Source organism: Rhinatrema bivittatum, chromosome 8 (assembly GCF_901001135.1).
Source record: "Rhinatrema bivittatum chromosome 8, aRhiBiv1.1, whole genome shotgun sequence".
Classification (NCBI taxonomy): Eukaryota; Metazoa; Chordata; class Amphibia; order Gymnophiona; family Rhinatrematidae; genus Rhinatrema; species Rhinatrema bivittatum.
Window position 1 is genome coordinate 134,667,786 of NC_042622.1, and position 288,358 is coordinate 134,956,143.

The 288,358-nt window shown below is 43.0% G+C and overlaps 1 protein-coding gene and 1 pseudogene across 2 annotated transcripts; both read left to right on the forward strand.

Moving 5' to 3' along the window:
• Window positions 1–23,685: 23,685 nt before the first annotated feature.
• LOC115097572 lies at window positions 23,686–42,859 on the forward strand (annotated as a pseudogene).
• A 20,216-nt stretch (window positions 42,860–63,075) lies between these two features.
• On the forward strand, window positions 63,076–241,221 carry ENTPD2 (ectonucleoside triphosphate diphosphohydrolase 2). Of its 2 annotated transcripts, none has more exons than XM_029611200.1 (9): window positions 63,076–63,648; window positions 157,045–157,162; window positions 185,058–185,208; window positions 185,387–185,546; window positions 218,055–218,282; window positions 220,025–220,294; window positions 222,599–222,718; window positions 226,771–226,905; window positions 237,863–241,221. In XM_029611200.1, the coding sequence occupies exons 1-9, from the start codon at window positions 63,544–63,546 to the stop codon at window positions 238,064–238,066; spliced, it is 1,491 nt and encodes a 496-aa protein (XP_029467060.1). In that variant the 5' UTR covers window positions 63,076–63,543; the 3' UTR covers window positions 238,067–241,221. The 2 variants fall into 2 exon arrangements, with proteins under 2 accessions (XP_029467060.1, XP_029467059.1); XM_029611199.1 differs by lacking the exon at window positions 63,076–63,648 and adding an exon at window positions 66,962–67,309.
• The last annotated feature ends 47,137 nt before the right edge of the window (window positions 241,222–288,358 follow it).

Genomic DNA, 288,358 nt, shown 5'->3' on the forward strand with positions numbered 1-288,358 from the left:
ATCCCAAACTCCAACCTGGCAGTTTCCTGTGTCTCGGGTGGAAATTCAGTTGGGGATCTCCAGTGGTCCCTCTTCTCTTCCTTCAGTTCCTCTGCAAAACATAAACTCAGACCTTTCTGGAAGAAAGGTCAACTACTGAAAGCAGTCCTTATAGTTTCCAGCTCTGGGCCAGAAAGGATATCAGAAAAATACTTCCTTCCCTCTTGTTGAAAAAACTCAATTTCTGACAAAACACTTCTGTTCTCTCTTTGGGACTGGGTGCTGTAACTTCCTCTTTATCTGGGCAAAATGGTACACAGCTCACTCCTGATAACCTTGAGCAGGGCAGGGATACTACCTGAAAAAAGTGTACAGGTCAAACTGTAAAAATCCAGAAGAACTGCAAAACTCCTTCTGTCTCTCACTCTCCATCCTATCAGAGGACCTGGCAAGGTAGTTTCTCTCCCTACCTGTGCTAGACTGGGGGCCTAACTTGGAAAGCACACTGAAACAGCTCCTTCTCCATCAAAATAAAATCTACTCTGCCACACTCTAACTTGGGCTATCCCCCCCCCCCCCCAACTCTTATAGACTAAGAGGCAACCAATCCCAGGCAAACCTCAGGGGAGGTGCTATATAGGAATGATGTCACTCTCTAAACTGTTACAATCCTAAATGCAGTGGGAGCTAGGGCCAACTAGGGGCTGGTCAGGGTGTCGTCGCATAGAAAAAGTACAAGAAAGTCTTCCTTTACAGTAGTCCATATTCGTTAGAAAGTTTTTGATAATGGATTACTGTAAATGATCATTTAAAAATTTTCAATGATGAAATTCATGATAAGTCTACATGTACAATACTACATTCCTCCCGCTCCATCATTAGCCATAAAGGAAATAGGCTATCATATTACTCATGTGATTAGGATTTGACTTAGATGTATGAAATTGAAAACCAAGTATGATACCAGACATTATTTGTGGATGAAACAGATATGATCCATTTTTGATTATGTTCAAGATGAAACTATGCTTTGACTATACATGGGTAAAGATCTAGAGGAAGGTTATATGTTACCAGCGGCGGATTCACAATGTCGGACAGGCCCGGGTATTCACCGTCTAGGCCAGCCCAGGACACATCACGTGGTCTGCCGAGCGTGGCTCTGTCATGGCTGCGCACGGCAGACCAAGTGACTGGAGCAATCGGCCCACCGGGGGATGCCCAATCCCCCGATAGGCCAATCCGCCCCTGTATATTACTTTTGTTGAAAATTGGTTGAAAACAAATTGTTTGGTGTTAAATGCCTCTAAAATCGAGGTATTATATTTGGGATATTTTGAATTGGATAAACCATTGAAATTCAAAGATGTAGAACTGATTCCAAAAAAATAACTAAGGTCACTTGTTTTGGATTCAACAGCAAGTATGGAAAAACATTTTGCAGGTAATGAAAAATACTTATTACAGAGTTAAAATGTTGATATTTATCAAACCTTTTTTTTTAGATCTGGCAGCATTGAAATCTGTAGCATATGCTCTGATACTTTCACACATTGACTAAGGTATTGTTTTTATGACCTCCATCAAAATCTATGTAGAAATTGCAGGTGATTCAAAATATGAAAGCGAGGCTAGTAATGGGAAATTTGAGGAGGATTCCAGCAGCTCTGTTGTTGTTGGAGTTTCATTGGCTCTTCCAGTCATGAGGTATTGGGGTGAAACAGTTGGAAAATCGATTGCAATGGCATGAATCTAGCAGAAAATTGCATTCGAGAAATAAACAGCTCCTGCAATTAAGACTTTTTGCCATGTACACCTATGGAACAGATCTTTTTCTTTGTCTGTTCCCAAAGGGTTAGATTTTCAAAGGGTTACACGTGTAACCCCTGAAAACCTACCCCAAACCCCCCCTGCGCGAGCTGAGCATAAGTCCCAGGGCTTCCTGGGGGGGGTGTTGGGGGGGGGGCATGTCGCGGCCGGCGAGTCATCGGGGGCGTTCCGGGGGCGTGGCCGCGGCCTCTGGACCAGCCCCCGGACCAGACCATGGCGCACCGGCAGCAGGCCCAGCGCGCGCAAGTTACGCCTGCCTCGGGCGTAACTTTCGCGATAAAGGTAGGGGGGGAATTAGTTAGGGCCGGGGGTGGGTTAGTTAGGGAAAGGGAGGAGAAGGTGCGGGGGGGGGGGGGGGGTGGAGGGATCGGAGGCAGGCTGTGGTTGATAAATATCAACCACAAACTGTGGAATGACCTCCCATTAAATCTAAGGGAAGAAAGATCTCTTTAGATTTTAGAAATTGTTAATATTAAATGTGTCTGAATGATGGATTTGGTTTTAGTTTGACTATTTGGAGTAATTTCTCTGAAAATGTGTTATGTAATTTAAGAAGATTTGTTCAGGCTTATTTATAATATGTTGTACATCGCTTAGAAAGATTTTTATCAGGCGATTAATAAATAATTTTTTTTTCAACATTTCTTTATTAGGAATACTGTACAGCCAACACAGAAAAAAGGATCGTCGACATGAACTCGCCAGAACAGAAAGTTGAACAGCACTCCATAACAAATTTCCAAGGTTTATTCCCCCCCCCCTCCTCGCCTGATGCTGACTGTCCTTATCCATTCTGATTAACAAGCAGGCTGATACAGTAAAACCCGCGGGAGAGCCGGCGCTCCAAGGCGAGCACCCGCTCTCCCGACGCTAGCACAGGCCATTCTCATGTGCGCGTGATTTAGTATGCAAATGAGGGCCCACGGTAAAAAGAGGCGCTAGGGACACTAGCGCATCCCTAGCACCTCTTTTTTGACAGGAGTGGCAGCTGGCAGCGGGTTTGACAGCCGATGCTCAATTTTGTCGGCGTCTGTTCTCAAATCCGCTGACAGCCACGGGTTCGGAAGATGGATGCCGGCAAAATTGAGCGTCCGTCTTCTGACCCATGGGCCGATTTAAAATTATTTTTTTTTAATTAAAAATTTTTTTTAAATTTTGGGGCCTCTGACTTAATATCGCTATGATATTAAGTCGGAGGGTGTACAGAAAAGCATTTTTTCGGCTTTTCTGTACACTTCCCTGGTGCCAGCAGAAATTAACGCCAGCCTTTGGGCAGGCGTTAATTTTTGAAAGTAAAATGTGTGGATTCTACTAAATTAATGGGACAGATGGACAGACTGGATGGTTTTACAACAAAGCTGCTTGTTGTAAAAAGCTTGTATATAAACATCAAAAGTAACCAAGTGTGCTCCTCATCAATCAATCCTTAGTTCTCCAAATCCTTCAAAGACAGAGCGCTATCAACAGCAGGACCACTTTTATGGAACTCCATCCCATCCGAACTGCGCCAGGAACTGTGCCTACTAACGTTCAGGAAAAGGCTAAAAACCTGGCTTTTTAAAAAAGCCAACTAAGACACAGACTGATCCTTACTACCGTCATTACAAACTCATTGCTATAATTTGGGTGTAAATACCATCACTCTATCATCAACTTCAATCACGACTTCAGTCAGTCCACATTGAATTTAATTTTGCATCTTTTTAAATATTCATTGTAAATAATTCTGTTCTCAATCTATCTCTTTTTTTCTTACTCCTATGCTCCCAGTTGTATTTCCCTGTTTATTGTAACTACAATTCCTGCACCAGTTATAGTTGCTTGAGTTCTCTGTACAATGCATGCCCTGTTAAATGTAAACCGGTTTGATGTGACCTTTGGTCATGAAAGCCGGTATAGAAAATAGTAAAATAAATAAATAAATAAATAAATATTTATCATATTTTTATGAGTAGGGGTCTTACTAAACAGAACCACCTTGCAGTGTGCTTTCCAAGCTTTCTGGATCGCGTGTGAATACCTAATAGGGCCATCAACATGCATTTGCATGTTGTGGGCGCTATTAGTTTTGGGGGGGTTGGCCGCGAATTTTCAACGTGCTATTACCCCTTACTGTATAAGGGGTAAAGCTAGCGCATCAAAAACGCGCGGCCAAACCCGGGCTAACTGATACAGTATAGTGCGCTCCGGTGGAGCGCACTATACTGTATCGGCCCGAAGGTGAGCAGAGGGACATTCCAGCGCAGAAAGAGAGATGAACTTATCGCTTGGTCTCCAAAGGAAACAGGTCTTGAAGTTTTTTTGGCCAAGATCTATAACAAGAGTCCCAAATGTCTTTAAAGAAGTCCTTCTTCTTGGACGAGAGATGCCAGTATGTAGAGCCATATTCCAGCTGAAAGAGATCAGTCATGAGAGATTTCCACATGTTCTGAGTAGGGGCCTGCGGTTTTAACCAATTGAGTAAAATACATTTTCTGGCAATTAAACAGGCCTTGGAACAAAATAAAAAAACATTGTTATTGTTTAAACATGCCTCTCCGGCATAATTATTTAAAAGGCAGAATGAACATGATGAAATAATTTTTAAATAAATTTATATGGGTCTCAGGAAACATCTGCAGATACTTTTCTAAGCAAAGTAATATGTTTAGAGTAGAAAATGCAATCCTTGCATGTTATTTCGTCCCCATCCACCTGACATAAGCACCCCCCTCCAGGAATGCCTCCTATAAATGTGGCTAAAATTATGCGTATTATGGAACAATGTGTGCCTGTTTAGCCTTAAGGAGGGTAATTTTCATACGGCCAATTAATGCATGTAAATAGCTTTGAAAACGGACTTGTCTGTGTCTGTGGGAAAAGATCTTAATGAATCAGGTCCTAAAAGCAAGGTTGAAACTATCCCAACAATAATTGCAATCGGGACTTAACTTTCACCTTTTATCTAAACAGGATTGTAATGTATTTTATAATTTAGCACCAAAGACACATGCAACTTCTGCTGGAGTATATGACCTGGCAGAATATTTTCTACTGTCTGCTATACTTAATGGAAGCTTCCAGAAGGGGGGGGGGAGCAAACAAATAACAGAATTGTTATTAATACTGTAAATAACATTGTAATGTTTCACATGCACCACCATCACCACACTGCATGCAATTCTGATTCATGGGTGTTCACTTAGGCTGCACTGGAAGGGCGCAGTACTACCCTGAAAGATGTTGGCACTTCCCCCGGTGACCATGTGAATGCAACTCAAGAGCATGTGGATAGCCCAAGAAATCAAATGAACTGGTACTTATGCACCTGCTTTGTTGTTTAAAAAAACAAAAAAATCCTCCTGCTTTGGCGATAGTCATGACATCATCATGTCATCAATGGGGTCAGGTGGTAGGGTGTTAAACTCCCCTCCCCCCATATTGTACAGGTTCTCAGTCTCAGCTGAAAACCTACGAAGGGATCATCTTCAGCTCATGGCTCAGACCCTATGCTTGAATTTTAGCTGAAAGACCAAGAAGCAATCTGCACCTGCTGACCATTTCAAGGCAACTGGCTACGGTTGAATGCTGTTGTTGGGGGCAGGGGAGGTGGCTATGGTTCTTTCCTCTTTACGTGGGCACATGAAATGGGGAGAAAATTCTAAAATATTAACAAAAATGAGAACATTAAGCACAAGGGCTGTACCTGAGCCCTGCAGAATATAAAGTCTGAAAGGAAAAAGTGAACCTTAGAAGAGGCCAAAAGAAAAAATACAGCAACCCAGCAGGATTTAAAAACCTGTGACCACGAGGAGGAAGTGACGTCATCGATGGTGGCAGCAGCCTGATCGTGGGTCTCCTCAACCTCCCGGCGAACCTATCCCTATCAAACCTTCCAAAACACAGACACACACTCTATTTTTGCAGAATAAGATACTACAAACCGTGAGCTTGGCTGCAAAACACAAAGCAGTCAACTTTTGTCATTTTTCGTACCGGAAAAGCGAGGTGCCTGATGAGGAGGAAGGCCGCGAGGCCAGATCGGGGGAGGATGAAGTAGGCTCAGACTTTGCAGGGACAATATCTCTCTCCCACACAGAGCTACCAACTAGAGAGGAGTTTCCCCCCGGGAAAAGTTGTCATATATCTTGGCATAGGAACACGATTTTGGAAGGTCCTATGTGGACGAAACATGGGACTCTGTTCAGCATTCATTACACAGGATATCTATCTCTACACTTATTCAGGAAAACTGCCTTAAGCTATTATATCGCTGGTACTTCACACCAGATAAATTACATGTAAAGTATTCTACTATAAGTGGTCTATGTCGGAGGGGTTGTGGAAACCAGGGTTCCTTTTACCATATCTGTTGGGAGTGCCCGATTATCTTAGCATTTTGGATGGAATTGGGAACTTTCTTATCTCAACTGCTGTGGACCACCCTCATACTTCGGGCTGAGCAGGCACTGCTGTACTTTCCTATCCCCACACTAAACAGTATGCAAACCACTTTGGTGCAGCAGGTCTGTGCATGTGCAGCAGCTTGAATTGAAATAGCAACACTCTGGAGGCAAAAACAGGCACCTGCTATGGGAAACGTTTTATTGCGCTTGGATAGAGTATGTACAATGCACAAACTGACAGCTGTTAAAAGACACATCTTATCGAAATTTCATGCTTTATGGGATCCCTATGTACTTATTTATTTATTTTAGTTTTTTTTCTACACCGGCATTCGTGAGAGTATCACATCATGCCGGTTTACAATAAACAGTGGGGTGATAACAGGAACACTGAACGAAATAAATAACAGGTGCTAACTTAAGAGACATAATTTGTCATAAAGGACATAGAGACTCCCATTTGAAGATTTTTTGGGTCGGAGTCCTATAAGTTGTACACCTACTGCTGTGTTCTGTTTGCTGTAGACCACAACACCGCTTTATGTATCACGGACGACTTAATTCTATATATTATTTTGTTAACCTTGTTTTATATGTATGCCGACACTGAGAGCAAGGGGGCTTATTCTGTATAAATCGTTATGACTTCTACTGCTTATGTTTATGGCATTATTCTTATTTGTTATTTGGAAGTCAATAAAAAGAAAATTATTAAAAAAAAAAAAGAAGAAAATGAAAAACCTGTGATCACAACTCTCCACTCCAGCTCCTGTGGTAACTTTGTGCTCAGAGTTTGCTCGACAGCAGTTTACCACGAGGAAGATCTCACTTGCCACCATATTTATGCTGATTGAAGGAAAAAAGTGGGATAAGGTCTATGTTCAGAGATCAAACACCGTGCAAAGCAAGACATTAGGGCCTGTGTAGTCACCATCACGCAGCACAAAATGCATCCAGCATGCAACAGTCACCCAGAAGAAGCAAGTCTAGGACACTCATATAATCTCAGGCACATAATGAAATGCAGGCACACAGCTGGAGGCCAACCATCCAATTCATTTTTAGCATTGCTGTGAAGTTTTATGTGAAGTGCTTGCGGCAGGGACACACACTGACGGATGGGTAAGATTTTTCATGCCCTACTCATAAGAATGTCTTTCTGTGGGAAAGAAAGTTAGAATTATAATACTAGGCAGAAGGAGAACAGGCCAGTAGCCAAGGAACATATCCATTGAGGAATCCCCTGGCTAAGAGGTATGTGGCTATCCTGAAATGACATCTCAGTTAATGCCGAACAGACATATTTATAGGCCACATGGCCAAGGAGGGGATCCTGGATCCAGAACAGATTGCAGTACATGGCTTGTGTCTGAGACCTTTCACACTGCTTCTACTCCTACTATGCTTATTTCTTTTTTACATTTCTTTCTCTTTTTATATTAATTTCTAAAGTTTAACATAAGCACAAAAACACTCAGAAAAAATACTGCAAGAAACCAATAAGGAGAGAGAGAGAGAGAGAGAGAGAGAGAGAGAGAGAGAGAGAGAGAGGAGAGAGAGAGAGAGAGAGAGAGAGAGAGAGAGAACCTTACTATAGTGCCTATGCCCTAGACAGGTATTTGAATCCCTATGGGAGGGCCACCTACTAACTCGGGGTGGGGATTAGGTATGAGCGTCGGGGGTTGGGGGCCACTTTCGCATTCCACATGAGACCTACGGACAGAACAGTGGTCTCTAGTGCAGATTTGCTGGCCGTCGGAGTGAGGACGCTCACTCCAAGAAGTGGTTTGGGCAACGTTCTCTCTACCTAGCTTGATGGACACTCTACCTGGGCAACAACATGCTAGGTGGAGAGAACGTTGCCCAAATCTCCTCTTGGAGTGAGCGTCCTCACTCCGACGGCCAGCAAATCTGCACTAGAGACCACTGTTCTGTCCGTAGGTCTCATGTGGAATGCGAAAGTGGCCCCCAACCCCCGACGCTCATACCTAATCCCCACCCCGAGTTAGTAGGTGGCCCTCCCATAGGGATTCAAATACCTGTCTAGGACATAGGCACTATAGTAAGTCTCTCTCTCTCTCTCTCTCTCTCTCTCTCTCTCTCTCTCTCTCTCCTGAAACAGGGTGGATGGCGATAATCCTTTTCTGGCTCATAGCGCAGTCCATAAGGGGTACATGCGTACCCCCCGAAAACCTACCCCAAACACACGCCGAGCCTATTTTGCATAGGCTCGGCGGCACGCACAAGCCCCGGGAGCACGTAAGTCCTGGGACTTGCACGAGGGGTGTGTCGGGGGGGGGGGGGCGTGCCAGGAGTGACACGGCATTTCGGGGGCGTGTCACGAGTGACGTGGCATTTCAGGGGCGGCGTGGTTTCGGCCCGGGGGCATGGCGTGGCCTCTGGACCAGCCCCCGGACCAGAACATGGAGCGCGGCAGCTGGCCCGGCGCGCGCAAAGGTAGGGGGGGTTTAGATAGGGCCGGGGGTTGGGTTAGGTAGGGGAAGGGAAAGGAAGGTGCTGGGGGGGGGGGGGGTGGAAGGAAAGTTGCCTCTGAGGCCGCTCTGCCTCGGAGGGAACGGAGGCAGGCTGCGCGTATCTATTGAAATCCCGTGTACTCTTGTTCACGCCTGGTGCGCAAACAAAAGTACGCGTGTACGCAGATTTATAAAATCTGCCCCTAAGTCAACTTGATTAATAGCAGTTAATGGACTTCTCCTCCAGGAACCTTTTTTAAACCCAGCTACACTAACTGCCTTAACCACATCCTCTGGCAACAAATTCCAGAGTTTAATTGTGCGTTGAGTGAAAAATAATTTTCTCTGATTTGTTTTAAATGTGCTATTTGTTAACTTCATGGAGTGCCCCTAATCCTTCTATTATCTGAAAGCATAAATAACCAATTCACATTTACCCATTCTAGACCTTTCTTGATTTTGTAGACCTCTAACTTCTCACCCCTCAGCCGTCTCTTCAGCTCTTGGGCACAGAGGCACACAGGGAGGGTCATGGACCATGCAAGGCCTCATGAGCTCCTAAGGTTCATGCACGGGTAAAAGAGTCAGCCTCTTCAAGGCCCTTAGGGTTTTCCTCACTCTGGTGCTCTTCTGATCTCCACCCAGTCACTCCAGCAAAAATCATCAGGCTGTAATTCAGATCTGATGTTCACAAATAAAGAAGTAGATTTTCAAAAGAGACGCATGCAAAAAAGAGCCAGTGTGTGCATAAAATGGCATACATGTGAGTATAGTCTATTTTAAAAATGGCTACATATGTGCGAACATCAGGGACCACGAGTAAAATTGCATGTTCGAAAAAGATGCTGGCCAGGGGCATTCCAGTGAGGGGCCAACATGTATATGCTTAAGTTGCTATTTTAAAACCTGCCAAAATGACGCACGTAAGTCTTTTACTTGTTTATATTTATTTCCTCTCAATATCAGGTGAAAGTGTTTGTAAACAATGTAAAAGAATAAAAATGACAGGGTAGAGGATCTGGTTGCAATGGAAGGGACTTCATGCTGAAGAGCCAGGAGGGTCTTCAAGAGCTACAGATGGACTGGAACATTTTGTAGACTAATTGGTAAAACTGGTTAAGAACATAAGAATATAAGAATTGCCATACTGGGTCAGACCAAGGGTCCAACAAGCCCAGTATCCTGTCTCCAACAGTGGCCAATCCAAGTCACAAGTACCTGGCAAGTACCCAAACATTAAATACATCTCAAGCTACTATTGCTTATTAATTAATAGTAGTTTATGGATTTTTCCTCTAGGAACTTATGAAAACCTTTTTTAAACCCATTTTCACTAACTGCTGTAACCACATCCTCTGGTAATAAATTCCAGAGCTTAACTATGTGCTGAGTGAAAAAGAATGTTCTTTGATTTGTTTTAAATGAGCTACTTGCTAACTTCATGGAGTGCCCCCTAGTCCTTCTGTTATCTGAGAGAGTAAATAACCGATTTAGATTAATGTTTTCAGGTCCTTTCAAGATTTTGTAGACCTCTGTCAGATCCCCCCAGTTGTCTCTTCTCCAAACTGAACAGCCCTAACTTCTTTAGCCTTTCCTCATAGGCAGTGGTTCCATGCCCCATATCATTTTCCAATACAACCCCGCCAAAAACAACCCAACCCTCCATAAACAACCCAGTCCCTTATCAACAAAATAAAATTCAGGCATAATATTTTCTAATCTGATTGTCATGATGCCTGCCAACAAAATTTGTCATAATTTAACGAAGAAATTGGCTGGTATGACTCTGGTAGGCCTGGATCTCAGCTTGGTTTTGGAAATACTGTGAATCATGCTATGGTTGTATGCTCAGAAAATCTGCCTTTCCAAATGACACAAACCCCATAATGAAATTTTGTTATGGGGTTTGTGTCGTTTCAGATACTAATTGCTTAAAAAATATTGTTGATGAGGTTCATATTCAGTCGCTTTGCAGCTCAACTAGTTAGCTGGATAAACGTATCCGGCTAACGTAGCCTGTATATTCAGTGGCACGGGCACTCCGCTGAATATACTTGCTATTCTAAAGTTAGCTGGATATGTTTATCTGGCTAACGTTAGGACAGGTCTGTGGCACAACAGGAGTCAGCTGGATAAATTATCACATAACCATGCCAAACTTTCCTGAAAGTTTTACAGGTTTTCAGTTGTAATTATTTCTTATTTAGACATCAGACTATTCAGTTTTTGAAAGTTTAAATTATTACGTAATGTGTTTATGTGTTATATAGATAGAGTAAAAACATATTTTTTTGTTATTTAAAAATTGGCATTAGTACTGCTATATCTCAGTGGCCAAGATTGTAGTTTAACTGTAAGTAGGGGACCGGCGGGCTCAGTCCCAAAATATTCTGTGGGGTCTAGGAAAGTCTGTGTTCACCTTGGGTCCTGTGTATTGTGGTGGAAAACAAAAGTGTCCTTCTATTAATGATTCTTTCATGATGCATCCTTTTGGGTTTTCAGATTTTGCTCTAGTGCTGCTGTGATTTTTGTTACTGGTTTTTTTTTTTTTAATGTGTTTCATTAGTGCGTTTGTGCGAGACCAAGAAAAAGACAAAGTAGAAAGCATATTACAATGGAAGAAATTAACAATGTTAACATTTGGTCTCTGCAGAGCGGGACATTGTAGCAGAAAAGAGGGCGCTTACCTTCATCTTCAACTGATAGTTAAGGCATGAGGCCTTACAGCCTTTGTCTAACAAAGGTTAAAACCATAAAGAGCAATCATTAAACATGCTTTTGGTAAAGATATCATCTCTCTTATCTTGATTATGTCACTGAACCATCTCAGACTGTTAAAAGGGACATCCACGTACACACGGAAAACCTTTTTCAGATCTTTTCTCTCCTCTCAGACTCTATCACATTTCCCCCTCTTTCCTTTTCTTTCTCTTTAAGGTGAATTTTAAAAAGCTCTGCACATGCCAAAGCTGGGAGGTATGCGCACAAGTCAGGCCAGCGCACCGCCGAGCGGATTTCATAAGCCGCCTGTGTACGCGCATATCCCCCGCCATGCGCACAAGTCAAAGGCTTTTAAAAAGAGGCGGGATGTGGGTGTGTCAGGGGAAGATCAAGAGATGTGCGCCTATGCACCGGGGTCCCCTGCCGCATAATTTTACTACTGTTATGGAAGGTGTGTAAGTAATACAATTTAAAATAGGGAGACTAGGGGGTTGGGTGGTCCTCTCTCTTGCCTGGGTGAACCGAAAACAAATTGGTTAAATTAGCAATGGCGTGGATGCGCGTCCCTTTTAAAATCCCCCCCCACTTCCATGGTGGAAGCAGGATTTGCACGCACATGTGCACACCCATTTAAAATTGTGCGCACATGTGCGTGGGCTCAGCCTATTTTATAACGTGTATATGCGCGTATGTTATAAAATAGCTGCGTCCATGGGCGTGAGCCGGCAAATGCTTGCACGTATGTGTCCACACGCCTGTTTCACAGTTACTATCCCAATGTATAACAGCTGCACAATTTTGTGTGATATTAATTTGTGACAAGCTTGTATCTTTATTTTTATTTATTTGATTCCCAGGCAAGGTGCAATCGGATGTGCACTCCATGCATTTGCAAAGGGCGGCACTCCCCGGGGGGGGGGGGGGGGGTGCAGGAGGGGATGCTGGCGGAGCCTAACCTGCTGGCAGATGAAGAAGGAGAGAGGCCGCAGACTGCTGGTGCAGCTCAATCTGCCAGCGGCTGAAAATGACAAGCCCGTGTTCCCTTTATTTGCGTGCATGTGCCCGAATCCACACACAACTTTTTCCGCGGGCATGCTCAGCTTCCGTTCCCCACTTCCCCACCACCATACAGGAAGGCTGTTGGGCCATGCTGGAGCTCATTCCACCACAGCCCAACAACAACAGGAGGCCCACGGGGCGGTGACGGAGCTCAACCCACCAAGGGCCAATGACAACAGGAGGCTATGTGTGTATGTGTGTGTGTGAGTGAGAGCCTGTGTGTGTTTGTGTGTGCATGTGTGTGATTTTAATGTTTATGAAGAATAGTAATGTTTCTATTTTTCCATTTGAACACTCTTTTGTTGCAAGCAGGTGTATAATTGTTGAATCTCCTGTTCCTTATAAGCCATAAAGGCTAGTATGCCTTGGGTAGCTTGTCCATGAGATTTCCTCAGTTCCTTATTCTCCAAAGTCTTGTGGTTCAACAGTTCTTTTAACTGTGCAAGCACCTCCAATGAGTTAAGTAGTCCTGAAGATTCGGCTCTTCCGGGATCCTTTTCAAGTCCTTCATGGGGAACTATAGGTTCCGATATGACAGTAGCCGTCTTCATGGACTGGAATGGTTCTGAAACTTCAAAGCAGGTTCCTGCACAATGAGGACCCCACTGAATCTGGTCAGGAGAAGCCCAGTCGAACTGAGGCTGGTGTCTCTGTAACCAAGGTAACCCTAGAATTATAGGGCTCACAGCCTTGGGTAGGATGAAGAAGGCAAGGTGCTCAACATGATGCATTCCAATTCATGACGACGACGGCTGAGTGATTCGTGTAACCTCACCCGGGAGAGACGAGAAAACCAATGGGGGTTCCACTGGCGAGGTGAAGAGACCACAATGATCCACCAGGTCCTGCCGAATAAAGTTCGCCCTAGCACCCGAGTCCACCAAAGCCTAAGAGGAAACCCTGGTGGCTGAGAGTTCCACTGATGTGGACAATAGGAAAAAGGGTGATCCTGCAGCATGGCTGAAGGGTATAATGTCAGCCAGTTTTGAACAAAGTGGCATCGTCTTTACGGGCAAAGGAGATGAAGCAAAAGGAACATCGTTTCCAGAGAAGGCTCCTTGACTGTAGGGTGTGGTCATGGCCGCCGAAACCTGGGTCCGACCCAGTTGCATCGGCTCCTTGGTGATAAGTGGAGATACCTCAGGCCGGAAGAGGGAGTCTGGAAGATGCCCTCGTTGCCCCCCATGGGCCTCCCGGGCTCGCTCCCGCAACCTCTGGTCGATCTTCCCTTGAGGTTAATAAGCTCCTATAGAGTCGCGGGAAGTTCCCGAGCCGCTAGTTTGTCTTTGATCTGTGAAGATAAACCTTCCAGAAATATGGTATTTAAACTGTTCCCCTGCCAGTTTAGTTCTGTGGCCATGGTGCAGAATTCTATAGCATATTCACTTAGGGATCGAGAGCCCTGTTATAGACGAAGAAGATCCGCACCCTTAGCTGGCTGCCTGCCGGGCTCCTCAAACACCTGCTTGAAAGCAGCCACGAACTGAGGTAGATCAGATGGCAGGGGATCAGAGTGCTCCCATAGGGATGAAGCCCAAGCCAGGGCTTTGCCATCTAATAGGGAGAGGAAAAAGGTCGTCTTAGTCACATCATTTGGAAACAGTATTGGTTGAAGAGTAAAGTGCATATGGCACTGATTTAAGAACCCCTGACAACGCTTAGGATCCCCAGAGTAGCGGGGGGGGGGGGGGGGGGGAAATTAGGCAGAGAAATCGCTGTTTGATGGAGTCCTGAGACCACTGATGAGACAGCTAATGAGGGAGAATTTATGTCTAGCTTCTGTAAAAGATCTTGGCGGAGAGTCAGATGATGGACATCTGCCATTACTAGTTCAAGGGAGGTCTGAAGGAGACCGCGGATTGACTGGAGCACTTTCAAATCCTCAGTCTGCAAATCCAGTCGAGCATTCAATCAGTCCACAGGGGTAGACCATGCTTCCAGGAACCTTTTTTGTTCTTGATTCTTCTGGGCCAAGCCAGGAATGGCCTGCAAGGCGGTGAGCCGAGCCAAATCCATGGAGTTAGCAATCTGTTAAGGTTTGTGGTGTTGAAGTGGATTCTTGGGTGCTGTAGCAATGATGACTCCCATGGGGAGGAGCCCTGCGAGGAGCTGCAGTACTAGGCTAGACTCAAAACACGTAAACACAGATGAAAATATTTATTGTACAGCTCGGTAGTTCTGCCAAGAGGTGGCAGTAGTGAGGTAATCCAGATAAGACAGTCCAGGGACCCTCGGCAGGGGGGTCCCGCCTCGCTCCAGCGGATGATTGACAGCGCAAGCAAAGAGAGAATTCCCGAATGCAGGCTCCCAGCGCTGAGCTGTAGGTGTGAGAGACTTGTTGTTAGTAGGTTACTCACAGTGGATGGTAGCTGTATGAATGAATTCCTGGCAGGCAGACGTAGAAGGCAGCAGGTACAGGTTAAGGAGCACAGGCCCTCGAGGAGCGAGTACCTGGAATCCCAGCAAGGCACCTGTAAGGAAATAGAGAGGGCCTCCGAGGAGCGGGTACCCACATTAGAGAAGATAACCCGAAGGGCGAGAAGGTAGCTTCCAGCGGCAGCGAAGCTCAGACCGAAGGCTTTCCAATCCTATCGCGATCTTTGCTAACTCGAATTGTAGCAAGGAGAGCAGACTTAAATACCCCACAAAGGTGGGGAACTTCCGGGTCTGGCCCCGGGTATTTCCCGCGCTGGACCCTTTAAAAGAAGGGCTGATGTCACCATGCGCGTCCAGACGACATCAGAGGGTGTGGCTTTGGCCACGGTAGTGCTCCTGCCATGGAGAAAGGCCTTTCGGCATCTCCAGGACCGCTGATCTGTCATGAAGATGGGTAAGCACGGTCGGCCACGGCCTGCGTGGTTGACCGGCGTAACACAGAGCACTTCTTACAACCTCCAACTCCTCTCACCTTCCCAGCTCATCCCCTTACTCATCCCATCTAATCCTTTTTGTATCATCCTAGCTGATCCTTTCTCACCTCCCATGCATGTTTAACCCCCAATTGATCCTCAGTCATCCCTTCCATCTCATCTGTAAAGCCCCCAATTGATTTTCTGTCATCCTCTTTCTCTCTCTCCATCACCCATCCCCTCTCTCTCACCTTCCAGCCTCCCCTCCACTCCTCCAACCATTCTCTCACACCCCCATTTCCTCTCTTTTCTGTAACTCCCCTTCACCTTCCACAGCCCATCCTCTTCAGCTGATCCAACTTTCAAACCACGCCTGCATTTGATCCCTCCCTTCAAACAACCTCAGGACCAGCAGCAACATTTTCCTTGTGACTCTGGATCAAAAGTGGATGACAACTGATGGGAATAGAATACAGGCTGCTAACAGGGGAAAGTTTCTTCTGGGTAGGTTTAGTGGTGGGTGAGGAGAGTGGAACAGTAGCAATCTCCCTGTGTACACTCAGCGCATCCTGCCCCCTCATGGCTAGTCCCAAACCTGATTGTGATTTCCGACTGGCAGCAGCATTAATAATGAAAATCAATATCACACTCACAGACCCTGCAGTGGTCCTGATCTCTCCTTATGTAGGGCTTCCTGTTACCAGAGAAACTCATGCAAGAGCAGAGCTACCACAGGACCTGTGAGTGTTTTCTGGCTCAAAGGCACCATGCTGATTTCCACTACCGATGTTGCTGTTGTTGCCTGAAGAGTTCTGGCTTAGGAGGTACTTGTGGCTCCAGCTAAAGGTTTTGTGACCCCATTTGGAGTCCTGACCCCCAGTTTGGGAAGCTCTGCCTTAGGAGTCTTTATTCTACTCAGCATTGCTGCCATACCCAGTATTTTGCACCTTGAGAGTTTTGTTGTTGCTCTACTTTGCTGCTATACCCCGGACTTTACACCTTGGGGTGTTCTTGCCCACTGTGGGGGACTTCTTTGCACCTTTCGTGGTGTTTTGGTGTGTTGATGCCACTGTTTGTGCTGGTTTTATGCCACTTTTGGTGCCAGTTTGCCACAGTCTAGGTGCTTTGGAGGTATTTCCCCTCCTGATGATGTCCTCTTACAAGTTTCATTAAAGTTGAAGAGAAATTTTGGAGACCAAAATATGCTGCAGTGCTTCCCCCATTGATTTTAGAAGCAAATGAATGAACAAATAAAAAGGAAAAATGAATATTTTTTGTTTTGAAACAAATTAAATTGGCCATGAAACAAATGAACAAAGCAAAACAAGTTATTTCCTTTGCAGATGCCTATTGGATAGGAGTCAGTACAGGAGGTAAATGACAATTTAAATGTTTCTTTTTACCAGTATGTTTGAGCAGATCTTCCCTGCTCTGTTTCAACTGGAATAGAAATGAGGTGTGCATGATGAAAAGGAACCAGTTTCCATACATGATAAAAGAAATGTCTCAAAGCTTCCTGGTAAACAGTAATTGAAAACTTAACATTTCTTTAAGACTGTTGATAAATTTGCAAAGATTGTTTTAACTCCAAGCATCTCAGTTTCAACATAACACAAAGGCTGCTCAAAAGCTTGTTCCAGGTCGCTCAAAGGGACACACAACTGGGTTTTGCTGAACATTACTAGCAGGCACTAGATGTGAGAGGGAGGGGCTTGGGAGGCATGTCATTGATAGGGCATGAACGGGTGAAATAGAAAGGCTCAAATACCTCTACTTTTGCAATAGTGTTTACCCAGAACAAAACAATTTTTTGTTGTTTAATGACCTCATACCGGGCTTAAAGGTGCATATTCACATGGTCATTCGCCACTATGTGTGGGATAGCATATTCTGATCACTTATGCCAAGCTGTGTTTAATCATTGGTCATTAAATATTTTCTTTCTGCTCGTTGTCAAAAATATTAGTGACTTGTGATATTAACACCTTTCATGTGAATTACATCATTGCTGCTGTGATTTGAAACTATTGGCACATCTTAAAAATCCATCCAGTTTTCACAGAGAACCCAATTATTGCATACAGCTGGGGCAAAAACCTGAGAGACATTTTGACCCATTCCTTTCTACGTCCTTTCTACGTCTACAATACAATCCATTGGCCACTGGCCTTGTCAAAACTGCTCAATGTGTGCCCAAACTATTCCAGGTCCATCCTGGACAGATCAAGCAGACAATTTCTATACAGCAAAAACACATTCAACCTGTACTTCCACTCATGTTACTCATTAAACAACAAAAATGTGTTTTGTTCTGGGTAAACACTATTGCAAAAGTAGAGGTATTTGAGCCTATTTCACCAGTTTATACCACGACAAATACCTCATTAAGATTTTTTGTGAGAACATTACTACGTGTATTGATAGGGCATGGCCACTGGTAATTTCTACTTGTGCCATAATCTACTCACCTGAGAAAAATAAGTAATTCCTGTTCCTCATGCCAAAGAGGGTGGGTTGAGAGGACTAATTATAATTAACGTCTTTGCCAATGTCAGATTGAGTCTTAAGTAGCAGGCAATAATTGTGAGTGGAGGAACTTAAGAAGTGCATCATTGAAATGTCTATTTGTGCTGTAACCTGCTCACCAAAGATAAAATAAGAAATTCCAAAATGACAGCCCTATCCCTCAGTCTTGCCAATGAGGGTATGTGAGAAACATAGTTGTTTGAAATTACAAGCATCTTCATATTTTGGTTATCTACAGCTCTGTGTGTGTATAAACATGACATGTACTGCTCTATGTGCATGTACATTGATTTACCTCCGCAGAGTGTATATATATATATGTTTCTTTATTACACTGCCACTCTGTGTCATCTTATGATATTGCTTAGCTTAGAGTCTCTGCAGAATGTACAACTTCTTTTTCTGACTGGTTATTGTTTGAATGTTTCTGAGCTCCCTATAGATCTATTCTTGGTTTGCTCTCTCTCTCTCTCTCTCTGTTTTCTCTTATCTCTTCCTATTGGTGCCTTGACCAAAAGGAGAATACTGAGTTTACCTAATTTAAGAGGAAATATTGAGACCCTTTGAGGTGATGGATTGGGATCTGAAAGCAGCAAAGGCTGTCATGGTAAATGAGGATGACACTCCCACCTATGTTGTAAAGTCTTGGTTGATGGCTTGCAATACAACAAGGGGAGCATGAATAATCTAAATGGAAATAATATGGACAGCCAGTTTTTGATGTTACAAAGGATATCTAAGTCTTCAGCATTGAGGAGATCATAGAGGATGGCTGACTTGTTTTAATGGAGTGTGTGTTGATCAGATTGAGTCTGTAGTATTTACAAGGTGTGGTCGTGAAAGTGTTTGCCGACTACACCAGATGGATTAGGCATGATTGCTTCGGATGGTTAAGACAGGTTGAGCTATGACCTATCTGCCATTCCTGAAGATGACCTTGATATGATAGATGGGAATGGGCGAGCTGCAGTATTCCAGTGAGACACAAATGGTAAATTTTAGGCACAATCCGGTTAGGACAGCTGGAAGGAGTGATAGTGAGAGCTGGGGAAGCACAGGAGATGCCTGGAGATGGTGTAAGAATAGAGTGGTATGGAGCAAGTAGGTGAAGAAGCACAAGCTGTATAGTACTTTGGGACAAGTGCATGTGCAAGTTAAGGTACTGACATGGTAGGGGATGGGAAGGGTATGGTGGAGGCAGGGTATAGGGCCAGTGCAGGCTAACTAGAATAAGAGCAGGCCCTGGGTGCTGGCTAAAGGAATTTTTTGTTTTGGGGGGGGGCAGGGAGACCCAGGGAACGCCTTTGTGGCTCTTGCTTGCTGCCAGGCAGCTTCTTCAAGGGGAGTACATTGAGGGAAGATGGGACTTCTCCCAAGGACAATCAGAATGAAAATAGGCGCTGGTGCAAGCTGAAGCCTGCTGGATTTCTGGATTCCTCATTTCTATGTGTTATATTGGTGTGCAAGGAAGCACACAAAGAGGAGTGGGTTTTGGTATGGCAATTCAGCATTGGACCCACTCTTGGTTTGCTCATTTGAGCCAACAGGCTCAAGGAGCAGTGCAGGCAGGGAGAAGATAGCCTGGATGAAAGTCAGCTCTCATTCACCCTTGCAGCCCACTTGTATTGAAGGTAAACTAATCCTTCTATTTTTCACCCAGTTTACAAGGCATCACAAGAATCTTTTTTTTTCCCAATGAAGACTTAATGCACCCAACTGATGAGACACTGATGTGTAATCCTGTAAAGAGCAGTAACAGAGGCCAGAGCAATGCCAAGACACCCACATGATCTTCCTTCCATCAACTCATTTGTTTGCTGAGTCTGGGGAATTCCAGCCAGTTTGCTTTGAACTCAGAGTCAAGGTGTGGTGGATGAATCAGAACAGCAGAAAGAGGGTAAAAGAAGTGGCGAGTGCTCTCCTGAGGCAGCTTTTATTGACAAAACACAGTTCATGTCAGGACCTGAACATCATTATCATCTTCATTTATTTATTTCACACTTTTCCTAACTAACAGAGCTCAAAGCGTGTTACCAGTTAGGATCTATATTTATTTAGATGTCTATTCTGTCTTTCAGCCACTTCAAAGAGGATTATATTCAGGTACTGTAGGTACTGCCCTGTCCCCAGAGGGCTCACAGTCTACAGGCCAGATTCATCAAGGTATTTTCCCATAGATAAAAATACATAAAAAATTGAAACCTCTTTTACATTTTCGGGACTTCCGCCTGGTACTACAATCCATCATCCTCTCTAAATTAGACTACTGCAACGCACTCCTGATAGGTCTCCCTGCAATAACCATCAAACCCCTGCAGATGGTCCAGAATGCTGCCACTAGGATACTCACCAACGCTAATAAGAGAGACCATATCACTCCCATCCTTCACTCACTTCACTGGCTACCCATCAAATTCAGGATTTCTTTTAAGGTTCTTATGATGATCACAAGGACATCCATAACATCGCCCCTCTCAAGCTCAGTAATCAACTCCGACCTCACACCTCAGACAGACTTGTCAGAAGAGCGTATAAAGGCTCCCTGTCTGCCCCCCCCCCCCCCGCAAAATTCTCTCTAAGTAAATGAGCACTATCAACAGCAGGGCCCACTCTTTGGAACACTCTGCCACCAGATCTACGCCAAGAATCCTGCCACCAAACCTTCAAAAAACATCTGAAAACGTGGCTTTTCAGTCAAGCCTTCCAGGAACCCCTAACCCACACGGATGCTACTTGAAGGACATGAACCAAATCCCGATGACAATCAGGATTCTACTTCCCTTTATTCTCCCCCCCTCCCCCTACGCCCCATATATTCCCTCCTCCACCCTCGAAACCATGCTTCACGCCTAATTCTTTATTTTTATCCTGTATTGAAGTCGTACAGTTATTCAACATCAAGCTCTCACGGTTGACATTTGTTCCGTTGTTACTCCATTCGTTTTCGTATGTTCTTAAGTTCTTATGAGCTAATGTTTAATGCTCTAATATTTTCAGGTTTCTCCAATGTCTCCAATGTACTAGCGTTAATTATTTAAGGTTTTATGTAACGCCCTCCGGCGGCAGTTCTGTTTTACTGTAAACCGGTATGATCTGTATACTTTCTTACAGGAATGTCGGTATATAAGAATTCAAAATAAATAAATAAATAGATGAAGAATGGGAGAGTAAAGAGACTTGCCCAAGGTCACAAGAAGCGGCAGTGGGATTTGAGCCCTACAATAAGGTACATATATTTAGAAAATACATCAAGGGGTAACATTTGAAATAAGGGATAATAAGTAACAGCATAGGAAGAAGGAATGCAGTTTTCCAGGGTAGGAGGTGATGAAGTGCATCTTGAGAGATAGGACATGTTACAGTATCTAAATCAAAAGCTGCTTTGAAGAGCTATGTTTTCATTAGTTTTCTGAAAACTTGCAGGTTATGTGCTAGTCTCACAGTGGTAAGGAGTTTCATAGGGTTGGGACTAATCCTGAGAAGATTCTTTTTCTAGTACTTGTGAGGTGCAGGCCTTTGGGTGTTGGCACAATTAGGCAGGCCTGTGGCAGACAGCGCAGAAGACAAGAAGGCATGGGGTGAGACAATGACTGAGGTAAAGTGGTACACAGCCTTTGAAAGCCTTAAAGGCTAGTACCAGGATTCTGAACTTTGCTCAACAGAGTACTGGAAGCCAGGGCAGCAATTTTAAGATAGGAGTGAGCTTTTAAAAAATGATTTGCTTTCAGCAGCATGCGAGCTGCAGCATTGTGAATGAATTGTTGGTGCTGGTTAATTTTTTTTTTAAATTCTAGTGTAATGTGAGTTGCAATAATCCAGGCAGGAAATCACACCAGCTGGAATGACTTTGGCAAAGGCAGAGCCATCAAAGAAGGGATGGAGATGGCATAATTGGTGTAGCTGGAAGGAAACTGATTTAGCTACTACCAGAATCTGAGTTTCCATAGGGATTACATTTGATGACTCATAAGATGCTCCTACAAGCCACCACACTTACCCCTGCTGCTGCCTGACACTGCCGGAGGCCTCCTGTTGTGGTGGTGTCCCGCCATCACGAAACGCCACTGACCATCGCTGATGCTGCCATCCCAGCCAAGCTGCTGCCTTCCCTTAAGCATGCACATAATGGCCCGGCGACGAGCGTAAAGCTCCGGGGTGCGTTTAAGTCCCAGGGCTACGAAAAACGAGCGGGGAGGGGCGGTCCAGGGGGGGGTGGGGCAGGGCCAGAGGCCTCCGTCACAGCAGATGCCCAGAGGCAGGCGCAAGAGGTAAAATAAAGGTCGGGAGGGGGGGGGGGGTTTAGGATAGGGCTAAGGGGCAGGAGGATTAGGGGAAGGGGAAGGGAGGTTAGGTTAGGGGGTTAGGAAGTTTTCTCCCAGGCCGCTCCGAAATCGGAGCGGCCTGGGAGGGAATGGGGGAAGGCCTCAGGCGTCGGAGCGCAAGATGCACTAGTGTGCACCCCTTGCGCATGCCGACCCCCAATTTTATAACATGCGCGCACCTGTGCGCGCATGTTATAAAATTGGGCGTCCATGTGCACGTGCTGGGTAGCGCACGCACATGGACGCCCTTGCGTAGGTTTTAAAATCTACCCCAATATGCACACCATGGTGGCTTCTCCAGATGACATCAGCCTCCAAGCTTATATAACTTAGACCCCACAGCAGTTCCTTGCCTCAGCAACGGGTCTTCTACTCCTGAAGTGCGTGTTCCTCCCGCATGTTGGTTCCTGACTGCGTTCCTGTACCCTGTCTTCCAACCTTGCCTCACCAGCCCTCCTTATCCTACTCATTTTGTCCAGTGCCTTCAATTTGTCTCTGTCCATCCTTGACTTGACTCTTCAGATCTTGAACCCTTGCCTGGACCTGACACCAATTGCCTGCTACCTGGAACTGGACCTGACCCTTAGTCTGCTTCCTGCCTTGATCTTAGTGTGCCTTTGGATTTTAGTCATCTCTACTGCCTTAGGGACCCATCAGAGTCCTGCCAGCTGCCCGAATCCAGGGAAGGTATCTGGTAAAGTTGAAGCTCCAGACTGTCCCGCTACAGGGCGTGTTCGCCAGCTGCCAGCCTAGGCCTTGTGGGATCGCCCTTAAGGTTGCATCAACATTGCTGCAGCACAAAGGGCTCACACACCTGCCACCCTTAACAGTTTGCTGTGGCCTTGAGCGCAGTGGACTTGCCTCCTTCCTCCACTATAACCAGTTTAGCACACCAGCTTCAACAGCAGCGGAATCAGCTTAACACCATGGTCCGATATTTGCAGGGCATTGCAACTTGGCCTGCTCCAGCACCGGTCTTGCAGCCTGCTACTTCCACGCTCTATCTTCCTCTGCCTTTGAGGTCTGATGAAGCCCCACTAAAATATAGATGCTTTCTCAATCGATGTTGGATGCAATTCCTCACACTAAGACAAACTAACATATTCTTTCCTTGTTTGGTGGCACCACACTGGCTTGGGCCTCACCCCTTTAGGAAAGGGATGATCTGCCCTTGGGGGATCTGGCACACTTCCTGCAAGAATTTAGGCAAATATTTGAAGAGTTCGGTCACAAATTTTCCAAGGCCTCTGAACTCCTTCAGATTAGGCAAGGCTCCTGGTCTGTGGGAAAGTATATGGTGACCTTCCGCACTCTGGCCTTTGATTGCAATTTTCTGATAAGGATTCTCGGAGAAGACGAGCTGGATGCCTGGGACTTGCTGGATACCTTGGATGGCCTGATGAGCCTGGCTGAATGACCAGACCTGCAGTTTCAGGAATGGGCCAAAGAGAGATGCTCGACTTGCCACCCCATTTACCATGCCCCAAATTTATAGCGTCCTAAGCCTCCTGCTCTCCTCGGACCTGAAGCAGTAGAAGCCATGCAGGTAAATGGCTTCAAACTGTCAGCAGAGGAGAAACAGATGCTGTAATCTTATGAATTGAAATATCGTACGATATTTCTAAATTCGTTAATCTATCAGGTAAAAAAAAAGAAATGATCACTTTTCCCCCCGAATTTTTGTAAAAATCATTTTTCGGGTTAGCGCACGCTAACAAAAAAACGTTTATTTTTATACCTGAAAAACAATTTTTCACTAAAAAACAAAACAAAAACGGGGATCCACAGGAAAATGAGATTTTCCCATGGCCAGACCAAGCTGGACATCCCGGGGGGAGGGGGAGGGCATACAACCTGATCAGAATCTGAGAAGGTGATGAGTGGAAGACCAATTTTAGTATCTGTGATGACACTATGAGTATCAAGTGCATTTATAATAAAAGACTTCATGAAAAAAGAAAGACTTTCAAAGGACAATGTTCTGAGGTTAAATTATTACTTACGACAACATGTATATATTATATCTACGTACACTGCTGTGGTGCCAAAGAATAAATCCTACAAAAGACACTTTGTAAGTGTGTTGGGTTTGGTGCTCGGCCCTCAGAAAGCCATAAGTAAACTGAACTACAATTACAGTATACTAAACCTCCCATACCAAAACAACACTAACTGCCAGCATTCAAAAAGTAAGAATCTTACCCATGAAAAAAGCAAAACTGCAAATATTACTCCAGGCCTTAAAATACCAATACACATCCTATTAGGAAACAGAGCAAGTCAGGTTGCTATAAATCTCTACTCAAAAACTAAACATTAGCAGAATACCTCACCTCAGTCACTCATGCAGAACACAGATAGATCCTCTTTCCTCACCAAATACAGAATAAAGAGACCATATAGTACAAATAGAAACATGCAGAGAAAAACTGAACCAGAAACCACAACAAGCCAGACTCTTTGCAGTGCAACAATGGAAAAACAGAAACATAGTTCCTCATAAAACATCAAACAATACAAACTTCTAGATATGCTCAGTAACTGGTAGATTTTGAAAGGTGCATGTGCACATGGATGCGCTGATTTTATAACGTGCATGCCGGCGCACACATTATAAAATTGTTGGGCCACGCGGGGGGGGGGGGGGGGGGGGGGGGGGGATTAATGCAAATTTCACATGGCGACACATCCCAGCCTTTCCCAGTCCACTTCAATTAAGGAATGGACTGGGAGGGAACTTCCTTACCCCCTACCCTACCCTCCCTTCCCCTTCCCCTCTCCTCCCTGCCCCCATTCCTATCCTATCTACCCGTTTTTGTTTTTTTTACCTTTTGCTCTTCAACAGGAGCAGTAGCAATGCACGCTGGCAGAGTGCCAGCGTGCGCTTCCCCGGCACAGCGGCAAATGTTTTTATAATAGTACTGCTGCCTTTTCTTCCTACTAGTCTCTTTGTTTACAGCATTCTTTTATTAGTTTGTCCCAACTTCCAGAGTGCACCCATTGTGCAGTCAGTCCCACTCTCCTTATCATGTCTTATAGGGGTATTAACTTTAAAGCGTTTCAATGGCACTTTACACTCCCTTTATTTCTATCAGTCTAGCATTTCACAGAACTAGCCTAAGCATTTTAACTCTATAGCCTGCTTCCATATAGACACTGCTTGTTTTCTTCATGTAAAAAGTGATTAAAACTTAGATTTTGCTATAGTTTGTGGCTGCATACTGTTCCTTTTGAAAGAACATAATGTTGCTGTATCCTCTGTAAATATATAAAAAAAAGATTAGTGCTGTGTTGCTAGGCAACAACAGAGCTCACAACGAGTCTGATTTTTATAGTGATACAGTTAAAAGTTCTGGACTAAGACATAGCTTAGAAAGGGTTTATTTCTTTAGGATAACAGTTTTTTGTTGTAAAAAAAATAAATAAATTATTATTGTGATGCCCTGCTTCACTTTAACTTGCCAAGAGATTTTTGTGTGGAAAAAATAACTCTAGAAAGTTGGGTACTGCTGGAGGGTGTTCACCCCGGGAACATGGAAGCACCATGAATACAGTTCAGAGCTTACTTACAGCAGCTCCAAGATTCCAACATTGCCATGGTAACTGTGCCTGCCTTGAGAAGAGTTTAGTGACAGAAAAAAATGCCACATTGTAAACTTTGATGGATACTAAAGGAATACTCTAACCAGTTTCCCTATGGTTTGTGGGGTAACTAAATATTTTCAAGCAAACCAATATTATGAACTGAGAGTATACACACACACACACATATATATATATAGATAGATAGATAGATAGATAGATAGATAGATAGATAGAAGGGTACTGAGGAAACCCTGAAAGATCAATTTTCGGGCAAACTGAGAACTAGCTGGAACTATTTCACTGACAGTGATATCATCTTAGTAAGGATTCCTGTACTACCCCCCCTCCCTCCCCCCAAAAAAACAACCCAGTAATGTACAGTGTGACTATTAGGAAGAGAGTGTTAAAAAATGAAAAATGTTTGAGAGAGGAGTTCTTCATGAGAGACTTGGGCAGTTTAAATATTTATATATATATATATACACACACACATATATACATACACACACACACACCAAAAAACACTCCAAATGGAGTGGAATACAAGCACATATAGAATTTTCAATCAATTCTCTTTATTATATTTCAAAAAATATTAAAAAAAAATATTCATATAACATTTACCATTCATAAAATGTACAATTTATACTTGTATAATTTGTTTGTACTTATATCCTTTTCACAACAAGTTTTCAATAAAAACTAAACACTCTTAATCCACTCATAAAAAACATTTCAAGTCAAAACATCCTATTACAATAGAGCCCACCAAATCTAACAACGATACACTTTGTTGCTCAATCTTTTCTTTACATCAATCCCTTAATCTTTGCACCAGTTCCTTCTTTTTATCAATCCCTTAGTTTTTCACCAATCCCCCAATCCGTTGTCTTTACATCAATCCCTTAATCTTTCCACCAATACCAGTACAGCCCTCGTTTCACCTCACGGCTTCCTCAGGGGAACTTGAAAACCGTTATTCACACACACTAATATTCAATGTGATATTATCCCAAACAACTTAGGGGCATTTGTTTATACATTTGTTTCAAAACCATGTACTTCCAATGTTGTTATTCTCCCACTATTTGTTAAATATCCTGTCGTTTTGTAGATACACCACTGGTCCCTTTTGAAGCTCCAACTTCTCTTTATTGTAAATCAATTTACTTGTCTGTGTAAACAATTAAAATCATTTTTATAAATAAAATTAAAATTAATTCTGAAATTGCTTATATCCATTATCTTCTACAAAGTATCTCCAGTTGCAGAAAGAACTTAAATACCTGCATTTATCATCACAGACCGCTGTCTTCAAACCTCATATCGATCATCAAAAAAGCATAATCTCTTCCTTCAATTCTGCTAAATATAGATAAATCATCATCAACTGATTACTATTAACCTTGTCCACTGTTAATTCAAATTTACTATATCCCTTCCTAAATTCATTTGAATCGGGGCTGGTCAAAGACCATCCCTTTAGCTACTACAACACTCAAAAACTTGCAGCAATTTAACATTAGACGTATAATCCCCATTCAGCAGTTATCCTTGCTCAAAACCACACCTGAGTGCCCGCCATTCCATTAATATCAGACAGCTTTCTTCTTATGACTGCTGCCATTATCCTCCGCATAATCTCACAACTTCATTCTTCCATTGCTTATTATACATGGCAGTTTCTCCTATTGACCAAAAAAAATATATTTTTATCTCCCAACCTCCTATTTCATTATTGCCACAAATATCTTTACTATTTCTAAGCAACCCCGTCTAAGATCTTACCTCAAGACGCTCACTCCTTCAGCCCTCCATTGGCCATTCTCACTGCTTTACAAATGTGGTAATGCTTCACTCCTAACCACACTTTATAAACAACCCTTGTGATTGCATTACCACCAATCCCATTCCTTCCCTGAACCTAAACCCTCACTCATTGGAGCTGATATACCAGCTGTTCATTAAACCACCTATCACAATATTCCTAGAATATTTAAGCCTGTTCCTGACAACCCGCACTGAAACTCTAACCTCAAAAAAATGCTTCCCACTCTATTATAGAGTTCAGCCTGTGGAGGATCAACGTATCCCACTGAAAAATAAACCTTTGCTCTTGCTGCCTCAATGTTTGAGAAATATTACCTCCCCGCGGACACGGTATCTGTTTCAGAACACAGAACTTTAATTGTTCAATTGTGTGAGCAGTGTCCAACCAGTCCCTAACCTCTCCGTTTTAATACAGCTCCTATGTTGAATGATTCGAATCCATATAGGTAAAATAGTGTGTCCGATATATAACTTCAGACAAGGACACTTAATCACATATATGACTCTGCTGGAACCACAGTCAAAATGACCTCTCAAAACATACTTATACGGAATGGATTCATATTCAGACATATGACCCACCATCACATGTGCACAAGCTGATCACTTATTGCAACAAACTTGTCCACCTACATCTTGCATATTATTCTCCTTTACTACTGATAAAACCAATATATCCTTCAAATTGCGTCCGCAAGTTCTTGCAAAAATCGGTTTACACTGTGCAAAGAAAGTATCTGCCAGTGCTGTAAAATTATTTTTTTAATCTGGTGTGTCCTAGATGAAAATAGTAGCACACAAACCATTTCTTTGGTTTTAGACCTCTGTTTAGACTGGAGCAATAGTTCTTGATTGGCATAAAGCCCACATTTAAATGCACGCTTAATTACTTTCCCAGGGTAACCTCTAGACAAAAACCTACCCTTCATTTGCACAGCCTGTTTCCTATAAGTTTTATTAGGGTGCACTAACTAACCTGTTAGTTTATTTATTTAAAAACTTTTCTATACCGGTATTAGTAGGTACATCATACCAGTTTACATCAGAACTGAGGTGGAAATTACATCAAACAGGTACAGGGGAGGGGGCTACATATAACAATGAAGAGAGATTAGCCGGCAAAAGGCAACAAGAAAGGAGACAGGTAAACAGTAAGAACATAGCTTGGTTCAAACAAATGGTAATGGAACCCACGAGAGAAGGAGCTATACTCGACTTAGTGCTCACTAATGGAGATAATGTCTCAGACGTTCAGGTGGGTGCCCACATCAGCACCAGTGATCATCAAACGGTATGGTTTAATATCACAAAAAGGACACGGAAAAGCACAAAAACCCGAGTTTTGCTGTTCAAAAACACAGACTTTGATGAAATGGGGAAGTACCTGGAGGAAGAACTAAAAAGGCTGGGAGAAAGAGAGAGATGTGGATCAACAGTGGACCAATCTAAAAGGAGCAATTACCAAGGCAACTAATCTATATGTTAGAAAAGTAAAGAAAAGCAAAAGAAAAATGAAACCTATCTGGTTCTTAAAGGTGGTGGCTGACAAAATAAAGACTAAAAGAACAGCGTTCAAGAAATATAAAAGATCCCAAAAGGAGGAACACAAAGAAGAATATCTGGTAGAACTGAGGGAGACAAAAAAATTAATCAAGACGGCAAAAAGTCAAGCAGAAGAGAGGATTGCCAAGGAGGTAAAGAGGGGTAACAAAACATTTTTCAGATACATCAGTGAAAAGAGAAAAGTTCAAAGTGGTATAGTGAAATTGAAAGGTGGAAAGGATCAATGTGTGGAGAGAGACGAAGAAATGGAAGAAATATTAAATGAATACTTCAGTTCTATGTTCATTAAAGAGGACCCTGGAGAAGGACCGTCACTAGTTAACAAGAAACTGGAGGGGAGTGGAGTAGATGTAACTCCATTTACAGTAGAAAATGTTTGGGAAGAGCTGGTGAAACTGAAAGTGGCCAAAGCCATGGGGCCTGATGAAGTCCATCCCAGAATACTGAGGGAGCTCAGAGATGTGCTGGCGGGTCCGCTGTGTGACCTGTTCAATAGATTCCTAGAAATAGGAGAGGTGCCGAGTGATTGGAGGAGAGCAGTGGTGGTCCCGCTTCACAAGAGTGGGAACAGAGAAGAGGCTGGTAACTAAAGACCAGTTAGCCTCACTTCGGTGGTGGGAAAAGTAATGGAGTCACTGTTGAAAGAGAGAATAGTGAAATATCTACAGTCGGGAGAATTGCTGGACCAGAGGCAGCATGGATTCACTATTGGAAGATCCTGTCAGACAAATCTGATTGACTTTTTTGACTGGGTAACCAAGGAATTGGATCAAGGAAGAGCACTCGATGTCATCTACTTGGATTTCAGCAAAGCTTTTGACACGGTCCCGCACAGGAGACTGGTGAATAAAATGAGAAGCTTAGGAGTGTGTGCAGAGGTGGTGGCTTGGATTGCAAACTGGTTGACGGACAGAAGACAATGTGTGATGGTAAATGGAACTCTCTCTGAAGAGAGAGAGGTTTTAAGCGGTGTACCACAAGGATCGGTGTTGGGACCGGTCTATTTCAATATCTTTGTGAGCGACATAGTGGAAGGGATAAAAGGTAAGGTTTGTCTTTTTGCAGATGACACTAAGATCTGCAACAGAGTGGACACGCCGGAAGGAGTGGAGAGAATGAGACGGGATTTAAGGAAGCTGGAAGAGTGGTCGAAGATATGGCAGCTGAGATTCAATGCCAAGAAGTGCAGAGTCATGCATATGGGGAGTGGAAATCCGAATGAACTGTATTCGATGGGGGGAGAAAGGCTGATATGCACTGAGCAGGAGAGAGACCTTGGGGTGATGGTGTCTAATGATCTGAATTCGGCGAAACAATGTGACAAGGCGATAGCTAAAGCCAGAAGAATGCTGGGCTGCATAGAGAGAGGAATATCGAGTAAGGAAAGGGAAGTAATTATCCCCTTGTACAGGTCCTTGGTGAGGCCTCACCTGGAGTACTGTGTTCAGTTCTGGAGACCGTATCTCCAAAGAGACAGAGACAAGATGGAGGCGGTCCAGAGAAGGGTGACCAAAAAGGTGGAAAGTCTTCATCGAATGACTTATGAGGAGAGATTGAAGAATCTAAATATGTACACCCTGGAGGAAAGGAGGAGCAGAGGTGATATGATTCAAAGTTTCAGATACTTGAAAGGTTTCAACAATCCAAAGCAACGACAAACCTTTCCCGTAAGAAAATAATCAGCAGAACCAGGGGTCACGATTTGAAGCTCCAGGGAGGAAGACTCAGAACCAATGTCAGGAAGTATTTCTTCACGGAGAGGGTGGTGGATGCCTAGAATGCCCTTCCGGAGGAAGTGGTGAAGACCAGAACTGTGAAGGACTTCAAAGGGGCGTGGGATAAACACTGTGGATCCATAAAGTCAAGAGGACGTCAATGAAGAGTGGGTGGTTCGCTAGAATGACGGCTACTGCCTGGAGATAATACCCTTATTCAATAAACATACACACTGTTACTGCAACTCCAACATCGCTCTAAGCTTCAATGGCAAGAGGAAATGTGGAAAAAAGGATTTGCACTCACAAAGCGGGGAGTAGCTGGCTTGTTACGGCGGTTACTACCCCAAACCAAATAAGTCTGATACTTCACTTTCAATGCATATCCAGCATAGCTCTCTGCTTCAATGGCAGGGGAGAAGAAAAACTGATACTTCACGCACATCCAGCATAGTTCTCTGCTTCAACGGCAGGGGAGAAGAAAAACTGATACTTCACGCACATCCAGCATAGCTCTCTGCTTCAACGGCAGGGGAGAAGAAAAACTGATACTTCACGCACATCCAGCATAGCTCTCTGCTTCAACGGCAGGGGAGAAGAAAAACTGATACTTCACACACATCCAGCATAGCTCTCTGCTTCAACGGCAGGGAGAAGAAAAACAACCAATAAGGTCTGAATAACATAGTCTGGGTAAACAAATAAATAAGCATGGGTGTAGCTTGCTTATTGCGGCGGTTACTACCCCTAACTAATCAAGCTTGATATTTCACTTGGATGCAGCTCCATCACTGCTCTCTTCATTAATGGTGGGGGTAAAAGGGAAATAGAACCAAAGGTTACTAAAAGCCAAGAGAAACAGATAAGTATGAGAAAAAAAGAAGTGTGAAGCTTGCTGGGCAGAATCGATGGGCCGTTTGGTCTTCTTCTGCTGTCATTTCTATGTTTCTATAACTTTATACAATCCTATATATAAGGGTTCAGATCAGGTATTGCTGCAACGAGAGGTTGAAGATAAGGGAGTCTAATCAGGGTAGGCCTGTTTGAAGAGCCAGGTCTTTAGTTTATTTTTTAATTTGAAGGTACAGGATTCAAGTAATAGGTTTGTTGGTAGTGAGTTCCAGCAGGTAGGACCAGCAATGGAGAAGGCTTGGTCCCTTGTAGAAGTGAGGTGTGCCTTCTTGAGGGATGGTACGTGGAGGGTTCCTTTATTGGTTGCTCTGGGGGGGCAGTTAGAGGTTACGAGGCGAAACGGCTCATCAAGCCAGTTGGCGTTATGTCTGTAGATGGATTTGTGCATAATAGTGAGGGTTTTATAGAGGATGCATGAGGGGATCAGGAGCCAATGAAGGTCTTTCAGAATGGGGGTGATGTGATCAGATTTGCGGGTATTAGTGATGGTCCTCGCTACTGCATTCTAGAGCATTTGGAGCAGTTTTAAGGTGGAATAGGGGAGACCTAGGAGTAGGGAGTTCCAGTAGTCCATTTTGGATGAGAGGGTGGCCTGAATGACGGTACAGAAATCATGGGTATGGAGTAGGGGTTTTAATTTTTTCATGACTTTGAGCTTGAAGAAACCTTTCTTGAGAATTGCATTGATGTATTTTTTTAGGTTCAGTTGCTGGTCAATCAGGACACCAAGATCTCGTACATGGTGCTGAGCGGAGATGGAGCTAAATGCCGGGTCATTTGTAAGGGCAGGTTTGGGGCTTTGGTGTTGGGATATAAACAGCAGTTCTGTCTTGGTGGTGTTTAAGGCAAGGTGGAGATTTGTGAGAAGGGTATTAATGGAAGCTAGGCATTTCTCCCAGAATTTTAGAGATTCGGAGATAGATTTTGAATGGGTATGATGATTTGGACATCATCGGCGTATAGGAAGAATTTGAGACCAAGGATGGATAGAAGCTGGCAGAGGGGTGTGAGGTAGATATTGAAAAAAGTGGATGAGAGGGAGGAACCTTGGGGTACTCCTTGAGAGAAGGCATAGTGATTGGATTCAGCATTAGTGCACACTAACTAGCCTGTTAGTGTGCCCTAACGGGCCTTAATGCGCATTAACATCTAGCTAGTGCACACTGTCTTGTTCGGTGTACTGCGCACTAATGCTGAGATAGTGCGCACTAACTAGTTGTTAGTGCGCAGTAAGGCCCATTAGTGCATACTAACGCACATCATCAAAAATTGCCAAAAAAACCCCCAAAAAACCGACCTGTGGGAAAACAAAATTTTCCACGGAGCACCTGATCCAAAGCCCGAATCAATTGCTTTAAATGAAGCACATCCCTAGTGAATTCTCCACAGTTAGGTTTTTCATACAAATTTAAATGGACACCGATGGGTCCACCTGACCCCCTTATTACTGCATTTGAGCAATTGCTACTTAACAGTGGCGTAGCTAGACAATTTGGCGCCCGGGGCAAGAGACTTCTTCGGCGCCCCCTCCCTCCATCAAACAGCAGTTTGACATCATCAAACTGCTCGAATCGCTCTCACTTCGCCACCACACACGACGCTGCTTATTGGGCACATTTTATTTTATGAGGCGTTTTGGCGCCCCCTTAGACCCAGCGCCCGGGGAGGGCCGCCCACCCCACCCACCCCTCGCTACGCCACAGGTACTTAAGGATCTTACTGTTTTGAAGGAAACTCGGTCCCCTTTCTTTAATAATCTTACCCAGTAGGAGCATTTAGCTTGTCACTCCTTAAGATCAGATCCCAGTATTACAATACATCCAGCAGTTAAAGCTGGCAGCATTGTTCTACAAGGCACCACAGATTATAATATGGAGATCTTGTGCCAGTTATCGGATAGGGAATTTTATCTTCCTTTGGATAGTGATCCCACTAAAATAATAGAACAACATATTCGAACTATAAGAACATAAGAAATTGCCATGCTGGGTCAGACCAAGGGTCCATCAAGCCCAGCATCCTGTTTCCAACAGAGGCCAAACTAGGCCACAAGAACCTGGTAGGTACCCAAACACCAAAAAGATCCCATGCTACGGATGCCAGTAATAGCAGAGGCCGATCCCTAAGTCAGCTTGATTAATAGGAGTTAATGGACTTCTCCTCCAAGAACTTATCCAACTCTTTTCTAAACCCAGCTCACTAACTGCACTAATCACATCCCCTGGCAACATATTCCAGAGTTTGTGCGTTGAGTGAAAAAGAACTTTCTTTGATTAGTTTTAAATGTGCCACATGCTAACTTCATGCCGCTAGTCTTTCTATTATCTGAAAGAGTAAATAACTGATTCACATTTATTTATTCATTTATTTGCTTTTATATACCGACATTCGTTGGCGTACATCACATCGGTTCACATCACAACAGCTGGAATAGTATGACAAGGGGTCATACTATTTTACATTTTAACATTAACTGAGAATGATACTAAATATATAAAAATCATTTAACAATAACTGTGACTGGTACAAAGAAATACAGTGTAATGTTGAGATTACTACCTGATAATCTCCTTTTCCTTAGTGTAGACAGATGGACTCAGAACGAATGGGATAGTATCCGCGTGCTAGCAGTTGGAGACGGATCTGACGTCAGCACGGGGTATATATATCCCCACAGGAAGCGTAGCAACTTAGTAATCTTCCTTGCAAAAGCTGTTATGGATGTGTGTACTGACACTCAGTGAAAAGTGAAACAGGATTCCCCTGACTGATTGATAGTAGCTGGAGACCGCCAGCATTCACAACCGGAAGGCGTTGACACCTGGTAGAGTGTACGCTCTTATGGAAATAGATGACATGGCTTACCTTGAATCGGTGAAACCCATGTACACAGGCAGCTGGGCGGGATGCTGAGTCCATCTGTCTACACTAAGGAAAAGGAGATTATCAGGTAGTAATCTCAACATTTCCTGGCGTGTAGCCAGATGGACTCAGAACGAATGGGATGTACAAAAGCTTTACTCCCAGCCTGGGCGGGAGGCTGCCTGAGGACCATGTAGTACCGCCCTTGCAAATGCTGAGTCCTCCCTGGCCTGGACATCCAGACGGTAGAACCTGGAGAAGGTATGGAGGGAGGACCACGTCGCCGCTTTACAGATTTCCGCAGGCGACAGCATCCTGGATTCTGCCCAAGATGCCGCTTGTGCTCTAGTAGAATGAGCCTTGACTTGTAGAGGCGGAGACTTCTCGGCCTCCACGTAAGCTGCTCTGATAACTTCTTTAATCCAGCGGGCGATGGTGGGCCGCGAGGCCGCTGCACCTTGCTTCCTCCCGCTATGCAGGACGAACAGATGGTCCGTCTTTCGTAGTTCTTGTGTCACTTCCAGATATGTGGGCAGCAATCTGCCAATGTCGAGATGGCGTAATAAACGCCCACAAAATGGCGCCCTCCTTGGCGTGCCACGCCGCCGATCCTCTGTTCCTTCGGAGACCCGAAGAACGAGATGTACGCCTCACCTGAACCTCGTCGCTTCTCAGCTGGAACCCAGGTGGTCTCCGGCTGCGGGGAGAGCGGGCAACCACCTTCACCACCGCGTTTGAGGATATGCACCCGCTGCCTCATCCATGCCGGGACCGAGGCGCCTCGTAAGCCTCACCCGAACCTCGCCCGGGGGCTGTGTCCCTGCCGCGATTCGGTCGGACCGAGGACTTAACCTCCGGGGGGACCACGGAAATCACCCCGGGCAGCTCAACTGGGGGAGTGACCTTTGGGTATCACCGCAGGAGCGCGGGGCTCGAAAGTTTTACAGAAAGTAGAAAGTAGAATCTAGAATATAAAAAAAGAGAAAAAAAAATTAAAGTAGTCTTGGAAAGCACGCTCAACTAGCGTGCAGGCACTCCAAACTGCTTTGGAGACGGAAATTACTAAGTTGCTACGCTTCCTGTGGGGATATATATACCCCGTGCTGACGTCAGATCCGTCTCCAACTGCTAGCACGTGGATACTATCCCATTCGTTCTGAGTCCATCTGGCTACACGCCAGGAAATGTTAATTTTGATTGCGAACTTTAATATGAGTGGTAAAGGCGTTGTGGGGAGAACATGTATCAGGAGTAGCATTTGACAGGAATAACGGTGGTAGCATTTGACAGGATTAACCCGTTCTAGACCTCTCATGATTTTAAACATCTCTATCATATCCCCCCTCAGCCATCTCTTCTCCAAGCTGAAAAGTCCTAACCTCTTTAGTCTTTCCTCGTAGGGGAGCTGTTCCATTCCCCTTATCATTTTGGTCACTCTTCTCTGTACCTTCTCCATCGCAGTTATATCTTTTTTGAGATGTGGCGACCAGAATTTTACACAGTATTTAAGGTGCGGTCTCACCATGGAGCGATATAGAGGCATTATGACATTTTCCGTTTTATTCACCATTCCCTTTCTAATAATTCCCAACATCCTGTTTGCTTTTTTGACTGCCGCAGCACACTGAACCGACGATTTCAATGTGTAATCCACTATGACGCCTAGATCTCTATCTTGGGTGGTAGCACCTAATATGGAACCTAACATTGTGTAACTATAGCATGGGTTATTTTTCCCCTATATGCATCACCTTGCACTTATCCACATTAAATTTCATCTGCCATTTGGATGCCCAATTTTCCAGTCTCACAAGGTCTTCCTGCAATTTATCACAATCTGCTTGTGATTTAACTACTCTGAACAATTTTGTATCATCTGCAAATTTGATTACCTCACTCGTTGTATTTCTTTCCAGATCATTTATAAATATATTGAAAAGCAAGGGTCCCAATACAGATCCCTGAGGCACTCCACTGCCCACTCCCTTCCACTGAGAAAATTGTCCATTTAATCCTACTCTCTATCTTTTAGCCAGTTTGTAATCCATGTAAGGACATCGCCATCTATCCCATGACTTTTTACTTTTCTTAGAAGCCTCTCATGAAGAACTTTGTCAAACACCTTCTGAAAATCCAAGTACACTACATCTACCGGTTCACCTTTATCCATGTTTATTAACTCCTTCAAAAAAGTGAAGCAGATTTGTGAGGCAAGACTCGCCTTGGGTAAAGCCATGCTGACTTTGTTCCATTAAACCATGTCTTTCTATATGTTCTGTGATTTTGATGTTTAGAACACTTTCCACTATTTTTCCTGGCACTAAAGTCAGGCTAACCGGGCTGTAATTTCCCGGATCGCCCCTGGAGCCCTTTTTAAATATTGGGGTTACATTAGCTATCCTCCAGTCTTCAGGTACAATGGATGATTTTAATGATAGGTTACAAATTTTTACTTTTCTTTTAGAACCTTTACACAGACTCCTTTGTTTTATCTGGTGCCCAAGATACATAAATCCCTTGCTTCCCCTCTTGGTTGCCCTATAGTGACCGGTATCAGTTCAGTCCTTGAGCCGTTTTCTAAGTATGTCGATAGTTTCCTTTGTCCTATTGTTTCTTCTAATAAATCATACATTCGAGACTCTTCACATTTTATCCAAAGGTTATAGACTTGTCCTTATATTGAAGATTCTTTGTTATTGGTGACAGTGGACATTATCTTATTCTATGTGGAGAGAAAAGTTTGATCTCCCAGCCTCTTTGCTGGAGGTGGTGGGGAGGGAGGCCTTATCTCCATCAAAACTGGACCCCACTTTTGCCTGTGGCTGTTTGGACAGTTTTGGCTGACACCGTTCTTCTGGACATCCTTTGGTTGAAGATGCCATTCCTGTGGCTGCAGAGGCGGGATTCAGTAATACTGAGAAGCATCTGAAGGGTGTCGCTGGAAGTATTCCCTCTTATAGGAAAAAAAAAACATACCTCTGAACAGAGGGCTGGATGGTAGCTGTTGACAGCAACTATAGCAATACATGCACCACTATTTCTCTGACCTTGTCCCTTCCTGTAAACTAGCTCACAATCATGCCATTCTTTGAGCTCCAACAGCAACAGCTGAACACCTAGATGCTGAAACAAATGACTTTTAGAAGGAAGAAATAAGATATGGCTTGCATTCCTCTACATTCAGGAATGCTTGACAAGATGAATTTATTTAAAACATTTTATATACCGCTGTCTACAACAGTGCACAAAACAGTTTACAAGGTTCACATACATAATTAAAAGTACATGAAATCAGGTCCATTATAAACAAACATGCAGAGATTGCCTGTGATTTGCTAAGTCCAAACATTCAACATTTACAATATAAGTTTGGTAGCATTTTATGGAAAACTATAAGCACTGGTCCTAGGAACTCATATCAGGAGGGTTAGCTGCTTATTCTTGGGTGTTAATACTGAAAGCTTGTTTAAATAAATAAGTCTTAAGGTCCTTATTAAATGATTTTACATCAGTATTCAGACACAAACTGTCTGAAAGTGCATTCCAAATATTTGGGCCGGTCACTAAAAATCACGGTTCCTCGTTAAGTCAAGTCTCGCTGTCTTCAAGGTTGGGATAACAAGCAAATTTTTATTTGCAGAGTGTAGCTGATGAGGTGATTTATAAACATGCAATGAAGAACTCAGTCAAGCACTGTAGTCCTTATTTAGTAAGTTAAAAATCAACATTATAATTTTGTATTGAATCCAAAAGGGTATGGTCAGCCAGTGCAAAGAGGACAAAACAGGTGAAATGTGTTCTCTCTTTTGAATGTTCATCAATAGCCGAGCATGTTGCGGTAGTGGACCCTTAGGCCGAAGTGGAGTTGGCACAACCTGAAGAGAGGAGCCTGCAGGTCCCCACCATCGGCGGGCAGACCCTGCAGGAGCAGAGGCTCAACTGGAGCTTCACCAATACCAGCCCTCGTTCCCCATAGGTTGAGCCCTAGGGTGCTGGGACTGGCTAGGTTTAGGCATGAGCCTCTGTGGAGGGGAAGATCCGAAGCTTGGAAGATGAGGCAAGCCAGCATAGTGGGGAAATGCAGTCAGGTCAGGCCACAATCAGGACAGGCGACAGGCAGTAGAGTCTGGATGAGTCTAGGGTCGGAAGCAGGCAGAATTCAGTCAGGAACAAGGTTCAGGCAGTGGTCAAGGCAGGAAGAGTTCAATCAAAGAAGAGGTACAGGCAGTGGTCAGTGGCAGGCAGAGGACAAGCAGCATCGGGGTCCAGTCCAAGGTCAAAGCCAGAAGATCAATCCAAGGAAGATGACGAAGAGAAGAAGACAAGGGATCAAAGGAAGACAAGGAGATGCTGAAGACAGATGAGAGAAAGACTGACCACAGATGAGAAGCTCAGGGGACAAACTAGACTGCCAGGGAACCAAAGACAGAAGAGACAAACTCAGGAACACCACAGCGGAGACTGGAACTAAGCAGCAAGGATCAGGAATCTGGAACGCAGGCAAAGTACTACTCCAATGGGAGTCAACCTATTGCCAAGGTGCTGGGGAGATGTCTGAGGCTTCTTTGTATAGGGATCCAAGTGTGATGTCATTGGCTGTTCCCACCACTGGCTCTTTAAAATGAGAAGAGTTGCACACCTGTGCCTAGGGGAGTCAAGCACGATGACAGCAGGAGGGATAGACTGGGCCTGACACGCTGCCAAGGGGAGCGTCAGACTGTGGGAGCATGAAAGAGACACTCAGGGAAGTTGAGCCCTGAACCAGCCCTGGGAGAGAGAGCAAGAACAGCGAGTGACTGCGGTGGGGAGACAAGGGGCTGAGCCAGTGCCGGGAGCAAGGGCGAGTGTGGCAGTTTGTGGCCCTGCTTTGCAGGCTGCCAAACACAACAGAGAAGCAGACTTTTTGACCAGTTGTAGCGGATGAAATACATTAACCAAATATAGAGAACAACAATAATCTATTTTTGTCAAGATTATCGATTGGAGAACTTTATGAAATTCACAGGGCTCGAGTAGTCCAAGAGATATCCCATCCTGTTAATACAGTCAGGTAAATATTACATCAAACAACGCTGATGGTCAGCTATCCAAGCATTAAGAATCAAGCTTTGGAAGAATTTCTTCCCGAAAGAATCCAGAAGCCTTGGATTCTTCTCAAGAGCAGTGTTAAAAATCTCTTGATTTCTTTAGGGTATACTCTAACACTACTAATTGATGCGGGAGTTCGAGCATCCCATAACCTGGTACTTGCTGCACTTTGTATTTCAGATCCAGCTTTCTTGCCACCGGCTGACCCGTGGCCAAATTTTCCCACATTCTTGTTTGCAGATTATGTAGAATTTGGTGAAATGGGAGGATCCCTGGCTCTGAGGGAGTTTCCAAAACATGAAGGATGTCAAACTCTTCCTTTTGAGGATACTTATCCTTTTGTACATGGACGCCAGTTTATCAAGGAACTTAGAGTAAGAGAGATCTGATGGAGAGGAATGCTACTGCAGATCTGGTAAAGGGTCCGAAGCAATGCCTGTGGAACATTTTTCTGAATTCATCAGTGGAGGAACGTTTACCCAAGACCCCCAATGAGGACGGGGCAAATCTGGTGGAGATCTTGTTCTGAGAGGGGTGTCATGTGGCAGGTCATCCACTAATGGATATAATCCTTCTGATGCAAGGTTACGGATCTGATGCCCAAGGACTTACTATGAGAATAAGAAACACCAGAGAGTGCTCTTGCACCAGAGCAAAAGCAGATGGGACTCCCCAAAGAGTACAATCAATGTGAGGCAGGGCAGGCTGAGAAACTCTCCTTTATGATTGTCTAAGGAAATAAAGAATTTTGATCAGTTCCATCTCCTAGAACTGGTGCTGGTGAAGCTACATCCTCTTGAAATCAGTATTTGATCATCAGTCTGGGATGCCCCCTCCAGGCTCCATGGAGGATCTTTAGCCACCCTCATTTATACCACTGTGGAGATTAGTGTCTACACCATCAAGGAAGTGAGCACTTGAAATGTGTCCCCTTCTGGTTTCCTGTGGTGGCATCTGCAGGGTATTCATTGATGGTGCAGGGCAAACTGCTGCTCCGATGTTGAGGAAGATTGATGTATCAATGATGCTAGACTCATCTGCATTGATTGTACAGTATTCTATGCCTTGATGGTGCCAGTCTTTTGTGCTTCAAGTGCATTGAGCTCTTGCGCCTCACTGAACAGAGACAGAGACCTTGTTTCCAAGCTGGTGTGTTGGGGTCCTGCACCTGTAGCACTGACGAAATCCGTGTCTGCTTAAACTTCGAAGCTGTGGTCATAAACTTGATGCTTCCTTGACCTGCTCAACCCCCAGGCTGCACTGGCAGTAGGGGGGAAGTCTCAGAAGCAGAGCCCTTAGTAGATGCACCACCCTACAAGGAAGAGAAGCTTCACTGGTTCTGCAGCTCTGTCTTGTAGGCTTGGGTCCTCTCAGTTCTAGGAGACATGTGACCACAATCATACAGTTAGCAGAGTCATGGTAGAGACCCAATCAGCTGTAACTGATATTCTGACCATCACCAACTGACATCCTGGCTCCAGTGGTGATCCAGGAAACTACAGACCAGTGAGCCTGACGTCAGTGCTGGGAAAAATTGTGCAAACTATTATAAAGAATAAAATTACAGAACATATAGATAAACATGATTTAATGGGACACAGTCAGCATGGATTTATCCAAGGGAAGTCTTGCCTCACAAATCTGCTACATTTCTATGAAGGAGTGAATAGCATGTGAAGCAAAGGTGAACTGGCAGATGTGGTGTATTTGGATTTTAAGAAGGCGTTTGACGAAGTCCCTCCTGAAAGGCTTTTAAGAAAACAAAAAAAGAGTAGGATTAAATGGTCTCTTTTCATAGTGGAAAAAGGTAAACAGTGGAGTGCCTCATGGATCTGTACTTGGACCAGAGCTTTTAAATATATTTATAAATGATCTGCAAAAAGGTACGAGTGAGGTGATCAAATCTGCAGATGACACAAAATTATTCAGAGTAGTTAAATCACAAGCAGATTGTGATAATTGCAGGAGGACCTTGTGAGATTGGAAGATTGGTGTCCATATGGCAGATGAAATTTAATGTGGAGAAGCGCAAGGTGATGCATATAGAGAAAAATAACCTAACTGTAGCTACACTGCAGATGGGAAACGAAACCACACAGCAACCGCAACAGGATCAATCATCTGCTAAGAATACTGACTCTGCGACAACTGAGCAGTCTAAGAAAAAAAAAAAAAAAGCAGTGGTTATTGGAGGACTTTGAAATTGGCCGACCTCTGGGAAAAGGGAAGTTCAACAATGGCCTGTGACGATAGAGCAAGTTCATCCTAGTGTTGAAGGTGCTCTGTAAATCGCAGCTTGAAAAAGCTGGCGTGGAACACCAACTGCGGTGGGAAGTAGAAATTCAGTCACATCTGAGGCATCCTAACATCCTGAGACTAAATGGCTACTTTACGATGCTACAAGAGTTTACTTGATTCTAGAAAATGCTCCTCATGGAGACCTTACCAAGAACTTCAGAAACACTAAGGGGCTGATGCAATACAGTGTGCTCAGCTGCGCGCACTGTATAACTCGCAGGCGTTAATTGCTGAGCGCTCCTTAAACCAGTACAGAAAAGCAGAAAAAAACTGCTTTTCTGTACTGCCTCCTACTTAATATTGTTGCGATACTAAGTAGGAGGAAACCCAAAATGAAATAAAGTTAAAAAATAGAAAAAAAAACAAACAACCCATGGGCGGTTGGGTGCATAAGCGTCCATTTCCTGAACCCCCTGGCTGTGCGGCATTTAGGAAAACTGATGCCGATAAACTCTGTGTCGGTTTTCCTAACCAGCGGACCGCCAACGCCGATTGGGTTCTCATTAGCAATGAGAACCTCCTTACTAATGCGACCCCCTAATTTAAATATTGCATGGTGCCCCCCTTGGAAGCGCCTGGGGCGCATTAAGAAAGCGGGTGCTAACTGTTCAGTGCCCACTTTCTGTGCATATTTATTGCATCGGCCCTAAGTTTGATGAACAAAGAACTGCTACATACATCACTCCATTAGCAGATGCATTATCCTACTGACACTTAAAGAAAGTGATTCACAGAAGCAAAAAGCTGGAGAATTTATTGCTTGGCTCCAATGGAGAATTGAAGATTGCAGACTTTGGCTGGTCAGTCCATGCCCCATCTTCTCGGATAAAAACAGCATTAGTCAATGCTGTCCAGCCATGATCATTAATGAAGGTCAGAAGCAGTGCATGATAAAGTTCTGGGAGATTTCCAGCTGCTGTTGCCTTTTGCCTGAGGTCTTTGTCATGGGTTTGGGCTTGAAGACTTGAAAAGACCAATCTTGCGGAAACATCTGACAATAAATGGCACCAAAACCAATGTGATTCTGATACAAACTGAAGCAGTTTGTGATGGTATAAGCCAGCACAAATGTTCTTGTGCCAGTGGCAACTTTAGACTGCACCACAGCTTCACTGAACCCAATCTTGAGGAGGATGGCAGCGATATCCACACCACTAGACAAGCAAAGAAAGGGGCAACCCCCCCCCCCCACTTAGTCCAATGCAAAACAAAATTAGAAAGGATTTCAGTCAACCCACCATACTTGGGAAGGGGTCATCCCTCCTCAACTCAAAGAAAGTCTCTGATTATTTTTTCCCCTTTATAATAGCACCACTCTCTTAACAGAACACATGGGGGTAACTTTCATGGAGTGGCAATTATTTTAGCAAGTAGCACATTTAAAAGAAATCAGAGAAAATTCTTTTACACTCAATGCACAATTCATTACCAGAAGATGTGGTTAAGGCAGGTAGTGTAGCTGGGTTTAAAAAAGGTTTGGATAAGTTCCTGGAGGAGAAGTTCATAAACTGCTTCTTTAAACTTCACATACTGAAGAAACTAAGACCCCTCCTTCACTTTAGTGACTTCCGAACAGTCCTCCAAGCCACCATATTCACAAAGTTAGATTATTGTAACGCCCTACTCTTGGGTCTACCTTCAACCACAATCAAACCGCTGCAGATGCTACAAAATGCAGCAGCTAGAATCCTCACAAACTCACGCAGATCGGACCACATAACTCCAATACTCAAAGAACTTCATTGGCTTCCAATCCCTGCCAGAATCCAACATAAATGCCTAACAATTATCCATAAAACTCTACACAATAAAGAGATGATTTGGCTAAATGATTCACTCCAATATCACTCCCCCAAGAGACCAACCAGATCCATTTATTTAGGAACTCTGTCAACCCCTTCCCACAACCTTCACAGCTCGCCTCCACCCGAGAGAGAGCCTTTTCCATAGCAGGACCATCTCTATGGAACTCAATGCCCCCTGACTTACGTCTAGAGCAGAGCACAACAACCTTCAAAAAAAAGTTGAAGACCTGGTTGTTCAAACAGACATTCACCTAATCGTAGCATCCCTGGTCAACATAGCTCTGTATTAAAGTCTGTAATTTACAATGTAACATAATGTAATATACCTTCAGATAATGTTATATAATACTCTACTACTGTACCGTATTATAATGTGGCAGTAATGTAATATAGTTGCTTTCTTTCTTTCTCTCTTAACGTTAACTCTATCCCTCACTAAACTCTGCTTCTCTTTTTCGACATCCCGTTCCTTGGAATTTACCTTGTTAGATGTAACTATTATTTTCCTCCTACTGATGTTAATTGTTACCCCTGTTATAATGTAAACCGATGTGATATCCATTTGAACGTCGGTATATAAAAGTTTTAAATAAATAAATAAATAAATAATCAATAGGGAATAGCTACTGCTTGTTGCCAGTATTAGTAAAATGGGATCTATTTAATGTTTGGGTACTTGCGACTTGGATTGGCCACTGTTGGAGACAGGATACTGGGCTTGATGGACCTTTGGTCTGACCCAGTATGGTATATCTTATGTTATGTTCTTATCTTGCGTCCTCTGACTTTTTGCGCCCTAGCATTTTTTTTTAAGCACTGAAAAGTGCTGTTGAGGGGCTGCTGAAGTAAAAAAACACTGAGAAAACATGGCTGGAGAGCCCTAAAAGAAAAATTATGGAAGACAGAGGTACACATCGAGGCTGCAGCATGGACAAAAACTGACGGGCTTGCAAGGCAGTAAACCTGCAGTAACTACTGCACATGCTCAGAAGAGCAAAAGCTCTATTAAGTTTGAAAAAAGTGGTCCATTCAGCACCATTGGATGTCACCTCACATAATATAATATTTTATGGCTAATTCAGCCATATGTTTGGACTGAGAAAGTTATTTCTGTGTATGTGTGTATCAGTTTATGTTTCTGTAAAAGAGGACGTGTGTATGAACTTGTATGTGTGTGTGTGCATAGGGTTGGGTGTTTGTGAGTGTTTTATCAATGTGGTGTGTGTGTGTGCGTGCATATGTGATGTCAGTGCATGTTTGTTTATAATGCTGACAATTCAGTATTCAGAAGAAATGTCCAGCTTAATTAAAATTCCAGATGAAGACAGGCTCTCCAGACAAAGCCACGTTCAGTATCTAAAACTGGCATTCTGCCGTTTATCTTCAGGGTTATGCAATAATTGTATCTACCTTTCTGTGCAAGAGAGCGATGGCAAATTTCCAAATACAAGACACGCACACTGAATATTGTTGTTTCCAGGGGTTGTTTAATGAATAAATAAAATGTATAAGTTTTATACAAAACTATGTGGTGAGTTCTTGGACATAAGTCAATAAATTCAGTTAGACTCAGGATGTATAAACATCACAGATTTATTTCTCTGCTCCCATCCACCCTCCCCCTTTAGGAGAGTGCCTTTTGTTCAAACATTATATTTTGTTTCTATTTTCTCATTCCTGAATGCCCTTGTAGCCCAAGTTTACAACAGCTTTGCCCAAAATCTGTTTTGGGAACTTTCAAATGTTGGCATGTGTGCCACGGTGCTGGAGTTGAAGACACATTCCATGCTCTGATGTGCAAGCAGAGGGGGAGGCATGGATGGAATGGGTAAAGTATTGAAAGCATGACTGCCCTTTTCATTGTAATCTACCTCTGCCTTTCATCTGCTCATTACTTTTGTGTCTCTGACTTCTTTTGCCAGCTCACTCACTGCTACCCCTAATATTCTTTACCTCCTATCTTGCTCTCCATCAGCATCTTTTTCTCACTCTCTCCTTGTACCCTCAGCAGAATCGGATTTAAGAAGAGGCAGCACAGATACCTGCCACGTATGGGAAGAGACACCAATAGCATTGTCCTCTTAACCTGCTCCTTCCCAGCACGCTGCTGCCTCTTAAATGGTGGTACTGTGAACAGTTTCAAAATTCATAAGCCAGCTGTGCTAATCTCATACATTCATTTTTTACTTTTATTTCTTATATTTTTTTTTAACAAGATGACATGTTTTACAGAATAACATTTTTCTAAGTAAAATACTTCATTATACATGATTATATTGCTTCTAAAGAAAAAAATCTAAGTGGTTTATTTTTCACATAATTGATAATGCAAGCAAAGTACGACACAGCATAATCAATGCACTCACAGCATTAAACACTGATAATATAATAAATGATAAAATCTTGTGTTAGTGAAACCAACCTGTAAGTTAAACTGCTCTTAGTGCCAGCTTTCAGGAGGCAGCAGCATGCATTTTGAGAGTTGACAATCCCTGTTTTAGAACTTCCTTTCACAGAAAAGATTTGTTCCTTAAACATTTATCTATACCACTGAGATATCTGAATGCCTCTACCATATTCCCATTCTCTCTCCTCTGCAACATTTTGTTCACCCTTCTCTGTACTACTTCTGCTCTAGAAGAATGGCTTCTAGAATTGGACACAATACTTCAGATGAGGTTTCACCAATGACTTGTACAGAGGCAGCATCACTTCCTTTTTCTATTTTTGAACTGGCAGGTTTTTTTTTCTGCTCTTTTGGGGCTTCCATCTCATTTGGAACTAGGGCTGAGATCTGGCAGGATCAGCCTTCATTCACAACTACCTGGGGAATTTTTTCCCCATTTTATGTCTAGGGTTGCCAACTGCCTGCTTTTGGAATGGATAGCCAGGTTTTCAGCCATGCTGTACAGCGTCCAGAGTACTGACCAGACACTGAACATCCGGTTTTTGCAAGAGGCTCCTCTTCCCCACAGCTTCCAGGTTACAGGGCAAGAAGAGCCAAGAGCTGAGTTGTGTCCCCGCCCACTTGCCTCCTTTCCTGTGTTGTGATTGGATGGGATGGTGAGAGGAGGCGGGGCATAGCACAGTTCTCTGTTCCCAGGGCACCACAGATCTCTGCAGCAATGACCTCTGAGCCCCTCCCCCGCCCTCACTGAGTGCTGGGCCAAGACCTGAGAGACGGGCTGTAGCGAGCCAGGCAAGGGATACAATCACAGAGGAGGGGAAGGTGGAGAAAGAGAGTCACAGGATGGGGGAAAGGGGAGAGAAGGAGAGGACACAGAAAAGGAAGATAGACACATGGGGAGCAAGAAAGGAAAGTCACAGGGAAGGGGAGAGGCACAATGGGAGTGTGAGGGAAAACAGGAGACATAGATGAAAGAAGGGAAGACAGAGACAGAAAAGGCACAAATACAGGGGGACAGAGGAAGGAGGAGATATTGAAAGAGGAAGGCACTGGTGAAGTGAGGGAAGAAGGAGGGAAGAAGAAGGCAGAGAAAGATGAGCATAGGGAGAGAAGGGACCAGAGACAGGAGGGCAGCACAAGAGAGGAATGCACAGAAGAGGGGGAGGGCATATTGAGAGACAGGTGGCACAAGGGAGACACAGATGAAAGGCTGGGAAGGTTTAAGGAAAGGGAGAGCGAACCACCTGTGTCTCATCTTTTGGGCCAGTGTGAACAAATGAAAGACATGGCTGAAACCCTAGTGAAGCAACTCAGCCAGAAGCAGGGCTGACAGCCTGACTTCTTTTAAAAAGAAAAATAAAGTTTTTTTTTTTTTTTTTTAATTCCTGCAACTCACTACTCTACCTGTAACCCATTGTTCCCCCCCCCCCAGCACTCTGAATGGAGGATTAATTTTAACAAACCCTAGTAGCCTGATGGGATAGCTTTGTGGGCTCATGGGAAAAAGAAGATGGGTGAGGCTGGAGAAAGGCAGAAGTGCTGTACTGGCTCTGCCAAATTCCAAGAGGAAATAAAAAAAAGGGAGAAAACGTAAAGCATTCCGTCACTAATAAAAGAGGACAGATAGGGAAAGTAATGTAATATTAGCATTAGTATGCATGTGGCAATTTAAAGAGAGACACAAGAGGTTTTTATTTACTGGAAGTTAATCCTGGTTCTCTGAGTCAAGGTTAGAGGACAGGACAGTTAATTGTAAGGGTTTGGGATAGGAACATGGGTTTTTTTTAGTACATATCCTTATTAGCAGAAATGGTGGAGATTGTTGGAAGTGAATGTGTGCTGTTCTTTTTGATTATCATTTATCTTATCTAGCTAGCTAACCAGTTCAATTAGCTTGTGGAAGATTTCTGGTACCAGGGTGTTAGCCTCTTTTATTGTGTAAATGCAAGGAATAGGTTGTTGTGGAAATACGAACCAATACCCATTGTCATCTGACACTCCATTTGGGCTGCCTCTGTTACAGAGATCACCACATCCAAGCATCTACCTGAATGGAGGTTCTGTGATAACTGTGCATAACCCCTACCCAAGACATACACACTAGACCTGGCCAGGGTAGCACTATTTACTATAAAGCAGCACAAAAGAAAAAAAAAACCCTCACACACAAAGGTACTTACCAAATGGGACTCTATATGTCACGGTCCTTAAGAGCTACAAACAGGCCTGGTTTTCAGGATATCCACAATGAATATGCTTGAGAGAGGTTTGCATACAATGGTGGCATACAAATTTCTCATGCATATTCATTGTGGATATCCTGAAAACTTGGCCTGTTTTGGTTCTCCAGGGCTAGAGTTGGCTACCTCTGCTGTATATGCTGAGCCTGTAGAGAGAGAAAACAATACAAATTATTAATTTCTAACATACAAGCCACATGGTTAGAGTATAGCAAAGAAGTATTTAAAGACAATATTTATCTGACTCTTGGGTGAGCAGGGTATAAGGTTTCTACAAGAAAAACAATAATGGTATTTTAAATTGTCCTGGGGTAGTCACCTGGAGTCAATGTTTTTGTGAGGGAGTGTACAGAAAACTTCCTCAGACTACCTTAAAGGACTGGGCACAGCTGTCTCACCTGGTCCTCCTTAAAGTTGAGACCTGCAGGGAATCCTGGGTTAAGGGAGGAGCCCTTCACCAGAGTATACTCAGGGCCTAGAAGAGTTAGGCAGGCCCTGGGAAGCAGGGAGAGACATACCATATGCCAGAACCTGTTATATTTAAAGGTGAGCTGCACTAAATGTTTGAGACCTGAACTTAGGGTGAATTGCACTAAATGTTTTGAATCTTGAAGTTAAACACAGAAACAAATAGGGCAGCACAACTTGTTTTCCCACTGTAAATAAAGTGCACTTAAGGAGCAACCAGAGTCCACCTTCTTTTTCCTCTGGCTGTTCCCAAGCTACTATACTCGAGTTACCCCAGTCCAGGGCCAGTACGTCCCATTAGGTGAATTAGGTGGTCAACTAGGGCACCAACCATTAGGGGGCACCAAAGCAGCCATGTGGGTCTGCAAGCGAAGCCTACCCCACTCGCGACAGAGAGGAGCAGAGCCTAGGTGGACCATGAGTGGCGCCTATCCTTCTTGCGACCCAGAGAAGCTCACATTCACCGGGCCACAAGTGGCATGTCAACAAATGAGGTCAGGGCAGTACTGGGGGGGAGAGAAGGGGGTGGGTGTAAGGCAGAAGGTTTGCCTGGAGTGCCTTATACCCTTGCACCGGCCCTGCCGCAGTCCTATCCCCATGCAGCCATGACCTCCAGGGGCAGTTGCACTCTGCAGGGTTTGCTAGCAGGAAGACCAAGAGCAGTGTTCCTCTACTTCTGCGATGGGGCTTGTGCTCCCTTGACAGCATTCCAGTAAAGATGGATTTCCTTCCCCAGCCTTCAGAGGGACCAGACACCCAGGGTCAAAATCCCAAACAACAACAAAATACACACAAAAACCCCCCCCCCCTTAGTGTAATTTCTTTCTTCCCACCTTAATTATTCACTGGGGAAGGGGTGCTTCTACTTTAGTCTCTGTAGTCCAGCCCAGCAGTTGGGGCGGCTAGGCCACAGGCTGACAGTCCCACTCCAAGTCTTAAGCTTATTGCCAGGCCCTTTTGCCCATATGCCAAAAAAAAAAAAAAAAAAAAAAGTACCCAAGAAAAAACCTCCAAACAGGTTTAAGTTTACAAGACTCCTAGCAAAACAGTCTTTTGTCTAAGCACCGTTGGGGCCTCTTGGGACGGTAGCACAATTCACCCCCTACTTCCCACCAGGGTACTTTTATTTGGCAACCACCTTCCTTGTCCTCTGCAAGGAGGGGGGAAAAAATGAACCCTGGCTACACAAAAAACAAACAGTCTTATTACTTTCCTGCAGGTCTTAGCAGTCAGAGAATCCTAGGGAAACTTCAGTATCAAGGCAGTTTAAGATTAAAGGCAGAGTACTGTACCCTTAGTCCAGTTCCATATCCATCTGGGTCTTTGATTCAGTGCAGTCCACCTCCATGCCTTCCTCCTTCTCTTTCGTGGGGATGGTTGTAAATTTAAACTCCCCTTCTTCTGGGTGTAGCTGCACTGCGTGCTGTTCCTTTTCCTTCCCTGAGAGCTCAGGTGTGTGCATCAGGCCTCCTCAGGTCCAACCCTCCAGTGACTGACAGATTCTCTTTCCTGGATCTCATTGGTTCTCAGTTGGCCCCCGAAAGACTGGGAAATGTAGTTTCTGTCCTGCCTTTTGTGGGCCTTAGCCTTCTGGCAAAGCTCATGAGTTCCGGCTTCCTACAGCTAATCACGATACCACCAAACGTGACTTTGTTTCAATCCTCCTTTGCGCACCCTGCGGGATGCAGGGTCGCATCAGTTGCTGTTTATTGTATTGGGGTGGCCAATGAGCCTTCCTCACCGATTTGTTTGTTCTGGGTTGAAATATGGCCTTAGCCTTCTGGCAAAGCTCATGAGTTCCGGCATCCTACAGCTAATCACGATACCACCAAACGTGACTTTGTTTCAATCCTCCTTTGCGCACCCTGCGGGATGCAGGGTCGCATCAGTTGCTGTTTATTGTATTGGGGTGGCCAATGAGCCTTCCTCACCGATTTGTTTGTTCTGGGTTGAAATATGGCCTTAGCCTTCTGGCGGGATGCAGGGCACAGTTGGTTTTATGTATCTTTGTTGGGAGAGTAGGCTGACGCCCCTCTCCCGGGATGTATCTTACTGGCCTAATATATTAGCTTTGTCACGACAAAGTGACTCCTGTTTGGGCCGCTTTGTGTGTCCTGCGGGATGCAGGGCACAGTTGTTTTCTTACATCTTTGTTGGGAGAGTGGGCTGATGCTCCTCTCCCAGGATATACTCGAATGGTCTGAAATAGGCCTTAGCCTTCTGAATCTGCTTCTGGCTTTACCGTTGCTAATACAGTCTAGGTTTTCCAAACCTGACAACAACCCAGACTCATCTCATAATATATTTTGTATTAAAAGAAAATGGTTTGAAATGTTTGAATGTGTTTAAGCATATGTAAGTGTGTATTTAAAAAAGTCTTATCTGGATTTGTTTAAAGAGAAAATTATTTGTTGAGAGAATTCAAATATGTTATATTGTTTATTGCCAGACTGTTTTAAAACACAGTATTTGTGTTTTTTGGGGTTTTTTTTTAGTAAAATAAAACTGTTAACCTATTACTATTGAAATTTCTTATTGCAGGGTGTTTGACTAATCTCACCTCCACACGATGTTTTTCTAGAGGGTTCATATTCAGCTGTTGTGCAGCTCTGCTAGTTAGCCGGATAAACATATCCGGCTAACTAGTGCTGTATATTTAGCAGCACAGCTGATATATAAGCACCCTTGCACTATTAGTAAAACCTTACCTTTTCCACTTAAAAGACCTGTTCAATCAAGCTGTTTCTCTGTGTGACTGCTGCATTTGCTGGTTGCCTGTGGATGGGTTGGATCTTTGCATCTGAATCTGTACCATTATCTTTTGTGATCTGCTCTTCAGGCAGTGGTATTTCTTATTGTTTGGCAATGTTGTGGAGCATCCAGTAGGCAGTGATGTGATAAACATTATCAGAGCTTATATAGTAAGAATCTCTCCTGTTTTATCCAAACATCAAAACTGGCTTTTCAGAATGCTAAAGCTTTGCTCTATGACTGCCCTGGTACACTGAAGAGCTCAGTTATAAGTTGCTTCTGCAGGAGTCTGGGGGTTTCTAATGGGTGTTTAAAAGCCAGGTTTTCAGTGGGTATCCATGATCACCTGAGGGGGTGAGGGAATGAGAAAGTGTAAGCCATAAGGCTACTGCTTAACTTTAAGGAGAGCAAGGTCAAAGGATTAAAAGCAGATCTGAGGACCCTTATACAATAGTGACCTCTTCTACTTTAAGCCATGTCTAACGTATCTTTAATAGGGCCATTATGATTGTGTTTTGTGCAATAGCTTGGAAGCCACTAGTGGACAAGCATAAATAAAGGAAGGGCTGATGACATGCCAGACCCAAGATAAGGAGGGAGCGTGAAAAGCTAGAGATGAAGTATAATCTCTCTGTTGCATGCCCCTGACTATATGTGGAAAGATAATGATATAAGAATATTTTTATGGAAAAATGTAACAGTGGAACTTACCCAGAAGCTAAGTATTGGCTATCTTGCCACTCTCAAACTTCTGTGCCTGTCCTGACGGAGTGAGAATGTATGCATCATGACATCTGTGGTAATTGCCCAGGCATTGCAAACAACTTGCATATTCAGAGAGTGAAACTGTTTCCTATTCCTATAACTTCTCTCATCTTCATGTGGTGGCTAAAGTGCCACATGTGCAGTCAATAGCCCTTAAAGCAGAGGGGAATTATAGGTCACTCATAGTTTGATCTTTCTGCTGTCTTCTGTGAGGAAAGACAATGTAACCATCACTTTTTGAGACAAACTTGAATAAACTGATGGATGCAATGGGTTATAGTTAATTGGGTGATTTCTGTTGTGTCCCCACATGGCCAAGAAAGCCAAGGCCATGGCTCACAGGCAATGCATGATTGCACAGGGTCTCACTCTCCAGATCTGCCTGTAAGGGCCACAAGGGACCAAAATGGTCTGTGTACGAAATCTCTATCAAGAGAAGACCTACTCCTCAGACAAATCAAAATAATGAATTACAAGCTTGTGTGGTAACTTGGGCGATAGTGGCTTGGAATAATACAAGGATAATACAAGGACTAGGGGGGCACTCCATTAAGTTAGCAAGTAGCACATTTAAAACAAACTGGACAACATTCTTTTTCACTCAGCGCACAATTAAGCTCTGGAATTCATTGCCAGAGGATGCAGTTAAGGCAATTAGTATAGCTTGGTTTAAAAAAGGTTTGGCTAAGTTCCTGGAGAAGACCATAAACTGCTGTTAATCAATAGGGAATTGCCATTGCTTGTTGCTGGAATTAGTAGCATGGGATCTATCTAATGTTTGGGTACTTGCCAGGTTCTTATGACCTGGATTGGCCACTGTTGGAAACAGGATACTGGGCTTGATGGACCCTTGATCTGACGCAGTATGGCAATTCTTATATTCTTATGGAAACAGCCAGAAGGAATAAGTAGGCAGTCTCTGGTTGTTTTCATTTTTTGCAATATATTTACAGTAAAAAAAAATGAAGTGCAAAGCAAAATAAAGAAATGATTATTTCATCTTAAAGCTCAGATAACACTGAGACATCAAACATAGCAGGTTTTCTCATACAGTAGCACCTTGTCTTCTTATGCTCAGCTGAAGGATCCTCCCTGGGCCTAGAATCCTTTGCTGGGTTGGGACAAGGAGGACTGGGCCAGATAGCTGTGGTCGCTCCCTTAAGGTGGTGTGAGGGAGTTTCCTGTAGGCTCCCTCACAGCTTGAAAACCCTTTCTGCCCTGTATCTCCTGGTACTTTTCTGCTGGCACTGTGCCAGACTCCTCTGCTGCCACACACTCACCACAACCAAATGGAAAACATTTGACCTGTATGACCTGCAGCACCAAGCTTAAATGTAGAAATTATCATGGGAAATGCTAGGTGAAAAAATGAAGCATGATATTTAAAAGCCTAAATAACATTCCTAAAGTTAGCCAGATATGTCAGACAACATTCAGCATCATAATGCTGAAAATTTGGACTTGGCAGGCTACTTTTTGGCCATGCCCTGAAAACCTTTTTTTTTTTTAGCCATCTATTTCCTGCTGGACAACTGTTATCTGCCTATTACTTTATTTCTTAAAATCTTGTATAGCCATCTACAATGTAGTTAACTGGCTTAACTACCTTTTATAGATGGTTAAATGCCACCTACAGTTTTCAATATAGACACCATTATGTCTTAGTCTCTTTCTTGCTTCGCTTCTTGAGTTCCAAACCCTTGTGGCCTTTGTAAGGAAGTATCCCCAGGCAGATGTTTTCAGTAAAAAGCAAGCAGAAACATTCCCTAGACATCGGGAGTACAAGTCTACCATTAAACTGTTTCCTGGAACTATGCCCCCATATGGCTGGACATATGCCCTTGTGAGGCATACAAACTAAGGCCATTTCCAAATACATTCAGGAATATCTGACTCAAGGCTTATTTGACAGTCAAAGTCCCTTGCCAGTCCAGCATTTTTCTTTATACAAAAGAAAAATGGATCTCTTGGACCCTGTATTGATTATCTGGGGCCTCAATAACATCGCAGTTAAGGATCTGTATCCCCTTCTGTTAATCTCTGAACTCTATGATGGACTTTGGGGTTCCCAGATTTTTACCAGGTTGAATTTGTGGGGAGCCTCTAACCCTATTCAGATCCAACAGGGCGACTAGTTGAAGACTGCCTTCAATATCAGGGATGATCACGAACATACAGTAATGCCCTTTGGACTTTGTAATGCTTCTGTCATATTCCAAGCCTTTGTCAATGATGTCTTTTGAGACCTCCTCTCATTATGCAGTGGACTACCTTGATGCCATCTTGATCTTACCCTGGACCTGACAACCCACAGGCAACATGCAGTGGAGGTCCTTTCTCATCTTTGCTAGCATCAGCTTCTTGCCAAGTTCGAGAAGTGTGTGCTGAATAGAATCAGGTGCACTTCTTGGGATTTTGTAATCTTGGTTTGAGATGGACCCAGATAAGGTAATTGCAGTACTTAATTGGTTGGTACTTTTGTGTTGAAAAGCACTTTACATTTTTCTGGGCTTTCCTAACGATTATCAATGCTTTATCCAAAACTTCTCCAAGGAAATGGCTCCACTTACAGTCCTTACATGTATTCTTGGAACCTCTATGCTCAGCAGGCCTTCGAAGAACTGAAGTAACTCTTTGCATCAGCCCTAATCCTGTGTTACTCTTATCCAATCAAGCCTTTAATTTTAGAAGTGGATACTTCTGAGGCTGGCACAAGTGTACTCTTGTCACAAGCCCTGATCTGGACTCTCAGCTCACCCATGTGATTACCTTTCTCAAACGTTCTGTCCTGCAGAATAGAACTATGATGTGAAAAACAAAGAACTCCACCATTAAGTGGGGTTTGGAAGAGTGGAGACATCTACTGGAATGAGCTATCTTTCCAATCACAATCCCTGTGAAGCATAAAAATGTACTTTATATTATGACTGCTGCTGACTTCCCAGCAAGTTCAATGGGCCATGTTCTTCACTTCACTTTCAGTTCATTATCTCCTATTGTTCTGGCTCAAAAATGATTAAGGTCAATGCATTGCCATGACATTTGAAATAGAATCCTGTACCTTGTGGTTAAGGCCCCATTATACCAGTTTCCAGGACTGTCATAAACTCAATCAAGAGTGATCTGATGAAGAAAATCTGCCTGGAATCTTTGGTCCATGAACCTCCTGCAGGAGTTCCCATCAAATGCACTTTCATTCCAGACACTTACCATCTAGATATTCTGAAATGGGGACATGATTCCAAACTCTCTGGACACCCAGGGATTAAGAAAACATTTGAACCAATTTTGGACTATACAACTTACGTCTTGTCCTGTTCAGTATGTGCTAAAACCAAAGTCCCGTGTGCCAAACTTTCAGGTGATATGAATCTGCTTCTGATTCCTTCTGCACCATGGACTTAGCTCTCTATAGACTTCATTACGGACCTTCTAATTTCCACTGATTGTACTGCCATCTTAGTGGTAGTGGACCATTTTTCCTGAATGGTGCTCTTTATTCCCATCTCTAAACTGCCTTTGGCCCCTCAACTGGCAATCATTTGTTAGAGAGGTAGTCTGTTTACATAGAATCCCAACCTCTATTGTATCAGATTGGGGTCCCCAAATCATTGCAAGATGCTCTCAGGCCTTTTGTATTGATTTGGTCATCAATTTAAACTTTTCATCAGGATACCATCCTCTGACTAATGGCTTTATGGAGAATCAACCAAGATCTTGAGCAGTTCCTTAGATTTTTCATCTCTGCTCATCAGAATGAATGGGCCAGATTGCTCCTTTGGACTTAGTTTGCTCACAACAATCATATCAGCAAATCTATGTGGGGGGTTCCATTCTTCACAGTTCATGACTGACACCCTATTTGTCTACTTTCTTCCACTCTGGACACCGAAATTCCTGCAGCTAACAACTTGGTGTGCCAGAAAACCTGGGTACAGGTGTGCAATAATTTGAGAACTCTGATGCAGCAGAAGATATTTGCTGACAGTCGTACACGTGAACCTCAGTTTCAGGTCAGCAATAAAGTCTGGCTGGCTACAAAGAATCTATGTCTGAAGCTTCCCTGTGCTAAGCTCAATCCCAAATACATATTACCATATCACATTAATGAGAAAATTAATCCAGTATCCATCCATGCACCTTCAGCCCCACAACTCTTAAAATACTCAGTGTCATCATGTCACATCTTCTTGTTGAAGCCAGCTATGTCAGATCCTTCCAGCCTCTGAAGCAGGTTCTGGTTGATGGTCAGTCTGAATTTGAGATTGAGGAGATGCTTGACTTCAGTGTCCTATAAGAGAGTACAGTACTTGGTCATTTGGAGGGTTATGACCTTGAAGAAAGATCTTGGGTTGAGGCATCTGACTTCCATATGTCTTGTTTTTTTAAATTTCTTGCAAAGGTACATAAGGGGCTGCCTGGAGGCCATTCCTGAAAGGGAAGCTACTGTGAAGAACCGTTGCTGACTTCAACTCCATTCTGCAGGTGGTACCATGAGCTGCTAGAACTATATCCAGTCCTCTCAGCTCTGTGCCCCTCACGTCTCTCCAGTGGCCATCTTGTTTGCTGCCTAGACATGTATTCTCTCTGACTTTTTATCAGTTGTCAGGGCTTGGTCCCACTTCATGGTCCTTGTACTCTTACTCCATCCTTATTACCTGAATCCAGAAGACTTCATTGTCTCTGGTTTTGTTAGATGTTCTGTTCATCGGGTGTTTTGAAACATTTATTAGTATAGTTTTACAATTATTTCTGTGTGGGGATCTATAGCAGCTTAGCTTATTCTGTTTTAGTTTGTGTGCACTATTGCAGATCCTAGGAGTATGTTAGGTGCTATATCTTGGTTTCCATTTCTCCAGGTTTGTACTACATGCAGAGTGGCTTTTTGGGGTTTCAATTCCAGTTTTTGTCTCTATTTGTAATTTGTGGTCTTTCTGTATTTGGTGAAGGTCAGTTCTGTGTGTGTGAGAACGAGATGAGGTATTTAACTAGCATGATAATAAAATACCTCACCTTATTTGTTGTGTTTTCTCAATAGGACATGCATTGGTGGTGAACTGCTGACTTTTTATAAGTAGGGCTATTGTGCCTGGTAGTAGAGGAAGTTTGTGTTGCTGTTACTGAGATAACACCATAATATTTTTTTTGCATGATGAGTTATACAGGGAATGTTCTAGTTCTGCTTTATATCCATTGCTGAAAGGCAGGGGGGAGGGGGGGTTCCTGTGGATGCAAAGTGTACATTAACATTTAGTGTTGTGACTGTCATGTTTGTGTGTCACGCATGTGAGAACCATCTCTCAGGTGAGTCCCGACAGAAACAAGGTTGAGAACCACTGCTCTAGGCAACACGTCACTCATCCCTGGAAAAACCCACAGATATCTGACGTCACGTACCACATCCACTGCTTGCCATTTTTATATCCATACTGGAGATATGTAGATGTGCTGGCTTCTAAGGTGCATAACAATACTACAAACTGGAAAACATAGCTACTGAAGATATCTGACTGATATATATGCTCTAATCTAGGTCACCACAGTTGCTAGCCCTTTTTAATTTTCAAAATAAAAATATCTCAGCTTTGAAATCAAATGCTGGCACACAGCCAAATCCCTAGAACCTACCCACCAAGTCTTCAACAATTCCCTCTTTGAAACCATGATATTTTCCTATAAGTCTTTTGTTAAAATAATTCATGAAAACAAAGCAGTCTGAGTGGAGCCAGCAAGAGCCTCTTGATGAGATATTGGTAGCACAAGACTGTTCCTGAGAATTCATCTGTTCTAATCTAGAGGACAATTTTCAAAGGCATCCACCCTGGTTAATAATGATTCAGGCCACTAGACTGCCCTGTTTGAAAACCGCCCATCTCAATGCAGCCAAACATGTGCAGGGCCTAAGTTAAGGGAGGGCAGGGAAAATACATATAGAAAGCAGGAGCAAAGTTCAGAGGTACTTCTGTGCTCACAGACCATGCAAACCCCCAAATTTTCATTACTTGCAAATTTTCATTATATGCAGGCCACTGTAGGTACAAAGAAGCTGGAACCTGCAAGCTCCCCAATTAGTTTCAAAATGGACCCTTCCATACCAAATCAGAGGACCGCAAGAGAATGAGGAACTTCCATCAGAAGCCTAGGAGATTTGGGCCTGAGACTGCAGGAATGAGGTGATCAGTGAAGGAGTTTGCATTTTGTCACCCCCTAGGCACTGGTGGTGCTGTTACCCCCTTCAACCTCCCAGAAAAGGGACAACCTTCTTTGCTCTGCTCCAGGTAAATCACTTCCCCTCAAGTCCCAGAAGAAGAGAAAAGAGGGGCTTGATTAGGAAGCAGAGTGGCATTTCTTTGTTTCTGTTGTGTCTCAGGTTATCACCCTCTCCTCCAGAACAATACTTTAGGGGCTGGAATAAGGTAGTGCATTTATTTGCTCTGTCCCTTCCAGGATTAGCCCCTTTGGTCATTTGCACTTGGGAAGGCAGGAGCTGGAAGTAGGTAGCAAATCTTCAGTTGGCTTGCTCCCCCCCACCCCCCCGCAAAGGCCTAGTGTACCTATTGGCAAATCTAGGCCTGGAGGTGATCCTCACTCTTACCGTATCACATGGGCAACCCAGCGGTTATAACACTGGGATAAGGAGCCCTGCGACTCCGTTAGGGAGCAGGGCACAATGGGGCGGGTAAGGCAAGGTAGGCAGGGCTAAGAGAGAGGGGGTGGGGAAGGGAGTAGAAAAGGGAGAGCCAGCACGGGCAGCCCCTTCTTTTCGTCCTGTGCAGAGCTGCTTCATCAGCTTCAGATCACCCCTAGGATCAAGCAACTTTACCTCCTTGCTATATCAGTTTTGCTTCCCGGTTCCTCGTGCTCCAGCGCTGCTGAGCCCAGCTGGAGTGGCTCATCTCTCAGCACGGCTGTGCTGTAACAGGCTGATCTCAGCACGGCTGTGCTACAACAGTTTTGCTTTTACTTTCACTTTGCCTCCAGCACGGCTGTGCTGTAGGAGGAGCAGATCAGCTAAAGGAGCAGGAACGATTTCTTTGATTACATCATTGGGTAAAGTACAAAAATGTTGTGGCTTATAGGCAAAATGTTGAGAATATTAATGGTAATTTTGTGCTGCTAAGGTCGGGAAGGTATGCTCACCCCCTCCCCCCTTTTGCATTGAACTGGCTCTGCATTACCAGTACTTTATTTAATGAAAAGGTTTTGAATGCATGGCTGCTTCTGCCTGGAATGTTATTTTATTTAAGGAAATGCCTTAGCACATGGCTGGTTATATATATTTTAACTATTATATATTTAGTGAAACGCCATATATTTATTTTAACTAATATATATTTAGTGAAACTCCATGGGCACATGGCCACACTTTACCTGTTATTATATATATATTTTATGAACTCATGGCTGGCTTTCAGCACAATGCTTGCTCTGCATTACTTGTTGCTGTATTTATTGAAAGGGCAGCGAGTGCAGGGCTGGTTATCATTCACTTGTAGCCTTTTAAGAAACGCCATTGAAGGGGTCTGCACATGGTGAATGCATAGGTGGTTAGAGCACATGGCTGGCAGTAGCAGGCTTGGTAGCTCAGTGGTTAGAGCACTGATCTTGTAGGCTTGCTTTACTTTAAAATCGATGTTTTCTATGTATTGCTTTACCCCTCGCGCTCTAAATTGCTAGGAAGTGGGCAGGCTTCATGTCTACCATGCTACCTCAACAACCTGTGGATGTGCTTTGTTATACCTAAGTAATCTGACAATTAAAAAGTAGCCAGCATCCCCGTAGTTGGGAATTCTGATGATATGTCTATGGGACGGAGGTACGGCATCTGAGTGCTCAGCCAGGTTAACAGGATGTTTTTTATATTAATCCTAAAGGTGATATTTAGTACTCGGTTATTATTTAAAGGGACAGCTGTCCCATGTGCATGTTTATACTGAATTATAAGGGGTACAGGACCCTCAGCTTGATAGATATGATGATTTAGGCTGCGCTATGCAGCTCTATACAAAGTAAATTAAAATATTAATGAAAGGTCAGCTTACATCTTAGCATGGTATTGTGGTTCTTATTGTAAGGCAGGGGTCGGGAACCCATGGCTCGCGAGCCAGATATGGCTCTTTTGAGGGCTGCATCTGGCTCGCAGACATGTGTCGCCATACTTCGCGGTCCTCCGCCGCCCGGGCTTAAAATGCTGTCAGCCCGGGCGGAACGCGGCAGGACAGCTGGAGTCAGCGGCACCGGCGTGCTCTCTTCTCCTCCCCCCCGCGGCCCGGAAGAGGAAGTGGAGAGCATCGGGTGCCTGCGCGGGAAGAAGAGACCACACTAACGTGGTCTCTTCTTCCGCGCAGGCACCCGATGCTCACCACTTCCTCTTCCGGGCCGCGGGGGGGAGGAGAAGAGAGCACGCCGACTGGAGTCATCCGGGTGCCTGCGCGGGAGTCATCGGGTGTCAGCCGGGTGCCAGCGCTGGAGTCATCGGGTGCCTGCGCGGGTCTTCCCGCGCAGGCACCCGATGCTCTCCACTTCCTCTTCCGGGCCGCGGGAAGAAGAGAGCACGCCGGTGCTCTCTTCTTCCCGCGGCCCGGAAGAGGAAGTGGAGAGCATCGGGTGCCTGCGCGGGAAGAAGACTGCAGCGCGGCTCGGAGGAAAATGAAAATCTTCAACCGCGGCCGATGGGACTCCGCCTTCGCCTCCGCGAGGGCTGAAAATGAAGGAGGTTAGCGTTGGGAGGTGGCTGCTGCTGCCGCGAGTTCCCGGGGGGGGGGGGGGGGGCGGGAAGGGGGAGAGAGAGAGTGAATGAGCGAGCAAGCATGTGTGTTTGAGATCCTGTGTGTGTGAGTGAGAGATTGCATGTAAGTGAATGATTGAGAGCCTGTATATGTGAAAGAGAGTATGTCTGTGATTGAGATCCTGCCTGTGAGAGAGAGAGCATGAATGTAAGTTTACCATTGGGAACCTGTATGTGTAAGTTTGTAATTGAAAACCTGTTTGTTTGAAAGAGTATGTGTGTATGATTGAGATCCTTTGTGTGTGAGAGAGATCATGTGTATGTATGATTAAGAGCCTGTGTGTATAAGTAAGAGAGAGATCATGTGTGTCTGTGTCTGATTGGCAGCTGGTTTAGGTGATGGAGCATGTGAGTATGTGATTGAGAGCCTGTGTTTAAATGAGAGAGAGAGACCATGTGTGTCTGTGTGATTGAGAGCTGATTTAGGTGAGGGAGCATGTGAGTATGTGATTGAGAGCCTGTGTTTAAATGAGAGAGAGAGACCATGTGTGTCTGTGTGTGATTGAGAGCTGATTTAGGTGAGGGAGCATGTGAGTATGTGATTGAGAGCCTGTGTGTAAATGAGAGAAAGAGAGGACATGTTTGTAAGCATGTGAATGAGAGTCTGTGTGTGAGAGAAAAAGACAGCATGTATTTATGTGATTGAAAGCCTGTGTGTGTGTAAGCGTGAAAAGATAGACAGCATTTGTGTAAATGTGTAATTAAGAGCCTATATAAGTGAGAGAGAAAAAACATTTGTATATGTGAGTGACTGAGAGCATGTGTGTATAGGTGTGTCATTGAGAGCCAGTGTGAGAGAGAGCGCTGGTATGTGACTGAGAGAGGAGAAAGTTCCAAGCAAACCACCCCACCTCCTGCTAATTCAGAACAATCTCAGGACACCTGGATATCAAACGTTCCCAGGTATGCAGAGCAAAAAAATTTTTGTATCCTTATTATTTTTCATTACTGGATCTTTGTGTCTGCTATTTTGAAATATTTTGTTGGTATCTGGAAATGTTTTATATGAGTTTTTAATTATTGGATATTCCACTCATCAGCTGTTTCGAAATATGTTCTTTTTGTTAGTACAGTTTTACTGCTGATGATTTTATATTTCTTGATTTGTTTTATAAGGATGTGTGATGTTTCTTTTTTCCTTTGTTACACTGCATACAGAGACTCTGGCTTGTTGCAGTTTCCAATTCAGTTTTTGTCTGCATGCTTCTTGTTATGCGTTTTGGTCTCTTTATTCTATGTTAGGTGAGGGACAGCACGTGATTCAGGTGAGGTTTTCTGCTGGCGTGTAGTTTCTGTGTAGGACTCTAGCAGCCTGACTTGGTCCGTTTTCCTAATAGGAGATGTATTGGTGTCTTAAGGCCTGGTGTAATATTTTCAGAGACTTATTGTACTTTAAAAGTGTGATCTTACATAAAATGCACACATTTACTTGTATTTAGTTTTAAACATATTGTATGGCTCTCATGGAATTACATTTTAAAATATGTGGCGTTTATGGCTCTCTCAGCCAAAAAGGTTCCTGACCCCTGTTGTAAGGGCTTGCCAGCAGCCATTTTGGGGGTCAGGGCAGCGGGGTCAGCACATGGCAGCGGCCATTTTGGGAGGTCAGCACATGGCAGCAGCCATATTTAGGATTGCCACGAGCATATTTTGACGCCAGTACCGAGATACACCACCAGGCTCTCAGTTGGGATTATCAAAAAAAAAAATTAAGACAAGTAAATCATTAAAGTCTGCTGATCAATAAATTGTGACTTTGTAATACAGTATTTACCAGTACAGAATGGCGATGGCGAGCCAGTGGTCATCGACCGCAGCCGAGTCCGCGATGCTGCATCAGCCCCCCCATTGAGGCAGACAGGTCAGCAGTGGGGCTGATTGAAGTTCCAAGCCGGCCCCAAAATTCAAGGCCTAGCAGGAAGACCGTGAGGAAGGGAAAACGTCAGAAGCAAATGGATACTTCCAATCCATCTTTATCACACTCCGCTACAAGTCCTCCCAATGTAACAGCAGCAACACCCATTCCTGCAGTTACAGCTATAAGTGACTTAGACCTGTTGCTGTTGGAGGTTAAGGAGCATGCTGCCGCGCATGGCACAGATTGGCTTAGGCAGCGCATGTCAGAGTTTCCCTCTCCGTCTCAGGAGCGCCCACCAAACAACGAGCCACAGCAAGATTCCACATTGATCTCCTTTGTTCCAAGGAGTTCGTCGGCAGCTTCTCGTAAGAGGAGCACAGACCACAGCAAGTAGGGGCATTAGTCGGAAAGAAAAAGCGCCCAACGGGCCTGAAAACTATTGTGGTAGGGCCCCACGGTGGCGATGGGGCGCCCACGCCGACATCAGGTTCTGGTATTGCCCTTGGCTCACTGGCTACAGCTTCTACGGCTGCTAGCACTGGGACCACTTCACGTGACTTTGGATGAGGTAAGCCCCAGACTTGTGACATTTTATCGTCATCAGATTGCAGTGATACTGAGAGAGTGTTAGCCAAGTCGCTTTGCTCTCTATTCCATTCTCTTAAAAGAAAGAGGAATGTGAGCCAAGGCAATTCGGCTGCCGTTGTCTGGGGTGCTAATCCAGTAACCGTGCCAGTGATCAGTGGGCAAACGGTTACTGAATCAGGGAGGCTACAGAGTATGCTGGCCACTCAAGGTATGCCAGCCTCACCCGCTATACCAGCCAACACTCTGCCAGCCCCAGTTCAACCTACTTTGCCGCCTGTAGATGTAAATCCTCTTTTACACACTGCTAATTCGGCGGTGCAAATTCCAACACAGCAGTTGGGGTATGAGGTTTTATGTGGGGTTACGTCCTTAGCTCACAGTGTGCCAGACACAATAAAAGACAAAATATTGAAGAGGGAGTACATTGACATATTTTCCCTCCTTGTTACGGATATGGAAGTGGAACCCGAAAAAGGGGGATCCACTGAGGCGAAAGATAAGAGGCCAAAGGTTGCCAAGAACATCCAAAATTGGACCAGGGCTTTCCATATTTTTATGTCCGTGATTGTGAAACATGAGCCTGCACATGCCCCCTTTCTCATAAGATACATGGACACCATCTTGACAGCACAAAGGAAGGGAGGGTGGGCCTGGCTTAATTATGACATTCGTTTTAGGAAAAGCATGGCCCATAACCCTGCCGTCTCTTGGCAACACAGGTTGATTGACCTTTGGCTAGATGAGATGACCCTACAGAAGTCCTCATGGGCAGAGAGAGCGGGTACATCTTACAGTCATCCAAGGGAGAGGGGCCTATATCAAAGGGATAGATTTTCCTTTCAAGGTTCGGGGAGGCGGGACACGTGCAGGCAGTTCAATGCTGGCCACTGCACATGGAAAAATTGCAAGTTCAGGCACTCTTGCTCCACATGCGGTTTTGGCTCCCACCCAGCCGCTCAGTGCCGTACCTCCAAGGATCAAAGGCAGTTTCCTCAGCAGCAGGTGGGACGCTCGCCTGATTTCGCGAGCCCCAACCCCGGTCCGCGTTGAGGCAATGCGCCCGTGGCTGGATCGTTTTCCCTACCGAAGCGGAGCAAATTTATGCTGGTTTCCTGTATGGCTTCCGAATCCCTATTCAATCTTTACCCCCTTTAGCATTAGACTGCCCCCCCGAGCAATGCACGATTACTGGCGATGCATGAGGAGAAGGCAGATAAAAAAGTTCAAGCGGAATTGGCGCTAGGTAGGATAGCGGGCCCGTTCCCTTATCCACCTTTTCCAAATCTAGTAATATCTCCTCTGGGAATGGTACCCAAGAAAGGTTGTGTGTGAGCCATTTCCGGCTCATACACAACCTGTCTTTCCCGCCGGGTAATTCGGTTAACGACCAAATTGACCCCCATTTGTGTGCGGTGTCATACTCCTCCTTCGACTCTGCAATCCAGCTGATCAAAGATGCAGGGCCCTGCGTGCACATGGCTAAGGTGGACATAGTCAGCATTCCGCCTTCTGCCGGTGCACCCAGACTCCTTCCACCTTCTGGGTTTTCAATTCAAGGGGCAGTATTATTTTGACCGCTGCATTCCAATGGGCTGTTCAATTTCCTGTGCATTGTTTGAATTGTTTAGTTCCTTCTTGCATTGGGTAATCTAACAGCAGTCGGAGAGAAAGCAAATAGTACACTACCTTGATGATTTCCTATTGGTAGGGAGGGACAGCGCAGACTGCCATAACCTACTGGCCATCGCTCAAGAGGTGGCCAGGCGTTTTGGCGTCCCCTTAGCACAAGAAAAAACAGAAGGTCCAGCTACCACAATTACCTTCCTCGGTATCGAACTGGATGCCCAGGCCCAGCAGTCTAGGTTACCTACTGAAAAAAATTTTAAACTCAGGGAGACAATCTTGGAGATGCGCAGCCTCAAGAAAGCCACCTTGAGGCAGTTCCAGTCATTGATCGGATTGCTTACCTTTGCGTCAAGAGTAATTCCTATGGGCAGGGCATTTTTACGCAGGTTATCACTTGCTACAGTGGGGGTTCGGAAAAAACACCACCGTATAAGGGTCTCCAGGGCAATCAAGAGTGACCCGGTGTGGGAGACCTTTCTAACAGAATTTTAACGGCTTGGCTTTTTGGCAGGACCCCCCCAAGGCATAACAGTGAGCTAGAATTATTCACAGATGCGGCAGGAGGTGTTGGTTTCGGGATTTATTTCCAGGGAGCTTGGTGTGCCGCGCAGTGGCCGCAATCGTGGCATCAGCACAAAGTCGCCAAAGATCTAACCTTCCTTGAATTATTCCCATTAGGACAGATAGAACCAGTATAGAGGGCCAGATCTTCTGGCCCTGTCGCAGCCCTTGGCATTGCGTAGCGGCATGGTGACTGGCACAAGCAACAACCCCCCCCCCCCCCCCCCGCATTTAGGAGAGTCCAACAGGCGGTTCGGACTGGGCAAGCGGCCTAGCAGAGCCGGCGCAGTCCCTCGACGCTTCAACTGCCGAGAGGGAAGAAGCAAGAGATGCTGAGGCGAGGCGATTAGAACAAACGTTCCCGACTTCCACGGTCGGGTCGACGGACGCTATGGCTTCAACAGCCAGGGGTCAAAGAACAACTCCGCGGCTTATACGGCCAAGGGGTGTGCACCCGCCTCAGCTGATTTTCATACCTTCAACTTTTAGAAGCGTGGGGGGGGGGGGGGGCCATCGCTAGTCACTAAATTTGTTATGATCAGTTATGCAGTTGTGTATAGTTACAATGATGTTATAATTATGCTTGCTAATTGCCGTTTATTCAATGCTTATGGGCTGCAGCCAATTTTATCCAACCAATAAAATCTGCTTTTCGATTGAAGTCATTGCAATTGCGCCGTATGTGGGAGGGGGGAGGGGGCCAACGCAGCCTTTACACTGCCCACATTGTGATTCAGGAGAAATCATGGAGTAAACTGAAGACTCCCTTTCCTACTGCCTCCTTGTGGGGTTGAGTTTTCTCAACCCCACAAGGGGATTCAATAGAAAAGAAAGTACATGGTGTTTAAGCTCAACAAATGCAAGTCTTGTTAAACGCCCCTGCGTTTCTCTTCTGATGCTCAGTTAGCTATATATGGTAGGAACTATAAATGTTTGTTTTTATAGCAGGCGAGTGCTGCAACCCCTGTTGACCACTGGGTTCTGAAAGCTTGCACCTGTACCCGTGCTTAGACTCCACCTTAAGCTGCGGACCTGCGCTCGCTAAAGCTTAGGGACGGGGGGAACCGGTTTTTCCGTCTCACTTCAAGCTCGCGCGCCATGCCGCTCCGGTCTTCCAGCTCTGCTTGGGAGCGCGGCAACGGGAAGGCGGCCCAGGGTGGGGGCGGTGGTGGCAGTGGGACCCGCCCTCCTTCCCCCTCCCCGAGCAGTGCCGGGGCTTCGGCGGTTCCTTGCACTCTGCAGTGCTTCGCCCGCCGGGCTGGGGTGTGAGTGAGAGACAGAGAGAGCGCGTGTGTGTGTGTGTGTGTGTGTGTGTGTGTGCAAGAAGCAGCAGCAGCATGGTCCGCAAAGTGCTGGCGGTGGTGTTACCGCTCCTACTCTGCTTGGCGGGGATCATCGGCATCATCCTGCTCTGCGTCCCGACCATGGACGTCAAGGGACCCCCGACCTACAAAGTAAGTGTGGGGGGGGGGGGGGGGGGGGGGAGAGATGACAGAAGGCATGGGGAAGAGCGAGCGCTCTGTGCACTGCTGAGGTTGAACTATCCTCCCCCCCCCCCCCCCCCCCGCCCTCGCTTTCTCCTTCTCGTGCATCAGTCCGGGGGCGGTCAAGGGCCCGGAAGCGCTAGTTGGCAGGATCCCCCTCCACCTCCACTTTTCGGCTCTGCACGGTCTTCTTCGCACGCCCTCCCTCCCTTCTCTTGGGCTGCAGGTGACAGCGCCGCCGCTGTCTCACCAGTTTGGCTTTTGACAGGTTCTCAGTGCCGGGCGGCAGGAACAGGAAGGGAGGAAAATGTCTGTTGGTATTAGCGATGCCCCCCCGATACTGCCCGTGAAACATAAATGGGCTTGTGCCGTCTGGTTCCAGTTGAAAGTCCTCTGAAATCTTCGGTTTAAAGTCAAAGGGCTTCACGCCGTAAAGATATCGGAGGTTGCCTGGGAATGCAAAAAAATAAAAACAAAACAAACAAAAAAATCACGGAGGAGGAAAGAGCTTGCGAGGGTCGCCCGAGGTGGGATACAGCATTGAGGGGGGGGGGGGGGGGGGGGGGGTGGGAGACTTAAATACATTCTGATGTTGGAGAAGCCATGCATCTTGACATTATATGTAAAAAAAAAAAATTCGGGTATGCTTGGCCTCAGATGCTCAGGTAATCAGATTTAATGCGCTTTGAAGAGTAGGTGGCGCTTTAGGTAAGCTCTCAACGCGAGTCGGAAATGAAATGCAAATCGGAAGGAAAAGTGGAGCTGTAATGACCGTGGTTCCCTACATTATTTTAGAAAATACTTTTCTATCTGTGCTGGTAGTGAGCTGACGTTCTGAGGGTTTTCCTTCTCTCACTAGAAAGGGACAACCTCCTATTTTCCTTTCCAGATGAGGGAGTTATTTTCCCAGCCACGACTAGGAACGCATATCAGTTACAGTTAGGGGGCTACATGGAACAGTTAAAATGTAACCAAAGCCCCTGGTACAAGGCTAGCCAAATAGCAGTTTTAAATTTTTTTTTTTTTTTTTAAAAGATTAACAGGATCTCTCCGCCCCCCCCCCCTTTTCCTTTTTTTTTTTTTAAATATGTGCTGAGGGAGGGAGGACAAAGTAGGTGGAGGACTGGCTTTCACAGCTTGGATCCAGTGGAAGCTAGAATATAACCGAGAGAGAGATCCCACAGAGCCCGTTATAGGTAAAGGAGACCGCTGATGGGTGTGTTCTTGTTATGAGCAGCTATGCCGATTGTTGCTGCTCCAGCCTCACACCTTAGAAAGCACGGTGTTTTGTGATATGTTTTTTTTTAGCATTAGCATGGCTGTTTAGCGATGCAGAATTTTCTTTTTATTGTTCAACTGTACTGCTTTTGGGGGTATGCCAGAAGTTTTCTGAGCTTTCCTTTTTAAGTTTTCTTGTATACCATGCAGACCAATGATTACAAATAACTTGAAGTGGGGCAAATAGTAAATATATATGTAGCAAAATTGGAAAGGTGAATACCATGGAATACAACATACTTCCTCAGCTGTTGTTCATCTTTAGCACTTACTGAATAGGGATGAAATGCGTTCATCCTGTACTTCCGTCATCACCTCCCCTCCAAATTAGCTTTTCTTGAGGGCTCTGGGTGGCATGAGTACCTGGTGAGTGCAGTGCTTTCCTCTCTCCTCCACCCACTCCCTCACTATCTTCTCTCAGCTCTATCCGCTTTCACACCTTTTCTCACCCCTTCCCCCAATATCTTTAGACCTTTCTTCCTCATCACCACCCCCCTGCTCCTCTATTCTCCGCGTAGTTCTTTAGCCGTTGGGGTCTGGGAATGCCACACCCAGCCCCTCCACTCTTTCTGTGATTGGCAAGGCTCTGGCCATCAGTCCCTCCACTATTTTTCTCACTAGCGCAGTCTGGGGATCTCAAATCGCCAGCATTCTGCTTCTTTGGCTGGCAGGCGGGAGGTGTCAGGAACTCTTCCAGCCATGCTGCCCTGTTCCTCCTCAATTTATGCAACACATCTTTCCTGGTACCTGTGGTAATTCACTGTGAATGCACAATGGGAAAACTTACACCAATACAACTTCAAGCGCATACGATGTTCCTCCACTTGCTGTAAAGAACACCTAATTTCCAATTTTCGGTTGTCTGTAAACCGAAACATTGCACTACAATCCAGTCAACGGTGGGCTTAAAAATTGTTGAGACCTTGGGTAAGAGAGCTGTTTGCGGCCTCTTTACAGGCTCAGTTTTTATGACACAGTCAGGTGTTTTCTGTTTCTTTTTCACTTTGCACCCCCCCCCAAAAAAAAAAGTTTGTTGCAAAATTGTGGGGCCCCTGGTGATTGCAAGGTCTGCCACCCCCCCTAAGGCTGCCAGTGTTCTGTCACAGAAACTGCTGTTGACATACAGTGGATCATTAATAATGTCTGTCAAGCGTGGTGTCCTTGGAACTACCCAGGACTTCTAGATAGAGGCATGTTCACCACTACTGTACCAGCAATACAATTTTACTGCGACAGGATTGCAGCAAAGCACCAGGGTTTTTCCATCTAACCCCGTGTGAATAAGGGGGTCAACCTACAAGTTGCAGATAAGGCCTTATTTGACTAATGCAATTTAAATAGTTTCTCTGTCGGTATTGTTTGCCTGTCCCTAATTTCCAAATATTCATGTGGGCTAACAGGGCAGCCACCGTGCTATCTACCGGTCTGAGCCGAAACTAACCTCATTCAGGCTGATGCAATATTGGCACAAGGAAAAATGGCACTGATGATTGAGCGCCCACTCTCTTAATGCGCGCTGATGCATCTCTCCAGGGCGCCCAGTGTATTATTTAAATGGGCTGCAGCGGTAAAAAGGAGACGCTAGGGAAAATTGTGCACCCCTAGCGCCTCCTTGGCAGCAGGTGCCTGGGAGCAGTGGCTGTCAGTGCGGGTTAGGAAAATAGATGCTCAATTAAAAAAAAAAAAAAAAGAAATGTATTTCCTTACTCTTTTTTTTTTTTTCTGTACCTCTGACTTAATATCGCCACAATATTAAGGCAGAGGAACGGAAAAGCAGTATTTTCTGCTTTTCTATTAACTTTAGGGGCTCCTCAAGAATTAATGTCTGCTATGAGGCAAAAATGTGCATGTCGGGCGCATGCTTTTTTTTTTTTTGCATCAGGAGTAATAGCTAATAGCCTCATCAACATGAATTTACATGTGATGAGCGCTATTAACTACTTGCTGGTTAAGACGTGCATTTTGGATGCGCTAATCCCTCATTGCATAAGGGGTTTTGGACGCGTGTCCAAGCGCATATTAAGCATTGTGCTTGGCTGAACGCACTATATTTCATTGGCCTGAAAATGTTCAAACACGCTTTAGTACTCAGGTTTTCTATAACACCTGAAAGAGAGACTAATATAACACAGAGCAGAAGGAGAAGACTCCTGCTAAATTCCACTGGATTCCAGGAAAATAAGATAAGATTTGATTTTGATATACTATTTTTCCATAAAATCAAAACTATGTAGAATATAAATCATGTCAACACAACTAAATTTGGAAAGTCATAACACCTTACAACATAAGACAGAATTAACATAAAAACATATAGGGGTAGATTTTTAAAAAAAAGTACGCTGGATTTTATAAGATACGCGCATAGCCTCTAAAATCCTGGATCGGCGCGCGCAAGGCTGCCGATTTTGGGCCTCGGAGGGAACTTTCTTTTGCCCTCCCCTCACCTTCCCCTCCCTTCCCCTACCTAACCCCCCCCCTACCTTTATCCACGGATTTACGCCTCCCGGAGGGAGACGTAAATCCACGCGCGCCAGCGGCCTGCTGGCGCGCCAAGACTCGACCCGGGGGCGGTTCCGGAGGGCGCAACCACGCCCCGAAACGCCCCGGGCCGAAACCACGCCGTGCCCCGCCCCCAAAACGCCGCGTCATTGTGTCCCGCCCCCCGACACGCCCCCTTCCGAAAACCCCGGGACCTATGCGCGTCCCGGGGCTCTGTGCGTGCCCGCAGCCTATGGAAAATAGGCGCGCCGGCACGCAAGGCCCTGCTCGCGTAAATCCGGGCGGATTTACGCGAGCAGGCTTTTAAAATCCGCCCGAAAATAAAACTAAAAAACAATAATTTAAAAAAAACCTTAAAATGCCTACCTAATCATACTCTCAATAAACTAGAAAATCAACTCTGTAAAATCAGTTAAAAACTTGAGTGAGTAAAAAAACATCTTAGAAGTTCTTTAAATTTCAAGCAGTTTTTCTCTAGCTTCACTTCTAATGGTACAGCATTCCATATTAAAGGTGCTTGATATGTAAAACAGGACAGTCTCTTAATTTTAAGTCAGATGATAGCAATCTCAGCAGAAATTGAGGCCATAAACTTGCTGATGTAAAAAAAAATAAAATACAAGATTGGCCAAATATAAAGATGATTTTCTAATATAGCGCTCTTTAGATATGATAAACACCTTAAAAATTATTCTATAACCAGTAGACAATGTAACTTCTGTAATAGTGAGGTCACATGTTCAAACCTGGATTCACCAAAGATGACCCTAGCTGCAATATTTAGAGAAGTTGAAGTCTCTTCGCTACAGTCCCAGTACATCCAATACATAGCGCGTTACATGTCTATACCTGGTAAAATGGTTGGAACAAATCATTGACCCGTCCAGTCTGCCCAGTCATTCCAGCCCATAGTGCTAAGAATATATCCTGCTTATTAGCCACAGAGCATGACTGCTATCACTCCTTATCTGAGAGAGGTTTTGCTCTCTTCATCCTTTGTGCTCCCCCTGCTTGGTTAGATGAGCATGAAAGATCCTCCTATTTTTAATTCTCACCCAGCACCCCTCTTCATATGCACATTGGCAACTTATACAATTTTAAGGTCACTGTAGGAGACTAAGGGCCTCATTTTCCAAGGAGTTACCGCATGTGATAATTCCACAAATCACGCTAACAGCAGTTAACGCGATTTGCGAATTTTTAATTTTGTATTCAGGGGCGGAGCAAATGTAAAATGTGCTGCGAAACACCCGCACTGTTAGCGTGGCTCATAACTACGCCTCTTTCATTTGCGTTACGTTGTGCGCTACAGGCCAGGAAAGGTTTATTGCGGTTCGTGATGTTTCCTGACAGGCCTGTTTCAGTATGATGCAGGAGAGAGAGAGAGAACCTTACCATAGTGCCTCCTCCCTAGACAGGTATTTGTATCCCTATGAGAGGCCCACCTAGTAACTCGAGGTGAGGGTTAAGTATTAGTGTAGGGGGTTAGGGGCCACTTTCACATTCAACATGAGACGTACGAACAGAACAGAGGTCTCTTGTGAAGATTTGCTGGCCTTTAGAGTGAGGAAACTCACTCCAAGATGAGATTTGTGCAATGTTCTCTCCACCTAGCTTGTTGTTACCCAGGTAGAGAGTCCATCAACTTGCGATAACAGCCTTTCGCATAGCTGATATCGCAATTTGCGATACACATGCTTATTAGCATAAGGTACACCCCTTTTTGGTATCGCATGCGATATTGGAAAATGAGGCCCTAAATGTCATTCACAGCTGTGATTTCAAACATGGTGCACCAGTTTCCTGTTTTCTTGCACAGTGATAGGACAGAACTAGAGAAAACCAGGATGCTGATGTAGAATACTTGAAGCTAATGCAAATAAAGAGAAAAATTGTATTTCGGTACCTGCACTGGTGACCAGCTGTCCCTGTAAAAGAAACTGTATTGCCGGGCCGAATTTAAGATTTTGGCGCCTATAGGCATGACTAAAAGATAAAGGTAGAGTTCCCGCCTAGGAGCTTGGGCATGGGAGTTTCACCTCCAGAGATTGCAAGTAGGGCAGGGATTGCTCGGCCATAGTGCCGCAGTGGTGCATGACCCTAGAGTAAGTGGGAGAAGGCTCTTCTTGGGTCTGGGTTTTTGGTGTCTTCAAAATTTGGCACCCAAAACAGTTGCCTATGCCTAAATCTGTGCCTGTGTATTCCTTAGCAGCCCTCCATGGCTGCAGTTCAGAGCCTGCAATACCAAGAAGGGGATTGCTAATTCAGAATGGTGCTCTGGATAAAGGGGTCCTAGTAGAAAATGGCAGCAAGCATAGTTGGTTGACCCAAGAAAGTTGCAGAGGAGACTATTTTAGTTGTGATATTGTCTAGTACAGATTAAAAAAAATATCGCTATATATTAAGTTGGAGGGTACAGTTTTTTCCTGCTTTTCTGTACACCTTTCCCGGTGGTTTCAAAGTTAATGCCTGTCCTTGGGCAGGCATTAATTTCTGAGAGTAAAATGTGCGGCTTGGCCGCACATTTTACTTTCAGTATTCTGGGAAAATAACTAATAGGCTCATCAAAATGCATTTGCATGTGATGAGCATTATTGGCCGTGCATTTTCCACATGCTATTACCTCTTACAGTATAAGGGGTAATAAGAGTGCGTGGAAAACACATCCAAACGGCCTAAGATAGTAGAAGCTGTTTGTATTGTGTTCTACTGAAATTGGAGAAGAGTAGGTATGGAGACATTTTAGCTAGTGTGAGTTTGTTGCTGAGAGTGTTTTTACCTTTTTATTTTTGCTGTCAAGGTACATAGATGAGGAAACACCATACCATATACATATAACTGAAATAAAATAGTTCAAAATTAAACAATACAAGTACTGACAGCTATGCATCAGGTAGAAAATATACCAGAGTCCATTTATCACAACCTTTACAAGTATACAATTAAGAACACAAGTGTTCACATATAAGGCAAGACACTCGGCTCACACAGACACAACAGAAAAACAAAAATAAATAATATAAATGTATTAACACCGTTGAGTATTGAATCCTAACAGTTTCAAATGATCCTTATTTGAATCAGACAGCAAAGTATCAAAGGATTTTCAAGCTTGATTATAATCTTTAGGTAAAAAGTGATGCATAAATAATATAACTAATCTCTCTATATGCATCCAGTGAACATAAGAACATGCCATACTGGGTCAGACCAAAGGTCCATTAAACCCAGCATCCTGTTTCCAACAGTGGCCAATCCAGGCCATAAGAATCTGGCAAGTACCCAAAAACTAAGTATATTCCATGTAATGGACTTCTCCTCCAAGAACTTATCCAATCCTTTTTTAAACCCAGCTACACTAACTGCACTAACCACATCCCTAGCAACAAATTCCAGAGTTTAATTGTGCATTGAGTGAAAAAGAACTTTCTCCGATTAGTTTTAAATGTGCCACATGCTAACTTCAAGGAGTGCCCCCTAGTCCTTCTATTGTCCGAAAGAGTAAATAACAGATTCACATCTACCAGACTTCTCATGATCTTAAACATCTCTATCATATCCCCCCTCCGTCGTCTCTTCTCCAAGCTGAACAGCCCTAACCTCTTTAGTCTTTCCTCATAGGAGAGCTGTTCCATCCCCTTTATCATTTTGGTCGCATCTAGAGGGTAAAAGGCAGTTCTGACTGAATCCAAGATTTTAAAATACAAAAGAAAGCCACAGAAATAAATTTCAAATATCCTTTTGATACTGGCAAAGGAAATGAAGGTGAACCTATAAGTATAAATTGGCCATCAAAAGAGGGCCAGATTCCAGTGACTCTTTAGATCATAGAAAAAACATCTTCATAAAAGGAAGAAGACCTTATGGCATAACAAAACTTTAAAAAAAAAAGTTTCCTTGTTACATAATCTTACATCTAGGACAAAGATTTGATTGATAGATCCAAATCTCTGTGCTTTAACATTATCTATGTAGATTCGGTGGAGGAGCTTGAAAAACAACTCTTAACAAAATCTTAATTCAGTGTTGAAAGCAGAGCTCCTTGTCCTTATTGGTACTTCAAGGCCACTAGTGTGACCACCAATGTGAAAGATCATTTTGAACAGAGGCATTTTATACCACCAAGATAACTTTTTCATCTTTTTTTTACCATATAATACATTGTCTCCACTAAAGAGGTTGAATAATCCATGAAAATCTCTTTGTAATTGTTGTATATAATGTCATGCTTGTACATATGCATAGAACTGTGTGGAAGATAAATGATATTAGTCACATAATTGTACAAAAGAATAAAGAAATTGATTTTTAAAACAAAGAGAAGAAACATTTATTATTCCTTTTATGTGCCATCTTTGAATACTCCTCCAGAATCACCAGGAGAAAACTGAGAATTTCCTATTAAAGGCTGAAGTCCTGATATGGCATCTGGTTCCCTCCAATATTTACCCAGATACCTCCAAGCCAATTGGACAGGCTTAAAAAGACAGCAGTGTTTCAAGACATCTGGTCGTATATCACCAGACACATGGAGCCAGGCCAAAAGAGAAGAGGCCAATTTATCGGCCACCAAATTAGGGATGAAAAGGTGTATTTAGCAGTAATCAATTCTCACAAAAAGCAAAATTGACAGGCTGTATTGTAGAATCTCACATCCGGAAGATTAAGCCCTCCAAAATGTTTGGTGTTATGAACCCTCCTGTAGCGGTGCTACGGGAGGCTCCTTACCTCTTCCTGGAGGACGCTCCAAAGCCGGGGTCTCGCCTACAAACTATCCAGGATTTGCTCCAGGGCCTGGGAGGCCTCAATGTTCTTGGGGCCTGCCTGAGGCTTGCTTGTTTCTGCATGGACTTCCTGGTTTGAGCCATGCCCTTCTCCCTAGGGGCTGGCCCACAGCACTCCTCCTTAGTTATAGGGCCAGCTAGGTATGGGCCATCCAAACTCCTCCCAGGGAGTCACCGGTCTGCACCCCTATAAAAGGACTTCAACTTCCAGTCAGCTTGGCCTTGCATCGGAGTTACTTCGTTTCTGGAAGCTCCGGCTGTCCAGTGCTCCGACAGGCTCTTGTGTTCTTCGTGGAGATCCTCGTCTCGTCTGTGTTTTGAACCATGTCTTCATTGCCTGAGGTCCCCGTCCAGGTATCCTGGTGTTTCAGCTCCTGATGTCTCGCTTCCTGATATCCTAGCCCTCCTTGGTGTTTGTGCTTGCACTGGAGCCTTCTGTTCTGCCGGCCGTGGATCTCCGGGTGACGCAGCTTCGTCATGGGAGATGCCGGCAGTGGACTGGTGTCCTGTGCTCCTGAGCCGTCTTGTCCTGCCAGCCTTTGTGGTGCTTCGGATGACATCTGGCTCAGTCGTCTAAGTTCTGCCTCAGCTGGATTCTTCCCTGCGCTTGTCCCGCTCTCCGTGTGGTGCATGACCAGCCTCCTCGGGCTGTGTAGGGCGCGCAGTGGGACAGGGTGGTCTGCGACCAGCCCATTGGGTCCGCCCGTGAAGCTGGGCTGTGTAGGGCGCCCTGAGAGACAGTGCCAATATCTTCCTTCCCACCTCCTCATCTCGTTTGGACTTCGTCAAGTTCCTTGTCTCTGATGCTGTTGCATCAGCTCTGGTGTCATGTCTTTGCTTCAACCTTAGTCTGTGATGCCGTCGCATCAACCTTGGTCTTATGTCTTCGTGTCAAGGCCTCCGTCTGCCCTCATCCTCAGGCCTGCCTGCTGCTCCATGCCGATTCAAGCGGCAGGTCCGAAAAGGCTTGGAACAGTCGGAGGACCGTTCCCCCTACCAACATCATCTTTTGTTGGCTCTGGGAGCTTGCAGGCCTGGCAGAGGGTAAGACCGTGTTCTGCCATGCTGGGACACGTCGCCAACTCTCTGTTCGGTCCTGGATCCGTCTGGGGTTGGGCTGAGGCCCAAGGGCACACTAAACACCCGCTACGTAACAGAATGCAAGGCCTTCAAGGCCACCTACGTAACAGTTTGGGACATAAATTTACAAATCCAGCCCGTTCTTTCTTCCCCTGCCACAAAAAATGTACTAACGTAGACTTCAAATATGCTAGGTCTTTGTTAGATAACTGATAGGATACAATGTGCATTCTATATACCAATTTCTTAAATAGAACCATTTTATATAGGACACACCTACCAAATAACGAAATTGGTAAACTAGTCCATGCTTGTAAATTGCAAGTGTATTTTGGTAAGTAAAGATTTGATATTGAACTGATAAAGTAAGGATGTATTCCAAAGTACCTCAATCCCTAAGTATTTAATTTGCTTTGATGCCCAACTTAATGGGAACTCCCCTTGTCAGGTAAGCTGAATAGTATCATCATCAGCTATAGGTTTAACTCAGCAAAATGTATCTCTAAGCTTGTAAAGTTACCAAATAATTGAAATAAGTCCAAAACATGTGCTAAAGATGTTTGAGGATTACCCAGAAATAAAAGCATATCATTCGCAAACAGATGTGGAATTCAGAAGTTCCCAAGGTCACACCTCTGATAATCGGGGATGACTTAATTTTAAGTACAAGTGGCTCCACTGTTAGTAAGTATAGTAATGGGGAGAGGGGGCAACCCTGTCTAGTAGCACAATATAAAGGAAAGGATTGAGAAATCAAACCATTTACTCTTAATCTGACTTGAGGCGACGCGTACAAAAGTTGTTTCCAATGTAAAAAGGGTCCAGTGATTCTAAATTTTTCCATTACCCAAAATGCACTTTATCAAAAGCTTTCTCCACATCAAGGCTTACCACCAGCCCTACTTGATTTTTGGGAGAGAGAGGGAATATGTGCATGTAGGAGGGAGTGAGCATGTGCGTGTATGAGAGAGAGCATATACATGCATGTGTATGAGAGAGGAGAAAGTTTATGCATCCCTCTCTCACTGATCCTCAACAATCTGAGTGACTGGAAATCAAAGGTTTCCAGGTATGGTGAGCGTGAATTATTTTATCCTTATTAGTTTTAATTTTTGGATGCTATTGTATCTGCTGTTTTGAAATATTTTATTGGTATTTGAGAAATTTTAAACAAATTGTTTTTAATTAATGGATCTTCTGTTTACCAGCTGTTTTGTAATATTCTTTTTATTAGTATGTTTATACTACTATGATGTATTTATTATATTTTATTTAATGTCTGAGGATTCGTAATTTTTGATATTTTCCATTGTTACACTGAATAGAGACTGACTTGTTGCGGCCTCCCTATTTAGTTTTTGCCTGCATGTTTCTATTTATACTTTATGGCTTCTTTTTCCTGTTTTGGTGAGAGTCTGCCTGTGTTCTGCACGTGTGATTGAGATGAGAGATTCTGCTAGCATGCAGCAATTTATAACAGCTTGGTTTGTTCTGTTTCCTAATTTGAGGTGTATTGGTGTTTTAGGGCCTGGTGTAATATTTGCAGTGCTGCCTTTTCATAGGTAGGAATGTTCGATTTTTAAGTGCTGGCAGTTACTGCTGTTTTGGTGTGGGTGGTTTATTATATTTTAATTGTAATTTTCTCATGGCTTTCTGAGGGTCAAGTCCACACCTAACATGCATTACAGTAGCCCTAATGCCATATGGGTTCCAAGTGCCTTTTTTTGTAGGGTTTTCTAGTTGGCACCAAAGAAGTACATGTAAATACTTGTGATATTTTTTTTACCCCAGAAGACTGTATTTAGAATTTACATGAGAAAATATTCAATTATAAATGCATAATTGTTAATTGTGTATGTGGCGAGAGCAGGAGGTGGGGGTGTAAGGGTATAAAATTTGCACCTAATATGCTTACACCAGCAATGGGTTCCAGGGAGGGGGTAAGACCCGGAGGGTAGAGGGGTGACAATGTTTAGGTCGCTGGAAGGAACTAGGCATTGGTGGCAGACCTGAGAGAGAGAATGAATGAAGTGTGTGTTGGGGGGGGGGGGAGGGGGGCACAATTGTTCACACAGGGAGGACAGCAAAAAAGCTAGCACTATCCCTGAAACTAAGCTATTATGTGTTGTAGTCTGTGGACTGCTGCACTCGTCCTCTTGGTCAGGCTGCTGACCCCGACATGCCCAAGACCTTCCTTCTCTTCCCATGGCAGAACCCTGTCCAACCTCCACATGGCAGGACTCTGCTGACTGCAATCACTGGTGCTTTCCCTTTGGTGTGCTCACGCCCGACTCTGCCTGATTTAAAGGGCCCGCGGCGGGAAAAGCCCCATAGCGCCCCTGGATGATGTCAGATGCTGAGGCCTATACAAGGCCCTTGCTGGGTCTGCTTTGATGCCTCAGCTTGAGAGTTGAGCTTGTTGCTCCAGCATCTTGTCTTCAGTCTTCATCTCCTTCTTCTCTTTGCCTGCCTGCCCTGCCTATTTGTCCCTCCTCTTCTCTCAGACGGATACCTGGTGTGATCTCGGATACACCTGTCCACTGCTGGCCTCCGACCACTGCCTGATCTGGGATACAACTGACCATTGCCTGGACCTTGGACTTGCCTGACCTCTGCCTTCCTATGACCCAAGCTTTTAAATGACCACCACATCTGCCATCAGCAGAGATCCCACCTAAGACCTGTTGTCCCTAGCACCTAAAGGCTCAACCTGAGGGAAACAAGGGCTCCTGCCAGGTGTCTGCTTCGCCCGGGTCCACCTGCTGATGGTGGGAACCTGCTCCCTGCAGGTTGTGCCAATCCTGCATTGGCCCTAAGGTCTGCACACACAATACAAGAAAGGGAAAAATCCAGTCTCGCAAGATATGATTCACCATTGATAAACACTACCCTTAAGGATTGCAAAAAATCATACAAACCACACAGATGAAGGACAAAAACAGAGAACAATGTCCCAAAACTCCAAGGAACAACATCTTCTTTATCTACATAAGCATTCAAGATGCGTTCTTGAGGGCCCAATATAATATGCCAAAATTTGAAACTTCCATTATTGCATCAAAATAACGGAAATACAAAAAGGGTATGTGGCTACTGTCCAATGTAAAATAGAAGAAAAACTAAAAATATTAAAAAAAAAAAAAATCCCCCACCCACATTGACTGACTTCATGAAAAAAAACCCAGAAAGAAATATACATATTTGAAAAACATTATGGAAAAATATGAAGTCTTATATCACAACTCAAGGAGTCATCCTTATGGTCTAAGTTCAGCGTTGTCAAAAAAAAAATAAATAATGCGTCATATAATCACTAGGCCAAAGTATAAAAAAACAAATTCCATCACAAATTCAAATTTTTGAGTCTGTATGCATGTCCAGACTGCAATTAAAGCTCAGAGAACCCCCCCCCCCAATAAATAACTAAACAATTATAAACAAGGTATAAGTAGAACAACAAATGTAAGGAGGCAAAATCAGAGGGCTTGGTTTCCAATAAAGTGTGATGTAGCAGTCAATATCAGAGGTGAAAAGCTAAAGCATTATCTCCTAACCAGAAAATCTGCACATAGCATCAAAAAGAAAAAATCAATAAAAATAAAACTAGTGTGCACCCAGTGTATATACGTAGCTTGGCTCACATATCTCAGTTTGAGTAGTATGAGAGAAACTGTAAAGAGTCATAATGAATCCAAATAAAGCTGTAATTGATCCTTAATATATAGCATGATAGTTTTTCCATTAGCAAACACATTTTTGCAGGAAACTGGAAAGAGAACTTCACACCTTTACGATATAAAGCTGTGCAAATAATTGCCATTTTTCAACATTCTTCTAAAACTTTTCCTGAAAAATCTCCAAAAAAAAGTTTTTTTTTCCCCCCTCACATTCCAGAGAAGCTTGCTTCCTATAAACTTGCATAATCTGGACTTTATCTGCATTATTTAAAATAGGGGCTATAGCTTGTCTAGGTCTCGAGTCGTCCTTTCTTTGAATCCCAATGCAGTGAGCCTGTCTACTACAACAGGTTCCTTCTCAAGGGATAGATCCAGAGCCTCTCGAAGCCAAACCTGAAAAAATTGTAAGAGATCTTGCTCCTTAACAGATTCCGAGAGGCCAATAACACAAATGTTACTTCTGCGTGCTCTGGTCCTCAACTCTTTCAAGTAAATCCACATTTTCTTTTTTGATATCGGCTAAATGTGTAGCAATTTGTTCTGACGTAATTTCCTGAGCTGCTAATCTATTATCCAGCTCTCATATATTTGTGGCCTGTCTGCATACGTTCTCACTCATTTCTTCCAGCACAGATTTGTAGTTTGTTCAGTTGGTCAGTTAAGGTTGCAGTAACATTTTTATATATATATCCTGTACAATATCGTTAAGCTTTGCACGAGATTGCTCTGAGACAGTCGCTTTGTTTCAACAAGTGCTATTTTCTCTCTCTTTCCCTTTGTCTCTCTGACTACATGTAGCTCGTGTCGACATTCCAAACTATGCAGATTGTAGCTTTTTCAAATAGGCAATTGCAGTGATTAAAAATCACCCCATTCAAATCACCAAATGCATTTGATGAAGGAAATATTTTAGGCCTTCACAGAGCTCACCATTTTTGCAACCTCTGTTAAGTTGCATAAACGGAAGTGCTTTGCTGCTGAGATAAGTTAAAGAGGAAAGGAAAGTCTGTGAGTGAGATTGCTAATTCCAACAGGTATTCCTAACCAAAAAAACAGAATTGTAATGATGTTTAACGCCTCAGCTATAGTAGAATAAGATCCTTTTCCCTGCTGCTGAAATTCTGAATTATTTTTTTTGGCAAGTGTGCTTGAAAGATTGTGAGCAGATTATGATGCATGAAAGCATAAGGGGAAATGGTTAAGGAGAACTCTTGAGAATAAAGAAAATGGAGCAAGACTACATGTTTCTTAATTTTTTTAAAATTTATTTCTAGTAAGAATAATAGTATCACTTAGGGATCCTGTTTTGATAGGTCACAGATAGGTGGAAGAAATATGGTGAAGGGGCAGTCAGTCTCTTGCTTTATTAGAGTTAGGGAAACAGGTTCTGTTTAGGTCCTGGTGGAGATTATAAAATATGCTTAGACCAAGGGTCCATTGGCCTAGTATCCTGTTTCCAACAATGGCCAAGCCAGGTCACAAGTACCTGGCAAGTACTCAAACACAAGAGGACTTATTGGTGATGAAGAGGTAAGGGGTAGGTTTTTCTCTTATGCGCGCCGTGTCCATGTGCATGCACTTCCCAGCACGCACACATGGATGCGCTGATTTTCTACCATGTGCGAGCCGGTGCCACAAGGTGGAAAATCTGTGGCCTGCGTGCACATGTGCGTTGTATTTTATAATCCGGGCGGCACATGCAAAGGGGGGGGGGGGGGGGTTGCAATTTCTGCATGGTGACACATTCCAGCCTTCCCCAGTTCCTTCCCAGTCTGCTCCAATTAAGGAGCGGACTGGGAGGGAACCTCCCTTCCCCTCTCCTCCCCACCCCCTAAATTCTACCTTTTTTTCTTTTCTTCTTTGTTTTGCAACTTACTTCAATTCCCAAGTTCATATTTTTAAAAATAAGGAGGGCAATGTAATAACCTGTGCTAAGCCTACCACAGGTTTTTACTCATTTTTTTCAGTGCAAGTTTTTTACTCTGCTGATTGGTCCCTTCACTGTCACATGTCAGTGAATGGATCAATCCCCTTTCAGACGGCTGCCCTTACAGAACTCTGAAATGGGATTGGTCTTTTCACTGAAGTGTAACTATGAAAGGACCAATTGGGAACAGCCCTGCCCAAGGAGGTTGTCTGGCAGGGGTTCCTAGGTGGGGGGGGGGTGGGGGAGATTAGGGGGCTGGGGAGTTACATGACATTTTTCTAAGGGGAACTGGAGGGGCGGTCAACCCCGGACCTACTGGCTGCAGTGAGTCAGACAGTCCTGCTCAGATCTGAAAGAAGGCACTGATGTGGAGAGCAGAGGAGAAACAAATGGTGAACCAAGGGAGGGGGTACTGCTGGGTCTGGACCTGGACTGCCTGGCCCTCTGGACCAGACTTCATTCAGCATACTGGGGAGGTTGAGGAACTTTTTAAAGTTAGATTTTAGCACGTGTTGTCATGCAAATAGACCACAAGTAAAAACAAAAAAAAAGCTTTTTCAGTTTAGTATGTTTTTTGTTTTGTTTTTTTTAACTCCTGGTCTATTTGCATATCAGCTTCTTGCATCCCATGGGACTGTGTACCATTCGTAAATAAAACCTATGTTAAAATTTAACTCTGATTTTAGCATGGGTTTTATTACATTGGCCCCACAATAAGCAAGCAAAATACTTCTCTGCTGTTTTCTTGAAACTGTTGAATTAAAAGGAGGGACAGGCACTTTCAAACTGGCGCACATGCACACACATTCGTCAGCCTGTGCTCAGGGATGCGACTATTTTATAATTTGCATGCGTATGTGCACACATGTTATAGCAGGACAGCACGCACATATACCAAATTTTAAGTGGGCGTGCACAAATGCCTCTTCTACCGTGTAAATCTGGGGATTTTAAAAGGGGTGCGTGGGAACGCCACTCCCAGTTTTACCAGTTTGTCTCCTGTTCGCCCAGTTGAGAGAGGTCCTCCATCCCTACATGGTTTCATAGCCTTCAGTTCCTCCAGTCAGGGGCAGCTCAAGGGAAACTGCTGCCTGAGGTGAGGGATGAGATGGTGTCAACCCCCCCCCCCCCCCCCCACTCAAATCATCAAGATGGCAAGGGGGGTAGGGTCTCTGTATGGTCTGGTCCTTTTGGTGATTTGAAATGCTGCGGAAGGAGGAAAGCAGGGGCCAGAGTTCCCAGAGGAGTAGCAGAGTGTCTGTGATTCAGGATTTCTGGGAAGCTGGCAACCCTGCCACACTTCCAGGAACCCTACCACCTGTCTCCCATGTTTTCCCCAGCATTTGCCCCTGGAGAAGTGGGGGATGGGGGAATAAGGGTCTGTGTGTGGCAAATTCTCTAGTGCCCTAGTGCAAGGGTATCAGGTGCTTTAGGTGAGCCTTGCCCCACCCCTCCTTCCCTGCCCTCACCACACAAAATAAAGTTTGCATTTATAATAACCAATTTTACATGAAAAGACATTCAGAGTATAGTTTTCTGAGATAAAAATATCACAACATGCATATTTATTTTTACATGCACTACTGTGGTGCCATCCAGAAAGCTCTACAAAAAAGCAAAATAAACACTAAAACACTTGGCATGCATATGGTATTAGGCCTATGGTAATGCGTGTTGGATGTGGGTTTTGCCTTCAGAAAGCCGTAAGTAAACTGAATTACAATTACAGTAGTATACCTCCCATACTAAGAGAGAACACTAGCTGCCATCACTGAAACCGTAAAAACATTAACTATGAAAAGGCAACACTGCAGATATTACACCAGGTCCTAAAAACGAATACAACTCCTATTAGGAAAACAGAAAAGCCAGCCTGCTATAGATCGTAAAATAGAAACTTCACACTAGCAGGATACTTAACATAGAAACCATAGAAACATAGAAGTGACGGCAGAAGAAGACCAAATGGCCCATCCAGTCTGCCCAGCAAGCTTTCACACCTATTTGTTTTCATAATCTGTTACTCTGACCGCTGAGGTCAGGGCCCTTATTGGTAACGTTTTGGTTCCAATTCCCTTTGCAGACAGCAGTGCTGGAGCTGCATCTAAGTGAAGTATCTAGCTAATTGGTTTGGGGTAGTAACCGCCGTAATAAGCTACTCCCGTTTGTTTACCCTGCATGTGCAATGCAGCCATTGTTGGTTGTCTGAATAAAAATCCTCTTTACTTAATTCCCTCTGTTGCTGAAACAGTGAGCTGCGCTGGATACTTATTCCAAGTCAAGTATCATGCTTAATTGATTCGGGGTAGTAGCCACCGTAACAAGCAAGCTACACCCATGCTTATTTGTTTACCCAGACTATGTAATTCATTCCTTGTTGGTTGATGCTGATATAAATCATCTTTTCTTCATTCTTTCTGCCGTTGAAGCAGAGAGCTATGTTGGATGTGCATTGCAAGTGAAGTATCAGGCTTAATTGATTCGGGGGTAGTAAGCGCCGTAACAAGCCAGCTACTCCTATGCTTATCTGTTTACCCAGACTATGTAATTCATTCCTTGTTGGTTGCTGATATAAATCATCTTTTCTTCATTTTCCCTGCCGTTGAAGGAGAGAGCTATGCTGGATGTGCATTGAAAGTGAAGTATCAGGCTTATTTGATTTGGGGTAGTAACCGCCGTAACAAGCAAGCTACTCCCCTGCATTTTTGTGGATGCAAATCCTTTTTTCCACATTTCCTCTTGCCGTTGAAGCATAGAGCAATATTGGAGTCGCATTAACTGTGTGTATGTTTATTGAATAAGGGTATTATCTCCAGGTAGTAGCCGTCATTCCCGCAAGCAAGCCACCCCTTGCCTCTTCTCTTCATTCACATCCTCTAGACTTTATGGATCCACAGTGTTTATCCCACACCCCTTTGAAATCCTTCACAGTTTTGGTCTTCACCACTTCCTCCGGAAGGGCATTCCAGGCATCCACCACCCTCTCCGTGAAGAAATACTTCCTGACATTGGTTCTGAGTCTTCCTCCCTGGAGTTTTAAATCGTGACCCCTGGTTCTGCTGATTTTTTTTTACAATGCAGACTACATACAGACCCTCACCAAATACAGAATAAAGAGACCATACAGAATAAACAGAAACATGTAGACAAAATTGAACTGAAAACTACAAGACACACTATATGCAGTGCAACAACGGAAAAACAGAAATTCCATTCCTCAAAACAATAAAATAGTAAAACAATACTAATAAAAAGAAAAAATATTTCAAAACAGCTGATGAATATCATAACAACCACTAACTAAAATTTCATATAAAAATTATACAAATTTTCCCAAACATTAATAAAACACTTACAAATAGACACATCAAATAGTACCCAATAATTAAAACCTAGTAAGAATAAAAAAAAATCCATACCTGGGAACTTTATTTCCTTCCAATCATCCTGGGATTTCTGTGGATTAGTGGGAGAGGGAGATGTGGTAGCAGGAAGGGGGAACTTTTCTTTGCCCTCTCTCTCACACGTTTATTCACACTCATGTACACAGATGCTCTCACACACACAGGTTCTCACTCTCCACCCATTCTCACATCCACAGATGCTCTCGCTTGCTCGTGTACAAATACACACACACACACACACACACACACACACACACACACACACACACACTTTCACGCACACTCTTGAAACGCATACCCACTCCCTCTACCTCACTCATGCTGTCAGCAGATGAGCTCAGCAGTCAGCTGTAGCCTCATATTTTCTTCTGCCGCTTTAAGCCTAGTCTCTTTTTTTGGCCATCGGCGGGGCCTTTCCTACTTTGCTGCTGGGCAGGTCCTTCATGGTTTATCTGCCACTGGATAGTTGAGCTCCACTGGAGGCCTGCAGGTTATTTCTTGTTTTTCGGCTGCCAGCAGGTTGGGATCGCGTAACTATTTACATGCACATCTCAGCTTCATGCCCTGCCCCTTTTTTTGAAAACCTCCAAGATGTGCACACTGCAGCATTTACGAACATATCTGGGCGGCTTTTCAAATCTGCTTGGTGCGCTCAAGCCTGGCATATTCGCACATCCCCTAATTAATGCGCGTATCAGGCTTTTAAAATTCATCTTAAAGAAAATAAGTACAAATCTGGAAATTGTTCATGTGATAACTCTTTAATTGCAAAGACTAACCTGTAAAGAAAAAAAACAAAGTTAAAAACATGTTAATTGTTGACAGTATTACCAAATGTTATTTTTGAAATTAGTTTGACATTATTTAAACTTACTAAACTTCTTGAAACATCTTACTGCCAGCGAACATCCATTTTTAGTAGTCTGGCATTAGAATAGAAAAGAGAATTCCAAATTTGCTCTTGAAAGTGGTCATTTATTCTATCCATTCACCACATACATTTTATTATTTTTATGTTAACTTCTTTTCGCTACATCTCTGGGACAGCCATAGACCAGGTAGTATAACTTTAACAGACCTGTAGGGAAGACGGCACCATCTGGTTTATGATTTGGCTACTTTAACAGGAATAGAAGACTCACCTCAGAGGCTTAGTTTGAGCAGACCTCAGTGTAGCTATGAATGGCAGTTGGTTTTAATAAATTGCTCTGGCTGGCCCTGAATTGGGGTCTGACCAGTGAGGAGGCTGGTACCTTGCATATAAAACTAGAGTGGCTTAAGCAGAAGTCATCTTAGGTTACTGATAGCCTGGTACCTGGTTGGAAGCGTTTGTTGGAGGGCTAGCAGCTGAGAGGAGTTGAGCCATTGGATCCGGGGAGCACTGTGAGTGTTCATTCCCATGCATCTGTTCTGTAAGTAGAAGAGTATTGTGGAAGTCTTGTTTAAAGTATTCTGAAGTTTGTCTGTGTCAAGTATGTAGAAAATTCATATAACAGGATTAAATGACCTAGTCTGCACCTTGGACTGTTTGCATTATCTCTATGTATTATAGTCTTACCCTGTAGAAATGTAAGTCAGGTTACTGTTCTTGTTCTGCTTAAATACCTTTGCAAATACTTTGAACTGGAGATGATTCATATATTGCAGAGAAGTCCTCAATAGGCAAGCCATTAACTGACATACACTAGTCCTCTTAAAACCATTTTCCACAGATTTTATAAGGTGGCATTGTGGAATGCTCGGCTCCCTACCCATTGTAACTAAATCCATACTAAAGGATGCATGGGGAGGTTTATGGAAAAGTAAGAAGACTGCAAAAAGAGGAAGTGATGCAGATTATTTTTCCCTCTTTTCACTTTAGTTTGTGAAATCTAATTGAAATAGCACTCCTGTTCAACATATGCAAATGATGTGGTCTGCATGTCTCAAAATGCAGTCCTGCTTCTTCTCTCTCAGCAGCTCTTGTTGTAATCTACCTCATTACAGTTACGTTGCAGTATTGCCCACAGAGGACTCCCGTATGGGTACAGGAGTGTATATATAAAGCCATTACAGCTATAACAGAGAATTTAACCAGCCACACCCAAACAGCTAAGGTGATCTAAGGTTTACCTTTGTAGGAGGGAAAAAGCCTCAGGTCTTCCTGATTAAGCTTAAAGTAGAAATTGGATTGGCTGAAATTGCTATGCAGTGGAAGGATGCATTATCACAATTTATGGTGATTGCAAACACAAGATTGTATTAAAGTAGTTAATGCATCATCAAGTATCTCGATGGGTGAAAATAAAAATCTTCAAATGAAACCCTTATTTATTTATTTTATTTTATTTTTAACTTTTATATACCGACATTCTTGCATTAAATGCAAATCATGCCGGTTTACAGTGAAACAGAAAAAGCAGGAAAAAATTCCTTAGTCAAATACAATGAAACAGCTTAGTTAACAAAGGAAACATAAAAATAAATTTTTACATATACACAAAAGGTTTGCAAGAAGGGGTGCATAAAGGGGAGAGCCCCTTTGGTGCGCGACGCCTGGTGTTGAGGCTGTCTTAACTGTCTGATGTTAGTGACGTCATGGGAAGAATTATTCAAATGCCTTTTTCCACAATAAAAAGGCTAAAGTAAAACATTGGGTGTGGCCACCTGGGCTCCTGACCAGACTTGAGGACATATGAAAGCTCTGGTAAGGAATGCATTAGATGGAGAATGAGGGAAGAGCTTTAATCTCCCATTGAAATACACTACACTGCAGGAATGCTTTTGAAAGGCTGCCAGAAACCTCTACAATGGAGGACTGTCCCTCCGAATGAGTCGATGCTGACTGTTGTGCCTTACAGTACCAAGCCTGGTGGCTGCTGTAAGCTGATTGCAGTGCCTGGTGCAGCAGACTAATAGTTTGGCCACAACCCATCTTTTTGACCATCAGTGGCAACTGATGGCTACTAACATTGTGGTGAGCCTCTGGTTCAGATGACAGTAGACATGTCTGAGGGCGTGGACAGTACGAGAAGGGATCTAAAATCTTAAGGAGTGGCGACTGCTTGGCAGTTTCAATGCTTAAAAAATGCAGAGGTGGTTGTTTTTTGGTTGGTTTTTGCATTTGTGGGCATGATACATGATGTGGGGTGAAATAGTGATGTCCACCAAAGAAGAAAGAGATGTAGGGTGATTATATCCAATGATTTCAAGGTGGCAAAACTGTGCAAGACAGTAGCCAGAAATGGAGAGATGCCAGGGTGCACGGGGAGAGATTAACTAGTAGACAAAAAATGAAGTGATTAAGCACTTGTACATCTGAAGTATTGTGTGACCTATATTAGAGCATATATCTGCCAAATATCTGTAGTAATGTGGCATACCTTGGAAGCCAGCACCAAATTCTCAGATTTACGTAAAGCTTTTGACACTACCCTATATAGGAGACTCATAAACAAACATGAACAGCCTAAGGTTTGACCCCCAAGGTGGTTAACTGGATTAGAAATTGGTTGAATGGTAGACAGAGGGTAGTGGTAAATGGATTTCATTCAATGAAAGAGGACTTCTCAGTGGAGAGCCTCAGGAATCAGTCCTGTTCAATATGGAGTATTTGTTCCAGTCAGCTCTTAGGCTGGGGAACACACAAGGAGGGTCATGGACCTAGGAAAGGGTTCCTGCGCAGGGGAGGTGGGAGCAGTCAGGCTTTCCAAGGCCCGTAGGTGTGGTTTTTTTTTCTTCATTCTGACATTGTTCTTCACAAAATCTCAGCCAAAAAAAAAAAAGTCACTCTTCACTCCAGTTCTGTTGTTCAAATTAAGTGTTTACTGAAACAGGAAAACAGTCCAAACAATCTGGAGCACGAGTGGATAGTCCACTACAGTAACAAAGTCCAAAAATAGCACAAAATCCAAACCCAGCTCTTCTCCCACTCTTTCCCAAACTGGTCAGCTTTTGGCGAAGGTCTTTTTGCATGATGCTGATTTTTTTCAGTTCCTTTCTTTCTCTCTCTTAGGTGAGCTTCTAGCAGATTTTGCATGACCAGCCAACACTGGATTTTCCTAGGCAGACTGTTTCCCTTAAGGCTTCCTGGTACACTCATCCAGGATTCCACAGAATCCCCTTCTTCCTTGGTGCTTTTCAGAATCTGATACTTTCTCAGGAACTCTTCTTTCAACACTCTGGCCTCCCAGAAATTCATTTCCTGGAATCCTGAAATTCTCCTGCTTCTCTTCTCCCCAGACCTTCTCTGTGGAAGGATAAAGCCTACCAAGAGTCCTCCACAAGGAGCGACATATCTCCTCTTAAGCCCCGTGCTAAGGCTGGTTCATGACTCCCCAGACTCCTGCATCACAGGGGTGCAGGGTATTTATACACACTTCCTATCCCTCCAAATGGGGAGTTGCTTGCTATATTAATGCACTTCACTTCACTGACCTCATGCATAGAGGTAGGGTCTGCATGGAGACTTCTGACTCGCACTACTACTATACCATTAAAGAGCAACCACTGCTAGTAAGGGACAGAATTAGGCACCTCATCACAAATATTTTCATATATAATATTGCAGAGTGGTTTGATAGGAAATATGTTTTTGGCAGATGATCTGCAACAAATAGTGGAACTCTTATTTTTTTGATGGCATGGACAAACAGCATAATCTAAAAAGGCTGCCAAGTGCTTGATCCCCTTCTGAAGCTAAGATTCATTCCAGGAAGGTGTGGAATCATGCATTTGGGGTGCAGAAATGAAAAGGATCAGGGCAAGAGAAGGGAGGAGGGGAGGGTGAGATTCTGATTTGCACCAAACGATAGAGTTCTCAGGATGATATCTGATGATCTCAAGGTTGCAAATAGTGTGACAAGTCAGTGGTCAAAACCAGAAGAATACTAGTGTGGCTAGGGAAAGGCCTAACCAAGCTGTTAGTGAGACCTCATGTAGAGTATTGTCCATTTCTGGAGAAAGTTCCTACAAAAGGATACTGACTGTGTGGAGGTGGTTTGGAGAGAGGCTACCAAAATGGTATGGGGTCTTCTGCACCAACACCCCTATGAGATGAGAATAAAGGGGATAAATGATGGAGACATCAAATACCTGAGATATTAATGCACAAGAAGTAAACCTTTTCTGATGGAAAATGAACCAAGGAGGTCATGATATGAGATTTCAAGGGGTAGGCTAAGGAGCAATGTTGGGGAAATGTTTTTCATGGAAAGGGTGGTGGATGTGAGGAGCACCTTCCCAGGGCAGGTGGTGGAGGCTAAAATAATAGATTTTAAGAAGGTATGGGATAGGCCTGGAGAATCCTTAGGTGCAAAAAATAAAGGAATAGCAGAATCACAACCTACTGGCACATTTTCAAAGTGCCCTAATTGAACAATTCAACAGTGGGTGGTGGAGCTGCCAGAATGAAGAACAAAGTGGGAAACATGAAATGTTAGATGGCCAATGAAAAAATGTCATCAGACTCTCAGCCGGGTCAGTCTAGCAGGCTGCAATGATATAGCATTAGCATTACAATAACTAGATGTCCTAGCAGAAACGTGGACGCTCACATAGCCAGGTCTGACTGGCAAGTTATGTACTGATGTCGACTGGATTTATGGTAAGAAACTTAAGAGATGCCATACTGGGTTAGGCCAAATGTACATCAAGCCCAGCATCCTGCCTCTGACAGTAGCCAGTCTAGATTACAAATACCCGATAGGATCAACCAGTGGTGCTGGGTTACTGTCCATAAAGCCCATAGGCACTTGAGAGGCAGGATGTTGGGGCAATGGCCATGCTAGTACTGGTAGCTAAAAGTTTTATAGTCTGATATGGAAAGGGCAATGTGGTGAAGGTGAAGTACAAATGAGGAAGGCAATAAAAACTGCCTTGGATAAGGAGTGATATCCTATAAGTGATCACGCTCTATGGCTTGCAGCTGGGCTATATTCTTATAGTGTGGACATGAATAACTGGGCAGACTGGATGGGCCAATTGGTCCTTTTTTTTCCCCAACATGTAAATACTATGATTAATTAAATAAATAATATCTTAAAAATAGTAAACCAATACTATGTACATAACTAAAAACAGAAAAAGCAAAAAATTCACAAAAATGAAGATGCAGTCAGAAATGACAAAATAAAAACCTGAAATCATATCACACTGAAAAGCATAAGACAGGATGACATAATGAATGAACAAAAAAAGTAAATACAACTTAACATAAAACAAATATAAAATAAGCATGAGGAAACAGTTCCGGGGAATGGATCCCTTGATTTGCCCAGGTGTCACTGAGAGAGAAGCTGGGTAATAAACTTGTAGCTAACAGCACCAATGCTTCCTATTTACTGCAGCAATAACAAGACATTCCTAGTGAGTAGGAAAGAAATGGGAGCAAGAAAAGAAAAATATGACGTGGTCTATTTTTTTTTTTTTAGAAAACTGACCTGGCAAAGCTAATAATTTTCCTAAATGTTTCTCTTTATTTTTATGGACTCTAAGAAAAGGACTCATATGGGACCGGTTCATCTCTGACATTTTCTTCTCTAAAAAGAAACATTATCTGAACTAAACTGGATTTTTTTTCCGACCTTTTTAAATGTTTTTGTGGAATAAATCATCTTTATTTTCACTCCTCTCTGTTTCTCTCAGTTTATTACACTCTGCACACTGCATTTTTTCTAGCATATGGGAATGTGCTACTGATTAATTAGGAATAATTTTATAATGTTTTTTCTTTTCTTCCCCTTTTTAATCTATTTGTTCTGTATGTTTGGCAAGACCTGCAAAATTGTCATGCCAATAAAGTACTTTGAAACCGAACAATGTGCTTCCCCCTACTGGTTATAGTCGGCTTATCTTTATATTGACAGAAGAAAATTCTGCACTAAAAGTTTCGTGAGCTTCCTTAGTAGATACAAAGAAATTAAGTCGACCTAAGTTCATGTTCTCACAGCTCTATGCTCGTAACTGATTCTGAAGTGGAGGAGGTGAAATCTACCATTTAAAACATAATTCCAGGGGAATCGCTGTGGTTTTTGCCTGGTCATTACATATTAAAAACATTGAAACTATGAATTTATATAGACATTTAGTGGCGGATTTTCAAAGGGTTATGCGCGTAAGTTTTTAAAATCTAGCCCTTAGGCCCTTATGCAAAATAGGCTTGGCGTGCGCAAGAGCGGATTCTCGGGGTTACACGCGTAACCCTTTGAAAATCTGCCCCTTAGGCTGTACAATACATTAGTCCTTTAAAATCCATATTATCAGTCTCCTGTCTGTTGTGAGTTTTGTAACTAATTTGCCTGGCTAATCTTGGAGCTCCATGCTGTTCACTCCCCCTTCTTTATTTACTAATTCATAGATTGTAAAGAAGTACATCAGAAAATGTGAAAGTAACAATATTGAGGAAAATCCTCATATGATCATTAGTCCATTACATCTAGGAGCTACATAGATGAAGGAAATAACAGGCTACCCTGGCACCAGTGCATAGCCACAATCACATTTAAAGGCTCAATCGCTAGGAGAAAATGCTGGATGCGGAGGAGAAGAACTCATTGGAGCATTGAGCAGTCGCCTCTGGGACATAAAGGTGGTCAAATGTTGAGGGTCAAAAAATGTTTGACCACACATTTGCAAGGAAAATTGAGACAAAAAAAAAAAAGACTCCAAATTGCAATACCCCAGATCTCAGGAGCAAGAATCTCTTCCTCCTATGCTGCGTTATCTTTGCAACATCTGGAAAAATATTAACCCGGCACTCTAAAAAATGGGGTCAATCTGTTATGAAAAAAATATTTCATGATAAAGTCTCTAACTGGTTGCAACTTTTGTTGTGGATTCAATGTTGAAGGAACTGTTTTCTGAAACAGAGCCTTCCAAATAGTCAGTGAGATTCAGGACGTCTAAAGATATTAGTAATCCAGGGTCAGGATGCAGAATTTTCTTGGCTTGCAGTAGGAGGTAAAATATTCTCAGGAATCTTTAAAACTTCCAGTAAATATCTCCAAAGAATTTGTAGGGGAGATATTAACCTCTGCTTAGGAAAATTGATTAATCTTATTTTTCAAGATCTAAATGCATTTTCCAGAAATTCCATTTTATTTTGCAAAACTTGATGACCAATAGACAACATAAGAAATTGCCATGCTGGGTCAGACCAAGAGTTCATCAAGCCCAGCATCCTGTTTCCAACAGAGGCCAAAACCAGGCCACAAGAACCTGGCAATTACCCAAACACTAAGAAGATCCCATGCTACTGATGCAATTAATAGCAGTGGCTATTCCCTAAGTATAATTGATTAATAGCCATTAATGGACTTCTCCTCCAAGAACTTATCCAAACCTTTTTTGAACCCAGCTACACTAACTGCACTAACCACATCCTCTGGCAACAAATTCCAGAGCTTTATTGTGCGTTGAGTGAAAAAGAATTTTCTCCGATTAGTCTTAAATGTGCTACTTGCTAACTTCATGGAATGCCCCCTAGTCCTTCTATTATTCGAAAGTGAAAATAAGTCACATCTATTCGTTCAAGACCTCTCATGATCTTAAAGACCTCTATCATATCCCCCCTCAGCCGTCTCAACATTTTCTTGTAGAGAAGTAATCTGAGGTTGAGCCTCCTGAAATTTCACTGAGATGTTCAGAAAGTTCCTGTCATGATTTTTGAAGAGATTCAAGGAGGTCTTTTTGAGGAACAACTCCTTGGCCAATGCAATAAAGCGCGAGTTAAAAATGTGCGTCCAAGCTGGGCGCCCGTTTTTTAATGTGCGCACATCCACCTCTTCTGGGCATGATGCTATGTTTTAATGAGCTGCTGCATGAAAAAGCATCAGTCGCCCAGGGGAGCCTTGGCTGTGCGCATGTTGAAAAAAAAAAAAAACTGGCGCCATGTTAGATGCACATTTTGCATCTGTTCCTCACATCTTTCTCCCTGCCTAAAAGATATTAATATTTTATGTGAAACTGAGTCCTTTTTGTTGATTTTGGCTTGAGACATGAAAAACCTATGCATTTGGACACTCAGCAAGATGGCAAGCGTGCGAGCAGAAGCAAGAGGTGGTGCCCTGGATGTATGGAACCATTCTCCTGCCAGCCTGTCAGAGAAGCAGTGGGGGCTCGTGGTGGACAGCAGTGATGTTGAGGCCATGTCAGGGAGTTACAGTATAAAAGAGAGAAGTGGAGGCACCATAATCAGCTCTTGGCAGCCCCCTAAAGTGCCTCAGTAGGAGGAACCATAGAAAATTATTTTTTTAATGAGCCATGGATGCGCAGAAACATTTAATAAGAACATTCCATACTGGGTCAGACCAAGGGTCCATCAAGCCCAGCATTCCAACAGTGGCCAATCCAGGCCTTAAGAACCTGGCAAGTACCCAAAAACTAAGTATATCCCACGCTACTGATGCTAGTAACAGCAGTGGCTATTTTCTAAGTCAGCTTCATTAATAGTAGGTAATGGACTTCTCCTCCAAGAACTTATCCAAACCTTTTTTAAACTCAGCTACACGAATTGCTCTAACCACATCCTCTGGCAACAAATTCGAGTTTAATAGTGAGTTGAGTGAAAAAGAACTTTCTCCGATTAGTTTTAAATCTGCCACATGCTAACTTCATGGAGTGCCCCCTAGTCTATTATCCAAAAGAGTAAATAACTGATTCACTTTTCACCATTCTAGACCTCTCATGATTTTAACACCTCTATCATAAATCCCCCTCAGCCGTCTCTTCTCCAAGCTGAACAGTCCTAACCTCTTTAGTCTTTCCTCATAGGGAAGCTGTTCCATCTCCTTTATCATTTTGGTCGTCCTTCTCTGTACCTTCTCCATCACAACTATATCTTTTTTGAGATGAAGCATATTCAAGGTGCAGTCTCACCATGGAGCGATATAGAGGCATTATGACATTTTCCTTTTTATTCACCCTTCTCTTTCTAATAATTCCCAACATTGTTTGCTTTTTTGACTGCCGCAGCTCTAAGGCTAGCTTTAAATTTGTCCTGTTAAAAAGTGTGCATTGAGCGCATAGTGATGTATGGCATCAGGGGTAATAGCTAATAGCCTTATCTACATGGCATTTACACATAATAAGTACTATTAGCCGTGTGTGAGTTTGGACGTGCATTTTGGATGTACCAATCCCTTTATTGCAACGGGTATTAGCCTAATGCGTCCAAAATGCGTGTCCAATTGCTGGTTAAGGTGTGCACTAGCCGGGGCGCATGATATTGCATCGGCCTGATACTGTCCTATGAAATGAAAGTTTAGTAATTGCATCTCAAATAGAATCCAAAGTTATTATAGGTGGTTTAGAAAGAAAAAATTCCTGGTTCCCTTGTTAAGATGTGTCAGCAATAAGGAGTCCAATGTGACCCAAGAAGAGATGATAGGGGAATCTCCATCTTGCGCCGTCCTTCTTCTTCCGTGCCACCTCTTCCCCTGACGAGCACATACAGAATGCCTAGAATGGAAGGAATGACTCCTCCTAGCTCCAATCCACTGTGCATGGCCATGGGAGGCTCAGGCTGATCCAGGGGAGCACGACCCTCCGGAGATGACGTGGCTTCCGTATCCAGAGAGCTCAGAGCCAATCCTTCATGCACCATGGCTCCCAAGGACATAATCGCTTCAGTTCCAAAAAGCTGTGCAGGAACCCCCACGCCAACGAACATGTCAATAGGGCCCAAAGTCATTGAGGAAGAGACATCAGGGGAGGTGTGCAAAAGGTTATTTACTTTTAACTACAATGTTACTGAATGAGACTGTTCACGTCTACAAACTGTGCACCCACTCAGAAGTTTCCCTTATGGAGTTTGCATGCTGTGACCTCCTCATGCCCATATTATCCTTCTGTAACCTGGGCACCTTTCTGGGTTACCAGTAAGCTGTGGGATCATATATGTTAGTGCAGTTAGAGAATTAGGGGGAGGATCCGTTTAATGGCAGCCCTCCCATTGCGGGGCTGTAATGGATGTCCCCTGCAGGAGGTTTATAGCAAAGCTCTGCAAAGGGCTCTGGGTGCAGTCTTAGTTGAAGGTTTGAGAAGAAGGTTGGAGTTTTTTTCCTGTGTTACATTTTAGGCCTGAAGCTTTTGTATTCATCCGAGATCCTCCAGAGTGGGTTTGGGCCCTACTGCTGTACTCTCCTTCAGAGGTACTGAGGGTGTTCAGGGAACACGTTGGATTTTGGATATTTTGCGTGGTAGGAGCCTTGCTGAACACCTGGGCCTTTCTGAGACTCAGGAACTGGGGGACCCTGAGTTGAAGACACCCAGGGATAGAGAAGACCTGCACTTGACGTGGTGGTGACTCATTGCAGGGGTTTTCAGTGTTCACGTTTTTGGGAAGACAAAAGAAGTTGGTTTTCAAGACCTGGGAGTAAGCGTTTTCTGCCCCCCTTCCTACCCATCTGTGGACCTGTGAAACCTGCAGTTGCATCCAGGATTCCTTCCATTGGGGGACCCCTTCAGGTCAAGGACATCTAACTATGAGTAAGAAATCATCTGCAATAGGAGGGACCCCCAATTGGAATCTTCAAAAAAAATCTGGGAAAGAGAAATTCACTTTCTGCATAAAGACAGATTTTTGCCATCTGGAAGGGTTTCCTGCCCACTAAAGGGGCCTAACCAAAGGGGGCCACTACTCAATCTAATCCAGGAGTGTGGTTGAATTCCCGGCCTTTCCAAAGACTCTTGCACAGATAGAGGACACATGATTTGTACATGAGAAATATACATAACTGTGGAGCTGGAAATTCATATTTATTGTGCCAGAAACCCCAAACTGTTTACAGTGAAGTATTATTTTTGGACCCTAATCCAGTGGTTCCTGCGTCACCTTTGGGTACCCAGCACACAGTATATGAAAAATCTCCTCACCCAGGGGAATTCAAGGGAGGACGTTAGACCCCCAGCACTGGGACCTGAGAGGACTCCTTTCAATCCCCAGTTGAAAAGGATACATACCATGGCAGTTGAGGGAGGTAGAAGGGCTAGTCAGGGTCCCTGCTCCGAAAAGTCTATAAATAACTTTATGGCTTCACCCGTGCTGGACCTGCACACTGGGGTGGAGCTCTGCCTCCTAAAAGTTTAAAACTTAATTCCAACCGACAGAAACTATTACAGCACTGTGCATGCCCAGCTGCAATGTAGTGTCCGGGTCCACCACATTTTTTAAGGAAAGCCCTGTTTTGTTTTGTTTTTTTTTTGGGGGGGGGGGGGTGTTCTAAAAACATTTTATTTTTTTAATAAAACAAAAGGCACAATAATAACATCTTATAGATGAAGGAGAAATAAATCTACATATACGTAAAGGAAAAAACCAAGCTATCGTGTAAAACATTCAGCAAGTAGTCAAGAACAATTATGCTGACCGGGGTAGTCTACGCAGTCCACAGGTAAGATTAAACGGTAGCCCTCCGTCAAACCCAATATAGTCCCCAAAACTGATCGAAACGTTCATTATTCTCTTTCAAAAGATTCATAATATGTTCCATGAATGTGAAACAGGGCAAGGGCAGGAAGAGGGGGAGATGAATGGAAGGCGCAGGTAAAGATAGTGTGATTTCAGAGAAACCATTGCAAAGAATGCATTTGGATCTTTGCTGTAGTACAGCGTTCCAGACTTGGTCTGTTTTCTTTAACATAGCAACCACATTATTTTAGCCAAAAATAAAATAGAAACCGAATGACTCAGTAGGTTAGAACTAGAATGGAAATAAAGCCTTGAACCTCTTTAACTTAGAATAATAAATTGTGGATCATTCAGTTGACAGTTAAACAAATTCCTTAACATTTCTCCTGCTTTATTTTTTGGGGGGGCGGGGAGTCAGAGATTTATTTCATTCTCTGAGAATATTAAAATTATCTAAAGCTTCTCTGACTTACTCACTCGTGCATGTCTGAATCTAAATAAACCGAGATACATGTGACCCTCATCGGAGCCCCATGCAGGCAGTGCATGTGATATTATCATGAAAATCTTTGCTTTCAGATAGTGTGAACAGTTGAATGTGTTTGCCTGCTTTCTGAAGGGGAGAGAGGCTTGTGCGTTTATCCTGTCTGGGTGGGTTCTCCACTAATAACATTTTGCTATTCAGTGTGCTGTTGACATCAGATTTTCAGAGCATATTGGGGAAGGCCAAGAGAGGTCTCTTTTTTTTAATCTGGGCCCTCATAGTCCTTGAATATGCGCATTCCATCCCCTAATGATCATTGTTTGCTCTGCGTCATTTGCACTAAATTTTGCCAGGAGGGTCATGAAAGGGATATTGTTTTGGGGAATCCACATATTCCGCAAATACATGCATGCAATTATGACACCTAATAACCTTTTTGTTTTGATTTTGAATCTAATAATATACACCAAATTTTCAAGAGATGGTGGGGAGTAGGTAGGAGTGATCTTACATTGGTTTCTCTTTTTCTTTCGGCTACCAAATGCTTTAATGTCTGGCAAGGAGAAGTTTTCAGACTGTGCTGTTTTTTGTTTTATTTAAGCATGGACATTTGATATTCCATCTGTACCAAGAAGGTCTCAAGACAGATTCCAATCAGATTAAAAGATTCTATTATAATAAACAGTTTGTAATCTAGATAGAGAATAGGAAGGGGGAGGGCAGGCTATGCTTGGAGGTAAAGAGGGGAATAGTAACTGAAGGCATTAGAGCGATGGGATGGGAGTCAGGGTAAGTGAAAGATACAATAATGTGATTGTAGAGAGGGGCAGGAACCTGGTACATCTTAAGTAAGAGGGATCGGCTGAGGATAATATTAGGTCGTAAAACCAAGATCTTGTAGTCCAGAATCTCCCATTGTCCCTGTACTGAGATGGTTTTATCACAGTTTGGAGATGGAGCTAGTGGAAGGCCTGGCTGAATAACTAGGCTCTTTTCCTGAAGGTGAGGTAGGAAGTCCCTTGGCTCTGGGAAAGTAGTATCTTGTTTCCAGAGTTTGGCAGTGAAGCAGCTGAATACATGTAGTCTTGGTTAATCTAGCAGAAGCAAGGGAGGGAGGACAGAAGGGCCATTTGGGAAGAATGGCATTCTCTTGCTGGATTGTAGAGGAACAGGAGCTGGGAGAAGAAATCAGGAGACCATATTGTTAAAACACCTGAAGATTTATTTTATTATTTATTTATTGTTTTTGTTATACAGAGTTTCATGACAGGCATCACATCAACCCGGTTTACAATTAACAGAGTGTGTAAAGCATAACATAACGTAAAACAATGTTCTCAATAAGAACCTTGAACTTTAAATACAGTGAATCAGATAAAGGATGTGAGAAAGTTACAATAAATCAGGGAAATCAACTTGGAACTGGAAAAGGGGAGAAATTGTACAGAGCCATATTTACATTTTGGCCTATTAATGTAATAGAGTAGCAAAGTGAGTAAATAAGAATATGAACGACACAGCGTCAAAAATAATTCTTCACTGCTCAGACAACCGGACTCCACATTTGCAGACGAACAGACAGCACCGACTGAAAATCAGACTTCACAGACATCACAAACAACAAAACTAACTAAACTAACAAACGCTACCACCAGACAACTCAACTACTACCCAGACTACCAGACGCCACCACCAGACAACTCAACTACTACCCAGACTACCAGACGCCACCACCAGACAACTCAACTACTACCCAGACTACCAGACGCCACCACCAGACAACTCAACTACTACCCAGACTACCAGACGCCACCACCAGACAACTCAACTACTACCCAGACTACCAGACGCCACCACCAGACAACTCAACTACTACCCAGACTACCAGACGCCACCACCAGACAACTCAACTACTACCCAGACTACCAGACGCCACCACCAGACAACTCAACTACTACCCAGACTACCAGACGCCACCACCAGACAACTCAACTACTACCCAGACTACCAGACGCCACCACCAGACAACTCAACTACTACCCAGACAACCAGACGCCAACACCAGACAACTCAAATACCACTCAAACAACCATCTATTGTGAACTCAGACAACCCAACAAATACCTAGACAACTAAACGCCACCAATTAATCAACTCAGCTACTGATCTAACATCCAGTCGCCACATCACTGACAACTCAGCTAATACTCACTAACGCCACTTTCGCTCCTAACAATGCAAACAATGTACCACGGTCTCCCTATACCGATTCTCCATCATAGAACACTACTCTCAGGAAAACCAAACATACTCTACAATCAACGAACCTACAAATCCCTCATCCCCATCATGATTACTCCAATCACACAACTTCTAGGATTCACTCTGTTCTCACTGATTCTATTTAATGCTCAATCACTATCCAAGAAATCTCTGATTTTAAATGATCTTCTCCTAGATGCAAACCCAGACCTATGTGCTATAACAGAAACATGGTTTAAATCTACAGATATAGCATTAATTAACCAACTACCAACTCAGAATTACGACTTTTTCTCTATCCCACGACAGAAAAAAAGGGGTGGGGGCATTCTCTTAGCAGCTAAGAAAGATCTTAGATTCTCTCATCACCCAATCAAATCTGACTCGAAATTGGAAACAGGTCTTTTCAAATCAGATTCTCTACTAATCCTTCTAGTATATGCCCCCCCAGGACTTCTAGAAGCAGATCCATCACCATTCCTAGAAATCTTAGCTTCATATCTAAAACCAGACTTCCCAACGATAATCCTAGGAGATTTCAACTTGCACGTTGATAACCCCACACTCTCAACCAGCTGCGAAACCATTCTTACAGCCATGTCTGCAATGGGATTCAAACAAATAATCAATGAACCCACCCACAAAGCTGGTCACACACTGGACCTAATCTTTGTGAACCCAGGTATTACACATACAGTACAACCCACATGCCAAAAAGTTCCCTGGTCAGACCATTCTTTAATCTCCACCACCTTCTCAATGACCCAAACGAACAATGAACACTCCCCTCAACACTCATTTCTTTACAGAAAAGTATGCCCCTCGGATGAACTCAGCAATCATCTAATCACGGAACTCACACATAGATGTCACATCACCTAATACAGCCGTAAATTCCTGGTCCAACATAACAGAATCTGTGGCAAACAAACTGTGTCCATGGATAACAAAAAAAGTCAAACAAGGTGCATCAAAAAGGCAGCCATGGTTTTCTAACGAACTCAAAAGCCTTAAACTTAACCTATGTCAAAAAGAAAGTAAATGGCGGAAAGCTCCTTCCCCCACTACACTTTCTACATACAAACTCGCCCTCCATTCATACAAGAGCTCCACTCTAAAAACAAAAAGGGACTTCTACGCTCAAAAGATTCATAACATTATATTAGACTCTAAAGCGCTATTCACATTTGTCTCCAATCTAACTCATGAAAACCCTTCTGACATACCACCTAACCAAGCTCAAACAAAAGCTGATGAGCTGGCACTCTTCTTCAGTAAGAAAATCACGAACCTGCTATCACAATTAAAGCCCAATACAGGCTCACCAGCTAGCAATTACGTACTCCATAATAAAGACATCTCCCTCCAATCTCTTGAACTCACCACTTCCTCAGAGATCCAAACACTTCTTAAAAAAATGAAACCCTCATCGCATCCATTAGACCAGATCCCGTCTAAATTACTACTGCTAATCCCAGACACCATAACCAAAACCCTAGCAGACATCATAAACTGCTCATTCACCCAGGGTTTCTATCCAGACAACCTCAAACTAGCATCCATCAAACCGCTCCTTAAGAAGCCTAACTTGGACCCCAGTGATCCCAACAACTTCCGTCCAATCTCAAATCTGCCTTTCATTGCCAAGGTGATGGAGAAACTAGTCAACACACAACTATCGGACTACATAGAGGAACACGGAATTCTATTCCCTACTCAATTTGGTTTCAGAAAGGCATCAAGCACCGAATCCCTTCTCATTTCACTGACTGACTACATTATATTGGGCCTAGACAAAGGACAGGCCTTCCTTCTGATTTTATTGGACCTATCTGCAGCGTTCGATACTGTCAACCACGCCATATTACTAAAACAACTGGCGAACATCGGTATTGCAGGATCAGCACTAACATGGTTCAAGACATTCTTAGAAAACAGAGGTTTCAAGGTTAAAATTCACAACAAAGAATCCCCCAGATACCCATCTTCGCAAGGAGTTCCTCAGGGTTCCTCCCTCTCACCGACACTTTTCAACTTATACCTTCTCCCGCTTTGCCAATTGCTAAACAAATTGAACCTTAAACACTTCATATTTGCCGACGATGTCCAGATTGTGATCCCCATTAAAGAATCCATCACTAAAGCTCTAGAACTTTGGGAAAATTGTTCTCATGAAATCAACAATCTCTTATCCAGCTTAAATTTAATTCTAAACCAATCAAAAAGCGAATTCATTCTAATCTCTCCAGACAATTGCAAAATCACTTCAAACCCTCCAGCCAACTTGCAAACCTCAAAAGTAAGAGATTTAGGAGTTTCCATAGACAACCAGTTAAATTTAAAATCATTTATCAACCAAAGACTGCTTCCACAAACTGCACGTATTAAAAAGAATAAAACCCCTATTTCACTTCCATGACTATAGAACAGTGCTCCAAGCAATAATATTTGCGAAAATTGATTACTGCAACTCGATTCTTCTAGGCCTCCCATCAGCACATACTAAACCTCTCCAATTGATACAGAACACGGCAGCAAGAATACTAACAAACAAAAGGAGAAGAGATCACATTACACCAGTCCTCAAAGACCTTCACTGGTTACCAATCCATTACAGAATAATTCATAAGTCCCTCACCACAATCTACAAGAATATCCATGGACTGGCTCCACTCCATCTACAAATAGCTCTCAAAAAACACTCCTCCAACAGACCCATCAGAGAAGCTTATAGAGAATATCTACAGGTACCACACAACAATACCACCCAACATATAACATTGAGAGATCGGGCCTTCTCCACAGCAGGTCCCCCACTATGGAACTCAATCCCCTTAGAATTAAGACAGGAACCATGTCTCCTAACCTTCAGAAAGAGACTGAAAACATGGCTGTTCATGAAAGCATTTCCAGACCCTTAAGGATTCACTTCCATCAATTGCAGCAAAATCAAATACAGCAATACTGAACATTTTGCAGCAAAATCAAATACAGCAATACTGAACATTTTGCAGCAAAATCAAATACAGCAATACTGAACATTTTCTATCAAATAAAATATTTATTTAAAAGAACAATTATTTAATTGAACATTCTCTTCTAAACTGAATCAGACACTACAAACCAATCACTACAATGTTCTACTTCTTGTTAAACTTGTTTATCTTTCCTTTAACTCTAATCCCAGTTAGAATAACCCCTGTTTTATTGTAACTTTCTCTTCCGTGCACTTGTTTATTCTCCTGTAATGTATACTCTTATGTTTTAGTTATGTATGTTATAATGTATTGATCACCCCTTGTTTTATGTAAACCGACATGATACGTACTCCCGTGAATGCCGGTATAGAAAAACACAAATAAATAAATAAAATAAATGTGAGTAACTGTGGCGATACATCACTATGAAACGGTACATAAATAAGAGAGCTTTGAATTTGGAAATCAGTGTAAGTTAGGGCTTATGTGGTTTGATGCTTTGGCTCCTCCTAAAATTCTGGCAGCTGTATAGTGTAAGAGTTGGAGGCATTTGAGATTGCGTTGTGAGATTCCATGGAGTAGGGATTTGCAATAGTCAATTCAACTGTTGATTAAAGCAAGCTAGTGTGTATTTATCAAAAAGATTCTAGAGTTGGTGAAGTTGCCCAAAGCAGGTCCTTACCACCTTTGAGATATGGGTTTCCTTTGTAAGGCTGTGGTTGAGTTGGACTCCCAGAGTTTGGGACCACTGTAATTAAACTGTGATAAACCATCCGCAGGTTTTTGTGTGTATTGTGCACGTATGTAAACGCATTCAGCGTGGAAAAAATGCATTCACAAACCTGCTTAAAAACCCGCAGCAGGTTTTGGGCAAATGCATGCAAATGGCATGTAAAGGAGGCAATTATCTATTAACGGGAGCCACGCTAGCAGAGAGAACAGATAATGTGGATATTTTTTAAGCAGGATTTTTAGTGCCTAGGTCAGAGCAAGAGTTGAATTAAGTTAAAGCACCTGACTGCCATGCTAACTTTGACTGATTCTGTTGCTTATGTGAGTGCTTATCAGCACCTATATCAGATTTCCCTATCTGACATGAATTCTCCATCAGAAACCAGCCATTTACCCATGTGACAGAGCTCACATCACTGTAATATATTACATTTGTATCAAAACAAGTACAATTAATATATTACAGTGATTTCAGGATAGATTGTGTGTGTGTGTATAATTGGCCCAAAATTAGGAAAGCCTGGTATCTGTGGGGCCGAGGGGAGGGTGCCTGAGAAGCATGGCTGCAATTTTATTTATTTATTTATTTATAAAAATATTTTTGGAGGCCCAGAGGGGACAGTCCAAGTGAGTCAGGAGCTGGTGTGGACGGCTGGTGAGACTTCTGTGGCCGCTTTTTTTTTTTTTTTTTAATAAAAACAAATAACAGCTCCGAGGTGCTGTCCATGCATCCCCAGCTTTCTGCATTGGGGCTTGTGCGGATATCTACTCTTGCGCAGGTTTTTTTTTTGCGCATGTCTCATTTGAATGCTGTTCCTCTATTTCATCCCTCGGGGCCACCTGTTTTTTTGCTGCATGTGCTCAAAAAAATGTATGCCGAAAAATAGTGCCGATTTCAGTGTGGGTCTTATTACATCGGCCCTTTTGTACTGAATCTTTTGGTTGGGAGGGCAGAGATAATAAGGAGTGTTCTTACAGTCTTCTCTTAATGTATTATTTAATACACAAAACAGGGCTGTCCGTTCAGCTAAAGGAGTTCTGATTTGAAAGGGATGAGTTTGTTTGTGGATGTGGAGCTATTGATATAAGACATAGGTTGAGATTTGCAGTGGATGAGGTTTGATCTGAGCCTACTTTAATGCAGTGTTGGATGTCATCAGCAAAGAGGTGGCATACAATGTTGTAGGACTAGATGAGGCTGCAGAATGGATGAATGTAGATGCTGAAGTGGATAAGTGACACCTGTGGAGAACCGCAGGGTTCAGTGCTGAGATTCTTGGGTGAGGATAATTTGTTGGCCCATGATTCGGATTGGGTCCTGTTAATCAGGAAAGATTCAAATCATTTAAGGACAGTGCCTTCAATGCCAGTATTCCTTATGCATTGTAGTGGGAGCTGGTGATCTACAATGTCAAAGGCAGTGGAGAGATCGAATAGGACTAGAAGGGAGTTGGCACCCTGGTCAACATTCAAATAGATGTTTTTTTATGGCTAGGATTCTGTTCTGTGGCCTTTCCTAAACTTATACTAGTCAGTACCAGAGATAACATTTAGTAGAGAAAGCAATAAGTAGTGAATGATGTAAAGTGTATTGTCAGTAGAATTAGAATTTGTATTTACTGTTGGGTTGTACTAAAAATGTATGAATACAATTTAGATTAGATCCTTACTATTGGGATATCTGAGAATGAATATATATGAAGTAGAACATTTATTTATTTATTTTTTGGTTTGTTTTTATATACAGATATTCGATTTAACATATCACATCAGTTTACAGTGAACTGAGTGGTGCAAGAAACCTCAATGTTTCCTTTTGTCTATTACAGTTAAACAATTGTACTTTATCTATGATTATGAACATACAGTATATTAGCTAAGGTGGTGTTGGAAATCTCTATAGATGAACAATTGTACATAGTCATAAGAGAAGAGCATAGGGTGTAGAAATGACTAAAGTGGTGTTGGAAATCTAAAAGTTTCTCTTTTTTTTTTTTTTGGATAAACAGTTATGCATAGTAATAAATACAGGGTATAGATCAACAATTGTGCTTAGTCATAAATATATAGCATAGGTATAGTTAATTAAGGAGCGCTGAAGGAGTTAGCAGGAGAATGACCAGGGGAAACAGGGACGATTCAGGGTTGGTAGGGTGTGGAGTCATGTGTCATTCTGAGTATATATTGAGTGATTAATTGGGTGTAATCGAGTTTATGTGGGAAGGGCATATGTTCGTTTTCACTGTGTTTGAGGTTGGAGGTCAACTGTAGAATGAGGTCACATTATTGCTGCAAATGCTTTGTGAAAGAGCCAGGTTTTAAGGTTTTTCTTGAATGATTGGGTTGTCTGATCTGTTCTTAGTTCCATAGGAAGTTGGTTCCAAAGGGTGGGTCCAGCTAGGGATAGAGCTCGTTCCCTTACTGATATCCTGTGTGCCACTTTCGGGGATGGGATTGGTAGGAGTCTGGTGTTTGTGGAGCGAAGGTTCCTTTGGGGAATGTGGAAGTGCAAGGGAGTAGTTAGCTAGTTGGATTTGTCGTTGTGAAGAATTTTATGTATGATGGTTAAGGCCTTGTATTGGATTCTTTGTGGAATGGGCAGCCAATGTAATTCTTTGAGGATTTGTAAGAGCTCTGGCAGCAGCGTTTTGTAGTAACTGGATAGGTTTGAGGGTGGTTGTCGGGAGACCAGTAGTAGGGCGTTTAGAGAACAGAAGGTCTAGAACATATATCTATTGTGGTGTTAACCTAGAATGTGTTTGTGATCACACAGTAAATGATTGTTGGCCAAGAATGTGAATGCTGGTATTGTAAACCATTGTGATCTTCATTTGGAATGACGGTATACAAAATGCCAAAATAAATGAAGGATGTTGCTACCTTCTAAGAAGACTAAGAGCTGTAAGAAAACTATTTTTTCTGTTACTATAGAGAGTGGACAAACTGGAGACTGGGCGATAGTCACCTAATTTTAGATTGTAGCCTGGTTTCTTTTAGTTGAAGAGGTAGGGAACCTTGGGTTAGTATTGATTCTCTATGGTGGTTAGCCAAGGGGCTAAATGGTTTCTGTATGTATTGTAATGTATTTGGGTGGAAGTTGCACAAGTATTTTTCCCAGGGCTCAACTTGTGATTTTTGATGTGGTGTTAAACTTACAAATTATAAATGGAAATGCAAGTTAAAATGGGAACAATTTCATAAGAAATGAGTGGCTGAAATTGCTGTGTTGCCTGGTGAACAATCAGTAACTAATAGGGATGTGCATTTTATTTTTTGCTTTGTTTCAATTAGGGGTAGATTTTAAAAATTTGCGCGATCGCGTACTTTTGTTCGCGCACATCTTATAAAATCCGGGGTCGGCGCGCGCAAGGGGGTGCACATTTGTGCAACCTGCGCGTGCCAAGCCCAGCGCGCGCTGCCTGTTCCCTCCGAGGCCGCTCCTAACCCACCCCCTCTTACCTTTGTTGGCAGATTTACGCCTGCTAAAAGCGTCATTTCGGGAACGCCCCCGACACGCCCCCTCCCCGCCCCTTTTACGAAGCCCCGGGACTTACGTGCGTCCCGGGGCTCTGCATGCGCCGGCGGCCTATGCAAAATAGGTGTGCTGGCGCGCGTAAATCCAGTCGGATTTACGCGTGCAGGGCATTTAAAATCCGCCCCTTAGTTCACACTACAGCAAGTTAATACACCATAAAACAAATTGGTGCACTAAAAAAAAAAATGGAAAAAAATAAAAGCAGTATAATTTTAAAAAATGAAATTTTTTAGTTGCACGCCCCTACTAACTTAAGGAGCATACTTTACATTTTCAAATGGTATGCATGTACATGATGACGTGTCATTAACATGATTAAGTGCATAATACACTTGATGTTCCAGTCATCCCAGATAGACAATGCTCAGATGTAAAATTTCATGAAAATCGGACCAGCGATTCTTGAAATATGCTGTATTTGAAATTCTCTTATGCATTTCTTATGAGCAAATTGTCAGTTTTGCCCTCTGCTTGCTTCCCCTTTTCTCTCTCTTCCCAAATAACTTGCCAACATTTGGGCCGATACAGTAAAGTGCGCTCCGGTGGAGCGCACTGTTAGCCCAGGTTTGGATACAGTAAGGGGTAATAGCGCATTGAAAATGTGCGGCCAACCCCCCCCCGAAACTAATAGCGCCCCCAACATGCAAATGTATGTTGATAGGCCTATTAGACATTCCCGCACGATACAGCGAAGCCGCACATTTTACTTTCAAAAATTAATGCCTGCCCAAAGGCAGGCACTAATTTCTGCCAGCACCAGGGAAGTGTACAGAAAAGCAGAAAAACTGCTTTTCTGTATACCCTCCGAATTAATATCATAGCGATATTAAGTCGGAGGCCCCAAAAATAAAAAAAATTTAAAAAGAAAAAATTTAAATGTGTCCACGGGTCGGAAGACGGATGCTCAATTATGCAGGTGTCTGTTTTCCGAACCCGTGGCTGTCAGCGGGCTCGAGAACCGACGCCAGAAAAATTGAACGTCGGTTGTCAAACCCGCTGATAGCTGCCTCTTCTGTCAAAAAGGAGGCGCTAGGGACACTGAGCGGGCCCTCATTTGAATATATATATTTTTTTTTTACTAAATCGTGTGCCCAGAAGAGTGGCCTGTGCACGCATTGGGAGAGCGGGCAAGCGCCCGCTCTCCCGCACTTCTTTCTGTATCGGCCTGATTGAAAGGTACAAGTTAGATTTTCTCCCCAAGGGACTATCTGCAAGCATAGTTTGATTCAGCTAGGTCTAGGTGTTTAGAAATTCTATGGGGAGAGAACACAGGCATACTCATCCATTTGATAATCTCCTATTCCTTAAGGAACTAAATCTAAAAACAATATGAGAATTAAGATGTCATTTAAAGGTTACTGGATTAAATTTGGCTGAGGTAAATAGTGATCAAAATTTCATGGTATCTGATAGTTCTTTGGTGGCCATGTGAGAATATTTTGGTCCATGTCACTAAATCTATCATCAGTTACTGTATAAAAATTGTAGACATCCGAACAAACTAAATTTAGGGTCTTAGCTAGGAAGTTGAGATCCAGAACCTCCAGGAATGCATTCTCAGAAATGCTTCCTGTTACATGCACAGGTTCCCAGAGTCAGGCCGAGCTTCAGATTCTCAATGCATGGAAGAGACTATGGTGAAGGGAAGAGGTTTGTTAGGAACTGGGGAACATTCTGGGGGAGAGGGAGCCTATTCTAATGCGATAGGTTCCACGTTAACCAGAATGGAACCGGGCTGCTGGCACTAATCTTTAAAAGAAGATGGAGCAGCTTTTAAACTAGATGCTGGGGGAAAGCTGGCAGTTGCTCAGAAGCGCATGTTTTGTAATGATATCTTTGAAGAATACTAACAAAACAGGGAAATTTAGGGTATGCCAATAGAGAGGTCATAATAAATGCTAAAGTAGTCCAGGTTCCTTTTAGTAAAGAGCAGGCAGAGCAGAAAGATTCCAACTTACCCCTATCAACTGATAAGTATGTTGTTAATACAAATCAAAAACATGCATTTGAAATGTCTGTATACAAATGCTAGAAGTCTTAAAAATAATAATAAGATGGAAGTTAGAATGTATAGCACTAAATGAAGAGGTAGGTATAATTGGCATTTCAGAGACCTGATGGAAAGAGGATAACCAATAGGAAATTGTCATACCAGGTTACAAATTCTATTGCTGAGTCTATGCCCTCTTTAATATATAGCACCATCCCTCCAAACAGGATAAAAGTTCTTAGGAAACAAAATTCCCCTTCCATGTGAGAAGGGGAATAGAACAGCAGTGGGTATATGTACACCTGCCCACCTGGCCAGAATGAACAGACAGACAATGAAATGGTAACAGTAAGTAGGGAAGCTAACAAAATTATTCTCACATTAATAATGGGTGTTTTCAATTACCTCTGCATTAACTAGACAAATGGCACATCAGGACATGCCAAGGAAGTAAAGTTTATAGATGAAATAAATGATTGCTTCATGGAGCAGCTAGTAAGAACTGACAAGTGGGGGAGCTATTTTAAATCTCGTTCTTAATGAAGCATATGATTTGCTGTAAGAGGTAACTATGTTGAGTCCACTTGGCAATAGTGATCATATGATCAAATTGACTTGCTAACTGGAGGGAGGACACTAAGGAAATCTACTGCAATCACATTTAACTTTCGAATGGGAGACTATGATAATATGAGGAAAATAGTTAGGAAAACGACCAAAAGGTGCAACTATAAAGGTTAAGAATTTACATCAGGCATGGATGTAGTCTAAAAATACAATCTTGGAAGCCCAGACCAGATGTATTCCATGCATTAAAAAATATGGAAAGAAGGCCAAATGACTGCCAACGTGGTTAAAAGGTGAGGCGAGAGAGGTTATTCTAACCAAAAGAACATCTTTAAAAAATTGGAAAAAGGATCTGAATGAAGACAACAGGAAAAGATGCAAAGCATTGATAAGGAAGGCAAACACAGAATTTGAAAAGAAGCTTGCTGTGGAAGCAAAATTTCAAACCTTTTTCAGGTACATTCAAAGCAAAAAGCTTGTGTGGAAGTCAGTTGGACCATTAGATGATAAAGGGGTAAACTGAGCAGTAAGGAGGACAAAGCCATAGCAGGGAGATTTAATTCTTTGCTTTGGTCTTTACTGAGGAAAATGTAAGGCAGGTACCCATGCCAGAAGTGATATGTTAAAAATGAGTCAGAGGAACTGAAACAAATCTCAGTGAACCTGGAATTTGTAACAGGGCAAATTGACAAACTAAACAGCAGCAAATCACATGGACTAGTGTTATATTTTGGACATTGAAGTGTGGGCCCTTGGTCGCTGTAAGAGATGGCACTTCCCACAGGGTGGGGCCCTGTGGGGACTTGCAGCGATAGGCAAGCTCAAGGCAGAGATGGACACAGAGAATTAGCTTTATTGTACTGCAATGTAGATTGTAACCCGAGGAACGGGTGATGACTCCAGCCAGGAGAGGAGGGACCAGATGGTAATGTTCCATCAGTAGGTTGCAGGGTGGAAAAGGCAGTTCCACACTCTCACCAGGTCCCAAAAGGGAGATGGGTCTGATAGTGGTCTGCGAAGCGGGGTAGGCAAAGAACCCAGTAGATCTGGTAGTGGTCTGTGGAGCGGGGTAGGCCGAGGATCTATAGAGAGAGAGATGAGACAATGCAGAGACAGAACAGGAGCGGCAGTACTCGCTCTGATGCTGGTAGTTGTAGTAGAAAGGAACCCCTGAGGAGCGAAAGTCCCAGACTAACAAGGCCCCCGAGGAGCTGGTACCACAGGCTTCTTGGTATTGAGTAGGGAACCCCGAAGGGTAGGTAGGAGCACGGCAAGGCCCCCGAGGAGCAGGTACCTTAGGCGTCCTAGTTGGTAGGAGGTAACCCCAGAGGGTAAGGAGGAGCGAGGCAAGGCCCCTGTGAAGCGGGTACCTAAGTCGTCCTGGAGCGAGAGTACACAGAGCGGGAGCGTCTGGTAACGTGGAGAGATCAGCATGGAGGATTCCTTGCTAACTCGTAGAAGGAATCGTGAGCGGAAATTAAATACAGAGCTAGTGATGTCATGCGTCACCACCCCCGAGGTTCCCGCCATGATGCACCTAAAGGACGGGGCTCCGCGTGCCCTAGGTGACTTCTGAAGAAAGATGGCGAACGCAATTGCCCATGCCGGACTGGGGACGCCGGAGGGTACGGTGAGTAGAAGCGGAGGCAGCCATCTTCCTGAAATGAACTGAGTCAGGTAGAAAAAAGGTGAGCAATAGAGGGCGCAGCCGTCTGCAACCGGGCGCAAAACCAGATGGTATACATCCCAGAGTGGTGAAAGAAAAATGAAATTGAAGACCTGCTCTCTGTAAATTATCATTAAAGTCAACTGCAGTACCTGCAAACTGGGGGGCAGCTAACACCAGTTTTTAAAAAGGGTTCCAGGGATGATCCAGGAAACTAAATGCTTGACATCAGTGCCAGGTTGAAAGTATTATAAAGAACAAAATTACTGAACATATAGACAGTCAGAGTTTATTGGGAAAAAGCCAACATGGACTTAGCCAAGGGAAGTCTTGCCTCACCAGTCTGTTACATTTTTTTGAAAGCGTGAATCAACATGTGCATAAAGTTGAGCCAGTTGATATTAACAGAAGGAACACATAGTAACCTTTTAATGGAGCTCTATTATGTTGTAAGACATTGAATACCTTGGTTTTCTACTAGTTTAGTTCAATTGAAGAGACTAATGAGGAGTGATGATGGAGAGTGGAGGAAGTATCATTCCTCAGAGGCAGCTAATTATAATATTGTAGAGCTACTTATAAAATGGAGTTTATGCAGCAGAAGAGAGATTATTTTACTATGCATTTAAGGGGATCTGTGAACCGCTCGTGTGAGCTGTTTGCAGTGGTAAATTAGTTGACTGAGTTACCGACAGGTCAAACGTCAGAAAAGGTCGGTTGTATTGAAGTTGCATAATTCTGGGAAGAGAAAGTATCACAAATTCTCAGCTACAGCAGCTGAATTTTTAGAGCCCAATGGCCCTAATTTTCAATCACTAGATTCTGCTAAATGGATTTCCTTTGAACTTGTAGCCACCACTGAATTTGAAGCAGTGATGAGTGGTCTGAAGATGTCCCAAGGTCCTATAGACACCTGCCCATTTTGGTTATTATATAATCTTAGAGATTTTTTTGTTGATATTCTATCAAAACTAATGATCCTTTCCTTGAATGAAGGACATGTTCCTGATCAATTTAAGAAGGCAACAGTGTGCTCCGTTTTGAAGGGTTTGACTGACCCAGTGAATTATCACCCTATTTTTGTCTTACCTTCAGTAGGGAAAATAATTGAGAAGCTGGTTTTGAACCAGCTGACCACTTTTCTGGAGGCTAATAGGATTCTTAATATCAGTCAGAGTGGATTTTGTCAAGGTCATAGTTCAGAGAGCGCTTTCATCTGTTTCAGAGTTTGTTCTCAGAGATTTAGATACGAACCAAATGGTAATTGCTGTCTTTTTGGAAATATATTTGGCATTGATTCTGCCTCTTATTCTATATTGTGGACTGGAGGGAAGATAAGGTATTGGTTTTCCATTTTCGTTCATATCAAGTAAGGGTGTGGATCAAGATGTTTGACTGGTTACCACTAAAACATGGAATCCCTCAAGGGTCCTGTTTATTTGCTACACTGTTTAATACTTATTTACTTCCCCTATGTACTTTGTTAGATAATATGAAAGTGGTTTTCCATCTTTATGTTTATGATTTACAATTGTTTCCTGTGACTGGCTGCTTAGAGAATACTATTCAGGCGATTAGCCAGAGCACAAATAATATTCAGTGGATGAAGTAAAATGGCCTGCTAGTGAATGTCAAAAAGACCAGAGATAACTATCTGTTTGCTCGTACAGTTGCGTTAACTCCTTCCATCTCTTGTCAGGTTGGGGAAGTTGATTTTACAGCTGTAGAGACAGTTCAAGATTTAGGAGTGTTATTAGACTCTGGGTTCATGATACAGCTCAAATGCAAACTTTAGTGAGAGGTTGTTTTTTTTAAGCTCAAGAATTTATGTAGATTGCTTCTGTATGACTACGCTCTCAAAACCCCTTCTTGGGGGGAGGAGGGGAATGGGGATTATGTTTGATTTTTGCTTTTTCTTTTGTTGCCTCCTGTGTATTTTGTAAAAGTTTATAAATAGTTTAAAAAAAGAATTTATGTAGATTGCAATACATTCTTCTCAAAGATGATTTTAAAATTGTGATGCAGGCTTATGTTTTGTTCTGTCTTGATTACTGCAATGCCCGCTATATAGGACACTGAAGATTTTAATGAATGCTGCTGCTAGGGTGATTTATGGATGTCCTCTGTCTGCTCGTATAACACCAGATTTAAAAGAGCTACACTGGCTTCCGCTTCAATCACGATAAGGTTCAGGATCCTGACTTCATCGGATTTTATATGGAGAATGTCTCTCATATATTAAACATTTGGTGAGCCCATATACTGTCTGTGTTCTGTAGCTCAACAGTTAGCCATTCTTGGTGCTAAAGAGGCATGCTGACAGCAGACATCTCATCGTGCCTTTTCATAGATTGCTCCAGTGTTAGGGAACTTTATTCCTTTGGAAGTGCACACAGAGAGTGATCGTAAATATTTTAGGAAAATATTGAAAGCTCATGTGGTAGCTCAAGTGGTGAATGGCTTGAAAACAGCCAGAGGAAACACCAAGTAAACTCTGGCTGTGACTTGAGTGCACTTTATTTACAGTGGATTTAACTCAAATCGGCAGCAGGCCTTCGCTTCAGAAGTTACAACAAATATAGCTCACCTTATTTCAGGTATGCACAAACCTTTAGTTAGGGGAGGTCCTTGCAATCGGTAGCTCTCTTTCTCTCTGCTTCCTGGGGCCTCCCCAGGCTCTCTCTGGGGTCGATGCAATACACTGCGCTCACACAAGCGCATTGTTTAACCCGCTGTTGGACGCGGGTTAAATAGGTACTAATCTACCCCCTAATGCAATAGGGGGATTAGCGCCTGTTTAACCCTCGTCCAACGCGGAGTGAATGAGAGAGCGCTCATCACATGCAAATGCATGTGAATGAGGCTATTACTCATTCACTCTGCATACAAAAAACAAAATGTGCATTTCAGACGCACATTTATTGCTCAAATATTAACGCCTGCCCTCCAGGCAGGCGTTAATATCTGCCTTGCGGGCGCCATGTGTGCGTTTAGAAAGCGGGCGTTGAAAAGTCAGCGCCTGCTTTCCGTGAAAATTATTGCATCGGCCCCTCTGCCCTGCCAACTTAACTCCTGGCTAAAGGGAACTCCCCCTGGACCAGGATCCCTTGCAGTGTTGAACCTTAAGGTGTACAGGGCCAGCTGTCTGTAACCGGTTCTTTAAGATGGTTTGAGGGAGTTTCTTAGATCATTTTGTTTAGAAATGCTTTCAAATGTTATACAAATTGCTTTTATTATAATTTTTTGTATTCTATTTTATTATGTTGATTTGCAATGTTTCTATGAAATGTTATGATCCACTTCTATCAAGGTTTTTGGCAAAGAATGCAGAATATAAGAATCTGTAAATAACAATAGTTATCTGGATTTTCAAAAAGTATTTGACAAAGTACCTCATGAGAAACTCTTAGGAAATTTAAGAAGTCATGAGATAGGAGGCAGTATTCAGTTGTGAATTGAGAACTGGTTAAAAGATAGAATATAGGGAGTAGGGCTAAATGGTCAATTTTCTCAATGGAGAAAGTGCCTCAGAGTTCTGAGTTTTATAACATGCATGCCTCGCGGCATGCATGTTATAAAATCTGAAACTCGCGTGCACATGTGTGCCCGATTTTATATCTGCATGTGCACGCGGGTGCCCACTCTCGCGCAAGGGGGGATTTTATTTAAAAGCATGCGGTGATGTCTTCGGGCCTTCCCCAGTTCCCTCCCAGTCCACTCCAATAAAGGACCAGACTGGGAGGGAACTTCCCTAACCCCCCTAACTATCCTTCCTCCCTTTTCCCCTCTCCGCCCCAACACCTAAGCCCTCCCCCCCTCCGCTCTCAGCTCACCTAAATTATTTTGTTTTAAAACTTACCTACTCTCTTGAGCAGAAGTAAGTTCCATGCACTGGGTGGGTGCCAGCACACTCTTCACAGAGACAGCACATACTGGTGCTGTCCTGGCAGGCCCCCGGCTCTTCTGCCCACACAAAGAGATATGCATGCAGCTGGTCTGCTTTGAAAATGTACTCGGTGCGTGCATGGATGGCTTGGCCATGCGCATATCTCCCGGTATTTGCATATGCCGGGGTTTGAAAATTGACTCAATAGGGAAGAGCAGTCAAAATTATAGCTACACAATGAAAGGTTCCAAATTAGGAGTCTCCACCCAGGAAGAAGAACTAGGCGCCATTGTGGATAATATAATATAATGAAATTCTCTGTTCAGTGTGTGTCTGTGACTAAGAAAGCAAATGGAATCTTAGGAATTATTAGGAAAGGAATGAAGAATCAAACAGGGAATATCAAAATGCCTCTGTATCGCTCCATGGTGCTACTGCACTTTGAGTATTGTGTGCAATTCTGGTCACTGCATCTCAAAAACAATATAGCAGAATTAGAAGAAGTACAGAGAGGTGACCAAAATGATAAAGGGGATGGAATGATTCCCCTATGAAAGGCTACAAAGGTTAGGGCTCTTTAGCTTGGAGAAGACAGCTGAGGGGAGATATGATAAAGGTCTATAAAATAATGAGTAGAGTGGAATGGGTAAATACGCATTGGTTGTTTACTCTTTCAAAAAGTACAGAGACTATGGGACATCTGATAAAGTTACTGGGTAATACATTTAAGACAAACAGACTTTTTTTTTTTTTTTACTGAATGCATAATTAAACTCTGGAATTCGTTGCTGGACGATGTGGTAAAAGCTGTTGATGTTGCTGGGTTTAAAAAATATTTGGACAGATTCCTAGAGGAAAAGTCCATAAATCAATATTAAGGTGGACTTGGGAAAATCCACTGCATATCCCTGTGATAAGCAGCATAGAATCTATTAATCTCTTGGCATCTAGCCAGGTACTTGTGGCTTGGATTGGCCACTCTTGGAAACAGGATACTAGACTTTAATAAACCTTTGGTCTGACTCAGTATGTCAAATCTTATGCTCTTATGATATGTTTTACAATTTAATACTGGATAAACATACAACTATCTCTGGGGTTGATGATCTTGGATTACTTCTGGCATATGGACTGCATGCAAACTTCCAAAGTTGGGGAGAGAAAAATAGGTATTTTAATTGTCCTGTTAAACTTGTGACTTACTGAAAATCACTGGGGTGTCTTCTCAAGTTGCTACATTGGCTTTGTATCCGTTGCTCTTACTTGCTGACTGGCTCCCTGTCAAATCTTCTCTTAATCGTCTATAAGTGCATTAACTCTACAACTCCTCATTACCTCTCTTCCTTTCTGTCTTCCTACATCCTTCCTCATGAATTCCATTCATCAAGCAAGTTGCTGTTATCTGAGCCGTTCACCACCACCACCACCACCAATTCCTGATCCCGTGCTTTTGATTTTGCTGCGCCATATTCCTGAAATAGACTTCCTGAGTTGGTGCATCATGCTCCCTCTCGACCATCAAATTGCGTTAGGGCCTTAAGTCCACGATAACACCATAATGCATGCCATAAATTACGCATCACAAGATGCATATGAAAAGTTTCAAAATTTAGTAAAAATGGAGGAGTTTGGGTAGAGTTTATGAAAATGAGGTGTGTTTAACATTGCGTGCGATAGTGTCACACACGCTATTGCACGATTTAACACCGGAAATAACTACACCTTTTTTTCCTGGTGTGATGCTGTGCATTATGCTCAAAATGGGATTTGCAATAAAAATCCCAAATCCTATTTCAGGGAGAGAAAGAGAAAGCAAGCCTCTGGGGAGGCACACACATTAGTCAACTTTTTATACCACTGTAAGAGGGGCCATTCTGAACTCAGGGTGAGGTTTTGGTGGTGGCCTAGATTTTGGGGGGCAGTTTTACATGCACAGAGGTACGAACAGCACAGTAGACATCAGTGAAGATTTGATGTGATTTGGAGTGTTATATCATAGTTACATAGATAATATTAAAGCTTGTAAATTTGGTCTTTCACTTCGGAAATTTGTATAAGATGCAAGATTGAGCAGGGTTTTTTATTACATAAATTTTTTTTATGCCACAAGTTTTTCTGTTTTTGGGAAGATGTATTTACTATGTTTCATAAAATTACTCAAGGTCGGTCTTTGTTGGTCATCTTTTGCTCCTGGGTTCTTCCTTATTCTCTTTGCCGGAATCTAAAGGTTTCATGAAATTTATATTTTTGGAATTATTAATGGCTTTTTTTCTGTATTTTAAAGTATTGGCTTCAGAATGAGCCCCCTCCAGTTGCATCTTGGCTTCAACTCATAGTTGATTGGATATTTTGTTTATGCTTTGACCCTTGTCAAATGATTATAAGCAAGCTTGGATGCTACATCTGCGCTGACTGGATTTTGGCACTATTTGGTGTTTAATCTGGTACTTTTTGTTTGCTATGAATGTATATATAGTATGAATTGTTGTCCTACCTATGTATTGTGAATGCTTGCATTCTTAATGTTATTTGATTAAAAATTTGACAATAGGGTACTGAATTTTGGTTATATTTTGCTGATACTGTAAATATTTTCAGTTTCTTTATCTTTTATCCTTTTACAATGACTGTTGAGTATTCTAGATTGATGTTTTCTGTATCCTTTTACCTTGAAAATTAAACATAAAATAAGAGTAGTGGACAGTAAAGTAATTCTTTGTATAGCACAAAAGCTAGCATCAGTCCTGGGTGGAGTGTAAGTGAGAGAGGAGGAAGAGTATGTGGGGTGTAAATAAGGAGGGTGGGAGGGGAAGGGGAAGGAGAGGGTGGGTGTGTGGTGAGAGGGAAAGGAAAGGGGAATGTGAGTCTGAGAAGAAGGAAAAAGGAAGGGGAGATGTGAGTAGAGACGGAAAAGAATAGAGGAGAGGGAGCAAGATTGTCTGGGGAGGGGAAGGGGGTGTGAGTGGGAGAGAGTGTGTCACACAGAGAGAGAATACCACCATTATTCCCACTTTTCCATGGTGCAGATGCTGGAGAAAGATAGGTTCCCAGAAGTGTGGCAGGGTTGCCACTTCCTAGAAATATTATCACTGACGCTCTGTTGCACCTCTGGGAACGCTTGCCTCCCCTGCACCTCTTTCCTCCCAGCATTTCAAATCATTGAAAGAGACTTAGTGGCCTGACAGTGCCAGCTGCAGCATCCCATAGTCCATCATATCCACTCAGGCCTGACGTATGATGTGTCCTGCATAAGCCTGTCTTGCTGCAGCCATGAGCACTGTGGCCTGACACTTCCAGCTGCAGCATCCCATAGTCCATCATATCCACTCAGGCCTGACGTATGATGTGTCCTGCATAAGCCTGTCTTGCTGCAGCCAGGATTCCCGTGGCCTGACACTTCCAGCTGCAGCATCCCATAGTCCATCATATCCACTCGGGCCTGACGTATGATGTGTCCTGCATAAGCCTGTCTTGCTGTAAGCATGAGCACTGTGGCCTGACACTTCTAGTTGCCGCATCTCATGCTCTACCATATCCACTTAGGCCTGATGTACCCTACATAAGACTGTTTTGCTCCAACCACAACCCGCTGGGAACTGGACACTTCCAACTTCAACATGCTATGCTCCAACCATATCAAAACAGTCTTAGTATGGCTCAGGGTCCTTATTAATTTCCAATAAATTTTGCAGTCTCTAAGATTGCTACATTTTCTGCCTGCAAAGGCATTTTTCAAAAGCTTACATGGACCTGACACTGACAACGCCACAACTTTGGGAGTGTTACAGCTACACTTCTCACTGCATTGCTCTACTCCTATCATTCCAATATTTTTAAATTAAGTGACACCAGTTCTGCTGCTCCAAGCCTTTCTTGCCATAATAAAGTGCTTCCTTGCTCCACTGCTCTGTGCATGTACAAGAACTGGCAAATGCTTTTGGGGGTGTTACTGATACTCTCTTTCACTGTATTGCTCTGCTCCTACCATTCCAGTTCTTAAGGTAAACCAGCATCACTGCTGTGGCTGCCATTCCAAGCTGGTTCTTGGTAGTGGCACCTGAGGGTGCTTTCTACTACTCCAGCTGTGTTCAAGGTTCTTGCCAAATCCCCTTCTCCCTACAGTACCTGCCCACTCTTCTTTGTGCCCTAGCCATACATTGCTTTGAAAACTTACTGAAAACACTGCTCAGGATTTTAATGCCATTCTTCATCAATGGTACTCAGCTTCTTGCCAACTCTTGCCATGGCTAACCATTTTTTTTTTTTTTGCACACTAGCTGCACTGCTCCGTGAGCCATAACTGATTCCATGGCCCAGTCGCAGTTCCACTGTACTGTGTACTTGGGTGGGTACCTACCTACCTATGACGTGCATGGCTTATTCTGTGACACAAACATATCCTGCTGGACTGGTGGTATCAGCCAGGTACAGCCATACTTCGATAGAGAGAAGCATCCCCCCCTCTTCGGTTGCTGTTTGCGCCAATGGAATGACTGGCATCTCCCATGCCACTCTGCCTTAATGCTGTGCCCCTCATCCTACACCTTCAGAACTTTTGTGTTGCTCAGCCTTGCTGCCATGCACAGATTTTACATCTTGGGGTTCTTGTCATCTTTCTGCCACTGCACCTTCCCCGCATTTTCCAGCTCTTACACTTTGAGATCTTCTTGCCAATCTGGAGTGCTGCTGTGCACCTCTCCTATATCTTTTGAGATCTTGATACCACTCTTTCTGATTCTTGGTCCCTTTCGCTATACCTTGGTATTTTTCCTGTCACATTTTTTACTTCGTTTCCTCTTCATGGTGCCTTAGGTTGCTGATGCCACTTTTGGTGCCACTTTGTCTCTTGTGATGCCATCAAGTGTTCATGACACTATTGCTGCACTGGCATCCTTTTTTTTTTTTTTTTTTCGCACTGTGGCGTGTTCTCTTGTTGCTGCTTTGCTTCATTCACGTTGCTTTAGAGAACTCCTGCCAATTCTGTAAGCCTGGTACCCCAGCCTTAGGCTGCTATTTATGCTTCTTTGCCACACTTTAAATAACTTGCAGTTCTTGTCCCCTTCTGATGATTTATTCTCACAAGTTTCATTAGAATTGATTAAAAAAAAAAATCACTATTCTGGAGCCCAGAATACACTGTAATGCTTCCCCCACAGGTTGTAATAGAAAATGAATGATATTGACACGAATAAACAAAAAAAATATTTTTGTATTTAAACTAATGAAACGAAAATGGGTCCCAACGAACTGAATGAACAAGCCAAATCAAATGTTTTCCTTCCACACATCCCTATTATGCACTAAACCTCATCCTAAATGCCCTGGGAAATGGCAGGTGAAGCGAAGATGACTCAACTGACAGAAAACAAACTGGGGACAAAGTGAGTGCCAACATCCCTAAACATAGTGTGTCACTAGCCTCCTTACAACCAGCCTGAGTTCTCTCCTCTTGCTCTTACATATGAGTTTTGTAAGCAGGAATCTAGATAAGAGTCCTCCAGCATGAAGGGAACAAAGGAATTCTTTGTAAGTAAATGGGTGTTTACCTGAGGAGAGTCATTTTCAAAATTCAGTGTGGGGGAAAATGAGTAGTGCCTGGGCAGGTCCATTCCAGCAGAGCTTGCACCATGGAGTTTATTGTTTAACTCCTCAGGCATACTTTCTGCAAGCTCTGCAGGTACTTATATACCCATAGCCCTCACCAGCACCATTCCTCTAAGCTGCACACAAGTTTTCTTGCGGCTACGTACAACTTTTACCTCCCGCCCCCAAGCAGGAAGGCCAGCTCATCCCACCACAGCCCAATGCAGACCTGGCACTACCAGGTTTCCAAACTGTGCAATTGCGCAGGGTGGCACACACGGCAGGGGGAGGGCAGTGTCAGGAGAGGTCTGTGTGGCTGCCGATGGATCCCATCCCACCGGCAGCAGAAGAAACTGAAAGCCCATGTGGATGCCAGTTGACCTCATCTTCCTGGTGGCAGAAGCAGGAGGCACACACTCTGTATCACTGATCCCAGAGCAGAAAAGGAGGAGCTGCAGGATAAGCTTCCTCGTGTGCTGGCCCCATAGTATTCAACACTCACGGTGCTAACACTTCCTATTTGCTCATCTCGTGATGCACAAGATGAGCATAGAGGAAGTGCTAACACCACATTGTGGTATACCGTTGGGCCGGCATGCAGGAGGAGCTGCAGAACGGCTCCATGCAGCAGTGGGAGGAAGAATAAGAGACCCCATGGATCCTGCCTGAGAGATGAATGTGTGTGTAAATAGGAGCCTGCCTGAGTCTGACCCAGTATGGCAAGTCTTATGTTCTTATGGGTTGCATGTGTGCATGAATGGGAGCCTGCCTAGGATGGATGGGTGTGAAATGGGAGCCTACCTGGGATCTGCGTGTGTGAATAGGAGCCTGCTTGAGATGGGTGAGCGCATGAATGGGAGCCTGCCTGGAATGGGTGGATGTGTTTGACTGTACGTATGCATACATGGGAGTCTTCTTGGGATAGGTGTGGTATGGTGTGTGTACGAGAATGGGAGCCTGCCTGGGATGTGGTGAGTGTGTGTGAATGGGAGACTGCCTAGGATTTGGGTGGGTGTATGAGTGAATGGGAGCTTGTCAGGGGTGTGTGTGTGAGGGAGAGAGAGACAGCCAGTATGCGAGAATGAGATTCAGAGTGTGTGTTTGAAGAAGGGAAGAAGACAGGTGGAGAGAAAAAAAAGAGACTTTGTAAAAGGAATTGGGAAACGATCAAGAAAGAGAATGTGGAAAAGAGCCTGGGACCAACTGATTAGAAAAAAGATCAGACAACAAAGGAAAAAGTATATATATTTTGAATTTTTAGTGATTGGCCTATGTTATCTTTGGGAATGTGCATTACATATTTGTATTTTGTTCTTTCTTCAGTATTCCACTGTTGAGGGCTTTGCATTTTATTTATGTCTCCATATTTCTATCTCTAATGTATGGTCCCTCATTCTGTATTAAGTAAAGGTCTGTGTTCGGTAATACTGAGATGCAGTATTTCTGCTGTCTTGTAGTTTTTCTGGAGGGCTTTGTTCTGTAACCCCAGTAAATGGTGTATTAGTGTTCTAGGGCATGGTATAATAATTGCATTGTTGCCATGTCATAGACCAGGCTGCTGTTTTGAGTCCTGAGGGGTTTGTTTTATTTCTCAAAGAGTTTGCAGTTACTGAGATGTTTGTGTGTGTGTGTGTGTGGGAGAGGAGGAGAACTGAATGAGTGTGCATGTGTGAGAATCTGGGGAATGAATGAGAGAAACGAGTATATTTGAGAATGAGCGTGCGTGTGTGTCTGAGAGTGAATATGAAAGTGTGTTAGTTTGTGTGCATGCTGCCACCAGTGTTCCCTCTAAGGACTGGGTTGCTGTGAGCATAAAATTGATAGACTTTTTGCATTAAAGTAGTGCTCACAGGATAATGACACCAAAATTGCTTATGAGCAAAAGGTTTTGCACACAGCAATCCAGTCCTTAGAAGGAACATTGTCCACCAAGCAATCAATTTTAAAGAGAAACTCCCAGTGGATACAAATGTGTCCATGGGCCTGCAGTCTCTGAAGAGGGACTGAAGATTGTCCTCCCTGTGCAACTAAAAGGAGAAACGATACTTAATAGTGCTAATAACCGCACAATAAAATTACAAGTTTAACCCCCCCCCCTCCCCCCTTTCCAGGCCTTCCTGGAATGCAGGGGCAGATGGTTGTCCCCAGGGCCACTTTTCTCTCAACTTTCTCCTTCCTTGCACCACTCAGTCTATTGAAGACCCCTATGTTCTGTCCAGTGGGGAGGAGGATTTAACCTCTGGAGCCCTAAACTCAAAGTGGTGGGGCAGCAATGCACAATCTTTCAATCTTTTTGCTGCACTCTCCGTTGTACTCACTATTTCAATGTCCTTGCTTTAGGGCATCTGTGACTGTTAATGAAGATGCTGGGCACTCTGGTAGGATGTTAAAAATTTATTGCAACCAAAAATATTTCAAGCTCAATTCACAACAAAATTCTCCAACTTATCTTCTTTCAAAAATAAACATACGAACATAAGAAATTGCCATGCTGGGTCAGACCAAGAGTCTATCAAGCCCAGCATCCTGTTTCCAACAGAGGCCAAACCAGGCCACAAGAACCTGGCAATTACCCAAAAACCAAGAAGGTCCCATGCTACTGATGCAATTAATAGCAGTGGCTATTCCCTAAGTCAACTTGATTAAAAGCCGTTAATGGACTTCTCCAAGAACTTATCCAAACCTTTTTTGAACCCAGCTACACTAACTGCACTAATCACATCCTCTGGCAACAAATTCCAGACCTTTATTGTGCGTTGAGTGAAAGAATTTTCACTGATTAGTCTTAAATGTGCTACTTGCTAACTTCATGGAAGTGTAAATAACAGATTCACATCTACTCGTTCAAGGTACCTCTTTTCCTCAATTCTAAAAACTGAGTCAGCGTCCCTCAGTTGGTGAACACTAGGCAAGACCCAATCCTCCAGATGTTAGAAAATGGGCTTCCAGTGGTGACTTGGATATCCTTATCCATCCCTCTCTCAGTTGGTATAATTTGACTTCTGGTGGTAGTCCCAAAAATTGCTCAAAATTCTCAATTTCTCCTCCTCATTAGTAGACAGGAACTGGTGGCCAAAGAATTCTTCCCCAAAACACAAAAACAAATCTTGCTGCAAAAATACTTCTCCTCTTCTTGGTGAGGTTGCTGCTGTCCCTCTTTAGCTGAGCGGCAGGGAATCGCAGTACCTTATCCTGATCTCCCAAGGCAGGGGTGACAATCCTCCTTAGGCAGGGCCAAGCTCCCAAGAAGCAAAATTCTTAGAAAAAATAAACAGCTCTCTGAAAACCCCTTTTCCACTTGGACTGGGGGGGAGGGGGGCAAAACGGAGAACAAAACCATTTAACGCCTTTTCTATCTCAAATCTCCAACTCAAAAACCAAATCAAAACTCACGCCTCTCCTTATGCAGAGCCTGCTGGCTGACCAATCCAGACAAGTCTCTGTGGAGGTGCCTGCGAGGGATGGTCTGCAAAATATTGCACCTAGCCTCGGGCTTAAACTAGATACAGTTTAGCTAGAGAGAGAGAGGTCCCTTACATTACACAAGGTCCCTTACATTACACAAGTTACAGAAAGGATAACAAGGACAATTCCTAGGCTCTGCTCAGATAGTTTCTGGCCTGGTGTCAGGATACCACATATTTTGCTGCTCCAGCTGCTATTTCTCCTAGGATTATACAGAGTTCTTCCTGCTCATTCTTTTGTAGTAAGTCTTGGGAAAATGCAAATCTCCGATTATCTGTTTTACACAGTACAAGAGGAGATGGTTGTGGTACTGCATGCAGAATCTGGCTTTGTGAGGTTTCTCTCTGCACTTTTTGTAGGCATACATTTTCTAGATTTATGGTCACTTCTTTCCTATATTTGGTGAGGGTCTGTCTGTGTGACCAAAGTGAGATAGTCTGCTACCAGGTAAGTTCCTGTTAGAATCAATAGCAGGTCCAGCTTGTTCCATTTTTCAACCTGCACTTCCTAACAGGAGGTGTCATTTGTATTGCTAGCTTTTCACAGGTGGGGAATTTGCTGTGTACGTTCTGGGAGTCAGTGCTGTTTTGGTCTGGCAGATTTGTTGCCCATGTAAAACTGTGTTTTTTTATTTTGCAGAAAGTTGTTGCTTCACTAGTACAGGGAGTTTTTACTATTCCTGAGATGACACCAGAATATGAATATTTTTCATTTTTTAAGTGTCCTAGTTCTGCTCTGCACCTTATTATTGGGGTACTGATGTCGATGCAGAGTGTTTATGCTTTGTTTATTTTTATTAAAGTTTACTTTGATGCGATTAGCAAAATGTGAGTAATCAAACGTTAAATAATTTAAAAAAAATTGTTTGCAGAACTGGAGGTGCAGGATTTTATTGGGGGTCTTTCCCATTTTGCATAGTTTGGGGGTAAGAATCTCACTCCTGTATTAGAGGATTGGTTGATGCCGTCTTTGCAGTGGGCTCCCTACCAGCCATGCCCTTTACTTCATTGGTGCAGTTTTCTCTTCAGCAGGAGGGGCCTGGGCTTCCCGACATCCCTGCCTTTTTCCCTTCATGCTTAGGTTTTCGGTTTTGTCTCCCTGCCTGTGATGTCCTTGTTGCTTGCGGACTGAGAATACCGAAAACGAGTAAATTTTTTATTTCATAAATCCACTAAAATTGTTTAAAAAGTAGGGTTGTGCAGCTCAAAGGTTTTCTGTTTATTTTTTTCATTTTGGGGCAAGGCGGTTCTGTTTTTCAGTTACTTTAAAGGGTTTTTCCTCAGTTGTTTCCTCAACTGAAAAAAATACATAAAATAATGAAAAAAACCACCTACCCAAAACACAAAGGAAAACCCAGGCCAAGCTGAGCCAGACCCTCCCCAGGCTTCTCTGACCCCCATGCTGTCCCCAATAAAAAAAAAAAAAAAAAAATTGCTGGGCCAGGGACCTCCCCAGCTCACACATCACATCTGTTTCATATTATTTCATCTACTTGACTTAATTGTCCTTGTTTTAAATTGTAATTGTTCCTTGTATCGCCGCCAAGCGACTGTTCTGTGTTCAATGTAAACCGGTGTGATCTGTATTCTATACAGGAACGTCTGTATAGAAGAAATCAAAATAAATAAATAAATCTGTGAGGTCTGCAAGATCCAAAGAGCAGGTGCAATGCTCACTTGCTCCTGCCCTTATTCTTGAGCTTTAAAAATGGCACCAGCGGTCCTCAAATCCAGTACCAAAGTGATCTGAGGGCCGCTGGTGCCATTTTTAAAGCAGAGTGCAGGCAAAACTGAGCGGGCATCATTCCTGCCATTCGGACCTTGCAGACTATGAATGGGGTAAGTGGGGGCCAGGGAGATCCATGGGCAGGAGTGGAAGTTGGAGGGGCCTAGTGAGGTCCAGCTGGTTAGGATCAGGCTGCAGGGTTGTCTTTGTGGGCCGGGAGAGAGACACAAGACTGCCTCAGGGAATGCCCTTTTAACCAAAACAAAAATACTCGAAAATGAATGCACTTCCTTACTAAAAAGCACATCAAAAGGACAATATCCTACAAACAATTAGTCTCTTGTTAAGTTCCTTTTTAGAAACATTCTTGAGTCATGGAATGAATGGTGGAATCATTTTTCTTCCTGAAAAGGTTTTAAAAGAAATACGTATTTTGAATGGAGCAGTCTGGTAATGAATTTATGTAACTTACGGGGGTAATGTCTCCACATTTGGTTAATTTTGTCCATGCCTTGTAAGCCACTGTATGATGAATATGATCTTAGTTTCTCACATGTACTGCCAATGCCCTTAATACTTGCATTGTGCCTAAGAGCTTCCTCCTAGAGTTCTAAAGATCTGAAATCTGAGTCAGTTGCTTTTAGCAGTTTTTCCTAGAAAAATATTTCTTTCTTCCAGTTTTTATTGTGCTCTTTTTTTGTAAACCCCTTTGATTTAAATATAGGGTTTGTGGCATAAAGATGCAGTACATTATTTCCTGTTTGTCTTTGGGGGGGGGGTCTGAATAATTGTTTCTGTTCCTCTTAGCTTTTTCATTAAATGTAGTGGTTGGTCCATGAACAAGTTCACTATGACTATATCAGATTGTTATTTTTACCTAAGAGTCTGCATTATCACTGCCACCATCAGCCCTAGTGCTGAAGTTAAAGGTGGGCACCTTTTTGAAGATGTTTTCTTTTTCGTCGCTCATACTTAATAGTAGCGTTCACCTGTATGTAACTGTGAGGCTTCACAGGGCATCTGAAATGTGCCCGTATACCAATGGTAGGCAACTCCAGTCCTTGAATGCTGCAAGCCGAGTTTGGGTTTTCAGGATATCCACAATGAATATGCATGAGATGTATTTGCATGCAGTTGAAGCTGTGCCAACAGAATGTATCTCATGAATATACAGTGTGGATATCTTGCAGCAGTCGAGGACCAGAGTTACTTACCCCAGACACAGACTATTGTGTTAAGTCCTTCATAATGTGCCCCTCCCCTCCCTTTAGTGTGCTAGAATATTTACATAATAACACAGTAGATGAGGGCAGATAAAGACCAAACGGTACATCCATTCAGCCCAGGAAGATGTTCATTTATTTGCTATATTTATCCTAATAGACAATACTGTTGAATTGAAACTGTCAAGGAAGATGCTCAAGAATCCGTGAGGGTGATTTTGTGCCTTATTAACAGGTCTGGGACTTGAGTGGCCCGTGTTTCACTACTTGTCCTTCTAACTGAGGGCATAAGATATTATAACATAATAAATAACAGAAAAAAAAAAATAAATTTGCCATTAGTCTGCCCAGTTATGATTCTTCCGCTTTGAATAAGAATATGAATTCCCATACTCAACCCATCAGCTCCCCACGTGCCATGTAGGTCGGGAACTCTGATCATTTTCATAATTACTGAAACCCTGGGGTGCTCTTGCTTGTTATGAAACAAGTGGAATGGAAGGAAACGTAATACAAATCGACTTTGCATTTACTGGGCATTAGTAGCATGAATGTGTGTGGCCTTCCTTATTGAATTTTCACACCCCCCCCCCCCCACCAGTCCCAAATACAACTGACAAATGGCTTTAAATAAAAAAAAATTTCAGCCAGCAAATACCTTCCGCGGAGGGAAGGGTGAGGCAGGTGGCAGAAAAAGATGATTGGCACAGATCCTGTGAATTTGGCTCCCTCCCTTGTCGCTGTTCCATGCCTAAGCCAGTCCTTATAATGCACCAGAAGGCGTTGCGTCAGATGCCTGTACTGAGTGAACATTCCAAACAAACCTGGGACACAGTATACAGAGTTCCTCCTTGTCCTTTGGAATCACTATTAGATATCTGACTCCAGTGGCGTAGCAGGGTAGGTACTTCCCTGACAGTATGGGTGTGTGTTAAAGTTGCTTGTTGCAAGAAATGTGTGTTTGGGGGGGGGGGGGGGGTAGGGATTCAGTTCATTTTTTTATTATTTAAGCTCTGAGCCCAAAAGTAAACAATAGAATCCTTGGAACTGTGAAACTAAATACTGTAAAACCTTAGGCCAACGTGTAGCCAGGAAAAGAACTTGGAACAAAGAGAAATTTCTAAGAAAAAGTGCAGCTGCTTAGCTAGCAAACAGCAGATGCTATTTGCCCTGTTAATTAGGAGTCGAAGTGACAGCTTGCAATCCCTTACAATGCATTTAAGATTTTTCAATATCTTGTAAAACTTTCTTCATGTATTCACTATCTGTTTATCTTAAACAGTGGTACATGACAGGAACTATTCACCAAAGGATCACTTTTCAAAAGATTTACCTGGCTAAATTTTGGCAGTTTGTTGGGTAAATCTCTGAATTTGAAAAGTTTCCCCTGCTGACTAGCTAAACGTATCCACCCAAATTCGCAGGGCGCCCAAGTTAAAACTGGTGCAAAAAAGGCCAGATCTGGGGACATTTTTCAGGTGAATTTACGGATCAGCGCAGCTATATTTAGGGTAATTTTCTGCTGCAAATCCAGCCTGCTAGCTTTGGCTAAAAATTCTTGTCAAGGTAATCATATAACTAAGTGATTTTATCTTACCCACCCTGTGGGTTTTTGAAAATTAGCCTGCCAGTCATCAGTAAAACATGAGTTGGTGTATGTTAAAGGACTTACATGTTTTCCAGAATAGAGAATGCTGGCCTGCCTTCAGCACCCAAGAGTCTGTTTAAAATTGTTTAATAATCACGGAAATCAGAAGCAAACCACCACTCAGAATAATCAACAATAGAAATAAACAGAGAGGGAAAAGGATCAAAGTCCATATTCCATAAAACAATCCTTTAAATCTTTTAAATCATTTGTCATTTGTGATTTAAAGGATTGTTTTATGGAATTTGGACTTTGATCCTTTTCCCTCTCTGTTTATTTCTATTGTTAAATGCCTACTTTTAAATGTATTCTTGCATTTCTAAAATATCCTGGGACTACTAATACTAAAATAAAACTAAAAGTGACTTTTTCAGTGACGACTAAAGCTTTGAGGCCTTCTTGCCCATGGCTTTCACCTCCTGTGCTGTGAAGGAGTTTGAAGCATGGTCACGGCTGATACCATGTTGCCTCACAAGCCACAATGCTCAATTTTTTTTTTTTTCTCCTCAGCCCTTTTATAAAACTCCTTTGTCATCCCATCTATAGCAGTCATTTAGTAATTTGTAAATAAGATGCAAATTACTGTAGCTAATGCCTTCACTGTCCTATGACAGTAGAATGAAAGAGTAGCCTCGTGTGGCAAAGCAGTAGGGCTAAGAGTCAGGGCAGCCAGGATCCTAATCTTGCTTCTTTCACTGTGCTCCTTGTGACCCTTCATTGCCTCAGCTACAGATTTAGAATATAAGCCCTCTGGGGAAGGGATCTACCAACTTCCTGTATCTATACTTTTAACTGACTTTTGAGTTTGGAGTTGGAAAGGCAGGGAATTTAAATTCAAGTGGTCCCATTTTCTGACACTATCTTCCATGTTTCTTATTGTCCCTAAATCAAAAGTAGGCAATGTCTGTCCTCAAATGCTCCAAGCTGGTCAGGATATGAGGATATCCATAATATGCATTTGCATACAGTGAAGGTGGTGTATTGTCAGATTAATATTCTTGATTTATTGTTTCAATTTGATTTTTTTTTTTGAAGTTTTGCTTTCTTCTTTGAACTTTTGATATATGTTTAATTGCGTTTTTACTTCATTCTGTTTTACATATTTTATAATTTTGTTCTTTGTTTTATTTATTTTCTTTCCAATGCCTTTATCGATCCAATTGGAATTATTTATTCCTCATTTTTCTGTTAGTTATTAGGTCTTATTTCCTTTTGTGTGTTAGTGTCTGTTTTTTATTTTTGTCTTTTTTTTTTTTACTTTTTTGTTTTTAAAATTTTTATTGTACATCGCTCAGATTTATGAATAAGTTGTGATTAAAAATAAATTACAATTATGAAATGCACACTGTCTGGTTGAAGGCTGGTACCCTACTTATAAGGCCACAGAGTGACTTATGAGGCAGCTTCAGACCAGTGTCTGCTTGGGACATGGCCCCTACAGATCTGAATTGGTCTTTGGTGGGCTTAAGGGGTTGCTGAGAGGCCCAGTGTTCAGGCAACTTAATGGTGAGGGCTGCATGGTAGAGCTGGACTCTGAAGTGGTGAAGCAACCTAGTGTGATTAAATGTGGATCAAATACTAACAGTGAATAAGGGACTATTAGACTGTTAAGTATTAATTGTAACTTAAACCTGTGTCTTGTAAACAAAACCCCTTGCATTCAAGTATAGGGGAGAACTCTGTTGTGACCAGAGGGCCCTAATCTGACATGCATGCAAATACATCTCATGAATATTCAGTGTGGACATCTTGAAAACACTTCCAGCTTACGGCACTCTAGTACTGGAGTTGCCTACTCCTGCCCTAAACCCTAAGAGGCCAATATTCAATAGGCTGTTTAGTGGACAAGTTATCTGGCTAAGATTAGCCGGACAACTTATCCCATATATGCAGCAGGATAAATGTCCTACTGAATATACTTGAAGAGACTATGGAGTCTCCATTGGATGGCCCTAGCTCCCAGCCCATGGTTAGTCATCTAGAGCAGTGGTTCTCAACCTTTTTTCTGTTGGGACACACCTGACAGATAATGCTCTCATGCATGACACACTGAACACTTGACTATCATGGGGCTAAATGTAAACATATACTCTGCATCCATAGGAACCCGCACACCCCCCTCCCCAGGTTACCAAACAATGGATGCAAAGGAGATTTCCCCATACAACTCATCATATAAAACATATATTCTGATTCTGGTGCGCGCTCAGTAACAAACACAAACTCCCTAACTACCAGGTGCATTGTAAAATACAAAACCTGAAAAAAAAAAGAACAGCACATGTATAGCAAACCTGCCATACCACAGCAATACTAACCTCAAAAACTTCCCCAGAGGCTTGCTAGAATGAATAGCCCTTAGTCTATGAAGGGGTGGGAGTAGGCATTAGGGAGTGTTAAGCAGTGTAGGTTTGCTTTTGAGAGAGAAGGACGTGTGTTCAGTGTACTCCTTCAAGTTTAGGCCTCCCAGCCTAGATAATTAAGGGAAAGACACCACCCTGCCAGGTCTTGGAAGGCAGAAATCCCCTTGTGCAGGAGAGATCCGTACACCTCTTCATCCTATCCAGAGACCAGGCAGTGAAGATCTAGTAGTATAGTTTTAAGTATTGCATTTTTCTATCTTATTCAGAAGGACTCGTTTTGCTGCCCCCCCCCCCCCCCCCCGGTCCATGCTCAGAACCACAAGTTAAGAACTGTTCCAGTAAAGGTCCTTCCTACAGCAGGATCAACACTGTCTTTTGAAGAGGAGTCAATGGGAGGATGAGAGAGAACATCTTGAGACCCCCAACGGAGTTTCTGCCTAGGGACACAGGACACAGGCAGGTTGGCGGTTGTGAGTGCCCCTTCACACCAGGTACTCTGAGGATGAGGACATCCCCAGTCACCTTAGGACACACATTCACTCCACTCCATGTAGGATACACAAGTCTCAAGCTTCAGTACCATGGGACACTTCCACAGAGGGAGATACATATTAAATAAAAACCTGTACTCCCATATGGATAAAGGATCTTGGATGTAACTGGACACTGTATGATTTGCTTCTATTCATTATTCTAAGTCAATCACAGTAAACTTTTTTATTTTGATCACCTATCCAATGAGTGCAGCCTGTTGTCAAGATACCTGTCCCAAAGAGCTATGGTAACACACACATAACAGTGCCTGAGCCCAGAAGGTTAACCTCCATCCCCCCCCAACAGAGAAGAATCCACCCCTTGTGACAGAAGAACTGGGGAAAAGGTAGAGGAGCTAGCTCAGTTTAAGAAAGTCTTATGGCCCTTTGGGATGCAACTTATCCCTGGAATAACTGTTACATGCTTGCTATGCTCGAATATAAATATGCATCTCCTCAATTATGGGAAGCAGTTATGGTATTTTGCCAGTGTCTTGGTGGATATGGCATGTTGATGGGTTGTTTGATAATTTTTCGGTGTTATTTTATTTTTTATGTAAAATTTTGCTATAGAATCCCTAAGAAGGATATTTGAATGACACATAGGGGATTTTGGCATGCAGTGGGGGTATGGATAATTGGTGGAGTTTAGGTATAGGATTATATATTATTGTGTTATGGGTCATATTTATGTGATTTTAATATGGGGTTGTTGAATGAGTGTGTATGAATGATGGGTAAATATGGGCTATTGATATGATATATGGAGATTTAATTTATGTATGCTTATTTTTAGACTATTCTAATTTGTGATTAAAATACATAATAAAATGTAATTAATATATGCATGATTGAATGGATTAATGTATTTATAATTTGGTGTAATATGTAATATATAATATATTGCAGTTACCCCCATGTAAGGATTAATATATTTGAATATAGCTATTTAGGTTTTTAAGTTGGCTGGATAACTTGCTACTTATCCAGATATCTTCAAAAGATATCCAATTAAGTAGTGTGTTTGCAAAAAAAATAATAATAATAATAATAATTAAAAGGGCCTATAGCCCAATTTCTTCTCTCCTTTTCTAATATTAAAGATACCCTATCAGGCCTTGCATCCCCCCCCCCCCTCCCACTTGTCAAATTAAAAAAAAATTGTGCTGGGCTTACGTCTAGCTGTCCCACTCCGCTCCCTCCGGACAAACCCCTTCATCAGAGCAAACTCTATAATCAAGGCTAGGCTCTCCCATCTTCCCCCCCCCCCCCCCCCCCAACTTCCCAAGGCCTCTATATCCCTGCCGGGAGCTGGGTCTGCAATTACCTGCTCTCGGTGAGATCCAGTACAGCTTCTGTCAAAGCTGCACTGGAAGCATAAACTACATTCACTTTACACTTTCAGCACCAGAAGGGTACGTAAATGGCTTTTGAATATGGATCTCTTGATGTCTCCTTCCGTTTCATCTCTACCAACTGCAGACTGAAATGCTGCTGCCATCCTGAGCACGATAATCCAGCCCTGAAATTCTCTCTTTTGTTTTTAAAGGTCGTTCTAGACTTACTCACTTCTGTGAAATGCCAGCCTCATTCTTTTGGCAGAGAACTACAAAGCATGTCTTAATTGCAGCAGCTTCACCCACGCTCATTTAGTATATAAACCAGATTGTGTAAAGTGCATGCCATGAGGGGAGGTAACTGTAATACACTGAAGCAAATAAATTCATCTTGTTCACTTGTAAATTTACAATCTATGTGGTCAGGTGGTGGCTTTGGGAATATTCATGTCCTCTCAACATAAACCTTTTATAGGACCCTGTCAGGGTCTGGCTCAAATACCCCACACAACAGTCACACTTTTCCAATAAGGTTTAATGGAAGCAACAAAACTTCAGAACATAACATGGGTTTCCTGGCTTATAGGTTGCAGAAAATCAAGCAAGGTAGTCCAGTAATGTGTATTCTCTTATCATAGTAACATAGTCATGCTAGCATGGTGCATCCAGTCTGCCCAGTAAGCTTCTTAAGGGTAGTAACTGCCACTCATGTAGTTATCCCCAAGCCATATGATAATGCATAAAAACTGCATTTAGCAATATTATTTTTTACTGGGTGATGAGCTTTCTTGAAGATTCAGACACTGACAGTGCTGCTTGACATGCTTTGCTTATGGACTTGGCTATAGACGCAGCCCTGTGCTTTTCCCTTATGTCTGTGTATCAGTACCCCAGACTGTAGAAGTTTGGGTCCTCGCTTGTCTTCTAAATCCAATTCCTCTCTTCACCCTGCCGTCTTGAAGACCATTGGTCTGATCCAGTATAGCACATCTTATTTCAGTCAAAGGGCATATATTCAGCCAGCCAAATAGCAAAATAGGTAAAAATGTTATTGACTACCAGACATTACAAATTATTTATCAGCTTTTATAGTTTAAATTCTATATTGACAATTTTAAATATAACATTTCTAAATGTTAATTAACTAGATCAAAAGAGTATCTGGTTACTATTTGCAAGTCTACAATTTCATATTTGGGTTCCTTCATAACTGAGGGTGAATACCATTTGGTCATGGTGACTTGATACTTCAGTATTTAGAGTGCTCTGGCACCTCTTTCAAATTCATTGATTTGATTCCATTCTTCTGAAATATCACTTGCAGAGAATGACTTCAATCATTCCAATCTTCTCCAACAGTTTCTGCCGTGAAGACCTACCAAAGCAATAACAATGGTTAGGGAACAGAATAAGCAAAATGTCCCATTCAGGTTTATAACTGGAGTTAGAATAGCCTTCTGTGGTATTTGACAAAAATGCCTTATAGGTGTAGCAGGCAAACTTTGGCTACTAAGGATCCCTGGAAATCTGGGATGAACACAAAACATTTGAAGCTTTGTCTGTCTAAGGAGGTTTATTCCAAGAAAACAGAAAAATAGGGGGTGAAGAATATGTACAGCACACAAAATCATAAATAGAAAGCCTGGCTTTACCTGAGCAGAAAGTGTATATATACTTGGCAATTCCTCCACTGCAAGAAGCCAAAACTTTGACCTAGATTCATCAAAATGCTATAAATATAACACCCACAATAAAAAAAAAAAAAAAAAAAAAAGGGAGGGGGCATGGTTAGGCTAATTTCCCTGCTCCCTCATTGCATAGGTATTTTCCAACCAAACAAGGTGGGGGGAGAGAGTGAGAGCAATAGCGAGCCTCACATTTAAGTTTGTTTATACTAGTGTAAGAGGGGGCATTAGTAACTCAGGGTGGGGTAGGTCTTGGGGGGGCAGTTTTACATTCACAGAGAAAGAACAGCAAAGTAGACATCACTGAAGATTTTCTGTCATTTGAAGTGATGAAAGGTAAAAAGAGGATTTGGACAATCTACTTTCTACCTAGCTTGATTGCAGCTAGGTAGAGAGTGCAACAAGCTAGGTAGAGAGTATTTATTTATTTATTTATTTAGGATTTTTATATACCGACCTTCTCAATACAAGTATCAAATCAGGTCGGTTTCCATAGAACAAAACTGTCGCGGTTAAGGCGTTACAATAAACAGAGTTTCTGAACATAAGAACATAAATAAATATTACATAGACAACAATAACTCGTCAAAATAATGTGAATAAATATAGGGAATGGCTAAAAAAGGGGTAGTGTAACTTGGGATATACAGTTAACAGAAAACTGTGTTGATGGGCAAAAACATGAGTAATGCATGAGTTCAAAGAACTAATGCATCAACAAAAGAGTATTTTCAAAACAAGTGGGCTGTCCAAATCAGGCGTGATTGGGCCTAGAGGGGGTATGGACGGTCGAGGAGCTTATAGTGGACTATTTTGCTCTTTGACCGGTGTCAGAATGTTCCTGCGATTCTGGATAGGCTAGACTGATGTCTACTTTGCTGTTTGTACTCTGACCGTGCATGTAAAACTGCCCGCCTAAAACTTCTCTTCCTCCGCCTTCATTCTGTCACTTCCCTTTCCTGGTCCATCATTTATACCTGCCCCTCTGGGTGGGACGCGACTTGGCAGTCTCTCTGAGATAAGTGAGCTCTCAAGTGGTCAGCAAATATGGTCCCAAAAACCATATCCTCCTGTTAGGAATCTCAGCTTTCTTACAACAAGTTCCCATATATCTTGAACCAGTCCCCATCTATGGAATCTTTTTCAGATACTGCTAAAGCATATCTATGTCAGTCCCATATTCCACCAGACAGTACAATTAATTATCAAAATATTGTTCCAGTTAAGCACTAGCTGAATGGCTAAAGGTGATATTTAATATCTGGTAACTTCATTTATTGATAAAGGTTGACTTATAGCTAGGGACTTCACATATATAAACACAATGAAATATACCCTCACCATCCCAAATATATTCTTTAACCTACTCAATATTTAGTTAGATAAATACTGGAATCTTTTCTCATTTTGTCCTATTATCAGAATTATGTCCTTCCTCCTGCTAGACCAGTCCATTACCCTTGATTTCTTCCCCTCTCAAATGCTGGAAACAGAGGACACCCCACCCCCTTTTATTATTTCACTTTTTTGCATACATGGGGAGGGGGGAGTAGTCTGTGACTCTCTCACCAGTAGTCTCTGTCTCCAGCAGCTGTAGACAAGAACATAAGAGATACCATAATGGGTCAGACCAAGGATCCATCAAGCCCAGTGGCCAATCCAAGTCACAAGTATCTGGCAAGTACCCAAACATTAGACAGATCACAACCTACTATTGCTTATTAATTACTGTCATAGCAGTTTATGGATTTATCCTCTAGTAACTTATCCAAACCTTTTTTAAACCCAGTAACACTAACTGTTGTAACCACATCCTCTGGCAATGAATTCCAGAGTTTAACTATGCGCGGAGTGAAAAATAATTTTATTTGATTTGTTTTAAATGAGCTACTTGCTAACTTCATGGAGTGCCCCCTGGTCCTCCTATTATCTGAGAGTTAGGGTGCAGCCCCAGTCTGGAATTAAAAGCTTCTGGAGGTTGACTTTCTCACATGGTTGCTTCTGATAAGCACGTAGGCTTGAGATCCCTGTTCTTGAGGGACGGACGATCATCCCTAGGAGGACCTCTCTCCACTAGGAGAGGTGGGTCCAGAGGGAGCTAGCCATTTTAGAAAGATTTGTTCCTGGTGCCTGAGAGATTCCTCTATTTCTCTTCTTCTGTCTCTAGCAGCCCCCCTCCCCTGCATGCTTTAAGAGCCTCTGCTGTATGTCTGAACCTGAGAAAAAATAAAGCTGAGCAAAAACAAAACTTTGCTCAAGCAAGACCGGCCTCAGCACAGCAATCAGCAGAGGCAAGCTGCGGCTCTGTTTACAGACCCATAGGTGGTGAGTCAATCACTGGAAGAGAGCGTGTAGGAGGGAGGAAAGGTCAGCTTGGGCAGCGAGGCAAACCCATACAGCAGCATTAGCACTGCAGTGCATTAAAAAAAAAAACAGCACACTGCAAGGGGGGAGCTTGAGCCACACTCCAAGTACAGTGTGCAAGCACAGGAGAAGCTCTTTTTTCACCAGCAGTAGAAGCACTGAAGCAGGGGAACCTGGTCTTTGAGGATCCTCCTTGGAAGGCTGTTTGGTTGTGAACAGGCAAAGGCCAACAACGAGAAACATGCTGGGAAGCCATAGGTACAGTTTGTGTGGCAGGCTTCTTCTCTTCATCTTGTGATAGCAGCTCAGAGATGGACCCCTGAGAAGGGCCCAGCAGTAATGCCCAGTGCATAATTGACACAAAGTCCAGGAGAAAACCCTTTGTGAGTCCCTATAACATCTCTCGCAGAGTCTTACACAAGGCCCTGTTCTGGGTCTACTATGATGTTCTCTTGAGCCGCTTCATTAGCCTGGGGCACGTCCCTTCTCTGACCCTAGGGCCAGGGAAGCAATGTCCATTACTGATGTGGCCCCCTCCTGAGGAACTTCTTCTGCGTAAGAGGGGTTCTGCACCACACAGAAGCCTGGCTCTGGTGCTAGGGCAAAATCACTGGACCATGCCTCCTTGGAGGGCAGAATGGAAGCCATTAAGTGTCCTCAGACTCAAAGGCAGGTGGTTTCCCCCAGGATGGCCACTGTGCTGGATTCAGGGGAAGAAGGCTGGTTTGTAGATGAATCCACACTCTACATCCCTAAGTTTTCAGGAAGAGGGACAACATTTTTCTGGAAAAGAAGAATCTTCTCTAGTGATTTGGCAGTTTTCAAAAGGAGGAGCTTTCAGAACTCATCTTTTTAGCATGCAGACTGTCTTGAAGATATCAGTACCAAGGCAGAGGACCCAATCTTAAAGGGTAATAGGAAGCTCTCAAAGGCTTTCCTGTTCTATGAGGCCCTGAGGTGGATAGTATGTATGTATGTATGTATGTATTTATTTATTTATTTCACATTTTTCTATACCGAGCTTCATGGTTGAATACCATATCAGATCGGTTTACATCGAACGAGGGATAGAAACTTGTAACCAAAAAACAGAACAATAAGTTATAATCAGAAAGAGAGCAAGAAAGTTACATTGAACAAGGACTATAAACTTGGAGGCTTTACAGCTTGGAAGTAAATAGAGTAAAAAAAGGCCCGAGCAGGGCCGTAACTTAAAACACAAAAGTCATAATGAGCTCAGTTCGAGCAAGATAGTTTAATTGCGGAGGTATTGGATAAGAGGCATCTCACGGAGAGGCATGGTTCCATGGCTCGTGAGTAGGATGGTAGATTATTGTGTGTCTGAAGGATCCGAGAAGGCAAGTCGGAACAGCCAAGTCTTAAGTTTTTTTTTAAAAGTTGGTAGGCATGGTTCCAACCTGAGTTCTGTGGGAAGGCTATTCCAAATGTTTTGATCGAATGACTTTCCTTAGGATGGATTGAAAGGCAGTAGGATAATGGGAAAGCTGTATCCCCTTCCAGCAGATGAGAAGAATAAGCTATTGGTTCTTAGGGTGGATGCACTTGTGTCTGCAGTGGTGCGTAAGATCACTGTTCTGGTAGAGGGATGCTCGGCCTTGAAAGATCCCCAAAATAAGAAGATAGAGGTGGTCCTAAAGCAGGCCATGGCAATCCAAGCTTTAATCTGTGATGGCTTTGTAATATAGCCCAGGCCACACTATGCTGGATTGAACTACCACCAGAGAGCCAAAACAGCCTGCTTTGGCCATTATCATTTAAGATTAGTCACCTCTGGGGTAGCAACCATGAGATTACTGTGGTTTTGCAGTTGGGTGGCATGCAGCTCTCCTTTAAAAGGGTACAAGACCTGGAGGAAACAAAGCCACAAGAGCTACTGAAGGATAGAGACAGTGCAAGGACTCAGAAGTTCAGATACCAGCATAGGGGCAAGGAACCAGGAGTGGCAGCCTCACAAGCATTCAGAGGAAAATTCCAGTCAGAAAAACAGAGGACCGACCCACCTGCAGCTGCTGATTGTAGCCACTCTGTTCAGTGATACATTGTGGGCCCTTCCACTATGAACAATTGGCAGTCACCATCCTTATTATCCTTATCAGCATTGCCACTTCATTATTTACTCCCTCCAGAAAAGTCATATTCCTCAGTGTTCGGGCAGGTCAATCCCAACGAGTGGGTTATGCACCTCTGCCAGCAGTGGAAATGGAGCAAAAGCTGGACATCACGGCTATATAGTCCTGCTCTGACATCAGTCTGCCAGTATTCTCTGTCTCCAGTAAATGGTGGAAATGCATTTCCAGTCTGGGTTTTGCAAGTAAGGTTTTGCAAGTAAGGTTAAAAAAAAAAAAAAGAAAAGTTGGAAAGGAGATATCAAAAAGATGAGCTGTCTATGTAGCTTGCTTCCTGAGGTGATACCGTGCAGTCCCTCCCTCAGTAGAGTGCCTTAGTCCAGTAGCCTTGACTGGCATGGACCTGTGAGGAGAGGAGATAGTGCAGGCATGGTGGGTTGAACAGCTGTTGGCTAGGCCCTGCTTCTAGGCTTCTCCCATTTTGGTGCAAGGTAGGCCATGGGCTAGTTTCATGTGTTTTTTGCTGCAGGCCATCTGTGCATGCTTGTGCATTTGTGTGTGCGTCGGTTCTAGTCTGTGTCTCCAGTTTGGGCGTTCTTCCTTCTGGATACACATCTTGTGCTTCCAGCTTAAGCGTTGGTACTGGGTGTCCAGTTTGGGCGACCAGTTGGACAAGCGGCCTAGACGCATGTGCTCTAAAAGTGAGCTTTTATTGGTCCTCACGCTTACAGAAACCTAAGCACTTATCTATTTGTGCTGCATTCCACAACAGGGCCATTTAGCTGGAGCTTTCTTTAAGCCTGTGTCAGCACTGCCTGGATGCTTAGGGAGATTTACCTCCTTTTGTTTTTTCTGGTAATGGTCCATCTCCTTAGTCTGAGGGGAGTGGGACTGAGGGAGACATGGCAGGGGTGTCCCCTCCCTTGATTAATCTACAGGTTGCGTCCTCAGGGGACACTAGCTCTCAGGACATCAGGTTTGGGCCTATGAAACCTGGAATGGATCAGTCCTTTTCCTGGGTAGAATTTGTCTAGGAATTGCAGACATTTCTACAGGGCCAGTCTTCTGAATCAGCAGTACCTACTAAGGTAGTTCCGGGCGCACAGAGTGCTCCTCTGTCTTTCTCCACGGTCAAGCGCCGTGGTGCAGTGCAGTCTGACAGAGCTTGATTGCAGGAAGATCTTGATACTGATGATGATGGTGGGGAGAGGGCTCAACTGATGAGGAAGAGAACATTTCCCCCAGATTTCGAGCCCTATAGAACGCTTCTCCATTTCTTTCAGAGAGATGCTAGGTTTAGTCTCTCAGATCTTGAAGACCCATGGAGTGATTGGGCCTGACTCTTTGGAGTTGCAGAAGGAGGATCCTATTTTGGTCACCCTGTGCAAGGCTTCTTGTTTCTTTCCCCTCCTGGATGCAATCCAGGAGCTGATTGATCTGAAATGGAGTTAAGCATCTTTGCCCCTTTTTGCGGCATTTGGTGCCTCTGTGGGACCTTAACTTGGTCCTCAAGTTTTTGGAAGGTCAGACTTTGACCACTGCGTACTCTTTCCTTGCAGCTGCTTACCTTGAAGACAGTTTTTCTGTTAGCAATCTGTTCAGCACATCGGGTCTCTGAGCTGCAGTCTTTCCTACTATGAGCCTTTTCTTCGTATGACTCCGGCTGCGGTTCAACTTCAGACTGTGCCCTCATTTTTGCCCAAAGTGGGTTTCAGACTTTCATTTGAATCAGTCCCTTTCTCTGCCTGCCTTGGACAGGTCCAGAAATGAAGCGGAGTACTGTCTTTTGTGTTCCTTGGACGTCAAGTGCCATTTACTGTGGTTCTTGGAGCTGACTAAGGCTGTTCGGAAGTCTGATCACCTGTTTGTGCTTCATGATGGAAGTAAGCAGGGAGCACCAGTGACACAGGCAACAATTGCCTGCTGGGTTAAGGAGGTCATTACAGCAGCCTATGTGGTTGCCTTACCGAAACAGATTAAACAGCATTCCACAAGGGCTCAGCCGGTATCGTGGGTGGCACTTCATTTGTTGTCACCTTCTGAAATTTGCCGAGTAGTGACAGGGTCATTTTTGCACACCTTTTCCAAGCATTATCGCTAGGATGTTAGGGCTAGGGAAGATGCTGTATTTGCGTAGGTGGTATTGACTGCACCGCTGGCAGCCTCCTGTGCTTTTCGAGATGAGCTTTGGGACACCCATTCTTTGGGATTGACCTGCCTGAATGCTGAGGAAGTAGAAATTACTATTTACCTAATAATTTTCTTTTCTCTAGTAAGGGCAGGTCAATCCTACCCCACCCTTGGCTGCCGGTGTTTAAATGTGTGGTTAGCCTTTCTTCAGGTGAGCTCTGCGGAGTATGATTTCTGCTTTTTGTTGTCTAGCCCTTAGTTTGCTAGATTTGTTCCTTCTTTTGGCCGAGCTCAGTGTTTCTGTTGCTTGAGAAACATGAATGGTTAACTGTTGATGATAATGTTCAAGTATAATCAGTTTGTCCATGGTTTGGCATTTCCAGAGAATACTGGTGGGCTGATGTTGGGGGCAGAACTATATAGCTGTGATGTCAGCTTTTGCTCCGTCTCCATCTGCTGGCAGAGGTGCATAAACCATTCATTGGGATTGACCTACCCTTACCAGAGGAAAGAGAATTATCAGGAAAGTAGTCATTTCTCCATTAATATCTTCAGTGAGAATATCAGCACATTATTATTATTATTTTTTTTTTTTTTTTAATCTTTGACCCGCATAAATTGTTGGTAAATAATACGTAGTATCAATGGCTGGCATACTTTCCTCAGAAATATATGACCACCTTCAAAATAGCTTCTTTTTTTTTTTAACTTAAATTTTATTGAACCATAATGAACAATACACAGACGCTTAACAAAGCACTGATTTATAAACAAAGGGCTTTTCTCCCATGCTGCGTCTTTGGGATTAATGTTTAGTAAAAGAGGCCCAAAGAGAGCAACACAACACTTTCCCAGCTTATACATGGTATACAAAGGTTTTCATTTTCACCCAACCCTCCACCCTTTTACTGCCATACTTCCACAGATAAAGGGACTCCTCAGACCACTTCAGAAAATAACTCCCAAGTAGCAGTATAAAGGGACATTGAGACTTTGCAAACAGCTGTCAAGTGGCACATAGTATGACGAGAGATGGTGAAGCTGGCAGAGCTCCCCTCCATAAGCTTGCTGCTTCACATCGTGCAGCACATGGGATGTGTGCTATTACTCTCATTTTCTTTGTTGGCCAACCCTTTGACTATCTAGATAGCAAGTGCATCTCAGGATCCCAAGATACAGTTAAGTATGTCCAAAATTATTTGATACCAGAATGTTTGAATCTTCACACATTCTCACCAAATATGGTAGAATCTCTCCAGGTCACCAATAAATATCAGAGTAAGTAGAATATATCCTATGCAATTTAGAAGACGTGTGATAAACCTTTAAAATAGGTTTTAATCATTTCCATCCTGAAAAACTTTCATCCTTGGTGAAATTAAGTGTTTAATTTCTAAATTCAGCTTTTCAAGATACTTTGTTTTCCTCATTGCTAAATTATCTCCAAGTTTTTAATACAGCTAAGACTAGTTAATTTCATATAGAATTATTCAGGATTTTTTTTTTTAATTTCCTGTACAACAACTCTAGTCTCTATTCTAGGGGCAGGTAACTCTGGCCCTCAGGTGCTACAGAATACCCATAATAAATATGCATGAGAGAGATGAGCATGCACTGTCTCTACTATATGCAAATATATCTTATGCATATTCATTGTGATTACCTTTAAAACTAGACTTGTTTTTGTCACTGGAGGAATAGACTTGCCTACCCCAACTCTACATCAAAAAATGATGTCTGAATTATTTCCATCTTAGAGGTGACGGCAGCTTCAGTATGGGTAATTACCAGACAAACAGGTGCCAGAGTTATTACCAGAATTACAGAATCCAGCCCGAGCCATTGCAAGGGATAAACAAGAAGGGTAATCACCCTGGACACCAAACCAGAGTTTGGGGGGGGGGGGGAGAGGAGAAGCATCACATCAACCTTTTGAGTCAGTCTGCAAGCATGTGAGCCTGAAAGGGAAGGGGGCAGTGAAAGAAAATATTGCCCGGGGTGCCATTTTATCCATAAAATGCCCTGACTTCAGCATCTTAACCTGTCTGCTGTGGAAAGAGCTGCCTAAACTGGCAGCAGTAGAAAGTGAAGGCAGTGAGTTCACCATGGTTTCCAGTAATGTTACTGAGGCCAGTCCCACACCACAGCTCTTATCAAAGCCTGAGTCCCAAGGGTGATAGTTTACTAAAGGTTGCAATTATCAGCAGCCCTAGCAACAGCAGACATTAATTCCCCTGGCCCCAGTGTACCTCCAGCAGAGCTGACCATTGACGCCACAATCACTGCTGTCACATCAACAGCTTTCAACTTGGCACCCACTAGGGTACCTGCTTTTCCTCCTTGGCAGAGCTGCTAGGAAATGCCTCAGTAGAAGCTGAAACTGGCAATTGATCAAGTTCCAACTTGACAGGCACTTTGCCTGTGTTACACAATAAAGCATTACTCTGATCTTACTTTGCCTTATTACAGAAAATACATCATGGTACAGCATGGTGGAAAGAGGAGGGTCCTGTGAAAGATGGACCTTTTTGTCTAATAGCCTTAATATAGCCCAGATCCTTAGATGTGAGTTGCTCTGTTATAGTTGGTGTGTTTGGGTTGGAGGTGGGGGTGAGAAATGTCTGTATCCAATAGCACCCTTGCTGCAACCAGACCTGCCGATGCTGCTGGCCTAAACCTTTATTCTAAAGGTGAAGCTAATCTACAGTGCAGGCAGGCCCAGCTTTAGGGGTGTGTGACCTGTGCAGTGGCACAGGGAAATGCCACTTGAGGGGCAAGACAGCAGCTTTGGTGGGGCACAGCTATTCAGCGCTCCATGGAGACTGCCCCAACTATAGAGAGAGGGGGGTAGTCCTGGGGGCTTTCCCCCTACCCCCCAGCCAGGGGAGAGCAGCGTGCCACCAGCCATAGTGCTCCTTGAGGGCCTTCACCAAGGAGGGCCCTGCTCCTGGTGTTTGCTCAGGCTGATACTAGTATAAAGGCCGATTTTTGAGTGCAGGAAGGAGGCCGACCAGTTAGTGAAGCACGACATCCAAGGATGCAGTAGCCAGATGCTTTTCTCAACTGGGAGGAGCTGAGCCCATGCTGCTATTCCTGTGCTTGGACCCAGAAAACAAGAAGGCAGGAGGGAGTGCCTATGGTCCCTGAACCAGAGAGGTACAATTAGCTGAGGGCTACTGCTACAAGAGAAAGGAAAGGAAAAGAAAAATAGGGAAGGGGGGGGGGTGTCCATCATCTGCCACTGCCTGAAGCAGAAGAAAAGTTCACATCTCATGGGGTGGAAAATTCAGGCTTCTAGAGTGGTCAGAGTTGGGAGATGTGTGCTTTTTTGAGGAAGTTTGCTACACATCCTATGCTTGGGTGAGTTTTCGCAATCAGTTTTGATGGGTGTGATGTTAGCATCTTTTCTTGTGGTCAGACTCTTTCCCTGTTGCAGGACAGGGCAAACATTTTGCTGCTGACTAGTGTTAAGTTGCTTTTTCCAACCACAATTTATGTACCCTTCAAAGCTGCTGAATCAAATAGGTGATGATGAAAAATGTCTGCTTCTTTCAAGTGGCTGATCCTGAGATAAACACTCTTGCGTCAAGGCTAGGGATGTCATCAGCAGTTGGGCGAGTTAATCCCGGCCTCTCTTTAAGCATCAGTTTGCAGCAAATAGCAGCAGCATTATTCAGCAGTATTCACCCATGGAGAGTGAATTAACAGAATATGGTTTACTTTCCTGCTCAACAAAATCTTTTTAAAATCTTGTTCATGCATGAGTTACAGAAGATTCCTTCTCATTAGCCAAACTGGTGACTGACTGACTGTCTCTGTGTCGTGGTCGCACAGTTACTGTACTTTTACATCCTCCTCTAATATTTCCTTCTTTTTTTTCCCATTGACACTTATAATCTAAATAGCGTAAATGCCAAAGATTGCACCTTTTTCTAATATTAGGATTAGAATAATATAAACAAGTCGGATCATGACTGAGGACCTAATAGAGCAACTTCACAATTGCAAAAACTCGCCAAATTTCTTTGTAATGTGAAAATAAGTACACAATCACGTGACTTCAGGAATGAAATGTAGTAGATTGCTTTATATTATGAAATTTATTGAGAGATGCAATTGTTATCCATCATGTAAAGAATCAGAGTGTAGGTAAATCAATTTTACTTGAATAATGCATGCTTCTGGAGTAGATGCAATTTGCTGACCCCAGCAAAATGTTCATGTACTGTTTCCTCTGCATCTCAGGGCATGAAATTTCCAGTCAGACTGCATTAGCCAAATAAATGTACATTTGCTGGACCTCAAGTCAAAAATCAGTGGGCTTGGGGGATGAGGAGAGGAGGAAATTAAATTTTGTTTTTTCTAGAACATACAATTTCTGACACTCTGTGTCCCTCAAAATAATGAATAATTACTTGCGTCTTTCTCTCCAACACTTTTCTTCCCTCTTCCTAGTCTTCCCTCCCCATCATCCATCCTTCCTTACTTCATAGCATCTCTTACCTATCTCAAGTCTGCTTGTGCTCACACCCCATCCCCATGTGCTCTCTCTTTCTCTGTCTATACTCCCACCCACTTCAAATCTAGTTCCCTTCCCTTGGGCTGTTTAATACAAGCTGACTGCGGTCATGGAAAAGCAGGAAGCACTGCTGCTCCCACCTCTTCTCTCTATTGGTGATAAGCGCTCGTGTTGATAACCAATAGGCAATAGAAAGAGGCAGGAGTAGAAGCACTGCTGCCTCTTGATCCCCGCAGCTTACTCCTAAGTGTGGTGCAAGTATCCTATAATATATTTAGACAGAAAATAAGACAGGGCAGAAATAAAGATTGTCAAACAGGTATCGCATGTAGGGATCCTGTTAGTCCCATACCAGGATTTAGTTATAGGAATGTACCAATGGAGTGGGGAGAGATATACAAGTAATCTTGTGGATTTGAAGCTCCCCCATGTGGAAGCTAATACTGGTGATTTCCTCTGGCTTATGGAGCGTTGACACCATATTACTGTGTGGAATCCATGTTTGCTTCTGCAGAGGCAACATATCTTGGCTGTTTTGTCTTTTTTCTATTGAGGTATGGCATCATGGAGATCTTGTTTGGATGGGAGCTTCTTTCCACCCTCCCAGTCCTCTATTTAATCTTTAATTAAATTATTTAAGTTTGAAGTGCTCAGTCACTTGGGACTCAGTTAAACTTATTTAAGTTTGTTGTTTAATCAAATGAGAGAGGTTCCCTTCATGCAAGAGGGACCTGTGATTACCAAGATCCAAGAGGATGACTTCTAGCCATTCTGAGAGGAGGAAGGAGAAAGGGTAGTTAGGAGAGGAGTTGGACCCATCTAGGGCCGATGTACATCAGGAATAAGAGGTATCACCTTGATACTGTACAAGGAGAGAGGAGAAAGCTACAAGGAGGTAGAGCTAAATTACTGTATAAAATTAATTCCTTCTTTGATACTTCTCCTACATTGGGAAGTGATCCTTTAACTTGCCATGTATCCAGGTACTTCCCTCTCCCCAGAGGGCTTATAATCTAAGTTTGTACCTGAGACAATGGAGGGTAAAGTGACTTGCCCAAGGTCACAAGGAGTGACAGTGGGACTTGAATCCTGGTGTCCTGGTTCATAGCCGCTGCTCTAACCACTAGGCTGTTACTCCACTCTAGTTCCCATACCATGGGTCACTTCCACAGAGGGAGACGCATCTTGAACTATACGCCTGAAAGACTAAAGAATCCTGGATACTTTATTTAGCTCCTATTGATTATTTTACAATCCAGCAATCATAGTAAACTTTAATTTGAACACCTCTGTAGTGAGTCTAGCCTGTTTTGTCAAGGTATCTGTCCCAAAAAGAGCTATGGTAGCATAGACACAGCAGGTTAGCCTTCCTTTCCACAGAAATGCATCAACCCCTTGCAGACAGAAGAGTTGTGGAACAGGCGGAGAAGAGAGCCCCATTTAAGACATTTTTTTATGGATCCTTAGGGTCCCATGGATCCCTTAAAAAAAAAAAAAAAAAAAAAAGCAATATAAAGGGCCTTGAAAGGAATCTTCCCCCCCTCATGCAGGAAACCCTGGAAATATATCTTTTGGCGAAGGCCCTCAAGGAGCACTATGGCTGGTGGCATGCTGCTCTCCCCTGGCTGGGGGGTAGGGGGAAAGCCCCCAAGACTACCCCTCCACTCTGTAAACTACTGAAGAAATTGGATCTCCGGCATTTCATATACGCCGACGACGTCCAGATCATTATTCCAATCAAGGATTCACTTGCTAAGGCCATGGAAACCTGGGAATCAGCACTTACTGAAATAAAAAATCTGCTCATGGAAAACTTTCTTGCAATCAACACCAACAAGACTGAACTACTCATTATAACACCACACAAGAACACCTCAACCAACACGCAACATGATCCCTCCTCAACAACAGACCATACCAAGCTAAAGCAGGTCCGCAGCCTTGGGGTCATTGATAATCACTTTACTTTGAACAATTTCATCTCAACCACAATCAAGAGTGGCTTCTTCAAGTTACATACATTGAAAAGAATTAAACCGTTATTACATCCTCAGGACTTCCGGACTGTGTTACAAGCCACAATTCTACCAAAGATTGACTATTGTAATGCACTACTACTGGGTCTCCCTAAAAGCACAATTCAACCTCTTCAGATGTTGCAGAATGCCGCTGCTCGTTTAATTACTAATACTCGACGGCATGAACATATTACTCCAGCACTCATGTTCCTACATTGGCTACCCGTATCCTTCAGAATTACTTTTAAAGTTCTCTCACTCATCCACAAATCAATTCACAACCAAGAGATGCAATGGTTCTCTGATCAGCTCATTTTTCGCACCTCCAACAGACCAATTAGAAATATTCACCAAGCGAAATTAGCTGTCCATCCACTAAAACACATCAAACACGTTTCCACCATAGACCGATCATTCTCCATAACGGGTATCAAAATCTGGAACAACATGCCGTTGGACCTGCGTCTTGAATCCTGTCACAAAACCTTCAAACAAAACCTTAAAACATGGTTGTTTGAACAAGCATTCACTCTATGAATCTCATCTAACCTAAAAATTCAGCTATCCCTTATTATTCCTCACTGGCTCAGTTCTTTTCCTCGCATTTTGTATTTACATTCTGCTATTCCATACCCCCCCGCTGATACTCAATTTAGGCTATTGTATGCAATGTGACATTGGTCTCGCTGCTGACAGTTAATTTGCTCCTGCGAATACATGGTTATTTATATTTTATTGTTTGATATTTAATGATGTATGCATATTATCTTTAAAACCCTTGTTTCTGTAAAGCCTGTTGCTGTCAAATGTTTTACTGTTTTTTAAACTGTTACATGTAAAGCCTGTTGCTAATTTATTGTTTCACTGTAAACCGAGGTGATGTATGTCTATACATACCGCGGTATAAAAGAATCTATAAATAAATAAATAAATTTAAAAAATTTGAGAGATAGCCTCTGGCTCACAAACTCTTTGTACCTGAGGCAACAGTGCCAAAGGTCACAAGGAGCAGCAGTGGGGTTTGAACCCAGGTTTTCCCTGGTTTATAGCCTGCTTCTCTAGCTACTAGGCTCCTCCTCACAGAGGGGTGGTAGATGCCTGGAATGTCCTCCTGGAATGGATACTGGAGGCTAAAACTGTAATGGACTTCAAAAAGGCAGGGGATAAACTCAAGGGAATCTTAATTTCAAAAAGTGAAGGATAGCTGAAGCATGAACTATTGGCAGCACAGGCCCATGGAAGCAGTGAACAAGGGTGACATGCATGAAGTGACTTTTACAATCCTTACAGCAGTGGTATAACTGCGTCTGGCTGCTAAGAAGGCATTGGGGTAGCCTGCATGGAGAGGCGGTTATGTCCCTAACAGCAGAAGCAGTGCTGCTACTAAGAAGGCTTGGGGAAGCTTTGCAACCGCACTGTGGTTAAAACCCATTCTTCAGCGAGCGTGGGAAGAACAGATGTTCGAGACAGTTGCATTGCCAGTTTTGGTGGTTAGAAGACTTAGTACTAACATGTGGAGAGGGGGAATGTGGTTGTTGGACTAAGGGTTGGTCTTAAAAGAATCAAAGAAGAAAATAGCACAGCCTGAAGTGGCCTACCAGTGAAAGGTGGTAGAGGCTGTACGTTAACAGACTCTGGGCTTGGTACGGATATGAAGGGCAGTAGTAGGAAAAAGGTTGAAGGATCAGCTAAAAAAGACATTGGGGGTAGGAGGCAGGAAAGGGAGAGAGAATCTCTAGCTCTCTCTCGCTCTCAAAAAAATCGCAACTGGATGGGCCAGGTTGGACACTTTCTGCTGTCATTTAGTATTTTACTATGCTTACAAACCCATGTACCGAAGACGAGTGTGGTAACTTGGGCAGTGGCTTTGAAACAGCCAGAAGGAATGAGGAGGCAGACTCAGGCTATTTCCCTTTTGTGCAATTCATTTACAGTGAGAAAACAAAGTGCAAAGCAAAACAAATGATGCAGCTCATCTTAAAGTTCAGGTAGCACGGAGACTTCACACATAGCAGGTTTTAATGTAAACTGGCTTCCTGCCTGCTCCGGGGGCCTCTCTAACCCTTCTGGGCCCTGTCTTATGCTAGGCTGAAGGGATCCTCCCTGGGACCAGAATGCCTTGCTGGGTTGGGAATTAAGGAAGACAAGGTCAGATAGCTGTGGCCGGTCCCTTAAGGTGGTCTGAGGGAGTTTCCTGTAGACTCCCTCACAAGGAGCTACTTGACGAGCTCGAGAATGTGCTGGCCATGCCCCTCACAGCTCTGTTGTGCTTAACTTTGAAGACAGGAGAGGTTCCAAGGAGCTGAAGGAAAGCAGTTGTAGCCCTGCTATATAAAAGTGGAGACAATGAGGTGGCAGACAAGAATAGATCGATTAGTCTAACTTTAGTAGTGAGCAAAAGTATGAAAACAGTACTAAAGAAAAAGTGAAGCACCTTGAAGCAAGTAAATCACAAGTGTGTGGGAGTTGGATGTTGGATTAAATATGCTTGTTTGCTCATTTAACCAGGATGGTAGAGAACCAGTGAGGAAGACAACAAAAATTGACTTGGATAAGGTATAATATCCTGCCAGTGGTCAAACTTCAACAGCTGGTGGCCGGAATACAGAATATCCAGCACAATGTTGACCTGAATATCTGCTATTAACTGTTATGTTACTATATCATCATTTTATTGGTTTAACTTAATATATCTATGAGCTTTCAAGACCTTGGTTGTTGGCTTTTTATTTCTACATCTCTAAAGGGCCGATGCAAAAAAAAGCGTAGAAAGCAGGCGCTGAAAAGTCAGCACCCGCTTTCTTAACATACGCATGGCACCTGCAAGGGGGGTGCCATGCTATATTGTAATTAGGGGGTCGTGTTAGCAAGGAGGCGCTAGGGTCGCTTGCGCGACCTTAGCACCTCCTTCTAACACGGCCCCGCAGATACCGGCATTCTGCCGGTTATGAACACAGAGTATATTGGCATCGGTTTTCAATGCGGCCAGCTAAGTTTTTTTTTTTTTTTTTTTTTTTAACTCTTAAAAGAAGACTTCTTTTCAATGCACTCAGCTGGTAACGCCTGCTCCAGGCAGCCTGCTCCAGGCTCCAGGCAGGCTGGTAACGCCTGCTCCAGGCAGGCGTTAATAGCTGAGCGATAAATGTGTCTGAGACGCACATTTATTTTTTTGCATTGGAGTGAATGAGTAATAGCCTCATTCACATGCATTTGCATGTGATGAACGCTATCCCATTCACTCTGCATCGGATGCACATTAAATAGGCGCTGATCCCCCTATTGCATTAGGGGGTGGATTAGCGCCTGTTTAACCCATGTCCGACTGCGGGTTATACTGTGTGCTTGGCTGAGCGCACTGTATTGCATCGACCCCTAAGTGTACTAACACAGCAGCCATGCTATTCAAGGCAGGATAGGATGCAGGTGCAGCCAACAGCACATGAAATAATGTATTTTGAAGAGGGAACACTTTGGCAGTGCCATGTTTTCAGAAGTGGCTTTGCTTTCATTTGTTTCCATCTGGTGTGTGCACTGTAGAAGTTGTTTTGTTTTCAGGAGGGGATCATAAATTTCAGATTCGAATTCCCCTCTTGCTGGGAGGGAGGGAGGGAGCAGGGGAGTCCTGCTTATATTAAGGACAAGAAGCCTGATCCTTGCTTTGGGTTCACAAAGTCCCCTGCACATAATTTCTATTGTGTTTACGCATGCTGCCATTTGGGGGTGGGAGAGGGTTTAGTGCGTTTAACCAGAGATATCGGAGGAACTGCCCAAGATGGAATGAAGCTGCTAAGACAGAGCCTCATCTGCTTAGAGGTGGGTGGCGGGGCGTCATGTGATAGTTTTTGGCAGTTATCTATTCTCTTAATGGCCGTACAGTTTGTGCTCTATTGGCAAGGCCATTGTTCTAACCCTGAGTTTGGCAACTGTTGTTGGCAGAGATTCAGTTCAAGCGTATATTAGCAGAGACTGTTGTGCTTGTTTAGACATTAAAGGGGTTGATAGGGGCCTGCAGGATTACCAGGTGGTGATATGTATGGACATGCAGGCTTTTGAGAGACAGTGTGTGTGTGTGTCTATATGTCTATTCAGAGGAGGAAATAACTAGGATAATCTGTATAATATTGCTTTTACAAACAGCTCCCCCCAAAAAATAAAAATGCATCTTGGCATTATAACCAGTGCAGACTCTGCTGCCTCCGTCACCTCCATCTTCCACTGCCCTCCTCCCCTATAATTTAGATTTTTTTATATTCTGCTTTTCAAAGTGTACATCAGAGCAGATTACATTCAGGTACTATAGATATTTCCCTCTCCGCACAGGGCTTATAATGTAGTTTTGTACCTGAGGCAGCAGAGGGTAAAGTGACTTGCCCGAGGTCACAGGGAGTGACAGCACGATTTGAACACTGGTTTCCCTGGGTCATAGCTCTCTGCTACTCCTCCACTCCACTCCACCCTACTATGGACTCGCATCAGGCTTCTTACTGCACATCAAGCTGCAGCAACCTCAGGCAGGATCCGTAGTTCCAGAAACGCCACATACAGGGCGCCGGTGCAAGTGTATTAGGTACACTCGCTGAATCTTGAACCTTGCATGTCTCTCCCCTTCCGACTTACCTACTGGCAGCTGCTCCAGCACAGCGCTGCCTCCTGCTGCCAGCGGCTCTGGTGGTAGTAGCGGTGCCCACTCGGCATTTCCCCTTCTTTCTCCTCCTGCCTCCTTCCCACATTTGCACCCTCTTCCAGCGTTCTCTTTTCTCCCTTAATCCACATCCCCAGTATTCATCCTCCCTGTCTTTGCTTCTTCCCCTGTGCCTCTCCTTCCCTTCCTCCCTCCCTCAGGACACTGCTCCCCACTACTCTGTGCCGACAGCTCGAGAATATTCAGTCACAGGCCGGCACTTCCCACTGCTGATCTTACGATGCATGAGGTCATCAATAGGTCTTGCCAACCCATGAGTGTTGAACATTCTCACAGTGTCTGTACTGAGCATCCGGGACCAGCAGCAATGGCTCCCGCTGCGCTAACCACTGGTGAATCTTCTAACGCTCAAAAAGAAGCTCAAAACTTGGCTCTTCACAAAGGCATTCACTTAAAGGTCTCCGATTCACGCTTTTCTTACTCCACGCCAGATATATGATGCCGCAACCATAATTTCGCCAGTTAATTGGACTAAAATATGCACCCTGGCTTAAGAAGGCTCTCGTTAATCCGAGCTTGACTGTTATTTACTATCTGTTTTTTGTAATAATAATTTTAAATCACTCACCTTTTCTATAACCTCTTACAAGTTAGCCCTGTTATTTGCAACCTCTTGTTCGATGTAATTTCCAACTTTGGTTCTATGTAAACCGAAGTGATATGTACCAGTACATGAACATTGGTATATAAAAGCCTTTAATTAAAATAAATAAAATATCTCTTTGGCGGAGTCTTGGGATTCCCACCCCCCTACGCTGTTTGATGCGGCGCCTGCTCCTGTAACTCTTGCTGGCAGTCCCTCCAAATGTTGGAGTTCTGGGCGGCTGCCTAGTTTTGCCTAATAGAGCTAGCCCTGACCACATAAGAAATGCCCTGCTTTTCCTCTGAATCGCTTGTACTGTAGCAGCCTGCAGAGACGATAGCTGTGAAGGGAGCTGCATCCTATTTCCAAAGCCATATTTTGGCTGGGCACTACAGGTCACTGAATCAATACTGTGTGTTCTCTCGTCTCAAGGACTGCACGTGCTGCTTCAGCAGGTATTTCAATCTGGTTGAGCTTGAGGAGCCAGGAGCTTGAGTCCAGCTCTCTTGCTTGAGCAGCAATGCAGAGTACAAGTCACTGGCACATCAGTCTGGCCAATAACGCAAGAAGCTTTAATGTAGCCAGGAGAACCTTGATACCTGTGCATAAAGTCTATGCATGCATACCACATCCGTTAATGGAGAGCTACAATCTGTATACAATGTAATCTTGTAATTCACAGACATAAGTAACATAACCATGGAATAAAAAAAAAAATTTCTAATTTTAATGTTTTATAACGCCTCTTTTAAATGGGCCCATGTTGAAGTGCCTCTTTTAAAGAAACCTTTTTGAATATTGTAAGGCTTATACTGATTATTTTAATATGCTGGGCTGTACTGTGCAAGTGGCTGTTGCTCACAGCTGCATCTGTTCTGGCTTGAGAGAGCTTGTGCCAGCATCTTGTTCCCCTTCCAGCACCCTCTTATCTGTGCTGGAGGGAAACAGGCAGCTGGCACATGATGCTCCAGTCAGAGATTAGCTGCATGGAGTAGGTAGCTGTGCAATGCCAGCTTCTTCAAACCATACAGGGTTTGATTCACCCAAATTCATGACTTACAAGAATTTTACAACTGAACAATGTTCACAGAATTTAGCAAATAAATATGATCAGGTCCTGTGTCAATCAAACACATGACTTGAGGAGGCTCTGCACATCTCAGGAAAGAAAACTGCAGGTTTTCAGACTGGACCCTGCTCTGAATTGCGTAATGCAATACAACACAACAAGCATAAATCTCATTATCCCAGTCCATAGGCGCACAGTGGATCTTATGATGTCACCAACATCTGGAACTGGGTGGAGGAGGCACATTGAGTATGCTCTTGCTATATTATTGTCTTAAGCTGAAGGCAAGAAGTTTAAAAATAAATTAAAAAAAATACAAACTTGCCCATACGTCATTTGCCACACTGCCTTGTGTTGCCATCTTATCTCGGCTAACCTGAATGCAATCCGCTTTGAAGTGCCGAAAGGAAAAGCGGAATATAAATAAATAAACTAACTTTGAATATGCTGATCCAGTCTTGTTCTCCCTCCCCACTGCAGGCATAGAGTTTAAATTTTTTGCCTTCCCTATAGAAACTAGAACTACATCCCCATGCATTTAGTGGGGGTGAAAGCAGGACTGTAATCAGCGTGTTGGGGTTAACCTGGGTGGAAGTGGCAGTCCTAACACTGCCTTACTTATTATACAAATACTGAAAATGACATGCACAGCTCAACACCATAGGAATTACTGGGAATAAAGAGAAAATACAAGAAAAATAGGAATCATTCAACTATTGTAAAAAAAAAAAAAAAAGTCTTAAGGAATGTTCCCTTAAGACTACATATGCATATATTTTCTTTTGTGCACCTTTTTATAAGCTGAGTTCAAATCTGTGTGCTACAAGCCAGGATTTCTTGTGTGTGCGAGGTTTATGACCTGTGTGCATGCACACGGCTTAGAGGGAACAGTGGTCATAAGTAGAAGGAAGTAAAACAGTTGACTGCTCTAAATATTTTATTTTCGGACCATGAAGAATTTTTTTCCCCAAAATGTTTCTCAAGTATATACTTTTATGATGATGATGATTTTTTTATGGGGTTTTTTCTTTTTTTTTTTTTTTGTAGATTTGCCCTCCAGAAACTAAAAAGAATTTGAGTGATCAAGCCTATTTGTGTTTAAGCTGATTTTATAAGTTTAATTATTCTGAAGTTAAAAACAAGTACATTTCTTTTTTTTGTTTGTTTGTTTGTTTGTATTATTTTGGTCCTGAGGGATTGTTAGTGTTTAAAAGCTTCTGAGGATGTCTCCTATATTAATTTTTCCTCTGAATCGTATTGCAACCCTGTACAGAATGCAAGTAATGCTTGTGAGACACAAATCGAACCCAAATAGCACAAGTGTGGATTTTGAGGGAAGGGTAAAATGTGTACCCATACAGATCTGTACCCCACCCCCACATCCAACAATAATGGCTGTAAACATAACAGAATATGTTTATGACAGAAGGAGACCTAGGAGTAAGACTTACAAAAGCGTAAAGAAATGGGAAGGTTGAGCATTCCAGGTTGTGGCACTGTTGTAACCTCTTTCTGTCTCCTCTGCTTGCAGTATGGTGTCGTCCTGGATGCTGGATCTTCACACACAGCCCTGTTTGTATACAAATGGCCAGCAGACAAAGAAAACGACACTGGGATTGTCAGTGAATACAGCAAGTGTGATGTGATAGGTAAGGTCCTGTGTCACCACATGCCACCTCCCAGACACAAGCTAGGAAGCTAGGATTGTTCTTTTGGTTTTGATTCGTGGTGCACATTAACCCTGGTTTGAGCACTGATGGATTTTGTTTTAAAATTTAATTCTAACTAGCAGTGGGGGTTGAAGAGGGGAGTAAAAAAAAATGTGCTGATGCTTTAGCTGCCACACTGCCTTTTGTTTTGCCTACTCAACCTAAATCATCCCAAATAGACTGATCCAGTCCTGGTTTTGTTTGTACACACAGAGCTGAAGTTCTGATTTCCCAAAGAAAGCAGGAAGTGCATCTCCATTCATGTCACGCAGTGGGTAAAACTGGAACTGAATCTAGGACAAGCACCGGGCTAAACGGTGTCCCAGGGAGTCCAGACGGGGGTGGAGGAGGAAGGAGTCTTCTGAAGATTCAGCCCATCATGGGGGTAGGGGGAGGAGAGAACCTGGAGCCCCCTCAATTGACATGGCCATGACACAGCTGCATAAAGGTGGCCACACAAGGATTTTTTTTTTTTTTTTTTTTGCACAGAATCACAGAGCATTGTAAATTTATTATTTATTTCTAAATTTCAAATTTACAATTCAATAATTCAATTGTACCGACAAAAATTTAAATTCCATCTTTACATTCATCAACTTAAATCTTTTAAACCATTTAAACTTCATCCTTCCTTGTTTCTAATGTACTAAACAAATACTTCGGGGAGAGATTAAGCAAGAATATAAGAAAAATATTTATCATTCCCGAAGGGAATTAAATATAAGGGTTTTACCAGGCCTATACATAAACCCAATTTTCTTAGGACTGGGGATGCACACAAGGATTTTAAAGAGCTCCTACTACTGTTGTAGTGGTAGCAGTAGCACGGAGCACTGGCATCCCACCCCATAATAGAAATGCAACAGCATCCCAAGTAGCTTTGTTTCCTGGCTCAGGTCTCTCTGCTCCCCGGGTAGGCTGGGGATCCATACAGGCAGCAGTCACAACCCCTGAGAGGGCCGGAGCGAGTCAAAGCCCATTGCACAGCAGCAACACTTAGTACCCGATCTGGGGCCCATGATTACAGGGATCAAGAATGAGCCCTAATGAATGGCCCCTGACTGAGGACTGTCACTGCAATAACTGAGAATATAAAATAAGAGAGAGATCCCTTGGTAGTTGCAAATAAAGACTCATTTATTTTATTTATTTATTAGGTTTTCTAGACCGTCGTTTAGTAAAAAAAACTTTCACAACGGTTTACAATTTAAGAAAATAAATACATATTTGAGTAAACTTCTTAAAAGATATACATAATAAATACAATAAAATACATTTTCAAAGCAAGCAGTTAAAATTCGTCAGATGCCAGTCCTGGTTCTGATTGAGCTAGTAGTGCAAAGGAGGAAATGCTAACAGAGAATATGGAAGCTAACAAATCTGGCAGTGCAGTAATAATGGGAGATTTCAATTACCCCAATACTGACTGGGTAAATGTAACATCAGGGCATGCAAGAGAGGTTGAAATAAATGCTTCATGGAGCCATTTTAGACCTAATTATTAGTGGCTTGCAGGATTTGGTGTGAGAGAGAACAATAGTGGGGCCACTTAGCAACATATATGAGGTTTATATGCAGAACGGTCTAGATAGCAAAGTTAGTCGGATAAATTTATCTGGCTAACATTGGAGGCATATTTAGTAGTTCGGCTGCACAACTTAATATAGGCAGCTATCTTATGTAGTTAGCTGGCTAAGTTTAGGACAGCTCTTTGACGTGACCAGACTGAGCCAGCTAAGTTAGCTGGCTAACTCAACTCCTCCCAGTTACGCCTCCAGAGCACCCCCAACTTATCTGGCTAAATTCTAGCCTCCTAAATTATTAGCTGGCTAGAATTTAGCTGGATAAAGGCTGAATATAGTCGGGAAAGCCATTTAGCAGATAACTTTTCAGTTATCTGTCTAAATGTATTTTGATTGACAACCTCAGTGTGATCAAATTTGACTTAATGACTGGAGCTCTAGCATCAAATTTTCAAAAGGGAGACTTTAAAATGAGGAAAGTAGAAAAAAATTTAAGGTGCTACTACAAATGTTAAGTGTTTACATCAGGTGTGGACATTGTTTAAAAATACCATTTTGGAAGCCCAGTACAGATGTGTTCCACTCATTCCAAAAGCTGTAAGGAAGGCCAAACAAATACCAGTTAAAAGGTGGTGAAAGAGCCTATTTTTTAACCAAAAGAATGTAATGATCTTGGCTGCTAGGCATCCCCTCTGCCAACAGAGGTCCTCACTGAGAGACACCCACTCATGCTCTAGCCATCCCCTTGATAGGTCCATGATTCAGCAACATCAGCCCTATGTGACCCCCCCCCCCCCACCTCCCGGTCGGGACTATGAATTACCCCATGCTTGGGTTGGGGAGTACCACATGAGAAATTATATTTACTAATATTTATTTTGGGGTTCATAGCCTGTGTGGGGGATGAGGGTCCCGGTCACACACATTCCACAATTCTATTCCCTTCCCATACACCCTCTCACTTGTGGCACCACAGATCAGATAAAATCAGCTCACCAGAATAAAACAGTATTTAACCTGTTTACTAGTGTTGTGTAAGTAGACAGTAAATCCAACCATAACAATAACTGGGAAAAGTACAATTGTGAAGCATAACATAAACTTGCAGTTTTCTTATTTTATATCAAGCAATGCAGAAATAACACTGGGTATGGACTGTATACCAGGACAACCAACATACTCATATGGATAGTAAAATGATAGGGAACACTAATAGAGAAAGGGGGGGGGGGGAAGGCAGTGAGGTACACAACTTTTCAAAAATTCTTTATCCCTGAATACTGAAAAAGGGGTGGGGGGGGGGGGAACAGAACGTTTGAAAAAGATTCTTCCTGTCCCAAACACAAAATTGTGTGGGGAAAAAAACAATCAAGAAAATGGAGTCCCTCTTGATGGTGGAGCTGGCTAGACGACAAACCAAATAGATGAGCTCTGCAGTGTGTGGAAGGTTTTTTTCTTCTGGGAAGCTTCCCCAAATGGTTTACTTGGTACTAAACAAAGCTGATTGGTTTCAGTTTCTTACAGAAAGACCACGTTCCACCAGTTTTTCTTTTCCAGTAAGAGATTTTGCTTGACTTTGGCTGAAAAGATACTGAATTTGGGGATAAAAGGCAAGGAAATAAACCTTTTCCTTCCTCTGTCAAAATAAGCTCTGTGTAAAGTTTAGATTACTTGCAGTCATTCTTCAAATCACGATGGGCCATTATCACATGTGTTAGGGCATTATCACATGTGATAACTACCTCATTGCAACTTTAAAATTTAAATGAGGGAAAGGGGAGGGGCTTGGTCTGGGTTTAAAAAATTTAGGGCCCAGTAGCACTGCAGGCAATAATGTGTAAAACATTTAAACCCAGACCAAATCTCTCTCCTTTCCTTCATTTAAATGTTAGTCGGAATGCGGTAGTTATCACATGTGATAATGCCCAAACGCACGCAATAACAGCCATCACGATTTGAAGAATGACCCTGCAACCACAGCGGCTGAAAACGCATAGCCATGATGCAGCCGTTTGCTCAATATCATCCTCTGTTTTTCCCGCAGCTCATCATTCCGCTATATTTAGAACAGAATGATAAATCCAGGGTTAGTCTCTTAGGAGGGTGATCCATCCATGTGCTCCTGGGCCTGGATATCTCAGGAAAGGAGGTATCTGTCTCTCAGTTCCTGGCTCCTCTGACCCTTGTTGGGATTTTACATGTAACTCGGCTATAAAGCAAGAACAGCTGTCTATTTCCTCAGAGTGCAGACTTCAGTTTTTCCCTCTCGATAATTAGCTCTTCAGGAGAAAAACTGATTGCAGGGCTACCAGATTGACTCCTCTGTTCTTGGCTCATAGCTACAACTCCTGGCTATGCCTGCCCTGCATACACAGACAGAGCCAGCCAAATTGTGCCTTCTCTACCTTAAATGGTTTTGCAGCATTCTTTTGGCTTCCTCCTCTGCTGGCTATGTAGTGCTGTTCTCTGGTAAGGATAAACAGTACAGCCCTTTTTCCAACTTATTAATACTGAGAGTGCTGGATGCTGGTTCTTGCAGAACATTTGTTATTCACAAGAGAGCACAAAGGGGTATTTGACGTATTTTTATATTTTTTCACGTTTGCTACGGCAGCATTCAGTCTCTGCCCGATTGAAAACCCCTTTTTATCAGGTCCAAAACACTCATATCCAAATACAGCTCTGTCTACACTGTAAGGCTCCAACAAATAAGCTTTTGGGGGCAGGAGCCTGGTTTATAGTAGCTTCCGACACTTATTTAACCCTGCCTCTCCCACAATTTGGCACTTCATCAGTCACTGCAATTCTTTGTTTTGGCCCATTTGCCTTGCTATTACATGGCCTTCTTGCTTCTCATTGCCTTGTAGTCTTCTTGAACTTCTTGCCTTGTCCTGCAGCCTTTTTGGCCCTCTTGCCTTGCCCTGAGGCATCCTTGGCTCTCTTGCCTTGCTCCATATCCTCCTTGGCCACCTTGTCCTGCCTTGTGGACTTCAGACCTTTTATTCTGGCACTTGTTTATCCTGTCCTGTCCAGTCCTTGTCTGTCTTATCCAGTCCTTATCTAACCTGTCCAGTTCTCCTAGTGGGCCTTGCGTTCCAAGTTGTCTCTCCCTCTCAAGCCCTTGCCTCCAGTTCCAGCCTATAACCCCAGCTTCTGCCTGTCTTCAGTCCCAACCTCGACTCCAGTCCTGGCCCAGTCTGACCATTACCATTCCAGGAAAGTCCTGCCAGCCCCCAGAACCTACAGGCTCAATCAAAGGGGAAGAGGGATGTCCAGGCAGAAGACCTTGTCCAGCTCGGCCTTAAAGGCTAGCACCACTCCTGCAGGGGAAATCGCCAGACCCAACCAGCCAGTCTGTGATACAGAACGTGTTTCAAAAATTGGAAAAAGGATACATCTGAAGAAAACAGGCAAAAGCACAAGCATTTGTAAATTTAGATGTAAAACATTGATAAGGCGAGCTATTTATTTATTTAACAATTTTTCTATACCGTCATTCAGTTATACCACCACAACGGTTTACATAATTAAGAAAATAAATACATAGTTATAGTAAAATATAGAGTAATTAACAGCTAAAAGAGAATTTGAAAAGAAGCTGGCCTTAGAGGCAAAAAATTCATAACATCTTTTTTAAATATATCCGAAACAGGAAGCCTGTGAGGGAATTGGTTAGACTGTTGGATGATTGAGGAGTTAACGGGGCACTTCGGGAAGATAAGGCCATTGCAGAAAGAGTGAATGAATTATTTGCTTCAGTGTTTATTGACGAGGATGTTGGGGAGATACCTCTGCCAGAAGCTGTATTCCGTTTAATTCATCAGAACTGAAGCAAATCACCGTGAAGCTGGAAGATGTAATAAGGCAGATTGATAAACTAAAGAGTATCAAATTGCCCAGACCAAATGGTATACACTCCAGAGTTTTGAAATAACTAAAAAATGAAATTGCAGATCTGTTACTGGTAATTTGTAACCTATCATTGGGATTGTCCATTGTGCCTGAAGATTGGAGAGTGGCCAATGTAATCCCAATCTTTAAAAAGGGCTCCAAGGCTGATCCAGGAAACTATAGACCAATGAGTCTGACTTTGGTGCCTGGAAAAATCTTGGAAACTATTCTAAAGAACAAAATCGCAAAACTTATATAGATGGTTTAATGGGACACAATCAACATGGATTTACACATGAGAAATCTTGTCTCGCCAATCAGCTACTTTTTTGGAAGGGAATAATAAACATGCAGTTAATGGAGAGCCAGTGGATGCAGTATATTTGGATTTTAAGAAGGCATTTGTCAAATTTCCTCATGAGACTCCTGAGAAAATTAAAAAGTCACATGATAGGAGACAATGTCATATTCTGGATTACAAACTAGTTAAAATTTAGGACGTAGAGAGTAGAACTAAATGGTTAGTTTTCTCAGTGGAAAAGGCTAAACCGTGGCTTGCCTCAGGGATTTGTACTGAGACTGGCACTTTTTAATATATTTATAAATGATCTGGAAAAGGATATGATGAATGAGATGATTAAATCTGCAAATGACACAAAATTATTACAAGTTGTTAAATCACAAGTGGATTTTGAGAAATTGCAGGAGGACCTTGCAAGATTTATAGACTGGGCTTCCAATTGGCACATGAAATTTAATATGGACAAATGCAAAGTGATATGGAAAAGTAACCCACACTGTAGTTACATAATGTTAGGTTCCATATTAGTAATCTTATTACCACCCAGGAAAAGGATCTGGATTTCATAGTAGATAATACCTTGAAACCCTGTGCTCAATTTGTGAAGACAGTCAAAAAAAGCAAACAATTCTAACAGCTATTAGGAACAAATCTATATTTCTCCAAGGGGAGACTACACTGTTCTGGTTGCCACATCTAAAATATAAATATATATATATATATATATATATATATATATATATATATATATATATATATATATAGTTGAATTGGAAAAGGTCCAGAGAAGATTGACCAAAATGATAAAGGAGATGGAATGGCTCCATAATAGGAAAGGCTGAAGAGTTTAAGGTCGTTTTACCTTGGAGGGGGGATATAACAGAAGTCTATAAAATAGAATGGAATAGAATGAGTAAATATGAATTGTTGTTTACTCTTTCATAAAACAAAAACTACAGGCTACTCTATGAAGTTAATAAGCAGCTCATTTAAAACCGATCAAAGAAAATTCTTTTTCACTCCATGCACAAACTCTGGAATTCATTGCCAGAGGATGTGATGTGGTAAAGGCAGTTAGCGTAGCTGAGTTTAAAAAAGCTTTGGACAAGTTCTGGAGGAGAAGGCCATAAACTCTATTAACCAAGTAGATTTAAGTAATAGCCACTTCTTAACATTGCACAATAGCAGCATGGGATCTCTTTACTGTTTGGGATCTTGCCAGGTACTTGTGACCGGGATTGACCATTATTGGAAAAAGGATACTGGGTTTGATGGACCCCCAGTCTGACCCAGTATGGCAATTCATATATTCTTATCAAACTGGATCAAATAAAATCTTATTTTCAAGCTATAAGGAATATTTTTCTTTTCTCCTTTTTGTTGAAAATGTATCCCAAATATCTGCTTTTACAGAATGCAGCTATTCCAGTGTGTCTTCCTCTCAATACCCCTCTTCCCTTTGTAATTGGTTTGTCTTAGTACCTCACAGAAAATAACATGGTGGAATTAGCATATGTTCGAAACATTTGAACAGTAATAGTATCACCAAGATTTTCATAATATGGGTAGCCAGGACTTACACTCCTTCCGCCTCGCCCTTTTACAATAACCACACTTCTGTCCCCAACTCCCCCCCATTTCTTCTGAAAATACACAACACCGTATTGGAATTCAATAGGCTGCAGCTTTATCGTACAACCTAAGTGCCTGAGCCCCCTGTATCTGATCTAGGAAATCAACCGACCATCTGCCACCTCCCAGCAAAATGATCACTACTAGCCCACCGGCCATTAAGTTCCTCCGTTCTGTGAACTCATTATCCCAGCCCCCACCACCTCCCAGCAAGGAGTCCCGTATTTGACAGCTGCACCCAGCTGTCTTCATAAGTTACAACTTGACAAGTCAACTAGTAGAACTCATAAAATTTCACCCTAAAGGCTCGGGCAACCTGCCTTCACCCCCGCTATGACTAGAACAACCAGTTTACAAGCAATGAACAGAAGGGCTGGCGGGAGGGAAGCGGCCACAGCAGCAGAAAAGGCGTGAATGAGGATTTGCGCCATTGCTGCTGGATACCCCCCTTCACTGCCTTCTCTATTTACAAACATCCCCCTCCCCCAGCCAATGAGGACTCTACTTTTAAATTTAAGCTTCAGCAGGGGACGAATGAACTGTTCCCGGCTCACAGTTCCCCGCCCCCCTTTTCCTTCCCCCCCCCCTCACCTAATCTAACATCCGTAGGGAGCATTGCTCCTCCCTACCTTTCCTAATTCCCTCTCATCATTCCTTCCCCTCCCCTTTACCATTTCCTTTGACCCCAGGCCAGCTGCCTCGTGAGCCTGGCACCATATTACATTGAGTAACTGGAATCTAATCCTTTGTTCCTCACAGTTTTTTTAGATTGCCTACCTTGTTTTCTGGCACCATATTACATTGGCCGCGCAGGCACGAGACCTGCTTACCCTCCCATTCTTCCAGGTAGACTGCCCGTTTCTCAGTTAATCCCACCTATAACCCATCTGGTTTACTTCTTCCCAATCATAGCCTCACCATTCTTAACTTCCTCTCACTTTTTTTTTTTTTTACTCTCTTGTTTAGAATGTAAGCACCAAGGAGGAGGGAATGTGTCTCATGTCTTTCTGTACAATGCCTTGTACCCCTGGTAGTGCTACATAAACAATGAATAATAGCAAATCTATATTATTATTATTATCTTGCAGAAATGTTGAGTCCTCTGTACTTCTATCCTGAGCTTTCAGGGGACAAGATAGGTAGTACTGACACTTTCCTATCTATCATGTTGACCCCTGTATATTCTGTGGCCTTAGACCCTTCCACCTGCCAGACTTAACAGGAAAAGCTACTTAAGTTGAAATGGTGCCTAAAGGTATATATAGCTAAAATATAACACTATATACCTCAAGGTAAAAGCAATTTTTATTCAGTATTTAATTTTGTTTAAAATATTTATATTCCACCCTCTTCAAAGTTTGAGGCAGGGAACGATTTAATGATTATAAAATGCAAAATCCAAACCATAAAAAAAATATAAAAAAACAAAAACACTACAATAATCAACAGATTGAAAACAAAATAACACCAAGGCCAAGTAATAACTGCAGAAATATCTCAAAAGCAAATCAAATGCTTTTCAAAAACAGGTCAGTTGTAAGACACAAGTCTTCTGGAAGGGAATTCCATACAGTAGGTCCTATGATTGAAAAAAGCTTGGTCATGGGTTTCTGTGAAATATGCCAATTTTGATGATGGAATCTCTAATAAACCCTTTATGTGCAGATCTCAAACATCTTGATGGCCTATAAATAGGTAACAGCGCATTTATCCAGGGAGAAGAAGCAATTGATGGCAGCTCATCACAAGTTTAAAACGTATATGCCATTGAATAGGCAAACAGTACAATTATATGCTCACGTGTTCTAATGTCCGCAAAATAAGAGAAGTGGAATTTTGAATAATTTATAGTGCTCTCAGAGCAGTGGTGGGAATACCTGCCAGTAGGGAGTTGCAGTAGTCTTAACGAGGGAAAAATCAAAGCCTGCAGAATAATCCGAAAGGTATTCAACTCTAACAGAGCACAGTTGAAAAAAGAAGTTTCTGTTAGATGAATAATGTAGTTGTGGTGCTCAAGATCTAAAATTATACCTAGGTTCTGGTCTTGCAGTGTAATTGGCAGTTGAATTTCCTCAGAGGTGAAGAACGATGGAATACTTTCAGATGGATGCTTGCTCAAAATCAAAATCTCGTTGTTGTGAATTTTGAGCGCTAATCATTTATGCGAGAGTCAACGTTTAATTGCTGCCAAACAGACTGATACAAAAACTCAAAGATAATTAACGAAGAAGAGGTGATGAGCATAAAATCTGTACGCCATCTGCATAGATCTTGTAAGTAAGAGTCCAGCCTGCAATCTACACAAATGTGTCAAATAGATATTAAATGATGCAGCAGACAGGGCTGAACCTTGTGGGACACCCATCAGGATAATATGTGAGGCAGATATATTACTGGCAGTTTTGACCTGCTGTGTCCAATTCATGAGGTAAAAAGTGAACCATGATGAAATTTCCCCCGCCCCCCCAGGCCCTAATTCAGTTAGCTGAGAATTCAAAATCTTGTGATTAACTGTATGAAAAGCAGCAGATGTGTCAAGTAATAACATTAGGGAGATGAAGAAAAAATCAAATACAAAAAACCAATGATTTCACTCATTTTATTTTATATGGCTATCATAGCAAGCATTATGCAGCCCTATAAAACATTGATGCAGCATGCATAAAAATTAGAGATGTGAATCGGAACTGAAATCCGAACCGATTCTGGTTCCGATTCACATCTCTAATAAAAATATAACTGTCAAATTTTTGAACATTTCATCAACAATGAACAATATTCTCTAGAATGACCTACAGCAGCGGTTCTCAACCTATGGGTCGCGACCCCGGCGGGGGTCGAACGCCCAAAACGCAGGGGTCGCGCGCGCTCCCGGTCTCTCCCGCTGCCGTTGCCGCCGGGCTGTCAGCACGTTCAAGCCCAGCGGGAATGGCAGCGGCGCTAGAAGAAGCTCTGCACCCGCGGCTGGGCCTTTTCTTCTTCCTGCGCCTGCCCCCCCCCCCCCTCCCGTGACCCGGAATAGGAAGTGAATGGTGGTGCGCGGGAAGGAGAGAGAGCCGCGCGAAAAAGTAGCAGCGGCAGCTGCAGCATCGGCCCCCGAGCAGTTGAAGCAGCCGGTAATGGAGAAAGGAGAGAGCAGCACGAGCCTCCCGCGGCCGATGGGATTCTTCTTTCTTGGCCAGCGAGGCTGCTGCAGCTCCCATTTGTGCTCGGGGGAGAAGAGGAAGTGAGTGAGAGAAAGAGAGAGAAGCAGCCAGCCAGTCTGTGTGTGATTGACTGGTCAGAGAGCTGATGTGTGTGTGTATGTGAGAGACAATGAAAGTGATTGCTCAGGGAGATGACTGATGTGTATGTGAGAGTGTGAGACATTAGTCAGGGAGGTGACTGTGTGTGTGAGTGTGAGACATTAGTCAGGGAGGTGACTGATGTGTGTGAGAGAGAAAAAGCATGGAAGGGAGAAGTCTGGGTATGTGAGAAAGCATGGGCGTAAGAAGCCTGGTGTTGTGGGGGTGAAAGAAAGCATGGGAGTGAGAAACCAGGGTGAGTGTGCATGCATGAGAGAGAGAGACTGCTTGGTAAGGTGATGGTGTGTGTGAGAGAAAAAGACTGGTGTGTGTGTGTGAATGTGAGAGAATGTGATTCAGGGAATGAGAAGCCTGTGCACGTGGAGAGTGAGCATGGAAATGAGAGAGACTGGTGTGTGTGTAACAGAGAGAAAGTGATTATGGGAATGAGAAGCCTGTGCATGTGGAGAGAACAAGCATGGGAGTGAGAGACTGGTGAGTGAGTGTGTGTGTGTGAGAGAGAGAGAGAGAGAGAGAGACAGAGAAAGTGATTATGAGAGTGAGAAGCCCATATATGTAAGAAGAACACGGGAGTGGGAATCCTGTGTGTGTGTGTGTGTATGGCATGAGAGAAACTGTTCAGGAAGGTGACTGGTGTGTGTGTGTGCCAAAGACTGTTTGGGAGATGATTGGTGTGTGAGAGACAGAAACTGGTCATGGGGGCATGACTGGTATGGTGTGTGTGTGTGAGAGACATGGGCACTAAGGAAGAGGACCATAAGTATAGAGCTTAGCTTCTACTGCTGCTTCTGGTGAGTGCCACGGCCTGCAGGGAAGGGGAGTAGGAGAGCTGCTGGAGGGGTAAGTAAAGGTGGCTTTTTAAGTTTATTTTTCTTGACTGCCATTTTAATTGTGTGATGTCTGCTTTTTTGAAATATTTTATTGGTGTTTGGAGAATGTTTAATAGTTTTTATGCGTTTTTAATTGTTGGATGTTCATAGCTGTTTTGAAACATTTATTCTGCTTATTAGTATAGTATAGTTTTACAATTATTTCTGTGTGGGGATCTATAGCTGCTTGCTAGTTCTGTTTTCCTAATAAGAGGTGTATTGGTTTTTAGGACCTGATTTAATATTTGTAGTGTTGCCTTTTCATAGATAGGGTTGCTCCTGTTTGAGTGTATTCCATAATACAGGTGTAACTGTGTGCGGATTAGTTTATGTGCATTACTACAGATCCTGGGAGTATGTTAGGTCGGTTCTGTGTCTGTTACCGAGATGAGATATTTTGCTAGCATGTAAGCGTTTGTATCGGTCTTATTTGTTGTGTTTTCTCAGAGGACATGCATTGGTGGTAAACTGCTGTCTTTTCATAAGTAGGGCTATTGAGCCTGGAAATAGAAGGAGTTTGAGTTGCTGTTACTGAGATGTCACTAGAACCAGAATATCTTTTTTGTAGGGTGAGTTGTATGGGGAATGTCATAATTCTGCTTTACATCCATTATTGTGGGTCAGGGGGGTTCCTGTGGATACAAACTGTACTTTTACATCTAGCCCCGTGACGATCATGGGTCAGTGTGCCATGCATGTGAGAACCTATGGTGAGTTGAGTTACATTCACATTATAAATGTCATAATTAAATGATAAGTGTGCACTAAAATCCAACCCCATCCATAACCCCGCCCCCATATGACCAAAGCCCTACCCTCACGGGGCGAGGGCGGGGCGAGGGGTCACCGCAACATGAGGAACTGTATTGCGGGGTCACGGCATTAGAAAGGTTGAGAACCACTGTTCTACAGTGTTTCATTGCTTCTTATGATTTTAGTGCAACATGAAATGCTTGCATAATGGCTGTTAAAAATGGCAGCTCCAGCGCGGGTCGTGCCTCCATGTTCAAATCATATGGCGACGTTGGCCCGTATGACATAGTGAGGACAAAGGTAGCGCCGGTGCCATTTTGAATATTGGCAATATGGCCCGCGTGCAGAAGGTCGCTCCCGGACCCCCGCTGGACTTTTGGCAAGACTTGTGGGGGTCAGGAGGCCCCCCCAAGCTGGCCAAAAGTCCAGCAGGGGTCCAGCAGGGGTCCGGGAGCGATCTCCTGCACTTGTGACGTCGGGTGCCAGGAACCAAAATGGCGCCGGCACTACCTTGCCCTGTCACATGGTAAGGGCAAAGGGCCACCGGCACCATTTCTCTTAATGCAGCCGTGGCCCGAGAGCGGGAGATCGCTCCGGGACCCCCCCACTGGACCCCAGGTAATTTAAAACATTTTGGGGGGGTTCGGGAGGGTGGGGGATTTGTTTTAAAGGGTCGGGGTGGGTTTTAGGGTTGTTTTGGTGTGCCGGTTTTCCCCCCCTCCCCCGATTTATGATTTTTTGACGATAAATCGGGGGAATTGCTATTGTATCGCGGCTCTAACGATTTTTGACGATTTAAAATATATCTGACGATTGTTTTAAATCGTCAAAAAATGATTCACATCCCTAATATACAGTGTGGCATGAGATAGTAATAGAATACACAGTGAGGTGTGTAAACATATATATCTTGTGATTAAGGAGTCTTAAGGGGTACAGGGGGGCATGGGAGGGGGGGCGGGTGTATGGAGGGTTTGGTGAGGGGGGGGGGGGGTTTAGCCTGTGTGTTCGAAGGCTTTGTGGAATAGCCATGTCTTCAATTGTTAAACGATTGGGAGGAAGGTTCCAGTCTGAGTTGGGAGGGTAACTTGTTCCAGAGGGTGGGGCCAGCTACTGAGAAAGTCTGGTGGAGGTAAGGCGGGCTAGTTTCGTGTGGGGGATGGCAAGCAGACCTGTACTTTGGGACTGCAGGTTTCTCTGGCATTCGTGGAGTTGGGGAGGGTTTATAGACCAGTTGTTGTTTCCATTGTAGATGGTTTTGTGAAGGAGGGTGAGAATTTTGTATTGTGACCTGTGTATTATGGGGAGCCAGTGGAGTTTTTTTTTAGGATTGGGGTTATGTGTGATGAGCAATTGGTGTTTGTGAGAGATCTGGCTGCTGCGTTAATTTCTTTTTTGGAATTTGTATTAGTGTGACTTTCTGTAACCTTAAGCATTAATACAAGAAGGATGGAGGGGGCACGTGAGAGGTACCCTCCCTAAGCCATTGATCTTAGGCCTGATTGTCTGCTTTTTAGCCTCATTAACTTTTTCTTTTTTTTTTTTTAAACCATTATCTTGCTTTATGAAATGCCCCCAAGTCTCCATGTTTGTCTTATTAGATTGTAAGCTCTATTGAGCAGAGACGGTCTTTTATGTGTTTTTGTACAGTGCTGCGTATGTCATGTACTGCTGTAGAAATGTTTAGTAGTAGTAATTCCCTTGACTGTTCAGAAGTAAAAGACTGTTAGCTCCTGGAAATAAAGGGATGATTAAATAACCATGACTTAATGGATTTTCTAAACTTTAAGAAATTGGATTCCTTGCAGTATTCATGAGGAATCAGCATTCCATAGTAGAGGGCCTTGATATGCAAAAGTTCCCTGTGGTGTATTTTCCAGCCTCATTTCAACTGTCTTCACACCTCCCCTCCTACTGGTATTTGCTGCAGACAGGAAGGCAGGGGAGGAACAAGACAAGGAAGAGCAGAATGAGGAAGTCCTTGCTCTACCACATCTGCTCCAAGCCTAACCCCTCCCTTCTTGTTTCTGAATTACAAGAAGGGAGGGGCTGGATTAGAGAACAAAATGATTCTTTCTCCCACCCCTGCAGGCTGCTTGGGAGGGGAGGTGCTGAAGCAGGAAGCATAAGGCAGTTCTCTGTGGCCTGAGACTGGGACTGGCCAATAGAATTTTCTGGGTAGTGCCTTGTGTGCTCTTGCAATAGCCCCCACTGCTTTGTAGGGCCAGGGGCAGCTGCTCCTTTTTACCTGTAAGTGAAGCCGATGCAATATTATTCACGGAAAGCGGGTACTGCCTTTTCAGCGCCCGCTTTCTTAATGCACACATGGCGCCCCCAAGGGGGGCGTGCTAGCAAAGAGGCGCTAGGGTCGCTTGCGCGACCTTAGCACCTGCTTGCTAATGCAATCCCGCAGTTACCGGCGGTCTGCCGGTTATGAACACAGACACCGATAAACTCGGCGTCTGTTTTCATTACTGCAGCCGCCGGTTATTAAAACAGATGCCAATATACTCAGCGTCTGCTTCAAAGCGGCCGGCAGAGGGTTTTTTTTTTCTTTCTTTTTTTTAACTTTAAAAAAAAAAAGTACAGAAAAGCAGTTTTTTTTTTGCTTTTCTGTACTTTTTTTCAGTGCGCTCAGCTATTAACGCCTGCTCCAGGCAGGCGTTAATAGCTGAGCGATAAATGTGTGTCTGAGATGCACATTTATTTTTTTGCATTTGGAGTGAATGAGTAATAGCCTCATTTACATGTATTTGCATGTGATGAGCACTAACTCATTCACTCCGCTTCGGATGCGCGTTAAATAGGTACTAATTCCCCTATTGCATTAGGGGATGGTTTAGCACCTATTTAACCCGCATATGACAGCGGGTTAAACAGTGCGCTCAGCTGAGTGCACTGTATTGCATCGGCCCCAGTAAAAGCAATCCTGACCCCAGTATGTTTAAGAATTCCACTTGCTAGGAAATTGAGCTGTCTGGTTCCACATTTCACCTACAAGGGCTGATATAAATGCTCTGTATTAAGATTGTGCATTGAAATTCAGCGCACAGTTTCTTTAATGCAGGTGCTGCTAAAATATTTAAGTCCCAATGCAGTAAGAAAACGGTATGCTTATGCATCAGGAGTTAAAAATGTGTGCACAAACTCGAGTTAAAATGTATACTCAGAACAGGCTAATCACACATTTTAACTCAGGTGTCAGAGGAAGTCTATTGGACAGGATCTATGCACATAAAAATCATGTTTTGTGCATGTAAAATATTTGTATGCACACAAAACCTGATTTATGCTTGTAATGTGTACATAAATTATAATTTATAGGCACACAAATGCTTTCATCATTGAAAACGTTTTTGTGTACAAACTGTTTTCTGCACATAAATCCCAACTACATTTTTATTTATTTATTTATGGTTCGTAGGTACATCATGCCGGTTTACATATAACAGTGTTAACAGGAAAAAGAGTTACATAAAACAGGATCAATGTTAACAAAGGGGAATAATGGGATTAAGGAGTTTGAAGAGCTAGAGTAACCTTATTAAAATAACAGTTTGAGAACTCAATAAAATAACAGTTTGAGAGCATGGCTATATAATAGCATGGGTATACCAAGTGCAAAGTTTCAAAACATGTTCCAGCATCCAAGCTGCTTCTGTTTCTCATAAACAAACAATAACACTGGACACTTTATTCCACCTCTGACCAGGAGTAAAATTTCCTGTGCTAAGAAAACAGGAGTTAAGCCTTGAAGGTCCCTTCTATATACCTCTCTGTCTGCCACTGTAGCCTCCAGAACTTGTACTTGTGCTTCTATCCCAGCTCTCAGAAAACATCAGGCATAAGAATGCATGCATAAGTGACTGACTGAAGCAACCAGCAGTGGAGTAAAATCTAACAATGTCATGGGGATAGGCTGGTGATGCTTCAATGGGAACAGAAAGAAGCAGATGTAAAAAAGAAAAAGGATGGGTTTGTTTAAACTTGTCCTGACAATGCCAATTCCCTCTTCTCCATTCATTAGACTCAAGATACAGAAATGAAACTTTTTTGTTTTCCATTTTGTATGCTGCGTTTTCTATTCTGCTCCAGATGGAAAGCTTCCACTCCCTTAAGACACTCTGTCTGGCCTGGGTGAGGCCTCTCCTGCAGGTGCACATTAGGAGGGGATTAAATCCATTTATGATGAGGTTTTTTTTGTTTAACCTTCCTTTCCTTTTCCAGGTCTGTTGACCTCTTTGGTATGCTAGGGGTGGGGGCTGTATAACAGGATATAATCAAAGCACTTTTCCACAGATATTTTCATTCTTGATGCCAGGAAGTCACTGTCAACTGAAAACATTCACCCCCCCCCACCTGATGCAATAAGGTGTGCTCAGTAGAGTGCACTGTTTCCCCCACAATTGCACGCACATTTTTTGTGTGCAGACTGTGCTCTCCATGCATCAAGCAGCTCTGTGCATGTTTAGCGCCTTCATATGGAAATCCAATGCTAATGAAAGCATTAATTATTATCTTCCAATTATTGAGAGTAATAGGAGGTTTCTGCTATCCCAATACTGATTGGGTAAATGTTGCACCAGGACATGCTAGGGAGGTAAACATTTCTAGATGCAATAAATGGCTGTTTCATGAAACAATTGGTCTGGGAGCTGGTGAGAGGGGGGGAGCCATTTTAGACCTTATTCTTTGCAAATGCAGAATTTGGTGAAAGAGGTAACAATAGTGGGACCACTCAGCAACAGTGATCATAATGCGATCACATTTGACTTAACGACTGGAGGGAAGGACATTAAGTAAATCTACTCCTCCAGCATTTAATTTTCCAAAGGGAAGTTTTGATAAAATGCTGAAAATAGAAATAAATGAAAAGGTGCAGCTACAAAGGTTATGAGTTTACATCAGGTGTGGACATTGTTTAAAAATACCATCTTGGAAGCGCAGACCAGATATATTCCATGGATTAGAAAAGATGAGGGAAGGCCAAATGATTATCAGCATAGGTAAAAGATGAGATGAAAGAGGCTATTTTACCAAAAGAACTTCTTTCAAAAATTGGAAAAAGGATCCTGCTGAAGAAAATAGGAAAAAGTGTAAGCTCTGGCATAAAAGAAGCTGCTTATAGAGGCAAACACTCTCACAATAAAAACTTTTATTATTTATCTGAAGTAGGAAGCCTATGAGGGAGTCTTTTGTACCGTTAAATATTGAAGGGGTTAAAGGGGCACTTAGGGAAGACAAGTCCATAGAAGAAAGACTAAATGATTTCTTTGCTTTGGCGCTTACTGAAGAGGATGTTGAGGAGATACCCAATTATGGGGATTATTTGGAAGAACTGAAACACATCAATCAGAGGCAATCAGTCAGATTGACAAACTAAAATGTAGCAAATCACCTGGACACCGCAGAGTTCTGAAAACTCAAAAATGAAATTGTAGATCTGTTACTAGTAATGTACAATCTCTCATTAAAATCATCTATTGGATCTGAAGATTAGGCGATAGCTAATGTAACACCGATCTTCAAAAAGGGCTCTAGATGTGATCAGGGAAACTATAGACCGCTGATCTTGATTTCAGTGCTGGGAAAAATCGTAGAAATTCTACAGAGCCTGTAGAAAACATGGTTAAATGGGACACAGCCAGCATCGAATTACTCAAGGGACGTCTTGCCTCACCAGTCTGCTTCATTTCTTTTAAGATGTTAATAAACAAGGATAGTGGTGAGGTGATGGATATAGTGTATGTGGATTTTCAGAACATATTTAACAAAGTTCCCCATGAGAGACTCTTGAGAAAAATTTTAAAAAATTTATGGATAGGAAGCAATATACTATTATGGATTGCATACTGGATAAAAGGAAACAGAATAGGATTAAATGGTGTATTTTTTCAGTGGAGAATAGTACACAGTGGCATGACTGTACTGGGACCAGTGGTTTTTAATATATTTATACATGATCTGAACAAGGGTATGATGAGTAAGGTGATCAGATCTGCAGATGACACACAATTATTCTGAATTAGTAGGTAACAAGCAAATTGTGGGAAATGCAGGAGGACCTTGCGAGACTTGAAGACTGGGCATCCAAATGGCAGATTAAATTTAATGTGAACAAATGCAAAGTGATGCACATAGGAAAAGTATTTTGCACTGTAGATACACAATATTAGGTTCCATATTAGGAATTACCTCTCAGAAAATGATCTGGGCATCATTGTGGACAATACTTTGAAATCCTTAGCTTGGAATGTGGCAGCCGGGAAAGTAAAGAATGTTAGGAACTAGTAGTAGAAGAATGGAGAATAAAATGAAGAATATTATATTATCTCTGTTACGCGCCCCGCCTGTGGCCGTCCCATGTGCGGACCTGCTCACCTTCATGGTTCCATAGCGGGTCCCGGGACAACCTCCCTTGCGGAAGTTGCCAGGCCCTAGTGTCCTGCGGCGGCAGTCGCCGGGCCTTCCACTGCGCGCCAGGCCTCAATCCGAGGCTCGGCGTCCTCGGCCATGTTAGCCACGCCCATACGCCCACACATGCATGCGGACTGCCCGGACTCATGTAGGGCGGGTCCTAGATCCGCGGCGCACCCTGATTGATGCCTCAATATAAGGAAGTTCCTGTCTCTGCTTCCTTGCCTTGGCAATCGGGTCGGTTTGTTCTAAGATTGCCTCTGCGCTTGTACCTGTTCCTGCTTGTTCCTAGTCTCGTTCCAGGATCCTTCTGTTACAGTTCTGTTCCTGACTTGTTCCTGCATCCTAGTTCCTTTGTCCTGCTCGTTCCTGTGTTCGTCTGTCTGTCTACCCAGGTAGTACCCTCGGACTGTCTTACTGGTACTGACCTCAGCTTACTCTTGACCTGCCTGCCACCTGCCTCAAGACCTCAGCCTGCCTTTGACCTCATCTGACCTCCGGTACCTGACCCCTGCTTTGCTGACCATTCCTCGGACTGACCTCTGGATCTTGACCTTTGCCTGCCTGACCTCGTCTCTAGATTCTGGCTCTGTTCCTCCATCACCAACTCTGTTCTGGTTCTCCTTGCTCCAACCAGTAGCCACCTTTGAACCCGATTCTCTCAGGAGACCCTGCGAGGCCCACCTAAGTCCAAGTGACTCGGGAACCTACGGGCTCCTCCTGGGGGGACCTCTGGCTTCCAGTGGTGAAGCTCTTCCCAGCCTCTGTCTCCTCCAGTGCTCCGCCCCCTGGAGGCAGTTACCTCCTGTTCCCTTTTAGGAGGCGTTCCTTCACTGTCCCAGGACAAGGATCTACCCCTGAGCACAACATCTGTATTGCTCCATTGTGAGACTGCACATAGAGTACTGCATGTAGTTCTGATTGGCACATCTAAAAAAAATATATATATATAGTTGAACTGGAAAAGGTACAGAGAAGGGTGACCAAAATAATAAAGGGGATGGAACAGCTCCCCTATGAGAAAAGACTAAAGAGTTTAGGGCTGTTCAGCTTGGAGAAGATGACTAAAGTGGGATTTGATAGAAGTCTGTAAAATCACGAGTGGAATAGAATGGGAAAATGTGAATCGGTTATTTACTCTTTCATTATGAATTGACACTTGCAGCTAGGTAGATATGCAGCCTGCTGTCATGCAGTGTGTATTTCAGCTGCTCCCCCTCACTAGGAAGCAAGTGGTTGCTGGTTCTTTGTCGATCTGAAATAAAAAAAAACCAAAAAAAACAAAGAAAAAGCATCTCTTAACAAATCCTAACATCTTAAACATTCCTGCATGTTAAAAAAAAATGTAACTTTTTTAATCATAGGCTATGAAAAGAAGCATGCAGAAGACAGAACAATCTAACTATAGATTATAATTTCCTTTTCCTTTTCTTCACAGTTAGATCAGATGTAACATTTCAAAGACAAATATTTGCTGGTTAGGAAGGATGCTCCCGACCATCTCCTTGGCAGTGATGTAGTATTCCTAGATTGCCAGCTGGAGAGCCCTCAGGTTATTATGTGAGCTAGTCCCAGTCACAGCCATCACCTGTGCAGATCAGCCGGGCAGTGATGAAAATCAGATGGGGGGGGGCCCGCGTAGGGCATGCCCCCCTTCCCCAAAGGCCAGGTTACTAACTGAAAAGTTATCCGTCTAAATGGCAAAATAATGATATTTGAAGCCATATCGGCTAAATTCGGGGGCAGTCCAGGGGATGGGTGAAAGGTGTTTTGGGGTGGGCCAGAGTTAGCCATATAAGTTATACAGCTAACTCCGATATTCATATCTGGCTAACTTTAGGATAGCTGGGTATATTCAGCAGTGTGGCTGTGCCGCTGAATATCCCCATTAAGGTAGCTGGATAGCTATAATTATTTATTTATTTATTGATGTAAATGTTTTATGTACTGTCATTCCATGTGAGAATCACTAGTTCTTAATGGTTTGCAGGTAAATCATTTATAAATATGAGTGTTGCAAGGTGGATAAACATTCATAGAAATGGAGGTAATACAATGGTAGACATCAAACATGAAAACAGAACTAGATTAAGGGGGTTTGCAAGGGAAGGGGTATTGTTCAAGTCATGGGGAGCTGGGTGTTTCTGTTAAGTGGAAGGTATTTTTGAATAGCTAAGTTTTTAAGTCTCTTTTAAATATCTTTTTATCTGTTAATGTTCGAAAATCTTCTGGCATGGAATTCCAGAGTCTTGGGCCAGGAATAGAAATTGCTCTATCTCTAGTATTTCTAGGGGGCCTTTGTTCTGTGATCTGAGGGTTCGCTGGGAGTTGTGAGGTTTAAATGTTATTCCTAGCAGATTTTGTTGTTCAGGTTAATGTTATTGAATATTATTGTTAAAACTTTATAATGTATTCTTGACTGTATAGGAAGCCAACGCAGAGCCATCAATATTGGGGTGATGTGGTCAAACTTTCTTGCTCCAGACAATTGTCTAGCTGTGCCATTTTGCAGAAGTTGCAGGGGTTTTAAGTGACTAGTCAGAAGACCTAGAAGTAATGAATTACAGTAATAAAGATTTGAGAAAGTGAGAGATTGTAAAAATGTTCTAAAATCTGTTGTGCTTAATAGAGGTTTTGATTGGCTCAAAATCCGCAGCTTGTGGAAACCAGATCTTATGTGGGCTTTCATTGTTAAATTTTCATTAATTTGGACCCCTAGATCTCTGTTGAGTTGCAGGGGTTACTTGACAACTTCCGAGATCAATCCATGCGGGTATAGATTTTTGTGGGTTGCAGCTCAACCAAATTATTTCAGTATTTTTGGGGTTCATCAAGAGTTTCCATTGAGCTAGTTTTTCTTATTCATATATTAAGAAATTAGAGATGTATTTTCAAATGATTTTATTAGAGGGATATAAAATTGAAGATCATCTGCATATAGGAAGAAGTTTAAGCCCAGATCTGTTAGTAATTTGATTATGGGCAGCATGTAGATATTAAATAATGTTGCTGATAGTGCTGATCCTTGTGGCATGCCAGCTGTGCTTTGGAAAGTGTCGGACAAGTAATTGTCAAGTTTTACTTGGAATGATCCATCTGAGAGGAAAGAGGTGAACCATTTTAGCACATTTCCATTAATACCAATGTTTTTCAACTGTTGGCATAGTGGGTTATCGTCAACAGTGTCGAAGGCAGCTGTTAGATCAATCAGGACTAGGCAGTATGATTCGTTTGAGTCAAAACCTCATAAAATAGGATCAGTTAAGGAATGAAGAGTTTCAGTTGAGTGGTTTTTCCAGAATCCAAATTGGTTAGGATAAAGTTTCTTATTGTCTTCAAGATGATTTTCAAGTTGGGTAAGGACTGATTTTTCAAGTATTTTTGCAATGAAGGTTAAGTTGGAGATTGGATGATAGTTATTCCAAACACAGGTCTTCCAAATTTACTTTTTAAAATTGGTTTTATAATTGCCTATTTTAGACCTTGGGGCATATAACCTTCCACAAGGGCGAGGTTGACTAGTATTGTGATTGTAGGGGTTATTGTCTGGTTTACTTGTTTTAGCAGGGTGGCTAGTATCAGGTCAAGGGGATGTGTAGCAGGTTTTAGTTTGGCTATAATTTTGCTTATCTCCAGTTTCAATACTCTGTCAAATGATGACCGTTTATCTTGTGCTGATAGATCTTCTTTTGCTATCAGATGGTAGGAATAAGTGATTTATTGAGTCAGCATTTTGATCTTTTTCTGTTAGTGCCGTTGTGTAATCATTACATGAAGGTTTTGTAAAATTAATGTTTGTATGATGTGAAGAAGGGTCTTTAATTAGACTCTTAACTGTATCAAACGAGTTTTGAGTTGAAAATTACTCCATGTTTCTGTTTTGCGTAGTATTCTTTTTTTGATTTGTTTGATAGTATTTGGTAATGGTATAGTTTAGATTTGTATTTTCTTAGTGATTCATCAGTAGGGTTTTTTTGCCATCTTTTTTTCTAGTTTTCTTAGTGTTTTTAGACTCTCTCTGTTTTTCATTATTCCAGAGGTTCATTTTTCTCAGATTTTCTTTATTTTTGTTTGTAGTTTTTGTTTGAATTGGGCTATGTTCATCTGCAATTTCTTTGATCATATTTTCCCATGAATTAAAAGCATCATAGCAGCTGTTAGGGTTTAAATCATTAATTTTGATCTCTAATTCATTAGTTAGTTTTTCTATTTTTTTTTTCTGAATGTTATGGTTTCTCATATCAGAGTTTTTAGGTATTAGTTTTTGTGTATAAGATCAGTTTTGATTAGATGGTGATCAGAGTATGGGATTGTCTTGTGTTTAATACTTATATTGAAGTAATTAGGATTTGCAAATATTAAATCAAGTGTGTTGCCAGCTTTATGGGTGGCTTCAGAGATGTGTTGAGTCCATCCTAAGGCCTCCATTGCATCAAGGAACAAGTCACAAGAGGGGGGAATCTTGGTGAAATGTTTATATGAAGTTAAAGTCTCCTAAGATTGTTTTTTCTGAAGTATGGAATTCTTTTGTGAAAAGTTCAGTTATGGGTGAACAATTTTTCCTGGTGCCAGCCGAAATTAACACTTGCCTTTGGCAGGAGTTAATTTCTGAAAGTAAAATGTGCAGGTTGGCTGCACATTTTACTTTCTGGATCAGGCGGGACTAACTAATAGGCTCATCAACATGCATTTGCATGTTGCGGGTGCTATTAGTTTCGGAAGGGGGGGGTTGGCTGCACGTTTTCCACACGCTATTACCCCTTACTGTATAAGGGGTAAAAATAGCGTGTCAAATGCGCAGCCAAATGGGGGCTAATGGTGCGCTCAGTCGAGCACACCATACTGCATCGGCCCAATTGTAAAGATGCATTCCTGGCAGCCAAGGATGGAACAATGTACAGCCTTTTATGCAAAAAATGTTACCTTCAGAGAAAGCGGGAGGCAGAGAGTCTGTCTGTGCAACAGTGACACCTAGTGGCCAAACTTAGGATCCATGTTTGGGTTCTTGAGAAGACGCCATGCTTTGTGGTCCTTGGCCAAAGACTGCTGCTGCAATGGCTGCCTGAGGTGGGTGAGAGGGGAGGATATAAAATAGGGATTAAAAACCTCCAAACAATTGTGAATGAAGACTCTTGGCACCTTAGCCCAACAGAGACCGATTCCAATTGAGCTGGGAAAACTGAAAAAAAAAAAAAAAGTCTTGAACCTGCAAGGAGCAATAATCAAAGAACTTGCTGGTGCAAACACTGCGGTAAACTTTTTAACCATGGGGGTTTTGCACCAATAATCAAAGTAAAAGCATGTGCACACTTTTACTTCTGCTCCCCAGGCCCCAGAAGACCCAACCTGGAAATCAAACTCAGATTATCTGTATGGTAAAAAATAGCACTGAAAGGATAGGCAATACCACCCTCAAATCAGAAGCAAAAGAAGTCGGAGTGGTGGAAAATAAATAAGTAGTTCCCAAAGGAATGGAAAGAACCGAAAAACAGAGTGTTTGTTTTTCACCAGTGCATAGATAGGATTAGCTGTGTGAGTTTATCCTAACAAGTTAAAAGAAGCTGTCAAAGCTCATAAAACAAAGCTTAGTTTAACAGTGGTCTCTGTGTGTGTGTGGTGTTTTTTTGTTTTTTTTTTTTTTTAAATATGAGCCTTCACAGCATCTTAACTTGGTATACACTCACACTTGTAGAGGGTGCTCTATGTTTCTAATACATTGTGAGCAGTTTTCAGAACTGTGTGGCAGGTGCAAAGTACACGGATACTTGATTACCCGCGTGCTTTGCACCAATTCTCAAAGGGAAAATACACGCGTGCAACTCTGTAACCATTGCCTCCCCTTGTGCATTATGGCATGGGAGTTCCTGCTGGCTAACCTACTGGGATTTGGCGAGATGTTTCCTGATATTGCAGGTGATGCACAGTGGAGAAACGGAGAAGCACGGCAGCCCCAGAGCTCAGTAAGACTGACCAGTTTAAGGAAAACGATTTTGGAGGCAGTTTTCGGAACTGGGCACTTTGATGGAGAGTCCATGGTGCTTTTACTTCTCGGCTCTGCACCAGTTCTCAAAAGCAGAGTACAAGCATGATTTCCCTTTGGCAATTGCTCCAGGAAAAAGTTTCCACAGAGATTTGCACTTTCTTTTTCCATGGGTAGTTTTATGGGTTTTTTTCCTTTGAAAATAACATGCATAAATATAAAAATGTAATCTGTGTATTATTTCCCTTCTTCCCTCCCTTCCTCCGAGCCTAAACACACTCCTTGGACCACCTACCTTTTACCCAGCTAAACATTTGTACGTTGTACATCTCTACGCATATTTAACTGGCTAAGTTCTGGACAATTTTCAGTCAACCAATTTACCTGGGCAAGTGGCTTCTGAAAATTGGTGCTCTTGAAATTTTAAAATGGAAAAAAAACAAATGCATAAACAAGAACTAAAAAAAAAAAAATGTAGGGTGAAGGAAGACATTTTAACAACCTTTTGGATGTGTCTTCATAAGGCCCTGCTGGTTTAAACATATTTGAAAATTAAATTCTGGGGCTTTAAATTGCATTGTCATAGGAAATGTCGTGGCAGCTAAATGTTATACCATTAAAATAGTGTTTTGTTTTGGGTTTTTTTACTGCCCAGTCTCATTCTGGACACACAACATTTGTCTACTATGTCATCATTCCTATTATATATATATATATATCTATCTTTCCAACTGTCGCCGCCCCCCCCCATCCCCATCCCATGCACATACATTTATACCAAACCTTTTGAGCCGTGATCCACCTTCTATTCATCTGGCTGATGGGGGCTCCTATATCTCTGACGGGTATGTAGGAGGCACCTACACTGCATACCCCTATTTGCTGAAAAGTGTAAACTCGCACATATACACATGGGCACAGACAGGGAGACACCCTATACCCAGACTGACAGAGAGAGAGAGACAGTCACACCGCACCTAGACAGAAAGCAAAAAAACACCACTGACAGACAGATAGACCACATCACACACACAGGCATAGGCCACATATACAGACCACAGCAGACCAGACAAACACGGAGAGAGACACTCCACACTCGGACCCAGACCTAGAGAGAGACACACCTCACACCACAGACAAATGGTAAAAACTGGAAAATTTTCAAAAAAACTAGGTGCCAGCCAAAAAATTTTTAGTAGCTGAGAAAAACTCTGTTTTATTTTGGGGTTTTTTTTTTTGCTTTTTTTTTCTGTTTTCATGGATTTTTCCTACGTTTCTCTCTGGTTTTGTATTTTTCTTAGTTTGCTCATCTTTATTTTCCAGGTTTTGATTTGCTTATTTGACTTTTTAACATTGTTTGCCTTTAATCTCCGCCACATCCTTCCCTCCGCCTCTTTGCCAGTTTCCCCTCCTCTACCTCGCCACTTCTTTTTCCCCGGGCGGGCAGCAGTTGTGATCTTTCTCCCTGGGTAGGGACCCCATGGCAGCAGGAGCTCCTCCTGGGCTGAGATCCTAAGGCCTGTGGAACCTTGCAGTGGCTGCTCCCTAGTCCAGTTCTGTTGCAGAATAAGCGGCTCCCCGCCCATGCCTGCTACAATGGAAGCAGCTCCTCTCCCCAGCCCATCAGAAGAGAAACATGGCTAAGCCCCCCTCCCTTCTGAGCTTGCAGCGCCTTCACGGCATCAAGACTTGACAGCACAGCCATTTCTTCCTTGCCTGACTGGGCAGCCAGCATGGCCCCCTTCAAGACTGCTCACTTCTCTCGTGAAGGGCTCGCCCCCTTGTTTGCTCACCCCTGGCTTTAATACAAGTTCTAACTTGTATAAAAGCTATGCTAACTGCACTAGCAGTTAGCATAGCTGTGTTTAAAAAAGGTTTGGATAAGTTCTTGGAGAAGAAGTCCATTAACGGCTATTAATCAATTTTACTTAGGGAATAGCCACTGCTATTAATTGCATCAGTAGCATGGGATCTTCTTGGTGTTTGGGTACTTGCTTGCCAGGTTCTTGTGGCCTGGTTTGGCCTCTGTTGGAAACAGGATGCTGGGCTTGATGGGACCCTTGGTCTGACCCAGCATGGCAATTTCTTATGTTCTTAAGTGTAGGGGGTCAGTTTTCAAAGGGTAAGGACTTAGCTGGCTATATCAAAGCCTTGGAAAATTTATCGGGTTGAACAGCTACATTTAGCCGGCCAAATTCTGGTGTTTGCCACTTAAATGGCCAGCCAATTACACTGCAAACCAAAACTAACTTGTCTGTCGCCCCAGTCCCTCCTGACTATAAACAAAGCAAAAACCAAGCCAGGCTTCTCTGTTCTGCCTCCCAATCCCCAAAATGCACCAAATAGCATGTGGTCCTGATCACCTTTCTTCCTAAGCCAAAAGCATGGAAGTCCTAATGTTGCTTCAGTGCTGGATGCCAAGCCAGGATGAGAGAAGTCTCTGTGCCACTGGCTTGGCCTGGAGAGGCTTGGGGTCTGGATGGAAACACTGGGGCTTGCATGCTTTATACTAAGGAAGGGGGATCAGATCCACATGCTATTTGGCCCATTATGTGGAACAGGAGGGGGGAAGTGGGATGGCACCTGTTGTCTATTTTGTGTATTGGGATTGGGAACAGAGTGGCCTGACTTTTTATTTATAGTTGGAAGGAAGGGGGAATCTTTTTTTTTTTTTTTTTTACCCTTTGGTTTGTTTTTGTTTGTTTTTTTACTTAACCTGCTAGCTGACATTCAGAAATAATTGGCTAAGTTTGTAAATCTACCTGGTCAAATTTGGCTATATTTAGCCAAATTTTCAACTGAAAACCCCAGATGTTTAGGTTCAGCTGAAAATTTTCCTAAAGATAACTGGCAAATCCACCTGCTCAGTGGGAAATTTTTTTTTTTTTTTTTTTAAATATTGAACTCATAGTGTCTTAAAGGACTTGCATGATAGCAGCCTCTCCAGCTACTTAGAGAATAGCCACTGCTATTACTAGCAACAGTAACATGGAATAGACTTAGTTTTTGGGTACTTGCCAAGTTCTATTGGCCTGGATTGGCCACTGTTGGAAACAGGATGCTGGGCTTGATGGACCCTTGGTCTGACCCAGTATGGCATGTTCTTACATGCCTGGAGTTTGGCTATAACTAGAGTAGTATGATGACTTTTCTCCTTTTTACAGGTCCTGGAATCTCTGGCTATGCAAGCCATCCTCCAGATGCCGGTAAGAGCCTTGAGGAATGTCTCAAACAGGCTCAAAAGGATGTTCCAGCGGAGAGACATTCTGTCACCCCTATCTACCTGGGAGCCACTGCTGGCATGAGACTACTGAAGTAAGCTTTCTTTCTTTTGTTCTAGCATTAGACAGTACATGCCCTGCGGCCTCTGCAGCTGTTTAAGCATTAACAATGCTGTGTTAACAGAAAAATGAGAGCTTTGTATAAACCATGGATTTGCAGACCATTTACTATTCAAATGCTTAGTTTTGTTTTGTGGTTCACCTCGTCATAGCATGGAAAACTCTGCTACCTCAGACGCTGTCCTTGAAGCTGTGAGCTCCACCTTGAAGACCTACCCATTTGACTTTCGGGGAGCGAAAATTCTCTCTGGTCAAGATGAAGGGGTGTTTGGCTGGGTCACTGCCAACTACCTCCTGGAGAACTTTATCAAGGTATGAAGTCTAAACTCTTATTTGTGTCTGTATGTGTTCTTTGTCTTTCTATCCAACTACTTGCTATTATCTGCAGGTCTATTGCACATTCACCCTTAGTTGCATTTGTGTCCTATCCATTAGGCCAGGGGTTCTCAACCCAGTCCTCAGGAAACACCTAACTAATCGGATATTCATAATAAATGTGTAGCCAATTCCCTGTTTGTCCTGTGAATATCATCCAGAGGTGCTACATTGCCAGGGCTTAAGTCCAGCGGAGGGGACATTATCTTCCTGGGCCCCTGGCATGGTCAGTATTAAGTTCAATGGTTCCCACTCCAGCTGAATGATACTTACCAAATGCAGAAAAAACCAGAACAGGAGCAAGGAAGTGAAAATCAGTACCAAAGTAAAGTAACAGCAGGACCAGCGCAACCCTCTGTGCAAGCCATGCACTTGCACAGGGTGGCGGCCTGAGGCCAAGACTGAATGAGCTGCTGGCGTGGCAAAGAAGAAGGAGGCACACAGGGCCATGCGGCGAAGAAGAGGAAGAGGACAGGGCCATGTCTGTGAGTGTGTGTGTCTGAGCACGTATATGTGAGAGAGAGGGATCTTGCGTGTATATGTGTAAGTAAGAGGGGAACGTATGTGTGTGAACGTGTATGTAGGAGGAATTATGTGTGAGCTTGGGTGTGAGTGCGAATGTGTTTGAGAGGGAGCATGTGCGTATATGAGGGGGAGAGCATATACATGCATGTGTATGAGAGAGGAGAAAGTTTATGCAGTCCTCTCTCACTGATCCACAACAATCTGAGTGACTGGAAATCAAAGGTTTCCAGGTATGGCGAGCGTGAATTATTTTATCCTTATTAGTTTTAATTTTTGGATATTGTTTGTGTCTGCTGTTTTGAAATATTTTATTGATATTTGAGAAATTTAAAACAAATTGAGGGCTAGATTCATCAAAATATCGCATGCGATAGGATGAGGGGCGTTTTTATGGTAATAACCTATTTATCACAATGTGCGTTATCTTAGCGCTTCGCATAGGTATTACCGCAAAGTGTGTTAACGTTTTGCACTTTGTGGTAATACCACAGTTATTGCATTTCCTACCTGCAACCACTGGGAGGGAGGGGGAAAGAGAGAGAGAGAACACACCTATCTATAAGGCCCTTGTAGTTAGCTACTTATAGGAAGCCCACCTAATAACTCGAGGAGTGTGGAAACTCACACAACGATGAGATTTGTACAGTGTTCTCTCAACCTAGCTTGATGTTATCCAGGTAGAGTCCATCAAGCTACGTTGAGAGAACATTGTACAAATGTCATTGTTGTGTGAGTTCCTCACTCCGAAAGACCATGAAATCTTCACAAGAGTGCACTGTTCTGTTCGTACGTCTCACTCTGCATGTCAAAGTGGCCTTTAACCCCTACACTACTGCCTAAACCTCACTTCGAGTTATTAGGTGGGCCTCCTATAGTAGCATAAATAGCTGCTTACTATGGTGCCACCCCCAGAGGCGCTCTCTCTCTCTCTCTCTCTCTCTCTCTCTCTCTCTCTCTCTCTCTCTCTCTCTCTCTCTCTCTCTCTCTCTCTCTCTCTCTCTCTCTCTCTCTCTCTCTCTCTCTCTCTCACGCATTACATTGCACAGCTTAACGCCAATGAAAAAGATATAGTTATTTTCAGCGTTACAACTGTGCGTTATCATGCATTATGGCTTCACAATTTGTGAAGCCAGCCCACTTTTACAAAATTCCTGTCCCTGACTCTGCCCCAATCCCTCCCCTTTTAAAAATTAGCAACACACCATGCGTTATGTTGCTTTTTGCATGCGTTAAGGCGTTTTTTGCTGTTTTGTAATGTTCTTTTTGGAAGTATATTTATACAATTATGATTAATATATTTATTATATGATTTTATTGTTAAATGTCTGAGGATTTAATAATGTTTTCTATTTTTTTCCATTGTTACACTGCATAGAGACTGACTTGTTGCAGTTTCTCTATTCAGTATTAGCCTGCAGTTTTAGCCATGCAGTTTCTATTTATACTTGATGGCTTCTTTTTCCTGTATTTGGTGAGAGTCTGCCTGTGTTCTGCACGTGTGATTGAGATGAGAGATTCTGCTAGTGTGTAGGAATTTATAACAGCTTGATTTGTTTTGTTTCCTTGTATAAGGTGCATTGGTGTTTAGGGCCTGATGTAATATTTGCAGTGTTGCCTTTTCATAAGTAGAGTTGTTACATGTTTAAGTGCAGGCAGAGATGTTTTGGTGTGGGTGGTTTATTAAATTTTAATTGTAATTTTCTCATGGCTTTCTGAGGGTCAAGCCCACACCTAACACGCATTACAGAAACCCTAATGCCATATGGGTTCCAAGTATCTTTTTTTGTAGGGTTTTCTGGTTGGCACCAAAGAAGTGCATGTAAATACTTGTGATATTTTTTTACCTCAGAAGATTGTACTTTGAATATTCCTTTTCATGTAAAATCTATTATAAATGCATAATTGTTAATTGTGTATGTGGCGAGAGCAGGAGGTAAGGGTGCAAGGGTATAAGATTTGCACCTAATACTTTTGCACCAGCCATGGGTTCCAGGGAGGGGGTGAAGACCTGGAGAGTAGAGGGGTAACAGTGTTTGAAGTTTAGGTTGCTGGAAGGAACCGGGCTTTTTTTGGCAGGCCTGAGACAGAGCGTGAATGATGTGGGGGTGCCACAATAATTGCTTGCACAGGGCAGCAAAAAAGCTAGCACCAGCCCTGAGTAACAGTCTACCCAGTCGCCATCCATTCAATTAGTGACACAGGAAAAAAACAAGCAGAGTCCTTGGTGGTCAAAATAAACAGTTTAACTTAAAATTGAGTATCCAGGCCAAAATAGAGAAAAATATTACCGTGAGAAAAACCATAGTTTCCTTGTCCATTCTAGGGCTCCTTGCTGGTCTCCCTTCTCCTGCACCACTGCTTGTAGGGTAGGATAACTGGAGTGAGGTTCCAGCATAAACGGGTCAAAAGTTGGAAAAAGTGCCCAGAGCTCAAAAAATCTAACAAATGGTCCAAAAACTCTCAAATTGTAAACCAACTCTCAAACTTCTAAGTCTTTTGAGTCCTCCAATTCTTCTCACCCTTGCTTCTCTATCTGCTCAAATAGATCTTTGATTCCAGCCTTTCAGCATCCCAGGGGAATGCCTTCTCCTTAAGTCTACTCAAATCACAACTCTTCAACCTCAGATAAAGGACCCAACAGCCAAGCTCCTCCTCCTCCTCCCTCCAACCCACTCTCTGGTTACCTTCCAGAACTTGATGAGCCAACAATCTCTCTCTCTTCCTACGTCTTCTCTCCACTAAATCACTGAGCATGCTCCAGTGGCTTTTTTACCCCACTAAAACTTCCCCAAAAAGGAGGGAGGATTCTAAAAAAAAAAATTCCCAAAATCCCCTCCCACTGCCCATGATGGAAAACTGGGGAAAATGTGAGTGACTGGAAAAGCCCCATTACAAATATGCTTGAGGTAGATTTGCATGCACTGCCTCCATTGTATGCAAATCTACTTCATGCATATGCATTGTAGATAATTACCCTGAAAACCTGAGGACTGGGTTGGAAACCACTGCATTAGATTGTTTATCAATCCATCTATAGTTCTTCAACCCATTTGTAGCCTATTTATTTGTGTAGCCAGCTATCTAATTGATATAGTTTTATGAACTGCATCTTTTATTTCCATAGCCCCTTGACTCAGAATCTATCCATAATCTGTTACAGGAAATAGGTGGGGCGGCTTGCCTATACCTGGCAAGAAAGCATGGACTACTTTTGGTTCTGTTTATTCTTGTGCTTTCCCCTCTGGTAAAAAAGTACGAGCTAAAAGTTTACAATAGGTACTAGTACTGGCCATCTTCATGCTTTGGTGTGTAACATATTTCTGTGCACTACTGGCATTCTTTCACACAGTCATTCACATCTCTGATCACCGCTGAAATACTGTAAGAATTATAACAATGAAAGTGAAATCTGAGGAGCAAGTGGAAACTTAAAACAGCAAGTCACTGGTGCAAAAGTAAACAACCTTGACATTTGTCCTTCCTCAGAACTAAGAAGCTGAAAATCTGATTAGTATATACCATTATTTCTCTGGCTGGAGGGGTGGGGTTATGGACGCTTCTCTTTGCTTGGTTTAATATGAAGTATACATTCTGTATTCTTCACCCAAGGGGAACAAATTTATTCTATTATTATTTTCTGTGCAAACATTTGAAAACTCTGTGTTCTTTTGTGTAATCTTTTGTTGAGTGGCCCTCATTCATTTGAACAAGGTAGGGCCTCTTGCCTGGGGAATTCAGATTTCAAGACTGAATTGCATTGTATGTGCCTGTTTTTTGTTTTCTTTTTAACACCGCTGAAAACCTAGGGACTTTTGTTAATCTTGAGAAAGCATTTTTAAGAATGTCTGTAAGCATAAAACATAAAGCCCATAAACACAGTCAGGGCTACTTCCAGGAGCGGGTGAGCAAGGTGACTGCCCTGAGCACCAGGCCGGGGTGGGGGGCTCCTTATCACTCTTTTCAGTCAATCTGTGAGGACACAAGCCTGAAAGGGAAGGGGGGGGTGCCAGTGCTGTTATGTGCAGCAACTGCCCTGAAGAGAGACGATCGAGAAGTAACACCAACCACAGACAGCACTGAAGGCCAGACTGGGATCTGCTATTGGTCTTCCTTTCTTAACATCTGGAAAGTGAATGGACAAGAGAAGGTAGCAGCCCTTCTATAGTCCTTTTGTCCAGGCTTGTGTTTATCATATTTCCAGAACTGAAAATTGATACTGCAATATGTGCAGTAAAAGTCAGTTGTGAGCGTGGTGGCCCGGTAGTGGAGAAGATGGAAGAGAGGAATCTGGTTCTTCACCCACACCCACCACAGTGATAGCAGAAGTACTGTCCTAGTGTACATGCAATACTCCTGAGCAACGGTCAAATAGTTATCCAGCTAAATAAATATTTGGGCACTTATACGGCTACAATTTCGCTGGATATGTTATTGAGTTAAAAGTTTGCTGAATAACTAAGGGGTGTTTCGAGGAGGAGTTACGTTAGCCGGATAAATTATCCAACTAACTCCGGTATTCAGAGTTAGCAATATAACTTAACTAGATAAGTCTGGTTGTGCCAAAGATCGGTCCTAAAGTTAGTATAAATAGAAATGTGCAGATAATAACTGAACTGAAAACCACAACAAGCCAGACTCCGTATGCAGTGCAACAGTGGAAAAACTGAAACATTACTGGTCTCATAAAACATCAAATAAAATTAACCCCCCAACCCCCCCCCCAAAAAAAACAATTATAACAGTACAATTATACTAGTAAAAAGAACATTTTAAAACCAGTGACAATCATCCAGATCACTTCCCAGATCAGAAAACTCTTATCATTCTCTTTCTGTAGGGGAAAAAACCCCCATCCCAACCCTTTAAATTTAATTAACTACAATCCCCCACCCTCCTGACCCCCCCCCCCCCCCAAAGACCTGCCAAAAGTCCCTGGTGGTCCAGCGGGGGTCTGGGAGCAATCTCCTGCACTTGGGCCGTCGGCCGCCAGTAATCAAAATTTACTGGCAGCCGATGGCCCTTACTATGTCACAGGGGCCAACCAATGGTGGCAACACTTATAAGGAGGTCCCAGGACCTATGGGTTCTGCCATTATCCCAGGTGCCTTGCCCTTTGCACCGACATGGGTGGCTTGACCCCTGCCAGACCCAAGGGAAGTATAAAGGAAGTTCCCGCAATAAGTGAGGGCAGCAGCTTCACTTGTCCTCACTCAGTCCTCACTACTGCTGCTAGGAAAAATTGCACCAGCTTCCAGAACGTAAAGAAAGGAATTCAAGAAAACATTGAGACCAATGAGATCGTGTGCAATCACCATACTGTCCAACCAAGTTACAAACTCCCAGTCGACCTGTCTCCATGATTTATTGATGGCTTTGGGATTTTTCACTCTCTGCCAAACCCGATGAGGGATTATGTTGGATCAGATCAGTGTCAACCATAGGAAAGTAGACTCAACTTGGAGCGTGTCCATTTTCATCTGGTCAATCAATTCCCCTTATTGCTGATTGAGCACAAATGGTTCCCACCCGAGTGAATCAGGATCATAGTGAGTAAACGGGATGCATGGCTGACCTCAAGAACAGCTGGAACCAACTGGCTCCATCGCATTCCGTATCCCCTAGCCAGTATAATATGACTCCTCTGGTGGCAAAGTGAAGATTTCACCCAGGAGCTGTTCTGTGCTTACCTACTAGCCCAGAAGATGAAGAAATGGCCGCAAAGCCACATCATCTTCCAGCAGACTGGAATAAGAAAAAATTAATATTAAATTATTGAGGTGGGTGATTGGCACCCCACTGCAGTGATTATAACTGCCTGTATTTATGCTGGCCTAAGGTTATCCTTTATATTTGTTGCAGCGCCAGTACCCAATGTGCTTAATCACTTCAGGTGGCAGGCCTTGGGAGGCTGCAAAGGTGGCTGCACTAATCCTGAATGAATGGAAGCAAAAAACAAACATCTGTGGTTTAAGCACAACTGCTGCCATGCATCTCTTAAGGACTGCACCAAACTGGAACATTGACAGTTTGCTACACCAGTAGTGCACTCCAGGCAGACCTACTGGCCCTTCCCAAGCCAGTCAGTCCTAGTTTTCAAATACACGAGACTACCTTGCTGTCTGAAACTTGCACGTCTTTCCAAAGAAGGCCAATAAACCCTAGAGAATGACATGCTAGTGAAACTAACTTGCTTATTTAGAGAACCCTGAAAAAGACAAAGGAAAATGCTACCTGGAATAATGCAGCTTCTGCAGGCGAGAATCAAATAATCCTGCTGCTTCCAAAAGAATGACGAGAACATTGTGAGTAATGGACTGGCGCATATCCCTCTGGGCACTGACCCCTAATTTCCCTGGCACAACTCTGCACTAGCTTTTTAACAAGAGAGGATTTTGTTAGGTCCTCCTGTCCACTTAGCTTCATGAAGAACACCACCCTAATCATGCTCACTACCAGGCTGCCATGAGACCCACCCACTTGTATAGCCCATGCAACAAAATCCACAAGTTGACTTGAGATCAGAGGGACCTGTCTGCAATATCCCTGTGCAACTGGAACACTTGGATTAATCTCCAGCCCGACACTAACAACCGCCATGTACTTGGAGTCACTGGCACCTTCAGCAAGTTGATTCCTGTTCAGGATAATATCCTAGATGGGGGCTGGTACCCAGGTAGGATGCTTTTCTGCTTCTGGAGCCAAGATAAAGCTTCAGAACATGCCTAATGGTTAAATGAATATTCAGGACAAGGCATCTGAGTATCAGAACCCTAAGGAGCTCAACACTACCCAGGCATTTCACTGTCTGCCTGTTAACTGCCTCTACTACACCCATATTGTCAGAATACAGAACTGCTCTCCTACTAGCCAGACCCTGGCACCATACAAATAAAGATAATACTACTGGGAACAATTCCAGCACTGACATTGTGACCAAGCTAGTGACCTCCACTCAAATTGCTATGGAGTAGCACACCAAACTCCTTAGAAATATGCCCCAAAAACCACACCACTATATGCATCGGTAGCACTGGGGAGACAGCTTGTGGGCCCTTCCAGCCACAGGAGAGCATTGGCAGTGTCTTTGGCTGCTCTTGGTGGAGTTGGGTGAATGCAGCAGCTTGCGGGGCTATCCCACAAGCCATTTTCCTAACAGTACTCCCTCCAAAGCCCCCTCACCAGTCTTCTAGGGTTGGGTTTCCCATGGAATCTTCTAAGGAACTCTGATGTGAGTTGGGGGGTTTGGAGAAGGGAGGCTGGCTCCCATGAATTTTCCTCCGGTCCATAGTCTTTCCAGAAGATTAGATACGGCAACTGGTTTTGGACTCTGGAACCCAAGATCTCTTGGACCTCGAACTGAGTGTCGTCTTCCATAGCAACTTTAATGGTATGGAGGGGCGGTCTGCCCAGCCAAGAGAGAATTGCAGGTTTCAACAAGTACATGGAAGACATCATCGATGCATAGAGATGGATGCAGTTTGAGTTTGTAGTCTACTGGACAGAGTTGTCATTCAACAGGGGACAGACCTACAAATTGCAGAGCGATTTTAACAAAGACATTTTCAAGCACAGATTTTTAATGCTGAGCCAAACCAGGTTTCCTGGGCAACATTACTTGTCAGCTTGTTTTTTAAACCATTGCACTGCTTGCTCTAGGAGGTGATCTGTCTTCAGGTGGAATGCCTGGAGTTCAAACCCCATCAGATTAGCTGCTGGGCAAGTGACTGAGATAAGAACAGGTGTTAGTGTGCAAGGTTGACACCTGAACACTATATAAAAAGGTGATGTTATTGTGGCAGAATTCAGCCCATGGGAAGAGGGAGGCCTTGTTATCTTGCTGCTAGTTCACATAGGCTTGCAGAATGGCCTTGAGACTCTGATTTACTCTGTTTGTCCATTGCTCTGGGGATGGTAAGCTGAAGAGAAATCCAACATAATTCCAAACTTCCTGCACAAACCTTTCCAGTATCTCAGTCTGAGAGGATGTGAAGGGGGAGTCCTTGCAGATGGAAGATATGTTGGACAAAGAGTTTAGCCAGTTCAGTTGCTGAAAGGAGGCTCGGAAGGGCATCAAAAGAGTAATTTTAGAAGATTTATCCACTACCACCTGTATGGTGGTGGTGCCGCCAGAGAAGGGAAGGTCAGTGGCCAAATGGGTCTAGGGTTCCTTGGGGGCAAGCAGCAGCTGTAACAGCCCCCAAATTTGAGCTCTTACACTCTTATTCATGGAACACATGAGGCAGGAATCTACGTACACTTTACGTCAGTCTTTATTTGGGACCACCAGTAGTGTCGGAAGATTAATTCCAAAGTTCTGGTGATTCCTGGGTGAACCGCCAAGCGGGAGCCTTGAGCTCACTGCAGTACCTTCTGTCATAGGCTTTGGGAAACTACAGTCTTCCCAGCAGGAATTGTGAATGTGGCAGTGACCACAATCTCCGTAGGGTCGAATATATGCCATGGAGATTCCTGAGAGCTCAATATCAAGGGAACGTGAGAGGGCAACGGCTCATCATTTCTTTTCTGCAAGATAGTACCACAACTCAAATTCAAACCCCAATTAAAAAATGACCAGTGGGCGTGATGAGGGTTTAGTCTCTGCACTTGCAAAAGCTTGGATAGCGTCCTGGGTGGTGTTTTTTGGTGTCCGAGCCCTTTTTAGTTAGGGCTGGTGCTATCAAGGAGGAGTAATCATGAATAAATTGCCTATAGTAACTGGTGAACCCCAGGAAACATTGCAGCGCCTTGAGGCCCATGGGACAGAGCCACTCCAGTATGACCTTTAATTTGTCTGGGTCTATATGTAGGCCATGGTGAGAGATAATATCTCCTAAGAAAGGAAGTTATTTCTGTTTGAAGGTACACTTCTCTAATTTCATGAAGAGATGGTGCTCCTGGAGTCTCTGGAGGATCTGTTTCACATGGATGTACTCCGTCAAAGACTTAGAGAAGTCTAGGATATCATCCAGGTAAACTACAACATAGGAGTAGAGAAGATCCTAGAAGATCTCATTGACCATAAATTGGAAGACTGGGGAGGCATTGCACAACCCACAGGGCATCTCTAGGTATTCATAGTGACCATCGTAGGTGTTATAGGTAGTATTCCATTCGTCACCTTCTTGGATCCTGATCAGATTGTTTGACCCTCGAAGATCCAGCTTGGTAAATATCTGCTTGCTCCGAAGGTGGTCAAAGAGCTAAGAGATCAAGGGAAGAGGATACTGGTTTTTCTTGGTAATAGAGTTAAGGCTACGATAGTCAATACAAAGATGTAACAACCCATCCTTCTTCTCAACGAAAAAGAATCCAGCTCCAGCAAGTGTCGAAGAGGGGTGAATGAAGCCTTTGTCCAAATTTTCTCTAATATATTTGGTCATAGCCTCTGTTTCAGGGGCAGAGAGCCTTTGGGCGGTACTAAGTCAGGGACCAAGTCAATGGCACAGTCATAGGAACGATGAGGTGGCAAGACCTCCACCTGCTGTTTGCTGACTACATCTGCAAACTCTGTGTATTGTGGTGGCAGATACAATACACAGCTGTGGTGCCCTTGTCCGAGCCAAGGGCACCACAGCTAAAACTTTGGTAAGGCAATGCTCGTGATAGCAAGCGTTCCACTTGACAATCTGCAAGGTGGCTCAATCAATGTGAGGCTGATGTAGTATAAACCATGGTAGGCCCAAGATGACTCCATTTACTGTTTTAGGCAAGACATGTAGACTGATTTGTTCTTTATGCAGAATCCCTGTTTGCATAGTGAAGGGTACAGTGGCTCTTGCGACATGTCCACATAAAGGTTCTCCATATTCAGAGGAGACTGAGAATGTAGACAGCTGGGTGGCTGGTGGGCGTGAGGATCGCCTGGTAACATGCTTACCTGGTGCGAAGATGGCGGACCTCACGCGTCACCTAGATAGGATTTTAGACAGTGCTGGGGAGGAGCCGGCTGTCATGGTACATGTGGGCACCAACGACATAGGAAAATGTGGGAGGGAGGTTCTGGAAGCCAAATTTAGACTCTTAGGTAGAAAGCTTAAATCCAGAACCTCCAGGGTAGCATTCTCTGAAATGCTCCCTGTTCCACGCGCAGGTCAACAGAGGCAGGCAGAGCTCCGGAGTCTCAATGCGTGGATGAGATGATGGTGCAAAGAAAGGGATTCAGTTTTATTAGGAACTAGGGAACCTTTTGGAGAAGGGGGAGTCTCTTCCAAAGGGATGGGCTCCACCTTAACCAGGGTGGAACCAGACTGCTGGCGCTAACCTTTAAAAAGGAAATAGAGCAGCTTTTAAACTAGAACAAAGGGGAAAGCCGACAGTCGCTGAGCAGCGCATGGTTCGGAGGGAGGTATCTTCAAAGGATACTAATGATGCATTAGAATTAGGGCATCCCGACAGTGAGGTTCCAATAATAAGAAAAGTAGTCCAAGTGCCTGTAACTAAAAACTCAGCTGAGCTAAAAAAATTCTAACTTATCCCTATCAATTAAAAAGCAGAATGAAAATACAAACAAAAAACAAACTTTGAAATGTTTGTATGCTAATGCCAGAAGTCTAAGAAGTAAGATGGGAGAATTAGAATGTATAGCAGTGAATGATGACATAGTCTTAATTGGCATCTCAGAGACATGATGGAAGGAGGACAACCAGTGGGACAGTGCTATACCGGGGTACAAATTATATCGCAATGACAGAGGAGCATTCGGGGGGCGGTGTGGCACTTTATGTCCGGGATGGCATAGAGTCCAACAGGATAAACATCCTGCATGAGACTAAATGCACAATTGAATCTTTATGGGTAGAAATCCCTTGTGTGTCGGGGAAGACTATAGTGATAGGAGTATACTACCGTCCACCTGATCAAGATGGTGAAACTAATAGTGAAATGCTAAGAGAAATTAGGGAAGCTAACCAAATTGGTAGTGCGGTAATAATGGGAGACTTCAATTACTCTAATATTGACTGGGTAAATGTATCATTGGGACATGCTAGAGATATAAAGTTCCTGGATGGAATAAATGCCATTTTTATGGAGCAATTGGTCCAGGAACCGACAAGAGAGGGAGCAATTTTAGATCTAATTCTCAGTGGAGGACAAGATTTGGTGAGAGAGGTAACTTTGTTGGGGCCACTTGGAAATAGTGATCATAATATGATGAGATTTTAATTAATGACTGGAAGGGGGACAGTAAGCAAATCCACGGATCTCGTGCTAAACTTTCAAAAGGGAAACTTTGATAAAATGAGAAAAATTGTAAGAAAAAAACTGAAAGGAGTAGCTACAAATGTAAAAAGTGTGCAAGAGGCGTGGTCATTGTTAAAAAAAAAATAAAAAAATACCATTCTAGAAGCACAGTCCAGATGTATTCCACACATTAAGAAAGGTGGAAAGAAGGCAAAACGATTACCGGCATGGTTAAAAGGGGAGGTGGAAGAAGCTATTTTAGCCAAAAGATCTTCATTCAAAAATTGGAAGAAGGATCCAACAGAATAAAATAGGATAATGCATAAGCGTTGGCAAGTTAAATGTAAGACATTGATAAGACAGGCTAAGAGAGGATTTGAAAAGAAGTTGGCCGTAGAGGCAAAAACTCACAATAAAAACGTTTTTAAACATATCCGAAGCAGAAAGCCTGTGAGGGAGTCAGTTGGACCGTTAGATGATCGAGGGGTTAAAGGGGCACTTAGAGAAGATAAGGCCATCATGGAAAGATTAAATGATTGCTTTGGTGTTTACTAAAGAGTATGTTGGGGAGATACCTGTTCCAGAGAAGGTTTTCATGGGTAATGATTCAGATGGACTGAACCAAATAACGGTGAACCTAGAAGATGTGGTAGGCCTGATTGATAAACTGAAGAGTAGTAAATCACCTGGACCGGATGGTATATACCCCAGGGTTCTAAAGGAACTCAAAAATGAAATTTCAGACCTATTAGTAAAACTTTGTACCCTATCATTAAAATCATCCATTGTACCTGAAGACTGGAGGATAGCTAATGTAACCCCAATATTTAAAAAGGGCTCCAGGGGCGATCTGGGAAACTACAGACCAGTTAGCTTGACTTAGTGCCAGTAAAAATAGTGGAAAGTGTTCTAAGCATCAAAATCACAGAACATATAGAAAGACATGATGGTTTAATGAAACAAAGTCAGCATGGCTTTACCCAAGGCAAGTCTTGCCTCACAAATCTGCTTCACTTTTTTGAAGGAGTTAATAAACATGTGGATAAAGGTGAACCGGTAGATGTAGTGTACTTGGATTTTCAGAAGGCGTTTGATAAAGTTCCTCATGAGAGGCTTCTAGGAAAAGTAAAAAGTCATGGTATAGGTGGTGATGTCCTTTCGTGGATTACAAACTGGCTAAAAGACAGGAAACAGAGTAAGATTAAATGGACAATTTTCTCAGTGGAAGGGAGTGGGCAGTGGATTGCCTCAGGGATCTGTATTGGGACCCTTACTTTTCAATATATTTATAAATGATCTGGAAAGAAATACGATGAATGAGGTAATCAAATTTGCAGATGATACAAAATTGTTCAGAGTAGTTAAATCACAAGCAGATTGTGATAAATTGCAGGAAGATCTTGTGAGACTGGAAAATTGGGCAACGAAATGGCAGATGAAATTTAATGTGGATAAGTGCAAAGTGATGCATATAGGGAAAAATAACCTATGCTATAGTTACACAATGTTAGGTTCCATATTCGGTGCTACCACCCAAGAAAGAGATCTAGGCATCAAAGTGGATAACACATTGAAATCATTGGTTTAGTGTGCTGCGGCAGTCAAAAAAGCAAACAGAATGTTGGGAATTATTAGAAAGGGAATGGTGAATAAAACAGAAAATGTCATAATGCCTCTGTATCGCTCCATGGTGAGATCCCACCTTGAATACTGTGTACAATTCTGGTCGCCGCATCTCAAAAAAGATGTAATTGCGATGGAGAAGGTACAGGGAAGGGCGACCAAAATGATAAGGGGAATGGAACAGCTCCTCTATGAAGAAAGACCAAAGAGGTTAGGACTTTTCAGCTTGGAGAAGAGACGGCTGAGGGGGGATATGATAGAGGTGTTTAAAATCATGAGAGGTCTAGAATGGGTAGATGTGAATCTGTTATTTAGTCTTTCAGATAATAGACTAGGGGGCACTCCATGAAGTTAGCATGTGGCACATTTAAAACTAATCGGAGAAAGTTCTTTTTCACTCAACGCACAATTAAATTCTGGAATTTGTTGCCAGAGGATGTGGTTAATTCAGTTAGTATAGCTGTGTTTAAAAAAGGATTGGATACGTTCTTGGAGGAGAAGTCCATTACCTGCTATTAATTAAGTTGACTTAGAAAATAGCCACTGCTATTACTAGCATTGGTAACATGAAATAGACTTACTTTTTGGGTACTTGCCAGGTTCTTATGGCCTGGATTGGCCACTGTTGGAAACAGGATGCTGGGCTTGATGGACCCTTGGTCTGACCCAGTATGGCATGTTCTTATGTTCTTAGAGTATCCAGAGGGGCTATCTGTATTCAGTGCTGATGGATGAAAGCCTCATGAATGAAGCTGCCGTCAGTGCCGGTATCCAAGAAGGCAAAAGTGTTCGCAAGAATTGTCCCCAAGAGAGAGAAATACTGGTACTAGCAGTTGAGGAATGGTGAAGGAATGAATTAAGGTGGCCTCTCCCACCAGGCCTAGTTCTTAAGTTTCATGGCTTATTTGGGCAGTGATTTGCGACGTGTCCAGATGCTCACAATATAAGCACATGCATCTTTGCTTCTCCTCAGCGGATAACTTGAAGTGGTCAACCTGCATGGCCTCTCCTGGAGTCTGTCCTGTCTCAGGGGATGAGCGGAGGAGGGGGTCACTGGTAACTGGAAATTTGGGGCAAGGTGGATGGGTCGCTGTCACTGCCCCACTGAAGTTGAGGCCAGAGTATGGAAGTGCATTGCGTACTCCCCCACAGACCATGAGAGCCTTGCCTAATTCGCAGGAGTTCAGATACCTTGGAAGCTATGCTACTGGGCTTATCGAAAATCTGCTGAAATTCTTGCAGGAAGTGTGACAGGTCTCCGAAGAGTGGATCATTTCTTTCCCAAAGGGGTGAGGCCCAAGCCAGGGTAGAGCCACCCAACAAGGAAAGAATGTCACCTTGACTCGGGGTGTTAGAATCAAGGATGCCTGCAATTCAAACTGCATCAGACATTGGTTTAGGGAGCCTCTACATTTTACCAGATCTCCATCATACCTTAGGGTGAAGCGTGGGAGTAGGCTTATAACATGGGTGCTGGAGCAGAAGCCAGAGTGGATTAGGCAGCCATGTCCTGAAAATAGCTGCACATAGTGTTCAGCCGATCCTGCTGCTGTTGGTGCTGGTGTGCTAGCCTGACAATAATGGAAGTTTGAGGCGATTCTGCGAGCTTGAGACTTCAGCAAGCTGTAATAAGTGGTGTGGATGTGAGCCCTTATTGCTGAGGTGTAGCTGGTACAGCCTCTTAGATGAACCAATGAGGTCTACACCAACAGCTGTTGAACGCGCCCTGTACAGGGTCAGGCTGGAGCTTCACCCATACCAATCCTCCTCCCCCGCAGGTTGACTCCTTGGTTTCTGGCAGCTGGTAGGGCTTAGGTGGGTCCCTAAGGTAATCTGGTAAGAGAGAGTCAGAAGGCTTATCAGGGTCAGGTCTGGCAGCAGACTGAAGACAAAGGTTGGGGCAGGCAGTAGGTAATTGTGGTCAGGTCCAAGCAAGAGGTCAGAATCCGGACATCAAACCAAGGGTGGATGAAGACACAGAAGACACTGGACAAGACTGAAAGGATAACACTAGGCTGGATGAGGCAAGGCAGGATGAGGCAGGATTCAGGTACGCAGGATAACAGGAACCAGGAACTTGAAGCAACACACCCAGCTACAGTGGGAGACCTGTTGCTGAAGCTTCTTTTGCTCCTCAGAAGGAGCCTTAAAAAGGGTGTAGGCAATGATGTCATCAGGGGGGCACCGAGGCAACTTCCCATTGTGAGTTCTATATACTGCAGTGAGACAGGTGCATGCACACCTAAGAAGAAGAGGGGCCCAGAGCAAATGGAGCATGGAAGCCTGTAGTGCCTCACTCAATGGCACTGGGGAGATGGTGGCATCCTGGCCACAGAAGACCATTGGCGGTGTCCTGGGCCACTCTCGGCTGCACCAGGGTGAGTGCAGCAGCTCACGGGGCCATCCCATGAGCCATTTTCATAATATCTAAATCCAGGTCCATATGTTTGGCCAGCCGATTTTGAAAACACTCATTATAGTTCAGCCAGGCCCAACTTATATAAGTTCTGTGCCCCTTGTTTATCATACCCATATATTTGAGTTGGCTAGGTTACAGCTCTGGCTTCTTGGCAATGGCAGGGATATTGGGTGGAAAGAAGGCTAGAATCCAATTGCTGATCGACCTAAAGACCCAATGCTTCCTTCTCTTCTTTTCATCTTTGTTTTCCTCTTCCTTCCCTTCATATGTCTTCTGAAATTCCTTTGCTAGGAGGAAGAATATATAAATATATTTTCCTCTGAGTATCTTCCTAACTAGTCTGCTGAGCTCCAGCAGTGCTAATAAGACATAGAGCCTGTCTGAGCTTCTGATGCTAGAATGGCCATTGAATAGCTCCCGGGGGCTGGTGCTAATATCTGATGGCCAAGTCCTGACCGGCTGGAGAATGCATCAGAATTGGATGACTCCAATGAGTCAGACTCTGAGCTAGACTAATCCCACAAACCTAGAGTTATCCTCCTGTCCCTGTCCCTGCGCTTCTCCCTATCAATTCTTTCAACATTGCGTGCATAGCAGCAACACATTTCTTGTCCCTCAACAAAAATGCAAGTATCCCATTGGCAGTCGTTCCCCCATCTCTTATTTATTCCCCCATCTCTTATTTATTCTTGCTTGGACATTTAACATTATTACTGAGGTCTATATTCAGAAGCCACTTAGAAAGATAATTCAAAAGTTATCTGATTAAATGGCAAAACTGGTATATTCCGCCACTTATCTGGCTAAATTATAGCTGTATAAAAAAGAGGCAATCCAGTGGCATTCCGAGGAGGGGGTTGAATTATGTGACTAACTTAGCCAAATATCAGGTAAATCCAGTTAGGTTAGCCCAATGTTCCCTCTAATTTCTGTCATGCTATGTGCGCAAAAATTTTGTTGTGTGCAACTTTTCTGAAACTTAACTTAATGTTGTGAGTCCAAACTTACAACTCAGCCTACTGGAGTTAAAAAAAAAAAAAAAAAAAAGTGAAGACCAAGTGAAATGTTAACATGTTTATATTCTTCTTAACTAAAGAGGCTACTAGGTATAGCAAGTAGAAAGCGCAACAGTTTATTTGTTTTATACCACATATACTGGGCGACTGCGCCTCATAACTCAGTTCACAACTTCACAGTCCATAATATTTACATTTTTTCCCTGTGGTCTTTGACATTTGTTCATTCATTATAGATTCTGTCAAGATCTATATTTCCGCCATCTAGTTGATAGTTCTTCACACGCATGATTATATCCAAATGCTCCGTCTGTAACAGAATCCGCAATTTGGTTTCATAGCGTTCATTAAACTGAAGCCACGTTCACAGTCTATACTGGATGCCATGAATGTTCCTCCAATAACCATCAACGCAGCAAGGTCTTTGAATTGTTCATTTTGAGTTACAAATGACAACATAGATAACAAATTTGAAACAACTTTGTCTTTAATTTTCTCAGCAACAACGAATTTGAAGTCGTTTTATTGATCAACTACTATTAACTCCTCAGGCAGAAACTATTTATATTGAGCACAAAGTGATTTATGTTATCAATTCTGAAATCGAAGTCACAATTGACAAGTGACCCAATATCAAATGCAGCCCATGCCTGTACTTCCTCTTCTGGAAACCTTTCATCCAGATGGACACACAAGAGATTGATAAATGTGATCAGTGAGCTTGTGTCGACTGCACTATTGGTTGGTACCTGTAATAGTGCTTTAACACTTTGACTCCACTGAGGTGAGCTTGTTAGATATTGACTTCTGATCTTGTTCAGTTTGCCTTGAGCTAGATGGTGAGCTTCTAGAGTTGTTAAACCCTTCTTCTGAAGAATAAGAGACAATGAAGCCAAATCTGATAGAACATCATTCAAAATTCCAGAGCTACCCTAAACTCAGAAGTGCTCAGCTTCTTGAAACAGTATTTGGCAATTGGTTCTTTTCCCCACTCTTCCTTGAAATATTATAACAAAACAGCATAGTTTTGAACTATAGCTTGCACAGCAAAATGCCTCGACAGCCATCGCACTTCATTTAAAGGTCTGAATGCCACTGAATCATGCTCTGAGGCGTCAACGATTTCTTGAAATTTAACTCTTTTCAAAATAGATCTACTAAACAAAGTACACAGTTCTGATAAGAGTTTCAATGTCTTGCATCAGTTTGACTTCTTTCCATGTATCAGTTATTCCTAAATCTTCACGATGTGCTACACAGTATTGCTGAGTTAGGTGTGGGATTTCTTTTTTCAACTGTGCTGCTACTCCATTTTTTCTTCCTAACATAACAGAGGCTCCATCTGATGTAAACATAACCATCTTCCTTAAATCAAGCTTGTTTGCTGTATAAAAGAGTTTGATGGCAGAAACGATTAAAGCAGCATCACAATGTTCTAATTGCAAAATGCCACCAAACGATACTTTGTAATCCAAATCATTGCTAGGCTGATACTTAAAGTAAAATATTAAGCATTTGGTCAAAGATATGTCAGTGCTTTCATCAATGGTTAAAGTGTGGAACAATGCTGAAGAAATTTCATGCATTATATCATTTTGAACAACGCTGTTGATGACTTCAAGAAATTTAAATGCGTAATTTTTACTTCTCCAACTATCTGGCAGCTTTACAAATGTGGCCATGTGTTCATTTATATCTGTAACAGCCAGCATAGAGGAGTTCAATTTGATGGCAGCAAGACACTGTCAATCAGGACCTTTATCTCATCTGGATTTGAACATTTCCGTTCTACTACGATTTGCCTCCTTTGCTTTTCTTCTGGAGTCTCTAGTAACAGGTTCTTCAACCCACCACGAAATAGTGGATTCATATTTTTCAATTTTGTTACACTGTCAATGTGAGATTTACTTTCTAGATGTCTTTTGAGGAAATCCAGTTTCCAGACCTCGTTCCAACTTTTACCCGTAGAAAACTCTCCTACAGCTTTCGCTTCAGCGCAGATCAGACAAATGACTCCTTTATCTTCATCATACGAAAAAACTTTGCACAGGACTACACGAGTTAGGCCGTGCGACTTTGCGGTATTAGTTTCAACAGTCTCATCTAGCCATTCAGATTTAAATGATGTAGCTGTTCTCTTGTGTTTAACACCTTTACTCATTTCAGTTTTTATGCGTTCAAATCTTAATATCTTAATTGTAATTACTTAAATTTTATCAACTTAGTGTCAATTGGTTAAGTTTAAATATCTTGTTCTAATGTTCTTTATAAATGATTTATATTACCACATAGCGTCATATACACTCAGTCATCTAGCTGCTGACGCAGAGCATAGATTCTTGTATGTATCGGCGGCACAGGACATACTTTGTTTTTGGGTGTTCGCCGGGCGCTTACGGCCTGTATCAGACGCCACCGGGCTCGATGGACCCTCAGTCTGACCCGCTACGGCCATTTATTGTGTCCTGTTCGCGGAGCGGGTAGAGATCGGCAGGGGCTGCGGGGGGGGGGGGATCCTCGCAGGCCGAAGATATCTGGGGGATGGAAAGGAATGAGTCAGGGGTGGGCTCTCGGGCGTGCATACGCCCGAGAGAACGGATCGGTGCCAGGTTTACGTGCTCACGCAAGACCGGTCGGGCTATGGAGCGGGACCCGGGACCAGACTGGGGTACGCGTGTGTATTGTGTAGCCTAGCAATGCTAGCATCCCATCCACACTGTGTCGCTGTACCCTGAACCGCTGCAGCTATGCCATGGCCTTGGAGGTTGGGAGTATGAACTCTCCCTGACCTCATCCCATTAATGACCTAGCAGGCTAGCAGTCAGTTCTAAGTAACAGACATTATGTAGCGCACGTTAGGTGTCTCCCATCATTGCTGTAAATAAATTAAAAATAAGTATAATGATTTTATGCCTAATAATTTGCCTAGTTTTTTGGAAAAACTCTAGGATTAAAAACTCTGCGCCCTAAAGTTTGTATCATGTGTGCGGCCTTCACGGGCTTTGTGCTCGCACACAGCGTAGAGAGAACCGTTAGTCTGATAACTTTAGGCCTCTTCAAAGCAGCTACTACAGGTCATCTTCGTATGCTACTGTTGCACACTTCCTGGTGTCCTCTGCTCCGTTTCCAGGAGTGCTGATGACCAGGGGTGGCTGATGCTGGCCTGGGTTCCCTGCTCTGTCCCTTAGTGTGGCTGCTTGGACTGCCCTCTGTTGCCCGCCAGCTTCTTCATTCCAAAACTGTTGCTGCCCAGACTCCTGCCTGCAGTGCTGGTTACTCCTTCAAATGGTGCAGGCCTACTTTCTCGGGCACTGGTTCTGTTTGCTATTATAATGTGGCTCAGCTGTACTCTGCTTGCCCCTGATACTCTCCTCTTCCTGAAAACAATGGAGAGAAAATGAGAGAGCCCCCACGCCCAAGTTTATACTGTGGCTGGCTCGAGAACTGTATATCTGAAAAAGAAGGCTGCCAAGAGGGAAGAAATCTTGGACTTAGCTGCTGAAATAGAGGCTCTGGGAAAAAATGGATTGCTGAAGCCACCAAGGGGGAAATGCCATCCTCAAAGAAAAGAAAGCAGGCAAGCTGGTCGACCTCTGGGGAAAAAAAAAAGGCTGTAGTTTTGGTAGCAGGACATTTAAATAGAGGCCCTGCCTGTGTCACCCAGCTCTGTATCCCACCCGTTCCTGATTGACTCCATCCCCCTTGATACTGCCCAGCCCTTCACGCTGGCAGGAAGAGGACAAAGAAGCAGAAAGGGGGGTGGGGAAGCATAAGGCATGCTGGAGCACCCTGGCCCCACTACGGGCGCCCGGCTTAGCACTGGGTTTGCATTAGTTTGTTAGTCAGTGAGCTTCTCAGAGGCACTCACTGACTAATAAAAATAAAACAGCAGAAATGAAGATGACAGATGATATGGACAGTGTAATCAGCAATCAAATACACACCCACTTTTCTATTATAGAACATTTTTTTTTTAGATTTTTAATTTTTTATCTTTATTTATTTATTTTTTAATTTTTTTAATTTTTAATCTTCTAATATTTCTTTACATATTGCACATTGGAAAAACAAACAGCTTAACAGAAGCCCATCATCTAGCCCAACCTGTATTTAGAGCACTTAACCATTACTTGGACCGATATTGATTTCACTTATCTTTACTTTTAAATCAAAAAAAACCACCTTCTGATTGCAGTGCAGACTCTCTATATACAGTTCTTTTGAACACCCTGCAATTCAATCTTATCTGATCGACAACAATTAAAGATCAGTACTTATCTTTTCAAGGCTTCCACAGGTTTCTAATGAACAAGCAACCGACATGGCCATGTTTGGTAACTTAAACTGCTGCTTGGATATCCCTTCTTTGTGCAGTAAATTTCTTTCAGTATCAAAGGTCATATGTGTTATACTGATAACTATATTTGCCTGTTTAAGTACAGTTTATACAATATATATATATAGTCTGCTGACACATTCTCTAATGAGAATAGAGGACTGAGTTCAGCTGGGTATTATGAGAATTTGTATTATTGTGATCGTCTTATTTTGTAATCATACATTATATTATGAATTGTATTTTCAAAATTAAATTCCTGTGCATATTTTCCCCTCCTTTGACCTAACCCTGTCCCTTTTTTCCCCATGGGTAAATTTACTTTTAGTGTGAGCAGCATGCTTACTTCTACCTGCGGTGAGGGGTCCTTAGTTTGCAAAGGTCCTTCACCTATTTATCTGCATAAACTTTTGAAAAATATCCTCTATGTAGATAACATACAATGTGATATGTGCTACTCATCTTTGAATAACCTTTTGGTTTTTTTTGTCTTATTCAATCTTGTGATGTATGACAACTAATTATGAGTGTATCATTGTAACCCGCCCAAACTTTGGTGGGCATGGGATATAAATTATTTTAAATAAATAAAATACATTATTAGGCATACAATGAAGCTGGGTGGCTTGCTTTCCAACTTCCTTTTATGTCCCTTATCAATAAGGAAAAAAACAGTAAGTTTGCAAACCGTAAATGGTGTTTTGCATAGATCGCTGGATGAATTAGCCATTACATGTGAGTAACATCATCCAGCGGCACCAAACAGACTTACCTCTCCAAGCTATTAGAACATGAGTAGGAGTTCTTCACATGGTGTTGCCTCGTGATCCTCCTCAATCTATAACAGAGATAATTCTACTTAGATAGTTGACTCTGCAGGGAGATGGGTGGGCATTCCATGGCTAATTCATCCTGCTATCTACGGAAAAGGCCATTTACGGTATGCAACCTTGCTTTTTCTGTCAGTAAGCAGGCTGAATTAACCATTACGTATGGGGAGTCTTAAACTGAGGGTTGCAGCGGAGCATTTATTGAATAAGCAACCTGGACCCCACTGAGGAGAGCAGACTACTGTGAGAACAAGTTTCGCAAAACTGCTTGGCCGAATATTACTGACAGTCCTTGACAGGTTGCCCAGACAGTAACGGGATGTAAAGTTATGAACTGATGATGAGGTGGCAGCTTTGCAAATGTCTTCGAGAAGCACTTCTTGGAGATGGCAACAGAAAAAAACATAGCTCTCATTTAATGGCTTTCATGGAGTCAGTGACCTACAATGCTGCTAAGATGTAGCAGTATTGAATGCATTCAGCTATCCAGCTGGACAAAGTACTCTTGGCAACTAGTACACCTAGTCTGTTAGTCATATGATAACAAAGAGCTGATAAGATTGGTGATGAACTCAGCCACATTTCTTGTAATAAGCTAATGCTTCATAAGAACATAAGAAATTGCCATGCTGGGTCAGACCAAGGGTCCATCAAGCCCAGCATCCTGTTTCCAACAGAGGCCAAAACCAGGCCACAAGAACCTGGCAATTACCCAAACACTAAGAAGCAATTGCTTCTTTACAGTCTAAGGCAGTGATTCTCAACCAATGTATCGCCAAGCACCAGCTGGTGTGTCGCGGCTCCTGGTGTCCCACAGCCCCAGTTATACTTCCCTTTACCTTTTTCCTGCCCCCGTGGACCAATGGGAAACCTCCTCCCTTCTTCTTGCCAGTGGGAGGAGGAAGCATCTGATTGGCTGATGGGGCAAAAAGAAGGGGGGTATCTCATAGCCCGGGGGTGGGGTGGTTTGAGGGGGGCTGGGAGGAATGACAGTGTCCAGGCCCTTGGCGGTGAAGAAGCCCGACCCTGTGCCCGCTACAGGCTAGAAATGCTGAAATTAAACACAGCAGCGAGCCACAAAGAAAAGAGGCCAGTCGCACCAGGAACCGCGATAGAGTAGGGATTCCCCAAAGCGGCAGTGAGTCGCAAGCACGAAGAGGCCGGTTACTCCAGGGATTCTCTCTTCCCCCCCCCCCCCCCCGCTGATGCAACAATGAGCGCGGCATAACTGCGTTTAATGTAAAAGTGGCGCTCAGCCATGCTGATTACAGATGGGGCAATTGGAGCTCCCAGCGGCCGTAAAAGCAAGCAAATGGGGGGCCGCGGGAGCCTAGGGATATCCCGACAGCCAGAAGAAAGACTTGAGGGTTGTGGCATATTTTTCTAAAATAAATGTTTGCTTCTTCAGTGCGGCTAAGAAGGCAGTGGCATCACTGGCAAATCTGCCATTGAGAAATTAATGGGGAGCACAGCATTGGGGCTCTAAGCAAAGTGTGTGTGAGAGAGAGACACTGGGCAGGGAGGTAACTGGGGTGAGTGTGAGAGAAACTGGGCAGGGAGGTGACTGGGGTATGTGTGAGAGACAGAGATTGGGCAGGGAGGTGACTGGGGTATGTGTGAGAGACAGAGATTGGGCAGGGAGGTGACTGGGGTATGTGTGAGAGACAGAGATTGGGCAGGGAGGTGACTGGGGTATGTGTGAGAGACAGAGATTGGGCAGGGAGGTGACTGGGGTATGTGTGAGAGACAGAGATTGGGCAGGGAGGTGACTGGGGGTGTGTGAGAGAGAGAGACTGGGCATGGAAGTGACTGGGTTGTGTGTGAGAGAGAGAGACTGGGCAGGGAAGTGACTGGGGGGTGTGTGTGAGAGAGAGAGACTGGGCAGGGAAGTGACTGGGCTGTGTGTGAGAGAGAGAGACGGCAGGGAAGTGACTGGGTTGTGTGTGAGAGACAGGAATTGGGCAGGGAGGTGACTGGGGTGTGTGTGAGAGACAGAGACTGGGCAGGGAGGTGACTAGTGTGGTCATAGGGTTTAATTGGGGGGGGGGGGGGGTGTCTGACTGACTTACTTGCTTGTGGGCCCTAAAGAAGAGGACTGTGAGGACAGAGCTGCAGCTGCTGCTGCTCCTGGTATGTGTTTTCATGGGAAAAGAGTAGGAGATTTGCTGGAGAGGGTAAGTAAAGGTGGCATTTTAAGTTTATTTTTCTTGATTGACTGCCATTTTAATTGAGTGTTATGTGATGTGACTGCTGTTTTGAAATATTTTATTGATATTTGAACAATTTTTAAATAATTTTTATGAGTTTTTTAATTGTTTGACGTTATTCTGTTCATCAGCTGTTTTGAAATATTTATTAATATAGTTTTACAGTTATTTCTGTGTGGGGATCTATAGTAGCTTAGCTTATTCTGTTTTCCTAATAGGAGGTGTATTAGTGTTTAGGACCTGATTTAATATTTGTAGTCTTGCCTTTTCATAGATAGGGTTGTTATGTGTTCCATAATGCAGGTGTAACTTTGTGCAGATTAGTTTCTACGCATTATTGCAGATCCTGGGACTGTGTTAAGTGCTATATTTCTCTTTCCATTTCTTCAGGTGTGTACTGCATGTAGAGTGGCTTTTTTTTGTTTTCCATTCCAGTTTTTCTCCATATTTATAATGTGTGGTCTTTCTGTATTTGGTGAAGGTCGGTTCTGTGTGTGTGCCCTAGGTGAAGTATTTTACTAGCATGTAGGCAATTGTATCATAGAAACATAGAAGTGACGGCAGAAGAAGACCAATGGCCCATCCAGTCTGCCCAGCAAGCTACGCAGTTTATCCATTTTTTCCCCCCCTTTTTACTCCCTCCCACCCGTCTCTATTGGCTTCCAGCACCCTCCGGCCCCAATTCCCTTCCACCCCTCCACCAATGCAGAGAGCAGCGCCATCCTAGTGAACATCCAGCTCAATCAGGGGTAGCAACCGCCGCAACCAGCAGGCCACACCCCTGCCCCTTACCCACCCCTGTTTTGTTTGCTTGTTTGTTTTTTTTTTTTTTGAGATGGCAGCCCTCCATCCTTCCGCTCCGTGAAGGTGGAACACCAACCACTGGCCACTGGCATCCCGCTCCGTGAATGCCTCAGTGGCTCCTGCCGCTCCGTGCAGTGTTTGCTGCCTCCTCTCTATTTATGCCCACTAGACTTGATGGATCCACAGTGTTTATCCCACGCCCCTTTGAAGTCCTTCACAGTTTTAGACTTCACCACTTCCTCCGGAAGGGCATTCCAGGCATCCACCACCCTTTCCGTGAAGAAATACTTCCTGACATTGGTTCTTAGTCTTCCTCCCCGGAGCCTCAGCTCATGACCTCTGGTTCTGCTGATTTGTTTCCTACGGAAAAGGTTTGTCGTTGTCTTATTTGTTGTGTTTTCTCAATAGGATATGCATTAGTGGTAAATTATTGCCTTTTCATAAGGAGGGCTATTGTGCCTGGTAGTAAAGGGAGTTTGTTTTGCTTTTACTGAGATGTCATCAGAACCAGAATCTTTTTTTTGCATGATGAGTTTTATGGGTAATGCCCTAGTTCTGCTCTGCAACCATTGTTAGGGGTCAAGGGGGTTCTCGTGGATGCAGAGTGTATGTTTACATATAGCCCCATGATGGTCATATGTTCAGTGTCATGCATGTGAGAACCATGTCAGGTGTGTCCCGGCCAAAGAAAGGTTGAGAACCACTAGTCTCAGGTATGAAGGGTTTTTGTTGTCTCCATGCACATGAGGTCTTGGAAAAAAAAGGTAAGCAATACAATTGATTGATATGAAAAGTGGAGACTACCTTTGGTAGAAACTTTGGGTGAGTAACAAGAGCCTAGCGTTCACTGCCTCCTCTAGCTGAAGTAACCACTATAAGGAACATTACTTCCCATGTCAAGAATTTTAGGAAAGCTGACTCTGATAGCTCAAAAGAAGGTTTCATCAGTTGAGAAAAGACAACATTTAAGTCTCTTGGAATTGGCAGTTTTTGCACTGAAGACTTGACATGCGATGGATCTTTCATGATTCTAGATATCAGCGGATGAGTAGAAATTTGTCTTTTTTTTCTGATGTGTTGGTGTAAAAGCATACATGAGGCTTATTCCTCAGACCAGTAGGAAAGCATCCTGATTTAGCGTTCTCTTCTGCTCCATGGCAAATACAGCCACTGACGGTAGACCCCATAAGTCAAATGGTCTTTTGGCTACTGCAGTGTGCGTGAAATACTCTGAGGTGATCTACCAGCATATTGGAGATCCCAGGAAGATAGTCTGTAGAACAGCTTAATTCTCAGTTTCCCAATTCAAAATCTTTAGTGCTTCCTGGCAGAGAGGCCATGATCCAGTGCCTCTTTGCTTGTTGATGTAAAACATGGCAACTTGGTTTTCTTTTTGAATCAAGATGCTTTGTTCTTGAAGAAATGTGTAAAGGCTGATAGAGTATATCTTATTACCCTTAACTCCAGTAAGTTGATCTGAAACCAGCTTTCTTCAAGAAAACAGAAGCTCTGGGTTACAAATGACCCTGTGTAGGTGCCCCACCTTTTGAAGAGAAGCTTCTTCCTAGAGAACTGGTGGAGAGGCTGAGGGGTTAACCACCACTTCAATTCTCTATTTGTGATTCTTGTGAGCTGTACTACAGAGGACAGTGATTAAGTTAACTGATCCCATTGAGAGCATAGACCCCATTGAATATAACAGATATGAAGGCAGGTCAGTGGAAGCACATGGGTGACTGTTGCCATATGTCCCAAGAATGCGAGAAGTGCTCTGGCTGTTGAGCTTGGAGAGTAGAGTAGCTTGCATATGAGCGATCTTATGATGTTCGCTCATTCCGAAGACAAAAACACTCTTTATTGTGAGCCTATCCAGGCCCCATTGAACATGAGCCTCTCTGAGAAGAGAGCAGATGTGATTTCTCGAAATTGAGTAGAAATCCTAAGCATTATAAGAGACAAATTGTCTTGTGCAGTGAACGGCATACTTCTTTCCAAGATTTCACTGTGACTAGCCAGTTATCTAGGTAGGGAAAATCTATATTCCCTGATGTGCGGCAACTACTGGGAGGCATTTAGTGAATGTCTTCAGAGCTGCTAACAGATCAAATGAGTACCTTGTATTGGCAATAGGAAGAATCCACCTTAAAGTGAAGATAGTGCCAATGAGAAGAGTGGCTTGATATGTGAGTATAGATATCTTTCAGGTCCAGAGCACACATCCATTTCTCCTTCTGTATGAAAGGGAGAATCGTGCTGAGGGAATTTGTTTTGAATTTCTCTCGTAGTAGATGTTTAAGTCCAGTATAGGTCTCAATCTTCCCAACTTCTTGGGGATGAGGAAGTATTATTGCTAGTTGATGAAGAAGTGATTGGACTTCCAGGTGAAGTTGTGCCAGATGAAACGGATTTAGATTGAGATTCACACAATGTGGAAGAGATGGTATTCAGACTTCATGATCTTGAGAACCCAGACCTTGGTTAATTGACACCATGCTTCTGACAAAGTCTGAATTCTTCCCTCCACTGGAACAGAGGGGTAAGAATTGTTCGGAGGGATCAAAAACTGGGCCCAGGTTTGAATTGGGCTTGCTGCGTGGATATAAGTTGATGGTGTTTCCATTGATGAGGACTGGCTAGAAGTGGCTGATGCTGGGCTGGAACAGGCGGCAGACAGTACTACTGAGAAGAGTGGTAGGGACATCTGTGGAAGTATGATCGTTTATAGGCAAAAGAACATCTCGAGGTAGAAGGCTGCTTGGAGACCGTCAAGAGAGATTGCTCTGCTACATTTTGTTCTTTTATCTGAGCAACTATTTCTCTAATGGGTGGATTTTAAAAGCCCTGCTCGCCGGCGCACCTATTTTGCATAGGTCGCCGGCGCGCGCAGTGCCCCGGGACACGCATAAGTCCCGGGGTTTTTTTTAAAGGGGGCGTGTCGGGGGCGGGGCCGAATGACGCAGTGTTTCGGGGGCGGGACCGGGGGCATGGCGCCGGCCCGGGGGCGTGGTCCAGGCCTCTGGACCAGCCTCCGGGTCGGATGATGGCGCGCCAGCAGTTCGCTGGCGCGCGTAGATTTACGTCTGCTTTTTTTTTAAATCTACCCCTAAGCATTTTGCCAAAAGATTGTCTCCCTAACAAGAAAGATCTTGGACATCTTCATGTATGCTGCTTGCCCTAAGCCATATCAAACATCAAACCCCAACTGAGGCTGATGAGATATGTGAAATGGAGTTGAATGACTTATAAACAGAGTGGAGAAGGTGACATTTGCTGTGTTCTGCATCCAAAAATGCCTGGGATAATAAGTACCAGCAACGGTAGGCTATAGAAAAGGCTTTAACTTCTGCATGCCGTTGTGGAGGTATTGCACCATATAAAAGTTTTGGATAATTCAAGCGGTAAGCATGGCACTATGAAAGATTTTCTTGCCAAAGTTGTCAAATAGCCTATGCTCTTTTCCTGAGGTAAATTGAAGTGAATCCGTTTCTCTCTCACTTTTTTTCATAGCAAATTCATCCACCACAGAATGGTGTGGAAGCTGAACAATGCCAAACCCTAGAGATTTCTGGACCCTGTATTTCAGGTCAAGCTTCCTAGCTGTAGGGATGCCTGAAATCATTGTTTCCTGCATTATCATTTGTAATAAGATGAGGATATTGTGAACTAGAAGGGTAGCTGGTTCTGACAGGATATCTAATATCTGAAGAAGATCAAGGATTCCAAGTGGGAGTCCTTGTCTTTACAGACATGGATGCCAAGACTCACTCCCATCTTTTCCACAAATTTGGAATAGGTCAGGTCTGCTAGGACAAGGTGTGGTATGGGATATCCAGAAGTGGGTCAGTATACCTATAGGGGCGGATTTTAAGAGCCCTGCTCGCCAGTGAGCCTATTTTACATAGGCCTACCGGCGCGCGCAGAGCCCCGGGACTCGCGTAAGTCCCGGGGTTTTCTGAGGGGGGCGTGTCTGGGGGGCGGGCCCGAACCGCGCGGCATTTTCGGGGCGTGTCGGGAGCGTTCCGGGGGCGGGCCCGGGGGCGTGGCCGCGCCCTCCGGACCCGCCCCCAGGTCGCGTCCTGGCGCGCTAGCGGCCCACTGGCGCGCAGGGATTTACGTCTCCCTCCGGGAGGCGTAAATCCCCCGACAAAGGTAAGGGGGGGTTTAGACAGGGCCGGGCGGGTAGGTTAGGTAGGGGAAGGGAGGGGAAGGTGAGGGGAGGGCAAAAGAAAGTTCCCTCCGAGGCCGCTCCGATTTCGGAGCGGCCTCGGAGGGAACGGGGGTAGGCTGCGCGGCTCGGCACGTGCCGGCTATACGAAATTGATAGCCTTGCGCGCGCCGATCCAGGATTTTAGCGGATACGCGCGGCTATGCGCGTATCTACTAAAATCCCGCGTACTTTTGCTTGCGCCTGATGCGCCAGCAAAAGTACGCCAAATTGCGCGGTTTGAAAATCTACCCCATAGTCTTCCTCCAAACCTAATGAATATGGGCTCATTTATCCAGGATTTCAATGATGAAGATGGTACCTCTGGAGATTTTTCAGATTGCCCTTGAGGAAAATTGCCTGTTCCAGCTCTGCTGATTATCTGGACTCCATTGCAATAGTGTGAGATAAGATGAACCCCAAGTTATATGTTCTGATGATGTGTTCAGGCTAAGTGAGCCTGAGACTCTGGTCTCTTAGGGATTGCTGGAGAGGCTGGAAAGTTCCTTGGAGAGGCTGGAAAGTTCCTTGGACACAGAGATAAAGAAACTTTTCACGAACCCTGCAATTTGATCAAGTAATTGATGTTTCCTCTGACCTGGTGTTGGTAATGGAACAACTTCTGAAGAGGCCAGAGTAGGTTCCTGCATCTAAATAGGTGGTCATTTTGGAGGTGGGTCAAACAATGGAAGATACCATATCCAGAGTTTCCAAATGCAGACCCTCCATAGGTAACCAGGATGGTAAGAGATTTCTTCTTGTTGGAGGAGGCAGAGATAGTATGACTCCTTCCCCTGCCAATCTAGGATGGACAGCACACAGCTGTGTTGGTAGAGCAGTCTGGTGAGCTTGATGCGTTGATGGCTTCAATGAATTGAAATGCTTGTATGCTTTTGAAAAAAATGATTAAGGTTGTATCAATGGCTCCTTGAGGAGTCATGTCGAGAAAGTACGTGCAACTTGAGGATGCTGTGGTGCCATGTGTCGTCCTACTTTGTATTGTAAGGTCATGTATCAGAGGGCCATGTTATCTGTGCGAGGAAGTCTCAAAGTGCATCAATGAAACACAGGTTGTATGCACCGTGGACATGGATGCATCGAGTCTCTGGTGCATCTGTGTATCATGTGTTGGTGTATCGGGCGCTTTGACGCATCATGCATCGGGTGCGTCGATGCATTTTGCATCATCAATGCCAATATTGGTCCCTACACTGGTACCGATGCACTGCGCTTCAAGCACTTGTGCTTCATCAGTATAGGCTCCAATGCCACTCTGGAAAAATTTACTCAGCTGCTCAATCTTGATGGCCATATGCGTCGGGTGCAGGGTAATCTGTCCAAAATGGTAACAGTTGCTTTGGTCATGTACCAGCCAGGGGCTTTGACAGCACAGCTCATAATCATCCGTGAGTGACATTACCTTACCACAGATTTTGAATGTGCTCACTGTAGACTTTTTCTTTCCCAAACATGTTCTGAGGAGGCAAGGCCTATGAAAGATTTTTCCCTTTCGCTCTCTCTTTTTTTTTTTTTTTTTTTTTTAAATAGCACTGAAAAGTGCTGTTGTAGATGTTGCAGAGGTAGTGAGGCAACTAGAATTAATAAAAAAAAAAAATATATCAAATTTAAGAGTTTACAGAAAAATATGAGGAGAGACTGAGTACATATTCCTGCCATGCTAGGACAAAAAGAGAGCAATATTCAGCCACTGAGTAGCTCGCTAGTTAGCTGGTGGGGAGGCATTTCTGGGAGGAGCGGATAAACATATATGGCTAACTAGCAGGGTACATTCAGTTGCACAGTCACGCCACTGAATATACCTGGCTCTCTTAAAGGTAGCTGGATATGTTTATCTCGAAATTGAAAATGATGTATCAATAAATAAGTACTTCATGCAACATCATAGATACAAGCTGAACCAGGAAAGAATTTTTTGAGGTGAAGAGAATGTGATACCTCATATAACAATGGGCCTCTCAATATTTGTCATGATCTCATGACATGAGATCATGTCATAGCGATATTACGGGACAGACTTTAGAAATACATCGTACCAAAGTTGTACCCCTGAAGAAGCCCACGAAACATGGATCGTGTCGGGTCAGGCCGGTGTTCGAAAAAAGCTGTCACCATTCTATGCTACGTAAAATAAGTGTCCTGTTTCTATAAACAATTATTATAAAAAAAAGGAAAAAAGAAAAAAATGTATAATCTAGAATGTAGATACCAATGATTATAAAGGTCAATCGCGTTAAACCAGTCTTTTAATATACTGGTTAACGGCGGGTACGTTTGACACATTTGAGTGCACTCTGACAAATATTGAGAGGCCCATTGTTATATGAGGTATCACATTCTCTTCACCTCAAAAAATTCTTTCCTGGTTCTACTTGGATATGTTTATCTGGCTAACTTTAGAACAGGTCAATGGCACAACCAGAGTTAGCCGCATAAGTTAACCGGCTAACTCTGAATATTTGAATTAGCTGGCTAACTTATGCGGCTAACTCTGCTCCTCCCCAAAATGCCTCCTGCCTGCTCCCAAAATGCTCCCCAAATTATGCGGCTAAATTCTAGCTGGATAAGTCTCTCAATATGCCGGTTTTGCCATTTAGTTGGGTAACTTTTCAGTTATCTGTCTAAAGTGCTTTTGAATATAGACTTCAAAATGACTGAGGAGGCTCATGAGGTAACGCCTGCACATGCTTAGTAGAGCTCAAAGTCCTTTTGGTGCTGCCAGATGACTTCACCTACATATATTGGCTAATTCACTTGCTTAGCATTGGAAAAATCATAAAATGGGATATACTTGACTTGCACATGTGATATTTAAAGTAGTCTACTAAGTAAAGCATGCCTTGCAAGTTGTCCTAGAATAACCAGATTTTCTCAGTTATCCAGAATTGTCACATTCTGGCACTATTTTTATATCACTGGATAGTCATTGTGTAGTGGAGCCTAATAGCAGCCATTTTGGTCCTGAATAAAACTGGATTCTTTGCAAGTTCTGAGAACATGTTTATTGCACCATCATCATCTTCAGATGAATTCTGACAACTTTCAAAGGGTCATATACACCACCATCTTTGGATAATTGATTTAATTCAGCTTATTGCTTGCTTAATCATAAAATGCTCTATGTAAGGATGAACAATTAAAAACTACAGTAACATTGTAACAGTTATATTGGTCCAATACAGGAGAATCAATCTAATATTTACCTGATGCTTAGTTCTGTTTATTGCAGTGCTGATATTTGAACATTGTTTGGCTTCTGCGTCTGTATTTGTTTCATTCCAGTATGGTTGGATTGGGAGATGGATTCATCCCAGAAAGCAAACGGTTGGGGCCATGGATTTGGGAGGTGCTTCTACCCAAATTACCTTTGAAACTCAGGAGAAGATTGAGAATCCCGAGGATGAGATGAAACTGCGACTCTATGGGCAGACGTACATCGTGTACACCCATAGCTTCCTCTGCTATGGGAGGGACCAAGTGCTTAAGCGACTGTTTGCCAAAGTGATTAAGGTAGAGCTCTCAATCCTTAGTTCCTTGATTGAGACCCAACTCTGTTTGGTGTTTCAAGTGGCACACCTGGCTGCATGACTCTGTGTTCACATCATTAGCTGGCTACTGCTCTTCAGACTGGCACTATGATTGGCCCACAGAAAGAACACTTGGGAATCCAGAAGAACAGTGCCACAAGGTAGTGGCAGGAGCTAGGAGGGAGTTGAACTAGTAGAAAAGAGTTGGTGATTATGCTGCTGTTCAGATCAGTGAGACCTCACCTAGAATATTGTATCCAATTCTGGAGGCCTTACCTATGGAAGTATAATAGATAAAAGTGAGCTGACCCATAGAGAAGCTATCAAAATGAGGGCAGGTCTGCATTAGAAGCCCTATGAGATGAGACTTCGAAATCTAAACATGTATTCACTAGTAAAGAGGTGAGACAAGGGAAATATGTTAGAGACATTTAAATACCTGAAAGGTTTTAATGCATGAGAAGCAAACCTGTTTAAGGGAAAGGATGTTCTAGAACAATGGGTCATAGTGTGAGGTTTGAAGGGATAGACTAAGCAGACATGTCAGAAAATATTTTTTCATGAAGAAGTTGGAATGCCCTTCTGGGGTGGGTGGTGGTGGCTAAAATAGTAACAACATTTTGAGAGGACATAGGATAAGCACAGAGGATCCTTTAGTTGTTAAAAATGTAGAGAGCAAAAACCATGACCCAGTGGCACTTATTTAAGTGTTCACAGCATTGCACTTACCTGATTCAGTAATAGGTTTTGGGACTGCCAGAAATTTGTGGCAAAGAGGTAAATATGAAATGTTAGAAATCATAATGGAAATGCAGGTAACCATGAGGCCAGGTTTGTCTAAGCAGGCTATAATGGTAGAATCTAGAAACAACTAGAAGTCCTAGTGGAAATGCAGGTGCTCACATAGCCAGATCTGTCTGGCAAGCTATGCGAGGGACCTGGGAGGCTCACTGTTGGTAACTATTTTGATTATACTGTGATAATAGTGTTAAGCTAGTGGTGTGTCTGGCAGGCTGCAAATGTGTAATAACTAGAAGTCCTAGCAGAAACACAGGTGCTCATGTTACCGGATCGGTTTGGCAGGCTAGGTAGGGGATCTAGGAGGGGATCTAGGCAACTCCCACACTAGTATTGCTGTCTGTTTAGATTATTACAGAGCATTGTCGATAGGCATGAGAAAGGTGGGTGGAAGGGAATAGAATGTATATTCTTGTATCCTCTTCTACCCAAAAGTAAGTACAAAGAAGAAAGAGAAAAAGACTCTCCTGGATAAAGAGAAATCTTGCAGGTGGTCACACTTGGTAGCTGGCAGCTGGGAAGTATCCATAGCAGTGTAGATAGGATAACTGGGAAGACTGGATAGGCCAGATGGTCTTATTCTTTTGATTTACTATATTACTAGGATAAAGTAGTATGAGTACCATGTTAGTCTACTTGAATGCACAGAAAAGACGTTAACAACTAGAAATAAAAATTTAAAAAAAGGTGATACTTTTTTATTGGATTAATTTAATACATCTATTTGGTCCAATAAAAAAGTATCACCTTAGTTTTTTGTTTCTAGTTGTTCTTTATTTTCATATGTTACTATAAGATGGCTAAGAAGAGGAGGAAGGGAGAAGAGAAATTGATTTGTCAGTGAGAAGACAAGAGAAGGAAAAGCTGAGGATGCAAGACCAGACAAATTAACTAAAAATGTTTATGCCTCTTTTTTTTCACTGACAGGCAGGAGGCAGTGCACTGGCAATATCCAACCCATGCTGGCCAAGAGGATATTCAAAGCAAATCTCTTTGAGTGATGTCTATGAGTCTCCTTGCACAATCAACGAGAAACCCAACCAGTATAACCTTTCCACAACCATCACCATGAATGGAACTGGTGACAGTGATCTGTGCAGGACTCATGTAAACAGTCTCTTCGAGTTCAATACATGCCCCTTCAGCAAGTGCTCGTTTGATAACGTGTCCCAGCCCAGTGTCAAGGGAAACTTCATTGTAAGTGTTTCAAGGGGGTCTAAATTATTAAAGGGTACAGGAACTCTCCCCCACCTTCAACCCAATGCCCCAACTGAAAATCCTGTGCCCTGTCATGTGGCTAACAAATAAGTATACTCTGGGGAGGAGGCAAGGCCCAGCACGCTGCATTTGCTATAATGCTAAAATGGCCGTCTATGACCATGTAGGACTTAAGGTGTCTCTTTAGCCTTGTATTCCACAGAGCACAGAACTTAAAAATAAAGTAAAAATAAAATGCTGGACAGATTAATCCGAAAATTGCTTAAAAATAAAGAGACACTGAGGTCATCCTGTCCTCAGACAGGATCCACTCTCTCAGTCATGATACAAGTACGCTGGATCCTGTCTGACGCATGTGAAAGGCTAGCAGAGAGATGTAATAAATCCGGGAGCTGCACAGATGGCAATTTATGTGTCTAATGCTTGGGGCATAGGCATAGTTTTGACTCCTTAATTTTAAGGAGCAAAGGGTAGGGAGGTCATTAGGGAGAGGGAGGGTGAACATTTTTCCTCTCCCTCCCCCAGCTCATATTGTTCATAACAGCACTAATTCCCAGGACTCAACAGCAACGACCTAACCTATAAAAAGACAGCACTGAAACAGCACACCAGGCCCTATGGAGAAAGCACAAGCAGCTGGTTGGCTATAAAAACCTACACACCAGCAGTGTCCTTCACTTTAGTCACACATGCAGATCACAGCAAATACATATAAGGTACCATAAACTTAGAACTAGAAATGCACAGACAAAAATAGGGATCCCCAAGAAGCCAGACTGCATGCAGTCCAGCACTGGAGAAACAGAGACAAAACTGGATTTCCTCCTGTACCGAGAGCTGTAAGGAAAGATAACTTTGGGAATGGGTATCTCCACTAACATATTCCAATCCCTAAACTGAAAATAAAATGGTGGTTTTTCTACTTCTGTTTGCTGGATATTTTGGATCCTTATATAGTAACCACCTTCAACAAGAAGAACAGGAGGAACTCCCCCCCCAATATAACATCTCCCCTCCCCACACACCCACAAACACTTAGAATGATGAGAGCTGAGCAGCCTTCATCCAGCTCTCCTCCCCCTCGGCTACAACATACTGTTTTGGGCGAAAGGGGGCAGTAGCATATGGTGGCCAAGGGGGAGGGAGGCAAGATCAAGACTTTTGAACAGAGAGCCTAGATTCAGTCTCTTTTCTCCCACCGTATCCTGGTACCCCCCCTTACCCAGGCCTTGATCCAGTGCCTCTCCCTCTTGGCCATTATACGCACTCGGTTTCTCTCTTCACCCCAGTCCTATCAGTCCACCCACCAGTTTCTCTTTTTCCCTCCCCAGCTCCATCAGTTTCTCTCATACCTCCCCTCCCCCCCCCCCCCCCCCCCCCCACACACACACACAGCTCCTTTAGCTTCACTTTTTCTCCCTCACCTTTCTGCCACAAGTATCTGCTGTCCATTGCAGCTCCCAGGCCACCCCCAGCATCTGCCACCCTGCTGCTCCTATTGGTTTCTGCCAGTGTTGAGCGTACTCGAAACACTGGGCGGAGCGTCCTATACGCTGATCTCCTTCGCTGCAAGAAAGTTGTCGTAGGACCAGCAGTGTGGATTCCTGCTGCTCTTTTGTGGGTCCAGGACTGAGGCATGAGGCCTACAGAGTGGTGGGCTCAGTCTGTTACATTTAGAGTTTGGGTCCGTCCCCCCCCCCATCCCCCTGCCAAACTATAACCTTTAGAGGAAGGGGTGTTAGGATTTGGAGGGGGGGGGAACCTGGATCTTAGTTGAGATTTTTACTTACATTTTTTCTGGACACCATTGGGACATTTGAACATAAACTGTTAACCCAAGTTCAAGAATATGATCATATACCACTAACACAAAAAGAAATAATTACTAGTGTTTTTAGGGTACGTTACTGCTTCTAAGACTGATGCCTTCTATTGTAATAGCAGTTGCTGATGCACCTAGCTAGCCAATTACATAAATATGATATTTTGCTCTGTTAAATCACAGAGAATGCTAAAGGGAATGAGCTAAGTGTGTGTGTGTGTGTGTGTGTGTTTGTGTTTCTGTGTGTCTGTGTGTGAAGGCCCTTTTGATCTAAGATTAGTGGGCACCGTTATGTAACTAGACTGTATTAGCTGAGAGATTGTCCTTCATTTCATACAGGCTCCAGCTACTCTTGGTGACTGGATGGAGTAATAGCAGGTCAGATAGCCAACGTGTTAATTGTCCCTTTATTATTTTGTCCTTCCTTGATCATGTCGCCTCTTTTTGTTTCTCCCAATCAGGCTTTTTCTGCATTTTACTACACTGTAGATTTTATAAAAAACGTGATGAAATTGCCCGTGGCCACGCCTGAAGACCTAGACCATGGTGCTGCTGCCATCTGTAACTCGGACTGGAATCAGGTGAGGCGTCCAGACGGTCGGGTATTCTCTGGCTTTCAGTTAAATGTTTGGGCCACAGGGAAAAGGCTGGGAGTGCTGGTAACCCACCGGACAGCAGCTACATGTTCAGCTATTGGCGTCTTGTCCCTTTTTGCACAGCGAGTTAACATTTCCCACAACATTGGGAAATATGGATTAAGGCGTCCGGGTCCCCTACCTCGTATGTCCTTCAGAGCAGTGTAAAGTTCTAGTAGAAATGTTAACTCTGGGGGAAATTTTGATTCTTTTTATATTTTGATGCTTTTTATTGGTCCAACAATGATCCTTCTGTATTTTTTTTTCTCCCACTTTTCCAAATAATGATTAAGAATAGTCCAATACCTTATGTTTCTGGGTGTTTTTTGTATTTGTATTGAATGTTTTATATAAAAAATATACAAACATTTGCTTTCAGTTGTACATTGCACAAAGCTGTTCTTTTTTGTTTTTTTTTAAGAAGATTATATAAAAATTGAATGCATAAATGAGATTTTATATCTAACTAGATCCCGTCTGGCCCTATGTAGTAGTATCTTTGGATTATCATCTTATGTTGGACCAAAGTATCAAAAAATGCAAAGATTCAAAGAATGCAGCTTCCTCCAAACATAGATTTTTTTTTTCCTTGTTCATTTACTTTTTGTTTCCTGGCGCTGCTATTCTCTGTTATCGTTCTCATGTTTATTTTTTCTTTGTATACCGAGATTGCAGTCGTCCTGTTTTTGGGAGGAGGAGAAATGTGTCCACCATTCACTATGGCCGTTCTGGGGTTCTTTCTTTTGAGTGGTACAGCAGTTCCCTAACATAGTACCTGCTTCACAAAAGGGTTTTTCCCTATAGACACAAAATGGGATAAAAGCCTTAATGAATCTGGCCCACAGTTAGGCTTATTACAATGAAAGCTTTAAGTGTTGATTTTTGAAAACATAACAAATCAATGCATAGATCATTCTAACTGGGTGAATCCAAATCCAAAATTGGTCAGTTATTCAAACATATCACTAGCTTATCTTTCAAGGTTATTTATATAGCAAGAGAATAAATCAGGAGGTTCTTCCTGAATAATTTTCCCTCTTGGGCAAGTAATGAGCGCACTACCTTCCAGGTTCCTGATTGCAAGAGGGCAAACATAGCTCTTTATACAGAACAGGACATAAATTGCCTCTGTGCTCCACCAGTGGTTTCATAGACCACAAGGCTGGTAATTTTCAAAAGCATTTCTACAGACAGAAACAGGACCATATGGCCTATCTAGTCTGCCCATGCACACCAATCAATTCAGCTTACAATTCCTATCGCTCCCTCAGAGATCACCTATGTTTATCCCTCGTTTTCTTGAAATCAGATACTGTTTGTCTCCACCACCTCCACACGGAGGCCATTCCATAAACCCATACCCTCTCTATAAAGAAAAAAGTCCTTAGATTACTCCTGAATCCACCTCCTTTCACCCTCATACCATGACCCCACTGAATTAATCCCTTGTTGTTCATATGTAGTCTCATCCTTGAATTGTCGTCTTACATTGGGCCAATAAAAGTAACAAAAGATGCCAAGAATCCAGCTTCTTCCTGCAGAAATGTTTTTTTCCCATTCCCATCTGATATGTGGATAAACTTGCATCCGTATGTCATGTTTGCAGGGATTTTTACCCAAACTGAGCAGAGTCATTCCCGGAGGTGGTATTGGGGATGGGTTTGAACTTGCGTGCATAATTTTGGATTTTAAAAAGTATGCATGTAAATTTTCATGGAAAACGTGCAGATGTTATAGCAGGGTGTAATTTGTGCAAATAGTTTGGTGGCATAATTTTCAAAATGGACTTGCGCATGTGAGTTCACTTTGAAAACTGGTGTTACTCAGTGGTGCTCAACCCAGGCCTCAGGCACACCTAGCCAGTCAGGTTTTCAGAATGTCTCCAATAAATATGCATTAGATAGCTTTGCATGCAGTGAAGGCAGTGTATACAAAGCTATCTCATGCATATTCAGTGGGGGATTCCTGAAAACCTTACTGGCTGGGTGTGTCCTGAAGACTGGGTTGAGAACTCTTGATGTATCTTAAATGCATATCTGCCAGCTTAGTTATGCGCAATGTTACAAAATTACCCCCTCAATGTTAATACCTGGCATCAGGAATTATAGCTAAAATTAACGTGTGTGGGATGTTTTCCTCTATGCACGCCACAGAGGAACTGAAAATGTTACACATTTGAAAGTGCATCAATAAGGAATACATTTAGAGGGTAGTTTTTCAGTAGCCCTTGTAGGGTTGATGTCTGCACATAAATCTGCTTTGAAAAGTCATGGGCATGCATGCACAAAGTTACACCGCTTGAGATCAAGTGCATGTGGATTTATATGCTTATTTTCCAAAATCAAAAGTGTGCATAAATCCTTTCCCCATCCCCAACTTCACCCCCCCCCCCCAGAACACCTGATTACCATGCACGTAAAAGTTCACACAAAATCGTTTGATGTGCACTTTTACACACATAGATCCTGAAATGATTTTCAAAAGGGAATTTGCATGCATGTAAATCCTTTTGACAATTTCCCCTCAGAAATGAGTTGGAAATTATCCAATTAAAATTAACCATCTAACTTTGGTCAGGATATTGAGCAGGACTTAACCATCTAAGTTTCCCACTGAATATATTTGGCTAAAGCTACCTGAAAAAAGTTATCTGGATGATTGTGACTGATCGGGCTTTTGAATATTGAAAAAAAACCTAGCATGCCAAGTGACCCCTCACTGGTCAATCCTCTATGTTACAAAAACAGTGTTGGCCAAATCCACACCTTTTCAACCCTTCCTGGGCTAAATAAGTGAAATAGAGCTGACAGCTCGCAGAATATTAGTGTGTATTTATTTTCTCTGGGTGAAAAGACCCTTCACTGAGAGCTGCCAATCATTGGGGGTGGGGTTGCCTGATTTGAATAAATGAATACTATTGTGTCCAGAGCTGTCAACTCTATTGCATTTAGTATTCAGCCCAGGGGACCACTTCTATTATTTATTTACAAAAATTTGATATCCTGCCTTTTCCCCAAAGTTGGTGTCAAGACAGATTACAATAAATGTAAATGAACGGAGGCATTAGAACAGCTAACAACTGAATCAGAGTTTGTAATTAACATAGCATTGGGATCCAGCATAGGAAAATCCATTTGTGAGTAGTTTCAAGACCCAGGTGTACCCTATTGAGTATAACAGTGGTCAGGAGTTCAGGAAATTAGGCTGATGGGGGCTCTTAATGGAAGCCCTGGCTGAAAAGCCGTGCCTTAGCTTTTTTTTTTCCTGAACTTAAGGCAGCCTGGCTCCAAGCACAGGGTTAGTGGTGCTTTGTTTCAAATTTTTGGTGCATAACAGCGGAAAGTGCAGTCTCATGAAGCGGCAATCAGTAGAGGAGAGGAAAGAAAAGCCATTTCAGTGGAGCAGAGTTCCCATGAGGGTGTGTAAGAGAAGAGGAGTTATTCAGGGCCCTGTTTATTCAGGGAGTGGTGGGTGGAAGAGTGGAGGGATTTGACCAACACCATTTTTTAATGTTTGAGATCGGAGAGTGGGAGGGGGATGGGATCTGGTTTAGTATGCTAGGGTTTGTTTTTTTGTTGTTGTCTGGCTAATTTTATGGCTACAGTTTTTCTGGCCATGGTTTTTCTGCATGGTTAGTAGTGAATATTAGTACTAACCTGAAACATTTTGACCATGCCTCCGGAATATCCCCCAGCACCGCCTCTTTGTATCCAACTAATTTTTAAATGCTTTCTTCTTGTCCAGCTAACTGCAAATGTTTGCCGGACAAATGCTTTTCATATAGACCTCTTTGGTAATATGAATCTGTTGCTGTGGAGTTTTGAGTGAGTTTAACCTCATCAAGCAGACAGAGGATAATTGTGGATATTCTGGCTATTTGAACATTTTGAAGTAGATTTTGTATTCCTGAAAAACTCTTAGCATCAAGCTTTTATTTCATGACAACTGAATTAACTTTCCATCCTCTCCCTCTGCAATCTGCCTTTCTGCATACTTAGTTGTTGGCAAAAGCACAAGGGCAGGAGAAGTTTCTGACAGACTACTGTGCAGCAGCCACCTTTGTCTATCTGATAATCATCCAGGGCTACAAGTTTGACCAGAACACTTTTGCCGATATCGCCTTCCAGAAAAAGGTAAATGGGAAAAGGAGTTTATTATTAATGTAGAGAGACCCCCCTTTCCCCAAAAATTATCTTCTTATGGGACTCAGTGCACAAGACACTTGGGTGGGGGAGACCCTGCTATTATCATGTTGATATGTCTGGGAAAAATGTTTAATAGGATTTTGCTCTAATACTAAATGATCATTGGATGGCATATTTTTAGAGGTTGTGATCATTGTATTTTATGTGATGATGGGGAAATGGTGTGGTATGTTCCCTTAAATATTTGGGGTTTTCTAATTGGTGGGCCGATACAGTAAAAATCGCGGGAGAGCAGGCGAGCGCCCACTCTCCCAGCACGCACACAGGACACACTCTCCTGTGCGTGCGATACAGTAAATTAATTTATTTAAATTAGGGTCTGCGGCAAAAAGAGGGGCTAGGGACAATAGCATATCCCTAGCGCCTCTTTTTGGACAGGAGCGGCAGCTGTCGGCGGGATTGAGCGTCCAGTTTTCGAGCCGCAGGCCCATTTTAAACTTTATTTTTTTATTTTTTACTATTTTTAACTTTTGGTGCCACAGACTTAATATCGCCATGATATTAAGTCAGAGGGCGCACAGAAAAGCAGTTTTTACTGCTTTTCTGTGCAATTCCCCGGCACCGGCAGAAATTAACGCCTACCTTTGGGTAGGCGCTAATTTCTTAAAGTAAAACGTGTGGCTTGGCTGCACATTTTACTTAGTGAATCGCGTGGGAATACCTAATAGCGCCGGCAACATGCATTTGCATGTTGCCGGCGCTATTAGGTTCGGGGGGGGTTGGACATGCGTTTTCGACCATGCTATTACCCCTTACTGAATAAGGGGTAAAGCTAGTGCGTCAAACGCGTGTCCAATTGCGGGTTAACAGTGCGCTCCACCGGAGCGCACAGTACTGTATCGGCCTGTGGGTGATTAGTTGAAGTTTATTATTTCTGGGGAGGATTTTCATTCTTTGGTCCAGGCATTCATACTAACCGCAATCGATTACTGCAACTCTGCTGTATACTGGACTACCTGAGTGTAGGATTACTGCTTTTTCATCTGCTGCAAAATGCAGCTGCTAGGTTGGTTTCAGGCTGCTCCCAATGGAAACACGTAATCCTGTTGCTTAAATCATAGCATTGGTTTCCTGTTAGGTATAGAATTTTGTTCAAAATGTTGTGTATGGTGTTCAGTCACCAATATGGGTTGCCCAGAATACCTTGCCGGTTTACTTTCTCCTTTTGCTCCCTGCTGTGATCTTTCTGCTTTCGGTGCCACCTGTAAAAATGGCTGGCTCACAATGCACTCAGTGTTGGGCTTTTTCCATCTCCAGCCCTCTGTGCTGGAATACTTTGCCTGAGAGGCTTCGTCTGCAACTGACACTGTCAGATTTAGGTGCTGCTTGTAAGGGATGACCGGGTATGTTTTTCATCTGCTATAGGCAGAATATAAAAATGAATAAATAAATAAATAGGCTGTCCCGCAGAACCACCACAGGCTGACCTCGGCAACAAACTGCCTCTGCCTTCACCAGCAAGTCTGGCTGTGGTGAAAAGGAGGAGGAGAGGGAAGGGAGAAATCTTCCCCTGGAAACCTAACGAAGCTCCAGGCTGACAGGAGCGATTCCTACCACCGCTTCCCTCTGGACGCTTTTGCAGCCGCTACTAGCTGAACAAAACTGTTCATACGACTGACAACTTGTACAGCAGCCTCAGAAGGGTAAGATCTTGCTTTACCCTTCCTTTAAGCCATGATGAAGGAAATAGGGAAACTTGCCAATAGTTTCTAACTTCAGAAGAGCTCCTGTGGAACTCTGGTGACAGCCAAAGTTCCCTCTAATTTCTGACAGGTTATGTGTGCAAAAACTTTTTGTAAGCTGAGTTCAAATTTGTGCACTGAACCAATTGTACTTGAGCAAGATTAGTGCAAATAATGTTGGATTTCAAAAGTTTTATTTAACTGTTTTAATGAAAAACAAGTTCAACTCTCTTAACTGCATGGAAATGTTTTGAGCACATAGTCTGTTTAAAAATTAATATTCTTTCAGATCTGACACTGCATCCCATTTTGTCATACAGCGAATAATTTTCAGTGAGAAATGATTTCCTTAAGGTAGCTATAGATTCCTACACCTCAGTTATATGCAGAACATGGACAGATCCTCACCAAATAATACAGAATAAAGAGAGCATAAAGTATAAATAGAAATGTGCAGGCAAAAGATGAACTGGAAACTGCCATAAACTAAACTCTGTATATAGTGCAGCAATGGAAAACAAACATTACCATTCCACATGAAACAAAATCGAGGAATCTATAATCATCAATAATAGTAAAACTATATTAATTAAAAGAACAAATATTTCAAAACAACAAATGAATAGAATATCCAATAATTAAAAATTCATAAACATTTCCCAGACTCCAATGAAATATTTTAAAACAGCATATACATCAATTAACACCCTGACCTTGGTCACACTTACAGAACATGGACAGATCCTTACCAAAGACAGAATAATGGAGCAATAAACAATAATATCAAGAAATAGAAAACATCAATCATATTAGTAAATCCATACTAATAAAAATGTTTATAAATTTCCCACAACACCAATGTAATATTTCAAAATAACACACATCAAAAGATTATCAAATAAGTTATTTGCATAAATGTAACATACTATCGTAGCATTTCAAAAGCAATTTCAAAAGCACATAAAGTGCACTTAAATAAATCCTATGGACAATTCAATGGCAACATTATTTGCACTAATCTTGCTCAAGTACAATTGGTTCAGTGCACAAATTTGAACTCAGCTTACAAAAAGTTGGTCCAAAAGAAAGTTTTTGCACACATAATCTGCCAGAAATTAGAGGGAACTTTGGCTGTCACCAGAGTTCCACAGGAGCTCTTCTGAAGTTAGAAACTATTGGCAAGTTTCCCTATTTCCTTCATCATGGCTTAAAGGAAGGGTAAAGCAAGATCTTACCCTTCTGAGGCTGCTGTACAAGTTGTCGGTCGTATGAACAGTTTTGTTCAGCGAGTAGCAGCTGCAAAAGCGTCCAGAGGGAAGCGGTGGTAGGAATCGCTCCTGTCAGCCTGGAGCTTCATTAGGTTTCCAGGGGAAGATTTGCAATTTTCAAAAGCCCACTCACATGGGTAAAGTGCATTGACACCTGTAAAACCCATTTTAAGCGCATAAATGCATTTGAAAATCAAGGTCTAAAGTTTTAAAAATCTCCTGTCTCCATACCTGAGATTTTTTTATTTTGAGCCACCCTGTGGCCTGACATTGTCATGGATTATGGAGGATGCACAAATATCTTTCTCTCACAACATACACACATGTTCTCTCCCTTACACACACACACACACACACGCACACGCTCGTTCTCTCCCTTACACACACACACACACACACACGCACACGCACGTTCTCTCCCTTACACACACACACGCGCGCACGCTCGTTCTCTCCCTTACACACACACACACATGCGCGTGCGCTCGTTCTCTCCCTTACACATACAGGCTCGCTTTCTTCCCTCACATAGACACTGACAGGGCCACCCCCTCTTCTGGGCCTTTTCTTCTAGGCCTTGCTGTCTTCTTTTGCTCTCCTCGGCTGCAGTGGGGTGGGCTCCGTGGTGTCCTGGAAGCCTTTAGTAATGGTATTCAGGTGCCACGGGATGGGCTCCATAGTGGCCTGACCGATATCAGTCATGGTCTTTGGCCACCATGGGATGGGCACTGTGGTAGCTTGCTGGCCCTCAGTTGTGGTCTTCGGCTGCTGTGAGATGAGTTCAGCAGCGACCTGCTGGGCCTCAGTTGCGTTTTCAGCCACCATGGTTGTTTGCTTGGTGATCAGGCGAACCACGTGGGAGGTCTGTGCAGGTAGGCAGCGCAGTGGACCAGTGGCAGCAGGGGAGAAGATAGCTTGTGCGCACTCTGCTTTGCTGTTTGCGCAGGGTTCAGGAGTTTTGTGCACGCACACACGGCTTAGAGGGAACAGTGGTGACAGCCATCTCAATTCCTCCTTTACACATTTTTTTTTCAAGACAGTTTGTTACACACAGTTCCATCATATATTCCAAAAATTAATTCTACATTTTGTATTGATCAAGAAATTGTGTTGACAGCCTTGTGTCCCAATCATACTTCATCCCAAGAGAAGGAACTTCACTCTTTAGACAGTACAAGAGCTTTACAGTTTTAGTTAGAAATTAACACAAACTTTTGGGCAATCTGAAATATTTTTTCTTCATGGAACAAGCAAAAAAAGAAAAGCTATCATCCTCAATGCCATCAATTTCTTGTTGGCTTAGATATTACAATAAATACAGAGCAATAATACAATATTTTGTATTTTTGTAAACTGCTTTGGGGAAACGTTTCAATTGAGGAAAGTGATATATAACATATGTATTTCAGAAGCATATCAAAGATCAAATAAACTTATTCCTTCATTTAAGTCTTATTCTACATGACTGGTAGTTACCTGATATACAGAAAAGGCCTAAGTGTCTGTGGAATAAAATGCAAAGCTGTGGCCCTGACTTCCACGCATGCCTTAACAGAACGCTAAACAGTATGTGAGTGGTCATCAGCGGATACCAAGCTTGGAAGAGCTTCAAACTACATTCATACCAATCCCTTACATACATACTTATAGAATAATGTCGTCTCCATCCTGGTCAGCTCTTGGGAACGGGGGCTCACAGAGAGGGTCAAGGACCATGCAATGCCCCATGACCTCTTGGGGTTCCTGAGCAGGGGGGGTGGAGGAGTCAGTCTTTTCATGGCTTATAGCAGAGCTTTCCAAACTTTTCATGTTGGTGACACACTTTTTAGACAAACATAATTTCGGGACACAGTAATTCAGTCTACTAGCAAACCAGAGGTTAAAGGTTAAACGAACGAAATGTATTTTGACAATTTACGTATGTTTCCTTAAATATATACATAATAAAATGTTTCAAGACAAAACCTATCTTGTGAAAACCTTTCATTTATATTAAAAATATATAATATTCCAAGTTTAATATTATTGTTATAATTTATGCATAACAATAATAAAACAAAGTTATTGTGTTATTCAATTTACCTCTTTAATGAGAGATATATGAGCTTGATGGGATGAACACAGCTTTTGAATATTTGGTGTTAATAAAGTCCAAAGGGTCTTCTGCGTAATTTTAAAAAGCTGGCCAGTTTCATACTATAAAATTGATAGCCTCATTCAACTAATTCTATGTGGCTATGAGAGTGAAGTCTGGAATTTTATAGGAAGGGACAGACTGTCAATATAAATCCTGCACCTCAAGTTCTGTAACTCTGTGCATCCACTGAAATTCCCCCAAACAATGGAGCTTGAATGTTTCCCTTACAGCTCATCATACTAAAAGATATTTTCAAATGCTGGTGTCACCTCACAGTAAGCACAGCACAAACACCTTCCACTGCCAGGCACATTGTGAACTAAAATAAAACCTCGCAAAAAAAGACACTCAAAATCTATACTGCAATCCCATTGTAACATAACAGTAATAACACCAAGGACTCAAACAACAAATAACCCTACCTGTGAAAAAGCAAGGGTAAATATTACACTGGGTCCTAGAATACGAATACACCACCTACTGAGGAAACAAAACAAACCCGATTGCTATAGATCCCTATGCCAGCAGAATCTCTCATAATGGTCACACACACAGAGCAGAGACAGACCCTCACCAAATACAGAATACAAAATAAAGGAGCACAAATTAGACAAAAACTGAAATGGAAACTCCAAGAAGCCAGACTCTGTGTATTAACAATGGAAAAACAGAACCATCATTCCCCATAAAACAAAATCAAGAAACATAAAGCATCAGTTATAATAGTAAAACCATACTAATAAAAGAATATTTTAAAACTACTGAAATAGAATTTCTATTAATTAAAATCATATACATTTTTTACAATTTCCCAAACACCAATAAAATATTTCAAAACAGCACATATATCAAATAACACCCAATAATTAAAACTAATAAGGATTTTAAAAAGCTCCTGCTGTCCATACATGGGAGCTCTTGATTTCCAGTCACCCTGCTATTGTCAAGGATTAGGAGGTTATCCTCTCTCACACACTCACATGTCTATTCTCTCTCACACATACACTGTCACATACATACACATTCATGCTCTTATACCCACCATAACCTCTCGCTCTCACAGACACTGACACACACTCACCCCCCCCCCCCCAACACACACAAACTCTTACTCCCCTGGATTTTCTCATACACACTCATGCTCTCACTCTCTCTGGCTCCCTCCCATACACATAAACACACACACCCAGGCAAGTTCCCAATCATTCTCACACAAACACACACACCCAGGCAAGTTCCCAATCATTCTCACACAAACACACACACCCAGGCAAGTTCCCAATCATTCTCACACAAACACACACACCCAGGCAAGTTCCCAGTCATTCTCACACAAGCACTCACACCCAGGCAAGCTTCCAGTCATTCTCACACACTGAAACTGACCCCCAGGCAGGCTCCCAGTCATTTTCACACCACTCCCTCACCATCCCCCAGGCATGCTCCCATTCATTCTCACACACAGGCAGGCACCCATTCTTTCTTTTGCCAGCAACCTCTGAGCCTCTCTCATTCCTCTGCTGCCACTGTCACTGCTGCCGCATGGCTATTGGGGAAGTGCTGATTGCTGCTATTGGCACTGAAGTCCATTCTGCTGCCTCCTCTGTGCAGGCCCCATGGGTTTCCACTTCCTCCATGTTGATCTCATACATTGTGAGATCCGCATAGAGAAAGTGCTACTCTTGCACATTACCAAAGATTACTGTGCCAATCACTAAAAAGTAATTTATTTCTTTTTTTTTTTACCTTTGCTGTCTGAACTTAGTTTTCTAATCGGTTGGTCACAGGCTTTTTTGTTCCACCTCCCCTTTCTTATTATTTTGCCAATTCCTTTCATATTGTCTTTTTTCTATTTCTTTTCTCTCCATCTATCTTCTTCCCTCAAACATTCAGTCAGGTTCTCATTCTCACATGCTTTCTCTCTCTCTCTCTCTCACACACACAGACTCTCACATGCTCTCTCTCATACAATCATTCATACAGTCTCTCTCTTGCACATGCTGTCTGACTCTCACACACCCTGGCTCTCTCTCACTCCCACATGCTGTCTTGCTCAAGCACAGGCTCTCACTGTCACATGCTCTCTCACATACAATCATTCATACACAGTCTCTCTCTTGCACATGCTGTCTGACTCACACACACACCCAGGCTCTCTGTTGTGTTCGTGGACCCTTGGGCTGGTTGGAACAGAAGATGTAGTGCTATGGAGGACCACAGCGAATGTCCCAACCAGGAGGCGGTTCGGAAGCTCGGAGTTGGCTAACGCTCTGGTCTACAGAGAAGTCCTCTGCAATCAAGGACTAGACCTCCTCTGGACGGATGGACGGTGTTGGACCGAAGAAGAATCTTCGCCCTGGAGACTGGCACTCCCCTGGGAGGAGCCCTTAGGAGTCCAGCCCCTGAGACTTAGGCGATTCACCCTGGAAGCCGAAGTCCCCCCAGGAGGGGCCCTTAGGGACACGGCCGCTGGGACTTAGGCGACTTCCTGATGTTGTGGGTGGTCCAGATGCAGGCGCCTCCTGCAGGTCGTGGTTCCAGACGGCTGGCGCCTCCAGCAGGTCGTAGGAAATCCAGGAGTCTGAGTCCAAGGGTGATCCACAGCCAGTCCAGGGGTCGGTATCCAGAGAGCGGTCCGCAGCCAGTCCAAAGTCGGAGCCAGAGAGCGATCCAAAGCCGGTCCAGGAGTCAGAGCCAGAGAGCGATCCGAAGCCAGTCCAGGAGTCAAGTCCAGAAGAATCCACAGCAAGGGAAGCAGGCAGAAGCGGGACGAAGACAACCAGGAACGCAGCAATCGCAGGACAAGTCCAGGAACCTTGTTGCAAGGCCCAGATGAGAGCTCGATGCAGGGTACTTGTACCCTGAGGCGTCTGATGTCATCCTCAGTGCAGCTGAGGATTTTCCCGTGCTGGCCCCTTTAAATGGGGCTCCTCCCTGCGCGCGTGCGTCAGGGGGCGGGGCCAGCCGCGTCAGGATGTCGGCGTCTCTCCCAAGGAGGGAGAGACGTGCTGGAAGGCCTGCAGGCCCGGGGGTTGCCGCGACTGACTCGAGGAAGACCTGAAACGGCCCGGGCTGCCCCCGAGGTAGGTGGAGGACCCGGGGCACGGCCCGGGACCGCAACACTCTCTCTCACTCCCACATGCTGTCTTGCTCAAGCACAGGCTCTCACTATCACATGCTGTCTCTCTCACACACATAGAGGTTCTCACATGCTGTCTCTGCAAACATTCAGGTCCTCACTCCCGCACCCAATCTCTCAACTCACCTCATACACGCACACAATCTCTCAACTCATCTCATACACACATTCTACGGGCCCTCAGCCTCTCTCTTACCTCTGGGCCTCCTCTTCATGGGTCGCTGCAGGACGGGCTCTGCAGCATCCCTCATCTTTTCGGACCGATCCGCGGTGGGGCCCCTGCTACCGGGCCTCCTCTTCTCGCACGCTGTAACAAAGCTGCTCCTCTTCTGCACGTGGCTGATGCTCCTCCCACTTTCTGCCTGTGCGGCTCCGGCAACATTTTCCTTCCGGGGCCGCGTGGGCAGGAAGGAGGAGGAGCATCTGCACGTTTCGACATGACTTTGTTCTTCGGGCCGTGGTGAAGTGAGCTCCACCACGGTCCTACCGATCTTCCTGCTGTGCGTATCCGGCACACAGCACAGCGATTCTTTACTGCTCAAGCCGCCAGTGGGATGAGGTCCACCGGCGGCCGCATTGGCTCCCACTTGCCGGTGTGTCACGTGCCCCGGGCTTGCGCAGCACACTGCAGGCGACACACTAAAGTGTCGCGACACACACTTTGGAAAGCTCTGGCTTATAGGGTTTTCTTCACTCTCTGGGGCTCTTCTGCACACCAGTCCTGTCACCACCAGGGCAGGTTTGGGAACTATAGGTCTAGTGAGACCTCTGGGTCACACTGCCAGCAAGCAGACCTGTTGAGACCACTACTGCCACAAAAGTGAAGGGCAGATTTTGGTATTCCCTTACAGTAACATAGTAAATGATGGCAGATAAAGACCAAAATGGTTCATCCAATGCTTTTTAGGGTTGTAACTGCCACTCCAGGGATTCCTGGAAGCACAAAGCCATCCTACCATTGCTATTATGGGATGAACTGCTGCTCTGTGCAGATTACCCAGTGCTTCATTACCATTGCCTATGTTTATCCTACAGTTTTTGAGTTCTGTTGTCTTTGTCACTACCACCACCCCTTCCAGAAGGGCATGCCAGGCATCCAGGGCCTTCTCCATGAAAAGAATACTTCCTGATATTGTTTGAGTGTTCTCCTAGGAACTTCACATCATAACTCCTAATTTTACAATTGCATTTCCATTCTTTTCTTTCTTTCTTTCTTTCTTTCTTTTTTTTTAAGTCCCTTGGTGAAGGCTGAATGAAATGAAATAGAAATTCTGTCTTATTGGCTATTTTATTGTGATAACTTTATTTTCATTGAGTTCTTTTATTCAGACCAGGCTGCTAGTGAAGTGCTTCCAGCTGGACAGGAAGTCCTGATTAGCCTAATGGCACTGGCCTGAGTCAACAGAGAAAAGTCTCTAGCCCTGTTCTTACTATGATCTGTACATGACTTGCTATAGTCTGTGTTAAGAGTTAATGGAATAGTAATAGATGGTCAAAGTTCCTTTTTTTTCCCCCCCCCCACTTATAAAAATACTTGGAGTAAAATACCGTTTGAGGGTAGACACCATTATTTTTTCTTTGTTTATTATAAGAGATGCTGATACATCTGTATAGCAATACTTTATCCTACAGTAAATCCTCACTGAGATACTGACCTGAGACCCTCACTGCTGGGTGAATTTTCCCTTTTTTTTTTTTTAAATTCAGTTTGGAATAAAGATATAGAGCTGATTTTTATTAGCAGTCCTCTTCCATTTTGTCCAACAGGGAAAACCTGTGATACAAACAGGCCCATATTTTTAAACACACTTTCTTTACAGAACGCTATCATTCTGTGGATTTGGTTGGCTGTTTCTGGAGCTAACAGAAGCTTGTAAGAACAGAAATTCCTGCAAGTGTAGTCCAGTCAGAAGTCTCTTCAATGCACAATTCCTGTGCCAATTGGCAGGGCTTAGTAATTCTGACCATAGATTCCGAACCCAAGTGGTTTTTTTTTTTTTAGTTTTGCATCTGGATTTACTACTGCCTTGGTTCTGGATGCATCTGAACTGGGTCAATTCAGATATTCTGGGCTAGTTCTGTTTCATCCATTGTTTGACTACATTGGTGGTTGCCATGTTGGAGTGTTCCTTTGAAATGTGAATAAGGTAGCGTACTGCAAATATTTTATAGCATTATTTATCCTTGCACCATTACCCAGGCTTTTTGTTTTTGGTTACTAGCTCTGTGGGTCAGCGAGCAAGCTGGGCTATCTTTCTGTGCCTTGGTTTAATACTGCTTTATCTTGGTAACTCTAATGGGTGTTAGGCCTCCTGTTCTGAAGATATAATGTAGTGTCCTTGAGCTTGTAAACCTACTGTGCTGGTCATCCATTAATAAGTGAATTTCTTGGTAATATCCAATAAGCAACCTCTGGATTTGGACCTTTTTATCGTATCAAAAAGCATTGAACTGCAACATGCTGTTTGAAAGACAAAGCAGAAAAATAGTCCTAAAGCATGGGACAGTAACCCAGAATGCAGAAATGTTGGCAGCTCTGATTTGTGTAGTACCTCATTGTAAAGCATGTTTGCATCCTGTGTGGAGAAAGTGTTGCAAAATTACAAATTAGTGCCATTGTTTATTAATGCCAAAGCATTTCTTCATTCTCTTCTTTCAGGCCGGAGACACCTCGATTGGCTGGGCACTTGGTTACATGTTGAACCTCACCAACATGATACCTGCTGAGGAACCAGGCTTGCGCAAGGGAACAGAGTATGGCTCCTGGGTCGTTCTCGTCCTCCTCTTTGTGACAGTCATCCTGGTTGCCCTGGTGCTGCTGTTCTTTCTGTTTCGCAATGGCAAAGAGCATGGCCCCATCTAAGAACAGAGAGGAAGTGAAGGAGATCCAACATCCTCTCCGAAGACAAGGATGCATGGATAAATTCAGTCATGCTTGCTCAGATGGAAGACATGTACACTTTATTTCCATGCTTGAAATCCATGCTTCTCCCCACTGCCCAATTTTGCACCACTGAAGAGAAGCAAATTTAAAAAAAAATGTCTTCCATGATTCAAATATGGGGAAAGTGACCACTAATTATAGGATGTTAGAAGGGTTATTTGGGAGTGCTGGTTAAAATTATTATTATATTTTTTATTTTATTTGAGAGTTAGACTGATCACATTTTAAACAGATCAGGCATCAGGGTGTGAAATTGCAAATTAGAGAGTTTTCATGCCCTTTATTAGTATTGTCCACAGCTTTGCCTTATTGTCGAAGGGGAAGGGCAAAAAGTGTTTTCCCATTGTAAATATATCGTAAGAACACGTTACTGACCATTGCTATTGATTTGTTTTATTGTATGGTTTTTATTTTGTGTTCAGTGGCATTTTTTTTTTTTTTTAGCATGAAGTATCTTGTAGTATTTCCCTGGTTATCTGGAAAATAACCATCTCTGAACTGAATGAGAGAAAGGGGAAGTGTGTGAGTGGCTTATTCTGGACTACAAGAAAGGACTGACATTAGAGGTAACCAGTAATAAATCAACAGCAGAGGGCCCCTTGCATTTCCTAGGAAACAAATACCTATGGAAGGTAGTCTTGATGCCTCAGATGCTGTCTTCTTAAAAACAGTTTTAAGGCAAGCACTGTGATGTATGGGGAAGATCTGAGGTATACAAGAGCGAAGCCTATTCATTGAGCTGGAAAATAAATAACATGTGCCTTGAAGGTAAGTTCCTTTCATCCTACATCACCAAGGACTTTGTTGCTGCTGCACAGAAGATGATAACCTATCTGATCCGTTAGAAAGGGTATGTAGTTTGGAACCTAATGTTACTGAAATCTATGAAGGAAGATGGTGAAGAAATTTATTTAAATAAGCATGAGCCACCTTGGGCTAAGGATAGAGAAAAGGGGGACAAGCTGAGCTGGCACAGGGAAGGTCAAATCATTATTTTCTCCTAAATTCTATTTTGCTTATGATCTTTATGTATTGGACTGTGTGTTTTGACTCCCTGGGAGGAATTTAGAGGGTGAGGGAGGTGTTGTGGTTGCCCTGTATTCTAGGTGTATCTTTGATTGTGACCCTTCGCATATTGCTTTCTATTTTCCTATGCTTTCCTTGCATCGTTGTCTTCACAAACTGAGCCGAGAGCCTGAGTAATTCACCATGAAGTAACTTGGCACTGGACAGATTCACTGTGAAATTACTAAACTCCATCAATGCTAAGGTGACCTGCAATTTTCCTATCCCTATCATCGATGCCCAGTTTAATTCTCTCTTCAGATAACCATAGACTTTCTCGCCTACAATTCTAAGAAGTCATAAGTAGGTCTGGATTTATATTTCTCACACTCCTAGATACTGGACCTTCCATATCTTACCCCCTCACCAGCAAGAGAGGGGGGCAGAGGATAGCACAGATTTGTGATAGCAAAGAATGGAGTCCCCCCAAATTTACTCACTGTGCCAATGGGAAATCTAGCCACGGCCATAAGATGACTGCGACTTCTCTAAGCTGGAAGATAGCAGATTCACGCCTCCATGAACCTGGTTCTATTGTCAGAAACAGCTCTTAGATGAGAACAGATGAAAAGAGCACATAGATATAGATGGGGTTGGTATAAGGCATCCAACTCCAGTGACAAATCTAGAAATCTTGGATTTGAGCATTGTTGAAAGGGAGGTTGAGCCCTAAAGCATTTGCTTTACACCTCTGTTGGCTGATCATGTGGCCATGGAGAATAAATAATATCTCTGTTAATGCCAGTGATGGAAGATCATCAAATGAGTTTTGAAACCATTTCCTTGCTGGTTTTATAAAATGATACTAGGACTGGTGTGTGCAGATGAGATGGCATGACTATGTATTAAAATTCCAATTATGCCAAGATTGAGTGAGATCTTTCTGCGCCCTCCCCCCCCCCCCCCATGATCATTTATATAACATAGCTAGAGTAAGAGATTTGTCCTTCAAAACTGACCATTTCATAAGCACAGTAAGCCATTCCTGAAGTGTGACTAGCATTATTTTCTATCACATGCACGTGTCTTTCAGCACCACGTTATATACTTAAAACTGACTTTCAGTGCAATGAGGGAAAGTTAAACAAGTTTACTGCATTTTTTTTCTTTTATCACTATTAAGGATACCTTTTATATAGTGAGAGCACAATTTTCAAAGCTATATGGATGAATGCAGACCTATCCATGTAAAAATCTGTATTGAAACCTGTATCTCCTTCAGTGTAGGTAAAAGCACGCACTCTGTGGAATAGCACGTAGAGGTGGACGATTAAAAGAAAGCACATATACTTTTACCTGTGGGGGGAAAAAGGGGCAATGTTAGATTGGAGGAGGGAAAGGACAGGCCTGGATTTCAGTTTGAAATCCCCCACCAGTACTCTGTTTCATATTTTGCATCTGCTTTTCCTGCTCTTCATAGAGTCTCTTCTTTGCAAGTAATAGTGCAGGCCTGCAGATAAGTACTACCCCCAGGCAGCATGAAAATCTATGCCAAAGGGAAAAATATCTAATCCTGTAACTGTTCTTAAGTCCCCTGTGCACTGGTGGCCAGTACAAAATGCAAATTAGGTTTGCTTGCAGCACAAATTTCTCATGACTTGCAGTGGTAGATACTGGAGAAACCATTTGGAAAAAGAAGCACTGTTTCAGGCCAGCCGTCACCTCTGTGTCTAGCTAATTATCAGGAAGCTGCCTTGGCATCTCAGCCAGTTCGTCAGGTGAGCCTTGGCCGCTTCTTACAGGGACTGGCTGGCTTTACTACTATGGCTTGCACCACTTAGTTTTTCTTATGTGAAATATTTTAGGAAGTATGTCTGTAGTTATAAAAATAACATAACATCCTTGCCACTTCTGTTTCCTCTTCACTGTGCTAGTTTTCACCCCCCACTTTCATATGCTGACTCGCACTACTTTCTTCCTTTTTATGTGAATAATTTAAGAAATGAGAGGGGCAGAAGATTTGTAATTTTAATACCTTTTGTGCTAATAAAATATTCACTGCTGCTGTGTGGGCGATCTCCTTTATTCCACCATGTATAAAATTCTAGAGCTTGTCTTGGTTAATAACATATAATAACATAGGAATTGTTAATTATGTACCATTTGTCCCACTCATTTTACCTGCTTTCCCCTGTCTGCTACTCTACCTAAGAGTCCCCCCACCCTCCTCCACCTCTGATGGGCATTGTGCAGGCTTGAGGTAACAGAGGAAATGTAGCCAAGTTAGTGCCTGTATCTCATGCTAAGTATCTAGCCATTCCCCACCCAATTCTATCTGAGAATATAACAAAGCATTGCCATAATTGATCTGGGTGAAGCAAGCTTTTTCAACCACCTTTTTAAAATATTACTCATGTGCATAACACATGTTATACAGACACATACAATGGACAGTCCCTATTCCTGGAAGCTGACAAATGTAATCAAGACTGACAGACACAACCTTATAAATAAGCAAGCAAGGCCATCACTGAGAAGAAATAAAGTAGGTGGTTATAGATGGGATTAAACTGAGGATATTGGTTATCATAAAATATGATGGGGTCTGTAAATATATACATTAATTCTTGATCTAATTTGCAGCAGGCAGGGGTCTGTCACCATACCCATCATCACTGCTGTTGCTAAGTTCTACCCCCAATGTCAAGAATGATCAGAAGTGTGATCATAAGTTCAAGAACCTGTTTTTGCACAGAGGTGACAAAGTCCCAAGCCAGGCAGACGAAGTCCAGACAAAACTCCAGCTAGAAAAAGATCCAGGAGGCTGTCCAGACAGGAATACTTGTTGAGCACAGTCTCAGCAAAGAATCTACAAAATCAACTAATGCGGGCCTTATGACTACACCACCATGTTAGACCGCTTCAGGAATATTTATATGCTCCTCAACCACAGAGACCGACGCACACCTGAATTCCACAAGCACAGAATGCTGTGCCTCGGACACTGATAACTTCTTTGTATTTTTTTAGCCCAGTGAAGTCATTCAACTTGAACTTAGAGGTTGGTTTTTGTTATGTGGTCCTCTGTTAACAATTTAGATCAAGGATCACTGCATACATCATGGAAAGTTTTTAATTTCCTCTACACCTATAGGATACAAAAATAATGAAATCAAGCCTGTCAGATTTAAAAGAATAGGTAAATATTTTCCCCAGTTCTCCCATAACAGCTTTACTCTTCAAAACAGTCAAAACTTTGACAGCAACACTGAATGCAAAATCTCCTCATAAACATTTTTAAAACCAAAACATTAGGGAAAAATGGTTTGCTTGAAGAAACTGTGGTTGGTGTGTTGTCTCCTGAATATTTTTCAAACACCTGGATTTTGGATGAATTGAAGCCTCGATCACTAGGTAATTCGAAGGTGATTCCAAAAGTGTGGAACAACCAAGGACAGCATCATATTGGTAAACAGGGATACAGTTGTGAAGAAATGGACCAGGTGCAAGATGTGAACTGGAGGTGCGATAAGAAGATAAGATGTGCCAAGCTGGATCAGACCAGAGGTTCATTGAATCCAGCAGCATCCTGTCTCTGACAGTGCCAAACCTGGGTCACTGAAGCATAGTGTAACCTTTGGGCGGGATGGTTTCTTTAAGCTGGCACCCAAGGGCATGTAGAAAAGAGAAATGATAAACCCTTTCTGCACATAACTCCTTGCAACCTCTGTGTCTCCACAGGTAGCTTTTACATTCTGAGTTCTAGGGCTCCCTGGGAGAGAAATAATAGCGCCTAGGTCCTTTTGCAATAAACTCTGCACAAGCCCCTTTCTCTCCTCGCTACATAGCATTGATAATCTCTCAAGTCTCCAGCAACAAAAGTCACACCAGCAGTAAAGTGGTTTCCAACTTCCTTTACTGATATTTGACTTTGACTGAAAAATATTTACAGCTCTCAATTCAGCATTTAAATAAAATCAGTAAATGATAGGACAGTAAAAAGATTCATAAACTTTTGACCTCATTCTTTTGGCAATGTCTCTTAATTCCTCAGAAGCACACTTCTTAATGCTTGATCTCTTTCTTTTCCCAGTTCCTCAAATTACTCAAGTATGCCCAGATTGAAGATAGTTCAATCTTTCTTTAAGTTCCCAGTTAGGTCCTACTGTAGGGTGGGTAGCAATACGATCCTAATACTCCATCAACACATAATCCCTGTTATACCTTTCCTGACTCTTCTTAAATCCTTTTGAAAGTACCAAGTGGGGTACATCCCTCCTCACTTGAGATAGCACCATGCACAGTCATTAGAAATACTTTCACTCCTTTCTGCAATGGGCAGAACTCCCTCTTAGAATGCTTCCTCCAGAATGAAAGACCCCCTTTCTTCAATAGCAATGGATACTGAATCCCTGGTAACAAGGCACGCAATGCCAAAGAACAAAACAGTCTCTAATCCCAATAAAAAAAAAGGAAAAAACTCAAAACAAGACAGGAAGGGTGGGAAACCTTCCTTGTCTCCCAAATGAGGATATAATGTAAAAAGTCATACAATTAAAGTTGAGTTCCACTGGTCAGGTCTACTCTCTGGAGGATTAGTAGCAACTACAGTTCTTCCCTACCCATTGATATAGCCTTACACAGAGATGCCCCAGTCCTCTGTGACAAAGGTATTAAGACTCTCACAATGGAATTCTCCAAAAATTGATTAGAAAGAGCAAAACACCACCAAATAGGATCACACTTGCAGGCAGACCCTTAAGGGAAATTCAGAGTTCACTGCTTTCAATAATTAGGAAAACTAAAGGGGCAGGAGACAGAGAGCTCATGTCCTCTTGAAAAGCTAACTAAAATCCACAACCTGCTTTAAAGAAGCTGAATTAAAAATCCATGAGGATTCATGGTGCTTGAGGATGATAAACAGCTAGAGCACATGATCTGCACTTCCCACATGGGGAAGTAAAAGCCAAACCTCTGATTAATAAATTTGCGCTGGACCTTCCCAGCAGCTCAGTGCTTTCTGTTTAGTAAGGGAAACCAAAGGTTCCCTATGATAGTATATACTGAACTGAAAAGAGGTAAAAGGGATTATGGTGGACTGACAGCAAGGTTGTCCATGCAAGTGAAGACAAAGATCCAGAATTTTAAATGAGATATTTCATTTTTAATGGCAACTCAATGCAGTGGCTACAAGAGGAGATAGCACATGTTGATCAATCTTGCTGTAAAAATAGTCTTGCTAAAGGGGCTATGAATGAGATGTGAAAATAGAACAGCAGCAACCAAGCTTAGAAATTACAGAGGTGATGTTGCAGTGGGGTTGGTTTCTTAGTAGTTTTTTTTTGGAGGGGGTTCTGCAATGCTTGGTGCTATGGGAGCTGTTAATGTGAGAGATTTATAGCATTGATTTATTTGCACATACTGTATGCTGCACCTTAGAGTCTGATCTGTATTATTAGGGAAATCTGGATCAGTTGTCCTTGACTCTTGTGCTCAAGACTATTTTCCGGCTCTGAAACTCCTCCATTTCTTGTTCATTTCTTCACCATGAATGGTCTCAGCTGATCAGCTAGAAAAACGATGTTGTGGGTCAGTGAACAGAGGAGTGTCCCGGGCTAAGTGAAATGCCTCCTGGGATTTTTCCTCGGATATTGATGTTTGTTGTATGCTTGAAACTATTTACTAGTGCCTTTCTGGGGAGGAGGTTTACCAGTTGGGTTAAGTTCGAAGGTTATGGTATATTACAGCTTATTTAGGGAATGGATTCGAAGTCAAGGGTAGTAAGGAAAGGATTGGATGGGTGGTGGGTTTTGTTAATGGGTGTTTATATTTTTTATTAATGTTTAAAACTGTGGGCAGAATCTATGAAAGTTGGTCGTATATTTTAGAGGTAAACCTTGATATGCTTTACATAAGGAGATATTGCTCCTAATTTACACTTGGGGATAATGTGAAGGTAACATTGCTTATGCTTAAATTTTATCCGGCATATTGGCCATGAGTTTGACCTTTACTATCTAGTTAATCACCCTTAATGTCAGGGGAGTTTTGAATCCTGTGAAGAGCGCTAGAATCCTACAATTCTTAAGTAGGCTCAAGGCAAATATTGCCTTTCTTCAAGAGAAATACCTTTCTTCCACTGAACATGCCAAGATCTGTAGAAGCTGGGTCGAACAGGTTTATGCCAAATCCTACTCGTCGAGTAGCAGAGGGGCCTGAGCTCTGGTTTACAAAATTCTCCTTTTAGCAGATGAATATACCAAAGCATAGCAACATTTTGCAACCCAGAAGGATGATTTGTTATCTTAAATGTCAAAATATTGGACAGGGCTTTGATATTGGTAAATATTTAGGGCCCAAATAGAGCAAGTTTTTAAAATATTTTTTCACAGACTTTGATTCAATATGATATTGCCAATTTATGTATTGATGAGGCGTGGAATATTTGTTGGAATGCCAAATTGGAAAGATCTTATGGTCATGGCTCCTCTACATCAAAGGGTTTTGGGACCTGGTGGAGACCTTACAACTTAAAGATGTATGGAGAGAAAGCTATATTCCTCTAGTAGGGTTTATACCTATTATTCAGCTTACCATAAAACTTACAGCTGCATAGACTTCCTTCTGTGTGACAATTATGTTAAGTTTTTTATAAGGGGTTGTGACTTTACCTTACACCCTGAAGAAGTTCCATCAGTATCAGTCATTCTCATCTTTTCTTGACTCCATGTCATTCTTTGGCTTTGAACAGTTAATGCAACAACCCACACATAAGGGTGGCCATACTTTGAATCTCATGAACTCTAATTCAATTTTTTGGGATCATAGATCCAAACATTTAAGCACCTTTAAAATTCCTTGGTCTGATCATTATTTATTATCTCCCAAAATGGCAATTGTTACTCCAAAGAATTTAGAATCAAGAATTAAAGTTAAGCAGCATACTGCATTCAAGCATGGCTATGTTGAAGTTGAACACTTTCGTGAGCACCTTCAACTTTTCATTTCTGACCCTAGTTCAGGAAACCTACAGAATTGATCTTGACTAGTGGAATGCATCAATACTTTCAGCTATCTATGCAGTTTCTCCACTCAAAACATTCATAAACTGATGAACCAAGTCTGTTCGCTAGTTTAATGCAAGTCTTATTATTGCTAAACGAAGAATTTGCAGATTGGAAAGGCCATGGAGGCATTCTCCATTCACCTCCAAGTGTGAAGCCTTTAAAAATCAGTTAAGCACATACTGCACTTCAGTTAACGATGCTAAGAAAACTTATATTTTATTGCACATTCAATCTCCTTTAAACAATATGCGAGAGTTGCTTTTTTACTGTATGTCAGTTGACCAGTTGTATATCCTCCTCAGCCTTAAGTACCAAGTGCTATTTTATGTGAAAAATGTATTACCTTTTTTCATGATAAGGTTAAAACAATATGTGATCAGTATGGACAAACAATAATTGCAAATGTTTCATCTTATGCAGAACCACCCAAATGGATTGATTTTTCACTTATTACATAGGGAAACTATTAAAATTATTGGAAAAATGATTCCTTTTTGTCCATTAAATGTCTGTTCTGTTCCACTGCTTAAAACAGTAAAAGATGACATCAGGTCTGCCCTTTCAAATGTGATTAATCTATCTTAATCTTAACTAGGATCCCTTCTAACGTCCTTGAAACAAGCATCCATTCACCCTTTACTAAAAAATAAATCAAACTTAGACACAACCAAACTATCAAATTACAGGCCAATATTTCTTCCATTTGTAGCTAAAATCATCAAGACAGCTGTATTTAAACTATTATTTGATTTTATTTAAGACAATTCTATTCTTGATAATCAACAATTTAGTTTTAGAACTAAACTATTGAACTCTATCTCTACTGAAATAAGGCTGCAAAAATATTTTTTGATTTTCAAGAAAAATCTAAAGATGTGGCTCTTTAGGCAGGCATATGAGAGATATGAGACAGGTCAACATTTAAAAAATTGTTTAAACCAGGATCAAAAGAGGCTTATTTATTTATTTAATCATATTATGCTTGATTTTATTAGGTTTTTTAAATTTTGATTTGATTGGATTGATCTTATTGTATTTTATTTGATTTTAGAATGTTATTATTTGATTATTATTTGTTTATACAATTGCTGTAAACTGTTATGATTGAATACAAAATGACGGTATATAAATGCAATAAATGCAATAAATAAATATAGTACTGAGACCCTATTATTCTCATGTACAGATACCATTTGCTATGGTTTCATCACTGGTACCAAGTATATCATGGTTCTACTCTATATTAGTGCTACATTCGACACTATTGACCATAATATTTTGATGACTCGCCTGTCAGATTGGGATAGAGGGAAATATATTACTATGGTTTAAATCCTATCTCAGCAGGACACAACAGGTACGAATATGGTCATTTGCCTCCAGTTGGCATTCAGTCTCCACTGGTGTTCGACAGGGATCTGTCCTATTGGCTATATTGTTTAATTTATATCTTTTGCCATTATGTAAGCTGTTAGCGACTCTCAATTTATAGTTGACCCTCAGAGTCAACTATAAATTGTATGCTGATGATATACAATTTTTCTTTCCTCTGAGATTATCATGGAAATTCATGTTTAACTTCCTAAGACTCTGTCTGTCAGCTATTACACAATAAACCAGCGCTTCTCAACAGGTGTGTTGCATGCTCCCAGTCTCTCCCGCTGCTCTTCCTTCCTTACTGCCGTTGTCACCGGGCTAATGGCACATTCAAGCCCAATGGGAACGGCAGCGTTGTTAGAGAAAGCTGTGGCACCCGCAGCTGGCCTTTTCTCCTTCCTGCACCTGCCCCGGAACAGGAAGTGATACGCAGTGCGCGGGAAGGAGAAAGAACATAAGAAATTGCCATGCTGGGTCAGACCAAGGATCCATCATGCCCAGCACCCTGTTTCCAACAGAGGCCAAACCAGGCCACAAGAACCTGGCAATTACCCAAACACTAAGAAGATCCCATGCCACTGATGCAATTAATAGCAGTGGCTATTCCCTAAGTAAATTTAATTAAATAGCCGTAAAATGAATTAATAGCCGTAAAGGAGAAAGCCAGGCCGTGTAGAAAAGTGGCGGTGGCAGTAGCAGTATCGGCCCCTGAGCAGTAGCGTGGCCCGGAGCAATCGAAGCAGCCGGCAATCAGCAAAGGAGACAACAGTATAAGCCTTCTGTGGCCGATGGGATTCTTCTTTCTTGGCCTGCAGGGGCTGGAGGAGGCTGCTGCAGCAGCTACCATTTGTGGGGGGGGGGGGGTGTGGAGGAAGTGAGTGAGAGAGAGAGAGAAGACAGACAGCCTGTAAGTGAGAGAATGTGTGTGTGAGAGATCATGTGTGTGATTGAGAGAAACTGGTCAGAGATGTGATGTGTGTGTATATGTGATAAACAATAAAAGTGGTCAGGGAGATGACTGTGTGTGTGTGTGAGAGAGAGAGAGAAAGAAAGCATGGAAGTGAGAAATCTGGGTATGTGAGAAAGCATGGGAATAAGAAGCCTAGTGTGTGTGTGTGACAGAGAGAGAAAAAGCATGAAAGTGAGAAAGCATAGGAATAAGAAGCCTGGTGTTGTGGGGGTGTGTGTGAAAGAAAACATGGGACTGAGAAGCCTGTATATGTGAGAGAGCATGGGAGTGGGAAGCCTGTGTGTGTGCATGCATGAGAGAGAGAGAGACTGGTTGGTAAGGTGACGGTGTGTGAGAGATATACTGGGGTGTGTGTATGTGAAAGAAAGTGATTAAGGGAATGAGAAGCCTGTGCATGTGGCGAGAACGAGCATTGGAGTGAGAAACCTGGGTGTTTGGGTGACTGTGAGACACATTATGGGAGTGAGAAGCCTGTATATGTAAGGTAGAACACGGGAGTGGGAAGCCTCTGTGTGTGTGTATGGCATGAGAGAAACTGTTCAGGAAGGTGACTGGTGTGGTGTCAAAGACTGGTTAGGAGATGATTGCTGTGTGAGAGACAGTAACTGGTCATGGGGGTGTGACAGGTATGGTGTGTGTATGAGAGACAGAGAGACTGGTCATGGGCCCTAAGGAAGAGGACCATGCGTATAGAGCTTAGCCACTACTGCTGCTTCTGGTATATGCTACTGCCTGCATGGAAGAGGACAGGAGTAGGAGAGTTGATGGAGGGGGTAAGTAAAGGTGGCTTTTTAAGTTTATCTTTCTTGATTGACTGCCATTTTAATTATTTAATATTATGTGATGTGTCTGCTTTTTTGAAATATTTTATTGGTGTTTGGAGAATTTTTAATAGTTTTTATGAGTTTTTAATTGTTGGATGTTATTCTGTTCATAGCTGTTATGAAACATTTATTCTGCTTATTAGTATAGCTTTACAATTATTTCTGTGTGGGGATCTATAGCTGCTTGCTAGTTCTGTTTTCCTAATAGGAGGTGTATTGGTGTTTAGGGCCTGATTTAATATTTGTAATGTTGCCTTTTCATAGATAGGTTTGTTACTGGTTGAGTGCATTCTATAATACAGGTGTAACTGTGTGTGGATTAGTTTATGTACATAACTGCAGATCCTGGGAGTATGTTAGGTCGGTTCTGTGTGTGTTACTGAGGTGAGATATTTTACTAGCATGTAAGTGTTTGTATCAGTCTTATTTGTTGTGTTTTCTCAAGAGGACATGCATTTGTGGTAAACTGCTGCCTTTTCATAAGTAGGGCTATTGAGCCTGGTAGTAGAAGGAGTTTGAGTTGCTGTTACTGAGATGACACCAGAATCAGAATATCTTTATTGTAGGGTGAGTTGTATGGGGAATGTTGTAATTCTGCTTTACATCCATTATTGTGGGTCAGGGGGAGTTCCCGTGGATGTAAACTGTACTTTTACATCTAGCCCCGTGACGATCATGGGTTCATTGTGTCATGCATGTGAGAACCATCTGTCAAGTGTGTCCCGACAGAAAAAAGGTTGAGAACCACTGTAATACCCAATAATTAAAATGGCAGTCAATCAAGAAAAATGAACTTAAAAAGGCACCTTTCTTACCCTCTCCAGCAGTTCTCCTACTCCTTCCCTTGTAGGCCGCAGCAGTAGCTGTTGAAGCTGTCCTCATGGTCCTCTTCCTTAGGGACCACAACCAGTCTCTTCTCTCTCTCACAAACACACCATTCACACCCTCAGGACCAGTTTCTGTATCTCACACACCAATCATCTCCCCAACCAGAGTCTGTCTGTCTCTCTTTCTCGTCACATCCCTGACCAGTCTTTCTCTCTCACACAATGCTCTCGCTCTCTCTTACTTACATACAAGCTCTCAATCACACACATGCCCCTCTCTCTTTCACAGTCGGCCAAAAACATGCTCCATCTCTCTCTCGCACACACACATTGACACACACAAGCTCCCTCCCTGTCTCACATACTCACCACACCCACACACAGAAGCACCCTCCCTGCCTCACATACACACACCCACACACAGAAGCACCCTCCCTGCCTCACATACACACACACACACACAGAAGCACCCTCCCTGCCTCACACACACACACACACACAGAAGCACCCTCCCTGCCTCACATACTCATACATACCACACACACACAGAAGCACCCTCCCTGCCTCACATACACACCACACACACACACACAGAAGCACCCTCCCTGCCTCTCATACACACCACACACACACACACACAGAAGCACCCTCCCTGTCACACATACACACCACACACACACACACAGAAGCACCCTCCCTGTCACACATACACACCACACACACACACACAGAAGCACCCTCCCTGTCACACATACACACCACACACACACACACAGAAGCACCCTCCCTGTCACACATACACACCACACACACACACACAGAAGCACCCTCCCTGTCACACATACACACCACACACACACACACACACACAGAAGCACCCTCCCTGTCACACATACATACACAAAGGCCCCCAGCTGAACAGCTCGACTTTGGCCCTGCTGGCTTGGTCTCCGCAAGCGGCCAGCAGCGTCTGTCTTTGAGTCTTCGGCCCCTCTGGTCTTTGTTTCTTCGGCTCCACTGGCCTGGTCTCCAGCAGCAGCAACCAGTGGCTTCGATCTTCAGCTCCGCCGGCTGTGAGTAACTCGTGACACACTGGTGTATTGTGACACACAAGTTGAGAATCGCTGACGTGTACTGTTGACTCAAGCGAGGGGTACTTGAAAGGAGAGTGTCCATCTGGTACTAAATAGGAGAGCTAAAGTAGTAGAGAAGATTTCAGGAAAGGCATGAGCCCTGGGACTTAAGTCCTATTAACATATTGGTACTCTATTCTGACTATTCACAGTGGGGGAAGCTGTGATTAATTTAAAAGAGGATTAAACTATCTTCAATCTGGGCAAATCCGAGTAACTGGGAAGAGAAAGAGATCCGAGTGTTAAGTGTTTCCAATGGAGGAAAGACACTTTGCTAAATAAGTGAGGACATAAATTTATTAAACCTTTCTGCTGTCCTATCATTTACTGACTATTTAAATGCTGAACATGAGCTGTAAATATTATTCAGTCATCTAATCAACTATCAGTAAAAGAAATTGGAAACCACACTGCTTCTCCATGTGCTTTTTGGATATAAGACTGTGATTATTAATAGTGCAGCTTACAAGAATGAAAGGGGCTTGGATGAGGGCTTCTGCAAAGGGATCCTGGAACTATTATTCCCCAGTGGAGCTCTGGATCTCAGAATGTGTAAGTGCTGGCCATGAAGAGATTATTAGAACTGTGTACAGAAAGCTCCCATCAGCCCCTCTTTTCTATGTGCCCCTGGATGCCAGCTCAAGGAGTTACACTCCATTGCAAAATGCATCCCTTATCCTTCCAGCAGCTCTTCCCAGAGCAAGAAGACGGGAAATGCAAGCACAAACAAAACTGAAGCAGTATTCCTTTTTTTTTTTTTTAAATCAAATATTTTATTGAGAATAACAGCAATTGGACATATACATAAAGTGCAACATAATACTTTCTATTTAAAAATGCAATTCCCCCCCCCCCCCCTTTTCAACCTTATTACCCCCTTCTACCTACCCTTTCCTCCCTCACAATTTTCTAGAAAAATATCAAGCTTTAACACACAATTTTCATCTTTTATACACTTTACAGTCACTGATTCTAATAAATAATCTCTCTTAAGACATTCCCTTAAATTCTCCGGCAATTTGCCAGCTTGTTTTTAGGCATTCTACAAAGTAATAAAGACTGCCTTATGAGTATGCCTTGTCTGTGACATAGTATCAATGACACAGACAGTATTACAATGTTTTGGTAGCATTCACCAAGAGTAGTGTTGGACTGTGCATATCCTTAGTTCTTGGTAATGTAAATTCAGGGCACGAGCACTGAAAAGGAATGACCGCAAGACAGATGTATTGTAAGTGGCAGAGGAAAGTGAGCAGTACTGGGACACTCCTGACCTGCAGTAGCTGAAAAGGATTTCACGGTGGTAGGGACACTCAAGCCTCAGAAGAATGTGCTGAAGATGGAAATGCCGCTGGGCTGTGGCTGAACAAGGAGCCTAGATTAGCACCGAGTCAGAGACATACACAGTTACACACAGCTGTATTGGGGTGGAGGTGAACTAGAAAACGATGGTAGGACTAGAAGAACCCTACTCCCACACGGATACTCTCAGTGGCAGTGTAAATTTTCTATCTGTTAAATATAGCAATCCAATCAGTTCCTCGTAATTGGTAGCTTTTTTTTTTTTCCATTTTGTTTTAGCAGTGTAGTGTTTTCACTCTGGGTTTCCTAGTTGTTTTTTTGGGTTTTTTAAATATATTTTATGTAAAAAAAAAAAACACTATAGCCCTGGGCCTCACTCCCCAGCTGTAAGAATCATGATTCTATAAAATAAAACAAAGTTCCTGTACCCCTCCCCTGCACCTGGACTCCACAGCTTAGCCATAATCAAAAGCGTCTTCAGGGGGCAGGCGTGACCCCAAGCCATTTTGAATAGAGCACCGGCAGGGCAGGAACTTCTGGGGGTCACTCCAGTCCTCTGAAGATGCTAATGATTGCAGAGGGAATCCAAGTGGGTAGTGGGGGATGTGGAAATGGCATGGCAGGGCTTTGTTTTATTTTGTAATCCACATTATTAAGATTTACAAAGCAAACCATAAGAAAACATAATCTAAGCTTCTGAAATATCTAAGAAAAAAAAAACCACGATTTGCGAATGCAAATTAGTAATTCAGGGGGCGGAGCATATGTAAAGCGGGAACCTGTTTATCGTGTGCAGCGAACCCTCAAATTTGCGTTATGGACTGCGCTACGGGCCAGAAAAGGATTATTGCCATCCACGATAGTTCCGGACAGCCTGTTTCAGAGGGGGGAGAGGAGAGAGGAGAGAGAGAGAGAGAGAGAGAGAGAGAGAGAGAGAGAGAGACACTGACTTACTATAGTGCCTATGCCCTAGACAGGTATTTTAATCCCTATGGGAGGGCCACCTACTAACTCGGGGTGGGGATTAGATATCAGCGTCGGGGGTTGGGGGCCACTTTCGCATTCCACATGAGACCTACGGAAAGAACAGTGGTCTCTAGTGAAGATTTGCTGGCCGTCGGAGGGAGGAAACTCACTCCAAGAGGAGATTTGGGCAACGTTCTCTCCACCTAGCTTGCTGGACACTCTACCTGGGCAACAACAAGCTAGGTGGAGAGAACGTTGCCCAAATCTCCTCTTGGAGTGAGTTTCCTCCCTCCGACGGCCAGCAAATCTTCACTAGAGACCACTGTTCTTTCCGTAGGTCTCATGTGGAATGCGAAAGTGGCCCCCAACCCCCGACGCTGATATCTAATCCCCACCCCGAGTTAGTAGGTGGCCCTCCCATAGGGATTAAAATACCTGTCTAGGGCATAGGCACTATAGTAAGTCAGTCAGTGTATCCTCTCTCTCTCTCTCTCTCTCTCTCCTCTCTCTAATCTCTCTCTCTCTCTCTCTCTCTCTCTCTCTCTCTCTCTCTCTCTCTCTCTCTCTCTCTCTCTCTCTCTCTCTCTCTCTCTCTCTCTCTCTCTCTCTCTCTCGCCTGAAACAGGCTGTCCTGGACTACCGCGAGGATTGAAGTGCAAATATCGTGCACTGCGATGAAACACTGAAAGAATCATCGCACACTGGGAAAACATTGTGTGCGGTGCTAATGTTTTCGCGAATGGCGAAAACATCGCCGCACGCGATGTTTCCCCACTGCACGAAAGAAGCCTCATTTGCATTGGTAACGCCCCCTAATGCGTTACCAATGCGATATTGGAAAATGAGGCCCTATATTGCCTGATTGTAGCAAGTCCACATAAAGATGAGAGGGCAAGATAATTCAAAAAGAAAAAAAAGTAATACCAGAAATAAGGTTATATTAACCTTCATTAGCCATGGACACATTGTCATAGACCCTTATGCCAACTATACACAGACGTACAAGAGCCATAAATAATCAAGAAACTTTATCATGCACAAAATTTTCCAGCTGAGGCAGGTGAAAGACGGTGAAAGCTTAACTAAGCACCTGTATGTAATAAGGATGTGCATTTGCTTGTGACAAATGCTTAAAAAGCAATGAATGAGGCCATTTTTGGTTCATTTCAAATGGAATGAACCAAAAATGGCATCTCACCAAAATACCTGAATAATGTTCAGTACTTTCATTTTCATGCAAAAAGGAAAATAAAATGGCCTCCTTGAGGCCCTCTAACCAGCCTTCTGTCAGGCAAGGAGAGAGATTCACAAAGTGGCTGTCCCTATATTTGACTGCAGCTTTGTAGATGCACTGATGACTCCGATGCACTGTACGGGCCCAGACAGAGAAAAACAAAGCCTCTGTCTTAGGTCAGGAATGAAGCCTCAACTAAAGAAACAGCATCCCGTTCAATATTCAGTAGCAGTCCGATTCAGAACGGTGCCCTCAGCCGAATGCTATTATTACCCCTTCTACAGTAAGGGGTTTAGGGTGTGGAAATGCGTGGCCAACCCCCTGAAAATAATAGCATGCAAATGCCGTTAAATCGCCAGGAATATTGAAAATAAAATGTGTGGCCAAGCCGCACGTTTTACTTTACTCTAAGAAATTTAAGTTGGAAGCGACCCTGAAAAGTGTACAGAAAAGCAGAAAAGTCTTCTTTTCTGTACACCCTCCAACTTAATATCCCAGTGATATTAAGTTGGAGGGACCAAAAAATTAAAAAAAAAATCTGCCTGCCAGTCAGCGGGTTCGGAAACAGACGCCAGTAAAATTAAAGGTTGGTTATCGGACCCACTGACAGCTGCCTCTTCCGCTAATAAGGAGGCACTAGGGACGCGCTATTGTACCTAGTGCCTCCTTATTAGCACCAGGCCTCTTTTAAATACAGACTCATGTGCCCAGGAGAGGTGTCTCCCGCACCTTTAATTGAATCGGCCTGTAGGGATGGAAGCAGCAGTACTCAGGGGATCCCTTCTTCATTCCCGAGGACACTGTTTCAGAAAGGGACGATTGTTCCTCAGCCTGCTTCCAGGACCTCGGCTCCTTCTGCCAGTCAGGTGGCAGGCCAGCACCAGCAGTCCCTCACTACACAACAGAAGCGACAGCTCACAATGGAGGAAATGGGGTGGTGTCCGGTTGCATTGTCTGGCGGTTAAGAGGCAGGCAGCATCCAAAGTGGTGACCGGGAGCATTAGTGAGATGATTGCTTTAGATTATCAGCCCCTGCAGGGAGTGGGTTTCAAGCATTTGCTGCAGGTGTTAGCACCAAACTACAAAGTGCCCTCCAGGACCACTTCCAGTAGAAAGGTCATCCCCAGTTTGTACAATCAGTGCTTTAGTTGCATCCAAGTGCTGCTGGCGAAGGCACAGGGGAGCAGAGTGCATTTCACTAGTGTGGCATGGATGCCACTAAATGTGCACTAGTCCTGTATTTTTATGGGACTACATGTTTACACAGATTTGTTCTGTACAATGTTTGAAAGTTTAAAAGTGCAGGGTTATCAGTTGGTCTGAGAAAACCTGGGCAAAGGATGTTGGTGGGAGGACACTTTGGAGTAGCTCTTCCTCTAAGGGGATGTTCAGGGTGTGGTTTTTCTAATAAAGATTAAAAGTTTATTCTACTTCTGAACCAGGAAAATTCCAGGTAGTGTTCTAGGACGGCTGTTCAAGGAAGCCCCTGGGAGTGTGTACATTGTATATACCATATTTTGCGGTCCATAAGACGCCCCTGACCATAAGACGCACCTAGGATTTAGAGAAAGAAAATAAGAAAAAAAAATTCTGTCCCCATGATGGGTTCTGTACGGAGCTTCCCCTGGAGCGAATGTAGCGTCTCTCCCTCTCGCGCGCCGTCCCCCCCCACCCCCCCTCCTCTACCCAACTCAGCCCAATCAGTATGGTGGTGCAGGTCAAATGCATGAAACATCTAATATTTCTAAACAAATGAGAAGGAAATGGCCTGTACTAACTTTGATGCCATGTATCGTCTTCTGATGGCAGAGCTTCAGCTCCCTGCCAGTCTGCTGTTGCTGGGGTGCATCTTACTGAGAAGCTCGCATGGCGCAGGTCAAACATCAGCTGTTTGAACCACGTGTGCTATGGAGGCCCCTCCAGGGCCTCCATAGCACACGCGGTTCAAACAGCTGATGTTTGACTTGTGCCAAACTGATTGGGCTGAGTTGGGAGGAAGAGGAGGGGGACGGCTCACGAGAGGCAGAGACGCTACATTCGCGCCATAAAACACACAGACATTTTTCCCCCACTTTTGGGGGAAAAAAGTGCGTCTTATGAAACGAAAAATACGGTAAGTGGCAAACATGAAGTTGGACCAATGATTGACAGTTTTGTGTCTGGTACGAATCTGTGTGTGTGTGTGGCCTGTGAATGGGGCTGGTCACCGAGGAAGGAGCTCAAGGGATGTGAGTATCTAGAGGGTCCAGGCCTCTGAGAGAGAGAAAAGAGAAGAACTGGGGCTTCACCCAGAAGCGCTGCTGTAAGTGGTACATGAATTATCAGTGTGAAAGATCATATCAGAGTACCATCTGCTTTCTTGGATTTAGAAAAGTGCTACAGAAGTCAAGGATTACTGAGAGAGAGAAAAGGTTCTGCACTTGGAGATTTTTCTGAGGAACTGTGTTGGGGGGAGGGGGTTGGCTGGGCCTAGGGGAGAGGCGGCAGCTGGCTATTTCTTTACAGAGCTGGAGACTAGCCCTGGCTTTAAAGCACCGGGTTTGGGGGGAGGGGGGGGGGGCAGGGCACTGTCTTCCTAGCTGCTCCAGAAGGGAAGTGACTGAAATCCTAAAGGCTTGTAAAGAGTGACAATTTGAGATTTCTGTGACAGAAAATGACAACTATCCAGGAGCCCCCCCCCCAGTCTTAAGTTCATAAGTGAGAAAGAAAGAAACTGAAAGGTTAAAGGAGTGAGGAGTTTGGACTGGGTTTGAGTGGGCCTCCTGTGGGGAAAAAAGTAAGTAAAATCAGAAGTTGAGTAAAGGTGAACTGGGCCTTGTGTGCGATGGGAGTAACCCCTACAAAAACTGATCACAGGGGAGGTGAATTGGGGAGTAACCTACAGCCCAAAGAATACCTGTGAGAAAGGGTAAGAGTTTGGGACAGATTTTTTTTTTGTGATTTGAACAAAATGGCAAATGATATGATTATGATTCTGGACTGTGGAAACACTACAAATCTTCTTTGGTTACCTCTTTTTATAGTACTAATAAAAATTGGATATTTTTGGAGCACAACAGACTTGGGGACAGTGGAATTTTTATGAATGTGTCTTCAGTCAGTTTGGCCTAACAGGATGTCCTGTCCCCAGCCTGCCCTCTGAGAGACAATATACCCCACCCTTGGTGAGTACATCCAATGCTCCCAGGGATGGGAAGGTGTCCCCTTGGCGCAGGGGTTACACTAGCAGCATCTGGATAGCTATACATGCTTCACACTCCCTCTGATGGAACACTGGTGGGACCTGGCTGAGGTAGGGGCAGGCAGCAGCTTCACAAGGGAATGGGGTATTAAGGTGCAGGTGGGCTTTGTGCACACTCACCTGGCTGATGAGGCCCATATCTCAGCCAATATTTTAGCAGCTATTAGAGAAATGCTTGAATGCTGGCAGCTGGACCAAACAAGGACTGGCCTAGACAAGGACAGAACTGGACAGGCAAAGGGAGCAAGAAAGACCAACAGAGCATGAGACTGGGCAAGGTAACTCTAATAGGCCCAGAGGCCACAAGGCAGGACAGAGAGGTTCAAGAGACCTCAAAGCAAGGCAAGGAAGCCTGGAAAGGACAGGGAGCCAAGATAGGGCACAGAGCAAGGCAAGAGACTAAGAGAGGCCACAGAGCAAGGCAAGAGACTAAGAGAGGCCACAGAGCAAGATAAGAGGACAAGAGAGGCCACAAGACAAAGCAGGAGGCCCAGGTAGACTGCAAGGCAAGGTAGGCAGCCCGCCAGGCCCATTTAGACTTGTGCCTACTACACCTTGGGCAGAATTGCTGCTGTTTCTCATCTGCCTGATGCTGTTTTACCTGCGCATTGCCTCTCCTGATGTCCTGCTCCCCGTTGTTGGAGCCTACAGGAATGTGCCAACCAGCTGTTATCATCAGACATTGACAAGCAAGTCCTATAAGGAGGCAGCCTACAAGGCAGGCCATTGCCTGGCAGGGTGTCGCCGAAGAGCCCGCCTAAGAGCTTGCCCCTTTGTGGGCCCCTTTGTGGGACTGTCGTGGATTGTGGGCTATGGGTTGTTAAAAATGCACTATGTATGCATGCAATTGTAAATCCTAATTTTTAAATTTGTTTTTAATAATTTTGATAATCTTTAGGTACAATGAGCTGGTTGTCTGGTTGGGATCAGTGTTTTCTTTTCTCTTTATGAGTATAGTCCTGGCATAAAGTATTCCTGTTATTAAAGGATATAGGAGATATGCTGGATTGAGAGTTAAAGAAAGTGGATTCACAAGATAAATATTTAGTGCCTCTTACAAGGCAGAAGTCTGATTTTAACCTAAAAGAAAAAGAATCCTCAGAGGCTTCTCAGTTACAAGTGGGATAAATAAATGCCTGGACAGTCCGAGGAAAAGATCCTTATTTGACAAGTATTATCCAGAGACATAACTTACATGTGCTTTTAATTACTGAGTCATGGCATAAAGATCATGACATTGTATTATTACATCAATTGTGTCCTCTGGGCTTTACTTACTTACAATGAGCACGCCCAGTAAAATGAGAGGGATTGTATTAATTGTGTACAGGTAAATCTTACAGCTGTTTGATCTAAATTTCGGTTTTCAACCACCTATTAAAGGAATCATAGTTAGATTATCTGACTGGTCCATTTGTTTGCTTTATGTGCCTCCAGAGGGGTGTTTTTTACAAATATCCTAGTTGGTTGAACAAATAGCTGATTTACACTTGAAGTGTTTTAAAATGTTGATGATTGATGATTTTAATGTCCATACGGATGATGATCAATCATTTTATGCAGAATAACTATCTACGTTAATGTTGGTATTGGCCTAATTGCAAGGAGTCACTACTCTTACTCATTCAACAGGACATGTTTTCCTAATACATTTTGGGGCAGATTTTAAAACCTGCGCGCAGGCGCAGATTTGTTCACGCAACCCGGCGCAAATAAATCTACGCCCGATTTTATAACATGCGCGCATTGCCGCACGCATGTTATAAAATCCAAGGTCAGCGAGTGCAAGGGGGTGCACAATTGTGCAATTTGCGTGCGCCAAGCCGCGCAGGCTGCCTCCATTCCCTCCAAGGCCGCTCCGAAATCGGAGCGGCCTCGGAGAGAACTTTTCTACCGCACCCTCCACCTTCCACTCCCATCTTTGTTTCAGAAGTTACGTCCAAGGCAGGCATATCTTGCGCATGCCGGCGCACCATCCCCCTGGACCACCCCCGGATTGCCACACCCCCGGCCCCACCCTGTCCCCGCCCAAGATCACCGCCACGCCCTCGGACCTGCCTCTCTTTCAAAGTCCCGGGACATACGCGCATCCCAGGGCTTGCCCGCGCCGCCAGGCCTAAGCAAAATAGGCTTGGCGCGCGCAGGGGCAGATTTTCTCAGGTTACGCGCATAGCCTTTGAAAATCTACCCCTTTGCTTTCAAGTTATACAAATCCCTATTGTTAAGGTAGTGCAAAACCTTGGAGTACTGATTGATTCTAAATTATTATTTACAATGCATATTAAGTCATTTGTAAAAACTTCTTACTGGAAGCTAAGGATGTTACGAAGATTAAAATCCTATCTTGACTTTTCCAATTTTCATATGGTATAACAGACATTGCATTTTTCAAATCTGGATTGTTGTAATTCCTTATTAGGACTGCCAAAATATACTTTACGATCCTTGCAGATGATCCAGAACTCAGCTGCAAGGATTTTAATTGGCACTTCAAGGTTTGATCACATTTCACCAATTTTAAAGATATTACATTGGTTACTGGTTGATTACAGAGTGCAATACAAGGTCTTAGTTTTAATACATAACACTCTAAGATATGGTACTCCTCTTTGTTTAAACACCTTGTTAAAAATTCATCATCCCGTCAGAAACCTTAGATCTGAAGGTCAAAGTCTCTTTGATATTCCTAACCATAAAACTATATGGCTCGCAGATTCCAAAGATAAACTACTATCTGTTGCAGGAACTGAGTTATGGAATAAGCTACCTTTAACCTTACGCAAGCTGGAATGTACTAAGTCTTTTAAAAAGCAGCTTAAAACTCATTTATTTGAACTGGCATTTTTTAAATAATTTTTTAAGATTGCAGTGATGGCATAAGCTTGTGTTTTATCATATCTATGCGTTTTGTTTTATTTTACCATAGTTATTTTTATTTCTTTATTTATATTTGTTTTTATTATGTTTTATTTTATTATTGTCATTTCTACTCTGTTTACATTTTGTATTTATTGTAAGTTTTAAACTAATATGTATGTTTTATTGTGAGCTGATCAAAATTTTAGATGATGCAACATATACAATTTTTAAATAAATAAATTTAGTATTTTACTATGAAAATTAAAGGACTTGTATTTCCCAGCTGCAAATGTGATGTTTGATCTGATCACTTTTTGATTATGTTTACAGTAAAGGATTTTAAGATAAAAATGTGTTGGGAGAGTAAGAACAAAAAAAAAAAAGAAAAGTAGATCTGGGTTCCAACTAGCAACATTTCTTCGGTGTGGAATTCTATGAATTTGGCAATGTAGTAGCTAGGGTGCCTATAGATAATTTAGGAAAGGTATGAGACAATTCCTTTTGTAACACCTATGTTGTAGTAGTCCCTGAAAGAACAACTCTATCTCAATGTACTTGTAGAAAAAAGGAATGTATACATGTGATTTATTAGTTCATAAGAGGGCACTTCGAGAGGCAGAGATAAAATGAAGGAAAAGACCAACTGATTATTTAAAAACTCAATACCTATTATCTTTACGCTCTTATAGAGATCATAGAGGCTAAGTGGAAGTTTGTACATAATGCTATCGAAAATTCATTAAATTGTGATCAGGAACTCTTCAAGATTGTGTAGAGGCTAACTACTAAAAGAAGTGTCTCCTTCAGAGAGTTATCTGGATTGCAATGTGATTGCTAATTATTTTCAGAACAAAACCGGAAAAGGTTCAACAACAATTTATTGCTGTGGATAGAAAAGGTCCCCCACTGAATTGGAAGGAAGGAGAAGATAGTGAACAGAATTCAGAATGATTTCACTGTGAGAAGTGACAACTGTAGCTAGCAGTCTCAAGTCAGTTCATTCAGTGTTGGATCCCTGTCCATTTATTGTGCTTAAATCATTAAAGAAGATTACATATAATATTATTTTAACGATAGTGAATAGAAGTTTAGGGGAGGGCAAAGTGCCTGAAGTATGGAAAAGGGCTATGATTAGATCGATTCAAAAGATATTATCTGCACCTTTTAATGAAGTTTCTAATTTGCATCCAATTTCAAATTTGCCAACGATGGGAAATGCATTTACAACTGGAGGAATTTTTAGAGGACCATTTGTGTTTTGCATCAACAGTATGGGTTTTGGAAACATTATGGTATGGAGACCCTATTGCCAACATTAATGGATTCTCTATCTCAAGAATTGGATAACGGTCATTCAAGCGTACTAGTTCAGCATGATCTGTCAGTTAAAAATGCCCAACTTCTGAACAAACTTTCTGAGGTGGGCCTTGGGGACCAGGTATTAAGATAGTTCAAATCATTCTTCAGTAATAGATGTCGGCGCGTTCAGATTGGTGAAAGAGTTTCTAGTTGGCGACCTACAACTGCAGACGTCCCGCAAGGTTCAGCTCTGTCGCTAGTGCTTTTTAATATTTATTTGCATCCACTGAGAAATGATCTAGAGCTAAAATATTTGGGTGGATTTTAAAAGGGTTACACGTGTAACCACGAAAACCCGCTCCTGAGCGCGCCGAGCCTATTTTGCATAGGCCTGGCGATACGCACAAGCCCTGGGACACGCATATGTCCCGGGGCTTGAAAAAAGGGGTGGGGCGTGAGCAGGGAGGTCCGGGGGTGGGGCTGTAGCCTCCAGGCACAGCAGCCATTTGCTTCTGTGCCCGGGATCGCAGGCCGGTCGTCGGCTGGCGCACGCAACCTACGCCTACCCGGTGGCAGGCGCAACTTATAAGATAAAGGTAAGGGGGGGTTTAGGTAGGGCTGGGGGGCGGGTTAGGGAGGGGAAGAGAGGGGAAAGTGGGGAGTGGAAGGAAAGTTCCCTCCCAGCCCGCTCCGATTTCAGAGTGGCCTCGGAGGGAACGGAGGAAGGCTGTGCGGCTCGCCGCGTGCAAGTTGCACAATTGTGCACCCCCTTGCACGCGCGAACAAAAGTACGTGCGCTTGCTGTGTTTTAAAATGTACTCCACAGTGCCCGCTTTCAGCGCAACTTTTTGGCATGGGCCCCCATGGGAGTATTTCCAAGGGTTCCTCACCTAGATCATACTGGCCCACTGACATCACTGCTAACATCAGCAGGACCCAGGCTTGCATCACCTTAAGTGCTTGCTTAAGACCCCTGGTGTCTCTGACTCCAGTCATGCAGCGGCAGATTCTCCAAGGCTGCTGCTGCTATTTGTGCTCATCATGTGGCAGTGCCCAGTTAATTTAAAAACTTTGCTGCAGACCCAGCAGTATTGGGAGTTCCGGAGAAGCAGTGACAGCTAAACTCGCTGCTCACTCCAGTTCCTGACTCACATGGCCTCTTCTCTGTACTGCTGCTGGGAGCTCCCTAGGCTCCTACGGCACCTCTGAGTTCATGGCCAACATCTGTTCTCCTCCTCCATGCGGCCCCAACCTTGACATGGCAGCTAGCCACTTTCACTTTCAATGCGGCCTAGAGTTGTTAGTAGCAGCAACATGCTGCTTCCCTATAGAGCCCCAAAAAACAAAAAAACAACTTGGCCATATCTTCTTTGGCCTCTCTGGCCAACAAAAACATCCCGGGCTTCTTTGAATTATAAAAAATTAATAACGGTGGCTATATTTCCATGGCTCTCCGGGTCTAGCCAGCACTAGGGTTCACCACAAACCAGGGACCCCCATAGCCATGGACCTCCACAGACCTAAGGGGCCATCACACTGGGACAGGTAATTATACATTTATTTTTTTAACTCCTATTTAACAATATGGCAGGTTGTTTATATTTTAATTGTAGTTGATTTTTCATGGCTTTCTGTGGGCCAAGCCCATACCTAATGAACTTTGAATGTCCCTTTTCCATGTAAAATCTCGTTTTTTCGGTTGGGAAAGAGGTTAATAAGAAATTTTTTAAATGAAAAAATAAAGGGGCAGATTTTCAAAGGGTTATGCACATAACCCCGAAAAGCTGCCCCTGCACGCACCGAGCCTATCTTGCATAGGCTCGGAGGCGCGCACAAGCCCTGGGACGTGAGTATGTCCCGGGGCTTCGAAAAAGGGGCATTCTGGGGGTGGAGCCATGGGCGGGGCGCCGGCCCGGGGGCATTCCGTGGGCGGGGACAAGGCCTCCGGAACAGCCACCGTGCCGGGGGATGGCAAGCCGGCAGCCTGCCGGCGCGCGCAAGTTACGTCTGCCTTGGGCAGGCGTAACTCGCTGAAACAAGGTAGGGGGGGATTTAGGTAGGGCTGGGGGATGGGCTAGATACCCCCCACCTTCCCTCCCTTCCCGTATCGCAAAAAAAGTTCCCTCCAAGGCCGCTCCGATTTCAGAGCAGCGTTGGAAGGAACGGAGAAAGCCATCGGGGCTCCCATTGGGCTCGGCGTGCACAAGTGTGCACTTCCTTTCTTGCACCGACTCTGGATTTTATAACATGCGTGCGGCTGCGCGCGCATGTTATAAAATCGGGCATAGATTTGTTCGTGCCGGGTTGCGTGAACAAGTCTACGCCCGCGCGTATTTTTTAAGATCTGGCCCATAGGGTAGATTTTTAAAGACGCGCCGACGCACATATGTTATAAAATCTGTTACCCACATGCACTGGCCAATTTTATATCGACATGCGCATGTGCGCGCAGGTGGCAACTCGCATGCGCAAGGGGGGATTTTAAAAGAAGAGAGCGCTGACGTGATCGGGCCTTCCCTAACCCTCTACCTACTCTGCCTCCCTTTTCCTCTCTCCTCTCCTCCCCGACCCCTAAAACCCCTACCTTTTTTTCTTTTGAGTTGGAACTTACTTCATCTAAAAAGATGAAGTAAGTTCCACGTGCTGGCCAGCTAGCTCTGTTTCATCTCTTCAAATACATTGGCCAAAGATAAAAGGGATGTGCATTTGTCTTATCCAAATGTGACAAAAAATATACCAAATGAGACGGTTTGGTTCATTGGAACTAAAACATTGAGCCTTCCAAAAATATCTGAAAATTGTCAAATATTTCAATTTAGCAAATAATGCATGCCATTTTCAAACACAAACAAAAACACCGTTTCTACAGTTCCTTTAGTCCACACTTACCCATTACGCATGGGTCTCCAATGTAGAAAGGAACCAAAGCAATCCCCAGTTCCTCCTGCCCAGCTGGTTCCTGGTTCCAAAATGGCACCAGTTGGCCCCAATATATAATGCCAGCTTAGATATGATCAGAAATCTTCTCTCTTTTTGATTCCCAGCAGTTATCCCAATTTTTGAGGGTATACAAACAACAGTTAGTTGTAGTCTCCATAGATTTAGAATTGATGGATAATTAATGTGCCTTATCTTCTATATTATAGTGCTTGTATTGAATGTCTTTTTTTCTTCGGTGACTTTTCCCGCTGTGATTGAAAATGATCTGTCTAAAGTATCAGGCTAGGCTTAACATTTTTTTTTTCTTTTTGTACTATTGTAATGTTATCTTGGTTCTTTCCTTGTTTTGTGTTCTTATTATAAAGCTTCAGCATTATACAGGCAAATAATTTGTAATTAACATTTGTTGTTTTGTTTATAATTTCATATTTGGTCCACTATTAAATTAAAATGTAAAAAAAATATATATATATATATCTGAACAAAAAAGGGAATCAATGAAGTATTCCAGGCTAAAGTTAGATGCTAAAGTCTGGTCAGAAAAATAACAGTTTTAACTCTACTCTGATAAAGTTACATTTATCTGAGTATATTCAGTGCTAGACATTTGCCAGTAAATCCAGCTGAAGATCTGTGAAAGCTTATGCACGCAACTTTCCTCAAATATTTTTTCCGCTCACCGGTTCACTGAATATTGACCTCCAAGTATTTAAATATCATCTAGCACTATAAGAGAAAGCTCTCTTACTGGTATATTCCCAATGGACTCTGCCTTACCCAGGAATATGTAACAGCTGTTTCTGAGATGAGCTCAGCATACATCCTGGAATGTAACATTGCAACTGTTAGCCAAATAAGTACATAAGAACATAGCATCAGAACATAAGACTTGCCATACTGGGTCAGACCAAGGGTCCATCAAGCTCAGTATCCTGTTTCCAACAGTGGCCAATCCTAGTCACACTTACCTGGCAACTTCCCAAACATTAAACAGATCCCATGCTACTGATGCCGGCAACAAGCAGTGGCTATTCCCTATTGATTAATAGCAGTTTCCTGTCATGCAATGATTTAAACGCTAGCATGAGAATTTTAAATTTGATGTAAAATTCTATCACAAGGGAGTGTAATTTTTCCAGCGTTTGTGTAACATGATCAGTATAGCACAAACCTTTCCTGATGCTATTTTGAATCAACTGTAATCTCTTCTCTTCAACAGCTTCTTTGGGATCATTGCCAGCACCATGTTACAGTAGACCAGTCTAAAGATAACTATAGACCGAACCACAAAAAGATCTCAGTTGATGTATTTTTCGCAGTTGGACAAACAATATAGTTGTTGAAATGTGGGATTTCATACTCAAATCCGATTTGAACCATACCCCTAAATTAAATATTACATGTTTGACAGAGAGTTCAGCTTTGTCCAAACACATATACAACTCGAGATGAATCATTATTTCCTACTCACCTCAATTCTGTTTTCCTGGCATTCACTTTTAAGATCCAATGCAAACACCAATTGGCCACTTGTTTTAAACAGAAATTAAACCTTTCTACCTCTTCTAAACCCCTACTAGCCATAGGAAAGACAGCCTGAATAATATCATCTGCAAAAATAAAATATTGCAGACCAAGAGATTGAAGAACATCACAGAGAGGAATTAGGTATACATTAAAGACAGATGGAAATAGCATTGAGCCCTAGGTTACAACGCAGGATAGCAACAAAGGAGACCCTTTTTGCTTTCTCTCAGTCAAAAAATGAGTGAGACCTAGGTAGATCCAGCATCCTGCCTGAACGTCCTGTCTGATCTGCTGCCAGCCCTCTCTGACGGCTTTATTCTTATATTGTTGTCCAAGGTGCTTTTGAAAAGATGCCACTGATTTTCCTGTTCTTGAAGATGTTGGTTCAAAGGTCTCTGTTTAGCAGTGGAGCCCAGCTCCATCCAAGCATGTCACAGGTGATGGTTTTTCAATATTTATTAATGGAGCAAGTTTTAAATTAATGTTATATGGTCATGAGAAACCTGCCACATGCGAGCGTGCACACACACACACGCGCACACACACACACACACACACTGAATTTCAGTAAGTTAAATCCTTAAAGCCACTTATATCATGTGAGGAAATCTTCAGGAACAGGTCTAACCAGAACCTGGCAAGCTTACCTGGCTCATGTGCTTGGGCAGCCTTATGTTCTGTAGTCCACAAATTCAAAGGCACAAACACCAGCTGCTTTGTTTTTGTTGTTGCCTAAAATTTTCAAAAGATTCATCAGCTGATTGCCTCTCATGCAAGAGGAGTGGAATGGAACCCTTTGGGGGTATGCCAAGATAGTTTTGGCTGGTGAGGGTATCTGAAATTCTGACCGTGCCTTTTCTCCATCTCCATCTCCATCTCCATCACTCCTATACTCGGCCACCCTTTATGCTGCCCCATTGTAACCAGATTCTTCTAATAAGCTATGATCCGCTTCAGCACTGGGAACTTGATATTTGTGCCTGCCTCCAGGCCCAATTCAATGGAGGATGCTCTTGTATAAAAGGCATGTATCCTCTTTACTTTGCTGTGTGGAAGTTTCTGCTGGAAACAGCATTTCAGCAGGGATAACTCCATTTCCACTGATCAGACTGATCCAGGCCAAATATTTCCACAGTGCAGGGGTAGATAATGCCAGTTCTCAAAAACCACAAACAGGCCTGGTTTTCAGGATATTCATAGATGCAGATTTTATAACCTGTGTGCGCGGGGTACATTTGTGCGCGCTACCCGGCGCGAACAAATGTTCACCCGATTTTATAACATGCACGCGCGCCAAGCCCTAGGGGAGCCCCGATGGCTTTCCCTGTTCCCTCCGAGGCCGCAGCAGCCTCAGAGGGAACAGAGCTGAAGAACAGACGCGGCTCAAAGAGGCTGACGTGGAATCAATGAAGAATATACAAGCCATGAAGACGAGAGGATGAAAATTGCATCATTTAATATGGGAAGATGTTGTGAGAAACAGATACCGAAGGAAACCCCCTGAAGCAGGACTTCTCGTTCGAAACACGTGCGTGTCGGAACAGATGAGTATTATCGTTCCTCCTGTATCTTTGAATATTGTTGTTAAAGCGACAAGGAATAATTGACTGAGATTGAGAAGTAAGAATAAGTTTTAATATAAAAGAAAAAAACCTAAAAAATGATGTTATAATTAAAGTAAGGTGACCCCATACCGCATGGGAGTCTGTGGTACCATACAGACCCTTGGAGTGAGGGGCCCACATATGTACTTGGCAAAAAATTCTGACATTAGTTAACATTGACCGGTGGCACTATTGTCTTAATTTTGTGGATACACATTAAGGTACACTGGAATACAGTGGTTTGTGGGTGAAAAGTTGTGATTGATATCGTGATATCACCCTTGTCCTAGCACATGCATGCAGGTGTAGCCCTGTTTTTCTCAGGAAAACCAGATTTTAAGTCCATGATTGCAATCAGTCAAAACCAGGAATGGATCAGCCTGACCTGACAAAATGGAGCCAGTTAGCAATCTCTTATCAATATTTCCCAGCCCTATCCTGGAGGCCCACCTAGCCAGTCAGGTTTTCAGGATTGCCACAATGAATACGGATAAGATAGGTTTGTATACACTAGGTCTCCAATATATGCAAATACATTTCATGCATAATCATTACAGATACCCTGAAAAACAGACTGGTTAGGAGTGCCTCCAAGACAAGGAACGGAAATACTGCCACCATTGTTTGGACGGGGAAGTACTTTTTTTATTACACTTTAGTGCAATTTGGAAAAGTAAAATAATTTGAAAAAATTCACCTAAATAGTAATCACTCACAAAAATAAGGACCAATGATTACAAATGACCTGTAAACAGTGAAAATACTGAATGCAAATTTCAGCAACCGTGGGGTGCTATGAAGGTCCTCTCATACATGGTGAAAAGTTCTCGTTTGCTTTAAAATAAAAGTGGTATTGGTAACAGGTTTTATTTTGTGATATTAATGTTTAATACCATTATCTATTTTTCATGCTGTGCAGCTGGGTGTTGTGCAGATCATGTCTATCAGTCTTAAAAGAGAAGCTTTTATCCGGAATGGGGGGCGGTCAATGCTTTAGTGGCTTTCTCAAGAGCAGAGAACTATTTTATGTGGACATTGGAGAAAATGCCAGTTAAATATTCAATATCCCTATTTGGTATCAGGAAAATCGTCAGTCTAAATCTGCAACCAACTTCATGAAAAAAATAGTTCTGCTATAACAGAAGTCAAACCTTCCTCTTCAGGAAAACCTCCTTCTTCTTTGCCTTAGATTAGAAAGAGACCACAGGGAGGGTAATTCTGTAGCATTGCGGGGAAACCTAGGCAGCAGGCCATATGCATAAGTTACACCAAATTTCAAAGCAAACTTATGCGCTATAACATACACAAACTTAGACCTTCTCTTTATAGAGTGTAATTTGTGCATCAAAATTTATGGGCATACTTTTTGAAATCAAACATATGCATGTAAATCCAAACTACCCTTCATCATCGCACCCCATAATGCCTCTTTTGTGCACAGAAAAGCATGCATGTAATTGAGCTTTGTGCATACTTGTACGTGCACTTAATCCCCGGGCAATTTTATAATGAGCAGAGTAATTTTTAAAGACGGGGAAAATTTGCAGGTACTTTTTACCTACAGACTTTCCACAAATTTTCAAATCAAAAGATAACACACATCTTTGCTTTGAAAATTATTGGTAAAATATGGGCAGAAACGCTCCCATAGAAAGTTACACCTACTCCTGACATGGCAATCATTGCACATGTGGATTTCCATCCATATTTTTAAAATCAAAAGTATGTGCATTAGTCCATCCCCTGTAGGTTCTCTTTTTTGCATGCACAAAAGTACACACAAAGGGGCAGATTTTCAAAGGGGTACGCGCATAAAATACACGCGCCAAGCCTATGTTGCATAGGCTGCCAGCGCGTGTAAGTCCCGGGGCTTTCCTGGGGGCATGTCACGGCTGGCGCATCATCGGGGGTGTTCCGGGGGTGTGGCCGCGGCCTCCGGACCAGAACATGGCGTGCCGGCAGCCGGCCTGGTGCGCGCAAGTTACGCCTGCTTCGGGCAGGCGTAACTTTTGAAATAAAGGTAGGGGGGAATTAGTTAGGGCTGGGGGGCGGGTTAGTTAGGGGAAGGAAAGGGAAGGTGGGGGGGGGGGGGGCGCTGGAAAGAAAGTTCCCTCCGAGGCCGCTCCGATTTCGGAGCGGCCTCGGAGGGAACGGAGGCAGGCTGCGCGGCTTGGCGCATGCAGGCTGCCGATTTTGCGCAGCCTTGCACGCGCTGACCCCGGATTTTAAAAGATACACGCAGCTACGTGTGTATCTATTAAAATCCGGCGTACTCTTGTTTGCGCCGGGTACGCGAACAAAAGTACACGCGTGCGTACTTTTTAAAAATCTGCCCCATTGGCTGCTTGCGTACAGAGAGGATAACCTTCAAAGAACTTCAAGCTGCCCCATATAAATGCCTTTATGGTGCCACGCACCAGTATGCTCATATTTTATATTCTGCATGCGTGTACATGTGCAGATTATAAAACACAAGTATCTTGTATAGAAAAAATGTGTGCATATGTTAATTATGTGCACAACATGTCTGCATATAGGTGAACTCAGACAGGTGTATGTTTTCATAAAATCGTGAACGTACAAATGTATGTTTTTCCTTGCACGTGCAAAATTCTAGTTTATCTGAAGCAGGCTCATTCCAAGATGGTGCCCCCAGCACAAGCCAGTTGAATTTTACCACCAGGGACAAGTTACAACTGGCATCCTTGGTGATGAGAAATGGACATTTATTATTCCAATTAGGGGGGGAGGTCCAGAAAAACAATGAGCAGCTGAGAAGGGCCTGGAAGAGCCTCCAAGCCTAATTCAATACAGGAGCTTCCTATTGCTAAGCAGTAAGTATATTGTGGGAATGAAGAATATGGGTGGGGGTGATTGTGGTTGTGGGGGGGCATTTGGAGGTGTGGATGGTGTTAGGGGTGACTGTGGGAGGCAATTGGAAGTAGGGGTAGGGAGTGTTGGGGCAATTGGGAGTTAGAAGTTAGCTGGATATGTGCCCAAATATTCATTAAGTTAGCCGGCTAAATGCTTTTGAATATGAACCTCAGCAAGTTTACCATTTTCATTCTCTCTTTAATATCAGAAGATCAAGTCGGATTTATAAAGAGGTAAATGTGCAGGAATAAATGGACACAAACTTTTAGCACACATGGAATGCTGTAAAGCTCACAAAATCCAATCTTTGGTTTTAAGTTTTCATGCTGAAAAAGCATTTGATGGCATATCCTGGAATTACCTTTTCTTTGTGTAACAAGCTACTATAAACCAGGTTCCTACCCCAACAAGCTTATCATGTGTTGCAGCTTTACAATGTGGACTGAGCTGCCTCTGAATCTGAGTGATGTGTTTTGGACCTGTCAATAAAGGGTTTTCAACCCTGCAGAGACTGCAAGCTACTGCATCCAAGGTGAAGAAATATAAAAAATGTCAAAAACCCCTGTGGCTCTCCAGTGAACGATAAATTTTTGACAAGAACCATCATCCAGCACTCACAGTATTAATAAGTTGGGGAAAGGGCTGTACTATTTAGCCTGCCCACAGAATAGCATTACATAGCCAGCAGAAGAAGAAGCCAAAAGAATGGTGGGATACCATTTAAGGTAGAAAAGGAGCAATTTGGCTGGTTCTGTCTATGTGCAGGGTGGGGATGGCCAGGAGTTGGAGCTAGGAGCCAGGAAGAGAGATGTGCATCTGGCAGCCCTGCAATCAGTTCTTCTCCTGAAGAGCTAATTATCAAGAGGGAGAGACAGAAATCTGTGCCCTGAGGAAACAGAGAGACAGACAGCTGTTCTTGTTTCATAGCGAAGCTACATGTTAAATTCCAACAAGGAACAGAGGAGCCAGGAGCTAAGAGACTGATAGACTTCCTTTCCAGAGATATCCAGGCCCAGGAACACATGGCTGGATCACCCTCCTAAGAGACTAAGGCCTGGATTCTCTAAGGTCACAGACCTTGGAGAATCTGGCGGTAATGGGGGCGGGGGCGAAGTGGGGGGCCGTCCTGCGATAACCGGCAGCGATCACACCTCCGCGATGCGATCGCTGCCAGCTTTCGTGCCGAATAACTACACCATAAAAGGTGTAGTTATTCGGCGTGAAACTGGCAGCGATAAGAAATCTTACCTTTTGCTGTCAGCGATGTGTCTGCAGCGTCAGCCCAGGTGCCGCCCCGACTCCTCCTCTTCTGGGGCTGACTCCACCCTGACTCCGCCCCGAGCTAGCTATCACATGTGAAAAGTCCCTTTTCGCATGTGATAGGGTTAGAAAATGACCCCCTCAGTTAAGTAATCTAAACTTTGCACAGAGAATATCTTAGCAGAGGAGGGAGAAGGTTTATTTCCTTGACTTTTGTCACAAATTCAGTATCTCATCTTGCTTCCGCCTTTCAGCCAAAGTCAAGCATAAACCCTTGATGGGAAAGAGAAACTGGTGGACCATGGTCTTTCTGTAAGAAACTGAAACCAGGCCAACTTTCTGTTTAGTACCAAGTAAACCATTTGGAGAAATACCCCAGGAGAGAGAGAGAGAGATCTTTCTCGACTGTATTTCTCAGGAGTAGTTTGAGACAGTTCCAATAATGACTTGTCCCAGAATCTACTCAAATTATACATGGCATACAACTTTCTTATATACAATCAAGTGCTTATCTATTTGGTTTGTCATCTAGCCAGCTCAACAATCGAAGAATTTTTTCATTTTCTTGATTGCTTTTTTTTTAAACACAATTGTATGTTTGGGACAGGGTGCACCCTTTACAAACTGGTTATATTGGGGTGGATCTGTCCCTCCTCCCCTTTTTTTTGAGTACTCAGGAGTAAAGACAATTTTTGAAAGTTGTGTATTCTATTGCTTCCCCCCCCCCCCCCCCAATCTTTCTCTATTAGCATTCCATTTTTTACTGGTCATATGAGTATGTTGGTTGCCCTGGCTAACAGGCCATACCCAGTGTTATTTTTGCATTGCTTGATTTAAAATAAGAAAACTGCAAATTTATATATACTTCACCACTGTAGTTTTCCCATTTAATGTTCAGGTTGGATTTACTGTGTACTTACATAATACTAGTAAAAGGGTTAATTACTGTGGTGTTCTGGTGAGATGATTTTATCTAGTCTGTGGTGCCACAAGTGAGAGGTTGTTTGGGAAGGGCACAGAACTGTGGTATCAGGGTGAGCGTGACCCTGTCTCATCCTCCACTTAGGCTATGAACCCAAAGTTAAAGCATATTAGTAAATATAATTTCTCATGGCGTACTCCCTACCCCAAGCATAGGGGTAATAATTCAGACAGAGGGGGTAGGGCACATTTGTGATGAAAACGTTTGGATTTATAGGGAATATTATCAATAGAAATAGTGTTCTCTACATAAGACCCTAAAGTAGAATAGTTTCAGGTAAATGTTTCCTGCAGGTACTAGACAAGGCTGCCTTCTGTCTCTTGTATTCTCTTTTATTTTTGGTTTGGAAAATTTGTAATATAGGAATTTAATGGGTTACCATAAATCAGTCTTATTTTAAAATGGCATTGTTTGTTGGCAGATGATTTTCTAAGAATATCAAAGAGAATGCATAGGACAGGATAGTAGGTATCCACAAAGAAACAACTAGAACGTTGTCAAATCACCATGCAAGTTTTATTCCAGAGCTTCAAGGGAGCAGGTTTAAAGATAGTTCACACAGGTAGCGAGACCCCTGTTTCGCCCAAAGGCTATGAAGGGAGGAACTGGAGAACAGGCAGTTCAAAACTTTAACAGATTATTCAGGTAACTTGACATCCTGTGTGGGGGGTGGGGGTAGGGTGTCTGAGGATCCCCCTCTGATGCAGAGTGGGGTGGGATGGGGGTTAATCTGGGTCTCCTACAAATGCAGGGCCCTAAGCCTGAGTCCGAAACCTGCACTCTGAGGGCCCATACCTTAAGATGGCCCTGATTACATGCCCTTCATATTGTTCCTTTAATCAGCGATTTAGAGAAATCATTATTTTATTTATTTACTTACTTAGTTGACCATTTATATACCATCGTTCTATTTCATAATGACGGTAGTTTAGAAAGTAAATTTACATAAAGTAAGTTAAACAAAATACATAGGTGTTTAAAACATTAAAACAAAGCAAATGACATTTACATTTATTCTCCAAGGAAAGCTCTGCTTCAAAACATTTATGGACTTAGGCAAAAGGATGGAAAATTATTCTTAATTTACGAGTGACTCCATCTCTGAATTATATTTGATGTATTTAATTACCCTCGAATGCCATTTAAAGAGCCATGTTTTCAGATCCTTTTTAAAATTCTTAAAATCTCTTTGCATTTGTAATTTGTCAGGCATCATATTCCACAATTTAGGTCCGACGACTGATAAAGCCCTATCCCTAACTTCACGCAAATGGGCACTTTGAATTGAAGGTATACTTAACAAACCTTTGTTTGCTGATCTAAGCTTTCTTTCTGGAGTGTGGAAATGTAATGTAGCTCCCATCCAATGAGACTTCATTATTAATGATGTTATGGATGACACATAATGCTTACATAAGAACATAAGACTTACCATACTGGGTCAGACCAAGGGTCCATTAAGCCCAGCATCCTGTTTCTAACAGTGGCCAAGTCAGGTCACAAGTACCTGGCAGGATCCCAAGGGGTAGATAGGTTCCAAGCTTTTTATCCCAAGAATAAACAGTGGATTTCTGCAATCTATCTTAAGAATGGTTAAAGGAGTTTTCCCCTCTAGGAATTTATCCAAACCTTTTTTATATTTCAACTTTTTAAATTAATGTTTAACATCATTAAACGATACAAACAGAAGGAGATGAGGGGAGGGCGGTATTTCTTCACACCCTCTCCCTCCTGATTATAGCCATCTTAATACAGCAAAGTAAACCCCAATCCCTCTCAAACCCCAGTTGGCTATGTCCCCCATCCCCCCCCCTCCCAGCACGGGTAACTTATCCAAATCTTTTTTAAATGCAGCTACACTAATAGCTTTCACCACATCCTCTGGCAACAAATTCCAGAGCTTAATTATGCATTGAGTAAAAAAATATTTTCTCTTATTAGTTTTAAATGTATTACTCAGTAACTTCATTGTGTGTCCCCTGATCTTTGTATTTTTTGAAAACATAAACAATTGATTGTTTACTTGTTCCATTCCACTCATTATTTTATAGACCTCTATCATATCTCCCCTCAGCCATCTGTTCTCCAAGCTGAAGAGTCCTAACCTCTTTAGCCTTTCTTCATAGGGTAATTGTTCTATCCCCTTTATCATCTTGGTCACCCTTCTCTGTACCTTTTTTAATTCTGCTGTATCTTTCTTGAGATGTGGTGACCAGAACTGCACACCATACTCAAGATGGGGTTGCACCATGAAGCAATACAGAAGCATTATGATATTCTCTATTTTATTCTCCATTCCTTTCCTAATAATCCCTAGCATTCTATTTGCTTTCTTGGCTGCTGCTGCTGCTGCTACACACTGAGCAGAAGATTTCAACAAACTTTCAGCAATGACACCGAGATCCTCATGTGGAATTTGTAGCTCTTCCCGAAGTACATCACTTTGCACTTGTCCACATTAAAATTTCATTTGTCATTTGCATGCCCAGGCTCCCAGTTTTGCAATGTCCTCTTGCAATTTCTCACACTCCTCTTGTTATTTAACAACTTTGAATAATTTTGTGTCATCTGCAAATTTGATCACCAACTCGTTTAGAAATATATTGAAAAGCAGTGGTCTCAGAACAGATCCCTGGGGCTCTCCACTATTCACCTTTCTCCATTAGGAAAATTTATCATTTAGTTCTACTTTTTGTTTCCTATCTTTTAACCAGTTGGTAATCCACAATAGGACACAATCCCCTATCCCATGGCGTTTTAGTTTTCTAAGAAGTCTCTTATGAGGAACATTGTCAAATACTTTCTGGAAATCCAGATATATTATATCAACTGGCTCACCATTATTCACATATTTATTTTCACCCTCAAAAAAATATAGTAAATTTGTGAAGCAAGACTTCCCTTGGTTAAATCCCATTAAACTATATCTATATGTTCAGCAATTTTGTTCTTTATGATAGTTTGTACCATTTTGTCTGGCCCAGACATCAGACTCACTAGTCTGTAATTTACTGGATCACCCCTTGATCCCTTTTAAAAATTGGCATTACATTGGCAACCTTCCAGTCTTCAGGTATCATAGATGATGTAATTGATAGTTTACAAATTTCCAATAGCATGTCTGCAATTTCATTTCATTTCCCAGTTCTTTCAGCACTCTGGGATGCAGAATTTTACTGATAACCAGTGTAATGACATTAATACAGGGACAATGGGAACAAATGTTTTTACTTCCAGTGAGTACTCTTGCGGAAGCATTTTGGAGCATTTGAAGTGATCTTAATGTGGTTTCCATTTCTATTATTGCTTTCTGGAAGGATTCCACTTTAAAAAGAATAATTTTATCTGGCTGGTCATACCTTCTACAAACATTTCCTTTAATGATACTAAAAAATAGATGTTAAAAATAAACAAGGTAGTGAATTGCTCTTGCTGGGCTGGAAAGAGGCACAGGCTTGTGCTTAATATGTTAACCTTTCCTGCTAAACGAGGTGGTGCACTCTTTCCAGACCTGAGATATTATTATAACATGGTGTATCTGTTGAGAAATGTACAAGATTGGCTTTTGGACAGCTCAGAATTATAGTGCACTAGACTTTGAAAAACAAATATTTGCTCCTTTGAAGGTAAACATGTACTATATGCAAAGAATTATACGTTACTGGAGCATATCAAAGAACGTGTATTGATTTACAAAACTAGGTGGATATGGATGAGAGTTTGTGATAGATTACGCAGCTCAAGTACTGCTTCAGCACTTCTTCCTACTCAGGGAAATCTAGACTCTGAGTCAGGTATGCAGTGCACAGTGTTTGACAAATGGGAGGTAGAGGTTCACCTTTGCAATTTAATCCAGAGCCGGAACTTAAGCACCTTAGCACCTGGGGCAGGGGACTATATTTGCTAACTTCCACTTCCACCCTGCCACTCATTCTTTTCTCCCTCTGCCCCTTCCACTTTGAACCCTAAATCTCTTTCCTTCACTTCTCTGGACAGTAGGAGGAAAGCATCTCTCTCTTCCTGGCTTTACACCTACTGGCAGCCCAAACTAATTTTTCAGTCATTTTTCTGCCCCCAAGGTATTTTTTGCCCTGGGCAGCCACCTCTCTTGCCTACCTCTACTTATGGCCCTGATTCAAAGCAAGTTTGCTTGCTGTAAATGCTGTTTTACATAGATAGCAGGATGAATTAGCCATAACATATGGGTGATATCATCCAGTGACACCAAACAGATTCTCTCATAGCTAATAGAGCTTATATCCTCTACAGTAGCGATTCTCAGTGTGTCGCAGCTCCCGGTGTTCCACAGCCCCAGTTATACTTCCCTTTACCTTTTCCCTGCCCCCACTGGGCCAATGGGCAAACTCCTCCCTTCTTCCTTCCTCCACAGGCCAATTGGAAGCCTCTTCCCTTCTTCCTGCCAGTGGGAGTAGGAAGAAGGGAGGAAGCCTCTGATTGGCTGGTGGGGTAGGAAGAAGGGGGGCATCTCATAGCCCGGGAGTGGAGTGGTTTGAGGGGGGCTGGGAGGAGTGGCAGTGTCCAGGCCCATGGCGGTGAAGAAGCCCGACCCTGTCGTAGCAAGGCCGCCACAGCTGGAAGTACTGAAATTAAAACACAGGGGTGAGCCACAAGGAAAAGAGGCCAGCTGTGCAAGGATTTCCTGCTTCAAAAGCGGCAGGGAACTGCAATAGAGTAGGGATTTCCCAAAGCCACAGTGAGTCACAAGCATGAAGAGGCCGGTTGCTCTGGGGATTCCCCCCCCCCCCCAATGCAATGGTGAGCACGACAGAGCCACGATTAAAGTAAAAGTGGCACTCAGCCATGCTGATTACAGATGGGGCAATTGGAGCTCCCAGCGACCGTAAAAGCAGGCAGATGGGGGGACACGGGAGCCTAGGGATATCCCGACAGCCAGAAGAAAGGTCTGAGTGCTGTGGCATATTTTTCTAAAATAAATGTTTGCTGCTTCAGTGCTGCTGAGAAGGCAGTGGCAGCACTGGGAAATCTGCCACTGTGAAATTAAAGGGGAACACAGCATTGGGGCTTTAAGCAAAGTGTGTGTGTGAGAGAAGAGATAGACCGGGCAGGGAGGTGACTGGGGTGTGTGTGAGAGAAGAGATAGACCGGGCAGGGAGGTGACTGGGGTGTGTGTGAGAGAAGAGATAGACCGGGCAGGGAGGTGACTGGGGTGTGTGAGAGAGAAGAGATAGACCGGGCAGGGAGGTGACTGGGGTGTGTGTGAGAGAAGAGATAGATTGGGCAGGGAGGTGACTGGGGTGTGTGTGTGAGAGAAGAGATAGACCGGGCAGGGAGGTAACTGGGGTGTGTGTGTGAGAGAAGAGATAGACCGGGCAGGGAGGTAACTGGGGTGTGTGTGTGAGAGAAGAGATAGACCAGGCAGGGAGGTGACTGGGGTGTGTGTGAGAGAAGAGATAGACCGGGCAGGGAGGTGACTGGGGTGTGTGTGAGAGAAGAGATAGACTGGACAGGGAGGTGATTAGGGTGTATGTGAGAGACAGAGACTGCTCAGGGAGGAGACTGGGGTGTGTGTGAGAGACAGAGACTGCTCAGGGAGGAGACTGGGGTGTGTGTGATATTGAGACTTGTCGTAGGGTTTAATTGGGATATGTGTGTGAGTGACTTGTTGTGGGCCCTAAAGCCCGGGACACACTTGACAGATGGTTCTCACATGCTTGACACACTGAACATGTGACCATCATGGGGCTAAAGTAAATATACATTCTGCATCCTCAGGAACCCCCTTGACCCCCAACAATGGGTGCAGAGCAGAACTAGGGCCTTACCCATAGAACTCACCATGCAAAAAAGATATTCTGGTTCAGATGACATCTCAGTAAAAGCAAAACAAACTCCCTTTACTACTAGGCACAATAGTCCTCCTTATGAAAAGGCAATAATTTACCACTAATGTATAAACTATTGAGAAAACACAACAAATAAGATTGATACAAATGCCTACATGCTAGTAAAATTCCTCACCTCGGTCACACACTCAGAACTTACCTTCACCAAGTACAGAAAGACCACAAATTATAAATATGGACATAACTGGAATGGAAAACCAAAAAAGTCACTCTGCATGCAGTGCAAACCTGGAGAAATGGGAAGAGAAATATAGCACCTAACATAGTCCCAGGATCTGCAATAATGCACAGAAATTAATCTGCACAAAGTTACACCTGCATTATGGAACACATAACAACCCTATCTATGAAAAGGCAACACTACAAATATTAAATCAGGTCCTAAACACTAATGCACCTCCTATTAGGAAAACAGTACAATCCAAGCTGCTATAGATCCCCACACAGAAATAACTGTAAAACTATATTAATAAATGTTTCAAAACAGCTGATGAACAGAATAAGGTCAAACAATTAAAACTCATAAAAATTATTTAAAATTGTCCAAATATCAATAAAATATTTAAAAACAGCAGATATATCACATAATACTCAATAATTAAAATGGCAGTCAATCAAGAAAAATAAACTTAAAATGCCACCTTTACTTACCCTCTCCAGCAACTCTCCTACTCCTTTCCCTTGAAAGCACATACCAGGAGCAGCAGCAGCAGCTGCTGAAAGCTCTGTCCTCATGGTCTTCTTCTTTAGGGCAGCGATTCGCAACCTGTGTATCGCGACGGGGGGGGTGGATATTGGGAAAGTGGGGGGGCTGGGAGTCAGGGATGAGGGCCAATTCAGGTATGTAAATGTGAGTGCTAATTTACTTGTTGGGGTGTGTCAGGTCACTGTTGATTCTTGTTTTTTCTACTGGTCTGCCATTGTACCCTCTTGTTGACAATGTACTCGTGGGGAGAAAATGGCCGCCGACGAGTGAGCAGCGAAAAACAGAGCTCCGTGGCGGATTGGTCTTTTCCTTCGCTAAAAATTTTCCTACTACTTCTTTTCATAAATTTTGTGTGGTATAATGCCACACACGAAACGCAAAGCGAAAATTAAGGAGATTACCTCTACACCGATTCAATCCTCTCATCAGCCGCGGATTGAGGAGCTTTTCGCTGGCCTGGTGCAGCTACAGCCGGAGGGAGGGGCTGCTGGAGGAGACGACGGAGAGCAGCCGTTGTGCCTTCTGGCCACAGAAACATCGTTGAGCCCTGGCGCGCCTAAAACCCCTGAAGCACCGCTAAAGAATTTGGAGCCTGATGTTAACATCTTAGCACTGTTGGAGAATAAAACAGCTCTCCTGGTGGAGGAATCCCAGAGAGGAGGGGAAGGACTCCCTATCTCCTCGGTGAGTCTAGATTTGTCTAGCTCCGGGGTCCCACCGGTTGAAAGACCACAGGAAGCCTGTGAAGGTAACATTTTTTTTAAGCCTGTAATGAGAAAAGGGAAGGAGATACGTGTGATCTGTGAATCTTCACACTCCATAACTCCTAACGTGACTTTGGAACACATATTAAATGCAATATCTGCTATGGAAAAATCAATTGCTTCCTTAACTGCTATGGTTAAAGAAAGCATTGAATTGAGTCATGGTTTAGAAAAGAGGCTGGAAAAAACTGAATTATCAACATCTCTCTTGGAAAATAGGGTCACAGAAATGGAAAAAATTCAAACAAATTTGATCAAATCCGAGAACATTCAAATGACTAAAATGGAAAATTTGGAAAATCTTATCAAAAGGAATAATATAAGAATCCTAAATTTCCCTAAGATGCGGTTACTGTCACATCGAGAACTACTCAGATGTTATTTTATTAACATTTTGAAATTTGCTGATCAAGATATTCCAAAGATAAAAAGAATATATTATATACCCCAGCCTGGTGAAATGAAGGCCCAATCAGATCAAAAGGAGAATATGGAAGATTCCTTTGACTTGACGAATATCCTGGAAAAATCTTTTGAGTTGGAGGTGAAGGAGAGAGCCACTCTTTTTGTTCAATTAGATTCATCCGTTGAAAGAGATTTAATTCTGAAGTTGTTCTTTCGGAATCAAGATAAAAGATTTTATGGTTATCCGGTTAAAATTTTCCCTGACCTCACTAAGATAACACAGTTAAGAAGGAAAAAGTTCCTGGAAATGCGGGGGGAGTTTTTGGCAAGAGGGGCGAAGTTCTTGCTCTGATTTCCGTGTCAGTGTTTAATTCTGTATAAAGATTCCAGGTATAAATTTAAAGAACCAGATCAGTTACATATGTATCTCAATTCTCATTCCAGTTAGCTCCAGGAGGAAGTAGGTATTTGGATATATGCATAGGTTAACTCAGAAGCAATGTTGTATCATAATGTGTAGATTTCCTTTGATTCTGCTCTTTATCCAAAATTGTCTCCCCCATTTCTTATAATGATGGGCTAAATAGAAGGGACGTTTTGTTATCTATTTCTTTGTTTGCTTAAAAATGATATTACCTTTCCCGTACTATTGTGAAGCTAACAGTATGTCTGTAAAAAGTGTGAAAATTCAATAAATAGATAATAACAAGACAATGTACTCGTTCTCTCCCACTCAATAAAAACCGTTTTGACATTAAAAAAAAAAAATTACACGTGACGCATTAAGGCATTGCAAGCCATGAAAACATAGCATGTTGTGCTATTTGCCTACACAATACATATCTGAAATTATCCTAAACACGCCCCTTTTCTTAAAGTGGATGCTATAGGACTATATTTCTGCTATATTTATAGCAAAATGATGAATCTAGGTCTCAGCTGGCTAATTTCTAGCTGCCCATCTTATTAGCTGGCTAGACTTTAACTGGATAAGTGCCCAAATATTCATTTTAGCTGGCTAACTTCAGCTGTGTTCAGCGGCCACCACAAGTCCCTTAAAAGCTAGAAGTTACATGCACAAAAAGTAGGCATGTACTGAGCGGATCGGGGTAGAGCAATTGTCCGTACAACTTATCCAGGTAACTACCGATATTAGGAGTTAGCCGCATAAGTATTTATGTAAGTTTAGACGTGCCATAGAGCAGGTCTAAACTTAGCCGGGTGGACTTATCCAGCTAAGTGCGTGTATAAATATACTTGTATATTCAGTGACTTTGCCGTGCCACTGAATAAACATTGTAATTTACCAAGATAAGTTCTAACCAGCTAAGGGGGCATTTTCTATCACTATCGCACGCAAAAAGTCTCTTTTTGCGTGCGATAGCTAGATAGGGGCGGAGTCGGGACCAGAAGAGGAGGATGTCGGGGCGGCACTGAGGCAGATGCCATGGAAACTTTGCTGGCGGAGAAAAGATAAGACCCCTTATCGCCGCCAGTAGCACGCCCAATAGCACCACCTTTCACGGTGGCGCCATTGGGTATGAAAGCCGGCAACGATAACATCGCAGTGGTGCGATTGCTGCCGGCTTTCACAGGCCTGCCCCCGCCCCCCGTTACCACGGGATTCAATAACGTTTGCGACATTAGAAAATCCAGCCCTAAGTTACTTACCTAGCCAGTTTGAATATCTATTCCATAATTATTAGGAAAACAAGAGAAGACCATGAATGGCACCAATAAAATCCAAGGGATTTTGATGGGGAGGGGGGGAGGTGACATATTGTTAAAAAAAAAAAAAAGGCTAAGGAAAGACGGACATTCTTGAAGAAAACTTATCCTGTGGCGACTGTTTGGCATTTCCTTGTTATGATTCACTCGGCACAAGATAATTTGTTGGACTATTTTTGACTTGATATATTTTAATTGCAAATAAAAAATATCAGTGGGACATTTCTATAGACCAATGATTATATATAAGGCAGAAGACGATTAAAATGTTTAATTACATTTTTCTGATGACGCCTAGTATGATGGTCTAATCAAAATATCATTGAGGAGGATTATATCGTTATCATATTTGTTATCCACTCATTTTGACTGAATTTTGGGGACCTTTGTTCTATTGATTATATAGTAATTGTTTACACAGGGTACCAAAACAGGTAGCATTTAGTTAAATGTTTTAATGTGCATAAAAAATGTTAAATGTTTTAATGTGCATAAAAAAACTCCCAAACAAAATGAAAGAAGGAAATGTTTTTCCTTTATACACTCCTATTTAAGGGGCAAAATTAATGCGTTGATACATTAATTTCCTATGTGCATCATATCGTGTGAATTTTTACTCATAATTTTTACTGATTATTGCATTGTTATTCACGTCATGTCTTACACTGACTTGAATACAAAGTGTTAAGATAAAATGTCTCGAATGAATTGCTTCTGATGAAAATGTGGTGCTCAGTAGCCCTGAGCGAAATTACGCTGCCATACACTTTAAAGGACCATCAAGACATTTACTGTGCAATGGGTTTTTTTTTGCTCTCCACTCATTTTCTAAATTGGATCAGAAGCATCACTTGTTCCCTCTAAAGCAGCAAGACACTTCAAAATATTAGCTTGCTTGACTGATCTAGGGGCTCAGTGACAGTGCTGGGCATTGCCATACGGAAGACCTGTATTTCATTCCCCTGATCAGCTTCTGCCCCTTACGGTGGCTGGAGTTGGGGCTAGAGATGTTGTAGAAGCACTAGTGTCAACCATTGTCCAACAGTGCCACCTAGTGGCCCAAAATAGGAATGCATGGGCACCAGGTTTCAGAGGTAGCTGTAAATCCCAACCCTTGCCTCAGGATCGTTATTAAAACAGGATCAATGAAAGAATGAGGGAAGAGCAGCAGCACCTTGGGGTGAGTGTAGCCAGTTGTGGCAAACATAACACATCCACTGCAATACAGATACTCATAACAACATAGTAAAAGATGGCAGATAAAGACCAAACCAAGCAAATCCAGTTTGCCCAGTTTAGATTCATCCTCTTTTAGTAAATGTACCTATAAGATTCCCACATGCAACCCAACATACCACTGCTGTTTTGGGAGGTAACTGCTGCTCGGTACAGGCTATGTTAATGTACTTCATTTCCATCCTCTTGCTACCATGTTTCCTCTGTGATTATCCTATGCATTTTTTAATTCTGCTACTGTTTTTGTTTCCCCCTACGTCTTTGGAAGAACATTCCAGGCATCCACCATCCTGTGAAAATAAATATTTACTGACACTATTCCTGAGTCTCTCTCTCCCCCCCCCCCCCCCCCCAAGGCTTCACATCATGACCCTTAATTCTATAACTTCCCCTCCATTGAAAGAGGTTTGCCTCTTGTGCACCATTAATACATTTTGGGTAATTAAATATCTCTATCATATCCTCTCTATCTTTCCTCGCCTCAACAGAACACATATTTAGATCTTTCAGTCTCATTTCATATGGATTTAGTGCAGTCCTCAAACCATTTTGGTTGCCTTTCTCAGAGCTGCCTCTAGCCTCTCTGCCTCTTTTGAGATACAGCCTTCAGAACTGAACACTATATTCTAGGAGAAGTCTCACCTTTGACCTGTACAGGGTATTATCACCTCCTTTTTTTCTGCAGATTATACCTCTCCCTATACACCCAAGCAGCCTCCTGGCTCTGGCCACTGTCTTATTACACACTGTTTCGCAACCTTGAGATTATCAGACACTATCACTCCCAGGGTCTCTCCTGGTCAGTGCACATCAGCTCTTCCCTCCCAATTTGTAGCACTCCCTTGGATTTTTTCACCCCAAGTGCATGACTACACTTTTTCACATTGAATGTCAACTGCCAAGTATTATACTTCAACATTTTTATGAGTAGCATAATGGAAGGGTTGTTGGGAAAGGTTTGTCTTTTTGCTGATGATACCAAAATCTGTAACAGGGTGGACAGCCAGGAAAGAGTGGAAAATATGAGGAGGGATCTAGCAAACATCAAGGAATGGTATAAAGTCTGGCAGCTAAGATTTAATTCTAAAAGTGCAAGGGAATGGTATAATATCAGAGGTGAAATTCTTCTAAGCACAAAGAAACAGCGGGATCTGGGGGTAATTGTATTGATGATCTTAAAGTGGCCAAACAGGTGGATAAAGTGAGGGTAAAAGCCAGAAAGATGCTTGGCTGCACAGGAAGAGGAATGGTCAGTATAAAAAGGGAGGCGATATTGCTCCTGTATAGGTCCCTGGTGAGATCTCATTTGGAATTCTGTGTACAATTCTGGAGACCGCACTTTCAAAAGAATATAAACAGGATGGAGTCTGTCCAGAGGAGGCTACTAAAATGGTCAGTGTTCTTCGTTCTAAAGCATATGGGGATAGACTTAAAGATCTAAACATGTATACTCCAGAGCAGTGGTTCTCAACCTTTTTCCCATCATGACACACCTGACAGACCATGTTCACATGTGTGACACACTGCTCATTACAATTTACGGTGGAATTAAAAAAATAAAGGTCCAGTATTATTTTTATTGTTAAGAATGACACAAGGGAAAGATACATATTCTATCTGATCAGAAATTGCATAAACGGTAAACATCCCACACCAAAACAGCACCAATATCCAGCACTTAACAGTAACCACCTTACCTAAGAAAAGACAACACTGAAAATATTACCAATATACCAGGCCTTAAGACTCCAATACATCTCCTATTAGGAAAACGGACCAAGCCAGGCTGCTATAGAGCCCTTCACAGAAACTACACGCCAGCAGAAAACCTCACCTGAATCACATGTGCTGACCCTCACCTAACAAAGAATAAAGAAACCAAAACGTATAACTAGAAGCATGCAGACAAAAACTGAATTGGAAACAGCAACAAGCCAGAGTCTCTGTATGCAGTGCAACAAAGGAAAAAAAAGAAACATCACCAGTCCTTATAAAACAAATAAAAAAGAACAGATTATTTCAAAACAGCGGAAGAATGGAATATCCAATAATTAAAAACTCATATCAAAAATTTCTAGATACCAATAAAATATTTTAAAATAGCAGACACAAAGACCCAGTAATGAAAAATAATAAGATACAAAAAATGTTTTGCTCTGCATACCTGGGAACCTTTGATATCCAGGTGCCCTGAGATTGTTTTGAATTAGCAGGAGGGGGGATGGTTTGCTTGCAACTTTCTCCTCTCTCTCTCTCTTGCTCTCTCACTGGCTCACAATCGCTCACATATACACATGCTTTTTCTCTCTCACTTATATAGGCTCTTAATTATACATTTACACACATGCTGTCCGTCTTTTCACGCTTACACATACAGGCATTCAATCACACACATACATGCTGTCCTTTTCTCTCTCACACAGACTCTCATTCACATGCTTACAAACATGTCCTCTCTTTCTCTCATTTACACACAGGCTCTCAATCACATACTCACATGCTCCCTCACCTAAACCAGCTCTCAGTCACACACAGACACACATTCTTTCTCTTTCTCTCATTTACACACAGGCTCTCAATCACATACTCACATGCTCCCTCACCTAAACCAGCTCTCAGTCACACACAGACACACATTCTTTCTCTTTCTCTCATATACACACAGGCTCTCAATCACATACTCACAAGCTCCCTCACCTAAACCAGCTCTCAGTCACACACAGACACACATGCTCTCTCTTTCTCTCATTTACACACAGGCTCTCAATCACATACGCATATGCTCTCTCACCTAAACCAGCTCTTAGTCACACACATACTCTCTTTCACATGTACAGGCTCTCAATCATTCACATACATACTATCTCACTCACACACATGCTTTCTCATTCACTCACTCTCCCCCCTCCCCCGAACTAGTGGCGGCAGCAGCCTCCTCCACTTCTAACCTTAAAGGCAGCAGCAACCTACTTCATTTTCAGCCCTCGTGGAGCAAGGAGTCCCATCGGCCGCGGGGGTTGACAACGTTCTTTCTCTGAGCCGCGCTGCTCATTCCTCAGGCTGCACCTCACTTCTCTTCTTCGGGCCGATGCTGCCTGCACTAGCATGGTCTCTAGTTCCCGTGCACACACCCACTGCTCACCACTTCCTCTTCCGAGCTGCGGGGGGGGGGGGGGGGCGGGAAGAAGAGAGCATGCCGGTGCCGCTGACTCCAGCTCTCCTGCCGCGTTCCACCCGCGCTTTCAGCGTTTTAAGCCCGGGTAGAGGACCTATCTTGCTCAGGTAGAGGGAGCAGCTGGGTCAGGAGGGGACCGGGAAGTGCGGCGACACACTGGTTGAGAACCACTGCCCTAGAGGAAAGGCAAGATAGGTGAGCTATGATAGAGACATTCAAATATCTCAAAGGTTTCCATGCACAGGAGGGGTGAGCCTTTTTCAGCAAAAAGAGGCTTTAGAACAAGGGGTCATGAGATGAGGGTGAAAGGGGGTAGATGCAGGAGTAATCTTAGGAAATATTTCTTTACAGAGAGAGTGGTGGATGCATGGAATAGCCCCCCAGTGGAGGTGGTGGAGACAAAAACAGTATCTGAATTCAAGAAAGCATGGGATAAATACAGGAGTTCTCTAAGGATGTGATACTAAATTAATTGGATGGATGGGCAAACTGGATGGGTCATATGGTCTTTTTCTGCCATCATGTATCTATTTGATTTCAGATGCCCTTGCAATGATGCTGAAGTTCCACAAGGTGGCAGAGCTGCCCTGTCTAATGTAGTAAATGTACAACAGATAAACCTCATCCAAGTTACAAATCGATGAATATTATCGAATCTGACCATCTACTTGGTGACAGTGATCATAACGCAATCATATTTGGCATAATTACTGGAGGGAGGACATTAAGTAAAACTACTGAGTAGCATTTAACTTTAAAAAGATAATTATGATAAAATGAGGAAAATAGAAATAATACAAAAGGAGTGGTTGCAAAAGTTAAAAGTTTGTATGAGGTGTAGAATTGTTTAATAATACCATCTTAGAAGCACAAATAAAATGTATTTCATGCACTAAAAAAAGGTTGAAAGAAGTCAAATAACTGCCAGCATGCTTAAATATTGAATTGAAAGAGGCAACTAAAGCCAAAAGAGCATCTTTCAGAAAATAGACATCAGATCCAAGTGAGGAAAACAGGAAAA

Bases quoted from the DNA above. Each gene is read 5' to 3' on its own strand.
- ENTPD2 (XM_029611199.1), top strand. From the start codon at position 67,193: ATGGTCCGCAAAGTGCTGGCGGTGGTGTTACCGCTCCTACTCTGCTTG. The intron at 157,163-185,057 runs GTAAGGTCCTGT...TCCTTTTTACAG, and splicing joins CAGCAAGTGTGATGTGATAG to GTCCTGGAATCTCTGGCTAT. The intron at 220,295-222,598 runs GTAAGTGTTTCA...TCTCCCAATCAG, and splicing joins GTGTCAAGGGAAACTTCATT to GCTTTTTCTGCATTTTACTA.